Source organism: Lepus europaeus, chromosome 4, assembly GCF_033115175.1.
Source record: "Lepus europaeus isolate LE1 chromosome 4, mLepTim1.pri, whole genome shotgun sequence".
In the NCBI taxonomy this organism is placed as follows: domain Eukaryota; kingdom Metazoa; phylum Chordata; class Mammalia; order Lagomorpha; family Leporidae; genus Lepus; species Lepus europaeus.
The window spans coordinates 138459829-138747154 of record NC_084830.1 but is presented as its reverse complement, the minus strand read 5'-3'; the positions used below and the strand labels follow the sequence as shown (position 1 = coordinate 138747154).

At 48.0% G+C, this 287326-nt stretch overlaps 7 protein-coding genes across 31 annotated transcripts; 4 read left to right on the top strand and 3 right to left on the bottom strand.

Moving 5' to 3' along the window:
• Positions 1–39186: 39186 nt before the first annotated feature.
• On the bottom strand, positions 39187–40092 carry LOC133758567 (mitochondrial ornithine transporter 2). Its single transcript, XM_062189745.1, has one exon. It carries the CDS (start codon positions 40090–40092, stop codon positions 39187–39189), a length of 906 nt encoding a protein of 301 aa, XP_062045729.1.
• Positions 40093–54626: 14534 nt separating this feature from the next.
• On the bottom strand, positions 54627–56899 carry TAF7 (TATA-box binding protein associated factor 7). Its single transcript, XM_062188974.1, has 2 exons — positions 56628–56899; positions 54627–56508 (listed from the first exon to the last, which is right to left on the bottom strand). The coding sequence occupies exon 2, from the start codon at positions 56145–56147 to the stop codon at positions 55098–55100; it is 1050 nt and encodes a 349-aa protein (XP_062044958.1). The 5' UTR covers positions 56148–56508; positions 56628–56899; the 3' UTR covers positions 54627–55097.
• A 9765-nt stretch (positions 56900–66664) lies between these two features.
• Positions 66665–247503, top strand: LOC133757960 (protocadherin gamma-C5). 25 transcript variants are annotated; one of them, XM_062188948.1, is made up of 5 exons: positions 126809–129377; positions 134039–134152; positions 229721–229779; positions 238422–238510; positions 245484–247503. In XM_062188948.1, the coding sequence occupies exons 1-5, from the start codon at positions 126981–126983 to the stop codon at positions 245708–245710; spliced, it is 2886 nt and encodes a 961-aa protein (XP_062044932.1). In that variant the 5' UTR covers positions 126809–126980; the 3' UTR covers positions 245711–247503. The 25 variants fall into 25 exon arrangements, with proteins under 25 accessions (XP_062044956.1, XP_062044939.1, XP_062044936.1 ...); XM_062188969.1 differs by lacking the exons at positions 126809–129377; positions 134039–134152 and adding exons at positions 160211–160663; positions 160775–162894; XM_062188955.1 differs by lacking the exons at positions 126809–129377; positions 134039–134152 and adding an exon at positions 66682–69239.
• LOC133758194 (protocadherin gamma-A7-like) lies at positions 122080–124755 on the top strand. Its single transcript, XM_062189386.1, has one exon. It carries the CDS (start codon positions 122236–122238, stop codon positions 124753–124755), a length of 2520 nt encoding a protein of 839 aa, XP_062045370.1. The 5' UTR covers positions 122080–122235.
• LOC133758193 (protocadherin gamma-A8-like) lies at positions 130315–133989 on the top strand. The gene is made up of 4 exons (XM_062189385.1): positions 130315–130344; positions 131826–131924; positions 132119–133922; positions 133976–133989. Exons 1-4 carry the CDS (start codon positions 130315–130317, stop codon positions 133987–133989), a joined length of 1947 nt encoding a protein of 648 aa, XP_062045369.1.
• PCDHGC4 (protocadherin gamma subfamily C, 4) lies at positions 220855–224467 on the top strand. Its single transcript, XM_062189744.1, has one exon. It carries the CDS (start codon positions 220953–220955, stop codon positions 223569–223571), a length of 2619 nt encoding a protein of 872 aa, XP_062045728.1. The 5' UTR covers positions 220855–220952; the 3' UTR covers positions 223572–224467.
• Positions 247504–252206: 4703 nt separating the features above from the next.
• On the bottom strand, positions 252207–268441 carry LOC133757959 (protein diaphanous homolog 1). The gene is made up of 10 exons (XM_062188946.1): positions 268315–268441; positions 264203–264297; positions 263463–263564; positions 263098–263337; positions 262877–263006; positions 261641–261765; positions 260967–261131; positions 260736–260871; positions 258714–258800; positions 252207–254056 (listed from the first exon to the last, which is right to left on the bottom strand). The coding sequence occupies exons 2-10, from the start codon at positions 264272–264274 to the stop codon at positions 253899–253901; spliced, it is 1215 nt and encodes a 404-aa protein (XP_062044930.1). The 5' UTR covers positions 264275–264297; positions 268315–268441; the 3' UTR covers positions 252207–253898.
• Positions 268442–287326: the final 18885 nt, after the last annotated feature.

Genomic DNA, 287326 nt, shown 5'->3' with positions numbered 1-287326 from the left:
TGAGCTGAAGCTGTTGGGTAAGCCAATAGTTTCTTTTATGCCTGTTGCTCATTTCAGTCCTGCAAGTGCGATGTTATAGCATCACAACCCTGCTTCTCACCAGCAGTGGCTTGTTGCCATATGATTACCAGGTGTTTCAGGTCTAGAATCTATCCTGAGGATGTGATTTCTAAGGTCGCTGGCTTTGTGAGCTTCTCCTAAAATCAGACCCTGCAATAAGGACTTAGGTATAATTTTTTTCTAAGGTGGCCTCAGGAAGCATAGGGAAATTGAGAAGGGGAAGGGAGCAAAGTCAGTAAACTGTAGGTGATTATTTTAATCAACAGCTTACAATTATGAGTACCTGGGCCTCAATCTTGCTAGGGCACCACATGCTTCCAAATCCCTCCCCACCAAGACATAAGGAATTTAGCATATCCATATCCAACTCTCATCCTTCTCTGAGAGTTAACCCCTAAGGACAGTAAATCTGGACATTTTCCATTGCCTGTGCATGGACAGAACAAGCTCCTATGGCATCAGAGAAAAGCCTCAGGCAGAGAAGCGGAAAGACAAAAGTGCTTGAGACGAGAAGCTGTCAGCTTGCTGAAAAGTTTTCATGGAACCGCACATGAGCTCTGAGATGGGCCAAGGCGATGGATGGCCAGCATCAAAGGTATCTGCTATACTATTACATTTGGTTGTGTTTCTTGGCAAACATGGTTGTAGAAATTTAAGTGCTGAGAGGTGGCTGTGGCAATAAGATTCAGCATTCCAGTGTCCAGGAGCAAAAGCTAGATTGTTTGAGAGTCTAGTCACCAATTGTTTTGATGTTGAGAATATGATAGCAACATGGCAATATTGTTACTCAATATTTCTGAGTCCCACATAGCCACCCATTCCAATGATGCTGTAAAAATCTACCTATTTTAAATAGTTTTCTTTATATATCTAGAGTTGTTTCTGTGATGTGATCTGAACCTATTAAAAATTCCATTCTGTACCAGAAGATTTTGCAGGCAGTATATACTCAGGAATGAAATTTAGTATAAATTATCTGCTCTAACATTATCACTAACTATCCTATATTCAGGTTACCCCTGTGTTCACCTGGAATGAATTCCTTTTGAAGGTAATTCTCTGGCAAGCAAAGTGGCTGCTATGCTAAACCATTATGGTGGGAATGAGAAAGGTCTGTGAGGGTAGGGAGGCTATTTTTGATTGTGCTGGAGAACTTAGGGTTTTAATTCTCAGATCAAGGCATAATCTCAAGACTAAATATCTTTATGATTTCTATAAAGCAATATATTTTCAAGCTTGAGGGTAATATAGATAAAAATTAGAAACACAGTCTGATTCTTTAAGTTAGTAAATAACTACCAATGGTGAATTTACAACCACTGCTGATTTTTTGAAAACACTAGAGCATTGACTGGGAAAGAGGTGTCTCATTAGAATCTAATGGAGACAACTGGGTGAATTCACATATAATCGTGTCTTAGATCCCCAAGTTAACTGAGCCTATTTTTTTTAGTAGAAGCACATTACCTGTCCTTTTTAAAATCCTACCTTATATGAATATTCTATAATGATCTCAACTGAGATAGTTATATTGCAAGATTAAAATTTTCTTCGTGCCCTCCATCTACCAACTCTCATTGTCTTCAGAGCCATTTCCTACACGTTCAAGGGAAGCGAGTACCAAGCTTATATCAATATTAGAAGGAACACATACAAAAAGATACATAAGATTTTGCTAATTTTATCACCAAAAACGCAGAGTGTGTTTGAGCGCTGTTTCCTATTGTACTAGACCCTATTGTACTAGACTAGAAGGAAGACTAGAGCTTCAGATATGCTGAATTTAGAGGGATGCATTTGCCAATGATTCTTGTTCACTTGACTGAAAATGACTCAGTAGTAGCTGAAATTATGTGAATTTGAGATTCCATTAGTTCCCAGGAATCATGTGGAAGAAAAAAAGACTCAGAGAACTAAGTTTCCATTTTTATTCTTGCCCCAGGCACTACTTGCTCTTATGAGAGTTACAGAAGATTCCCACTAAACTAATGAGATTATGATTTTATCTTTCAGTTGCAAGTAACATGTACCCTAGGTGTCTTGGTAAGACACACATAATGCCAGAAGATAAGATAAGCTACATAAAAATGTAAGGTGCTGTCCTCTCAGTGAAGTTTTGGGGATCTAAAAGCTTGGGGCTGCGTTACGATCTTAAGAAAGTAAGGCTGGCGCCATGGCTCAATAGGCTAATCCTCTGCCTTGAGGCACCGGCACACCGGGTTCTAGTCCCGGTCAGGGCGCCAGATTCTGTCCCGGTTGCCCCTCTTCCAGGCCAGCTTTCTGCTGTGGCCAGGGAGTGCTTGGGCCCTGCACCCCATGGGAGACCAGGAGAAGCACCTGGCTCCTGGCTTCGGATAGCGCGGTGAGCCGGCCGTTGCGGCCACTGGGGAGTGAACCAACGGCAAAGGGAGACCTTTCTCTCTGTCTCTCTCTCTCACTGTCCACTCTGCCTGTCAAAAAAAAAAAAGGGAAAAACCAGTTGCAGCTGCTGCCTTGTTTGACCTACTGTTAAGAAAAAAGACAGCTAGGTGAGCTTCATTTGATTTTAGAGACAACGTATTTTATCTTTTGGCATCCTTCTCTAACCTTCCAGATGATAAAATGTTAGGGCTGCCAGGTTTAAAGTGAACCCAGTTCTTAAGAAGGCTCTCCAGCTACTCTAGAACACATTAAGGACAGCAATACCACGTGGGACTCATGACTCAACAGGTAAAATATTATTTAAAGTGTCTGGCATATTGGAATGCTATATGAAGCCTGAGGCATATGAAGCCTTACTAGAGAATTGTAGCATGGGCCCCTAGAGTTTGGAGCATAATCCTGCGTTTTCAGCAAAAAACTATTATCCTATTAGGAAACAGATCATTCTCAAAGCATCTTACCATAAGATATTTATTAATTACAAAGATGCATTGTCATTATACTCATTACACAGAAGAAAACAATGACTTTACAAGGGAGAAAAAAATCTTGATTAAAGTTAACATCACTAGTGATCAAATATATTAATATCATGTACCTTCTGATACAATGCATTGAGTAACATTGCTTTGTTATTGATAACTAAATTTTATTGTACATTTTTATCAATATAAGATAAACCCAAATGTAGAGACATTTAACAATAAATAAGCAGCCAGTCCTCTTTAAGAGTCTTTAGGTCACAGAAGATAAATATTAGAGGACTGTCTCAGATTAGAAGAAATTAAGAAGACAGGACAACTAAAAGCAATGCGGGATCCTGATTCTGGATTGACTCAAGACCAGAAGAAGGACCTACGTGGAACAATTGGCAAAATTTGAGTAAAATCTATAGGTAATTCCTTACGTTGTAGTTTTATAAGGTTTGAACATTTGGGGAAGCTGAATTGAGGGACAACTGTAAATTACTGGTACTATTCTTCTAAATGTTTTGCATCTGAAATCATTTCAAAATTTAAAAGAAAAAATTTGATCTTTTTATAAACATGGAGATGCACTGCTCCTCCCCACTTCGACAATAGCCTTATTGCCTCCCTTGCGGGCATCATTGACTATAGACAGAGTTCAGCTGTCAGGATCCTCAGGGTGCCTCAGTTAAACACAACTCGTGCATCTAAAGCCTTGGCCTTCCTGGGGAAACCTACATTTAATAGCAAGTCAAGATGGGGATGGAAGTCCCGGGCATGTTGGCCTAACATGCAACAACCCTAAAGGTTCATTTCAGCTTCTGACTCCCTGGTGAGGTTGGAAGGCTACTGGAAGCCCTGCACCACAGTTTGATTTTTCCCTCTGCTAGTTGTAGCCCCTTTACTTTCACAGGTGGTAATCATCAACCTCCCTAACAAACTCAGAGCTAGCCAGCTTCCCAGGGACTCGCATGGCTGTTGATGCTGGGAGTAGTCTTAGGGAGGTGATAGAATGTTTAGAAGCTGGATCACACATCACCCCATGGGAGAACAGGGGCTAAATAACAGCTGGTAAGTAGATCACAGCTCCTGACACAAAGCAGTAGTCCAGTTGTTAAAACTTTCACCATGTTAATTGGGATTGTGAGTCCTGGTGGTAGAAAAAAATATATTAACTGCTTCAATATATTGGGCATTTGAGAAATACTAAGTAAAAAAGTAACCACGAGACAATGGGAACAGATATCTAAGGCCCAACCACCCAGAATAAAATAAGGAAAGACTGAGGGTAATTAACAAACTGAAAGCCAGGTGTAAAAGCCAGCGGATTCCTTCACAGCACACAAAAGGCTCAGATCCTCTGTAGCAGGAGGCTCAGGAAGCTGAGGACGAGCCCAGGATGCTAGCAGGTCAGCTGTGCTCTAATGAGATTAGCTCCCAGCCAAGACGAGTCTCTTACGCCCAGCTCAGGGCCCCAGTTGAGAAGAGGTGGAATTCAGACTTAGGAGACTGTGTATATTGATGCCCTACATCTTGAATTTCAGTAATTTCCATGACCCTTGAGCCTGCAGAAGTAGCCCACTCCTCCTTATGCAGAGATAGCCCATTCCTTACAGAAAATGTAGCCTTCTTCCCTGTTAGACAATGTGTGTTGCCCTCTAAAAATGGCCCTACCTCCCCTTCTGCTAAGGCACATAATTAGACTTAGCTCACAGCATAATCCAGAAAGGGACATGCTGGGTCTGACACTCCAAAGGCTCCACAAGTCCTAGGCAGCATATGCAGTAGAAGCCAGGGGGATATACCTAGGGCTGGATTCTTTGTTTTTTAAATAAGATTTATTTTTTATTTATTGGAAAGGCAGATTTACAGAGGGAGAGAGAGACAGAGGGAGACAGAGCTCGCTCTTCCATCTGCTGGTTCACTCCCCAAATGGCTACAACAGCCGGGGCTGGGCTAGGCCAAAGCCAGGAGTCTGGAGCTTCTTCCAGGTCTCTCGCATGGGTGCAGGGGCCCTAGCATGTGGGCCATTTCTCAGGCACATTGGCATGGAGCTGGATTGGAAATGGAGCAGCCGGTTCTTGAATCCGTGCCCATATGGGACGCTGACGTCTCAGGCAGAGGCTTAACAACTGCTATGCCACAGATCCAGGCCCAGGAGTAAATTCTTAATCAAGGAGGCAGGAATTGGGCAAAGAAGAGTTTAATTTGAGATAACTAGGATTTAAAACTCTGACAAGAACTTAAATAGAATAAACTTGCTGTTACTATGGCTCCTAAAAGCATAGAAAAAATGATGACTCAAAGTGAAATCAAAATAGAATTTTCATAGCAGACAGTAGAGAAAGGGATTAGAAAGCTCAGAGAAATGTACATTCTTAAATGGATATGTTATTGTATCAGGGTTCTCCAGAGAATCAGAACCAGTGAGATATGTATAGGAAGATAAACACACACACACACGCACACACGAGGGTACTTGTAAAAGTTCTTGGAAAATGCAATTAAAAGATTATTTGGGACAAAAACATTTTTAAATAATCCATTCATAGTTTTTATTTATTTGAAAGAGTTACACAGAGAGAGGAGAAGCAGAGAGAGATAGAGAGGTCTTTTATTTGATGATTCACTCCCCAGTTGGCTGAAATGGCCGGAGCTGAGCCGATCTGAAGCCAGGAGTTTCTTCTGGGTCCCTCATACGGGTGCGGGGGCCCAAGGACTTGGACCACCTTCTACTGCTTTCCCAGGCCATAGCAGAGAGCTGGATCGCAAGTGAAGGAGCTGGGTCTCAAACTGGTGCCCACATGGGATGCTGGTGCTTCAGGCCAGGGCTTTAACCTGCTGAGCCCCAGCACTGGCCCCCATAGTTTTTTCTTAATGCTCATTTTCCACAAACTTTACACACACACACACACACACACACCCCACAAGGGGTCTCCAAGCAACTTGTTAAGAAAATTGGCTCATGCTTTATGAGTCCAAGGAGTCCTACCACCTGCTGTCTGGGAGATGGAAAACCAGGAAAGTTGGTGATTTAAGTCCCGAAGTCCTAAGGCTTGAGAACTAGCTCAACACACACACACATACACACACACACAAAGAGAGGGAGAGAGAGGGGGAGAGAAGGTGGGTTAACCCATCCACCACCTCTCTGTTCTTTGAGGGCCCTCAACAGGTCAGATGACATTTGCCCACATTGGTGAGAGCAGATCTTTACTCAGTCTTATTCAAATACTGATCCCTACCAGAAACACCATCATAGATGAGCCTACAAGTAACATTTCACCCATTATCTGGGCATGCCTTGGCCTAACCAAGTCGATACACAAAATTATTTATCACAACTGCATAAAGACAATGTTGAGGAACTTGGGAAAGATAGTGTTTATCAAGTTCCCACGCCTTCCGCCCATGCCCCCTTATCTCTGTGCTCCCTTATCTCTGTCTCTTTATGGGAACTGACAGGTCCACCAGCTTGGCTAGCTGCCTACCACTCTGTTCTGTAAAGTTTGGCTCTGGGCCACTTTTGTCTGTATAAGCAGCTCAGGGGGCTGGCAGCATGGCTAGGCACGACTGCCTGTGGATGGATGTGGACATGCGTATGTGGCTACGAGTATCTCTTGTGGCCCCCACTGCCACTGGGGGGCTATTCCTTGTGCATTTCTCACTGCCACTGTGAGTACAGGAGATAGAAACCTACAATCAACTCCAAGCTGTTCTCTGATCTGTTGGAATCTGGATCTGCTTATCCTGGGCCCCCAGCCCCAAGCACACACTTGGGGATTCTTTTCAGGCCTGTATGGAGTTGGAAGGTAGAATTCTGGGGTGGATAGTCACAAGTGTGTGGTTCTTGGTGGCTGTGGCCTTGTGGGCTGGGCAAAGAAATGGAAACCTGACAGCTTTTTAAGAAAGGTATAATTAATAGACTAATCTATAATTCTGTTGTAAAGTGAATTCAAACATCAGAATGTGTCTGAAAATGCATTGTCCTCAAATAATGTTATCTAAGAACAGTCTTTTAAGTTTTTACTGCTTTGAACCGAGAAATCACTTTCCTTAAATGATGTTAGCTTGCTATAATGACCTCAGAACATGACTGGTTTATATTAATATTGTATTATTGTAGAGACATTTTACTTTTTTATTCTTTCTCCAAAATCTAAATGCACTAATGATAGTTTTAAGTGTATAAAATGCTTTTTTTTCCATTGGTGATGAAAGTCTGAAAAGCACATTTGTCATCCCAACCCATCAGTCCCGGACCATATAAATCTTCTCTATTTTTAAAAAGAACAAAGTTATCCCAGGACATTATCTTATGACCTGTTACCTGTACAAATGACTCCTTTTTGATGAATTATTTTAATTATGAAATGTGATACATTCAGAAATCCTAACTTTATACCTTAAGGAAGCTCATTAATAAGATAAAATAAAGGTAGTGAATTGCCCCCAAAGAATTCTTAGACCGTGGCATTTCACCATGCATCCACTTTCCTGTGTGCATTCGGTGGCCTTCGTACCTAGTTAAACCAGGGCGTTCTCCATCTACGGGCCTGGGTCAGCTCTACTTTAGACTGGCTGGGTTGATTCTTCAGTTTTTCTGATCCCATGATACCAGATCTTGATTATAATTTTATGTCAGCTCTTGTACTTTCAGTATATTTTAAGTTGTTGTCACTGAGACCTCTCAGCAACTCTGAGGGAATAGAAAACGCAAGTTTTGTCTTAAATTTGGATCATGTTATAATAAAAATGCAAGCTGAAACAAAGTTCTAAGTCTGAATGCTTAGAAAAAACCTTAAATGCCTATAAAATATGGTGTCTTTGTGCCAAGTATTTTAATTTCTTAGGAGTTCACTTGGTTCACTGTATAGTTTTAGAAATGTATAGTTTTAGAAATGCAAACATGCAAAAAAAGGTAGAGCTGTATAATTAACCCCATGCAGCTTCAAAACCTAACTGCTCATGGCCACTGATTGGCCTTTTTGTTTTCTCCTTGAGTGATGAGAAGAACATGGACTTGGGCCTGTCCCATGTGCTGCTCCTATCCAAGGTTTGTGACGTTTATTCTGAGCCACACTGGGCACTGTGAGAACCTCACAGAGGCTGGTGCTGACATGCCATGCAGCTCTCCACTGCCCTCATCAAGACAGGGCTGACAGTCTCCAAGTCTCACTAGCCCTTTCAACAACCTTGTTTTAGTATTAACCTTCTAAGGAGCATTCTGAGAAATTTTTGTCTAACTGCATCCTCCTATATAATACCACAGGTGCACTGTGTATCTGTCTTTGTATATCTGTGCTTTGTACATAAGACAAATTTTCAGCCTCCCCCCTACCAAAAAAAAAAAAAAAGAGTGGCTGGAGTAGATGACTCGCTCAGTAGTGTAGAGAAGGCATTATATGGGCTCAGAAAGCTGTCTGAGTACAGAGACGCCCACATAGCAGCAGGGTCTGTGTGTGTGTTGGGCAGGGGGTCTTCCTAATTGCCTGATGGGCAGGAAGCAATGCCAAGTTATCACAGGCTGAGAGCTGACAACAGAGCTTGCCGATTGCCTTCAAGGAGACAACGAAGAATCAGAGGGACATCCTGACAAAGGCTGATGCCGTGGGGTGGGTCCTCCTCATGGCCTTGTAGGCAGGAAATAATGTTGAGCTACAGACAAAAATTGGAGCAAAGCAGAATTTTCAGCACATCTCCGGGGGAAAAAAATGGGAAAAGCAACTTTGAGAGCAGCTATGGTGATAAGCTGCAGCCCAAGGCCGTGCACTCCACCTCACCTTCTGGGAAAGGGGTGGGAGAAGTGGAGTGATGGTTACAGCAGCTATGGGAGGAGAGACCTTGACTCAGACAGCCCTAATGAAGCAACAAGTCAGGAAACTTCAACTCCCAGGAAACAAGCCAAAGACCAAGATAGGGTTAAAATGACTCTATTACAGGAAAAGCTGCTGATGGCTTGTGAGGGCTTGTGATGTGGCTCTGAGCCAGGGTACCCGCCTGAGGCTGATCCCACCATCCTTGGTTGTAACTTGCAGAGCTTTGGGAGTGTTTGTGAGCAGCAAGGAGGGACATCCCATCCTCCACAGCCCCAACTGGCCCTGGCCCTGGCCCTGTGATGAAATCCATGGTATAGCCCCTTTTAGATTCCTGGGATTAAGCACCCAGCCTTACAGCATGTTCTCTTCCCAGAGGGGAGACGCTATTCTGTTATGCAAGTGCTCTGGGCACAGGGCTGGATATGCCTGCAGGGGCCTGCCAGATGGGAGCCTGGGGTTAGGAAAAGGTGAGCATCAGCCAGCACCCTACTCTCTCCCTGTGGTAGGTAGTAGGCTGTGGCCACAATGGCAACATGGCGAGATCCAGGCAAAGCCTAGGGCCGCAGAGAAGGTGAGCATTCTGAAAAAAGCAACAGGGCACACAACCAGAGCATGGGAGGCGAGGAGTGCCCAAGCCTTCAGTTCTTTGTGAGGCAGTGAGCTGGGACCTCCTGAGAGAAGAGATCCAAAGCTTGGGTGGTGTGTAGCTGGGCGATGCTGCAGTTACTGGAGCCTGAGAATGGCCTGTGAGAAGCAGAAGACAGAACAGCTGGCGGGGGGTGGAGAGAGGACAGTGCAGCTTGGAGGAGGCAGAGAGAGGAAAACACCCATGCCCTAGAAGGAGGGCTCGCCACCCTTTGGGCTTCATCCACTGCCACAGAGCACCTGTAATGACTGGGTCCTCTGGTGGAAAGGACAGTGCCGAGCCTCCTCCCCCACTTATGGGGTGTACAGTTGGGTGGGGCCCTACTCTTACAGCTAAACCCAAAACAATGTCTTTGGTCACTCAGTGCTGTGGCCGTGGCATAGTGCTACCTTATGCACAGTTAATATGATGCGATATTAACCTGTGGCTCTCTTACAGACTTAATTTGAGTCATCCCTTGATAGATGTCAAGTAGACTTTATTGGACTTTTGCCCCAATTAGATGGATGCAGCCTAATGATTACAAACAGCCTGGTGGGCTGAACACCTTTGCAACAGTGACTAACCGATTGTCTTGCTGAATGTTCCCTAAGTTGCCTATCAGCTTTGTAGCTGGGCTGTCCTAGAAGACAGCCACTACCCCTGACCACACTGGAATTGGTTATGGAACTACACCTGGACTCATAGAGACTTTAGCCTGGGGGAGATACAGTGAAAGCTGATCAGGGTTGGAGTATTCTGTGTTATGTCTTAGAGTTTGCTGCTGTAATCTGTGTTGTTGTTAGGGTCTTTGGTTGTATTGTTCCACACCCTCGGTATACTGCTGGCAGGGACCTTTGAGTAAGGTAATGTACATGTAGGCTGTGAGGTGAGGAAACTTGAAGGGGTGGAGTGCTGAGAAACTTGGGAAAGATGGTGTTTATCAAGTTCCCACGTCTTTTGCCCAGGGCCCCTTATCTCTCTGCGCCCATGGCTCTGTCTCTCAGTGGTAACTGGTATGATGAGAGCTGACAGATCCACCAGCTTGTCTAGCTGCCCATGAGTCTGTCATGTAAATCTGGCTCTCAGCCACTTTTGTCTGTAAGATCACAAAATAAGCTGGGGTGAGGAGCGTGACTCGGCATGACTGCCTTTGGATGGATGTGGACACGTGTGTAGTTATGTGTGTACGTATGTAGATGTTTCTCTATATGTCTGACTGCTACCACGGACACAAAGGTAAATATTTCCTGTGGCCCCATCACCTTCAGGGCAAGTGGTGTTCCTTGTGCTTTTCTCAGCACTACTGGGAGTAACGGAGATAGAAATTTAAAAATGACTCCAAGTTGTTTTCTGGCCTGTTGGAATCTGGAACTATTTTTCCTGAGCCCTAATCCCTAATCCCTGGGCATATAGCCAGAAAACCTATCAGCTAATGAGAAGGCCCAGAGACTACATCATTTACAAAGGCAATAAGTAAGGCAATAATGCGAAGAGTACAAACATCATTAAGAAATTCAGTGATGGCTGTTCTCTGGATCCTGGATGTAGGAGAGATCATGTAGAATGAGGCTCAAAGAGAGAGCAGTGGGAATGGAAATACTGGGAAACAGTGAAAGTCGGGTGGCAGTATTTGACTATCAAAATTGAGTGGGATGCAGCTGTCCTGAGTAGCAAGTGTGGGGTGTAACTAAAAGTTCTTGATCCACAGAGAGTTGTGGACATGGCTAACAGACATAGTTTTCCCAGGAACATGATAAATGGGCAGTTGACAAGGATATTAAACAACTGAACTATCAGAAAGGATAAAGGATGAGGATTCGTAGCCTAGCAACTGTTCCAATAAAATCCATAATGCCTTGCCTAGTGTCCTGACCTCTGCCAGTTTTCGTACCAGAACCTATTGATTGAAATGAAGATTGGACTCCAAAGAAAAGGATACTGTAACACTTGACCAGTGTGCACAGTCATGACTCCCCCCCCCAGTCCCTCTTAAAGGGGCCCTACAGCCAAGCTGTGCACAGGCAGAAAGTGGAGTATCCAAATATCTCAGTGACTGTTAGACACAGAGACAAACAGTCACAGGATAAAGGCCAGTGCAGAGGATTAAGCTTCTACTTGGTGGCATTGACACGCCAGATTGCAGTGCTAGTTCTAGCCGCTTCTGCTCTACTTCTGATCCAGCTTCATGCAAATGTGCCTAGGAAGGCAGCAGAAGATGGCCCAAGTACCTAGGACCCTAGCACCCATGTGGGAAACAGGATGGAGTTTCTGGCTTCGGCCTGGCCCAGCCCTGGCTGTTGAGGGCATTTGGAGAGTGAACAAGTGGATGGAAGATATTTCACTCTCTCTGAGATGTTCTGCCTTTCAAATAAATAAACATTTTTTAAAAACTGACATAGGATGAGGATCCAGTATGTTATGGACCCCTTTAGAATGGAGCCACCTGAAGATCAAAGTTCAGATCATCCATTGGATGTACAGCTCCATATGGTATTAATTTCCCTATCTTCAAATATAAAATTAGGGCAGACATTCTTTTTAAATTTTTTTATTTGAGAAGGAGGGCTATATATATATATATATATATATATATATATATTCACTCCCCAGTTGCCCACAACAACCAGGGCTGGGCAAGGGCTGGAGCCAGGAGCTAGAAATGTCATCAGTCTCCTATTTGGATGGCAAGAACCCAAATACCTGTGCTATGAACAGGGTCTGTATTAGGAGCCAGAGTTGGGAACATAACCCAGGCACTCTGATGTGGGATATGGGTGTTTTAACTGCTAGGCTAAATGCTTTCTCCCATGGGTAGAGACTCTTAATAAAAACCACCCCTCCTTGGGCTCTTGGTCTAGAATAAGGGCTATCATAATGGGGAGGGGAAAATAGAAACCTTTAAACTCCCCCTCAATCCTGGAAAGATAATAAAACTGACTTCATATCCTGAGGCATGGAAAAAACTAATACCACACTTAGGGTATACCTACAAGTGATTCACTAGTCTGACTGCTACAGCAACAAGATGAATCCTATAGGAAGAAAATAGACTACTACACACTTATCTAAATGGTGTCCCCATGAGAGACTTCACAGCAGATGTAATATCATTGCTAAGTATATAGTACATAGGCATTGATTCAGCAAGTGAATTCTTTCCTTTTCCTATCAGAAAAGAGAAAGACAATTCACATTCTTATTAAATGGACAATAGCACACAATCACCATGTTGCCCTGGGCCTATACTATATCTTCTGCCCTCTACCAATAAGGTAATAGATCTGGATTTTCTGGATATTGCAAAGATTATCAAATTGGTCCAACTAACAATGACATACTAAGTGGGCTTGGTTAGCAAAAATAGCATATTGGAAATTTTGACAAGATAGATGAACTCTAGACTAGTAGATAAATCATGTGAATAGTCACATAGATAAAGTAAAATGTTTAGGGTCCAGTGGTCAAGAATATTTCAAAGTAATGTATAAATTATTTTGTTTTGCACCATCTGCCACAGGAAGGTAATACAACGTCTTGTAGGATTGTTCCACATCTGGGAATACTGTTTTGGCTTGTATACTGAGGGATTTAAAAGGCTGCCTCCTATGAGTGGATCCCAGGGAGAAAAGGGCTCTGAAGCATGCCGTGGCCAGGCTGAAGTGCAAGCGCCCTTTCTCTCTGGAGTCCAGCAGAACCATCAGTAGTAGAGTTCAGAGTGGTAAGAAAAGATACCTCATGGAGTTTATGGCACATCCTGGAGGAAGACTTCAAAGTCAGGTCCTGATGTGCTGGAGCAGGTCATGCCAAATGCAGTGGAGACTTACTTTAAAACAAAACCATGGGGCTGGTGTTGTGTAGCAAGTGAGGCTGCCGCCTGCAAGACCAGCATCCCATATGGGCAAAAGTTGGAGTCCCGGTTGCTCCATTTCTGATCCAGCTCCCTGCTAATGGCCTGGGAAGAGCAGCAGAAGTTGGCCCAAGCACTTGGACCCCTGCCACCCACAGGAGAGACCCAGATGAAGCTTCCGGCTCCTGGTTTTGGCCTAGTCCAGTCCCAGTCAATGTTGCCATCTGGGGAATGAATCAGCAGATAGAAAAATCTGTGTTTTGGGGCCAGCGCTGTGGTACAGCAAGTTAAAGCCCCAGCCTGCAGCGCCAGCATCCCATATGGGCACTGGTTCAAGTCCCGGCTGCTCCTCTTCAGATCCAGCTCTCTGCTATGGCCTGGGAAAGCAGTAGAAGATGGTCCAAGCCCATGGACCCTAGAACCCTCGTGGGAGACCCGGAAGAAGCTCCTGGCTCCTGGCTTTGGATCAGCGTAGCTGTGGTCGTTGCTGCCATTTGGGGAGTGAAAGAATCTCTCTCTCTCTCCCTCCCTCCCTCCCTCCCTCTCTCTCTGCCTCTGTTTCTCTGCCTTTCAAATAAATAACATAATTTTTTAAAAACAAAAAAAGAAATTCTGTGTGTGTGTGTGTCTCCTTCTGTCTCTCTGTGGCTCTGACTTTCAAATAAAAAATGTTTAAACACACAAAAAACTCATGTGCTATTTAACCTGGTAAAGAGAGAATACTCAATTAAGAGACACCAAGTTAACATGCAACAACTACCTATCATGACCCAAATTCTTTTTTTTTTTTTAAGTTGTAAGCTTTTTATTCAGTGAGAGAAATGCATGGGGGAATGAGGGCTCTATCTAAAAGAGAGAGGGAAATCTGGATTCATAGCAAGCACCAGGAGCCAGCCATGTGGAGAAGCATGCAGTCCAGAAAGCGTGGAGCCGGTGGCCCAAAGACCACGTGCCTCAAAGACATAATGCCCCGAATTCTGTCAGACTAACCAAGCCATAAATTTGGATGGATCTAGCAATCATCCCATGTGAAGACGGAAAGGTACAAATGGGACTTAGTACAGGAAGGACCAGAGACAGAAGCAAGCTCTAATGTGGCAGAGGCCTTTGTGTTTCAATTAAACTTGTTTCTAATGGATATGATTAAAGCTGTGGTAGAAGGTTTCCCAAGGTCAGAAGAAGATAGAGGGAGGCAACTGTCCTGGGAATGAAATGTTCTTATCTGCTTGCTTCAACTGCACTCGCTGTCTGCATATGTAACCATTTCAGGTTCTGCTTGTTAGCACAGAGCAAATGATATTAACCCTTTCCAGACACCAGACGGCTCAGTATGTGTGTCAAAAATATATATCTTCAGTTAACTACATTCCCATGGACAGTATTCTATCAATCCTGTGGCTGTGTGTAACATTAGAATATCCAATCAGATGCATGGAAGTAACTGTACCAGGGAGACAAGCTAAAACCATAAATAAGGAAACACCCTTCTTTGTTCGGGGCTCAGGATTTTAGATAAGAAATTCCACCTGGGCCTAATGCCGGCATAATAAAAGACTACTTCCTGTTAAGAAGCCTCGGTGTCTTGTCTTGGTACACGGGTCCTGCTACAATAAAGGCAGCTGGGATAGACATCGAGGCCAGCCGTCACGGCTGCGCACACCCCTCCCTCAGCTCCCATCTATGGGAAACGTTTACAAACAACTGAGAGGCAATGGAGACAAACCGAGCTTAGTTATGGGTGGGTGTAGGGAAGACGCCTAACACAGCCTTTCCCCAAGAGAAAGAGCATTGTATGCCATGGGGGTGGCTCTGGGATCGCTGCTCCACCCTCTAAGATAATCATCTTAAGAAGAACCCGGTGCAGAGGGCAAAGGTAAGCTGACTTCAGCTGTGCCTTATGTCCTTGAGTGGGCAGCTGGGGAAGAGGCCTAGCTACTTTGACCATAAACCAGTTATGCTTGTTTACTTCTTACTATTTAATGCTGTACTCTCTGACACGGCAGTGCGAATTATTGAGCGACTGGCTGGCTGCCTTCCGTCACTCCCGTGAGTAAAATAAACCCATGTCTCTCCCAGTTGGATCTCTAGATATTTTGGGGGAATAAGTGAACATTATGTGTGAGCCTTCTTGGGCTCCTGTGGGTAAGTTCAGTGAAAATATCAGCTGCACTACAGCCTCATCTATGGACAACTCAGTGATAGGGCAAAATCATTCTAGAGACTGGGTAAGGTTTCAGAACTTGGTCATTCACTTCATATAGACAAAAAAGTGGACTAAAGTTGTGGGAAAACTGGTGAGAGTCTGGGTTGGTGTCCTGGTGTTGATGACAGTTTATGACACTGGACACAATGGTGAGAAGGGAAGAGGCAAAGTTTTATTTGAGTAGGAGACAGAGAAGCTGGGGGCAGGGGGGACGTGGAGAAACCAAGCCCTGAGGGCTCACAGTCTAGGGGTATTTGCATGTCTTTAAGAGGTCATCTCCAAAGAGCAAGTGTAATGGTTGTACATTAGTTATCAGGAAGGTAGGGGCAGTCTTAATGGATTTTCTGTCCTTTTTATTTTTTTAAGACTTATTTATTTGAAAGGCAGAGTTACAGAGCAGCAGAGGTGGGGCAGGAGGGATCTTCCTCCGCTGGTTCACTCCCCAAATGGCCGCAATGGCTGGAGCTGTGTTGTTCCAAAGCCAGGAGCCAGGAGCTTCTTCCAGGTCTCCCATGCAGGTGCAGGGGCCCAAGGTCTTGGGCCACCTTCTGCTTTCCCAGGCCATAGCAGAGAGCTGGATTGGAAGTGGAGGAGCCAGGACTCAAACTGGTACCCATATGGGATGCCAGCACTGTAGGCAGCAGGTTTACCCACTAAGCCATAGCGCCGGCCCCAGTGGGACCTTTTCTAACTTGTTTCTGTCCAAACCTAAATCTCATTGTCGGTAAATATTTGTTACAATGGGCTTTCATCCGATTTTGTTTAGTGTGTACGTGCTGGCAAGGAGCTGCAGCTTGTGCGTGGGCTGTACAAGCTGCAGCTGTGGGTTGCAGTTAGTCTGGCCTGCTTCTAATCTCGTGCTCCCTCACTAAGACTGAAATCTAAATAGACTTATATTTAGTGGAAATGACCTGATTGCCCAGGAAGCATTCTGGAAGTTTAGAAGATTGAACATGAGGAATTTTGGATTAGAAGCAGGTTGATTGACACATGGGAGTGAATTTGAAGTGTGACCACATTTGGGCAATTAGGTAATGGCCATCAGTATCCCACCACAGGAGAGGTACTAAATGCTGAAACAGACAAGGTGACTTACCAGAGGACACTGGGCAGCCTCTCTAGTCAGCCAGACGAGTGCTGGCATGACAAGCACAGGAACATGGAGGCCATGCTGGCAATGATGCAAGCTACGTAGATGCTTCACTTCAAGTGCTGTGTGTGTTATAAGTGAGGGATGAAGTCCCCATTCTGAATCTTGAATGATCACTTCTACACAACTAGGAAACATAGAGTGGGAGAAGCACATAAAATTAAAGGAGTTACTACTCTCACAGGCCCCAGAGAGGGAACCACCCAGGTGGAGCACCAAAGGAACACACCCAACAAGCAGGTGGAGAGTCCAGACAGTGAGGACCTGTGGGCCAGTGCCTTCATTGGTGTCAGGGTCAGGTTCGCACTCACATATGTGAGGGGATTTCACTGGTGTGCCTGAATGTACTAGGTCACAGGGGAGGGCAAGAAGGGGACCTGGTGGCAGTGACCAGCCTTAAGCTGCTGTACCTCGTCAGCTGGGCAAGGTACAAACAGCCTATCTGTGGGGATTTTGAGGCATCATGAAAATAGGAAGTTTTTTTATTTTTATTTATTTATTTATTTATTTATTTATTTTGACAGGCAGAGTGGATAGTGAGAGAGAGAGACAGAGAGAAAGGTCTTCCTTTTTGCCGTTGGTTCACCCTCCAATGGCCGCCGCGGTAGGCGCGCTGCGGCCGGCGCACCGCGCTGTTCCGATGGCAGGAGCCAGGTGCTTCTCCTGGTCTCCTATGGGGTGCAGGGCCCAAGGACCTGGGCCATCCTTCACTGCACTCCTGGGCCACAGCAGAGAGCTGGCCTGGAAGAGGGGCAACCGGGACAGAATCTGGCACCCCGACCGGGACTAGGACCCGGTGTGCCGGCGCCACAAGGCGGAGGATTAGCCTACTGAGCAGCAGCGCCGGCCGAAAATAGGAAGTTTTTAAAATTTGCAGTGCACTTTCACAGCCAGATGTCTGAACTGTCAGTAGGAGAGACCAGCGTGAACTTCTTGATGTGGTGGGTGTGGCTCCAGTTCTCCTTGCTCCCAGTGCCTCACTCAGGGAATTGGTATTACCATTTCTGTAGCCCTAACTCTGCAGGCCTGGAAGTCCTGGCCCATAAAGGGAAACATCTCCACATGGTAATATTCCCAATATACAATCAGCTACAGCAGTGGCCTCGGTTCTTGGGGTTCCGTGTGACCAGGTTCTGCAAGTGAGAAAAGGAGTCACCATCTTGGCAGAGGTAACTGACTCTGATCATCAGGAGGACGTAGACAACAGAAACAAGGAAAAATAGGTTTGGCACCCAGCTGACCCACTTGCCTGATTTTAGTAAGGGGATAAGTGCAACAATCACAGATTGAGAAAGGCAGGATGACCAGGGCTCAGAGATGCAGACCTAGTTGACACCATCAGATAAGCACTCTGTACAGGAGACCTGCTAGTGGAGGGAGGAGGAAACGGGGATTGTGGGGAAGGGAGGCAGTGATCACTGAGACCAGCTGGAGTGGTGGAAGACTACAGGTCATCCCATTTAACTTCCTGAGTTTCACCCAGGAAGGCAGGCCACCAGAAGGGGGAACATCGTATAGGAGGAGGATCTGAGCAGCACGGGAGGTAGACTGTGAGGACCTGAGATGGACCACTCAGATCCCCCAGCAAGGAAGCACACTCAGAGCGCTGCAGGAGTGCCGGGTGTGCAGTCAGCCAGCACCCTTCAGCTGTGAGTCCCCAGTGGAATCCCCCAGGTTATATGCCTCCTAGGACTGATCAAGGCAGGAATACAGGGACCTAGCCTTTGCAGCCTAACACAGTCTAACTCTACTAGGCCATTTGGGCTCCTCAGCTCCCCTCAGCTTTCTGTGTGGAGTCCTGCTTCCAGCACCTGATCCCACAGATGTGACTCCCAAAGGCACTCCATAATAAACACTCTGCACCCTAACTCTATCTCAGAGCCTGCTTCCCAGACATCCCAGCCCCATAACACAGCTCCGAGCCTACTATTGGACCAGAGTGGAGCTGGAACATCTGACTATGGAACACCACACAAACTTGTGATCGGAGCTGCCTGTAATGTACTAAATGTTAGCTGATTCATCGAAAGCTGGGCATGCGCAGCAGCACTTAAGTGGCTGTACAAAATCACACAACAGCAGGTCTCGAAAACCCAAGTGATGAATGAATGGATGGTTAATCCTAGCAAGAGTGCCTACTGCTGCTGCATCACTACCTCTTTTTCAACTTAGATCTATGTCCTCGTTGACAGTTCTTTACAGTCACACAACTAAAAAAAGAAAATTTGAACCTGATTTAGAAATACTGAACAAAAATATCTGCACAAGCCATGAAGGAATGTCCAGTGCATTGCATCCCGCAGGACTGACACAGAACAGACAGGAAGGGAACTTCTGATCCTAAGCACATCTGATAGTTCATTTTACCTGGAAGCAAGGTGGCCAGAGGCTAGGTTTGCATTTGTAATAGTCTGCTAAGGTTGCCTTAACAAAGTACCACCAGCCCGGTGACTTAACAGCAATTTATTGTCTCAGTCTGAAGATGAGACATCCAAAACCAAGATACTGGCGTGTTTGGTTCCTTCTGAGAGCAGAGACGAAGAATCTGCTCCATGCCTCTCTCCTTTGCTTATAGATGACCATCTTCTTCATTAATCTTCCTTCTACACATACTTCTCTGTGATCAAATTTCTGTTTAATAGTATCAGTCAGATTTCATTTTAACTAGACTGCTTCTGTTAATCCCCTATCACAAAATAACAATACATTCTGAGGTACTAGGGGTCAGAACTCCAACATTTCCCCTCTGGAGATGATACAACTCAACAGAATTAATTCATGAGCAGTGGCTGATGGTTTGTCCTGTTAGTCATGGAATTAAAAGGAATGAGTGGACAACTGGTAACAAGAAAATTCTGTGTGCAAGATAATTTATAGGACTCTCAGGGTAGAACACAGAATACAACTGTCTCATGTGAATGCTTACTTGAAATTCAACATTGCAGTTGTGGATTTTAATACTGAGGTAGAGGGCTGGTAGAGGGCCATGGTCCAGTAGATTAATCCTCTGCCTGAGGCACCGGCATCCCATGCGGACGCCGGCTCTAGTCCCGGCTGCTGCTCTCCAATCCTGCTCTCTGCTGTGGCCTGGGAAAGCAGTAGAAGATGGGCCAAGTCCTTGGGCCCCTTCACTTGCATGGAAGTCCAGGAAGAAGCACCTGGCTCCTGGCTTCAGATCGCCACAGCTCCGGCCGTTGCAGCCATTTGGGGAGTGAACCAATGGAAGGAAGACCTTTCTCTCTGTCTTTCCCTCTCACTGTCTGTAACTCTCGCTCTCAAATAAATAAATAAAATCTAAAAAAAAAAATACTGAGGTAGAAAAGGTCCATTATGTGGATTTTTTATTTAACAAACACATAATGCTATTATGTGCCAGATATAGTTCTTAGTACTTTATAAAAATTAGTAATTAAATTTACAAAAGGTTAGATAACATTCTTCCCTGCCATATCAATATTTTCTGCCTGGCCACATACAAAGTGGCTGTAGTATAAAGAAGAACATTATGCACAGGTTCAGCAAAACAAACTTTTCTCCATCAAGGCTCATATGATTACCACTACTGTGTGCTAGTCTGCCATCATGAGAGGCCAGTGCCAGAATGCGCACCATGGGAGATAGAGCCAGCCGCTGCGTGTCAGGTTGATTACACTTGATTCGTGGACAAGGCAGTGATGCAACCTCACCGGCATAGACATTTTCCTGGGTATGGATCTGCCTGCCTTTTGCCTCCTATCCCCAGTGCTTCTGCCACACTATTTTGATGAAATTACTGAACAAACTGTTGAGTAAAACACAGCTTAACTCAGAACAGCATCTTAACTTTAATGCTTAAGAGAGTTACCTTGAAATAGATAAAAGTATTGCATTTTAGTTTATCATGAAAAACATTTATATGTTTTCACTTTCTTCTAAGTAGTTTTAAAATTAAGTTGTGCTAGTGTCTTATCAACCAAGGATTTCTTTGCAAGGCATTTGTTTAACTGCTTGGAGTGTATTTTTTCCAAATATACATTATTTTAGACCTTGAGATCAAGTTCATCTTAAACTTCATTTAGCTGATAATTAATCTACATAAATTACTGAACTCAAACATCATAGCTCTTTTAGGAGATTCGAATCATTGTCTTTAAATACCAATGTATACATATTGAAACATTATGAGGGTGGGAGTGGTGGTGCACAGAGTTAAGCCACTACTTGGGACGCCTGCATCCCATATCGGAGAGGAAGGGGTATCATGTTAATAGTCTTTGTTTTCCAAAACTGTTCCTGAAAGCTTTCTCCCCTTCTTGAAGGAAAACTCCCCATGCTGCCTCTGCAAGCAGCTGCGAATGCTCTAAATTCAGATTGCTGAGCCTGCGCTCACGCATGACCCTAAGTGCTGACTTGAGACAGCAGAGCAGCGCTTCCAGAGGCCACCCACATGAGACAGATGGGCTGGTATCATGAATGAGCAAAAATGCTGGAAGCAAACGCCTCCCACAGTGTCGCTGAACCCAAGGGCTGAATGAACTGAGACCCCTGCAATGGAACACTCCATGGGAGGAGGACACGCAGGCGGCCCTCAGCCTCACTGCCTGACTAATGTATGTTCTGCTTGGGTTCCCCTAACAATTGTGAACTCTTTGTTTCTGAGGGGACCATATGTGCTTTCTGGGAGCCAAATTTCTCATGTGGGTGCCCTGAGTATCTGATACTATCTCAGCTATACTAGGTACTCATTAGCTCCAACTTCCTGGCTAGAGTTGTGCTATGCCTCAGGCCACGTTACAAATAAGTTAAATATAAAAACTTAAAGGGTAAAACACTTGGCTTTGTAGACTTTTGGAGACCTTTACAGAATTTCTTTAACTGTGCAGCTCTAGAACCCGTAGAAAACATAACTGAGACCAATACTGCAGGCAGCTCTTACCTTGCTGTGTGGGATCTTAGTGATAATAATTTTGTTACAACGCCACCTTGGCCAAGAGCCAAGGGGATGAAATGTGGAGAACAGTTAACATAACAGACCTGAGACTACTGTTCTTATAAAGTCCTGTTTCCTTGGTTGGCCCTTGACTGGCATCTAGGACATGGATTTGAGGAGTATTCCCAACATTTCATAACTGATGAGAGTGGTTTATTGTGTCCAAATTGTATATAAAAGTAATGTGGTTTATGCTGACACTTGTTTTCCTTCTGGGATTTTGCTACATGCAAAAAAGGGTAAAGGATGCCCATGTAACCAGCACCTAATAAGAACCTTGGATTCCTACACTCAGATAAGCTTCCCTGATAGACAGCACTTCACACACACCAGCCAGTGTTGTTAGAATTTGGTGCTGGAGGAATTCAGCACATTTTGTGTAGCTGATGGAAGAAGACTCCTGGAAGCTTGTACAGGTTGAGCATCCCGAATCCAAAAACCCAAAATCCAAAATATGAAACTTTATTGAACACTGACATGACAAAAATGGAAACTAGTCGCTCAATTACTTCTGATGTTTCCTCTCAGTAAACAAACAACAACTACAACCAGTAGCCTTTTTTAAAAGATTTATTTATTTGAAAGTCAGAGTTTACACAGAGAGAGGAGAGGCACAGAGAGATAGAGAGAGAGGTCTTCCAACCAATGGTTCACTCCCCCATTGGCCGCAATGGCCAGAGCTGCACCGATCCAGAGCCAGGAGCCTCCTCTGGGTCTCCCACGAGGGTACAGGGGCCCAAGCACTTGGGTCATCTTCTACTGCTTTCCCAGGCCATAGCAGAGAGCTGGATCAGAAGTGGAGCAGCCGGGTCTTGAACCAGCACCCCTATGGGATGCCAGGACTTCAGGCCAGGGTGTTAACCTGCTGAGCCACAGCGCCAGCCCCAACCAGTAACCTTTTAATCAAATTGCAAGATCATAGGCTGAGACTGAAAACTTGTCCTTGTTTGTTGTTGTTGCTGTTGTCTTGCAACTGATAGAGGTGTTTTGATCACGATACTGTGCTGTTTAGTTAACATAGACACATTTTTTTTCAATATATTCATGGTATGTTATTGTTTTTTACTGTTAAGTACTTATGTGTGAATGGGTATTTTTAAAATGACTGGTTGTTGGCAGCATATCTCTACTATACCAGAACCTCTCCCAGTGAACACCTATGCCTTCACAGGAAGATTGCCTGTGATCAGCTATCACAGGAAAGCTCTTGGCCCCAATTCACAGATGCTTGACACAATATATGTTGACACAGCCAGAAATGATTACCTGCCAAATCATAGTCCTACTCAGGGGTGGGCCTAGCAACAAGAGCCACAAGCAGTACACTTGGGCATCCACCTCTTATGCAAAGAGAAGTGGCCGGAGAGAGTGGCCTAGAGAGCTGAGCAGTAGCCACTAGATTGGCTTATTGGGAAAGGAGTACATGGAAGTACTTGGAAGTACATAGGCAAAAAGCATAACAATCTTTGCATCTCACATTAATACTTGGAGGAGGTCTTCAGCCAGGTAGAGCACATGACTTGTCCTATGAACATCAGTCAGCTTCCACTTCAGCCATCCATTAACTGAGAGCAGAGAAGCCACAGGGTTGAGAGGGAGGCTTTACATGGGCACCACAACGTGGATTCCCTGTAGCCATGGCTGATACATTACCATTTCTGAATACCAGCGGAAGAAAGAGGAGTCCTCAATACCACTCTTTGAGGAAGCCAGCCTGCCGCTTCATGGCAGGCTGTTATGTAAAACACCTTCCACTATGCATAGGGCACAATTCTCCCTTCCTGGTGTTGGTATCTACTTTAGAAAGTGGTTTATTTCTTCTTTTCATAATGCCTGTGACATATCTTCCAAAGTCTTACAGAATTCTACCTATCAACATGGTATCTTATAAGACATTGCTTTAGATTCAGAGACCTATTGAGTCAAATAAGTAAATATATATAACAGATACCTAAGAGATCTAAAAATGTTACCAGTATACCATCAGCTCTAAAAATGAACAGCCTAATCAATCATGACATGGTCTACCAAAAAGCTCAACTAACGTATCAATTTTTGATACTCTGAAAGCTTGGGATGCTGTCCTCTAAGCATATGAGCTGAACCGATATCTCTGCCCCCAAGTAGCTAGAATATATGGGCCCGTATGGGTGGGATTAGGATTAGCTCCACTCACCAATGCTTCCACTGTCTGATTGCAGTATTTTTACTCCCCATCTATGAACTCTTTAGGTTCTGTTGCATTTTAATTGAATTTAATCTGGCTCCCGCCTGATCATGTTGGGCAGCTCATGCCAGTAGACAAGCAGGCACACTGGTGGTGGTGACCATAACCAACTAATGCTAGATGCTCCAGCCTCCTGCCCCTGCTGCCCAGAAGTGCCATCAGTTCATGGAAGAAGCACAGACCCTAGTTCAACCCAGGCTGTTAGCAAGCCTGGGCAGCCAGTACTCATTGTGCTAGGGGCAGTTTCCAGGACTCCTATTGTTTCCAAGAGGGGGTAGGAGGGACTGCATGGAGAAGGTGGTGTTCCTCTGGACCTTGGAGAGTGTGGGGGGAGAGCAGGCAGAAATGGGATGCAGTTCCAGGTTGGGACCAAGGGTGCATAGCAGGGAAGGGCCTTGGTGGGTGGTCAGGATGCCCAAGCATTAGCCAGAGCCATGCTGGGCAGTGACCCAATTGCAAGTGACACAGCTGGGGTTCTAAACTGATTAGACAGTGGGTAGTGGCTGGCGGATACCATGTTGGAGGTCTCTGTGGGCCACCGGGCAGAGGCCAGTCGACAAGTGGCTGGTATTCTAGAGAGCAAATTATTGTCTAACTAAGCTCTGTTACTCCCAAGAAAGACACAAGATGAAGGATGACATGTTCAGATTTTTTTAAGGGCAATGTAGTAACCACCTCTTTATCAAAGTTGGTTTTGCTTTTGTTACTACCTTAGCAGCTTAGGTTTTGATCCTAGAGGTGGGAAAATAAAACATCACTGCAGAGGAAAGTCCTGGAATGGGAGTGGAGTTATCTGAGCCTTCATTGCAACTTTGTACCACATGCAGAAGGGCTTGAGAAGCTAAAATTTATGAGAAACAAATACATTTTCCTTTTTAGTTCCTCTCATAAATCCTTCCTCTTATATGTGCCTAAAAGAATGCTTTGTGTAAATCTTCATTTGTTTATTTAAGTAACACAAGTTGCTCTTACCTACTTATTCCAATAGAGAATGAAGTTTTTTTTAAAGATTTATTTATTTGAAAGGCAGAGTTACAGAGAAGCAGAGGCTGAGAGAGGGGTCTTTAATCCACTGGTTCCCTCCCCAAATGGCCACAATGGATGGAGCTGGGCCGACCCGAAGCCAGGAGCCTGAAGCTTCTTCCAGGTCTCCCACGCAAGAGCCAGGACCCAAGGACTTGGGCTGTCTTCCACTGCTTTTCCAGGCCATAGCAGAGAGCTAGATCAGAAGTGGAGCAGCTGATGGGCTGGCTCTGTGGCTCACTTGGTTAATCCTCCGCCTGTGGTGCCGGCATCCCATATGGGCACCGGTTCTAGTCCTGGTTGCTCCTCTTCCAGTACAGCTCTCTGCTGTGGCCTGGGAAGGCAGCGGAGGATGGCCCAGGTCCTTGGGCCTCTGCACCCGCATGGGAGACCAGGGAGAAGCACCTGGCTCCTGGTTTCAGATCGGCATAGTGCTGGCTGTGGTGGCCATTTTGGGGGGTGAACCAACAGAAGGAAGACCTTTCTCTCTGTCTCACTGTCTAACTCTATCTGTCAAATAAATTTAAAAAAAAAAGTGGAGTAGCTGAGACTGGAACTGGCATCCATGTGGGATGTCGGCACTGCAGACAACAGCTTTACCTGCTGTGCCACAGCACCAGCCCCAAGAATTAAGTTCAAAAATAGTAACATTGAACCTTTTTAAAAAAAAAAAAAGACAAGCAGGTACATAAAGGTGCTACTGCGATGATGGCAATGGACACAGATGACCATGAGGAGACTGGATTGTTGTGATAGATAATTGGTACAAGGAGGAATATATCTGGAATTCAGGAATTCCCTAGAGTACCTCTGGGTGTTTTCACCATCAGTGTGAATGGTAAATGAATATAGTACTCATGGTCTAACAGGAATCAGACAACTAGAGGCTTAAATCCCTCAAGGACAAATGTCTTGTCTCCATCAAGCATTAACACCACACAAAAGGAAAAACTTTATAAATTCAGAATGGATGGTGGACTAGGGAGATGATAATAAATATGTATTGATTATGGCCTCAGGTCCAGCTGATGTATCTGTAACTGTGGCTTGGTTCACTAACCCTATTTCTTTTTTCTTTTGCTTTTTTTAAAAAGATTTATTTATTTATTTGAAAGTCAGAGTTACACAGAGAAGGAGAGGCAGAGAGAGAGGTCTTCCAACCACTGGTTCACTCACCAATTGGTTGCAACGGCCGGAGTTGTACCGACTTGAAGGCAGGAGCCAGGAGCTTCTTCTGGATCTCCCACACAGGTGCCAGGGCCCAAGGACTTGGGCCATCTTCTACTGCTTTCCAAGGCCTTAGCAGAGAGCTGGATGGGAAGTGGAGCAGCCAGGACTTAAACCGGCACCCATATGGGATACCGGCACTGCAGGTGGTGGCTTTACCTGCTATACCACATCGCCAGCCCCTAACCCTCTTTGATTACGTTTTTTCAGAAACTGTACTTAGCTATACCTTAAAAGAAAATCTGTTACAGGTTGAACTTATTCTTTGAAACAAGTGAGAGTACTTTTGCACACACATACACACACTCAAATGGAAACCCCACATTGTAGTACAGAAGGTGGATACAACTGAGAACGTTGTACAACAAGTGGACTGCATCAGATGCTTCTTACTCTCTGTTTCAGATCTCCACCCTTGCCTATTTTGTGTTCCATGTGTTGCTTGTGGTGGCCATGCAGATGTAGCCGGACAGGACTTTTTGCCTCATAACTACGTTATGTGTCTTTTGGCTCCCACCCAATGGTTCTAATAGGATGCCATGTGACCACACACACATGCACAATTCACATGTAATGCCTGTGCACTGAAATTTTGACAAATGACAGATGGGGATAAAAAATAAATTTTCCTCTATCATATTCTCCCCTAATTCTCCTCAGATGCAGTATCTATGGCTTATTGGAGATTCTGGACTTAGAAATCAGATGTAGATGGGGCCGGCATGTGGCACAGCAGGTTAATGCCCTGGCCTGAAGCACTGGCATCCCATGCCGATTTGAGACCCAGCTGCTCCACTTCCCATCCAGCTCTCTGCTATGGCCTGGGAAAGCAGTAGAAGGTGGCCTAAGTGCTTGGGCCCCAGCACCCACATGGGAGACCCGGAAGAAGCTCCTGGCTCCTGGCTTTGGATCGGCACAGTTCTGGCCGTTGCAGCCAACTGGGGAGTAAACCATTGGACAGAAGACCTCTCTCTCTCTCTCTCTCTCTCTCTCTCTCTGCTTCTCCTATCTCTGTGTAACTCTTTCAAATAAAATAAATAAATCTTAAAAAAAAAAAAGAAATCAGATGTAGTCGATACCAGGCAATTGAATGTGCATGCTTCCTGTTTTTCTGCTGCTCTCTAATCTGTAACCTGTTTCTAGGATTGTACTCCCTAATAAATTAATAGCATATAAACCCTTTGCCTTGCACTTTGCTTCTAGGGGAACTCAGGCTTAAACTTCTTCCATTTCCAGTATAAAAGGAGACATAAAACATATTCATAACTGCATATACATGCATAAAAACACTATCATGACAAATGACCATTTAAAAGTGGTTATCTGTGAGAGATGGAGTGTGAAGGGGTGACGTTGGTAGGGGTATGACTTCTCAGGGTAAATGTTTTATATAATTCTTTGAACCATGTAAGTTATTATGCAGTCAAAAACATTATGCTAAGTGAAACCAAATGCAAAAGAATAGCTATCGTTTGATTCCTTATATAGGAATTATTTAGAACAGGCAAATTCGTAGGGACAGAAATAAATTAGAAATTGCCAAGAACTGTTTAAATGGTACAGTGTTTATGTTTGGGTGGTAAAAACATTTTGGAAATAGCTAGTGGTGATGGCTGTTCAATGATTAATGCCACTGAGGCCAGTGCTGTGGCTCAGCGGGTTAAAGCCCCAGCCTGCAGCACCAGCATCCCATATGGGCACCAGTTCAAGTCCCGGCTGCTCCACTTCCAATCCAGCTCTCTGCTATGGCCTGGGAAGGCAGTAGAGGATGGCAAAGTCCTTGGGCGCCTACACCAACATGGGAGACACCGAGGAAGCTCCTGGCTTTGGATCAACACAGCTCTGGTCGTTGCAGCCAGTTGGGGAGTGAACCAGCAGATGGAAGACCCCCCCCCCTCTCTCTCTCTCTGCCTCTCTGTAACTCTTTCAAATAAATAAAAAAACTTTTAAAAAAATAAAAAATTAATGCCACCAAACTATACAGTTAAAAGTGGATGACACAGAAAATTTTATGTATATATTTTACCACAAAAGAAAAAAAATGAACTCATTTTATTTATTTATTCATTCATTCATTTTAGATTTTATTTATTTGAGAGGTAGAACCACAGACAGTGAGAGGGAGAGACAGAAAGGTCCTCCCTCTGCTGGTTCACTCCCCAGATAGCCACAACAGCTGGAGCTGCACTGATCCAAAGCCAGGGGCCAGGTGCCCCTTCCTGGTCTCCCATGCGGGTGCAGGGGCCAAGCATTCAGGCCATCCTCTACTGCTTTCCCAAGCCATAGCAGAGAGCTGGACCGGAAGACGGGCAGCTGGTATTTGAACCGGTGCCCACATGGGAAGCCGGTGCTGCAGGCAGAGGATTAACCCACTGCACCATGGCGCCAGCCCCAAAATGAACTCATTTTAAAAAGCATACACAGCTGAACAACACTCTGAAAAATAGTTGTGACACTAGTAACAAAGAAAATGCAAAACCTTCATTAAACAGAATGAAAATGAAATAAAGAGCTTTTGTCACTAGCAGATCCACATTAACAGGAATTCTACAGTTTTTACTTCAGGTAAATGGCCACTGATGAGAAATCTGAGACGACAATAAACTCCAACATACATGGTTTACTAAGTACAAGGCACTGCACCAAGTACTGTGCATGTATTCATCTTTCAGTGCTTACAAGACACCATGAGGTGGGGCCAGGGCTGTGGCACTGCAGGTAAAGCTGTGACCTGCAGTGCTGGCATCCCAGATGGGCACTGGTTCTAGTCCTGGCTGACCTGCTTCTGATCCAGCTCTCCTATGGCCTGGGAAAAAGTGGAAGGTGGCCAAAGTCCTTGGGCCCCTGCACCTGCGTGGGGGACCCTGAGGAAGCTCCTGACTCTTGGCTTTGGATTGGCCCAGCTCCCATCTTTGCAGCCATTTGGGGAGTGAACCAGCAGATGGAAGACCTCTCTCTCTCTCTGTCTTTGGCTCTGCCTTTCAAATAAAGTAATAAATCTTAAAAAAGGACTCTATGGGCCAGCGCTGCAGCTCAACAGGCTAATCCTCCACCTTGCGGTGCCACAACACTGGGTTCTAGTCCCGGTGAGGGCACCAGATTCTGTCCTGGTTGCCCCTCTTCCAGGCCAGCTCTCTGCTGTGGCCCGGGAGTGCAGTGGAGGATGGTCCAAGTGCTTGGGCCCTGCACCCCATGGGAGACCAGGAGAAGCACCTGGCTCCTGGCTTCGGATCAGCGTGGTGCGCCGGCTGTGGCGGCCATTGGAGGGTGAACCAACAGCAAAGGAGGACCTTTCTCTCTCTCTCTCTCTCACTAACTCTGCCTGTCAAAAAAAAAAAGGACTCTATCATGTAATAATTCTCATTTTAGTTCAATGTAGGGTTTAAAAACAGAAAGAGCCTATATGTAGGAAGTGACATGAAATAAAATGGTCTAAGATTGTACTGGAAGTTTTGGCCAACACGGTTAAGTGAAGAAATCCAAGTTACATGGGTTGGAAAGGAAGAAATAAAGTTGTCATTACTGAGAGATGATATTAGAGAGTGTATAGAAAATCCAAAAGTACTTACAGATAAAATAATTGAAAAAAAACATAGTGATGTTTCTGATTTGAAAAACAACATAAAATCAATATATTTTTATATGTCAACAATGAACAGAATTTTAAATAAAGTTGCAGTTTATACCCACATAAAGAATCAAGTAGCTAGGAATAATTTGAACCATTAAAGCACAAGCCCTCCTTGGGGAAATTATGTGACTTTATAAAAAGACACTAAAGTGACAAATAAATGAAGATATATGAGATGTTCATGAGTTGAAACATTCAATATTTTAGGGTTATCAATTTTTTTCTCTACAAGGACAACATTAAACATCAAAACATTACCATTATTTTAAAATTTATTTGAAAAAATAAAATGTCAACAATAGCTATGAAGCTTACCCTACTAATTAGACTTTCTATAAAGCTCTATTAATCAAGAAGGTATGATTTCCTGTGCAGAGACAGCAAATTTAACCCATGTAAAAGATTAGAAAGCTTTAAAATAGACATATCTATATGGAAAACATTTAGATATTGGACATGGCAGATTGTCTCATTCTGCTCAGGCTGCTATAACAAAATACCATAGACTAGGAGACTCGAACAAAAGACATTTTGTTTTTCACAGTTCTGAACACTGGAGAGTTCAAGGTCAAAGTACCAGCAGATTGAGTTCTTGATGAGACCTTATTCCAAGATTATAGAGAGAGCCACCTTCTTGCTGTACCTCACACAGCAGAAATGTGGGAAGCTCTGGCATCTCTTCCTCTTTTTGTAAGGGCACTAGTCATTCTATGACTCAACTAAACCTAAACACCATCCAAAGGCCACACCTCTGGATATCATCACATTGCAATTTAGAGCATTTCAACATAAGAAAGAGGGGGACACATATAGAAATGTTCAATTAAACATGCCTTTCTGTACAAATAAAGATTCAGCTGGATCACCACCTCACACCATAGTTTAAAAGTTAACTCTTAATAGCTCTAAGGCTTAAATATCCCAAAACTTTAAAGTTACTAGTGAAAAATAAAAAACGTATTTTAGACTGTGAGGTAGAAACAGATTCTTTAAAAAGACACAGACTGTAGAATAAAGGATTGACAAGTTTGTATTATAATCAAGGAATCTTGCTCATCAATAGGCATCTTAAAAATATAAAAAGGTAAAGTACAAACTATAAGAAAATACAATACACACTGACAATATCAAGAATATAAGCAAAAATAGCAAGAGAAAAATAGTAAAAAGATGGACAGACATTTCACATAAGAAATGCACATGACCGACCATCACATGAAGAGATGTTCAGCATCTTTTACTGTAATCAAGAAACACAGGGTAAATACCAAGATAAAGCACACAATGGTTTGGCAAAAATGAAAAGCCTAACAGTATGAAATGTTGGAAAGGATGTAGACCCAAGAATTTCAAGGCTTCTATATTACAAGTGACGCTGAAAATCAATCGAGGGGCCAGTGCTGTGGTGTAGTGGGTAAAGATGCCACCTGCAGTGCCGGTATCCCAAATGGGTGTCACTTCAAATCTCAGCTGCTCCACCTCTGATCCAGCTCTCTGCTATGGCCTGGGAAAGCAGTAGAAGATGGCCCAAGTCCTTGGACCCCTGCACCCGCATGGGAGACCAGGAAGAAGTGCCTGGCTCCTGGTTTCAGATTTGCACAGCTCGGATCTGGCCAACTGGGGAGTGAACCAGGAAATGGAACCCCTTTCTCTCTCTCTCTCTCTCTCTCTCTGCCTCTCTTTCTCTTTCTGTGTAACTCTGGCTTTCAAATAAATAAATCTTTTAAAAAAAGAAAAAATCAATGGGAACACTAAGGAATAGAGTTGGACATTATATACTAAATTTAGATAATTTAGTCCTAGGTAAATACTTGAGAGTTTCAGTTTCTTAGTTATATACCCAGAAGCCCTTACATATTTACATCAGAAGATATATATGTGAATGTTTATATATAAGATATTATATGAATATTTATATTGATAGTGTACATAAGAGCAAAAATCAGAAAACAATCCCATACCCACCAAATGAATAAACTATGGCATTTCATTCACAAAATGGAATGTTACAGCAGCCAAAATAAATGAAATATAGTGACATCACAAGATTATTGGATTTTAACAATAAAATAATAAGTGAAAAAAATAAGTGCCAAAGAATTGCATAAAGATTATAATTACTGGCCGGCGCCGTGGCTTAACAGGCTAATCCTCCGCCTTGTGGCACTGGCACACCGGGTTCTAGTCCCGGTTGGGGTGCCGGACTCTATCCCGGTTGCCCCTCTTCCAGGCCAGCTCTCTGCTATGGCCCGGGAAGGCAGTGGAGGATGGCCCAAGTCCTTGGGCCCTGCACCCGCATGGGAGACCAGGAGAAGCACCTGGCTCCTGGCTTCAGATCAGCGAGATGCGCCAGCCGCAGCGGCCATTGGAGGGTGAACCAACGGCAAAAAGGAAGACCTTTCTCTCTGTCTCTCTCTCTCACTATTCACTCTGCCTGTCAAAAAAAAAAAGATTATAATTACTATGAAAAAAATTTAATATTTATTTATGTATATGAAATAGTTACACAGAGAGAAGACAGAGATCTTCCATCTCCAGTTCACTCCCCAGATGGCCTCATCCACTAAGCCTGGGCTAGGCTGAAGCTAGGAGCCAGGAGCTTCATCTGGCTCTCCCACTTGAGGCAGGGGTCCAACCACTTGGGCCATCTTCCACTGCTTTCCCAGGTGCATTAGCAGGGAGTTGGATCAGAAATGGAGTGGCGGGGATCCCCCTATGGGCTGCCAGTGCTGCAGGCAGGGATTCAACCTGCAAAATGCCTGCCCCTATTACTATTAAATTTAAATCAACTGGATGAACACGGATGCTTCAAAAAATTCGTGGAAAATGAAATCAAAAGATAAGTTTATTTTGACACCCCCCCTTTTTTTTTTTTTTTTTTTTTTTTTTTTTTTTTGATAGGCAGAGTTAGAGAGAGACAGAGAAAGGTCTTCCTTCACATTTGGGCCATCTTCCACTGCCTTCCCAGGCCACAGCATAGAGCTGGCCTGGAAGAGGAGCAACCGGGACAGAACTGGCACCTCGACCGGGACTGGAACCCAGAGTGCCGGCACTGCAGGCGAAGGATTAGCCTAGTGAGCCGCAGTGCCAGCCAACACCCCTAACTTAAAATCCATGCATAGTTTTTTCATAATGTACACTTCCAAGAAACTTCTTTTTTTAAATATTTATTTATTTATTTGAAAGGCAGAGTTACAGAGAGGCAGAGGCAGAGCCAGAGAGGTCTTCTGTCTGCTGGTTCACTCCCTAGATGGCCACAATGGCCAGAGCTGCACCCATCCAAAGCCGAGAGTTTCTTCCAGGTCTCCCACATGGGCTCAGTGGCCCAAGGACTTGGACCATCTTCCACTGCTTTCCTGGGCCATAGCAGAGAGCTGGATTGGAAGTGAAGCAGCGGGAACTTGAACTGACGCCCATATGGGATGCTGGCACTGCAGGCCGCAGCTTTACCTAGGCTACAGCACCGCCCTTTTCCCAGAAACTTTTTGAAGACTTAATGCATGTATGTGTGTATACCCAGAAAGCAAGAGATAGAAATAGGTAGAATAAAAGGATATTCAACAGGGCAAAGAAGGCTGCATATTTTATTGAGGGTGATGATTGTCTGCATTTCGTGGAGGTGGGGAGAGCAGCTGTGTTGGTATTTTTATCACTGCTCAGGTAGAAGACTAAACAGATACGAAGGTAGATGATAGTGGACAGGTAGGTAAATGAATCACGTCCCGTACGGACTAACGATGAGAGTTGATCATAATCCAGTTCAGGACCATACAGTCCAACAAGGCTTAAACCAAAACACAAAGCACACAGAATCCCAAGGATGATCCTTGCCACAAGGGTGCGACCCCCACCAAGCCTTCAGGCCTCCCAGTCAAGGATGCAAGGCCCAGAACCCTGGAGCTTCCTGGCCTCGCTTGGCAGCTGCAATGGAAGAGGAACACGGGCCTCAGCGGTGCCGGGTCAGCTTTGACCCCATGAGAGAGGCCAAGAGCGGGGTGGGGGGAGCGTGGGGGCAGAAAGGAGGAGAATGTAGCCCGGCGCATGCTCAGATCCGGGCAGCGCTCTCCGGAAGACAGTGATGGCGCCGCGGCGGGCTCCGGAATCCGAGGCCGACCCAGATGCGCAGCCTCTTCGCCACCAAACCGGCCCCTGAGGCCGACCGGATCCCCGTGACCGGTGCGGAGGAGAAGGGGAAGGCACTTTTGAGCGCAGTAACATGGAGGACCCAGACTGGTAGCCTGAGCGCTGGCGAGAGAGAAGTCCGCCATTTCCCCGAAGGCAGCAGGGCGCTTTTCACCCAAGGCAAAAAAGAGCCTTTTGTAAGTCAATGTCCCAAGAAGATAAAGCAAGACAGCCTCCTTAATGTTTGCTTAAGAGTGCGGGTGGTTAACAAGGGCTCAGTGAAACCCTTTTAGGCTTCCCCTGGAAGGAAACAGACTCCTCCTGGGGACATTATTTTCACACAGAGCGAGTAGGAGTGTTGAGCAACATCAGTGTTCTACAAAACTACTTGATCATAGTGAACATGTTTGTGTCCTGCGGAATAAAGCCAATGTTGTCAGATTAACTTGTTTTGAAAAGGCTATTAAGCTTTGTGCAGTGACAGCATCAGTAGCGATGACCAAAGGTTGTGGTCCACCTTTAAACGCCATCACTGACTAGGAGCCCATTCTTAAGAGCTGTCGTCAGGAGGTAGCTGAGAACACAAGGCAGGACAGAGACCTGGGTGAGAGTCCCAACAATGACATCATTTACTTTCTAGAAAGGCTCTCAAGAGATTTCTGGGCCATTCCACATAAATGGAGAGATCAGAGAGACCAACAAATTACAGGCTTTAAACAGGGGTTTCGAAGCCTAGGAGTTGCCCAAGTTGGAAATGAAGGCCCTGTGCAGAGGAATACTTTCTAGCTGTAAGTAAAAATCTCCAGGTGCTGTTATGTATCCAGTTAATTTCCTAGAGTAACTATCACCCCTAATTAGAGGTCTGGGCCAGAAGAAAACAAATTACCTCTCTTGCCAATTGGGCAACAAGATCATGAAACAAATGAGCAAGTTTGATACTCCATGACCTCTTACGATCCTTCTGGGAGATCCCATGTACTTTAGTGCAGCTTGGGATCCTGTGGAAGCTAGGATGGAGAATGAGTTTCCAGGTACACTGTGAAATGCAGACAGTTTGGCCCTGGCAGTAGACCAAAGGGAGTCATAAATAACAGAAAAGGTTTTTCAGTTGAGGGATAAATTTAGTAAAATTTAAAACAAAGCTAGGCATCAGGCTGACTAATTTCAATATTCAAAACAAATACTGCAGCACTGAAGGAATACCAAAAAATCACAATACAAAAACATAAGGCTGGCCGCAGCAGCCATTGGAGGGTGAACCAACGGTAAAGGAAGACCTTTCTCCCTGTCTCTCTCTCTCACTGTCCACTCTGCCTGTCAAAAGAAAAAGAAAAAAAAAAAAAAAACCAGAAGGGAGAGTTCCTTAAATTCAGAGGTTCTATCACTGATTTTACACACACACACAGTTTGGAGTCTGCCTTTTTACTTTTAAATTTTATTCTAGACTACTGCTCTTCTAACTGTAAACAATTACACCATAAGATCCTTGAGAAAAAACAGATACCATTAGTGTCTAAACAACCAGAGCACTATATGAATATTATAAATGGTATGAGTTGAGTAAGAAAATCTTTTAAGATTTATTTATTTGTAAGGCAGAGCTATAGAGAGAAGAGACAATGATTATCCATCTGCTGGTTTACTCCCCAAATGGTAACAGTGGCCAAGGCTGGTTGAAGCCAGGAGCCAGGAGCTTCATCCTGGTCTCTCATATGGATGCAGGGGCCATCTTCTGCTGCTTTCCCAGACACATTAGCAGGGAGCTGGACCAGAAGTAGAGCAGCTGAGAAATGAAACAGTACTACATAGAATGCAGGCATTATAGGCGGTGGCCCTACCCACTATGCTACAACACCAGCCCTTAAATAAATATTTTTATGCAAATAAAATAATGATTTAACACTCAGACTTTTTAAAACAACAGTATTTCAGGGTAGTTGTTTGGTATGGTTTTTCAGATGCTGCTCGAGATGTCCACATCCCATATCAAAGTACCTGGTTCGAATCCCAGCTACACTTCCAATTCCAACTTCCTGTTGATGAGCACCTTGGGAGTCAGCAGGTGATGGCCCAAGTACTTAGGTCACTGCAAGCTGTATGGGAAAACAGGATCAAGTTACAGGCCCCTGGCTTTGGCCTGGTCCACACCTTGCTATTTATAGGCATTTGGGGAGTGGACCTGCAGATAAGAAATCTGTTTCTCTGCCTTTCAAGCAATAAATAATTTTTTTTAAAACAGTATTTCAAGTATTTTTGTTTGGAGTACATATCTGGAATGATATAAATTGTACCCAAATATTAAATGACAAATTAAGCAAATAGAATGGGGGGAAAAGTACTCCTGACTTAGGTTTCCATTCCTCAATTCCACTCACTTTTACTTGCTTTAAATACTGTTCTATTGTAGAGGTTTAGTTAATCCTTTAATAGATGGCATGCATGAAGGTCTGCTGACTTCAGAGCTAACTTAGCTTTGCTCACAGGTGCCAGGCAAACGAAAACAACCCACTTCTGGATGAAAGCCAACTCTACTTTAATGCATGCCTACTCAGATAAAGCACCACTCAATAGCTACTGACCATGTAAGTATGGAATACATAACTTAAATATGTTAAAAGCTCAAAAGTGAAGTAGAAAACAATGGTTTTCTTTGAAAGTACAAGCAAATGTAATGGAAGAGCCGTCATAGCTGCCAAGCACTCCAGGCTCGGCATTACCCATCCCCTTCCTGGAGTCCCAGTAGCCTTTGTCAACGTCTGGTTTCCCTGCTTCTGTTGCTTCTGGCACTAGGGTTAGGAATTAACAGGAAAGTTTGGAGAATGACAAGCTTAGGGAACGAAGTTTTCATTCAGGATTGAAATTCTGGCGCAGTGATAGACATCCATGGCATGGACTACTATTAAAACTGCTGGTTGGCCAGCGCCGTGGCTCACTAGGCTAATCCTCCACCTTGCGGCGCCAGCACACCGGGTTCTAGTCCTGGTTGGGGCGCCGGATTCTGTCCCGGTTGCCCCTCTTCCAGGCCAGCTCTCTGCTGTGGCCCGGGAAGGCAGTGGAGGATGGCCCAAGTGCTTGGGCCCTGCACCCCATGGGAGACCAGGAGAAGCACCTGGCTCCTGCTTTCGGATCAGCATGGTGCGCCAGCCGTGGCGGCCATTGGAGGGTGAACCAACGGCAAAGGAAGACTTTTTTCTCTGTCTCTCTCTCACTGTCCACTCTGCCTGTCAAAAATTTAAAAAAAAAAAATGCTGGTCTTGGAGCAGCATGGAATGATGAAGCTTATTTTAGTGGTGACAGGAATGACTTTCTCATGCCGATATAGACAAAGACTAGCTGCTTACTCCAAGTCTGTGGAGAAAAGGTAAACTAGGATTTGGGGGGAATGGCTTTTTGCTTTGTTTTGATGTGTGTGGGATTTTGCTATTTGCTTTTTTTTTCTACCAGTGACTACAGACATACATATGGTATAGTTTAATAAAATTACTTTCCTTAGACTTCATTGCTTTACAAAGTCATACCCTATATACAGTCTCATTAAAATTCATGGATGGCCCATACCAAATTTAGAAGGCTGTATCTAGCACTGTAAAAGCATGGCAAGGGCTTGTAGGCCCGAAAGGTACAATTTCAAGAATGGGTCACCCCTGACATTACTTATTGGAAAATAAAAGCACTAAGTACTTTCTAGTTTCACCTGAGAGAACATAGTATCACCCAGTAGCACTATCACTCTGTCACCAAGCAAGGAGCAAAAGTTCCCCTTGGCTTTGGCATTTTCTGTGCCCTGGAAGAGTTTTTGACTGGTGGAAACAGATAAAACAGTGAGTAATCCCAGATGAATCAAAAACTCCTAAATGCACCAACAGAATACCCTGGAGTCCTGTGCAAGCCCAGACTCAGGGACTAGAAGAACTGTTTTCAGTCATATGGGTCTTCATCAAAGCATAGCAGCACATCCCCATGCCCCTGCCCCTCCCTCAGTCTAAAGCCTGGTTCTCTGGGGAAAGAGAAGAGGGGAAGCTGGTGCAGATGATGGCCGTTCTGTTTTCTAATGACCTGGTCCTCTAGGCCCAATAATATAGTTACAATGCAGATTATAGTCCCACTTAGAATGAATGCCGCTATTTTTTAAAAAAATTATTTATTTGAAAGACATAGTTACAGTGAGAGGTAGAGACAGAGAGGTGACAGACCGAAGGGGGGAGGGGGTCTTCCATTAGCTGGTTCACTCCCCAAATGACCACAACAGCCAGAATTGAGCGAATCCAAAGCCAGGAGCCAGGAGCTTCTCCTGGGTCTCCCATGTGGTTGAAGGGCCCCAAGGACTTGGGCCATCCTCTGCTGCTTTCCCAGGCACATTAACAAGGAGCTGTTTCAGAAGTGGAGCATCTGAACTCGAACTGGTGCCCATATGAGATGCCAGTGCTGCAGGCCGGGGCTTTAACACACTGTGTCACAGCACTGGTCCTACCACCATTGTAAGAAAATCTTGGGAAAATTCAGCATGTCTACTCAGAGACTACTTCGCATCAGCATGTAGCTACATTTTTTTCTTAAAAATCTATGAGGGGAATGAGCATTTGGCCTAGTGGTTAGGCTGCTGGTTAAGATGCCTGTGTCCCACACTGGAGTGCCTGGGTTCAAGTCTGGGGTCCAGTCTCCATCCCAGCTTCTTCTTAATGTGTACCCTGGGAGGTGGCAGGTGATGGCTCAACTACTTTGGTCCCTGACTCTCAAGTGGGAGACTGAGTTCCTGGCTCCTGGCTTCAGCCTGGCCCAGCCTTAGCTACTGCAGGCTTTTGGAAAGTGAGCCAGCAGAGGGGAGATAAGACTCTGTCTCTGTCACTCTGCCTTTCAAATAAAATAATAAAATTGTTAGAAGTTAGAAGTTAAATAATCTACATGAGTAGATTTGGTTCTCAAAACTTTTAAAAAGCATTAACAACCTAATAGACTGGTTGTCTTAAGCAAACTTGAGAAAAGAGCCTGAATTTTAAGTGAATTAAGCAATCACGTGTGACTGTCTTCATGAAACATGGTCAAGGTTGGTTTTTTTGGGCAATATTAAGATTAAACATGAAACCACATTGTGTTTCACCCTGAAAGAACTGTATTTAGCCTTTCAGATTAGGTACCTGGGTCTCTGGCTCATGCTGTGTACCCCACCAAAGGCACGCACAGCTACATTTCTATTGCAATACAATTGCAGGCAGAAATTTTATGATGTAGAAGTCCTTCTAAAACGTGTAAGATTGAGGAGAGAGTATGTGAAGACAAAAATCAAAATTCCGATGAGGAAGAAAATAATTACACATATCTAGTACTCCAAGAACTCTGAATGGAACTGCAGTCTTCAGACTCCTGTGGTTGGATCCAGTTTCACCAAGACACTTCAGCAGGGTTCCAACTGGCTCATCATCATCTTCCTGCTGTACTCATAGGCCAAAAATAGTGCCCCGTTGGCAGGGACTGCTCGAACCATGGTAGGTTTCAGTCCAGAGTATAAGGCTGCTATTCCTTCATATTTCACAATGCCCAAAAGAGTTCCAAAAAATCCTGCCTGTTTTCCATACATGGAAAGAACCTGAATTCTGGACTTAATACAATCCACTGGGAATATGACAAGCCAGAGGCAGATTCCAGCAACTCCACCGCTTAACATCAACGGAACTGGACCTAGTTCATCTTTTGATCTGCCCGAGGCAAAAAACGATCGGCTCAGTTCGTAGCCCCCGAAGAAGAAGAAATAGCCCGGTACTTCTTGCAGCAGAGTGCTCGAGAGTCCGTAGTAGAAGCCTAAGGGACCGTCCTTTCTGAGGATGCTCTTCACCACAGACCAAATTGTATTCTGGCTCTTTGCTATCTTCCCTAACAGCTGCAACTCGTACATGGTCTGCAGCCGGCACTTGACCAGCTCAGTGGGGCAAAGGGCCAGCGCGGCGAACGCCGAGGCCAGGGAGCCCGCGGCCGCAGACTGCAGGTCATTCAGCTTCGCCTTCTTGTCCAGTCCGGCCACGCTCCTGACAAACTTCTGGCAGAAACCGTAGCACATGAAGAGGACAGAGTTCTGGGCCACATAGGCCATCAGCGCGGGGCCTGTGCCCCTGTAGAGGCCCCGCAACCCCACGTGGGAGTAGGTCTTCAGGAAGCAGTCGGTGAGGCCCGTGTACAGGCTGGGGAACGCCTGCATCTTGACTTTCATCGTGTCGAAGGGCTGCCCGGTGAGTACGCACGCCGTGCCCCCCACCGCGCCCGCCGTGAGGTCGATGGCGGCCTGGAGGCCGGGGCTGTTCTTCATGTTCACCGCTGGCTTTCAGCTGTCCGGAGAAGGCGGCTCTCTGGAGCGTAGGCCAGGCTCAGCCGCTTGCTGTGGGCTCCCACTCCTCGGCCAGGGAGGCGGCTTAACTCCACGCTGGGCCGCGGGCCGCCCCGCCCTGCCCGCGCACCGGAATAACCCTCGGCGGAGGCCTCGAGCCGGCCCACGAGCCCCAGGCCCGGCTGCAGCCGCGCGGGCGGCCAGGCCGTGTCCGCAGGAAGTGGGCTGCTGAGTACTTTCAGTAAATTGTAATGCAGCCTCAGAAGCCTTTCGATCAGTTCTTGCGATTATGGGCGCCTGTCTGCTGCTCTGCCCCGCTGGGGGCGGGAGTGGGGAGCGCTATTGCCGTTTCTCACCCCACTAAACAGGGCATGCTGGCTTCACAGGGGCTAATCTACAGAAAGCTTTAAAACGGAAACCACGGGCTCACTATTTGGGGCTCGCTACATGAGACTTGGTGGCTGCTTCCTTTTCAAGTTTTTGTTTGTTTTTTGTTTTTAATTTGACAGGTAGAGTTAGACAGTGAGAGAGACAGACAGAGAGAAAGGTCTTCCTTCTGTTGGTTCATCCCCCAAATGGCCACTATGGCCGGCACACCGCGCCGATCCGAAGCCAGGAGCCAGGTGCTTCCTTCTGGTCTCCCATGCAGGTGCAGGACCCAAGCACTTGGGCCATCCTCCACTGCACTCCCGGACCACAGCAGAGAGCTGGACTGGAAGAGGAGCAACCGGGACTAGAACCCGGGGCCCATATGGGATGCCGGCACCACAGGCGGAGGATTAACCAAGTGAGCCACGGCACTGGCCCTCAAGTTTTTTAAAAATGTGATAATTGGCCGGTGCTGTAGCTCAACAGGCTAATCCTCCGCCTTGCGGCGCCGGCACACCGGGTTCTAGTCCCGGTCGGGGCGCCGGATTCTGTCCCGATTGCCCCTCTTCCAGGCCAGCTCTCTGCTGTGGCCTGGGAGTGCAGTGGAGGATGGCCCAAGTGCTTGGGCCCTGCACCCGCATGGGAGACCAGGAGAAGCACCTGGCTCCTGCCTTGGGATCAGCACGGTGCGCCGGCTGCGGCGGCCATTGGAGGGTGAACCAACAGCAAAGGAAGACCTTTCTCTCTGTCTCTCTCTCTCACTGTCCACTCTGCCTGTCAAAAAAATTTTTTTAAAAAATGTGATAATTACACATATTTATGGAGTACAGTGTGATAGTTCAGTACCTGCATACAGCATGTACTGATCCAATTGGGGCAATTCGCATTTCCAGTTCCTTATCACTACTTTGTGTTTGGAGTCTGAGCTCTCTACTAGTTCATAAAGTATGCTGTCAGGATGTGCTGTGCTGTATGCAGCATGTTAAAAGACTGTTTGGGGGGCCTGCATCCCCTATCCTCTTCCCACCTGGCTTCCTGAGGAGGGAGCAGGCTATGGCTCAAGTGTGTGGGGCCCTGTTACCCACGTAGGGGACCCTGATGGAGTTCTGGGTCCTTGTCTTCCATCTGACCCAGCCCCCATTCTGTTCATCTGGGGAGTGAACCAGCAAATGGAAAACTTCTGTCACACTACTTTTCAAACTGATGAAAAATAATCAGCATAACTATGTTGTATGTTTATGTTTTTATGTTTACTTTTATTATTTTTTCAAGGATCTGGGCTGCAGCTCTGGTGGAATCTGGAATTCTCATCTTTCTAGAGGTAAGACACAGTGGTTCATAAATGACTTAGAAGGTTGGTATTTATATAGTGCTAAGAAATTTGATAGAAAAGAGCTGTGTGGTGCCAGTGCTATTTGCTTGCTAAATTCAGAGGTTCTTGTTGAGAACTCACACAGCTTTATGCAGGAGAATAGATGTTAGGATATGAGTATGTTTAGTTTCCAAGACCAGATGTAGTTTTGGACATCAGTAAGGTTATTACTGTCAGGACATGACATTTTTCCTCCCAGATGTTCATAATTCCAACATTGGAACAAATTCTTTCAAGGCTTATGTTCTAAATCTTAGTCACTATTTTATTTTGGAGGTCAAAACAAAATCTGGAAGTCGGAAAATATGCTGAAATGATTATTTAAAGTGTTCCTTGTCTGATTATACTTTGGTGTCAAATAATATTTAAAAATGAGGCACTAAGAAGCATGGATAGTTTGTCTTCATTTGTAGTAAGTAGTGACCTGGCTATTTCTCTGCAGATGCACAAGTGTCAGTAGCTGGAATTCCTTACCTGGGACCATATGATTTCTTCAGAGATGATCTTCCAGTGTTTGTTGAGGCAGTGGGGGGAGTTGCATGTCCAGACGCTGAGTTAATGAGGCTAAGATGGAAGAGGGGTGACAGTCCTACCACATAATATATACCCGGCTTTCATGTGTACCTGCTTTTTCTGAATTTGGGCATGCCTTGGTGTAATTTATCCAGAAAACAAGATTTCTATCTTCTCTGGGTTGCAAAAGAATTAGTTAGCTTCATAGGGTGGGAAAGGGATCCTGGATATCCAACCCTGAACACAGACATTAGTGAATCCCGTATTTCCTGCCCCACACCTGGGATGTTTTGCTAAGAAAACATTCGCTCTCAGGTTCTCTATCAGGACGAAAGTCTCTTTGGCATTACCATTTGCAGACATTTACCATATACAATCTTCTGATTTCTGAATTCCCTTATAATTTCTCCATCATTGATTCTCTGATCAGTGCTCCCAGTTGTATTGACCTTCTGAAAATGAGTTGACATTTCTCGTTCACTACTGTCTCACCTTGTAGTCACTTTGTCTTTGGTCAGTAACATCTTTGAAAGGTTCTGTTATTTTAGCAGGTTTTTTGATATGGAAAAGAAATATGTGAGAAAAACCTCCTATTTTAACTAGAAAACTTATCTTAAGATTTTAAAATCCTTCATATTCTACTTGAGGGGTGGTTTTTCTGTTTTGATTTCATCTTCAGGAAAGGCAAGGGAGAAAAAGCTTATTTTAATACTTATTGTGAAAGCCCTACCAAGTTACATAGATGTGCCTTAGTATTTTTAAAAAATATTTATTTATGGGCCGGCACCGTGGCTCAACAGGCTAATCCTCTGCCTTGCGGCGCCAGCACACCAGGTTCTAGTCCCGGTAGGGGCACCGGATTCTGTCCCGGTTGCCCCTCTTCCAGTCCAGCTCTCTGCTATGGCCCGGGAAGGCAGTGGAGGATGGCCCAAGTCCTTGGGCCCTGCACCCGCATGGGAGACCAGGAGAAGCATCTGGCTCCTGCCTTCGATCAGTGCAGTGCGCTGGCCACGGTGGCCATTAGAGGGTGAACCAACAGCAAAGGAAGACCTTTCTCTCTGTCTCTCTCTCTCACTGTCCACTCTGCCTGTCAAAAATTTAAAAAAGATTTATTTATGTAAAAGGCAGAGTTTATATATATAAAGAGAGACACAGAAAGAGAGAGGGAGATCTTTCATCCCTTGGTTTACTCCCCAGATGGCTGCAATTGCCAGGGCTGGACCAGGCTGAAGCCAGGAATCAGGAGCTTCTTCCACGTCTTTCATGTAGGTGCAGGGGCCCAGGTACTTGGACCATCTTCCACGCTGTCCCAGGCACATTAACAGGAAACTGGATTGGCAGTGGAGCAGCTGGTCTCGAACTGGCACCCATGTGGGATGGCAGTATCTCAGGCAGTGGCCCAACCCACCACACTACAACACCAGCCCCAGTGTTTTTTTTTTTTTTAAAACAGATCTTTAAATAGGATCCTCTTTTTTAAAAAAATTATTTATTTATTCAGAAGGCAGAGTGATAGAAAAGAAGGAAGAAAAGACAGAGACAGATCATCCATCCACTGGTTCATTCTCCAAGTGGTTGCAACAGTTATGGCTGGGCCAGGCTGCAGTCAGGAGCCAAAAACTCCATCCAGATCTCCAACATAGGTAGCAGGGTGGTGAGCCCAAGGCAGCTTCGGCTGGCTGACAAGGAAACAGCAGAAGGTCTGTCTCAGCAAGGTGTGAGAAGGACAGCTGCGGTCCTCTTGGTGGTTTTAGGTTTGTTGGGAACTACACTCTGCATAAGAAAGCCGGAGCTTCCTGCTGGTCCCGCTAGTGATTTCTGTATTCCTATTTTTAGGGAAGAACACTTAGTCCCATAATCCCCAAAATGTCCATTGCTTTGCAGAATTTTAATCAAGCAAAATGCTAGTGTAGAAGAAGAGGTTAATGCTTTACGTAAGGTTGACCTGTTTGTGGAAAAGAATTAAAAGGCAACAGGTTCCCTGGTATATACTTCCTACTAGAATAAAGATAAATGTTATTAAAGCTTTAATTCAATATGTGCTACAAATACAACAATGCTTGGGATGTCAAAACTGTGGAATAGATCTAAGTGAACTTTTAGATAAGTACAATAAAAAAATTAAAGAGTTGCAGAAAGAACTGCAGAAGAGGGGATATATTTTAAAAAGGGGCCTGCTTTGAACATGGGGGCTTCTAGTAAAGATTAGATTAGGAAGATAATACTGTAGCTTCTGTAACTAATTTCTGCATAGCTTGACAGCACTCCAGGCCTTGGCTTGTGTGGGCAGCCTGTTATCTTGCACCTGTCTGTGACTGTAACCCGTACTCTGAATATCCCTTGAAAGTCAAAGAAATTGTAAGTAGATGTAGACATAGAATCTAGAGGCAACATAAAATATAAGGTCAATGGTTCTAAGAAAATGGACAACAGACTTGTTATTGTAAGAAGAAAGAATCATTATGTGACATGATATAAAAATAAAGTCTGGTGCTTGAGAGCCAGGGCCATGCCATCAGCCTTGCTGTGAGTGTGTCTCTCATTTCTTCCTGTGCGGATGCCTCCCACACCTTCAGGAACCCCTGGACCTGCTGGAGCTGGACTCTGGCAGCAGGGTCCCAAATACCTGAGTGATCCTGCTCTGCCTTCCCAGGCTCATTATCAGGGAGCTGAATAGCTAGGACTCCAACTGGCACACCAGTATGGGATGCTGACATCTCAAGGCAGCCTCTTAACCTGCTGTGCCACAGAGCTGGCCCCTTACTGACCACTTGTTAAATGTCTGTTAATTACAACTGGTTCATTATGTTTTTAAAAAGATTTGTTTATTTATTTGAAAGGCAGAGTTAGAGAGAGAAAGAGAGCAAGAGCTGAACCAGGCCAAAGCTAGGAGCCTGGGACTGGGTCTCCATCTAGATCTCACATGTGGGTGGCAGGGGCCAGGCTTAGCATAGAGCTGGATCAGAAGTAGAGCAGCAAACAAATAAAGAAACAAAAAACCTCGGCTATGGCCTGGGAAAGCACTAGAAGATGGCCCAAGTCCTTGGGCCCTGCGCTCGCATGGGAGACCCAGAAGAAGCTCCTGGCTCCTGGCTTTGGATCAGCCCAGTTCTGGCCATTGCAGCCATTTGGGGAGTGAACCAGTGGATGGAAGACCTCTCTCTCTCTCTCTCTCCATAATTCTGCCTTTCAAATAAATTTAAACCATCATTGGGGAAAAAAATGTAAAGCAGCCAGTATTCAAACCATATGGGATACATTACAGGCAGAGACTTAACTCACCATGCCACTTCACCAGCCCATTCATTGTTTTTTTTTTTTTAAACATACACCGGATCAATCAAGAGGTGGAAGATAGGTAATCAGCAAGATCAGTGATCAGCTTTTGCAGTATGTTCATTCATAAAGAAACTAAATCATAATCATCTCAAGAATTGGACATGTTAGCTCCAAGTTATTCTAAGTGAAAAAAATTTTAAACTGCATTGTGTAATAGTAACTAACTACTCTTAGTTATTTTAAAGAATGATAGAGGTAATATCATTTAATCCATGAACAACATAGAGAAAATTTAAAGTTACTGGGTATATCAACATTTAAGGCATTATAATTAGGCACTCTATTTGTGCACTACGTACTAAGCAGTATCAGAAGTGATACTATATTAATTGGATTTTACTACAATCACCTAATAGAAATTGGGAATCAGAGTGGGTATTTGGCTTAGCATTGAAGACCCCACTTGATCTGCCCACATCTGGTGTCAGAGTACCTGGGTTGAAGTCATAGTTCTCCCTTGATTCCAGCTTCCTGGTAATGCACACCCTGAGAGGCTCAGCCAGTTTGGCCCCTGCCACCTATGTAGGAGACCTGGAATTGTTTCCAGCTCCCAGCTTTGGCCTGGCCCAGCTATGGCTGCTGTGGGCATTCGGGGAGTAAACCGGTGGGTGGGAGTTCTACCCTCTAACTCAAATAAATAAAAATATAAAAATAAATACATTTGAAATTTTCCTTTGAACCTTCTTGAATAATAAATGAAAGCCTAACAATAAATGCTGAATTCCAACTAAAATGGACAAATATATATTCATGCATGACTTAGAAATGGTTTTGGCTTTTAGATGTACTCCTTAAGACAAAGAGAACCCATTATCATCTCAGTGATAAGGAAGAAGAGGGGCTTATGTTGTGGCATGGCAGGCTAAGCTGTTGCCAGCACCCTGTATTGGATTACTGGTTTGAGGTCTTGTTGCTTTACTTCTAATCCAGCTCCCTGCTAATGTACCAAGTACTTGGGCCCCTGCCATCTGTGAGAGACCTGGATGGAGCTCCGGGCTCCTGGCTTTGGCCTGGACCAGATAGGCCTTTGCAGCTGTTTGGCAAGTGAACCAGCAGATAGAAGCACTCACTCTCTCTTTCTCTCTCTCTCCCCCTTTTTCTTTCTCTGGAACTCTGCATTTCAAATAAATAAGTAAATCTTAAAAACAAGAAAAGACATCTCAAGGCAGGCTTTGTGGTACAGCGGGTTAGCTGCAGCTTGGCATACCCACATCCCACATCAGATGGCTTCCAATCCAGCTTGCTGCTAGTGGCCCTGGGAAGGCAGTGGGCGATGTTCCAAGTACTTGGGTCCCTGCCACCCATGTGGAGACCTGGATGGAGTTTGAAATACAGTTTTACAAACAACAGAAGCAGAAGTCAAGTTCCATGAAATACTTGTTTCTGCTTTTAAGCACATGTCCTCCAGAATATACATACTAGAAAATAAGGGTGAAGGAATTTCTGTTTATTGAAGACAACTACTCATTAAAAACAAAAGATTTATTTTATTTATTTGAAAGAGGGAGGGAGGGAGGAAGAGATCAGCTGGTTCACTCCCCAGATGCCCCCAACAGCCAGGGCTAGGCCAGGCCGAAGCCAGGAGCCAGGACCTAGGAGCCAGGAGCTTCTTCTGGGTCTCCCATGTGGTTGCAGGGGCCCAAGAATTTGGGCCATCTTCCACTGCTTTCCCAGGTTCATTAGTGGGGAGCTGGATCAGGAGTGGAGCAGCTGGGACTTGAACCAGTGTCCATATGGGATGCTGGTGCTGTAGTCGGCAGCTTAGCCTGCTGTACCACAGTGCCAACCGCAAGACCACCACTCTTGATAAGCTGAAATAGCCAAATGACATACTCCCCAGCAACTAGATTTAGAGGTCAGAGTTACTAGAGAAATTAAGGTTTGAACTGAGGCCGGCGCCGTGGCTTAACAGGCTAATCCTCTGCCTTGCGGCTCCAGCACACCGGGTTCTAGTCCTGGTTGGGGCGCCGGATTCTATCCCGGTTGCCCCTCTTCCAGGCCAGCTCTCTGCTATGGCCTGGGAAGGCAGTGGAGGATGGCCCAAGTCCTTGGGCCCTGCACCCGCATGGGAGACCAGGAGAAGCACCTGGCTCCTGGCTTCGGATCAGCACGATGCGCCAGCCGCAGTGGCCATTGGAGGGTGAACCAACAGCAAAAAGGAAGACCTTTCTCTCTGTCTCTCTCACTATCCACTCTGCCTGTCAGAAAAAAAAAAGGTTTGAACTGAGGCCTCAGTGGTAAAAAGGGACCCTTGAAAATACCTAGAGACTGTTCCATGAAAAAGGAACCGTAAGTAGCCATTGTTCTGTAGGGGGAAAGAGCTTGACATTTGAAGTACAGAAAGGCTCGTGGTTGCTTGGTAGTGCACAGTCTCAGTAGTCTATGTTTTCACTTAAAATTCTTCCTGGTGGGACCAGGCATTGTGGAGCAGCAAGTTAAGCTGTTGCTTGAGATGGCCACATCTCATAATGGAGTGCTGGTTTGAGTCCTGGCTACTCTGCTTTGGAGAGTTTCCTGCTAATGTGCTTAGGAAGGTAGTGGATGGCAGCCCATATACGTAGGCTACTGCCACCATTTAGGGACACCTGGATGGCGTTCCTGGCTCCTGGCTTTGGCTTGGCCCGACCCTGACTGTTGCAACTATTTGAGGAATGAACCAGCAGATGGAAGGTCTCTTTCTCTGTCACTCTTTCAAATAAATACATAGATCTTTCTAAAAACAGACTAATTAAAAATTGTTTACTGGAGGCCTCTTACCGAAGAATATTTATTGCAGCATTCTGTGTAATATCAAATGAAAAATGGAACAATTGGGGAATGTATAAAATTAAGAAAAAAATCTCTGAAAAAACATAAATGTTGATAAAGAAGGATTCAGATAATGTCTGAGTGATTTGCAGGATAGTGTTTATAACAGATTCCTGTTTCTTCTGCTTTATATGACCACACATGTATTTAATTGATTAAATGCCAGATAAAAGCATGGACTAACATGTATCAAAAGGATAAGGAGTTTACCCTAGAAAGTTGATGTGAGAGGGATAACTTTTTACTTCTTGTAAAATCTCTACATTGTCTAAAGTTTTTCATGGAGTCTTTTATTTCTATAATATTATAAAACATTCATTTTCATCAAGTTCTTCAAAATTTCTGTTCATGAACCCAGAAATACTGAAAAGTGTAGTCCAACCATGTAACAAACTCATTAGTCAAGGAAGCTGTGAGAAAATAAGTCATTTATGGTAACTTGGGACTTAGTTGGATCCCAGACCTACATCTTTTGCTTTTAAAATTCATGTGACAGATAATTACTTCTATTATGATGTCTTTTAATATTAATGAAAAGCTATACATGAATCAGCCAAGTAAATATTAGAGCTACTGTACTAAACTGTGTAATCTGTATACCACAGATATAGTTGAAATAAATTGTTTCTGCTATAAGCTAATTTCTAAGCTTTCACTTAGAAAATTTCTTAAATTTGCAATGAGTCATGCACATTTAAAACCACTGTTTATACTTTCTACCGTTTGTTCACTCTTTAATTAAAATAATTATTTAATTGCTATTGTGGTCTATATTTTAGCAAGCAGGCAATGTTTGCCTTTGATGTTCACTTACTATATCTCAGACATTGTTCTAAGGAAGTCCATTATATGACAATAGCCAACAATTCCATGAGTTAGTTATCACCTCCATTTTAGAGTTGAGAATAGGCAAATAAGTTATGTTACCTGTCCATGAGGGCGGTCATTGGTCTGGTGGTTAGGATGCTGCTTGGGATGCTCACATTCCAAAACAGACTGCCTGGGGTCAGGTGTCAGCTCCACTCCCTATTCCAGCTTCCTGCTAACGTGCATTCAGGGAGGCAGTGGGTGACAGCTCAAGTAGTTGGGTCCCTGCCACCCATGTGGGAGACCCAGATTGAGTTCCCAGTTCCCAATTTAGGAAGTGAACACTGGGAGAAACATCTCTCTGTACCTCTCAAATGAGTAATAAAGTTAACCAGTGTCACACAATTAATAGGTCACTGAACTAGGATACAAACCTAGGTATATTTCCTGATCTTGAAATTTTTTTAAAGGTTTATTTATTTATTTATTTGAAAGTCAGAGTTACACAGAGAGGAGAGGCAGAGAGAAAGGTCTTCCATCCACTGGTCACTGCCTACCTGGCTGCAACGGCCGGAGCTGTGCCGATCCAAAGCCAGGAGGCAGGAGCTTCCTCAGGGTCTCCCACACGGGTACAGGGGCACAAGAACTTGGGTCATCTTCTACTGTTTTCCCATGCCATAGGAGAGCGCTAGATCGGAAGTGGGACTCAAATCGGTGCCCATATGGGATGCTGGCACTGAAGGCAGTGGCTTTACCTGCTATGCCACAGTGCCAGCCCCGAAATTTTAATCTTTATTCTTCAGTAAATTTACAGTGACTAACAAGCTTTTGGAAAAATGTTTCCCAGTGAAATTATGGCCTAGTGGGAGATAGGAGCAGCAGAAAATTTACACTTTAGTAAATTAGCATGTTCCAGTAGACTGTACAGTGTGTGATAACTGACTCTGAATGCTTAGCTTGGTACTTTAAGTATCCCATTTGTTTGGACAGTATTTGTAGAATGAATAAGAGCGTGAAGTACAGAGTACAAGGAAAACCATAATAGGGTTGCTTAACCTACATGGAGATCAAGAAAGCCTTGCTAGGGTGACATTTAGGTTGAAACATAAATTAAGTAGGACTCTCAAAGGAAAACCTCCTAGGTAGAGTGAACAGCTTGTTAAAAGCCTCTAGGCCCAGAAGAAAAATAAACTCAAAGAAATGTCCAACAGGCTTGGGATATATTAACCATTAGTGTTGGGAAATGATGAACTGGATCACTCTTAATCTTATGTATCACATAATCTTGTGAATCACCTTTTTCAGAAATATAAACTTAATCCTGAGGTTTGTGAGTATCACTTAAGAATTTTAAGACATGATTAGATCACTAGTGGCAGTCAAAAAAATTACATTGTAAAGAACAAGGTTTACACATGGGGCCAGCATTGTGGCACAGCAGACTAAGCCACCACCTGCAACAATGGCATCTCACGTGGGCACCGGTTTGAGTCCTGGCTGCTCTATTTATGATCCTGCTCCCTGCTAATGTGCCTGGGAAAACAGCAGAAGCAGCAGATGGCACACTTGGGCCCCTGCACTCATGTTGGACAGGCTCCTGGCTTCTGCCTGGGCCGGGACTGGTTGTTGCAACCATTTGGGGAGTGAACCAGTAAATGGAAGATCTGTCTCTCCCTCTCTATAGCTCTTTCAAATAAAAAGATTTTTTTTCAATGTTTATTTATACACACCAGTTAGGAAGCTACCATCACTTGCCAGGCAAGATAACAGTGGCTTGCATTAGGACAGTGGGGTGCAGGTGAAGTAGTAATTGAAGTTTTTTTGGAAGTAGAAATCATAAGTGGTTAAGGGGAGGAAGAAATCAAAGAGTTATGGCTCAAGTTTTAGCTTCAGGAGTTGAAGTAGTAGTACCATTTATTTTCATGGAAACTCAGAAGGAAAAGCAAGTTTCTTGAGAGAGGAAGTGTTCTATTTTGTCGAGTTGAGTTTCCTGAAGGATGTTTCAAGTGTGCTTCCAGTACACAGGTGAATAATAAACCTGCTCTCTTCTGAGCCTCAGATATAATTAATGGAGACCTCGGATTCAGCACAGAGCTAATAATTAAAAAATTAATAATGGGGTCAGCAGGCTATTTTGTTAGAGTATCTACCATACTTTTTTTTTTTGACAGGCAGAGTGGATAGTGAGAGAGAGAGAGACAGAGAGAAAGGTCTTCCTTTATGCCGTTGATTCACCCTCCAATAGCCGCTGTGGCCAGCGCGCTGCGCTGATCCAAAGCCAGGAGCCAGGTGCTTCTCCTGGTCTCCCATGCGGGTGCAGGGCCCAAGGACTTGGGCCATCCTCCACTGCCTTCCCGGGCCATAGCAGAAAGCTGGCCTGGAAGAGGGGCAACCGGGATAGAATCTGGCACCCCAACCGGGACTAGAACCCGGTGTGCTGGCGCCGCAAGGCGGAGGATTAGCCTGTTAAGCCACAGCGCCGGCCTACCATACTTCTTTTCCATTACTGAGGGAACTCAGCTATCTTTGATGCTGAGATCTTGATTAAATTATTTGAGGGGCTGACACTGTGGCATAGCAGGTGCTGATTAGTATCCATGCTGCTCCACTTCCAAAACAGCTCACCGTTAATGTCCTCGGAAAAGCATTAGATGGCCCAACTGTTTGGGCCCCTGGCACCCACTTGGGAGACCCAGACACATTTCTGGCTTCAGCCTGGCCCAGCCCTGGCTGTTGCAGCCAATTACGGAGTCAATCAGCAGATGGAGGACCTCTGTCTCTCCCCTTAGATCTGTAACTCTTTCAAATAAGTAAATAAATCTTAAAAAAAAAAAAAAAAAAAAAAAAAAACCTTGGCAAATGTTCTACTGTAAAACCCAACGTGGGGGGAGTTGCTCAGGTGTCACTGCAGTCATATGTACTAAAACATGAGAATCTGTTACCAACACCCAAACACATTTAGGAAATCTGCTTTGTATTACCAAATGTCAAAAAATAATCCAAAGGGATTATTTGGAGGGAAACCTTGCTTAACCCTACAAGTTTCACACCGAAACCTCCCAAGTTCTGAAAATGTTTTTGTAAATTAAAAATGATCTTGTAGAGGAAAAAGTTACCCTTGTGAAGTCTCAAAGGCTCAGCATTCATGATTTTACTTTGGTTCTAATTAGTTTTTATTTTATTTATTTTATTTTTATTTTTTGACAGGCAGAGTGGATAGTGTGAGAGAGAGACAGAGAGAAAGGTCTTTCTTTGCCGTTGGTTCACCCTCCAATGGCTGCCGCAGCTGGTGCACCACGCTGATCTGAAGGCAGGAGCCAGGTGCTTCTCCTGGTCTCCCATGGGGTGCAGGGCCCAAGGACTTGGGCCATCCTCCACTGCATTCCCTGGCCACAGCAGAGAGCTGGCCTGGAAGAGGGGCAACCGGGATAGAATCTGGCACCCCAACCGGGACTAGAACCCGGTGTGCTGGCGCCGCAAGGCGGAGGATTAGCCTGTTAAGCCACAGCGCCGGCCTACCATACTTCTTTTCCATTACTGAGGGAACTCAGCTATCTTTGATGCTGAGATCTTGATTAAATTATTTGAGGGGCTGACACTGTGGCATAGCAGGTGCTGATTAGTATCCATGCTGCTCCACTTCCAAAACAGCTCACCGTTAATGTCCTCGGAAAAGCATTAGATGGCCCAACTGTTTGGGCCCCTGGCACCCACTTGGGAGACCCAGACACATTTCTGGCTTCAGCCTGGCCCAGCCCTGGCTGTTGCAGCCAATTACGGAGTCAATCAGCAGATGGAGGACCTCTGTCTCTCCCCTTAGATCTGTAACTCTTTCAAATAAGTAAATAAATCTTAAAAAAAAAAAAAAAAAAAAAAAAAACCTTGGCAAATGTTCTACTGTAAAACCCAACGTGGGGGGAGTTGCTCAGGTGTCACTGCAGTCATATGTACTAAAACATGAGAATCTGTTACCAACACCCAAACACATTTAGGAAATCTGCTTTGTATTACCAAATGTCAAAAAATAATCCAAAGGGATTATTTGGAGGGAAACCTTGCTTAACCCTACAAGTTTCACACCGAAACCTCCCAAGTTCTGAAAATGTTTTTGTAAATTAAAAATGATCTTGTAGAGGAAAAAGTTACCCTTGTGAAGTCTCAAAGGCTCAGCATTCATGATTTTACTTTGGTTCTAATTAGTTTTTATTTTATTTATTTTATTTTTATTTTTTGACAGGCAGAGTGGATAGTGTGAGAGAGAGACAGAGAGAAAGGTCTTTCTTTGCCGTTGGTTCACCCTCCAATGGCTGCCGCAGCTGGTGCACCACGCTGATCTGAAGGCAGGAGCCAGGTGCTTCTCCTGGTCTCCCATGGGGTGCAGGGCCCAAGGACTTGGGCCATCCTCCACTGCACTCCCTGGCCACAGCAGAGAGCTGGCCTGGAAGAGGGGCAACCAGGATAGAATCCGGACCCCCGACCGGAACTAGAACCTGGTGTGCTGGCGCTGCAAGGTGGAGGATTAGCCTAGTGAGCCGCGGCGCCGGCTGGTTCTAGTTTTAACATGTTTCCTATCAAATAGAAATTTTAAATGGGTTTGAAATGTTTACTTCATGAGGCTAGTATTTTAAAACCAAACCTTTTTTTTTTTTTTTTTTTTTTTTGGCAAATGAAGCTGTCAAAAATGAATTGCATATAACACTGCATTTCATAAATTTTATCACTGATTTTCAAGTACAGATCAAGTGTAAAGCATTAAATTATCTTTAAGGACATGGGAAGTTTAAGAGAATACGAAAACTGTTAAGAGAAATTTTGTAATGCCAGACTATGGTACTGACTTCCTTGAGGATTTCAATGAAATGAAGTGGCTAAATCACTTATCAGGATATTAAATAACTGTAGGAATTAAAGTAAAAATAATTGGAAACATAATCTAATCCAAACCAGTGCTGTGGTTTATTGGACTTCACTTGATAGCCATTGCTTTTATTTCCAATATTTTCTGCAGGTAAAAACAGTGCTTTTAAAAAAGGGTAAAGTAGGCCTTCATCATACTAGAGTAGTTTAGAATGGCTCTGTATCTCATGTTTTCCAGCCTCCCAATGGAGCAGGTGGATTAGAACCTTAATAGAATGCAAAGATGACATTTCCCAATTTCTGCTATGTTCCTTTTTTTTTTTTTTTAAACCCACAACTGCTTCTTTACCTGCAAAGCAGGACCAAACTGACCAATCATTAAACTCTACCGAGGAACCACCTCAAAAGATTATCTGACTCCTATTACCAATGAAATATCAAGACACATAAGTTGAAAATTAGTTGCTTTTATTTGTTAGAAACCTTATGAAATTATTTGCATCTCTACATGTGCGAAACTGCTTCGATTTAACTGAGAAAATAGTTAGGGAAACATATGCAAACCAACTTCACTGCCTCTACACTAGGTTCTTACCTATCTCAGAAGGCACCACATGGCAGCAATAGCAGCTTCTGGGAAATGGGGAAACAGCAGCAAAGTCCTGCAATGCAGCTGTGAATATGAGGGTTCAGCTGTTCATTCCACTAACCCTACAACTTCCTAACAATTACATTACTGCCTAGTCAATCCTAATTCTATAGAATGAACACCTAGCAAAGTGCTTCTGAAAACCAAGATAATTTAAAAAGAACTTCTAGCATTAGAAGGAACGGGAACTACTGCAAAATCTTAAAATCCAGAAAAAGTGATGAAGATTTTCTTAGTGTGGACCCATCAGGTTCAAAATGATCAAAATTCTTCTTACTTCTCTAGGAGTGACTCCAGCTCTTCCTGCAAAGAGCTGAGCTGCTCCTTTTCTCGGTCTTCCTTTTGCTTTAACTCATCCAGCACAGCCTGAAATCTGTTCTTGAGAGCCAGGTTTTCCACCTTCATGATGAGATCCTCCTGTCGCTTGGCCCTGTCCTGGGTCTCCTGGAGCTTGCCTTTCATGTTGTCAATCTGCTTCTGAATGCCCATAACCAGCTGGTTGGTGCCTTCGTTTTCTTGGTGCTGTTCATCCGACTCATTCAGCTTGTCCTGCAGCTGTCTCTCCAGGTCTTCCTCAGTGTCGATGATGTTTATATCTTCTTCGTCCTGGTGCTGGGCGTCATCTTCATCCTCGCTGCTGCTGCTGAGGTCATTGAATATCTCCCGAAGCTCATCGTGCTCCAGGGAGTCCTGGCCCTGCCGGTGGCCAGACATTCCTGGGGAAGAGATGTCAAGGCCTTGATTCTCCGTCTCTTTTGTTTCATCTTCAGCAATTATCTCCCAGCGAGTACTGACAGCTTCTGCATCTGTACTCAGCAACCGCTTCACTTCTTTCTCCACATCTGGAGACTCAATATACTTTTTCTTTGCTGTCTTCCGGAATCTTCTCTTTCTGACATTCTTTAGAGGCAAAGTAATTCCATGGTTCCAGACGAACTTTTTCTCTTTGTCCTTATCCTTTTTCTTGCTTGCTTTGGGGTCAGCAGCAGCAACTGGCTCCTCCACAGGGGGATAAAGATCACCATCAACTGTGGACACGAGCATCTGACAGATATCAGCAGTCTTGTAAAAGGTTTTTTTATCGATGGTTTTCAAGCTTTCCATAACACATGGCAGATCCACCAGTTTTGAGGCCAGAGGGACCCGGTCCACTCTGACAATTCCATGACGCCCATCGGGGTGTAACTCGATGGTCAGTCTGTCTTTCAGGTTGACATGTCCCGACTGCACTGCCCTCCTCACAGTAGCAGCATATTCTGGAGGCAGGCGCAAGATAAACTGGCTCTCCAGCTCATGAGGGGCATCATCTTTGCTCTTACTCATCCTCACTTCTTTGTGACTCCCTTCTCCTAATAAACACTTGCTGCACTGAGAAGTTTCACCTACTGCAACAATTTAAAAGACCAGTTCCTTATGAATTAAAATCTCTTAACAACAGAGGGTTCTATGCAGAACAGCAGCTAAGCGTCTGTTTTGTCTTAATTTTTAATCAAGCCACAAATCTTTTCTCTAAATATGCTGCACTCCACACCCACAGTTTTGTTACCGACACACTGGCTTATTCAGAGAATTAAGTCCATTTAAAGCCTGGAGCTGCGATGCCGAGTTCCAACCTCTAGGTGCCGCCTCCGGACAATGCCGACAGAGCAAGCGAGCGAGCGAGCAGGAAAGCAAATGGCGGCTCCTGCGGAATGAGGACGGCACAAAGTTAGGACAAGCAGACACCACCGACCCAAACTCTCCCGAAACAAGCATAACTGAAAACGCGGGGCGCAGCGAGCTGCCTTTGCCTCGGGTACTTACAATCCAGTGACGATTATAAATTCAGCTGCTCCGCGCCGGGCGCAGGCGGCGGGGGGAGGAAGCCACTCGCTGCAAAGCGGCGGGGAGCCTCTTCTCTCCCCGACTCCTTTGTTCTCCCTGCCGCTCAGCTGAGTGATCCGCTACTGATTACCAATGCAGCGGTCCCGGCGGGAAGAGCGAAATCTCGCCGAGACGCGCTGCGCAGAGCCACGCACCCGGAGGCTCTGCAGGCATCCGCCTGCAGCCGCTTGCAGGGCTGGCTTTAAAGCCGCGCTGCGTCACGGCGCGGCGCGGGGCGGGAAGCGGCCGTGAGTGACAGCACGGCCGGGCGGGAAGACGGCCCGCCCCCAGCGCGCGCAGACGCAGTCGCGGCACTGCGCTTCCGGCCGGGACTCTCCTCTCCAGCGGGGTTGTTTTACGGCGTGAAAATGAGGTTTCCTGCCGACCTAGTTTGAAAATGAGAGATAACGATTGCAGGAAGGTCACAGAGCCTCCCCTGCTGAGCCAGCATTTGTACCGGAGCGGCAAGCGCCGAGATAGCGTCTGGGCTTCCAGGGTCAGGGCGTGCTTGCAGAAAGCGTTTTGCTTCGGGAAACGTCTCGCGTGTTCCCCAGGAGTTATCCATTCTGGTGTCGGTGCAGGAGTTTGTAACTAACCACAAAGTGGATTTAAAAGTTCCCAAATCAATGGCGTAAGGAGAGCATGCTGTCCACTGTGTGGTTCTGTGTGTATTTTAATTATGAAAGTGCCCGGAGGGGGACCGTGCTTCTGGGTTTATTTCTGTTTTGGAGCTCTCCAGGGGGCCAGGGGTGATTTCTCGTTGGCGTAGTAGGCATAGATAGAAATGTAAGCAGGTTTCTCTGTAGCTCGGCCTCTCAAATAAATCTTTAAGCAGAATAGACAAGTTCTTAGGACCTGTGGACAGATGCTGTGGCTAAAGTAGAATGTGTAAATGAGGAATTTTTACTGCCTGTAACGTACCAGTAATTTTTAAATTACTTTGGAATTTTTTTCCACTCCGTCTACTGTTTTGCTGTATTCTGCTTATCTCGTCTGTGGATTCTCAGGTATTCTTCACCCCATATTTGTGGTTCTTTGGCACAGCTGTAACAGCTTCCACTTATTTTTGTTCTTTTCCATTTAGTTTTTAGTAGGACCCGTTTGGTAGAGCATCAAGGTCATTTAACTTACGCCCTCTAAAATATTAACAACAAGTTAAATTTAAGAGAACTCCCAGAAAGTAATTAACATTTCTAAAATTTGCATTATTTCTTTGTGTACTTGTTGATTGTCTTCCTTACACCAGATTATATCCCAGGGCCTAGTAACAGAATACAGGAGACACACAAAAATAATTTGATAATTGAATGAAACAGTTAACTTATCTAGAAATAACATAGTCTTAAAAATATAATAATTTGCTGGAGAAAATACATTCTATGTCACTTAAAGTGAGTTTGAGTCACTTTATAGTATATTCATTCCCTTTCTTGTCAAGGATAGCAGCAGTTGTTACAGTGTTTTTAGCAATAGAGCGTGTGAGTGTGGTGCAAACAAACTGTGAAACTGTGACACGGGAGGAAATGAAAGTGGGCTGGCACAGGTTTGCTTTTTTGGTTCATTTTAAAGAGAAAGTATGTCCTTCCATGTAACCACATTATTTCTGTCCCATAATATGCTGAAGAATGTTGGCTGATTCATCAATAATTTCCAGGATAATCTATTTCCTGTTTTTTGAAGATGATATTTTTAATCGACCTTTTATTTTACCTGCTTTTACTTATTTTATAAATTTAAGCACTTATTCTCTGCATAGTGCTCTATTTAGCCATATAAGACCATGTACATATATGAAAATAATCCAAATATTACTTTGTATTTTAATTCTCCATGTGTTTCATGATGCTCAAATATATTTGCACAGAAGGTAATTTGACATGAATTGTATGCAATTCTGATTTGCCAGAAGACTGTTTTAATTAGCAGACCTCTAAATGGAAGATTATCAGAGATAACTGAAAGGACTGATACCAGTTTTCCCAAAGTACTACCTACTACAATCTTGAAACATATTGTTTGCTTTTGAATTTAACACATTTTCCAATTATTGGTTTTTCACTTGGGGATATGGGTTATACTGATTCTACAACTGAAATCTTTGCCATATCACCAGTTGTGATTGTTTTCAAATTCATTAGACATACCGAAAAACTCTAAATTAGTGAAAGAGTTTTACCCCTGTGGATGTTCCATAGAGTATCTGTAATAGGAGTGAACCAAAGATTTGGGGACAGCAAAAAATTTTCCAGTGTGGTAGCATTACCTGTGGTTAAGGAGTATTGCAGTCACTGCTGCTAATGCTGTATGTTTGGAAAATCCCTTTAATAAGCTATGAAATTACTTAAAAAAGACTGCTTATATTTTGGAGGATAAAATAAATATGGGTGATGTGAGAAGTTCTGATTAAATTTTAGAGGAAGAAAATTATAGAGCTGAGGAAATAGGAAACACTCTTAAAAAGTAAGCTTATGCACTGCTATGTCACCATATATTTTTAAAGTAAAATACAAGTTAACTAAAAATGTGTCACAGGTCCTGTACTAAAAAATGCTTTCTATTGAAAAAAATCAAAACCTAACTTAGACTGGTTTAAAGAATATCTCAAAAACCAGGTAGTCTAGAGCAGCTGTGTCCAGTGGGAATATAATGTGAGTCACAGGTATGGTTTTATAATCTCTAGTAGCCACATTAGAATATCAGAAAGAAGCAAGTGGAATTAATTTCAGTAATTTTATTTAATCCAATTTCCCTAAAATATAATTGTGTCATGGAATCAGCTTACAAACGATTACCAATACAACTATTACCAATTCTCTTTAAAAATTTTACTTATTGGAGAGTCAGAGAAAGAATGTGCTGTGCTACCCATCCACTGGTTCATTCCCCAAATGCCCACAAAGGCCAGGATTCTTGCAACTGGGAGCTGGGAAGTGAATCCAGGTCTCCACAGGGGTGGCGGGACCTCAACTACAGCCTCCTAGGGTCTGAATTAGAGGAAGCTAAAGTCAGAAGCCAGAGCCAGGAGTCAATGCCAGCACTCTGATGTGGGAAGTGGGCATCCTAACAGATGTCTCGAGTGCTAGGTTAAATACCTGCCCCTACACTCATCTTTTTTGTTGTGTCTTCAAAATCTAATGCTGTTTTGCACTTAACAGTACATTTCTTTTCTTTTTTTTTTTTTTTTGGACAGGCAGAGTGGACAGTGAGAGAGACAGAGAGAAAGGTCTTCCTTTTGCTGTTGGTTCACCCTCCAATGGCCGCCGCGGCCGGCGCACCGCGCTGATCCGATGACAGGAGCCAGGTGCTTATCCTGGTCTCCCATGTGGGTGCAGGGCCCAAGCCCGTGGGCCATCCTCCACTGCACTCCCTGGCCACAGCAGAGAGCTGGCCTGGAAGAGGGGCAACCGGGACAGAATCCGGTGCCCCAACCAGGACTAACCCAGTGTGCCGGCGCCGCAAGGCGGAGGATTAGCCTAGTGAGCCGTGGTGCCGGCTAACAGTACATTTCAATTTGATCTAGTGGCCACATGCGGCTGGTGATTACTACACCAGAGAGTGTGAATCTGGAAGTGTAATTGTCTCTAATATGATACAGTCATGGCCTACAACAAATTATTTCTCTCTTCCCAGTTTTGAAGAACATTTATCCTTTTTCATTATTCTTTCAGGTGTGCCCTTCTCTCCTTGTGAACTTCCAAAGGCTGTACAGTCACAGGATACTTGCCAACACTAACTAGAGAACTTCCTTCCTTGTCCACATCAGGTTAAAAAAGTGGCTCTCCCCAACTAAAGTCTGTCTTTCCATATGATTGAACTGACTTAGGCTATGTACCTGTCCCTTGCTCAATAATACCTTGGAAATGACATAAGCCTGTGTTTTCAAAGTGGGTGAGAGAGAGTGACATTTGGCAATGTCCAGACATTCTGAACTGTCATATGTCATATGTCATGTCTGTCATAATTGTAGGGGTGGGATCTACTAGCATCTGTTGGGTAGAGACCGGAGTTATGTTACTGCTAAACATCCTGCAAGGCACTGAACAGCCCCCAATGACAAAGAATTACCTGATTCAAAATAATACCAAGGTTGAGAAACCTACCCGAAACTTAACCTTTTTTTTTTTTTTGGACAAGCAGAGTGGACAGTGAGAGAGAGACAGAGAGAGAGAGAGAAAGGTCTTCTTTTTCTGTTGGTTCACCCTCCAGTGGCTGCCACGGCCGGCGGGCTATGGCTGGCGCGCTGCGGCCAGCGCACTGCGCTGATCCGAAAGCAGGAGCCAGGTGCTTCCTCCGGGTCTCCCATGCAGGTGCAGGGCCCAAGAACTTGAGCCATCCTCCATTGCACTCCCGGGCCACAGCAGAGAGCTGGACTGGAAGAGGAGCAACCGGGACTAGAACCGGTGCCCATATGGGATGCTGGCACCACAGGCGGAGGATTAGCCTATTGAGCTGCGGCGCCAGCCCAAAACTTAACTTTTTAAGCCTATAATTCCTAAGTACTATCCACACTTAAGCTACAAAGAAGCATTAGAAGAAAGGAAAACAGGTGGGCAACCATTAACATCCATGAAAGAACAGACTGGTTTTGGAATTACAGAAGTATATATGTATTGAAAAGTGTGGAGAGACATCATATTTAAATTAAATCAGTAAGCATATAATGAAATTACTGATGATTTTTTACCAGTATTTTCTCTTTACAAAGACCATTTATTTTTTACGCTATTGGATTTAGTGAGAATTCCGTTGTACAATTAAAAATTCTTTTTACAATGGATAACTCCTTACCCCACTTTTTTTTAAATAAAAAAATTCGATTGTGTATCTTCTTGAAAAGGAAATTTCGAGAGAGAAGAATTCTGTAAGAATTCTTAAATTTGGATCAACCTGAATAAATTAAAACATTTGATTCAAGTTTCGTGGAAAGGCCTTTTATTAAAATGTCAAGAAGAAACCATGATTTTCACCCTTCTTGATAAAGCAGCTGGTATTCTACAGTCCCGGGAAGTAGAGCGCAATCAGACTTTCCGAAGTAACATGCGGTCGATACCACAGTGGGCCTCTGGGTGCCGCTGTCGGCCAATCCGTTGCCAGAGCGAAAGCGAACGATCCTTGGGCAACTGTGACGCAGCGGACCCCAACCCGCACACCAGGAGACTCGGTATGTCCTCTCTCGCAGTCTCATCTTGGGCAGAAATTAATGGCTCCAGGCGAGGCGCTGCACCTTCCTCCAGCTCGCTCTCGTCGTTCGGAAGCGTGGCGAGGCGCCCTGGGTTCCGAGAGGCCGCGGGGAGAGAGGCCCTGCACCTCGGGGGAGCGCGGAGCGGAGCAGTCGCTGTCCCCTCCTTGCTGCCTTTGTGCTGCCTGCAGAACTACGTGGCAGAAGCGCTCCCAGATTCCGGAAGAGAAGGCTGGGGATCTCAAGGCGGAGAATCTCGCAGAAAGCCGGAAACAGCGGGTGAGTGTGAGAAGCCTCCCACCGGAACTTGAAAATGACAGGATTAATGTAGCGGGTTTGCCAAGGGCAGTCCCTAGGCCATTTGAATTTGAAACCACTGGAAATCATACGAGAAGTTTTTCGTATACATGTAATCATCCTGGATATATTTAGTAGCGTGGTGACATTTGGCACGTTTTGTTTCAGAAAATCTGGGAAACGTCTTAATAGGGGCAGCATTTACTCTTAAATCCGTAGTAGATTCAGACGCTGGCAATAACTACAAATTTATCAGGTTAGTTTATGTAACTCTCTCCCCTCCCGAATGTAAGGAGAGTACTAGAGCAGTAAATACTCCTGAGTAGCTGTTGAAACCCTGCACCAGAGGAGCAGAGCGGCCGCAACTTGGTGGTGGGAAGGGAGCCGACCAGCTCAGTGCAAGACACAGCCGTGGATGCCAGTGCCGGTCCTTGGATAGCCCGCCTCACGTGTGCAGCAGTCAGCCTCGCTTCCTGCAGCTCCTCTGCATTCTTCGTGTGGTCCTTATTGGCCCCCGTGACCTCCTTAAGGTAGAGCAGGGTTCTCTGCACTTTGCACAAAGTCTCATAGGCATACAGAAGCTATCTGCTGTCCAGTGACTATAGCAGTCCTTGATTTTACCATGGAAGAGAAGAGGGGAAGCTGTTTTAGGACCCATTTCAGAGTCCTGGTGGAAGTGGAGATTGAGAACTGTAGTACAGGTGACTTGCAGCCAGGTGTCTAGTCCAAACAGAAGTAAGAATTGTGGTTGCCCCCACAAAACCACAGAACTGGAAGCCCTGCTCTGCAAAAGTAGGTGAAAATAATTGTGGACGGGAAGAATCGCACTGGCAAAGGTTTCACCTCCAAGAATTGCTAAGTAATTCTCTTGTCAGCTCCTGAGACTGGAAAGCTAAACAGGGAGCAGACCCTGAAATATGTCACCATCAGAGACACCCGCAGGACAGGCTGTCCCTCTGCTCCAGCACAGGCACCACTGCAATATCAGCTGAATCAACAAAAACGCTCCCGTTTTCCATCAGCCTGCCTGTTTGGTCTGACGATCAGGACACCCACCCACGCCTCTATTGCACTTCAGTGCTTTCAGCCCTGAAAGCCTCTGATTACTCCCTGACCAGTGACCTGGCACCTCAGGCGCTGCCATCTGTGTGTGGGTCAATACAGAGTGCCCTGTGTTTGGGGAGACTGCCTTTGCACCGACTCTGCCGCTGACCAGAACTTGATGGGCTCAGTGTCACCCTGAGCCTGCCTGGCTTGGGCACAACCACCACAAGAATGCGAGGAAGACCGCGTGTTGGGAGCTGCAACCTGGCGAAGACTGACTGACTTGACATTGCCCACACACAGTGCGACCCAGCTACCTGGTCACGCAAGTGGATGCCAACTGGGGCGTGACTCCCAGCTGCCATTTCATGTGTTTCAAGGCAGCTAACCTGGCTCTTCAGCCTAGAGATGCACATGAGCTACGTGTACACAGGGCTGCTACAGGTGATAAAACATGCTGCCCTCCAGGGTTTGCTGGTTGCTGTGTGAGATGGCAAGTCCGCGTGCTTCACCTGGTCTTTGCCAACAGTTATCAGGGGCTGCTGCCGGATCTTCCTGACTACCCTGGCACATTCCAAAAGGCAAGCCAAGCTCTGTGGTTTTACCAGATGATCACCTTGGCCTTGATCTCTGTGTTCATCTTCCTCAAAATGACTCTGGCCGTCACGTCGTACCTGCTGCACATTCCTCTAGCTTCATTGCTGGGAGCTGCTTTCAGCCTGGTCCCTGGTCCAAGCCTGGATGTGAAGTGGTTCCCAACTTAAAGAAGGAAGATTTGAACTTTTCCTGCAGTTAGTGTGGCTTCAGATGCTAACAGTGTTTCAACTGGATATTCTCTGGGAAGCCAGCAAGGAAGCCTTAAATGTTAACATTGGATTCAAATGTATTCGTGTGAGTTTTAATATTTTTAATTTTTATACATATCATCCTATTATAAGTCCTCTGGCTTTTTTTGTCAGGGGAGTTTTCTTGGGTGGTTTTTGTGTATATTTTTATCTCTCTCTTTAGGTTACAGTTCCTTTGGGGAAAAGCTTTGCCTAGTAATAGATATTTGGAAAGGTTATGCTTCCTGTTAAATAGTCCCTTCCTGACAATATTGACGGAATTTAATTGCATCTTTAAATTTCTACCCTTGAATTGCATATACTTGTATTTGTCCTTGATAAGCTGAAAAACTATAGATTTGGTTATACAAAAACAATTTTCTGTCCAAGAACTATTCTTGTGGGCTTTGATTCTTTCCTCATTTTCTGAACCTTTCTCAGTCATGATCTTCATAGGTTGGTTGACTGCCACAATCTGGCTTAAATTGTTCCTGAAAATGACAAACTCTGGAATGCAGATAGCACAGTTCTCTAATTTGGGGGTTAAAATAAATACCTTAAACCTGGGGCATTTTAGTTGTAACCTTTTATTAATAAACATTGCAATGAGAAAAAGAAGGAAGGTGGTAGCCTTGTCTTCCTAGTTAAAAAATACTACTGCTTAAGAAACCAACTTCTCAGCCAATGCCATGGCTCACTTGGTTAATCCTCCGCCTGTGGCACCAGCATCCCATATGGGTACTGGGTTCTAGTCCCGGTTGCTCCTCTTCCAGTCCAGCACTCTGCTGTGGCCCGGGAAGGCAATGAAGGATGATCCAAGTGTGTGGGCCCCTGCACCCACATGGGAGACCAGGAAGACCTGGCCCCTGCCTTCGGATGGGCACAGCACCGGCCGTGGTGGCCATTTGGGGGGGTGAACCAACAGAAGGAAGACCTTTCTCTCTGTCTCTCTCTACCTGTCAAATAAATAAATAAATAAAAAGAAACCAACTTCTCTCAGAAGACAGTGTCATTGTATGAACACATATCATCCCAACAGACTGTCTAAAAATAAAAAATCTGGCTTTTTTCTTTTCAGTTAAGAAGAATTAATAGCATAACCTCTTTGGGCTTAAATTTAAACTTTAAATTATATATTCATATGGTATTTTTCTGATGAATTTCCAAGATCCCAGTGTTACTTCAAAATAGATTTGAGTGACTTTTAAAAACTTTAAAACCCACATAATACAGAGACGTTTCAGAAAAGAAGAAAACCTTAAAAACTTGTTCTTCAAGTTACATCAAGATGTTTCTCAGTCCGATGAAGAAATATCAAGATGTTATAAAAACAGTGCTGTGATAGAGAAAAAGATAATCTAATGAGCCTTCAAAACCAGAAAAAGAAAAGGAAAATGTTTAAAGAAATGAAGCCATTTTTCACTACCAGCAGCTGCTTTTTCCTCACCCTCCACAACAGTCTAAGGGAAGAGGGTCTTGTTTACCAGAGGAACCCTGTTTGAGCATCATGGAATGACCTAGAGGCCCCATTGTAAGTAAGTAAGAGGCACAGCTAGAAGGATACAACTGGTAGGCGCCCATACATCTCTTAGAGATGTTGTTAGGAGTACAAGGGTCCTCCAGTGTCCCCTGCCAATCTGCTTAAATTGTTTGGCTTCAAAATGACTTTACATAATCAGAACTAGAAACTACACAAGGCTTTGGAGTAAAAACTACACATGGCTTTGGAGCTATGGCATCAAGGCAACTTTTTTTCAGGCTTAAGAATTTATCCTGATGACCATTAAAGAATCAATGCTGATTTTTTCAAATGGTGATCTTGCTACATGATAAAGTTTTGTAATAAACTATAATACAAAACAGTCACCACCTGTAACTCACTATTCTTTGTATATTATAAAATATCTTTGAAAGTATAAATTAGGGATTAAAATGTTCCATATGATACATGTACAAATTCTTAAGATTGTAGTCTTGTACAGCAAACTATTATGTTGGTATATCCTTTTCCTTATTTGCAAATGATTGGAGGAAAAACTACATTCCTTACTTTAAAAAGAAACACACATTCTTCAGAATCACAAAATTTCTGATAAATAAAGCACAGTGGAAGGAAATGGGATGGTCCGATTTTTTGGAAAGTAGCTTACATTCTAAATTTTTTTTTCCAATTTTTTATCCTCTACTAAAACTTGGAAATTATCAAGTAATCAAGGTGCTACAGAAAAAAGAGCAGGTACAGAATTGTCCTCCATAAAGTATTAGAGAGCTCTTTGCTCTAATTTCCTGAAAAGCAAGAAGGAAAACCAGCTAGCTTGGGGATACTAGGATTCCCTAGGGTATTGCAATTTAGCAACGTTTTGACATGGTTAAGTAAATGAACATAGTAGTTTTCTTTTCCATAAAGAAAACTATATATAGCAGAAGGATTAACTGTTTCTCTGACAATAATAACTTCCGGAAAGATCAGGTTAGGAAGTATTTTTTAGGCGTGCAGTAACTGCTTAGGACTCTGGGCGCCGCTGTTCACCTATCTGGGCGATACCGGCTGTGACACACACGCAATGGGGAAAAAAAAAAAAAAGGACCCTTGCGCCTCCTAGAAGCCCGATCTCCACCGGGCTGAGCACTGTCTCCCTGAAGCAGCCCAAATCCTGTTTCTGGGCGGTTCCCCGCTCGGAATTGCCCTGAAAACTGGGTTAACCTGGGCTCAGAAAGGCAGAGAAACACTACCCTTTGTACCGGACTGGAAGAAAACTAAGAAGCAAGAGAGCAATGGCGATTCTGGCAAAGCTGACTGGGTGTAGCGGGCTGACGCTGCTGTGCCTTTTTCTGGAGCTGCGATTGGACCCCGTGGCCGGGAGTATTCTCTACTCGGTGGCAGAAGAAACAGACAAAGGTACCTTCGTGGGCGACATCAGCAAGGACCTGGGGCTGGAGCCGCGGGAGCTGGCGGAGCGCGGAGTCCGCATCGTGTCTCGAGGTAGGGCGCCCCTTTTCGCTCTGAGCGCGCGCAGCGGTGGCTTGGTCACGGCGGGCAGGATAGACCGCGAGGACCTCTGTGCTCAGAGCGCACGCTGTCTGGTGAGCTTTAACATCCTTGTGGAAGAAAAAATGAAGCTTTTCCCTGTCGAAGTGGAAATAATTGATATTAATGACAACACCCCTCGATTCCAGTTAGAAGAATTGGAATTAAAAATGAATGAAATAACCTCTCCAGGCACCAGGATCCCTCTGCCTTTTGGGCAAGACCTTGATGTGGGTGTGAACTCTCTCCAGAGCTACCAGCTCAGCTCCAACCCTCATTTCTCCCTGGATGTGCAACAGGGACCTGATGGGCCCGAACGCCCAGAGATGGTGCTGCAAAACCCCCTGGACAGAGAAGCAGCAGCTGTCCACCACCTGGTCCTCACCGCTTCTGACGGGGGCAACCCAGTCCGTTCAGGGACTCTGCGCATTCGAGTTCAGGTGGTGGATGCGAATGACAACCCTCCAGCGTTTACTCAGGCAGAATACCATATAAGTGTCCCGGAAGATGTGCCACTGGGCACTCGGCTGCTTGTGGTCAATGCCACCGACCCAGATGAGGGAGCCAATGGGGAAGTAACGTACTCTTTTCACAACATAGATCACAAAGTGGCCCAGATATTCCAGTTGCATTCCTACACAGGAGAAATATCAAATAAAGAGCCACTGGATTTCGAGGAATACAAAATTTACCCAATGGAAATTCAAGCCCAGGATGGTGCTGGGCTCATGGCCAGAGCTAAGGTGTTAGTCAAAGTTCTGGATGTAAATGATAATGCCCCAGATGTGAGCATCACTTCTGTCACCACTGCAGTCCCAGAAAACTTCCCGCCTGGGGCCGTAATTGCTCTAATCAATGTGCATGACCAGGACTCCGAAGACAATGGTCACACCACATGTTCCATTCCTGGAAACCTACCCTTTAAATTGGAAAAGCTAGTAGATAATTATTACCGATTGGTGACAGAAAGGACTCTGGACAGAGAACTTACCACTGGGTACAACATCACAGTAACAGCAACAGACCAGGGAACTCCTGCTCTGTCTACTGAAACTCACATTTCGCTGATAGTGACGGATATCAATGACAATGCCCCAGAATTCCATCAGGACTCCTATTCTGCCTATATTCCTGAAAATAACCCCAAAGGTGCCTCCATCTTCTCTGTAAAGGCTCATGATGCTGACAGCAATGAGAATGCACAGGTCACTTACTCCCTGGTGGAGAACACCATCCAGGGGGCGCCCCTGTCCTCCTACGTCTCCATCAACTCCGACACTGGGGTCCTCTATGCACTGCGCTCCTTTGACTATGAGCAGTTTCGAGACCTGCAGCTGTGGGTGACAGCCAGCGACAGCGGGGACCCGCCGCTCAGCAGCAACGTGTCGTTCACCCTGTTCGTGGTGGACCAGAACGACAACGCCCCCGAGATCCTGTACCCCGCCCTCCCCACCGACGGCTCCACAGGCGTGGAGCTGGCGCCCCGCGCCGCAGAGCCCGGATACCTGGTGACCAAGGTGGTGGCGGTGGACAGAGACTCGGGCCAGAACGCCTGGCTGTCCTACCGCCTGCTCAAGGCCAGCGAGCCGGGGCTGTTCGCCGTGGGGCTGCACACGGGCGAGGTGCGCACGGCGCGCGGCCTGCTGGACAGAGACGCGCTCAAGCAGAGCCTCGTGGTGGCCGTCCAGGACCACGGCCAGCCCCCGCTCTCGGCCACCGTCACGCTCACCGTGGCCGTGGCCGACAGCATCCCCGACGTGCTGGCGGACCTGGGCAGCCTCAAGCCTTCCGCCAGGGCGGACGAGTCGGACCTCACGCTGTACCTGGTGGTGGCGGTGGCCGCGGTGTCCTGCGTCTTCCTGGCCTTCGTCATCGTGCTGCTGGCGCTCAGGCTGCGGCGCTGGCACAGCTCTCGCCTGCTGCGGGCGGCGGGCTGCGGCGGCGGGCTGGCGGGCGTGCCGGCCTCGCACTTGGTGGGCGTGGACGGGGTGCGCGCCTTCCTGCAGACCTATTCCCACGAGGTGTCCCTCACCGCGGACTCGCGGAGCAGCCACGTGATCTTCCCGCAGCCCAACTACGCGGACACGCTCCTCAGCATCAGCCAGGAGAGCTGTGAGAAGAAGGATTTTCTGTCAGCACCGCAGTCTCTCCTGGAGGACAGGAAGGAAGCGCTTTCTCAGGTAAGCTTTCGTAGTGAATTTTAAACTGTCTTGATAAAAATCACTCATGATTTCACTGACTTGCCTTCACTCTCCCCATGACTACTACACACTGTCCTATCCCCCACGTCTAGGACAGATTTCTATGACAAGTGCTGGAAAGTCTTGATCAAGTGAATCTACATGTTTATATCTAGGCATGTTTATAAATGTGTGAAATTGAAAAGAAGACCGTGATGATGTAGGTGGTTGGGATGAAGAGTATATGTGAGGTACTCTTCGTTTTGAAAAGAGGACAGCATTAGAAACCAGGAGGTCTGGCTTCTGATACTTTTTTTTTTTTTTGGCTTGGCTCTTGCCAAATTATTCCATTACTCTGAGTTTACTATCTCTTATCTGGATTGAATAGAAAAAAATCTGTCAATGTTTAGTAGTTTCAAATTGCCTGAAGTCATAAGTACCTGCCAACTACCTATTTAATGCATACGCTATCTGTCGGTGTGCTGTGCTATTTTATTTGGGGACTTTTGAAGAATTGAAGGTGTGAAGTATTATTTTTTGTCCTGTTTATATGAAATTATAGGAAGGTATAAAATCTGTAATTTTAAATTATTGTCGAGTATCTTAGCCCTTGGTTTAGTCTTTTACTATGAGGTATTTTGTGCATAGTGAAGACTGCATCTGTGTAAATATGAAATGAGATAACAAAATGAACAACAGACTTCCCATATGACTTGAGAAATAATTTTGAAGCCTCCTGACTTACACATACCTGGCATGAAAAGGACTAACAAAATCCAAGAATATACTCCACTTTATCATGTGTTAACTCTTCACAAGAAGAGGTATTTTATAGGGGAAGTAAGTCTATGCTCTGATTACTGTGCATAAAAAACAAAAAGAGGAAAGCAGAAGCAAGGTATGTACAGGTGAACATGTGTATCTAAACAGATTAGAAAGTGAAGAGCCAATCAAAGCCATAGGGATTCTGGTCTTGATTTACAAGCAAGAACTGAGAGTGAGGCCCTGGCATCCAAATGCCTTGGAAAAATCAGAAGATGACACAACTGCTTGGGTCCCTGCCACCCACATAGGAGACCCAAAAGAAGTTCTTGGCTGCTGACTTTGGTCATTAGAGGAGTTGACCAGTGGATGGAAGATATTCTCTCTCTCTCTCTCTCTCTCACTCTGCCTTTCAAATAAATAAATCTTTTTTTAAAAAAATCTTCACAAATACCCTAAAAGAAAGTTCAAAATTCTGATCACAGACAAAAACCTGGAGAAAATGAAAAAGAAGGAAAAGCAAGAGAACCTTGGAAAAAGTAAAATAGCTTGATATGAAGCAAGAAATCAGGAGTGGGAAGTGAGAAGAGTAAAGGCAGATACTGTCAGAGGTGAAGAAGCATGTGAATCTCTATAGAACTGCAAGGAGGAGCTGGCGCCGTGGCTTAACAGGCTAATCCTCCGCCTTGCGGCGCTGGCACACCGGGTTCTAGTCCCGGTTGGGGCGCCGGACTCTATCCCGGTTGCCCCTCTTCCAGGCCAGCTCTCTGCTATGGTCCGGGAAGGCAGTGGAGGATGGCCCAAGTGCTTGGGCCCTGCACCCGCAAGGGAGACCAGGAGAAGCACCTGGCTCCTGCCTTCGGATCAGCAAGATGCGCCGGCCGCAGCGGCCATTGGAGGGTGAACCAACGGCAAAAAGGAAGACCTTCCTCTCTCTCTCTCTCACTATCCACTCTGCCTGTCAAAAAAGAAAAAAGAAAAAAGACTGAGAAGGGGTCCTGAGATAAAAGAACTGCGAGGAGGAGTGCTTTTGTATGTTTTTAAAAGCCAAGTGTTTTTTCTAGGACTTATGCACTTATTTGAAAGGCAGAGCTACAGGAAAAAGGGAGAGACCAGGGTGGGAGGGGAGGAGCTCTTCCATCTGCAGATTCACTCCCAAATGGCCAAAATAGTCTGGGCTGGATCAGGAGGAAGCCAGGAGCTTCATCCAGGTCTCCCATGTGGGTGCAGACACCCAAGCACTCGGCTCTTCCTCTGCTGCTTTCCCAGCACATCAGCAGGGACCTGGATCAGAAGTGGAGCAGGCAGGACATGAACGAGAGCCTGTATGGGATACCGATGTTGTGGACGGCGACCTAACCTGCTGTGCCACGACACTGGCCTCAAGGAGGAGGTTTTTTTTTTTTTTTAAGACTCAAAAGCATCAAAATAATATTGATGGAAGGTTTGAAAACAAACTAGAGGCTGTGTTAGAAAACATGATGAGTTGATATCAATTATTTCCAAGAAAAATTTCATCAGTGTTCTTAGAGGAATAAATCAAACATGAAAAAAACTTCACACAGAAAGAATGAAAAGACAAACAGACTGAAGTGAAGCCACAAATGGGCAATCCTACTATGAATGGTGATTCAATATCTTAATTAAGATATCACAGATCCTACCCTGTACATATTTAAAGGAAAACATTTATAGCTTATGAACAAATAGGTCTTATTTCAGGGATGCAAGGATTTCAATAAGAAACCACAAGTTTATTCCCTAGATGGCCGCAATGGCCAGGGCTGGGCCAGGGCTGGGCCAGGCTGAAACTTCATTGAAGTCTCCCGTATGGCTGCAGGGGCACAAATACTTGGGCCATCTTCTGCTGCTTTTCCTAAGCCATTAGCAGGGAGCTGCATTGGAAGTGTAGCAGCCATGAACCAGCACCCACATGGGACACCAGTATTGCAGGCAGTGCCCTTACCCACTATGCCACAATACCAGCCCCTACAGGCTCATTTCAATACAGGCACAATAGAGCTCTTGAGAACATTCACCATGTGATAAAAATGGTTAATCAATGTAGTGATCTGAGGGAATTTTCTTATCTTGATAGAATATCTATTAATAACTTACAGGACTACCAAAGACATTCTATAGATCCAATGCCATCTCTACCAAAATTCTAATGAGATTTTTTGCAGAAATAGAAGACTCCATCCTAAAATTCATATGGAACCTCAGAGGACTCCAAATATCCTAAACAATACTGACAAAAGAAGAATAACATCAGAGGTATCAAAATTCGTGATTTGGAAACTTACTACAAAGCTACAATAATCAAAACAGTGTGGTAATGGCATAAACACAGACATAAACCAGTGGGATTGACAGCCCAGAAATAAACTCTCACATATAATCAAATTATTTTTCACAAGGATTCCAAGACCATTCAACTGGGCAAAAACAGGCTTTTCAGCAAATGTTGAGAAAACTGGATATCCATACACACACACACACACACACACAAAGTTGGACCCTTACCTTACTCCATATACAACAGAAATTATTCCTTATACAAAAAATGAGCTCAAATGGATCACAGACCCAAATATAAAAGCAAAAACTATACAACTCCTAGAATAAAATATAAGAAGAAAGCATAGCTTGGATTCACCAATGATTTCTTGGACATGACATCAAAAGCGCAGTCAACAACACCACAAACTGTTGGATTTTATAAAAGTTTTGAAGAGTGAACCAGCATATGGAAGATCTCTGTGTCTCTCCTCTCTCTCTCTCTCTCGCTCTCTCTCTCTCTCTGCAACTTAGTCTTTCAAATAAAATAAATCTTTTTTTAAAAAAGCTACAGAGAAAATATTTTTTAAAATGTAAAACCTTTGTGCATTAGAGGACAGTATCAACATAGTTAAAAGGCAGCCAACAAAATGGAGAAAATATTTCCAAGCACACATCAGATAAGAATTGATATCCAAGATATATGAGAACTCCTACAACTCAATAACAACAAACAATTGGATTTTAAAATGAGAGAGACATGAATGGACATTTCCCCAAAGATAATATACAAATGACCAATAAGCGCATGAAAAGATACCCAACATCACTAGTCATTAAGTAAATGCAAACCAAAACCTTACTGTGATACCACTTCACACTCATTTGGATGGCTATTGTTTTTTAAAAACAAAATAACAACTATTGGTAAGGATATGGAGAAATTGGAAATCTTTTACATTGCTGGTGTGAATGCAAAATGATGCTTAGAAAATGGTTTGTTGATTCCTGAATAAATTAAACAGAATTATCATATGATCCAGCAGTTCCACATCTCTGTACATACCCAAAGAAGGGAAAGCATGGACTTGAAGAAATATTTATTTCAGGCTGGCACTGTGGTATAGAAGGTTAAGCTTCCACCTGCAGCACTAGCATCCCATATGGGTGCCTGTTCAAGTCTTGGCTGCTCCTCTTCCAATCTAGTTCCCTGCTTATATGCCTTGGAGACCAGCAGAAGATGGCCCAAGTGCTTGGGCCCCTGTACCCATGTGACAGACCCAGAAGCAGCTCCTGGCTTTGGATCAGTCCAGCTCCAGCCATTGCAGCCATTTAGGGAGTGAACCAGTGGATGGAAGATCTCTCTCTCTCTCTCTCTCTCTCTCTCTCTCTCTAACTCTGCCTTTCGAATAGATAATAAAATAATTTTAAAAAAAAGAAATATTTATTTGTACACCCATGTTCATAGCAGTATTATTCGCAATAGCCAAAAGGTGGAAGCGTCCAAGTGTCCATTGACAGAAGAATGGGTAAACAAAAGCTATTTTGTTCACACAATGGAGTATTGTCAAGCCTTACAAGGGAAGTTTTGACACAAGCTACAACATGTATGAGCCATGGAGACATTGTGCTAAGTGAAATAAGCCAATCACAAAAGAACAAACATTGTGTGATTCCTCTTATTTGAGGTTCTTAAGAGTAGTCAAATTCATAGAGATAGAAAGTAGAAGGGTGGTTTCCAGGTACTGGGGGTAAGGAGAATGGGAAGTTAGTGTTGAGTAGGTATAGACTCTCAGTTGGAAAAGATTTTGGAGGTGAATGTTGGTGATGATTACACTACAACGTAATGCCACAAAACTATATACTACTAAAGATAATCAGAATGACAAGTTTGTTATAAATATTTTACCACAATTTTTTAAAGTTCAGTTGCCTTCCTGGTAAAATCACATTTTAAAAAAAAAAGAGGAACTGTGGAAAATGAGAGGGGCTGGTATTATGGCACAGCAGATTAAGCTACCTCCTGCAAAGCCTGCATCCCATGTGAGTGCCAGTTCAAGTCCCAGCTGCTCCACTTCCAATCCAGGTCTCTGCTAATGGTCTGGTAAAGCAGTGAAGATGACCCAAGTGCTTGGGTCCCTGCCATCTATGTGCGAGACTCAGATGGAGTTGCAGGCTCCTGGCTTCAGCCTGGCCCAGCTGCAACCAGCTATGGTGACCATTTGGGGAGTGAACCAGTAGATACAAGAGCCACCTCTTACTCTCTCTTTCTCAATCTGTCTTTCTCTCTGTAACTCTGGCTTTCAAAAGGATAAAAATAAAGCTTTTAAAAGGTACTACAGAGAGTCACTTAACTGTCTCAGCACATTAGCTGAGCCCACTCCTGAGCCAGTGCTCCCCAAGGAACCATGAGCAAGACCTGCAGAACAGCAGAAACAGCTGCTGTCAGCCCAAATTGAAGATTACTGTACACATGAAACCAAGTTATTCTAAGACATTAAATTTGGGGATGGTTTATTTTATATAGCAAATGTGAGGTGCATACAGTTTGACCCAGAAACTCCATTTTGAGGTTAATATCCTAGGCCTTTGGTGCTGTGGCATGGAAGGTTAAGCCTCTGCCTGTGGTATTGGCATCCCATATGGGCACTGATTCCAGTTCCAGCTTTTCCATTTCTGATACAGCTCCCTGCTAATGCATCTGGGGAAACTACAGAAGATTGCCCAAATACTTGGTCTCCCACATAGTAGACCAGGAAGAAGCTTCTGCCTCCTTTGGTCTGGCCCAGCCCTAGCTGTTGCAGCCATTGGGGAGTGATCCAGCAGATGGAAGATCTGTCTCTTTCCTCTCTCCCTCTCCCTCTCCCTCTGCTCCTCTCTGTATCTCTGCCTTTCAAATAAATAAGTAAATCTTCAAAAAAAAATCATAGGCCTAGAGAAACATGTAACACATGGAAATATGTACAGTAATGTTCATTATTTTCTGTAATAAAACAGAAAGAAAAGAGGGAAGGACAAGGGGAAGGAAAGCAAAGGAAAAACAAATATATATATATATATATAGGTATTTTTTACACAATAGAATGCTGTACAGTAGTTAAAATACACAATGTCAATATATGAAAAATGTAATATTAGGGAAAGAGTGAATTAGATAATAAATATAGCATGTTACTAGCATGTTAATTTGGAGTGAGCAAGAAAATTGTAGGGGCTGGTGTTGTGGTGCAGCAGGTTAAGCTGTGGCTTGCAACACCAGCATCCCATATTATAGTGCTGGTTGGAGTACTGGCTGCTCTGCTTCTGATCCAATTTCCTGCTAATAAGCCTAGGAAAGCAGTGGATGATGACTCAAGTACTTGGACCCCTATCACCCATATGGGACACCAGAGTGGAGTTTCTGGCTCTAGGTTTCAATCTGGCCCAGACCTGGGTGTTGCAGTCACTTGAAGTGAAAAACCAGTGGATGAAAGATATGTGTGTGTGTGTGTGTATCTTCCCTCCTCTATCACTCTGCCTTTCAAATAAATAAATAAATCTTTAAAAAATTATAGACAAATACAGTAAAATAATTCACAAGAATAATAAATGCTATACTATATTCTGGCTGTTGATTATCTCTAGGGAGAGAAGAAGAGGATTGTAATTAATAGAGAGTACCAGAAGGACTCGTCTCTTCCTGTGCATTTGTTTTAAAAATTTGAACTTGGCAAACCATAACAGTAACTGTTGCAGGGAAGAATCATCAATAGTGAAAGCTTAATCGTATTTAGAAAGAGAACGTTCACATAGTCTCAAAGTACCTCATAGATTCTTATAAATTATACGAAGGGTAGAAGAAATGGGACAGACACCATGTACCTCCTGATAATACTTACCAAGAAGGATACAACAGCATTTCTGTAGGATTCCTGCCAACAACATGATTTTAATGTAGTCAGGAAAACATACAAATCCTAATGAGACCGTCTACAAAATAACTGGCCAGTACTCTTCAAAAAAGTAAAGTCATGAAATATAAAGAAAGTGTGATGAACTCTTTGAGATGAGGTGCCACCAAAGAGACATGATTACATGCAATGCATGATCCTGTATTGGATCTTAGACCAGAACATATTTTTCTTTTGTTATAAAGACATTATTGTGACAACTGGAAAAATTAGATTAAGATATGTAGATTAGATGACAGAGCTATGTCAGTGCTAATTTACTGGTGCTTATGTTTTGGTGCTGAATGGGCTTGACTTTAAGAAATATGCAAGGTTCGTGTCCTGACTGTTCTGCTTTCAATCTAGCTCCCTGATAATGGCCTGGGAAAAGCAGCAGAAGGTGGCACAAGCGTGTGGGTCCTTGCCACCCACCTGAGAGATCTGGATGAGGCTTGTGGTTTTGGCCTGGCTCAGCCCTGGCCATTGCAGCCATCTGGGGAGTGAACCAGTGGATGAAAGATCTCTCTCTCTCTTCCTCTCTTTCTCTCTCTGAATTTTAAACTAAATAAATGTAGGAAGAAGTATGAACTAAAGTATTTAAAAGTAAAGGAGCATCATGCCTGCAACATACTCTGCAACAGGAGAGAGAAAGAGGCCAGGAAAACTTTGGAATAATATGGGCAAAGAATATATGAAAATTCTTTGTATTATATTTGCAGTTTTCCCATAAGTCTTAAATTATTTAAAATAAGAGTTTAAAAACTGATTTCACTTAAATATAGCAAGATGTTGAGATTTAATGAAGTCAAATAAAAAGTTTGGCTATGTAATTCTCTACATTTGAAATAGTTCAAAATTTATTTTTTAAATAAATTATTCACAATACATAAAATGAAACAGGAATAAGAAGGCATCCACTGCATTGTATTTTATACCCTTAGAAAATACCAAATATTGGGAGAAGGAGTTGGAAATCTCAAACAACCTTAAATGACTATTTTTCAATGTGATTTTTAAAAAGCTCTTCCTGTTTTAGCTTTATTCAAAAGAATCACCTTAAGTTTCTACAATGTTCCATGGTGCTTCTCACCTCCAAGCATTTGTTCTGAGGTTCTGGGACATGGCTCTAGTCTCTCTTGATCCAGTCCTACCTTTTGGGATTCGCCTTCAGTGATGTCCTGGAAGTCTTTCCTGATCCTCAAACCCAGGCTGGAAACCTTTCCTAGGGATCCCCACATCAGCAAGTGTTTCTCACCTGATGCCGCAGCAGCTGTCACACTTGGTTAGTCTGCTCTCTCTACTTCCCACCCCTCTCCGTCCTGCAAGCCCCCTGGAGCAGGAGCTGTGCTCATCAGGTTCACCATTTCTGTCTCCAGCCTCAGTCAAGCCAAGTGCCAGGCACATGTGCTCAGCTGATGATTCAGTAGTTTAAATACAAGTTTTGAAGGTCGGTACTAAACCGTGAAGCACAGGAATACAGAATATGTAGCCTTAGAAAAACTGATGTTTCATAATCTTAGTGTCTCTGGATGTGCAATAAGCAGTGGGAAGGTGTTTGGAACAAGGGCAGCTTGTGGATTAATGACTTCAGCATTCGGTAATACTACCTAGGTCACATTTACTTAAACAACTCGTATTATTTTTGTGGGGGAAAATGATTCCTACCCTGAAGATTTACTTCTTAAAGTATCTTAAAACCGTTAAGATCCTTGAAAACAACTTAACAAGGCGAACATAAACAAGAAAAAGCTGGTTATGTCTAGGCGGGTGCAGACACTAGTGCGGCCTCTGAGCGTCGCTGTTGACCACCTAAGGCAGCGAGACGCCCAGTCCAACCGGATTTCTTCCACAACGCAGGGGGCTGAGCGTTTGGCCCGCCAACTTCGGTGCGGCAAAGAAATTCAGCCCCGCAGTCCACTAGTTCCGCAGTGGCCTGGGCCCTCTGAGTGCTGATCATCTCAGACCCTGAACCATAAAGATTGGAATCCCGCACTGGAGGCCGGAGTTGGCTGGGAGAAAACACCGCGGCCGAAGGGAAATGGCGGTTCTGCAGAAGGTACCACGCAGCGCAGGGCTGGTCCTGCTGCGCCTTCTCCTCGCCGCCCTGGGAGTGGCGGCAGCCAGGCAGATTCGCTACTCTGTGCGGGAAGAGGTCGACAAAGGCTCCTTTGTGGGCAACATCGCCAAGGACTTGGGTTGGGAGCCGCGGGAGCTGGCGCAGCGCGGAGTCCGCATCGTGTCCCGAGGTAGGGCGCAGCTCTTCGCTCTGAACGCTCGCAGCGGCGCCTTGGTCACCGCGGGCCGGATAGACCGGGAGGAGCTCTGCGCTCAGAGCGCGCCGTGCCTGGTGAGCTTTAATATTCTACTGGAAGATAAATTGACTATTTATTCTGTAGAGGTGGAGATCACAGATATTAACGATAATGCCCCTCGCTTTGGAGGAGAGGAACTGGAAATAAAAATCAGTGAAACCACTACCCCAGGATTCCGGATTCCTCTTAAGAGCGCGCATGATCCGGACGTGGGAGAGAACACCCTGCAGAAGTACGAACTCAACCCAAATGACCACTTCTCCCTGGACGTGCGAAGCGGAGCCGATGGGAATAAGTACCCCGAGTTGGTGCTGGAGCGCGCTTTGGACCGGGAGGAAGAGGCGGTTCACCACCTGCTTCTCACCGCTTCCGACGGGGGCGACCCGGTGCGATCTGGCACCTCCCGCATTCGCGTGAATGTCCTGGACGCCAACGACAACGCGCCCGTTTTCACACAGCCTGAGTACCGCGTCAGTGTTGCGGAGAACGTTCCTGTGGGCACGCGGATACTCACGGTGTCTGCCACTGACGCAGATGACGGGTACAACGCCCAGGTGGCGTATTTTCGAGAGAAAACCCCTGGAGAGACTTCACAGGTGTTTGAGCTTCAGTCGACATCTGGAGATTTAACAATTGTAAAAAATCTAGATTACGAAGATGCCAAATCCCATGAAATTGACATTGAAGCCCAGGATGGTCCGGGACTTCTGACCAGAACCAAGGTTACTGTCACGGTTCTCGACGTGAACGACAATGCCCCAGAATTCTACATGACGTCTGCTGTGAGCTCGGTTGCTGAGGACTCGGCTCCTGGAACCGTGATCGCACTGTTCAATGTCCACGACAGGGACTCTGGACAGAATGCATTTATCACATGTTCACTCCCCGAGGGCCTTCCTTTCAAGTTAGAGAGGTCAGTGGACAATTACCACCGCCTGGTGACATCCAGAACACTGGACAGGGAACAGGCTTCCTCTTACAACATCACTCTGACTGCTAAAGATGGAGGGGACCCGTCCCTGTCCACGGACACCCACGTTTTTCTGCAGGTGGCAGACGTCAACGATAACCCTCCCTCCTTCGGGCGGGCGTCCTACTCCACCTACATTCCCGAGAACAACCCTAGAGGAGCCTCCATCTTTTCGGTGTTGGCTCAAGACCCCGACAGCGACGACAATGCCCATGTGACCTACTCCCTGGCCGAGAACTCCCTTCAGGGGGCGCCCCTGTCCTCCTACGTCTCCATCAACTCCGACACTGGGGTCCTCTATGCGCTGCGCTCTTTTGACTATGAGCAGTTTCGAGACCTGCAGCTGTGGGTGACAGCCAGCGACAGCGGGGACCCGCCGCTCAGCAGCAACGTGTCGCTCACCCTGTTCGTGGTGGACCAGAACGACAACGCCCCCGAGATCCTGTACCCCGCCCTCCCCACCGACGGCTCCACAGGCGTGGAGCTGGCGCCCCGCGCCGCAGAGCCCGGATACCTGGTGACCAAGGTGGTGGCGGTGGACAGAGACTCGGGCCAGAACGCCTGGCTGTCCTACCGCCTGCTCAAGGCCAGCGAGCCGGGGCTGTTCGCCGTGGGGCTGCACACGGGCGAGGTGCGCACGGCGCGTGGCCTGCTGGACAGAGACGCGCTCAAGCAGAGCCTCGTGGTGGCCGTCCAGGACCACGGCCAGCCCCCGCTCTCGGCCACCGTCACGCTCACCGTGGCCGTGGCCGACAGCATCCCCGACGTGCTGGCGGACCTGGGCAGCCTCAAGCCTTCCGCCAGCGCGGACGAGTCGGACCTCACGCTGTACCTGGTGGTGGCGGTGGCCGCGGTGTCCTGCGTCTTCCTGGCCTTCGTCATCGTGCTGCTGGCGCTCAGGCTGCGGCGCTGGCACAGCTCTCGCCTGCTGCGGGCGGCGGGCTGCGGCGGCGGGCTGGCGGGCGGGCCGGCCTCGCACTTGGTGGGCGTGGACGGGGTGCGCGCCTTCCTGCAGACCTATTCCCACGAGGTGTCCCTCACGGCGGACTCGCGGAGCAGCCACGTGATCTTCCCGCAGCCCAACTACGCGGACACGCTCCTCAGCATCAGCCAGGAGAGCTGTGAGAAGAAGGATTTTCTGTCAGCACCGCAGTCTCTCCTGGAAGACAAGGGAGAAACAACATCTGCTCAGGTAAACCATCCTTTCTCATACTTATTTTGCTAAAATCAACAAATTTACCTATTTACTAATTGCCTCCACTGTTTGCTATATTTCTTTTATTCCCAATATTTCCTTAGGAATATATTCATTTTTAGGAAATGAATTCTGGTGAATTATTTCTAGGGAATTTTAAGTGTTCAGAGTGTAAGGGATAGAACCGGCTAGACCCTTGTATAATGAGTGTATATCAAAGTTAATAGGCGAACGTGATATTGAAATTTACAAAAGGGCACTGCATGAAGAACTGTGCTGCCTGGTTTCCTCCTCACCCTCTGGCAAATCGTCTCATCTACCTGGATCAAGAGTTGCATCTTAAGAGCATGGAGGATGCACTTTGTACCTGGGTCCCTTCCTCCTTTCCAGTGTGCCGTTTGCTTTGTGTTTAAGTTGTGTGTAAATAGAGGAGTGCCTTAGTTGGTTGATTGTTCCGCACTCAGTCTTAATATTTCCCCCATTGTTTGGCAGTGTCATTCTTCATTTTTCTTAAATTATATAACTTTCCCCATGAAACAGGTGGAAATTCAGAAATACACATCTCACAGTGTTTCAAGAATTATCTCTGATGCTGGCGTTGTGGCGCAGTGTTAGGCTGGTGCTTGCATCGCTGGTGTCCCTTATCAGAGCACTGGTTGGAGTCCCTGCTGCTCCACTTCCAATCCAGCTCCCTGTAATATGCTGGGAAGGCAGCAGAAGATGGCCCAAGGAGTTGGCCCTCTGCCACCCATGTGGGAGACCAGGATGGCTTCCACCTGGTCCAGACCTGGCTGTTGTGACCATTTTGGGAGCGAACTAGTGAATAGAAGATCTCTTTCTCTGACTTTCCTTCTCTTTCTGTGTCACTCTGCCTTTCAAAACAATAAATAAATAAATCTTTAAAAAGAATTATCTCTGCTAACATAAAAAAGTGCCATTAGTAATGTGGTCCTTAAAGAAGTCTTAACATTTGCTCTATAATAAATTGGTAGAATGATTATAAACAGATTTTTCTTCCGTGTTATTTTTTGTTTTTCATTTCAAGAAACCACATTGTCTTTCTAATCTTTAAAAAAATATATCTTCAATATGCCTTTGTTTAAAGAAAAGATACAGACACTAAGAGGCCGCAGCATAGTTTCCCCTGAAGGTTCTCTGTGTACGTCTATCTACTCAAAGTTCTTAACTCACAGCAGCTGTAAAAATGTCCCAGGCCCTCTCCCATCAGTTTTCCTTCTCTGTTCCTCTTTCCATGTTGGCTTTTTATGCTGTTTATATCTTCAATAACAGAGGACAGTGAACACACATGTTTTCTACATCACTGGGATTGTTCTTAATTTTGATTTGCGAGTAATCACATGTAATAGCTGAGATTGCATAACCTGGCTGTTCGTCTCACACAATGCAGTGATTCTTTATTATATTTAAGCACATCTGACAAGGAAAAATTTGATACAATATATTCTGTTGTGTTTAATATTACATAAATATGAGGTAAAATTGGAACTCACTCTGGAATAAAATGCCATAGTAGCTTTACTTGTAATTAATAAAGTATGAATAGAGGACAGCTAAAGACAGGGTTCCTATTAAAGTGTGTGGTGCGTGGGAGAATAAGTGCCTTTATAGATAGGTGCATACTGCATCACACTGGAACTGAGAAATACGTTGTGTATCTCTGTGCATGGAGAGTCAAGTATACAAGCAAAAGGATTCTGGAACAAAACAAGAATTTATCCCTACTGATTTTAGTGGTGGTTTTTAGAAAACACTGGCACACTCCAGATTTAGGAAAGATGATCCTCTTTCAGTGCCCCAAGGCCTGTGATTTCTCTCTCAGATCTAGATGTTGCCAAGCATTCTTTTTCACCTCCAAGCCTCTCAAGGATCTACTCCTCTCATGTTTGCTGTGAAAGCCTTTTGCTTACCTCCAAGGCCAGGTTGGAGGCCTGCCCATTCTCCCTGCCCATTCTCCCCAGTGTAGTGGTTACGTCAGTTATTTTCCTGGTGAAGGAAGAGGCTGTGGCTATGTCATTCACCTGAACACCCCAGACAGACATATTGTCTGGAACCCGATTTTGTGCTTGCTCAAACTGGTTAAATAGCAAATATTAAAACTAGAGTGTCAGGCTCTTAAGGACACATTCAAAAACAGCTGGTATTTCTGGGTGATCCTTAAACTGAACATTTGGAAACACCAATTCCACCATGTGTGAAGCAATATGGGTGAAGTTATGTTAGTTCATGACTTGACAGGAACTGTAACCAAAGTCACACTATCGATTCAGTTGTGTGGAATCAACACCAGGCCCATTACCTTTGACAAAAATGATTTCAGACCTCTGAGAACTTAAACTTAGAATTGTCAGCGAGAGTGCAGTAAATGGTTAGGCCTCTGAGCGTCGCTGTTGACCACTCAAGGGAAAAAAAAAAGCTGGAGAGCAAGTCCTCCATTTCCTTGCTTCTAAGATGTAAAGAACCCGTACCTCTGTCTCAGAAGATCCGCGGCGGCTACCAAGCTCACCCCGGAGGTCAGTTAGCTCTGGGACCTACGAATTAGGACCATGAAAGCCTGAGTGTCTTGGGAAAATAAGATTGGAATCCGTGGCGGGAAATGGGAACAAATTTCAGAGAGAAGAATTCACCAAAGAGGAAAATGACCAGTTGCCTGAGATTCCGAGACTGCGGGGGATTGGCTCTGCTGTGCGCGCTCCTGGGGACGCTGTGTGAGACAGGATACGGGCAGATCCGCTACGCCGTGCCGGAGGAGCTAGACAAAGGCTCCTTCGTGGGTAACATCGCCAAGGACCTGGGGCTGGAGCCGCGGGAGCTGGCGCAGCGCGGAGTCCGCATCGTGTCCCGAGGTAGGGCGCAGCTGTTTGCGCTGAACGCGCGCAGCGGCGGCTTGGTCACCGCGGACAGGATAGACCGGGAGGAGCTTTGCGCGCAGAGCGCGCGGTGCGCGGTAAAATTTACCATCCTGGTTGAGGACAAATTGAAAATTTTTGAAGTAGAAGTAGAAATTCAAGACATCAATGATAATGCTCCTAATTTTCTAACAGAGGAATTGGAAATTAAAATTGTTGAACTAACAGCTCCTGGAACCAGATTTCCTCTTAAGACAGCCTTTGACCCAGATGTGGGCGTGAACTCCCTGCAGGACTACAAGCTCAGCCTCAACGACTATTTCTCCCTGGCTGTGAATAGCGTGTCTGATGGAGCCAAGTATCCAGAGCTGGTTCTGGAGCGCGCACTGGACCGTGAGAAAAAGGAGGTTCACCAGCTTGTCCTCGTTGCCTCTGACGGGGGTGACCCTGTCCGCTCAGGCAACTTGTACATCCAAGTGATTGTTCTAGATGCAAACGACAACCCACCAGTGTTCACACAGCCCGAGTACAGGGTAAGTGTTCAAGAAAACGTGCCGGTGGGTACGCGGCTTCTCACGGTCAATGCCACAGACCCTGACGAGGGATTTAACGCTCAGGTGTCCTATGTCCTAGATAAAATGCCTGGGAAGATTGCTGAGATTTTCGACCTCAACTCAGTGACTGGAGACATATCGATATTAAAAAGTCTAGACTATGAGGATGCGGTGTTCTATGAAATTAAAATTGAAGCACAAGATGGACCCGGTCTTCTTTCAAAAGCCAAGGTTTTGGTCACCGTCGTGGATGTGAATGACAATGCCCCAGAAGTTACAGTCACTTCTCTCACAGGCTCAGTCCCGGAAGAGGCTTCTGCTGGAAGAGAAATTGCCCTTATCCACGTGCACGACCGGGATTCTGGGCAGAACGGGCAAGTCACAGTTTTTGTCCTGGAAAATCTGCCATTTATCTTAGAAAAGTCGATAGACCAGTATTATCGCCTAGTGACAGCCGAGTCGCTGGACCGTGAACGAGTGCCAGAATATAACATCAGTCTGAGAGCCACAGACGGGGGAAGTCCTCCTCTGTCCACGGAAGCTCACATCACTCTGCTTGTCGCAGACATTAATGATAACCCGCCCACCTTCCTTCACTCTTCCTACTCCACGTACGTTCCTGAAAACAATCCCAGAGGAGCCTCCATCTTCTCGGCCACCGCCCAGGACCCAGACAGAGACAGTAACGCCCGCATCACATATGCACTGACCGAGGACACCGTCCATGGGGCGCCCCTGTCCTCCTACGTCTCCATCAACTCCGACACTGGGGTCCTCTATGCACTGCGCTCCTTTGACTATGAGCAGTTTAGGGACCTGCAGCTGTGGGTGACAGCCAGCGACAGCGGGGACCCGCCGCTCAGCAGCAACGTGTCGCTCACCCTGTTCGTGGTGGACCAGAACGACAACGCCCCCGAGATCCTGTACCCCGCCCTCCCCACCGACGGCTCCACAGGCGTGGAGCTGGCGCCCCGCGCCGCAGAGCCCGGATACCTGGTGACCAAGGTGGTGGCGGTGGACAGAGACTCGGGCCAGAACGCCTGGCTGTCCTACCGCCTGCTCAAGGCCAGCGAGCCGGGGCTGTTCGCCGTGGGGCTGCACACGGGCGAGGTGCGCACGGCGCGCGGCCTGCTGGACAGAGACGCGCTCAAGCAGAGCCTCGTGGTGGCCGTCCAGGACCACGGCCAGCCCCCGCTCTCGGCCACCGTCACGCTCACCGTGGCCGTGGCCGACAGCATCCCCGACGTGCTGGCGGACCTGGGCAGCCTCAAGCCTTCCGCCAGTGCGGACGAGTCGGACCTCACGCTGTACCTGGTGGTGGCGGTGGCCGCGGTGTCCTGCGTCTTCCTGGCCTTCGTCATCGTGCTGCTGGCGCTCAGGCTGCGGCGCTGGCACAGCTCTCGCCTGCTGCGGGCGGCGGGCTGCGGCGGCGGGCTGGCGGGCGTGCCGGCCTCGCACTTGGTGGGCGTGGACGGGGTGCACGCCTTCCTGCAGACCTATTCCCACGAGGTGTCCCTCACGGCGGACTCGCGGAGCAGCCACGTGATCTTCCCGCAGCCCAACTACGCGGACACGCTCTTCAGCCAGGGGAGCTGTGGGAAAAGCGAGCCTCTTCTGATATCTCAGGATTTACTTGAAGCGAAAGAAGACCCCAAGCTACCTCCGGTGAGTTCTTATTTTTTCAATATTATGAAAACAGGCATGCCAATGTGATTGTTGTAAATCGTTAACACAGATCTGTTTGAAAAATAAAGCAGCAAAGTCATCCCTAGTGCTGATCTCTAAATATTTGTGCCTATCTCCTTCGGGGTTTCCAATGGCACTCCCCGGCCTGGTTACAGCTGAGGGGCCTGTGTAACCGGTTCTGATCAATGAATCTGTGAGTGGAAGTCACATGTATCAGTTCTCCTAGGAAGCTCTTGTTGCCATTTTGAGAATTTTCTCATCTCTAACTTACTCTTTAGAATTGTGACTGCGTCTTCTACCAGTCTCCTTGAGTCATTACGATGAGAAGAGCCTGTGGTTGCCCAACACTGCTCTGTATATCCATGAGGAATAGACCTTTTCCATTTTAAATCTTCGTGAATTGAAATGTGTCCTGTCCTGATATACATAAGCTTAACAATGTACTGATACAAGTTGTTTGGTGCCCCCATAAAGTTATATTTGACTCTGTCCAAGCCAGGCCACACACTTTTCATCACAAACACATAAAAATTGGTAGATTAAGAAGGTAGACATTAATCAAATGATTTTACCTATAGTACCTAAAGAGTGTGTGAGTGTGTGTGTGTGTTCATGTTGACTTCAGCTTTTTGTCTGAAGGTGGAAAGGTTCATGGGTTTAAACTATCATGAGTTAGAATTATATTTATTGCCCTTTGAGAAGGATTAAAATGTAGAGGGATATGTCTGAATATCTGCAAATTTCTAGACCACCCCTAACAATTATTAGGATTCCTGTTCATGCTCTATAGCTTGTTGGACCATTCTGAAATTTATAAAATTATTTTTATTCATGAAGTCACAAAGGAGTCATCCAAAATTGGATCAAAATATATTTCATTAGAACTCAAACAGAGGAATAGATCCCTTAGGGCCACTGGCTCTGTGGCTCAGCAAGATAAAGCTGTGACCTGCAGCCCTGGCATCCCATATGAGCACCAGTTCAATTCCCAACTGCTCCACTTCTGATCCAGCTCCCTGATAGTGCACCTGGGAAAGCAGTGGAGGATGGTCCAAGTGCTTGGGCCCCTGTACCCACACGGGAGGCCTGGAAGAAGTTCCTGGCTCTTGATTTCATCCTGGCCCAGTCCTGACTGTTGTGGCCATTTGGGGAGTGAACCAGCAGATGGAAGATGTCTTTGTCTTTCCTTATCTATGTAACTCTGCCTTTGAAACAAACAAATAAATCTTTAAAGAGAAAAAGCAAAGAGAGAAAAAGTTTAGATCTGTCCCTTGATATATTAAGAAAAGGTATATTTAAACACAGGAGACAACAGGATCTGAAGAAAATAGTAAGTAAATAAAGGTGTATTCTCACTGAAACTTTCAAATACATCATGGAATAAAAAAAGTTAATAACCTGGTGCAAGCATTGGGAACACTGTTTAAGTCCCCACCTGGGATGCCCACATCCCATATCAGAGTTCCTGGGCTCCAATTTTGACTCCACTTCTAGTTCTAGCTACTGCTATTGCAGCACATGGTGGCTCAAGGAGTTGGGTGCTGCCACCCACATGGGAGACCCAGATTGAGTTCCAGCCTCCTTTGGGAAGTGAACCAGTAGATGGAAACTGTGTGTGTGTGCGTGTGTGCGCGCGCGCGCATGCCTTCCAAATAAAAATAAAGCAAATTTTAAAGATTTATTTGAAAGGCAAAGTGACGGGAGAGAGAGAGAGAGAGAGAGAGAGAGAGAGAGAAAGAGAGAGAGAGAGAGAGAGAGAGAGAGAGAGAGAGAGAGAGAGAATGAATTTTCCTTTCACTGGTTCATTTTCCCAGATGGAGGTAAAAGCCAGGGCTGGGCCAAGGTGAAGATAGGAACCAGGAGCTCCATCTGGGTCTCCCATGTGAATGCAGAGGTGCAAGCACTTGGGCCATCTTCTGCTGCCTTCCAGAGAGCATTAGCAGGAAGCTTGATTTGAAGCAGAGCATGCAAGACATAGGTATTGGAAGGTTAAGTGCAATACACTGTGCGACAATGTTGGCCCCCAAATAAATGTTTGAAAGACCCATAACTTTTGCCATGTATTTTGTAAGGAAAAATCTTCAATTCAAACAGAATTCTCTATGAATTCCATATGAAGCATTGTCTACAAGTATGTCATGAAAATATTCTGAGAGTACAAAAGCAGTATAATTTCCATTTGCTTGTACACATACTGAGAGATCTCTATATCCTATTTTCACTACAAATAGTGTTTTTTCCTGAAAGATGGAATTGCAGAAATTCCTTACAAGGGAAAGGGAAGAGAAGTTCATAATAAAAGGAATAGAAAGTATAAAGGCATGATGTATAGAAAACAAAATATCTGTCTTAGGAAAACAAATAATGGTCTGTTTTAACTGGAGTATGAGATGAGTATTATCAACACTGCAAAACAGTAAAATAAAATGGGTGAGTCTTCGTCTTAGTCTATTTCCTGTTCTATAGCACAATACCTTTCACCAGGTAATTTACAAAGAATAGAGGTGTACTTAGAATACAGTCCTGGGGGCTGGGAAGTGCTAGAGCACAGTGCCTGCATCCACTCAGCACCTGCTGAGGGTCTTCTTGCACCATCACTTGGCAATACAGGGAGAGTCTTGAGACTGACCAAGAAAGAGCTGCTTTATTTGCAAAGCCACTCCTGTGATGTACATTAGACCAATTGTGGACTAATTCATTCCTGAGGGCAGAACCCTCATGACCCAGTCATCTCTCAAAAGTCCTACCTCCAAATATCATTAACATATGTACTGTGGAATGAAGTTTCCAATACATGAAATGGTGGATCAAACTACAGTAGCATCTATGATAATGCACTCAAAATAGAAGGATTGGTTTGAGTACCAGGATAAATTCTAAAATAAAATGTCTAAGAAACTTCAATGCCTCACCAAGACTTACCAGAGATCAAGTCAAATTTATTTCAGGAATTAATTGTATAAATCGGTTGAAGCTAAGAATTGCCATTAAAGAGGATCACATATACATTAATATACAAAGGAATCCTCAGTTTCATAAAAATGAATATGGCTTATACAAGATTCAACTTTATGAAGGCACATGTGGGCCCAAATAATAAATTGACTCTTTTAACAAAATATCCATGCTACTAGCCAGGAAATGCTCATTTTTATAAAGAAGAACAGCACATTGAAATAATTGTAGAGCCTTGTCTCCTTCATTTTTGCCAAGATTTATATCTTTTAAAGGCAATATTGACATGATAATGTATATATGGAAAAGTTTATAATACTAAATAAAGGAAGTCATTACAGTGAATTTACAGATGGGAAAGGATCATAGCCCATTAAAAATGTGGGTAAAAAACCATTCACACCAAAGTTTATAAATACTGCACGCTGAAATCATTGAAGGTCTTTTTGCCTCCCAAACTGAAAAGAATGGCTGTGTCTTGTGAAACAAACGAATGTGAAATGATGAAGTTGCTAGTGAGATAAGAAACAGGAAAGTAACAAAAATGTGTACAATGTTTATTTAGTTCTCTCCATCAAATTAAAAGGTAACGTAGGCTCACAGATTCAAGAATTTACACTTCGAAGACAAATAGCTGGGCTAGTATGCAGTTATTCAAGACAACCTCCAGGCGCCGCTGTCGACCAAAAGGAAAAGAAGGGCTCTCAATTCTACGCGGTAGTCTGGCGGAGAGCAATCCTGCTTTGTCCGCGCGCATCAGAATGCGGAGGCTGCTCCGATCACCCTCAAGCGCCTAATAAAAAAGTCCTACCCTCAAATCTCAACGTCCAGGGTGCTGCCACTCATTTTTTAAATAAAGATCCCGGAGAAACCTTGAAAAGACGCTTCGTGGAGAATTCGAGCAACGTGGAGGAGTGCCAGAGAAGCCGAGAAGATGAAAAGTCAGGTACTGTTTCTCTTCCTGCTGTCTTTGTTCGGCGGAGTCATCTCCCAACAGATCCACTACTCAATTCCAGAGGAACTGGCCAAGGGCTCACGGGTAGGGAACCTTGCTAAGGATCTGGGGTTCAGTGTCCGGGAGTTACCAGCTCGAAAACTGCGGGTTAGTGCAGAGGATTATTTCAGCGTTAGTGCGGAGAGCGGGGATTTGTTGGTGAGTGGCAGGATAGACCGAGAGAAGATTTGTGGACAGAAATCTGAATGTACACTAGAATTTGAACTGGTCACAGAAAATCCAATGAATATTTTCCATGTGACTGTTGCAATTCAAGATGTTAATGACAACGCACCACGTTTCCTTACAAAAGACATTGATTTAGAAATCTGCGAGTCAGCCTTACCAGGGGTAAAATTCTCTCTGGATTCTGCACAAGATGCAGATGTAGAAAGTAACTCTCTGAAGATATATACCATCAGCCCCAATCAGTACTTCTCTCTGTCAACGAAGCAAAGTCCTGATGGAAGTAAATACCCTGAACTGCTGCTGGAAAAACCTTTAGACCGGGAACAGCAGAGCTCCCACCGCCTAATCCTGACTGCTGTGGATGGCGGAGACCCTCCTCTGAGCAGCACCACTGTGATCAGGATCCAGGTCACTGACGCCAATGATAATGCCCCAGTGTTCAGCCAGGATGTATACAGAGTTAGCCTCCAAGAAAACGTGCCCTGGGGAACCTCTGTGCTGCAGGTGACGGCCACAGACCAGGATGAAGGTGCCAATGCAGAGATCACTTACGCCTTCCTCAAGGCCCCAACGAGTACCGGCCTCTTCTTCAGTCTCAACCCAAACACTGGAGAGATCACAACCAATGGTACACTGGACTTTGAAGAAAGGAATCGATATGTGTTGGGTATAGAAGCCAAGGATGGAGGGGTGCACACGGCTCACTGTAATGTGCAGATTGAAATCAGCGATGTGAATGACAATGCCCCGGAGGTGACATTCATGTCCTTTTCTAGCCAGATCCCAGAGGACTCAGATCTTGGAACTGTAATAGCCCTGATTAAAGTGCGAGATCGGGATTCTGGGCAAAATGGTGTAGTGACATGCTACGTTCAGGAAGAAGTTCCCTTCAAATTAGAATCCACCTCCAAGAATTACTACAAGTTGGTAATTGACAGGACTCTTGACCGGGAGAAGATCTCAGAATATAATATCACAATCACAGCTACCGACAGGGGCAAGCCTCCCCTCTCCTCCAGCATCAGCGTCACTGTACACATCTCAGACGTCAACGACAACGCTCCGGTTTTCCAGCAGGCCGCCTACGTGGTCCACGTGCCCGAGAACAACCCCCCGGGAGCCTCCATCGCGCAGGTCAGCGCCTCCGACCCCGACGTGGGCGCCAACGGCCAGGTGTCCTACTCCATCGTGGCCAGCGACCTGGAGCCGCGCGCGCTGTCGTCCTACGTGTCGGTGAGCGCGCACAGCGGCGTGGTGTTCGCGCAGCGCGCCTTCGACCACGAGCAGCTGCGCGCCCTGGAGCTGACGCTGCAGGCCCGCGACCAGGGCTCGCCCGCGCTGCGCGCCAACGTGAGCCTGCGCGTGCTGGTGGGCGACCGCAACGACAACGCGCCGCGGGTGCTGTACCCGGCGCTGGGGCCCGACGGCTCGGCGCTCTTCGACACGGTGCCGCGCGCCGCCGAGCCCGGCTACCTGGTCACCAAGGTGGTGGCGGTGGACGCCGACTCTGGGCACAACGCCTGGCTGTCCTACCACGTGCTGCAGGCCAGCGAGCCCGGGCTCTTCAGCCTGGGGCTGCGCACGGGCGAGGTGCGCACGGCGCGCGCCTTGGGCGACAGGGACGCGGCGCGCCAGCGCCTGCTGGTCGCGGTGCGCGATGGCGGCCAGCCGCCGCTCTCGGCCACCGCCACGCTGCACCTGGTCTTCGCCGACAGCCTGCAGGAGGCGCTGCCGGACCTCAGGGACGACCCCGGCCCGTCTGACGCGCAGGCCGAGCTGCAGTTTTACCTGGTGGTGGCCTTGGCGGCCATCTCTGTGCTCTTCCTGCTGGCGGTGATCCTGGCCATCGGCCTGCGCCTGCGACACTCCTCTGGCCCCGCCGCCTGGGGCTGCTTCCAGCCCGGTCTGTGCGTCAAGTCTGGACCCGTGGTTCTCCCCGACTACAGCCAGGGGACTCTGCCCTATTCCTATAATTTCTGCGTTGCCTCGCATTCTGCAAAGACGGAGTTTAATTTTCTCAACGTGACCCCGGAAGTGGCTGTCCCTCAGGATCTCCTGAGTGGCGAATCTTCTGTGGCTGTTTGTGCCAATAATGAAGGTCCCCAAATCGCTGATGAGTCTTCTTTTTCCTCTCACGTGAGTTTCTGCAAACCTATTTAAATTTTCTATATTATTTCTGCTTCTCAATCGCTCAGTCGTGCATAGTTAATTTTGGTCGTTTTTGTGGTTTTGGTCATGGTGTCTGGGGAAGCTGGTGTATATTAGATGGTTGGATATTGGTTTCTTGGATATCAGGACTCTTCTAAACTATTTGATTACTAATTTTCAATCTTTACTGATGGCATTTCTGTGTGGTTGATAATTCTTGCTAAAAAAAAAGTTTTCTGGATGCCACCACTCTTAGTAATAACAGTGCCCTTTTTAATTGATACTGTTTTTTTTTCAAGTAATCTTATGGTTAACATTTTATAAATGTGTTGACAGATCATTCTGCCCGCGCTAAAGTTTATGTTCACCTTCATCCCTTACATCCTATGTGTTTACCTTTCACACTAACATGTGTATTTAACACCAACTTTCAATAACAAAGCCTCTTAGCCCCTATTTGTCTTATCACAAGTAGCTAAGATTTTCACACTTTGCATTTGAATCACAATCTTTAGGTAAATACCATCCTCATTTGTAATTTCATTCAAGAGGTCTTACATTGCAGTATAATGGGTTAGCAACCACCTACAATGCCCCACATTCCTTTTGTGTGCTGGTTCAGGACCCAGCTGCTCCACTTCTGATCCAGTTCTCTGCTAATGTGTCTGGGAAAGCAGCAAAAGATGGCCCAAGTGGTTGAGTTCCTGCACCCACGTGGGAGACCCAGAAGAAGCTCCTAGGTACTTGGCTTCCACCTGGTCCAACCCCAGCTGTTGTGGCCACTTGGGAATTGAACTAGCAGATGGAATATATGTCTCTCCCTCTCTCTCTGTCTCTAACTCTTTCAAATAAATAATAAATAAATCTTTTAAAATAATTTCATTCAAGGATGTTCCATAGTTTTCTTTTTTCTTAAAGATTTCTTTGTCTGAAAGGCAGTCAGAGAGAAAAGGGGAGAGAGAGAGACAGAGAGAGGGAGAAAGAGCGCACTTCCATTTACTTGTTCACTCCTCAAGTGGCCACAGTGGCCAGGGTTGGGCTATGCAGAAGCTAGGAGCCAGGAGGTTAATCCTGGTCTTCCATTTGAGTGGTAGGGGCCCAACCAGGTTAATTAGCAGGGAGCTGGATGGGGAGTGGAGCAGCCAGGACTGGAACTGGTGCCCATATGAGATGCCAGCGCTGTGGACAGGAGCTTATATGCTGCACCACTTAGCCATAGCACTGGCCCCTTCGATGGTTTTCTTAACCATTCTTTAATCATTTATGTTTATTCTCTTTCTACTTCATCACTGCTTTGTCACATTGTAGTTAATAATTTTTATTTATAAGGCCTTTTTATATATGTCATTTTGTTTCTTTAATATAGATCTCTGAAAAATAAGTCAAATCTACACATGTTTTGGGAGATTTTGCACATATTGTCTAATTTATTTCCAAGCATCTCATTTTATCCTCACCCCTCAGGAACTTCCTTTGAGGCTTTTGTAAAACACCTGTACTCTACTCTTTCAAAGTCTGAAGATGCAAAACTTCTGTATAGTTCATGGACTTTTGTGCCTCTTTAAAATTTATGAATCATTTTTAGGTGTTAATTGTTAAGTGAGGAATAATCTAAAGAGCTGGTAACTTAATGCTTTATCTCAAATCTCAGACTAGTAAAGTGAGCGTTCTTGAATAATTAAGTGATGAAACATGCACTGATAATGCATGCACAACTAAAATATTTCCGTCTACTGGTTGCTTCCAAAATCAAAGCTAAAGTAAACTTAGCAATAATGGCAAAATAATACTGGATGTGTCTTACATGAAAAATCAAAGAAATATCTGCTTGTTCCAGGGTTTAAGTCCAACTTTTCTGGTTTTGCCTCTTATTTATTTTTATCATCAGATTTATGACCTACTATTTTACTCTTGAGCCTTTGCAATCCATTCATTAAACATGGAAAAACACGTGAGTGCCTGCTCTGTGGAAGTTGCTGGAAATTGCTGTCTTACAGCTTGAGGACATACTGTGAACAAGATAGTCACAGGCATACCTTGTGGCCTAAAATCACTGTTTGCCAACCTTACTTACAAAGGGGGTAAGATTATCTCTTGAACAACATACATTTCTTGCAATGGGATTGAAAAGTTGTCCCAGGCCCTAAAGGTCAGCTCACATGAGAAAACTTCTTCCTGTATGGGTTGGGTCTAAAGCTCCACCTTGCTGGCCGCTGTTATTTCAACTACCTTTTTCTTTTATTCTTCAAGTCCACACTTGTTCTTAGAAGGATGACTATGTCCCCACACAACACACTATACTAAGAGTGGGCTATGGGGATGAATAATGCTATCTCTGAAAAAAAAAATGTAGAAAACAGTCCAAAATTACCATAGTATTTTCTCTGAAAATAAACAATGTAAAAAAGTGTACTGAACTGGAAGCTTTAGATAATCCCTGGATTTCCATTGTAAATTAAGCAACTGGAATCCAACTTTTGTTCTTCTTTGTGAAAGTAGGGTTAGATATGGGAAAGGTATATAAAAGCGACGCTCTAGTTACTAAAAAAATATTGCAGTAACAGACTAGGACTCTGGGTGTCGCTGTTCACCAATCAGGGGAAAAAAGACAACCAGAAATTCATTCTGAACAAGATTTTTTCAGCACGAAACCATGATTCTGGGACTTTGCGGAAGCTTCTGCCTGGACCCCCGAGAGCTCCCACAGGTATTGCTGAAGGCACGTTATCCTGGACCCCAAAGATCCTAGGGCTCGCCAGCTGTCCTCCCAGGAAAACCCAAGCAGGCTCTTCTGCAGCGGGGCTGTAATGGCGGCTCCTCCTCATCGCTCAGGCTGCAGCCGGCTGGTCTGGATCTGCGTTCTTCTGGGGACTCTGCGGGAAATCTGGGCTGAAGAGATCCGCTACTCTGTGCCTGAGGAGCTGGAGAAAGGCTCCTTCGTGGGTAACATCGCTAAGGACCTGGAGCTGGAGCCGCGGGAGCTGGCGCAGCGCGGAGTCCGCATCGTGTCCCGAGGTAGGGCGCAGCTGTTCGCACTGAACGCGCGCAGCGGCGGCTTGGTTACCGCGGACAGGATAGACCGGGAGGAGCTCTGTGACCGAGCTCCAACATGTGTGGCAAACCTGGAGATTCTCCTAGAGGACAAAGTGAAGATTTTAGGAGTAGAAGTGGAAATACTCGATGTTAATGATAATGCGCCCAGCTTTGGTTCAGAGCAGAGGGAAATAAAAGTGGCTGAAAGTGAATCTCCAGGGACAAGATTTCCTCTTCCGGAGGCTTTTGATCCGGATGTGGGAGTAAATTCCCTGCAAGGTTACCAGCTCAGCTCGAATGGTCACTTCTCCCTGGACGTGCAAAGCGGGGTGGATGGGATTAAGTACCCGGAGCTGGTGCTGGAGCGAGCCCTGGACCGTGAGGAACAGGCGTTCCACCAGCTTGTCCTCACCGCCTTCGACGGAGGTAACCCCGTTCTCTCTGGCTCGGCCAGGATTCACATAACAGTTGTGGACACCAATGATAATGCCCCGGTATTCACTAGGCCCGAGTACCATGTAAGTGTTCAGGAAAACGTGCCTGTGGGCACCCGGCTACTCACCATAAAAGCCACTGACCCGGATGAAGGAGCCAATGGAGAAGTGATTTATTCCTTCCGGAAAGTAAGAGACAAAATATCCCAACTATTCCAGCTGAATTCTCTGAGTGGGGATATAACAATACTGGGAGACCTAGATTATGAAGACTCTGGATTCTATGATATTGATGTCGAAGCCCATGATGGACCCGGTCTTCGAGCCAGAACTAAAGTGCTGGTGACAGTTCTGGATGTAAATGACAATGCTCCGGAAGTGACGGTGACATCTCTCACCAATTCAGTCCAAGAAACTTCGCCCCCAGGTACAGTCATTGCGCTTTTCAACGTGCACGACAGTGACTCGGGGGAGAATGGCCTTGTCACATGTTCCATTCCAGAGAGTCTGCCGTTCACGCTTGAAAAGGCATACGGAAATTATCATCGGTTGCTGACACAGAGGACTCTGGACAGGGAAGAAGTCGCAGAATATAACATCACCGTCACCGCAACGGATCAGGGAACCCCGCCATTATCTACAGAAACTCACATCTCATTGCATGTGGTGGACATCAATGACAACCCCCCGGCCTTCTCTCACGCCTCCTACTCAGCCTACATTCCTGAAAACAACCCCAGAGGAGCCTCCATCTTAACCATGACTGCCCAGGACCCTGATAGTGGAGAAAATGCCCAAGTCAGTTATTCCCTGGCTGAGAACACCATCCAGGGGGCGCCCCTGTCCTCCTACGTCTCCATCAACTCCGACACTGGAGTCCTCTATGCGCTGCGCTCCTTTGATTATGAACAGTTTAGAGACCTGCAGCTGTGGGTGACAGCCAGCGACAGCGGGGACCCGCCGCTCAGCAGCAACGTGTCGCTCACCCTGTTCGTGGTGGACCAGAACGACAACGCCCCCGAGATCCTGTACCCCGCCCTCCCCACCGACGGCTCCACAGGCGTGGAGCTGGCGCCCCGCGCCGCAGAGCCCGGATACCTGGTGACCAAGGTGGTGGCGGTGGACAGGGACTCGGGCCAGAACGCCTGGCTGTCCTACCGCCTGCTCAAGGCCAGCGAGCCGGGGCTGTTCGCCGTGGGGCTGCACACGGGCGAGGTGCGCACGGCGCGCGGCCTGCTGGACAGAGACGCGCTCAAGCAGAGCCTCGTGGTGGCCGTCCAGGACCACGGCCAGCCCCCGCTCTCGGCCACCGTCACGCTCACCGTGGCCGTGGCCGACAGCATCCCCGACGTGCTGGCGGACCTGGGCAGCCTCAAGCCTTCCGCCAGTGCGGACGAGTCGGACCTCACGCTGTACCTGGTGGTGGCGGTGGCCGCGGTGTCCTGCGTCTTCCTGGCCTTCGTCATCGTGCTGCTGGCGCTCAGGCTGCGGCGCTGGCACAGCTCTCGCCTGCTGCGGGCGGCGGGCTGCGGCGGCGGGCTGGCGGGCGTGCCGGCCTCGCACTTGGTGGGCGTGGACGGGGTGCGCGCCTTCCTGCAGACCTATTCGCATGAGGTGTCCCTCACGGCGGACTCGCGGAGCAGCCACGTGATCTTCCCGCAGCCCAACTACGCGGACACGCTCCTCAGCCAGGGGAGCTGTGGGAAAAGCGAGCCTCTTCTGATATCTCAGGATTTACTTGAAGCGAAAGGAGACCCCAGTCTTCAGGTGAGTCAGTGTTATGATAGATCTTAACACACTGAAATCAGGCAGAGAACTGTGTATGTCTCCAACTGAGTAATGTACCAGATAGAGGCGCCTCTTTGTTAATATTCTGCTTCTAAGGGGAGGAGCAGATGGTCCTTCAGTCGTGATGAGTACCATTTACTACGTGCAGAGAAGATAGTGTTATGTCTGTTCTGTTCTTTCTAGTGTAGTTTCAGCAAAAGTTTCTTAGTTTTATGCCTGTAAACCACCTCCGTCTTTAAATTTCATTTGCCTTTGGACATTATTGAAAGAATAGATTAGACCTGTGAAAATGGAAAGAGCTGTGTAATTTTATACTTACACTCCTTTTCCTCATGAGACTATTGTTGAACCTGAATTGAGTATTTTAAAAGTTCCTCTTTTCATACTCTACCAAGGTTTGCTTGAAGTTTACTTTTCTTTCCTTGAAAGAATATTTTCCAATATAGTTGGACAGTGGCAATTTATGAATATCTGAAATTTATGAACTTAACTTTTAGACAAATAGGGATATTTTCTTAACAGGGATATTTTCTTAACAGATTGCTGTTTATCAAATAGTTTATTGTTTCTGTTCTGAAATGCACCAGCAATGACCATATGTGATTACTTTGAACTTTTGTGATTACTGAAAATATCAGCCATTTTATTTCACTCATATTGAAGTAAGTTGTAGGAGTAATTTTAATAATTTCTAAATTGATTAGCATGGCATCACTATTGAAACTTCTTGATTTCTAAGAAAAATAACTGGGGTTTATCCATTTTTCTTCTTTTGGGTCTCTTAAAATTGTTGGTTTTCCTGGATTCTGGGCTGATATGACTCACGCTACTTAGTAAGTTGGCCTTAAAAATATCTCCCCAAATCACTCTGAGAGATCTGTGTCACTGTGGCCCTGGAATGACCTGATGTGAGAGAAATGTGTGCGAGAAATATGCAATACCATTCCCCATGCCCTCATTTGGTTCTTCCAGTTATTTCTGAATTTGCGGATGTCTACAGCTACCCACGTTGGCTTATTTTGATGACTGGCAGGTTTTGCAATGGTTGTGGAATACAACTCAATAAAAGCATAAGAAGGAGCATTTTAGGAGCTGGCACTTAGCTTAGCAATTAGGACACCTGCATCCTGCAGGGTGCCTGGGTTCACTTCCCGGGGCCAGCTTCCTTCTAATGCAGACCCAAGGAGGCAGTAGTAATGGCCCAAGTGATGCGTTTCCTGCCATTCATGCAGGAGACCTAGGTTAAGTTCTTGGCTCCTAGCTTTGTCCAGGCCCAGCCTTGGCCTTTGTGAGCATTTGGAGAGTAAATCAGCAGATTGAAATGTTCTCTTCCTTCCCCCCTCCCTCTCTCTCTCTCTCTCTTTCTCAAATAAGTTTTTTAAAAGAGTTTTCATGTCTACATGGTTTCATATTCATGGGAAGTTGTGGAACCATATAATAAAGTGGAATGGGATACATTTAACTGGCTTGGGGAGAGGAAAAAGAAATAAAAATGAATTGAGAGACAACTCATATCTAAGGAGAAATATTTAAAATACTGAAGCCCTAAAAATAATTTGTATGTACTCAGTTGGCCTTGCAATTGTGTCAAACATATTCAGAAACTGGCATCAGGAATAAATTTCAGAACTAGAGTAGTGCATGTCTTAAAGGCCTATGAGAGCAGAAGATAATTAATTTATAAACTAATATCAAATGTAAAATATATTTTGGCTTAATGTACTCTTTATGTCCTTTAGAAATAGTGTTCTAATTAGGTTAATTATTATACTCATATATCCATATGGTAGACTACTACATGGCTGTAAGAAATAAATGGGAAATCTCATTAAGAACTGACACAAAATGGTCTTAGAGATATAACAAATTTTTAAAAAGCAAGTGCAGAGTATGCTATAATGTGTGCCTACATTTCTGTAAAGAAAGGAGGGAGAGCATTTTTTATCATCTGCAGTACACAAAACATAGCTCTGGAAGGATTACACAAGAAACATGCCACTCATTTGAAAGCAGGGATGAGGAGAACCTATGCTGTATGCACCTTTTACATTTGGATGTTTTAAAACAAGTAGATGCTTTTTATAATACAAAAAGAAGAAGAAAGGTTCTTTGCAGTTGGAAGTCGTGGGTGCAGTTCCCCGAAAAAACCCCTGGGCGTCGCTGTAGGGCAAATGAAGAGAGACGATATCCGAGTCGTTTGGGGAGCTTCTGGGAGGGTAACTTCCTGCTCAAACCAACCCAGAGAGGAGGCCAGTACAGATTCAGAAACCGAGGGCGGAAAAAGTAGCTCAACCCCGGATTCTGCCGTCCTCGGAGGGCTTATTCCTCCTACCGGCAAAGGAGCAGGGCATCGGCAGAGAGAGGGACGCCAGAGGATGAGGCTGGGCGCAGGAAGGCGCGGTCCCGCGCCATGGCTGCAGGTACTGTTGCCCTTTCTGCTCTCTTTGTTCCGCGGGGCTCTGCCAGACCAGATTCGCTATTCAATTCCCGAGGAGCTCGCTAAGAACTCGGTGGTCGGAAACCTAGCCAAGGACCTGGGACTCAGCGTCCGGGACTTGCCAGGCCGGAAGCTGCGGGTTAGCGCAGAGAAGGAGTATTTCGCTGTAAACCCCGAGAGCGGGGACTTACTTGTGAGTGACAGGATAGACCGAGAGCAGCTTTGCGGGAAGCAGGCGCTGTGTGTTCTGGATTTCGATGCTGTCGCTGAAAACCCACTCAGTATTTTCCACGTCGCAGTAACAGTGCTGGATATGAATGACAATACTCCGCTCTTCAAGCAGAGTAAGGTTGATTTAAAAATTGGAGAATCCACTAAGCCAGGTACAGCGTTTCCCCTGGACCCAGCCCTGGATTCGGACGCTGGTCCTAATTCACTGCAGAGATACCACCTCAACGACAACGAGCACTTCGAGCTAGCAGAGAAGCAGGCTCCAGACGGGCGTAAATACCCCGAGTTGGTTCTGAAGCGTTCTCTGGACCGAGAGGAGCGTGATGGCCACCGCTTGGTCCTCACAGCTGTGGACGGCGGGGACCCTCCTCAAAGCGGCACCACCCAGATCCAGGTCCAAGTCACTGATGCCAATGATAACCCTCCGGTGTTCAGCCAGGATGTGTACAGGGTCACCCTGCGGGAGGACGTGCCGCCGGGCTTCTCGGTGCTCCGGGTGACGGCTACCGACCTGGACGAGGGCGTCAACGCAGACGTCACCTATTCCTTCCATAATGTGGACGAGTCCGTGGAACGCTTTTTCAGCTTGGATAAAAGAACAGGAGAAATCACGACCAGGGATGGCTTGGATTACGAAGTTGCTAGTAGTTACACTCTGGGTATAGAGGCGAAGGATCCCGGAGATTTAGCCGCCCACTGCAGGGTCCAGGTCGAAATTCTAGATGAGAACGATTGTGCACCTGAAGTGATTGTGACTTCAGTATTTACCCCCCTGCCAGAGGACTCACCACCAGGAACAGTGGTCGCCTTGATAAAAACCAGAGACAGAGATTCTGGAGAAAATGGAGAGGTTTACTGCCGCGTTTTGGGAAATCCTGAGTTTATATTGGAATCCTCCTCAAAGAACTACTACAAGCTAATGACAGGCGGGACCCTGGACCGGGAGCAGACCCCGGAGTACAACGTCACCATCACGGCCACCGACAGGGGCCAGCCGCCCCTCTCCTCCAGCATCAGCGTCACTGTACACATCTCAGACGTCAACGACAACGCTCCGGTTTTCCTCCAGGCCGCCTACGTGGTCCACGTGCCCGAGAACAACCCCCCGGGAGCCTCCATCGCGCAGGTCAGCGCCTCCGACCCCGACGTGGGCACCAACGGCCAGGTGTCCTACTCCATCGTGGCCAGCGACCTGGAGCCGCGCGCGCTGTCGTCCTACGTGTCGGTGAGCGCGCACAGCGGCGTGGTGTTCGCGCAGCGCGCCTTCGACCACGAGCAGCTGCGCGCCCTGGAGCTGACGCTGCAGGCCCGCGACCAGGGCTCGCCCGCGCTGCGCGCCAACGTGAGCCTGCGCGTGCTGGTGGGCGACCGCAACGACAACGCGCCGCGGGTGCTGTACCCGGCGCTGGGGCCCGACGGCTCGGCGCTCTTCGACACGGTGCCGCGCGCCGCCGAGCCCGGCTACCTGGTCACCAAGGTGGTGGCGGTGGACGCCGACTCTGGGCACAACGCCTGGCTGTCCTACCACGTGCTGCAGGCCAGCGAGCCCGGGCTCTTCAGCCTGGGGCTGCGCACGGGCGAGGTGCGCACGGCGCGCGCCTTGGGCGACAGGGACGCGGCGCGCCAGCGCCTGCTGGTCGCGGTGCGCGATGGCGGCCAGCCGCCGCTCTCGGCCACCGCCACGCTGCACCTGGTCTTCGCCGACAGCCTGCAGGAGGCGTTGCCGGACCTCGGTGACGACCCCGGCCCGTCTGACGCGCAGGCCGAGCTGCAGTTTTACCTGGTGGTGGCCTTGGCGGTCATCTCTGTGCTCTTCCTGCTGGCGGTGATCCTGGCCATCGGCCTGCGCCTGCGACACTCCTCCAGCCCCGCCGCCTGGGGGTGCTTCCAGCCTGGGCTTAACTCCAAGTCTGGACCCGTGGTTCTCCCCGACTACAGCCAGGGGACTCTGCCCTATTCCTATAATTTCTGCGTTGCCTCACAATCTGCCAAGACAGAGTTCAATTTTCTCACTGTGACCCCAGAAGTGGTTCCCCCTCAGGACCTCCTCTGTGATGATGCCTGTTGGGCACCAAGTGCAAATCATGAAGATGCAGAGGTCCCATCTGCCTCGGATACTGTTTTAAAGGTGAGCTTTAATTTAATTATTTTCACTCCGAATTTCAGTGTTTCTTAGCACATCATCTACCTGGAGTAGGAAGTTCCATTCAGATTTCCTTGTCTTGTGAGTCAGGTTTGGGCACTGTTCCGCCTTAATTATCTTTATCTCACCTAACCAAATCATAAGTGCAGGTTTTATATCTAAAATGTGAGTTTTATCTGTAATTGCAAGCCTTTACTACATGAGATACTTCTTTCTCTTCCTCATCTTTGCATTCCTTCCCTTTGAAGGTTCATTACCATTGAGACCTTGTGTGATTCTTTTCATTTTCAATGTATTTATTACTCAAATTTTACTTCTATTTTCTCTTTTAAATAACAGTAGCTTTTGAAAGATTTATTTTATTCACTTGAAAGGCAGAGAGAGAGAGAGAAACTCTTCTGTATGCTGGTTCACTCCCCCAAATGGCTGCAATGGCTGGGACTGGACCATCTGGGTCTCCCATGTGGGTGGTAGGGTCCAAGTACTTGGACAGTGTTGTACTGCATTCTCAGGTGCATTAGGAGGAAGCAAGATCAAAAGTTGAGCAGCTGGACTTGAACCATGCTCACATGGGATGCCAGCCTCGCAGACGGCAGCTTCACACACTGCACCACAGCACTTGCCCCCTATTTCTTCTCAGACTCATAATACTCAAGAGTAAAGAGTCCTCCTCTTAGTAGTTTGTGGAAACCAAGGGAAGGAAGAGTTTGCCCAGAGTCACGGCTGGTTAACCAGATTTGGGAAGGACATCAGGTACTAACCTGAAGACCTACACGCTAGGACCTTTGCAGGCTAAGTGATCTGGGAAGCCCAAGTCTGTTTTTAAAGAATGGGTAATGTTTGAGGTGAGATGTGTCCTCTGTGAAGAGTGTATATAGTAAATGTGAGAAATGACTCCTCTTCTGCATATTAACAAATAGCAGCTCTTGAGAAAAAATGCGTTTGAGAAAACATTTTGCAACCTGTGCTCACATTTTCTGCCAAGTACTACTTAAAACTTTGGTTTTGATTTTTTTTTAATTATAGACACAAAATATCTTCATTTAAAAATGTTTCTTATGAGGGTATCATTAGGTAAAAATTACTTCTCCCACTTAATGAGCTCTTTAATCCTTTTCAGTTATGAGGGCTTTCTCATAACTGTTACACAGAGGTGATAGCATTGCTTTTCTGCCTCAACATAAAAATGCCACACGTTGCTGCTTGCTGTTGAGCATGAGAGGCACGCTTTCATGCTCTTATGAACTGAAACCCTGATCGCCATCACTGTACCTGTAGCCACCAGTAGCTGGTCACTGTACAACATCTGACTACAAGTATTTGAATATGGTTACAAGACATATATAAGCAATGCAAATCAGACTTTTGGCATAAGATACTGCAGCTGCCATGTTCTTAGACTGAAATTCTAGGCAGTTTGTAAAAAGCCAAAGAAACAACAGAAGTATTTATTCGTTCTGCACATGAAAGGTAGTACAATTTGCGTAAGTCAGTAATTCTTTTTTGCAAAGGTACTTTGAGGGCTAGATTTATTTCTTTGGCATTCTTTTTTCCAAATCTTTTTTTTTTATTTTTAAGAAAGCTTTTATTTAATAAGTATAAATATCATAGGTACAACTTTCAGATTATAGTGGCTTTTCCCCTCATACCCACCCTTCCACCCTTCTTTGGCATTCTTATGTACAAATGGGCACATTTTCATAAATATATCCTGGGGGGGGGGGGGAAGATCAACACCTGGATACTGCAAAGGTAAGAATTTCATGTCCTGACTAATTGGACTCAATAGAGGAAGACAGAAACTAAAGGACATAGGCTCAATGGTACATTAAACAAAACTTTTCTAGGGAAGTAAAAAGAATATAATAGTTACATTGACCTCAAGGGTGTGTAGAACTCTTCTACTATTTATGAATTAAAGCTTAAGAAATATGAACGAAGTCACACAATAACACATTAGGATATGGCAACATTATTGAAAGTTAGAATATAATTAAACGTAAGGGAAATTAAAAAAAAATAGAATTGGTGTAGTAACTGGTTAAGACTCTGAGCGTCGCTGTTCACCAAGGTGGGAGAGAAGCTGTAGCAGAAGGGACCCGGCTGTCTCCCGTTCCATACCAAACACAGACCAGACAAATTCCTGGGGAGAGCCGCGCGTCCGTGCCCCCACTGCCGTTTTAACCAGGGAATGCGTTCCTCTGGGTTTTAGAAAAACGGCAGACTGAACCAGGACTAAGAAAAAACTGTATAGAGAGAAGGCAATGGCGGAGCCACTGAAGCACTGCAGAGAGCTACCGCTGCTTGTCATGCTGCTGGGGACGTTGTGCGCGCAGGGATCTGGGCAGATCCGCTACTCGGTGCCCGAGGAGCTAGACAAAGGCTCTTTGGTGGGCAACATCGCCAAGGACCTGGGGCTGGAGCCGCGGGAGCTGGCGGAGCGCGGAGTCCGCATCGTGTCCCGAGGTAGGGCGCAGCTCTTCGCTCTGAACGCGCGCAGCGGCGGCTTGGTCACGGCGGGCAGGATAGACCGGGAGGAGCTCTGCGCTCAGAGCGCGCCGTGCCTGGTGAGCTTTAACGTCTTGGTTGAAAATAAAATGAAAATTTATGGAGTAGAAGTAGAAATAATTGATATAAATGATAACTTCCCGCGATTCAGGGATGAGGAATTAAACGTAAAAATTAATGAAAATGCGGCTGTGGGAACGCGGTTAGTGCTTCCTTTTGCGCGGGACGCGGATGTGGGTGTGAACTCCCTCCAGAGTTACCAGCTCAGCTCCAATCCGCACTTCTCTCTGGAAGTGAAAAGAGGAAAGGATGGGCAGAAATACCCGGAGCTGGTGTTGGAACAGCCTCTGGATCGCGAGAAAGAGGCTGTTCACAACCTGCTCCTCACGGCCTTAGATGGTGGAGACCCCATACTCTCTAGCAGCGCGCGCATCGGCGTGATGGTCCTCGACGCAAACGACAACGCGCCCCTGTTCGCTCGATCCGAGTACAGAGTGAGTGTTCCAGAAAACGTGCCTGTGGGCACCCGGCTCCTCACGCTGACCGCCACGGACCCAGACGAAGGCATAAATGGGAAGTTGACCTACTCTTTTCGCAACGAAGAAGACAAAATTACAGAGACTTTTCAACTTGATTCCAACCTGGGGGAGATCTCAACTATGCAATCGCTGGACTATGAAACAGCCAGCTTCTACCACATGGAAGTGGTAGCTCAGGATGGAGGCGCCCTTCTTGCCAGCGCTACGGTGGTGGTCACCGTACAGGACGTGAACGACAATGCCCCCGAACTGATCCTCACCTCGCTCACCAGTTCTGTTGCCGAAGACTGTCCTCCTGGAACCCTAATCGCACTGTTCAGTGTGCATGATGGCGATTCTGGAGAGAATGGTGAAATTGAATGCTCTATTCCTGGGAACCTGCCTTTTAAATTGGAAAGGTCGGTTGATGATTACTATCACCTGTTAACAACAAATGCTTTGGACAGAGAGGAGACTTCTAATTACAACATCACAGTGACTGTCATTGACCGTGGGACTCCGGCGCTGTCTACAGAAAACCACATCTTCCTGAAAGTATCGGATGTCAACGACAACCCACCCACTTTCCCTCACACCTCCTATCATACCTCTCTCCCGGAAAACAACCCCAGGGGTGTCTCCATCTTCTCTCTGACTGCTCACGACCCAGACAGTGGTAGCAATGCTCAGGTCACCTACTCCTTGGCTGAATCTGCATTTCGGGGAGCACCTCTGTCCTCCTACGTCTCCATTAACTCTGACACCGGAATCCTGTATGCGCTGCAATCCTTTGACTATGAGCAGCTGAGAGATTTGCAGCTGTGGGTGATAGCCAGTGACAGCGGGGACCCGCCGCTCAGCAGCAACGTGTCACTCACCCTGTTCGTGGTGGACCAGAACGACAACGCCCCTGAGATCCTGTACCCCGCCCTCCCCACTGACGGGTCTACAGGTGTGGAGCTGGCGCCCCGCGCAGCAGAGCCTGGATACCTGGTGACCAAGGTGGTGGCGGTGGACAGAGACTCGGGCCAGAACGCCTGGCTGTCCTACCGCCTGCTCAAGGCCACTGAGCCAGGGCTGTTCGCCGTGGGGCTGAACACAGGTGAGGTGCGCACAGCACGGGCTCTGCTGGACAGAGATGCGCTCAAGCAGAGCCTCGTGGTGGCCGTCCAGGACCATGGCCAGCCCCCGCTCTCGGCCACTGTCACGCTCACTGTGGCCGTGGCCGACAGCATCCCCGACGTGCTGGCGGACCTGGGCAGCATCAAAACCCCCATCAATGGCAATGATTCAGACATCACGCTGTACCTGGTGGTAGCGGTGGCCACCGTGTCTTGCATCTTCCTAGCCTTTGTCATCATACTGCTGGCACTAAGGTTGAGGCACTGGCACAAATCACGCCTGCTGCAGGCTTCAAGAGGCAGACTGGCAGGCATACCAGCCTCCCACTTTGTGGGAGTGGACACCTTCCTACAGACCTATTCCCACGAGATCTCTCTTACTGCAGACTCCCGGAAAAGTCATTTGATCTTCCCCCAGCCCAACTATGCAGACATGCTCATTAGTGAAGAGGCTTGTGAGAAAAATGAGCCTCTCCTGGTATCTGATAAGATAAATGCCAACAAAGAAGAACCCGGAGTTGTTCAGGTCAGTTTTCTCTTTCAGTAAGGGTGAGCACTTTCTTTCATTTATTTCATTAATCATTTTCCACCACATTCAGTATCAGCTAATTATTCACATAGTAATTACTATTTTGCTCTATTAACTTGATTTTTATCTGATAAGCAGTGCTTCCTTGATTTGTCTCCAAATTCTATTTGGGCTGCATGTCTTCTTTATGCAATATGTGGTTTAGAAAATCTAACTCTAAGTAAAAAATGCCTTAAAAGAAAGTGGCACACAACCATTTTATCCGAGGATTTTGTAACTTTGGAACTGCTATCATGTTAATAGGATAGTGGTTTTATTAGATCAAGTTGTTAAGTACATTGTTTTCTTTTGAAAATTTGTCTCAACACCATTACTTAATGTGCTCTGGGAGGGACATTTTGCAGGATTAATTTTTAGTATGTGTGAAGTTTGCACCAGGAAATAACATATAATGCTTGCATAAATCAGCAGGAGAGTACCAGAAACTTCGGCACAACAAATATCAGAAAGGTAGATTAAATTTATAGTGATGATAATATTTGCAGCATTCTAAAATTTGAAACGTTTGAGCTAAGTCATGTAATGATTTGGATATGTGTATTTGATGAGAGAAGAAATCTCTGAGAAGGAACCTTAGAATTTGTGTTTTATTCTGTGACATAAAGACTCCAGTTAGATTCTGCTACACTCAATAAACATCTGTTGCACATCTGGCATCTTCCAGTTACAGGTAGTTCTTCACTCATCAGAATTAGTTTCTTCTGAAATGGCTGCATTTCAGCACTGTAGGTACAATTCTGCATTTTTACAAGAATCTAAGATGTGTATTTGAAACATGAGTTCATAGGACAGGCATTGTGGCAAAACAGGTTAAATCACTGCGTGGGATACAGGCATTCCATGTTAGAGTGCTGTTTGGAGTACTGGCTACTACTCCGCCTCCAATCCAACTTCCTGCGCCCAAGTAATGGCCCAAGTACTTAGGTTCCTGTGTGTCTGAGTCTCTCTCCCTCTCCCTCTCTTTCTGTCACTCTGCCTTTTGTTGCAGTTGATTTCTCCACAATGTTGCAGTGACTCTTTAAAAAAAAGGCTGAGAAGGAAAGATGTGTTGAGTCTTAATGCTGCCTTTAAAAGGAAAATCAATTCAATATAAGAAGGGCTTGAAATCTGGAAATTCATTTCTGAGAGATATGATCATCTTAATAGATTTTTCTTAATGAAATACTGGTCTATGGGTCTCAAATTCTAGGAACATGTGTTGTGTAATGTAAGGACTACCCAATTCATTTTCTACTTCTGACTTGCTGACGGTGATTTTCAGGAACTTCTTTTTCAAATATTTATCAGTCTATCAAATTTTATAATTTCAACACCTTGAGTGCCAACTACAAATTATGAAGGGGGGAATGGTAATGGAATATTGTTAATGAGATAAGAGGCTTCAAAAACTCAACCAGATGGAAGGGTTTTGATACATTTGGAAACTGATGGCCACCTCATTTTTATTGTTTGAACATTTACTTAAAGGACGTTAAAATACCTATGAAATTCTGATCCTATTGCAAAATATGTAGATTCACTGAATAGTGAAAGTACCCAATGAGTGACAAGGGAATCTGTATGATGTCTTCTATTGCAACATGAAAACTTTTCCACTGTTTTTTTAAAAAAGGGTTATAGATTTTGGTAGGTATCCTGAGTTAACTTCTTTGCACAATAGAAACATGATTTAAACCTCTACAAATGACCAACAGATATTACATTTTAAAATGTTTGACCCACACACTCTCATTATATTTACCATGTACTTTTGAAAATATTTGAATCTTTAGTTTCGTTTGTACTCTGAAAAGATAGCTTGTTCTTACTAATTGAAGGGTTCACACAGTGGTAGAAAGGCACTTGCATAGGCATTTTCTGTAGCAAAGTCTTGAATGAGTAATTTTTTTATGTTTTATAAAGTAAAGAGGTCAATGAGTGGCTGTCTAGAGTCCTAGACACAATGAACAGTTTAATGGTTTCTGTTACAAGGTGAGTTCACACTGCTGCACTCCTGCCAAGTTTTAGAATAACAATATATTGTATGGGTTAAAGATACATTCTTTGAAGATCTTCTACTTTGGAAATGAAGTTAAAACTTTAAAATACTTGTCAGAAGCATGGAAATTGAACTGCTTATTGACAAAGGAAGAGTGCCAATAATGAAAGGTTCAGATGATTGTTTAGTAACTTGGGTATCAAGGGAAATTGGACAGCATAGACTACTTTCCTTAGAATATGGGAGGAGGTTCCAAAGACTTCATGAAGAGGCATGTTACCTATTAAGTCCATCTATCCATGCCTCTTGTAGCCCCTTGAGTAATTGTAAAAACCATACTTGACTCCCTAAATCAAAATATCTCACTGTTGTTAAACTAGTTGCAAAGATACAGCCCAGTTTAGGACCATTGTAAGCTGCTATGGGAAATATCATTTGTAAAATAGTTTTTTAACCATACTCAATTAAAAGTGGACACTTGGAAACCAGAGGAAAGAGATCTCTTCTTACCATCATCATACCTTTATTTCATAAGGACTATAAGTCTTCTTGCTTACCTATTACACTGCTTCTTTTGATGGAAAAATAATAAAGGTAGAAGATAGTGAAACATAAGAAAACAAGAGTCATAATTTTTATAAATTAGGAAAAAATAGTGTACATCAAGCAGTGTACATCAAGCTAATATTTCAAGAATCTTCATGCTACGTCTTCATCACCAACACTATCATTTATATCCTTGTCTATACATCATTTTATTTGGTCTTCAATTTGAAAACCAAAAGCACAACAATGCCAGTAAACAACTTGAACAAATTTCTGCTCTTTGACGAGTCAAAAGTACTCTATCTGGACGGGTAAAGTTCAAGTTCAAGGAAATGACAGCGAGAATGAACACAGAGTGAATACTTAAAATGTTAAAAGGCCTTGTGAAATGGGAAGAATGAATATCAGTACCAGTGTATGGCCGGATTTTCTCCTAACCCTCTCCTTTGGAGCTGGTCGTCACTACTACTGAAGTTCCGCAGCCTAGGCGCGGGGTGGCGCTGTTGGCTAGTGCTGGGCGACCAGTCTGCCGCGGCCGACCGGCCAGAAGCCGGCTGCCTGGGAAGAACAGCGCGCGCTCTCGCAGGCTCCCTGCCGCGGAGATTCCCACCAGAGATCCCACCGCCACGGCAAAGCTGGAAGTCGCCCCTGCTCCAGGAACTCCGAGGATCATCTCTCCGAAATCGGAAAGGCAAGGGCAAGGGCAAAGGGGATGGGAAGCGGCTCCAGACCCTGGGGCCCAGCGGGGCGGGCCTGGATGCGCTTTCTCTTCCTGCTGCCTTTGTTCTGCGCCGCGCGCCCGGAGCGGATCCGCTACGTCATCCCCGAGGAGCTGGCCCGGGGCTCGCTGGTGGGGAACCTTGCCGGGGACCTGGGGCTCGGCGCGCGGGATTTGCGCGCTCGGAACCTCCGGGTCAGCGCCGAGCAGAAATTCTTGACGGTGAACCCCGATACCGGGGATTTACTTGTGAGCGATCGTGTAGACCGAGAGCAGGTTTGTGGCAAGAAGTCGACATGCGTTCTGGAATTCGAAGTGGTTGCTGAAAAGCCTTTAAACTTTTTTCACGTCGTGGTGCTGATCCAGGACATCAACGACAACCCTCCCACCTTCAGCGCAAACACCACTGAGCTGGAAATCAGCGAGCTGGCGCCGGCTGGAGCCACCTTCGCGCTGGAATCCGCGCAAGACTCCGACGTGGGCGCGAACGCGCGGCAGCGGTACCTCCTCAGCGCCGACCCACACTTCTCTCTGGCCCAGGAGGAGAGCCCAGATGGCAGCGGGTACCCGGAGCTGGTGCTGAAAGCGCCCCTGGACAGGGAGGAGCAGTCCCGCCACCACCTGGTCCTCACCGCCGTGGACGGGGGCGAGCCGGCCAGAAGCTGCACCACCCACATCAGGGTGATTGTCGCAGACGCAAATGACAACGCCCCGGCGTTCACCCAGGACGTGTACAAGGCGAGTGTTCGCGAGAACCTGCCCGCTGGCTCCTCGGTGCTGAGAGTGATGGCCACTGACCCGGATGAGGGCGTCAATGCCGCGATCACCTACGCCTTCGTCAGTGTGGGCACGGCGGTGAGGCAGGTGTTCCAGCTGGACAGTAAGACGGGGGAGCTCACCACGGCTGGAGAACTGGACTTCGAAGCGAGAGAGAGCTACACAATGGGAGTGGAAGCCAAGGACGGCGGCCGTCACGCTGCTTACTGTAAAATACAAATAGAGGTCCTGGATGACAACGACAATGCCCCAGAGATGACTTTGGCTTCTGAGTCCCAACTTATACAGGAAGACGCTGAGCTGGGAACTGCTGTGGCTCTGATCAAAGCACACGATCTGGATTCTGGACTTAATGGGGAAATCGTGTGCCAACTCAAAGGAAAGTTTCCATTTAAAATAATTCAGGATACGAAAAACACATACAGGTTGGTGACGGATGGAGCCCTGGACCGGGAGCAGACCCCGGAGTACAACGTCACCATCACGGCCACCGACAGGGGCCAGCCGCCCCTCTCCTCCAGCATCAGCGTCACAGTGCACATCGGAGACGTCAACGACAATGCTCCGGTTTTCCAGCAGGCCGCCTACGTGGTCCACGTGCCCGAGAACAACCCCCCGGGAGCCTCCATCGCGCAGGTCAGCGCCTCCGACCCCGACGTGGGCGCCAACGGCCAGGTGTCCTACTCCATCGTGGCCAGCGACCTGGAGCCGCGCGCGCTGTCGTCCTACGTGTCGGTGAGCGCGCACAGCGGCGTGGTGTTCGCGCAGCGCGCCTTCGACCACGAGCAGCTGCGCGCCCTGGAGCTGACGCTGCAGGCCCGCGACCAGGGCTCGCCCGCGCTGCGCGCCAACGTGAGCCTGCGCGTGCTGGTGGGCGACCGCAACGACAACGCGCCGCGGGTGCTGTACCCGGCGCTGGGGCCCGACGGCTCGGCGCTCTTCGACACGGTGCCGCGCGCCGCCGAGCCCGGCTACCTGGTCACCAAGGTGGTGGCGGTGGACGCCGACTCTGGGCACAACGCCTGGCTGTCCTACCACGTGCTGCAGGCCAGCGAGCCCGGGCTCTTCAGCCTGGGGCTGCGCACGGGCGAGGTGCGCACGGCGCGCGCCTTGGGCGACAGGGACGCGGCGCGCCAGCGCCTGCTGGTCGCGGTGCGCGATGGCGGCCAGCCGCCGCTCTCGGCCACCGCCACGCTGCACCTGGTCTTCGCCGACAGCCTGCAGGAGGCGCTGCCGGACCTCAGGGACGACCCCGGCCCGTCCGACGCGCAGGCCGAGCTACAGTTCTACCTGGTGGTGGCCTTGGCGGCCATCTCTGTGCTCTTCCTGCTGGCGGTGATCCTGGCCATCGGCCTGCGCCTGCGACACTCCTCTGGCCCCGCCGCCTGGGGTTGCTTCCAGCCCGGTCTGTGCGTCAAGTCTGGACCCGTGGTTCTCCCCGACTACAGCCAGGGGACTCTGCCCTATTCCTACAATCTCTGTGCTGCCTCGCATTCCTCGAAGACTGAATTTAAATTTGTTAATATAAACCCGGAAAATGCTCCACCGCAGGATCTTCTATGCGATGGAGCTTCTTGGTTTGAAAATACCAGCAATGACGTTCCAAAAATGACGTCTAACTCAGCCAGTTTGCAACAGGTGAGTTTCTTCAAACCTTTCCTTCCCGACATGATTAAGTTTAATTCATTAATCTCGAGATAGAAAGTATACAACTCTGAAATGCCCTGATTTCGTTGTGTTGTGCTGATGTATCTCAGCACAAAGTGCAGAACTGGGAGATTCTTTGTAGTCTTATCTGTGAAGCAGTTGTTCTTTCATAGATATTCTTGTGATGATCTTGGACTTTTTCTCTCCAAAAACAATGTAATCAGCAATATCTTTAATATGGGATGTCTCTTGAATCAAATACAAATCTAACCAATTACATGGTTTTCATAGTTTCAATGCAGCCAATCGTAAAATGTATTGGAATGCATGAAAGATATGCATTATATATTATATAATTATTATATACACTAAATGTTTTTTAAAAATTAGTATATCTTCACTTTCTTTGCATATGCTTAAACATATACACTGGGGCTTTGGGCACAGTAGTTAAAACACTGTTTATAACTCCTGCAACCCTTATCAGACCGCCAGGGTTTGAGTCCTGGCTCCGTTCTCAATTCCAGCTTCCTGCTAATGCACTCTGAGAGTCAGCAGGTGATGGCTTCAGTACTTGGATCCCTGTTACCCATGTGGCAGACCCAGAATGATCTGACAGCTCCTGGCTTTGGCCTGGGCCAGTCCTAGCTACTGTGGGCATTTGGGAAGTGAACCAGTGAATGGAAGATTCTCTCTCTCTCTCTCTGTGTGTGTGTGTGTGTGTAAATACCTTCCTAATCAGGAGGATAAATAATTTAGGAAGTGTATACAGATTTTTTCCCACATCAAGGCAGTCCTTAATTTATCTGTTGAATAAAAACAGATAATAGCATCTAAAAATTGTTAACTGCTATGGCTGGTGCTATAAGGGCTTGGGTCAAAATGTGTTTGTGGTTTTAGATGCTCTTATTGAAAGGTAAATGATGGTGGAGTGATAATTCAAGATTTACCGAAAAAAAGTAATATTTCTGTTTTCCAAGATCCTTGGGTATTATTTTCAAAACAATGAGTGGTAAGCCCCACTCATGTAAGATTATTTGAAATATATTTTATTTTTTCAAATACTTCGCTTTTGGGGGGAGAGAAATCTGAACGTCATCCCTGCAGATTTAACAGAAGTAAAATCCTCTGAGTGATAGTTTCGCAAAGTGGTGCAGTACCATGTTAGGACTCTAAGCGTCGCTGTTCACCAACTCGGGGGAAAAAAAAAATCCTCGGGAACTCGCGTTGTATCCTCTAACCGCCAGGAAAGCCGCGCAGACATTCTGACCTGAAACGGTTCGCATCTGCTCTCCGCTTGTTTAAGGAGCTTCACTTCGAATGCTGAGGGGGAGCAAACGGCGTGCGGATCTGTTCATCCCGCTGAGAATCCCAGGGAAATCCCTAAGCAGCCAGTAATGGCGGCTCTGCGGGGGCGCCGGCACCGCGGAGAGCTGCTCCTGCTCTTGACGCTCCTGCAGGCGCTGCGGGGAGCCAGAGCTGGGCAGATCCGCTACTCTATTCCCGAGGAGCTGGACAAAGGCTCCTTTGTGGGCAACATCGCCCAGGACCTGGGGCTGGAGCCGCGGGAGCTGGCGGAGCGCGGAGTCCGCATCGTGTCCCGAGGTAGGGCGCAGCTCTTCGCTCTGAACGCGCGCAGCGGCGGCTTGGTCACGGCGGGCCGGATAGACCGGGAGGAGCTCTGCGCTCAGAGCGCGCCGTGCCTGGTGAGCTTTAACGTCCTTGTCGAGGACAAACTGAATCTTTATCCCGTGGAAGTGGAAATCGTGGACATTAATGACAATGCACCCCGATTCTTAAGGGAAGAATTCGAAGTGAAAATTCTCGAGAACGCGGCTCCATCCTCTCATTTCCCACTAATGGAGGTCTTTGACCCTGATGTGGGGATGAACGCTCTCCAGAGCTTCCAGCTCAGCGACAATAGTCACTTCTCTGTGGACGTGCAAAGCGAAGCCCACGGGCCCGTGTACCCGGAGCTGGTGCTGGAGCGCGCCCTGGACCGCGAGGGAGAAGCCGTCCACCGCCTAGTCCTCACGGCCACGGACGGTGGCGACCCTGTCCGCTCAGGTGTGGCCCGAATCCTGGTAACTGTCCTCGACGCCAATGACAACGCTCCGGTCTTTACTCAGTCAGTCTACCGAGCGAGTGTGCCTGAAAATCTGCCGGTAGGTTCGCCGGTGTTGTCGGTGAATGCCACAGACCGGGACGAAGGAGCCCATGCGCAAGTAAGCTACTCCTTCGCGAAGATCACAGAGAAGATCTCACGGCTTTTCCGCTTGGATGCTCTGACTGGAGAAATCTCTACCTCTGCAAACCTGGACTATGAGGACGTGAGCTTTTATGAGCTGGATGTGGAAGCCCGGGACGGGCCGGGTCTCAGAGGCAGAGCCAAAGTGGCCATTACTGTCTTGGACGTGAATGATAATGGGCCCGAAGTGGTCATTACGTCCGGCAGCAGAACAGTGGCAGAAAGTGCCCCTGCGGGGACAGTCATTGCACTTTTTCAAGCTTACGACCGAGACTCTGGCGTGAACGGCCTGGTAACGTGCTCCATTCCCAGAAGCCTCCCATTCGAATTGGAAAAATCAGTAGACAATTATTATCGATTAGTGACGAATGCAGTTCTCGACCGGGAACAGGTGTCCTTGTACAACATCACTGTGACAGCCACAGACAAAGGAGCACCGCCACTGTCTACAGAAACCCTCATCTCCCTAAAGGTGGCAGATACCAACGACAACCCGCCCACTTTCCCCCATTCCTCCTACTCTGTCTACCTCCCTGAGAACAACCCCAGGGGCGCCTCCATCTTCTCCGTAAATGCGTTCGACCCTGACAGCGAGGAGAATGCCCGAGTCACCTACTCCTTGGCTGAAGGTACCCTCCAGGGGGCGCCCCTGTCCTCCTACGTCTCCATCAACTCCGACACTGGGGTCCTCTATGCGCTGCGCTCCTTTGACTATGAGCAGTTTCGAGACCTGCAGCTGTGGGTGACAGCCAGCGACAGCGGGGACCCGCCGCTCAGCAGCAACGTGTCGCTCACCCTGTTCGTGGTGGACCAGAACGACAACGCCCCCGAGATCCTGTACCCCGCCCTCCCCACCGACGGCTCCACAGGCGTGGAGCTGGCGCCCCGCGCCGCAGAGCCCGGATACCTGGTGACCAAGGTGGTGGCGGTGGACAGAGACTCGGGCCAGAACGCCTGGCTGTCCTACCGCCTGCTCAAGGCCAGCGAGCCGGGGCTGTTCGCCGTGGGGCTGCACACGGGCGAGGTGCGCACGGCGCGCGGCCTGCTGGACAGAGACGCGCTCAAACAGAGCCTCGTGGTGGCCGTCCAGGACCACGGCCAGCCCCCGCTCTCGGCCACCGTCACGCTCACCGTGGCCGTGGCCGACAGCATCCCCGACGTGCTGGCGGACCTGGGCAGCCTCAAGCCTTCCGCCGGTGCGGACGAGTCGGACCTCACGCTGTACCTGGTGGTGGCGGTGGCCGCGGTGTCCTGCGTCTTCCTGGCCTTCGTCATCGTGCTGCTGGCGCTCAGGCTGCGGCGCTGGCACAGCTCTCGCCTGCTGCGGGCGTCGGGCTGCGGCGGCGGGCTGGCGGGCGTGCCGGCCTCGCACTTGGTGGGCGTGGACGGGGTGCGCGCCTTCCTGCAGACCTATTCCCACGAGGTGTCCCTCACGGCGGACTCGCGGAGCAGCCACGTGATCTTCCCGCAGCCCAACTACGCGGACACGCTCCTCAGCCAGGGGAGCTGTGGGAAAAGCGAGCCTCTTTTAATACAGCCAGATTCAGGTTTTTGTAAAGAGGAAGACTCCTTTATTCAGGTGAGATTAATGTTTTTCATGGCTTTTCCAACAGAAAATGTTAAAATTCTCTTTGACCAGTTCCTTGTCTTTTGCAGTAAATCACACAATTTTAAATCTAGGTTTTCTCATATTTCATAAAACCCTAGATCTTCTTTACCTTTCTCTTTTTTAAAGTACTTGTTGATTTGAAAGGCAAAGTGATGGGCTGGGGTGGGGGGAATCTCCATCTGCTGATTGACTTCACAAATGTCTGCAATGGCCAAGCTAAAGCCAATAGCCCAGAACTCTTTCTGGGTCTCCCATGTGGGTGACAGGGGCCCAAGTGCCTGGGTCATCATGTGCTATTCTCCCCAGGGGCATTAGCAGGAAGCTGGATTGCCAGCGAGGAAGCCAGCCATTAACTGGTACTTTCATATGGGAAGCTGTCATTGCAAGCAACAGCCCAGCCTACTGCACCACAGTGCCAGCCTTCCTCCTTTCTCTTGTGGGCAAACTGCTTGTGCCTTGGATTTCATACATCTCATCTTTTCCCAATCACGAGACATTTGTTAGAGCCACTTTTTGTAATGTCAGGGGAAAAAAACTGAATTGTAGCCTCTTAAATGAGACTGACTTTTTTCTCAATGTTGTTAAATAATTGTTAGTTTTCTTTCTTAAGACTTATTTATTTGAGAGGCAGGGTTACAGACAGAGGGAGGGAGAGTTTATTTATTTGAGAGACAGAGTAACAGAAAGAAAGGTCTTCCATCTGCTGGTTCACTCCCCAAACGGCTGCAATGGCTGGAGCTGGGCTGATCCAAAGTCAGGAACCAGGAGCTTCTTCCAGGTCTCCCACATGAGTGCAGTCTTTCAGTGTTTTCCCAGGTCATTAGAGGGAGCTGGATTGAAAATGAAGAAGCTGGGACTCCAACCAGCACCCACGTGGGGTGCTGACATAGCGGAGGCTTAGCCTGCTGCACCACAGTGCTGGCCCCAATTGTTAATGTTTTCTAAACAAGGTGGATTCATGAAAGATATTTTTCACCTTTAATACTTAGTTACCGATTGTTTGTTTGTTTCAAAGGTATTCATTGGTTCTCTCCCCAAATTTCCCCAGTAGTGAGAGCTAAACAAGTCTGAAGCCAGGAGCCAGGAACTCCATCCAGCTCTCCTATTTAGGTGGCAGGCACTCAAATACTTAATTCATCCCAAACTGCCTCACAGGATTCACATTAGTTGGAAGCAGGATTGGAAGTGGAGGCAGGACTCAATCCCAGGCCATCCGACATGGAATGTCTCAATCTGCTGAACCACAAGTCTGCCCTCTCCAAGTTTCCTTTTTTTAAAGGTAAATATCAGTAATACCCAGAGGAGGAAATACTCAATATTTGGTGTTCAAAATACATGAATAATATTCCTAGAACTGTCATTCAGATGGGCTGGTCAGAACTTCTGATTTTAAATTAAAATTGAAATTTTTTAATTAAAATTTTAAACAAAAAACTTACCTTGGGGCTGCTTTTGGTGTAACATTTGAGATGCTATCCAAGATGTTTGTTCCTGGCTTCAGCCTGGCCCAGCCTCAGCTTTTGTGTTGGGAAATAAACCAGCAGATGGTTCAAAAAAATAAAAATAAATAAACTATCTACCTTGTGCAAATAATTAATTAATTAACTTATCTACCTCACACAAGTTCTGAGAAAATAATTTTATGAAACTTATTTTAAATACTAAAGCAGTATAGTGAACAAATATTTGTAATCACCATTGTTATAATTACTGGATTACTAAATGGACACCTGCTGCTGTGTCCTACTGTAGTTGCTCATGCACATTATATACTTAATAGTATTTAGAAGTGAAAATGAAGTATAACATGTTTTCAGTGGTGTCCATTTGTAGGAAATGTCTCTAAAAACAGACTTGAATGATATATTCAAGAATGAAGGATCAATAGAATTCCAATAAAAGTTGAAATAATTTATCCCTTTTATAGAGTTAAATTTTTTGTTTATTTGGGGAAAGAGAGAGAGAGAGACATACAGAGAGAGAGAGAGAAATCTATCTGCTCACTCTCCAAATTCCCACAATGGCCAGGAACAGGCCAGGCTGAAGTTGGAAGCCGGGAACTCTATCCAGTTCTCCCACATGGGTAGCAGGAACCTCACTACTTGAGCCACCACCTGCTGCCTCCTGAGTTATGAATTAGCGGAAAGCTGGAGTCTGAAGCAGAGCCAGGTGTCAACCCCAGGCACTGTGATGTGGGACCCAGGAGTCCCAGGTTGCAACCAGTAGTTCAACTACCTGCCCTTAATTTGGCATTTTCAACCCAAAGAAAATAAAGGTTCTATCATATAGGAACTCCTTATTCAAATGGTGAAGGGGAAGGGGTTTATCGTTTTTTAAGGAATTATTTATCTGACAGAGAAAGAGAGAGATCTCTCTTCCATCTGATGATTCACTCCACAAGAGGCTGCAACAGCCAGAGGTAGGCCAGGCTGGAGCCAGAAGCCAAGAATTCCATCTTAATCTCCCAAGTGAGTGGCAGGGACTCAAGTTCTTGAGCCTTCATCTGCTGCTTCCAAGGTGCATCAGCAGGGAGCTGGATCTGAAGCAGCGGAGCCAGGCTTCAAACTGGCACTCCAGTATGACCTGTGGGCATCCCAAGCAGTGATTTAACCTGCTGTGCCAAGTACCTCCCCCAGGGTTATCATTTAGAAGAATGATTTATCTCATTAATTATGCTCTAGAGGTACAAATTAAATTATGATTTGGTTGAGTAGAAAAGAGTGAAGTTTTAATTAATCAGTTAGGGATGGGGAGCTTTCATCTTCTAGTGTTCACTCCCTGGCCTGGAACTTAATCCAGGTCTCCCACGTGGGTGGCAGGAATCCAATTACTTGAGGCATCATTGATGCTTCCCATTGTCTACATTAGCAGGAACCTGGTGTCTGAAGCCGGAGTCAGGAATCATACCCAGACATGCCAATGAGGTAGGCAGGAATCTTAACTGATAGACTAAATGCCTCTTTCAGAAAAGAATAGTTTTTTGTTGTCAAAGTTGTTCTAATAGGAAGTGCATTCTAAGGAGGTAGGAGACCCTGTTATTGGCACTCTTTCAAAGTAGGTTGATGACCTTAGAATTTTTTTAAAAGATTTTTATTTATTTGACAGGTAGAGTTACAGACAGTGAGAGAGAGAGAGAGAGAGAGAGAGAGAGAAAGGTCTTCTTTCTGTTGGTTCACCATCCAAATGGCCGCTATATCTGGCGCTGTGCCGATCTGAAGCCAGGAGCCAGGCACTTCCTCTTGGTCTCCTATGTGGATGCAGGGGCTCAAGGACTTGGGCCATCCTCCAGCTGCCCTCCCAGGCCACAGCAGAGAGCTGGACTGGAAGAGGAGCAACTGGGACTAGAACCTGGTGCCCATATGGGATGCCGGCGCCTCAGGTGGAGGATTAGCCAAGTGAGCCATAGCACCAGGCCTGGCCTTAGAATTCATGGAACACAGGGGTCATATGATTTGATGAGTTTTTAATATTACAGTCAACATTTCTTTTGCAATCGAGTTTGAGTCCTTGACTTGAAAGTAGAGTATATTAGCCACTAGTACATTTAAATTTGTTATGCACATGAGGGAAAAAAAATTAATTCAGGTGATATCTTGAAAATGAGTGAGAACTTCTTTGTAGTCTTTGTCAGTCTTCATAAAGATAACATTTAATTGATGTTTTTAAAATAAGGTGATGAGAGTAATACTTGTCTTTTCTTCTTTCTATTTAATAAGCTGTTCAAATGTACAGTTGGTTGGACTTGTTCCTTCATCAGCCGCTGGGGCATCAAATTGTGATTTGAAACCAGTTTGATAAGTTCTTGAAGTCCATAGAGGAGCAAATCTTTAGTTTCTCAGACACCATGGCTAGGGTTATAACCTCCTTGCAGAGTTTATCAGAAGTGGCTTTGCCAAACAAAACTAGGTTGTTGAGCTTGTCTCAGACTTTAAGCTAATTATTTGGGGCTTCAACTCAGGCTTTTTCACGGGGTCTTATTGGCCTTTGTTGGCTTTCCAGTGTCTCTCCTTTTTTCATCCTTGGCTAACACTGCAAAGTTCAGAGAGAGCTGCAGTGGCCACCAGGACCCTATTACATTTTTCTCTAATCCAATGTTGTGATATTTGTACTTCAGCAATTATTGTAGAATCACTTATTTCAAGTTTCCAAGCATTTATTCCTAACAAGAAATTCCACCAATCTACATATTCAAGTCTAATTTGTTTGAACATTTGTTATATAATTCTTTGATAATTTTAATCCAGAATTTAGTAGTAAATTACAATTTTAAAGAACTTGAATCTTTGGTATTAGCTATGTGAGTACAATGGTTTCTTATACAAATATGATTGTTTGCTTTATGTACTTGGACAGTAGGAATGTTGTTTTACTGTATCACCAATTTTCGGTCATTGAAGCTACATCTTAAACACTCATTGTTATAGGCAGTACTCACTGAGATTCATGGACAGTAGGCTAGTTTATTTTGTTCTCTTTTCTGAGTGACCTGTGACTATTTCATTAAAAAAAATTCACTAATAGAAAAAAACTATCGGATTCTACTCTCATGAAAGTAGTTCATACATGAAGACTGATCAACTATTTAACATCCTGCCAATTACAGAATTTGCTAAGTTTTCATTAAATGAAGCTCTCTGATCTACCCACCATACAGATCATTAACACTAAGATAGTCTTCTGAGGTTTTAAGAAAATACTGAATTTTGACGCATCAGAAAAAAACATGTAATAAGTTATTGGGCTATTTTATCATTTGCAAAAACCATCCATTTCTGGTCAAACTCCTATCGAAGTGATAGTTGCCAAAGGGTGAGAAGCAACATCTGAGAGAACCCTTGGGAAATATCTACATCTTCACCTGGGAATGAACTAAACTGAACTCCAAATCAGTGGCTCTTCAATAGAAAAATGTTCATAAAGAAATGGGAGAAAAGAATTAATTCAGTGCCTGGGAAATGAAATAGAAATTTGACAGAATTTTTGAAATGCAAGTAAATAAATGGAGGTTGGTATCTTTCCAACAAAAATCAATCAATAATAATGTACTCCCTCTGAAACTATAAAATTATTTCTATTTGATAATTCGAGTTTATATTTTATTTTATTAAGCATATCTTGGTTGTCTGGTAGAGATTCATACTTAGTTTTATGTTGTGAAATAACTTAGATAAGTTGAATACTAAAGATAAGGAATTTACTTTCTAAATATTCAAAGAGGCTTCAAAAAGTTTGTAGGAAAATGAGTTTTTAAATAATACATATATATTATTCAGAGACACACGCAATTTACCCTGTTAGCAGAAGTGGTTGGTTTTTCTCCATGTGTGATAATGAGTCAGTACCCAAAAGAAGAAGAAAGGAGACTTCGAGTTGCAATGTGAAGCAGAAATTTTTAAAAAATTATCTAGAATTATCAAACACCCACCCATGAACACAACTGAAATAATTAAGTGTCTTCAAGTGGATTTTTAGACTGTATCAGAAATATCTGGCATGAAGAAATCTAAGTAAACAAGGAAATTTTGAAGAATAAAACGGTTGTCCGCGCAATCTATTTTTCTTCAACATGGTGCAGTAACTTAGTAAGGACTCTGAGCGCCGCTGTTCACCAGTCGGGAAAATGGAGCGAGCGATCCCGCAGGGTCTCCGAGTTTCACAGCACAGAGAAAGCATAGATTGAAACAAGCTCTCTTCCTAGCAGCACCAAACTCAAGCCTCTGCTCGCTGGATTCTGGTTTCCTTTCCGGACGCAGAGGGGTCCACGCGGACACACCTGCGCTTAGAAGCACATTCGGAGAAAGCTCGGTGTCCACGCGAGGTCAGCAGGACAATGGCGGCGCGACAGAGCGGTGACTGCAGGGGATTTGTCCTGCTCTCCTTTCTCCTGGGGACCTGGTGGGAAGCCTGGGCGGGACAGATTGTCTACTCCGTGTCGGAAGAAACAGACAAAGGGTCTTTTGTGGGCAACATCGCCCAGGACCTGGGGCTGGAGCCGCGGGAGCTGGCGGAGCGCGGAGTCCGCATCGTCTGGCGAGGTAGGGCGCCCCTTTTCGCTCTGAACGCGCGCAGCGGCGGCTTGGTCACGGCGGGCAGGATAGACCGGGAGGAGCTCTGCGCTCAGAGCGCACGCTGTCTGGTGAGCTTTAACGTCTTGATGGAAGAGAAAATGAATCTCTACCCTATAGAAGTGGAAATCATAGATGTTAATGACAACGCTCCTAAATTCTTAACAGAAGAAATAAACGTAAAAATAATGGAGAACACGGCTCCTGGGGTGCGGTTTCCACTAAGCGAGGCTGCGGATCCAGATGTGGGCACCAACTCCCTGCAGAGATACCAGCTCAGCCCCAATCGCCACTTCTCCTTGGTTGTGCAAAGCGGAGAGGATGGGATCAAGTACCCAGAACTGGTGCTGGAGCAGGTTCTGGACCGGGAAGAAGAGGCCTTGCACCACCTGGTTCTCACTGCCTCTGACGGTGGGGACCCGCCCCTCTCCGGCACCGCCCACATTCGGGTGACGGTGGTGGATGTGAATGATCACAGCCCAGTCTTCTCTCTGCCTCAGTACCAAGTGACTGTTCCTGAGAACGTGCCGGCGGGCACGAGACTCCTCACGGTAAATGCTATTGACCTGGATGAGGGAGTCAATGGGGAAGTGACATATTCTTTTCGGAAAATAACTCCCAACCGCCTACAGCTATTCCATCTGAATTCCCTGACGGGAGAGTTATCCACTCTGGAAGGCCTGGATTATGAAGAAGCCAGCTTCTATGAGATGGAAGTTCAGGCTCAGGATGGTCCTGGGAGCCTGGGAAAGGCCAAAGTCCTGCTCACAGTTTTAGATGTGAATGACAATGCTCCAGAAGTGACTGTAACCTCTGTAAGCAGCTCAGTCCCTGAAGACACGCCTCTCGGCACAGTGATCGCTCTTTTCTACCTGCAAGACAGAGATTCCGGGGAAAATGGAGAGGTGACCTGCACTATTCCAGAAAACCTGCCTTTTAAATTAGAAAAGTCCATAGATAAGTATTACAGATTGGTCACAGCGGAAAACCTGGATCGGGAGAAGTTCTCAGTGTATAATGTTACCCTGAAAGCCACAGATGGTGGAACCCCTCCACTGTCCACGGAAACTCACATCTCCATTCATGTGGCCGACACCAATGACAACCCACCCACCTTCCCCCATTCCTCTTACTCCATCTATATTCCTGAGAACAACCCCAGAGGCTCTTCCATCTTCTCAGTGACCGCACAGGACCCGGACAGCGACCAGAACGCCCAGGTCACTTATTCTCTGGCTGACGACACCATCCAGGGGGTGCCAGTGTCCTCCTACATCTCCATCAACTCGGACACTGGGGTCCTGTATGCACTGCGTTCCTTTGACTATGAGCAGTTTCAAAACCTGCAACTGAGAGTGAGTGCACATGACAGTGGGGACCCACCTCTCAGCGGTAATGTGTCGCTGAATCTATTTGTTCTGGACCAGAATGACAATGCACCTGAGATCCTGTACCCCACCCTCCCTACTGATGGATCCACTGGCATGGAGCTGGCACCGCGTTCTGCAGAGCCTGGATACCTGGTGACCAAGGTGGTGGCGGTGGACAGAGACTCGGGCCAGAACGCCTGGCTGTCCTACCGCCTGCTCAAGGCCAGCGAGCCGGGGCTGTTCACCGTGGGGCTGCACACGGGCGAGGTACGCACAGCACGAGCCCTGCTGGACAGAGATGTGCTCAAGCAGAGCCTCTTGGTGGCTGTCCAGGACCATGGCCAGCCCCCTCTTTCGGCCACTGTCATACTCACCGTGGCCGTGGCTGACAGCATCCCCAACGTCCTGGCTGACCTGGACAGCATCAAGACTACAGCTGATTCTGATGATTCAGGCCTTACACTCTACCTGGTGGTGGCAGTGGCTACAGTCTCCTGTGTCTTCCTGGCCTTTGTCATTGTGTTGCTAGCACTCAGGCTGCGACGCTGGCACAAGTCACGCCTGCTGCAGGCTACAGGTAGTGGGTTGTCAGGAATGCCTGCCTCACACTTTGTGGGCGTGGACGGGGTGCGCGCTTTCCTGCAGACCTATTCCCACGAGGTCTCCCTCACCACGGACTCGAGGAAGAGCCACATCATCTTCCCTCAACCCAACTACGTGGACATGCTCATCAGTCAGGAGAGCTGTGAGAAAAGTGATTCTTTGTTGACATCCATAGATTTTAATGCATGTAAGGATGAACCCTCAAGTGTTCAGGTGAGTCCCAGACTGCCTTTATTTCCACACAGAGTTCCATTTTGCATGAAATGTTTCTATTTGCAAAGCAAGCATCTTGAAGATGGGGGGGCACTTTAAAGAGGTAAAAGTAGATTTACCATGATTTCACAGGTCATGTTTTAACAAGGAACAGGTAGGTGATAGTATCATCTCGTTAGTGAGATCTTATGGGCAAGATGGGATTGTAGAGGATCACATTTTTGTACCTTCCTCCTACTTTTCATTTAGCTTTGTTAATTTGTGTATTTTATAAAAATGAATTGGTGAGTCTTTCTTGGCGTGCTAGGTTGGGAAGAGCGCAACACACCTCAGCCACCTTCTTGGGATTCTCTGTAGGATTCAGACCTGTGGAAGAGCCATAGATTTGTTCATTCAGAAGTCCTTTTCTGTGTCCTGCTCCTGACTCCATGTACTTCAGCTTGGTCACCCTGAATATCTTTGGTCTTTCCATTTATTTAAAGCATAATAATCTTTACAGCTGGGGTGCTAATGGGAGGTTAGATTGATGCTTTAAAGGATGATGTGTTGAAGCGTCACTTAGATCTATATCAAAGACAAGCAGGGAGGTTAATGCCACAATAAAGGAGATTGGCCCCAGTCAACGGGAATATCATCTGGAGTGTTGGAACGGGTGTTGTGAATCAGGCAGTCACATGTTTTAACACAGATTCTTACGCGCTGTTGTACTGGTAATATCCATGTGAAGTGTGTCTGTAGGCTCTCCAAGGGGAAGACTGGGCATGCTGGCTTTATGAAACAACCATCTCATGTGCTCAAATTCTAGGCAATCATCAATTTTATTCACAGATTCTTCTGGGGAAAAAATCTGTTTGAAATAACCCAACCTAGGATGAACTACTTCCATATTCTTTTGAATAGCATTTCAGTAAAATTGAATACTTGATGTGTCTGTTGTCAGTGAGAGGTGGATGACAAGGTAGGCTTGATCCCTGGGATGTTTTGAGTGTTAATAAGAGGATGCATTTTTCCAGCATGATTATGTATTTGGCAATATTTTGCTAATAGTGGACTAAGGAATAGCATTTTTATGGAGTTTATTTCACACATTCTGCAGTGTTCAGATGTATAATTACTTGGAGAGAAACAATATTACCAACATCTTGTGAGGAAAGGCCTTCTTGTAAAATTATGGCTATTAGGCATTTTGGAAAAGAATTCACCGACCAAAATGTATTGGATGCTTAAAAAATATATTTAAACAAAGGGGGAAAATTGTCATGATCCTCAGTGAGCTATTACAAGTGAATGTTCCAGGGCTGTTTCCTTCCATTCTGAGGTCACTGTGTGACATAAAGTAAGTGTAGAGGTGGGGACCCAGTGCTGCAGCAAAGCAGACCTCAGGGATGTTGTGTTGTGAGGCAAAATGTCGTTCCCCTGGTCACTGAAGATTCACATTACATTTCTCAATCAGGAGAATAAGTGTGTCATGGGAAAGAAGAATCCGCTGATTCCTTTCAGGCTATGTCATTTCCTCACCCAAAATTACCTGCAATGATGGAAATGAGGACCGAATAATGTAACCATAAGGAAATTTCTGGAGCTATTTTGGAAAAAAAGATGTGTTTGGAGATAAGCATAACTAGCACTTTCTTCAAGATGAGTGTCAGTGTTGCTGATGTTCTACAGAAAGAACTAAAATGAGTCAGCTTGCAGGTATCTAGAAAAAAAGAAGGAAGCTGATGGGGCCAAGAAAGGTAGCGTTTACCCACTGCACAAATAAACAAGGATGAAAATGCACTGTGACCTAGGCGGTCTAGGTCAAGTCAGCGCTACAGTCATCTTTGTATTAGTGGTGCAAGTTTGAAGGTGGCAATGATTGTCAAGAGATATATATTTACCTATCAGGTCTACGTGATTTCGCTAAAAACCCGGAAACTTGGGATGGAGGCCTTTCTAATAGTATTACTTTAAACATGAAATAAATATCCAAGTCAACTTAATTCGTTCACTTACGGACACAATTAAAAGTACTACTCTGGATAAACCAAAGCAGCAAGGGCTGCAGTTTCCTCGTGTGGACTCTGGGCGCCGCTGTTGGCCAAAGTGGAGCGCTGGGCGCTCGCGATCTCCTCGCGCAGCCGCTCCGGGCTCTCCCCGGCAGCCCTACCGCAGACTCGCCGGCGAGAGCCTCTGTACGCCTTCCCGTTCCGAAAAACAGGAGTCCCCGACCGTCAGCCGGAAGTCAGGTCCGTTCGGAGCTCGGCATACCCGCTCTCCAGAGATTATCTGTAGTCCCGGCGTCCGCAGGCTGGTGAGCGAGCTGAGCCGAGGGGCGCGGAGGGATGGGGAGCGGCGCCAGGGCGGGGGGCCGCGCGCACCGGCGGCCGCTGCTCTTTGCCTGGCTGCTGCCTTTGTTCTGCTCGGCGCTCGCGGAGCAGATCCGCTACAGGATCCGCGAGGAACTGCCCGAGGGCTCGGTAGTGGGGAACCTCGCCAAGGACCTGGAGGTCAGTGTCCAGGAGGTGCCGGCTCGGAAACTGCGCATCAGCTCCGACAAGCCTTACTTGAGCGTGAGCGCGGAGAGCGGGGAGCTGGTGGTGAGCGGCAGGCTGGACAGGGAGCAGATCTGCGGGAGGAAGCCCGCCTGTGCGCTGGAATTTGAGGTCGTTGCTGAAAACCCACTGAACTTTTACCACGTGAGTGTGGAGATCGAGGATGTTAATGACCACGCGCCCAAATTCACCCAAAATTCCTTTGAGCTGCAAATAAGTGAGTCCACAAAGCCGGGGGCACGATTTATCTTAGGATCTGCTCTTGATGCGGATATTGGTAAAAATTCGCTGCAGAATTACCAGCTCAGTGCTAATGATCATTTCTCACTTGTAAATAAAGAGAAATCCGATGGTAGTAAATACCCTGAGATGGTACTGAAGACACCTTTAGACAGGGAAAAACAGAAATCTCATGATTTGACCTTGACGGCCTTGGATTCGGGGGACCCACCCCTCAGCAGCACAGCACAGATACACGTGCTAGTGACCGATGCCAATGATAACCCTCCAGTGTTCAGCCAGGACGTATACAGGGTGGGCGTTTCCGAAAAGGTGTCCCCCGGAAGCTCCGTTCTTCGGGTGTCAGCCACTGACCTGGACGAGGGTGTCAATGCGGAGATCACCTTCTCTTTCAGCGAAGCTGGCCAGATCACTCCGTTTGAACTGAATTCTAACACCGGGGAAATTAGTACTCTGCGTTCCTTAGATTTTGAAGACGTCAAAGAATATTCCATTGTTTTGGAAGCAAGGGACGGTGGCGGAATGATTGCGCAGTGCACAGTGGAGATAGAAGTCCTGGATGAAAATGACAACGTCCCAGCAGTGACATTCCAGTCTCTGCGCGACATAATCATGGAAGACACTGAGCTGGGAACACACATTGCTTTGCTAAAAATACGGGACAAGGATTCCGGACCCAACGGAGAAGTTACTTGTAAATTAGAAGGTGATGTTCCTTTTAAGATAATCCCTTCGTCCAAAAATTCGTATAAATTGGTAACAGATGGCACCCTGGACCGCGAGCAGACCCCGGAGTACAACATCACCATCACGGCCACCGACAGGGGCCAGCCGCCCCTCTCCTCCAGCTCAACCGTCACCCTGCGCATCGGAGACGTCAACGACAACGCTCCGGTTTTCCAGCAGGCCGCCTACGTGGTCCACGTGCCCGAGAACAACCCCCCGGGAGCCTCCATCGCGCAGGTCAGCGCCTCCGACCCCGACGTGGGCGCCAACGGCCAGGTGTCCTACTCCATCGTGGCCAGCGACCTGGAGCCACGCGCGCTGTCGTCCTACGTGTCGGTGAGCGCGCACAGCGGCGTGGTGTTCGCGCAGCGCGCCTTCGACCACGAGCAGCTGCGCGCCCTGGAGCTGACGCTGCAGGCCCGCGACCAGGGCTCGCCCGCGCTGCGCGCCAACGTGAGCCTGCGCGTGCTGGTGGGCGACCGCAACGACAACGCGCCGCGGGTGCTGTACCCGGCGCTGGGGCCCGACGGCTCGGCGCTCTTCGACACGGTGCCACGCGCCGCCGAGCCCGGCTACCTGGTCACCAAGGTGGTGGCGGTGGACGCCGACTCTGGGCACAACGCCTGGCTGTCCTACCACGTGCTGCAGGCCAGCGAGCCCGGGCTCTTCAGCCTGGGGCTGCGCACGGGCGAGGTGCGCACGGCGCGCGCCTTGGGCGACAGGGACGCGGCGCGCCAGCGCCTGCTGGTCGCGGTGCGCGATGGCGGCCAGCCGCCGCTCTCGGCCACCGCCACGCTGCACCTGGTCTTCGCCGACAGCCTGCAGGAGGCGCTGCCGGACCTCAGGGACGACCCCGGCCCGTCTGACGCGCAGGCCGAGCTACAGTTCTACCTGGTGGTGGCCTTGGCGGTCATCTCTGTGCTCTTCCTGCTGGCGGTGATCCTGGCCATCGGCCTGCGCCTGCGACACTCCTCTGGCCCCGCCTCCTGGGGCTGCTTCCAGCCCGGTCTGTGCTCAAAGTCTGGACCCGTGGTTCTCCCCGACTACAGCCAGGGGACTCTGCCCTATTCCTACAATCTCTGCGTTGCCCACACGGGAAAGACGGAGTTTAATTTCCTAGCATGTAATGAGCCGTTGAGTTCAGGACAAGACATCCTTTGCGGTGATCCATCAGGGGCTTTGTTTCCACTGGGTAATTCCACTGAGTCGGCCTCGCATCAGGTAAGTTTCCTTTAAGGATAACATACTTCTTGTCCGCTACCCTTCTCCATCTGCACATGAAATAATGCAGTTTCAGATATCGTGAGATAAGAAAATTGCATTCAGTGCAAACGTGGTCAGGCTGTTCTTGGAAAGAGGAATGGAAAAGGAGCTAGCATGTGGTTTATACTGTGTCTTGCAAAGAAAGCTCTGTAGTTTTATCCACACACAGTGGGCACTGATGAATACCTTTTTTAGCTTGGACATATCATAAATGTAAAATGAAGTAGTCATTTGAATCATCCTTTAAAGTCATTTAAATAAATCCTTCCAGCTAAAATTAGATATTTTCTTAACTAATATGACTGGTATGTTTCACACTACTCTGCTATTTATGGCATGTTAATTTCCTATTTGTTGCAAAAGCTTTTAGAATAATTATCTCAATTGGGTTTTATGTCCATATTCTCATAATTGTGTGCAATATACTCTGTGTGTGTGTGTTAGAGAGAGAGAGAGAGAGAGAGAGAGAGAGAGAGATTGATTTATGTATCAGAAGGCCTACAATGCTCATCAGAAGTTCACAAGCAGGTTCTCCTTACTTGAACTTGGTTTTTCAGGATTAATCCAAATTGAACTCATTCAGTAAGGCCCTCCTTCAAAGAAAAGGCAAATAGTGTGCTACAGCTCTTGTAGCTCTCACGTATTCCTAGAGCATATTTTTAACTGCATCTTTTGGCAGCCCTGAACTAACAGCTAGAAATCCCTTAATCACTCTGCTTTCCCTAAGAGAGAAATTCAGTCTTGAATCTTTCAGATTTTTAGGCAGAGCTGCCAATCTGATATGCATACAAAGGTTATACTTAGTACATCATATCAGCCGTTTGGTATCGCTTAGCTGTTGATGCTACCTTACATCTGCTGGCTAGTCTACAAACTACTGAAGAAAAGAGACTTCATGGTGGAACTTATGCCTGACTTCTTATCCGTAATTGTGCAGTTGTGCATTCCATACTTTTTGTGACTTTTTAATCAAAGTGTTAATGAAGACCCCATTAACCATATTATGTGTATAACTTTAAAAAGTTAAATCTGCTTAAGACTTACTTATTTTATTTGAAAAGCAAAGAGAGAGAGAGAGAAATAGATCTTCCATCCTCTGGTTCCCTCCCCAAATGATCATGTCTGGGGCTGGTTCAGGCTGAAGCCAGAGGCCAGGAACTCCATCCTGGTCTCCCTCATGGGTGGCAGGGACCCAAGCACTTGGGCCATCCTCCTTTGCCTTCCTAGGCATATTAGCAGGAAGCTGGATCAGAAGTGGAGCAGCTGGGACTGGAACTGGTGCTTTGATACAGGACGCCGGCATCACAGGTGGCAGCTCAGCACACTGTGCCACATTGCCAGCCCCTAGATCTGCTTTAAAATGCAGTCAGCTCTCTCTACTGGGAAGGAGAAGATGATTATCTCCTTTAGCTATGAGTGGTATCTTTAAGTATTTCCTATTCAGATGAAAAATATAAATAATTTAAACTGAGCACAATATGATCTCTGAGTAAACTGAATTGCAAGAGTATTTCTCCCATTAAATTTTCACAATTTTAATTCAAAAACTTTATCAATGCTTAATTGAGTGGCATTTAGAAAGAAACTTTAAATCAGTAAATCTGTAAAAAGTTGCTATGATGATTAATTTAAACCAAATAAAACTAAACCTATCATCTTCAATAACGATTTTAGTATAAAAATGAATTCATTTCCAGTAAAAACTAGAGTTCTTCCTTATTTGGTAACTAGTATGAAAGATGTTTACATTCAAGTTTAGTACACATGGGAAGTAAACCTTATATTTATTCTTAGAGGAGCTAATGTATTACAGAAATACAGTTTAATATGATGCTAACCCCCCAAAATCTGATCATTCCATAATACTTCATAAAACCTTCCCTTCACTTCATAGAACACTCCTTGTTAATTTTTTTTTTTTTAAATATGAGCTTGGGGACAACTTAAGTATTCCCAAACAAAACAATAAAAAACCAGTAGCGTTTTCCTCAGCTATCTAGCTGTAGTGTTACGTATCCGTGTGTATCTAAGTGCAGTAACTGCTTAGGACTCTAAGCGCCGCTGTTCACCTACTGGGAAATAATGCAACCGAGACTCCACCGCATACTCGCGGGCTCAGACCTCACAGAGACCGGGACACCCCACAGCCCAGCTCCGGAGCTGCAGCGTAACTCACTGCTTAATTTGGGGGCGCTTCAGCGTTCCCTAAGATTATGATCTCCAAGGCTGCAGCACAAAGGTAAACAAGACATAGACCCCCAGCGAAGATTCTGCTAGACTTCTGCAGCGGAAGAACAATGGCCGCTTGGGAGGATCGCGGAGGACAATGCAAGCTGGTCCTGCTGTGCGCGCTGCTGGGGACGCTGTGGGAGAGCGGGACCGGACAGCTTCGCTACTCCGTGCCAGAGGAGACGGACAAAGGCTTCTTCGTGGGAAACGTCTCCAAGGATCTGGGGCTGGAGCCCCGGGAGCTATCGAAGCGCGGAGTCCGCATCGTGTCCCGAGGTAGGGCGCAGCTCTTCGCTCTGAATGCACGCAGCGGCGGCTTGGTCACCGCGGGCAGGATAGACCGGGAGGAGCTCTGCGCTCAGAGCGCACCGTGCCTTGTAAATATTAACATCCTAGTGGAGAATAGAGGAAAACTCTTTGGGGTAGAAATAGAAATTACTGATATTAACGATAATAATCCAAAATTCCAGGTTGAAAATCTGGAAGTAAAATTTAATGAAATCGCTGCTCCTGGAGCGCGCTATCCGCTCCCGGAAGCTGTTGACCCGGATGTGGGCGTGAACTCCCTACAGAGCTACCAGCTCAGCCCCAATCAGCACTTCTCCCTGGACGTGCAAACCGGAGATGATGGAGCAGTAAACCCCGAGCTGGTGCTGGAGCGCGCCCTGGACCGGGAGCAGGAGGCCGTCCACCACCTGGTCCTCACCGCCTCGGATGGCGGCGACCCTCGGCGCTCCAGCACGGCGCACATCCGCGTGACGGTGCTGGACACCAACGATAACGCCCCGGTGTTTGCGCAGCCCACCTACCGAGTCCAAGTCCCCGAGAATATGCCCCAGGGCACCCGGCTGCTCACGGTTAGGGCGAGCGACCCGGATGAGGGAGCCAACGGACAAGTGGCGTATAAATTCCGGAAAATTAATGAGAAACAATCTCCGTTATTCCTGCTTAATGAAACCACTGGGGAAATATCGACGGCAAAAAGTCTGGATTATGAGGAATGTTCCTTCTATGAAATGGAAATACAGGCTGAAGATGTGGGGGCACTCCTGGGGAGGACCAAAGTGCTGATTTCCTTGGAAGACGTAAACGACAACAGACCGGAAGTGACCGTGACATCTCTACTTAGCCCAGTGTTGGAAAGTTCTCCTCCAGGGACAGTAATTGCTTTCTTGAACGTGTATGACCGAGACTCCGGGAAGAATGGTCAAGTTGTTTGCTATATACGTGATGATTTACCTTTTAAATTAGAAAAGTCAGTAGATAATTATTACAGATTGGTGACATGGAAATATTTGGATCGAGAAAAAGTTTCTATCTACAATCTCACAGTGACAGCCTCAGATCTAGGAAACCCGCCTCTGTCCACCGACACCTACATCACCCTGACAGTGGCCGACACCAACGACAACCCGCCCACTTTCCCTCATGCCTCTTACTCAGCCTATGTCCCAGAGAACAACCCCAGAGGCGCCTCCATCTTCTCGCTGACTGCACAAGACCCTGATAGCCAGGAAAATGCACAGATCACTTACTCTGTGGTGGAAGATACCATCTCCAAAGTGCCTCTGTCTTCCTATGTCTCCATCAACTCGGACACTGGGGTCCTCTATGCACTGCGCTCCTTTGACTATGAGCAGATACGAGACCTGCAGCTGTGGGTGACAGCCAGCGACAGTGGGGACCCGCCGCTCAGCAGCAACGTGTCGCTCACCCTGTTCGTGGTGGACCAGAACGACAACGCCCCCGAGATCCTGTACCCCGCCCTCCCCACCGACGGCTCCACAGGCGTGGAGCTGGCGCCCCGCGCCGCAGAGCCAGGATACCTGGTGACCAAGGTGGTGGCGGTGGACAGAGACTCGGGCCAGAACGCCTGGCTGTCCTACCGCCTGCTCAAGGCCAGCGAGCCGGGGCTGTTCGCCGTGGGGCTGCACACGGGCGAGGTGCGCACGGCGCGCGGCCTGCTGGACAGAGACGCGCTCAAGCAGAGCCTCGTGGTGGCCGTCCAGGACCACGGCCAGCCCCCGCTCTCGGCCACCGTCACGCTCACCGTGGCCGTGGCCGACAGCATCCCCGACGTGCTGGCGGACCTGGGCAGCCTCAAGCCTTCCGCCAGTGCGGACGAGTCGGACCTCACGCTGTACCTGGTGGTGGCGGTGGCCGCGGTGTCCTGCGTCTTCCTGGCCTTCGTCATCGTGCTGCTGGCGCTCAGGCTGCGGCGCTGGCACAGCTCTCGGCTGCTGCGGGCGGCGGGCTGCGGCGGCGGGCTGGCGGGCGTGCCGGCCTCGCACTTGGTGGGCGTGGACGGGGTGCGCGCCTTCCTGCAGACCTATTCGCATGAGGTCTCCCTTACTGCAGATTCAAGGAAGAGCCATATTATCTTCCCGCAGCCCAACTACGCGGACACGCTCCTCAGCATCAGCCAGGAGAGCTGTGAGAAGAATGCTTCTCTGTTAACATCTGTAGATTTTCATGAATATAAAGACGAAGCTGCTTGTGCTCAGGTAAGTTCAGTGTTTTGTTTATCTTGCAGGCAAATCTTATGCTAGGAATTTATTTGTTTTGTTACATTTTGGTGATACCTGAAAATAATGTTTAAGGCATACCACTCAGGTTCTTTGGTCTATTTTAGTGGTAATACTGTGAAATTGAACTCTAGTAGACATTGGTTGTTGCTTCATTTGCTTTCAAAAGGCTTGGATAATATTTTTCAACCTGTTGAAGACTCCCTCTATTTATTTATATCATGACCCATTCATTTAGGAGTTACCCACCTATATGTGGAAAGTTTGGGGTGTGTGTGTGTGTGCGTGTGTGTGCTGTTAGAACTGCAGAAAAGCCCTTGTAACCACTACATTCTTGTGTTAAATCAGTAAAGCACATCTCACAATTTTATTATTATGGTTAGGGTTTCAAGATGTAACTAGACTCTTGAAGATGTCCTCACTTTCACACCTCTTTTCTGAGCTCTGCCTCTCTATCACTGCCCATCTAAACTTTACCACTCCCTTGCATCTTTCAAAATGTAGGCAAATGATCACGGTGGGGGTGAGACTGGTCTTTAAATGTTAAATGTGAGTGACAGTGGTCACCTGGGCCTGTATCGATGGAAACATAGAATCTAAAGCCTAGAATGGCAATTCCTTCCCACTTCAAAGAAAAAGCAACAAATCAGATGTGGAAATAAAATGTCATTTTGAACTGTTGAAAGCAACTTTTGTAAAATATAGGATATATTTTGACCCAGTGGATGGAAATCTGTCTCTGCCTTTCAAATAGAATTAAAATGTTTCTTAAAGATTTTATTTATTTATTTGAGAGAGAGAGAGAGAGAGAGAGAGAGGTCTTCCATTTGCTGGTTCACTCCCCAAATGGCCTCAATGGTTGGAGTGAGTCCATCTGAAGCCAGGAGCCAGGAGTTTTTTCTGGGTCTCTCACATGAGTGGAAGGGTCCAGGAACCTAGGCCATCTTCTATTGTTTTCCTAGGCCATAGCAGAGAGCCAGGTGATCAGTGCGCATATGGGATGCTGTTGCCATGAGAAGAGGCTTAGCCCACCACGCCACAGCAGTGACCTAAAATATTTTTCAAAAAGAACAACATTCTTGTACCCAAATTTTCATTTTAAAAAATGTTTATTCTTCTTCATTTGCAAGGGGAGGGGACACAGAGAGAGAGACAGAGACAGAGAGACAGAGAAATTTCCCATCTGCTGATACATCCAGCAAATGTCTGCAACAGCCAGGGCTGGCCCAGTTGAAGCCAGGAACCCTGAAACTCCGTTGGGTCTCCTTATATGAGTGGCAGGGACCTCAAAGTCTTGAGTCATCATCCACCACCTTACCTGGTGCATTAGCAGGAAGCTGGATCAGAAGCAGAGGAACTCCTGATTCCAAGGGCACTCAGATATGGGGTGGGAATATCCCAAGCAGCAGCTTAACTCACTGGGCCACAGCTCTCACCAACACCTCTGATTTGATTGTTATCAGGTTAAAGTGGAAGCCATGATAATTCATTTTTTAAAGAAAGATTTATTTATTTATTTGAAAGGCAGAGTTACAGACAGCCAGAGGCAGAGAGAAGTCTTTAATCTGTTAGTTTGCTCCCCCAGATGGCCACAACGGCCAGAGCTGGGCTGACTCAAAGCTGAGAGCCAGGAGCTTCTTCTGGGTCTCCTACATGGGTGCAGGGTCTCAAGCACTGGGGCCATCTTCTACTGCTTTCCCAGGCTTAACAGAGAGCTGGATAGAGAGTGGAGCAGCCAGGACTCGGTGCCCATATGGGATGCTGGCACTGCAGGCAGCGGCTTTACCTGCTATGCCACAGTACCAGAACCCAAGTCATTTATCATTAATGAAAAGGATATTTCCCAAGAATTGCACAGTGTTCCATCCTATGTTGCATATACATAAGGGTGAGAGTTCACTCTGTGTAGTATTTGGGTGCACAGTCATGTGAGGGACAATTACATTAGTCACATTTTACAGCTTTAAAAGTGTGAACAGGGCCGCACAGTGGCGTAGTGGGTAAAGCCCTTGCCTGCAGTGCTGACATCCCATATGGGCACTGATTTGAGCCCCAGCTGCCCCCACTGCTGATCCAGCTCTCTGCCATGGCCTGGGAAAGCATCAGAAGATAGCTCAGGTCCTTGGGCCTCTGCACCCGAATGGGAGACCCAAAAGCTGCTCCTGGCTCCTGGCTTTGGATCAGTACAGCTCTGGCTACTGCAGCCAATTGAGGAGTGAACCAGTGGATGGAAGATCTCTCTCTCTCTTTCTCCCTCTCTGCCTCTCCTTCTCTCTGTGTGTAACTCTGATTTTCAAACAAATCTTTTTTTTAAAGTATGAACAAAATTGTCCTGGTATAAAAGAAAATTCTTACTTTCCCTAAAAATGTTATCTAATTTTCTTTTAAATTTAACAAATGGAGTAGAAAGTTAGGCCAGATGTCTTGATACGCCACAGTTTTATGTAACATACATGTCATGAGCTCATTCTCCAATTTCAAAGTCATTACTGCAATGTGATGCGGGTATGTAGATGGGGAAATGATGCAGTAATCTGAAACACTGCTTGTGGCTTTGTAGTGCAGAATAGATAAGCATTCCTCTAGTAACTTTTAAGAATGGATTTATAGATAATAAATGAAAAGATATAAGCCAAGTAACTCTGACACATGAAGAAGAGGGACTTGGAAGAGTATCTCATCTCTTGGCTAAATCTTACAATGAATATTTCCTATCTAGAATGAGTATTCCCTAAAGGAGTCAAATCGTAAAGGAGAATTATTTTTATAAAGCAGGTGTTGGTATTAGGGAGAGAGATGTTTAGCAGGTGGTATAAAATGGCACAATGTTACAAAATAATTGTCAAAAGTATTGATGCTACCTAATAAATGTGATAGGAAACTATTAATGACCTGGAGATACTGAGGGAGAAAACAGGGATCAACAACAGATGGATAGAAATTGTCGCAACACATAACAGCTAGCAAAGAGAAATGGATTTGTGAAATCGGTTGATAATGGAGTCTCTAAGAACAAGATCTACTCTTCTTCATTATTTTTAGTGCAAGGGCAAAACTTAACTCTAGGTAAGACTTAGTGTATGTTTCTAGAGTGATGAAGCAATGAAGCGATATCTATAGGTTTGTAGAAAAAAGCAAAGTAAAATTTCTAAGCATTTGAAAACAATAAAGTATATGCCTTAAGAAGGGCTAGATGACGTGTTACTAAATACATGAACGTGAAAACACTGCTTGTTTAGTTAACTGCTCTGGATAAACCAAAGCAGCAAGGGCTGCAGTTTCCTCGTGTGGACTCTGGGCGCCGCTGTTGGCCAAAGTGGAGCGCTGGGCGCTCGCGATCTCCTCGCGCAGCCGCTCCGGGCTCTCCCCGGCAGCCCTACCGCAGACTCGCCGGCGAGAGCCTCTGTACGCCTTCCCGTTCCGAAAAACAGGAGTCCCCGACCGTCGGCCGGAAGTCAGGTCCGTTCGGAGCTCGGCATACCCGCTCTCCAGAGATTATCTGTAGTCCGGCGTCCGCAGGCTGGTGAGCGAGCCGAGCCGAGGGGCGCGGAGGGATGGGGAGCGGCGCCAGGGCGGGGGGCCGCGCGCACCGGCGGCCGCTGCTCTTTGCCTGGCTGCTGCCTTTGTTCTGCTCGGCGCTCGCGGAGCAGATCCGCTACAGGATCCGCGAGGAACTGCCCGAGGGCTCGGTAGTGGGGAACCTCGCCAAGGACCTGGAGGTCAGTGTCCAGGAGGTGCCGGCTCGGAAACTGCGCATCAGCTCCGACAAGCCTTACTTGAGCGTGAGCGCGGAGAGCGGGGAGCTGGTGGTGAGCGGCAGGCTGGACAGGGAGCAGATCTGCGGGAGGAAGCCCGCCTGTGCGCTGGAATTTGAGGTCGTTGCTGAAAACCCACTGAACTTTTACCACGTGAGTGTGGAGATCGAGGATGTTAATGACCACGCGCCCAAATTCACCCAAAATTCCATTGAGCTGCAAATAATTGAGTCAGCACAGCCAGGCACGCGATTTATTTTAGAAGTAGCGGAAGATGCAGACATTGGCTTGAACTCTCTACAGAAGTATAAACTCTCGCCTAGCCCTAGTTTCTCATTAATAAACAAGGAGAAAGAAGATGGTAGCAAATACCCGGAACTGGTCCTGGAGAAAACCTTAGATCGGGAACAACAAAGTTATCATCGTTTGATCCTGACTGCCTTGGATGGCGGAGATCCATCCCTTAGCGGTACCACTGAGCTCCGGATCCAGGTCACGGATGCCAACGATAATCCCCCTGTATTCACGCAGGACGTGTACAGAGTCGGCCTTCGGGAAAACTTGCCCCCGGGCACCGCTGTGCTGCGGGTGTCAGCCACCGACCAGGACGCGGGCATCAACTCAGAAATTACCTATTCCCTCCGCAGACCTGGGCAAGTCTTCTATCTGAATCCACAAACTGGGGAAATTACTACTCAAAGAGCACTGGATTACGAAGACATCAAGGAGTATTCCATAGTGGTGGAAGGTAAAGACGGTGGAGGACTGGTTGCCCAATGTACAGTGGAAATTAAAATTCAAGATGAAAATGACAACAGCCCAGAAGTTACATTCCATTCAGTGCTTGAAATGATTCTGGAAGACTCCTTGCCGGGATCGCTAATTGCTTTGATCAAAACACATGACCAAGATTCCGGGGAAAATGGGGAGGTTAATTGCCGGTTAGAAGGTGATGTCCCTTTTAAGATAATCCCTTCGTCCAAAAATTCGTATAAATTGGTAACAGATGGCACCCTGGACCGCGAGCAGACCCCGGAGTACAACGTCACCATCATCGCCACCGACAGGGGCCAGCCGCCCCTCTCCTCCAGCTCAACCGTCACCCTGCGCATCGGAGACGTCAACGACAACGCTCCGGTTTTCCAGCAGGCCGCCTACGTGGTCCACGTGCCCGAGAACAACCCCCCGGGAGCCTCCATCGCGCAGGTCAGCGCCTCCGACCCCGACGTGGGCGCCAACGGCCAGGTGTCCTACTCCATCGTGGCCAGCGACCTGGAGCCGCGCGCGCTGTCGTCCTACGTGTCGGTGAGCGCGCACAGCGGCGTGGTGTTCGCGCAGCGCGCCTTCGACCACGAGCAGCTGCGCGCCCTGGAGCTGACGCTGCAGGCCCGCGACCAGGGCTCGCCCGCGCTGCACGCCAACGTGAGCCTGCGCGTGCTGGTGGGCGACCGCAACGACAACGCGCCGCGGGTGCTGTACCCGACGCTGGGGCCCGACGGCTCGGCGCTCTTCGACACGGTGCCGCGCGCCGCCGAGCCCGGCTACCTGGTCACCAAGGTGGTGGCGGTGGACGCCGACTCTGGGCACAACGCCTGGCTGTCCTACCACGTGCTGCAGGCCAGCGAGCCCGGGCTCTTCAGCCTGGGGCTGCGCACGGGCGAGGTGCGCACGGCGCGCGCCTTGGGCGACAGGGACGCGGCGCGCCAGCGCCTGCTGGTCGCGGTGCGCGATGGCGGCCAGCCGCCGCTCTCGGCCACCGCCACGCTGCACCTGGTCTTCGCCGACAGCCTGCAGGAGGCGCTGCCGGACCTCAGGGACGACCCCGGCCCGTCTGACCCTCAGGCCGAGCTGCAGTTCTACTTGGTGGTGGCCTTGGCGGTCATCTCTGTGCTCTTCCTGCTGGCGGTGATTCTGGCCATCGGCCTGCGCCTGCGACACTCCTCTGGCCCCGCCGCCTGGGGCTGCTTCCAGCCCGGTCTGTGCGTCAAGTCTGGACCCGTGGTTCTCCCCGACTACAGCCAGGGGACTCTGCCCTATTCCTACAATCTCTGCGTTGCCCACACGGGAAAGACGGAGTTTAATTTCCTAGCATGTAATGAGCCGTTGAGTTCAGGACAAGACATCCTTTGCGGTGATCCATCAGCGGCCTTGTTTCCACTGGGTAATTCCACTGAGTCGGCCTCGCATCCTGAGACTCTCACGCCGGTGAGTTCCGTTTCTGGGTTTTCCCCTTTTCATCATCCACCTAATTTTCTATATTTATATTCAAATACATTACATTCTCAGGGCTAGTGAGTTTTCTTTTTGGAAGTTATAAGAAAGCTGTACTTGTATTCTTCAAGGGAGTGGTATATTGTGGTTGGTATGCGATATAAATTGGAGGTAGTTTTATAGATTTGCAAAGTCATGAAAGTGTGTCCTAGCTTTTATCACAAAAGGATTAGACAACTTTTTCCTGTGTTTTCAAAACTAGTGATATTTACAGATTCTCATTCTTTACATGTAAATTTTATTATATGTAAGTAAACAAGAGGATCATTTAATTCTCACTTAAATGTAAGGAAACTGCCAACAGGTACTGATTTCACTGGTAGTTACCAGTATTCCTTGTCTTTATTCCTCATGTTGAGCTTCTTACTCCTACCTAATGTATTCATGGATTCTTTGAATTCCCTAAAGTTATATGAAAAAATACCGTGTGCACAGTGTGTGTAGGGAAGAGTGGAGTGAGAGAGTGGGAGGGAGAGACTCCTTGGATTCGCCATGGCCAAGTCAATGTTTAAGTTGCTTAGGGTTTTCCTGCATGCAAACTGCTCCTCTTCCTTTAAAGTAGTTGCCAGAAGGAGAAACTTGCTAAAAGAAAGGGAAGTGCTACTGCCTGTGTTTCTTTTTGCTCCGATTCTTGACATAGAATCTTTGAAGAATGTGGAAAGGCATTGTCTTATCATGTGGAGCCCTAGTTATACGTGACTAGATGTTCATGCATCATCCTTGTGGGATGGAGGGAGGATGTTCCACTTCCAAGGCAAAAACCACTGGTCTCCTGTGAATACAATGTTGCTATGACATAACCTGAGTCTTTTGCTTGGTTTACCTTAGCAAGTGATTTCATAAACGGATTCTTACAAACTACTGAAAGAGACTTCTTAGAGTGCCCTTGGTTTTTACTTTTTAGAACTTATGCTTTATTCTATGGTTAGTCTTCTCTTTCTTAAATTTTGATATGAGTGTAAATAACCCTTAAAACAAGAAGTGAAGATCAAGTTAATGTTGCATGCTGTCTTGATAGATGATGGAATAAGATACTTGCTTTTCACCGTTCATCTGCATCTTCCAAATGCCATTACCTATGCATGCTCCATGTGTTCATGTGTGTCCACATGTACAGGTAGCAGAACAGTTTCAACAATGACAAAATGTGAATTTTTAAAACCTTAATCCTGTTAAAATTTAGCAATTTCAGGTAATAAAATCAATTACTGTTTTGGCTAATTAAAATTAGTTTATTGGGTAAAATTTTTAAACACCTTTCCCCATTTTTGCAATCAAAATAAATTAACTTCACAAGACAACTTCAATGAGAAGAATCCATCTACATATTAATTTTCTACAATTATGTAATATAAATATATAATATGGGTATAAAGTTAAGAAAAATATGAATGTATCAACATATCTCCAAAGAATCTTTCACATCACAAGGATTTCAGAACATTGATACTTACAGAAAAAAAGTGAAGCACATTTTAAAAATATAAGAACGCTACAATTCTACCAAGAATAATCTAACATTAAGCAAAAAAAAAAATTGAGTGATTTCATACTTACAAAAATTCCGTTTCACTTCATTTACAACTCAGACGTCAAAAAGGGTGACTGCATTTTGAAATATGAATGCAAGAAACAATGCAAAGAATCTAAAATCATAGTTAGAATAGAGCAGTCTTATCTTTATCAGCCATCTGGAATCAAGCGATGCATGTGTGAGTGGATGTAGTAACGGCTTAGGACTCTGAGCGCCGCTGTTCCCCAAGAAAAACCCAGTAAGCGGTGCATCCAGCTATTCAGCTCCGCCACTACGCAAAGCTGCGCAGAGCCCACGGACTGCCTCCCGGGCTGCAAAGAAACTCACCCTCTCAACGCAGGGGCTCTCCGGCTTTCTCCTGCGGGAAAAGATCACCATACTTCGCAGGAGGTAAGAAAGAACCTAATGAGTCAGCGAGCCTGGAGAACGTTCTAAGAAAATTCCGTAACAAAGCAACAATGGCAGCTCCAAGCACGCGCCTGCACCGCGGAAGACTGGTCCTGCTGTGCGCGTTCCTGGGAACGCTGCGGGAGGCTAGGGCGACTCAGATCCGCTACTCCGTGCCTGAAGAGACAGAGAAGGGATACGTCGTGGGCAACCTCTCCAAGGACCTGGGGCTGGAGCCGCGGGAGCTGGCGGAGCGCGGAGTCCGTATCGTGTCCCGAGGTAGGGCGCAGCTCTTCGCTCTGAACGCGCGCAGCGGCGGCTTGGTCACCGCGGGCAGGATAGACCGGGAGGAGCTCTGCGCTCAGAGCGCCCGGTGTTTGGTGAGCTTTAAAGTTTTGATTGAAGACAAGGTAAAACTTTACGGCATAGAAATCGAAGTAACTGATATCAATGACAATTCCCCAAAATTCGAGGCTGAGAATCTAGAAATAAAAATTAATGAAATCGCTGCTCCTGGAGCGCGCTATCCGCTCCCGGAAGCTGTTGACCCGGATGTGGGCGTGAACTCCCTACAGAGCTACCAGCTCAGCCCCAATCAGCACTTCTCCCTGGACGTGCAAACCGGAGATGATGGAGCAGTAAACCCCGAGCTGGTGCTGGAGCGCGCCCTGGACCGGGAGCAGGAGGCCGTCCACCACCTGGTCCTCACCGCCTCGGATGGCGGCGACCCTCGGCGCTCCAGCACGGCGCACATCCGCGTGACGGTGCTGGACACTAACGATAACGCCCCGGTGTTTGTGCAGCCCACCTACCGAGTCCAAGTCCCCGAGAATGTGCCCCAGGGCACCCGGCTGCTCACGGTTAGGGCGAGCGACCCGGATGAGGGAGCCAACGGACAAGTGGCGTATAAATTCCGGAAAATTAATGAGAAACAATCTCCGTTATTCCTGCTTAATGAAACCACTGGGGAAATATCGACGGCAAAAAGTCTGGATTATGAGGAATGTTCCTTCTATGAAATGGAAATACAGGCTGAAGATGGTGGAGGACTGAAAGCAAGAGCCAAAATACTTATTTCGGTGGAAGACGTAAACGACAACAGACCGGAAGTGACCGTGACATCTCTGTTCAGCCCAGTGAGGGAAGATGCTCCCCAGGGAACAGTAATCCTTCTTTTCAATGCTCATGACCGAGACTCCGGGAAGAATGGTCAAGTTGTTTGCTCCATCCAGGACAATCTGTCTTTTAAATTGGAAAATTCAGTCGAGGATTATTACAGATTGACAACAGCCCAAATTCTTGACCGAGAAAAAGCCTCTGAGTATGACATCACCGTGACTGCCACAGACAGAGGGACCCCTCCTCTGTCCACCGAGATTCATATCTCACTGAAGGTAGCCGACGTCAACGACAATCCACCTGCCTTCTCTCAAACAGCCTACTCAGTCTACCTCCCCGAGAACAACCCCAGAGGCACCTCCATCTTCTCGGTGACTGCCCATGACCCTGATAATGATGAGAATGCTAGAGTTACTTACTCCCTCACTGAGGACACCATCCAGGGGGCTCCTCTGTCTTCCTTTCTCTCCATCAACTCCGACACTGGCGAGCTGTATGCACTGCGCTCCTTTGACTATGAGCAGTTTAGAGACCTGCAGCTGTGGGTGACAGCCAGCGACAGCGGGGACCCGCCGCTCAGCAGCAACGTGTCGCTCACCCTGTTCGTGGTGGACCAGAACGACAACGCCCCCGAGATCCTGTACCCCGCCCTCCCCACCGACGGCTCCACAGGCGTGGAGCTGGCGCCCCGCGCAGCAGAGCCAGGATACCTGGTGACCAAGGTGGTGGCGGTGGACAGAGACTCGGGCCAGAACGCCTGGCTGTCCTACCGCCTGCTCAAGGCCAGCGAGCCGGGGCTGTTCGCCGTGGGGCTGCACACGGGCGAGGTGCGCACGGCGCGCGGCCTGCTGGACAGAGACGCGCTCAAGCAGAGCCTCGTGGTGGCCGTCCAGGACCACGGCCAGCCCCCGCTCTCGGCCACCGTCACGCTCACCGTGGCCGTGGCCGACAGCATCCCCGACGTGCTGGCGGACCTGGGCAGCCTCAAGCCTTCCGCCAGTGCGGACGAGTCGGACCTCACGCTGTACCTGGTGGTGGCGGTGGCCGCGGTGTCCTGCGTCTTCCTGGCCTTCGTCATCGTGCTGCTGGCGCTCAGGCTGCGGCGCTGGCACAGCTCTCGGCTGCTGCGGGCGGCGGGCTGCGGCGGCGGGCTGGCGGGCGTGCCGGCCTCGCACTTGGTGGGCGTGGACGGGGTGCGCGCCTTCCTGCAGACCTATTCCCACGAGGTGTCCCTTACTGCAGATTCAAGGAAGAGCCATATTATCTTCCCGCAGCCCAACTACGCGGACACGCTCCTCAGCATCAGCCAGGGGAGCTGTGAGAAGAACGAGCCGCTGTGCAGTTTAGGTGATTCCAGGCTTCCTAGCCAAGATGCTCCTTTGGTTCCTGTGAGTTCAAAAAAAAATTTTTTTTGCCTTTACTTTATGCTATGGTTGGCTCTCGATTTTAGGTATTTGCAGTTAAGAATGAATAAGTTGATATGAATCTGTTACCCATTAAGTTCTCATGAAAGCTAGGTTTTGCTCTAATATCATAAGGAGTAAATTATTGATTACACTGCTGATACAATTTTCACTTTCTCATAATAATTATCTAGTGGGAATAGAAACCATTTTTCATTGGGCAGCTCTCATTGTCCTCTGTTCGTGTGGGCTCTGTGGGTGGGGTTGTCTGGCTGGTTAGAGTGGTTCATTTCTGAAATGTATTGATCACTGTGTCTTCACTGCGTGCATTGGGAAATTCTCTCCAACTTTGAGGCTGATTCTGTTTGTGTCAGAGCAAAGAGACAAGAAAGTAAATGCCTTCTTAGAGAAATGCCTGATTCATTGTCTCTACTCTTCTGTTCTGTGTCCAGAAAAGACCCCTGTGAGGTAATGTTTTCACAGTCTTGTAGTTTGCTTGTGTTTAAAGGTCTTTTCTGAGGAAGATAGTCTAATTTCAGTTCTCTGTGTCCAAACACTGGTGAAACACTTTTCATTCTCTTAATGGTGACAATTGTAGCATCCTTTATTCTTGTATCCTCAAACGTTTTCATTTTCTCATGCTGTGATGTCATATTATGGGAAATAGTTTAACCCTCTGAATGCCTATAGTATATGCTTGCTCAAGGGAGGTTTCTAAGGCTGAACACTAGGAAAGGACAAAGTAATTAAAAATCACTCAGCTGTGCATTATTTCTGACTACTATTTGAACCTAGAAACAAATCTGGGTAAGGGATATAATTTAGGAAAGTATTTCCTAAATTAGGGATATTCCAAGAACATTTTACTTATAAAACAATGCATTATTTAACATGATTTTAAACATAATATTGAGGCATGCACTGTGGCACATGGGTTAAGCTGACCTTGGCAATGCCAGCATCCCCTGTGGAGTGCCAGTTTGTGTGGTCCAAGTCCTCGTTGTTCAACTTCTGATCCAGTTCTCTGCTCATGTGCCTGGGAATGCAATGGTTGATGGCCCAACTGCTTGTACCTTTAGTACCCAAGTAGGAGACCAGGATAGAGTTCTTGGCTCCTGGTTTTGTCCTGATCCAGTTCTGGCTGTTGTAGCCATTTAGGGAGAAAATCAGTGGATAGAAGATTCTCTCTCTCTCTCTCTCTCTCTGCCTTTCAAATAAATAATAAATCTTTAAAAACAAATAGAGGGGGGCTGGTGCTGTGGCCTGGTGGGCTAAGCCTCTACCTCTGCCACCAACACCCCTATGGGTGCTGATTCAAGTCCTGGCTGTTCTTATGATCCAGCTCTCTGCTATGGCCTGGGAAAGCAGTGGAGGATGGCCCAAGTCCCTGGGCCCCTGCAGCCATGTGGGAGACCCAGAAGAAGTTCTTTGCTTCTGGGTTTGGATTGGCGTAGCTCTGGACGTTGCGGCCATTTGGAGAGTAGCTAGCAGATGGAAGACCTTTCTCACTGTCTGTAACTCTACCTCTTAAATAAATAAATACAAATCTTTTTTAAAATATGTCAAGTTTCCAGTAATAAATGACATCCTATGAGATGATCTGACAATAAGCTTTGAGGTTGATTCAAAGTTCTGTTATAACAATGGGATCTATACATAAGTTGATGACTATAGTCATTCTGAGGAAATGGAGAATGAGTTTGTCTTTGTGATTACTTTTCTGAATTTCTTTTGTCTTGTTTATAAGACAGTACAGACTAACATATCTAGGAATCTGTTGTTATATAAAGACATTTAAATTATTTCAAACATTCTTTTTTCCTTAAGCTACTAGGGAAAAAAGAAAAGCGACCTGTGGAGTCTTATTTCTAACTCTGCAATAGGAAGAAAATAACCTGAAATTCCTGTCCTGGGGAGTAGCCTTTATACTTGATATGCCTAAATATGTTCATTTGGGAACCCAACATATATAGTGATGAATGTAATGATGGGTAAATAGTATTCTACAAAAATATCACTTGCATTCAAAACCAGAACACAAGCCTCACAGGATGGGTGATTGTACCGAATATGGAAAAGCCGAATCCTAGTATTGTCAAACTAGGTAGGACTTACTGTATATTGGTAACAGATTACACAAGTTAATAGGCTGAAAGATAAAAATGCTTGATCTTCATGCTTCGACTCAAAAAGAAGTGTTAATCGAAATGCCATATCTTGGTTCTGCTCAAAAGTAATGGGAGGAAAACAGTCTAGTGAACAAAGGTTGGCCTTTGATCACTATTGCAACTGGGTGAAGGGTATAACACATACTTCTACTGTTGCATCCGTTTGAAGTTACCCAGAATAACTTTCTTTAAGACAATGAATATATAAGTATCCTCTGTGGTGCTATGGTGAGACTAAAACTTGAGGTTCGTATAAAGCTACATCTTTCGAAGAGCTATATATACATTTTGGAGATAATTCAAAAAGAAAAGCCAGAGTGCAGTTCCACAAGGAGCCTCTGGGCGCCGCTGTCGGCCAGTGCAGAGCAGGCGCTGACGCCGGGGATCCTCAGCCTCCAGCCTGGGATTTCCTGCACAGCCACCAGTGCAGACACAAGGAAACACTCCGCCCGCAGAAGCTCCTGGCGGCTCACACCCTGCCCGGCATACAAGGATCCCCACCCCGGGGACGGGGACTCTGCCCTTCCCGGGCCGAATGCACCTCTTGCCACTGGAAGGACGCGGACCGAGCGAGCAGTAGCGCGAGCCATGGGAGGGAGCTGCGCGCCCAGGCGCCGGGCCGGCCGCCCGCAGGTACCGTTTGCCTTCCTGCTGCCTTTGTTCTGCCCCGCGCTCTGCGAGCCGATCCGCTACTCCATCCCCGAGGAGCTGGCGGCGGGCTCGGTAGTGGGCGACCTGGCTAAGGACCTGGAGCTCAGCGTGCTGGATGTGTCTGCTCGGAAGCTGCGGCTCAGCGCCGAGAGGCTGCACTTCCACGTAGACGCGCGCACCGGGCGCCTGCTAGTGAGGGACCGAATAGATCGCGAGCAGATTTGCAAAGAGCGGAAGCAGTGCGAGCTGCAGCTGGAAGCCGTGGTGGAAAACCCTTTGAATGTGTTCCCTGTCGTTGTCGTGATTGAGGATATTAATGACCACGCGCCTCAATTCGATAAACAGGAAATACATTTAGAAATCCTTGAATCTGTATCCGCTGGTGCACGGATGCCCCTTGATCCTGCCACCGACCCTGATATAAACACAAACTCCATTAAAGATTATCAGATCAGCCCGAACCCTTATTTCTCACTGATGGTGAGAGTCAATTCTGACGGAGGCAAATACCCAGAGTTATCTCTGGAGAGGCTGCTGGACCGGGAAGAGCAGAGATCTCACCGCTTGACGTTGACTGCCTGGGACGGAGGGGACCCGCCTCGGAGCGCCACGGCCCGTGTGGAAATCTTGGTCAGGGACGCCAACGATAACCCCCCTGTGTTCAGCAAGGACGAATACAGAATCAGTGTCAGCGAAAGTCTCCCCCCAGGATCCTCCGTGTTGCGGGTGGCAGCCACTGACCAGGACGAAGGCCCCCACGCAGAGATAAGATACTACTTACGCAGCGCTGCGCAGAGCGCGAGGGACACGTTCTCCCTGGACGAGAGGACCGGTGAGATTAAGAACAACCGGTCGTTGGATTTTGAAGAGGTAGAAAGGTACACCCTGGAAGTGGAAGCCAAGGACGGGGGCGGCCTCTCTGCTCACTGTAAAGTGGTGGTAGAAATCCTGGACGAAAACGACAACCGCCCGGAAATCACCGTCACTTCCCTCTCGGACCGGATTTCGGAGGATTCCCCTCCGGGAACGATTGCGGCACTCTTCAAAACACGGGACCGGGACTTCGGAAAAAACGGGGAAGTCACGTGTAATATAGAAAGAGACCTGCCTTTCAAGATCTATTCTTCTTCGACTAACTTCTACAAGTTAGTAACAGATGGCACCCTGGACCGCGAGCAGACCCCGGAGTACAACGTCACCATCATCGCCACCGACAGGGGCCAGCCGCCCCTCTCCTCCAGCTCAACCGTCACCCTGCGCATCGGAGACGTCAACGACAACGCTCCGGTTTTCCAGCAGGCCGCCTACGTGGTCCACGTGCCCGAGAACAACCCCCCGGGAGCCTCCATCGCGCAGGTCAGCGCCTCCGACCCCGACGTGGGCGCCAACGGCCAGGTGTCCTACTCCATCGTGGCCAGCGACCTGGAGCCGCGCGCGCTGTCGTCCTACGTGTCGGTGAGCGCGCACAGCGGCGTGGTGTTCGCGCAGCGCGCCTTCGACCACGAGCAGCTGCGCGCCCTGGAGCTGACGCTGCAGGCCCGCGACCAGGGCTCGCCCGCGCTGCACGCCAACGTGAGCCTGCGCGTGCTGGTGGGCGACCGCAACGACAACGCGCCGCGGGTGCTGTACCCGGCGCTGGGGCCCGACGGCTCGGCGCTCTTCGACACGGTGCCGCGCGCCGCCGAGCCCGGCTACCTGGTCACCAAGGTGGTGGCGGTGGACGCCGACTCTGGGCACAACGCCTGGCTGTCCTACCACGTGCTGCAGGCCAGCGAGCCCGGGCTCTTCAGCCTGGGGCTGCGCACGGGCGAGGTGCGCACGGCGCGCGCCTTGGGCGACAGGGACGCGGCGCGCCAGCGCCTGCTGGTCGCGGTGCACGATGGCGGCCAGCCGCCGCTCTCGGCCACCGCCACGCTGCACCTGGTCTTCGCCGACAGCCTGCAGGAGGCGTTGCCGGACCTCGGTGACGACCCCGGCCCGTCTGACCCTCAGGCCGAGCTGCAGTTCTACCTGGTGGTGGCCTTGGCAGTCATCTCTGTGCTCTTCCTGCTGGCGGTGATTCTGGCCATCGGCCTGCGCGTGCGACACTCCTCTGGCCCCGCCGCCTGGGGCTGCTTCCAGCCCGCTCTCTGTTCTAAGTCTGGGTCAAGAGTTCCTCCGAACTATAGCGAGGGGACATTACCTTATTCCTCCAGTATGTGCCGTGTGCATACAGGTGTGGCAGAGTTTAATTTCCTAAAATATAGTGGGCGCTTGCATTCCACTCAAGACATGCTTTTCAGTGATTCTCCTGGAGCCTTAATTCCGCTTCCTGATGGGGATGAACCGCCGTCCCAGCCTCAGGCTCTGACACCGCAGGTGAGTCGCGTTTTCTGTCTTTAATATTCTGGTTTTTCATAACGAAAGTATAAGTACTTTGTTTTCATATCTAAATGATATTTCCATTTATTTTTAATTTATATTTAAGAGAGAGAACTCTCCCATCTGCTGGTTCACTCCCCAAATGCCCACAGTGGTGGGGGTTGGACTGCATAGAAGTTGGAAGGCTGGAGCTCAATCCAGGTCCCTCTCTGGGTGGCAGGAACCCAACCACTTGAGCCTTCATTGCTGCTTCTTAGGGTCTGCATTAGCCAAAAACTGGAGTCAAGACTTAATTTGGTTAGTATGGTGCTCTATAATTCGGTGGAAAAGTATCTCAAACTGATTATTTAACAGAACCGGTAGTCATGACTTCTGACCAAATAAATAACGTATATTCATCTTTTTAAAAGATTTATTTTTTGAGAGGCAGAGTTACACAGATAGAGGGAGAAGCAGAGAGAGATCTACAATCCACTGATTCACTCTCCAAATGGATGGACCAGGCCAAAGCCAGGAGCTCAGAGCTTTTTCCAAGTCTCCCACATGGGTGTAGGGGCCAAGGCACTTGGTTCATCTTCTGCTGCTCTCCCAGGCACATCAGCAGGGAGCTGGATTGGAAGTGGAGCATCAGAGGACACAAACTGGTGCCCACATGGGATGCCAGTGTTGCAGGCGATGGCAGCCTTACCCTCTATGCCATAACACTGACCCCACAACCCATATATTCAAATTTACCAAGTCTTCAAATGAATTTTACAAATCCTGTATGTTTTTAATGCTTGAAAGTATTCAGGAGTACACTAAATATCAAAACAGATGTACTTTTCAAAGAGTCATCCATTGCAAATAATCTCTTAAGTGTCTTTTTTTTTTAAACTAAGTAACGGGGGGGGGGGGTTTACAGCCAATAGATCTTGCAACTCTGAAATTGTATGTAAAAATAAAGATGTGTGCATTTTACGTGGGAGAAGATTCAAAACAGTGTTATATTTGAAAGGCTTCTGTGGTCCCCAAAACTCCATACCAACTACCCTAGAGAGACTTTTCCCTTCTACTTTTGGCCTGTATAGCTTTCTTCCATATTTATGATCCCCACCTTTTGTTGGTAAGAAAAAGAAGTTTTCAAGAAAGCACGTGGATGCTGTTGCCTTTGCTGTCAGTCTTTCTGATTTTCCGGTTTAAGATCTCAGAAGAAGAAAAAGTCTTTGAAGCATTCCGTTCTTGGAGGCATAGTGCTGGAAACACTTCTGAACACCTGTTTTCCGTGTGAAGGCTCCAAATCACTCACACACCTTGGAGGAAAGAACAACACACAGCTGAAGATGTGTGAACCACTTTACTTAAGCTGCCACACAAATGGCCCAAAGAAGGGATTACTCATAGTGGCCCTGGTAGGAAAACCACTTGGCATGAAAATTATTTATTACAAACCTACAACACTATAACTCAATTTTGCACTTCAGTTTCTTGTACATATTTCTTTCCATTACAATGCATCTTAATCTGCATCTGTGACTTGTTCCTTCTAGTTTGTGTTGACCTGCTCAATTCACTTAAGTAGGTCCACTTAATTTCTGATAAGATACACCTATTGCAAAATATATTTTTTCAAAAAAGTTTCATTAAGGCTCAATGAACTTATTTTGAAAATAAATATTTTGAAAACTTACACAGTTTCAAACTAAACATATTAATTACATCTAAAATTTAAAGACTTCAAGGTGAATTATCGCATAAGAAGTATTTGTAACATAATCTCTATATAAGTGTACACTAAACACAATTGACCACATTCAAATCACAGTTTCAAATAGAATTGTAAAACTTCTGACTAGCTAAAAGCTCATAGGATATAAAATATTCATTGTTTACCTTTCATAGTGGGTACATTTCTTTTGGGGAAATGCGTTGCAAATGTACACCTAAGTAAATATTATCACCTACTATTTGATGTTATTTTCATACCACTTCATCCCACTCCCAATGAGAAACCTACAAATGATGAGTAATTAGGCGTATGAGTGAGGAAACCAAAGAAACAATCTAAATTAAAACAGTCTAAAGGGACAGAGTAGCGTTTGTGTCCGTGGCACAAATACGCCGGTGGGTGCAGTAACTGCTTAGGACTCTGAGCGCCGCTGTTCGCCCGCTTGGAGAGAAAGGCCGCCAGCGCGCGAACCCGATTCTCCGGGCTCCAGCCGCACAAAGCCGCCAGCTCCCACAGTCGGCTCCTGGGCTGCAGCGGAACTCGCCGGGAATGTAAGGCGTCCAGGCTGCAGAGACGCTGCAGCCACCGAAAGAAAAAAGAACCGGCTGAAACACACAAGGTTTCCAGGGCGACCTGCGGAGAATTCTGCCACCAGGCAACAATGGCCGCTCAAAGGAATCGCCCGGAACGCGGCAAGCTGGTCCTCCTCTGCCTTTTCCTGTGGATGCCGTGGGAGTGCGGAGCTCGGCAGATTCGGTACTCCGTTCCCGAGGAGCTGGAGAAAGGCTCCTTCGTGGGCAACATCTCCAAGGACCTGGGGCTGGAGCCGCGGGAGCTGGCGCAGCGCGGGGTCCGCATCGTCTCCCGAGGTAGGGCGCAGCTTTTTGCTCTTAGCGCGCGCAGCGGCGGCTTGGTCACCGCGGGCAGGATAGACCGGGAGGAGCTCTGCGCTCAGAGCGCGCGGTGTCTGGTGAGCTTTAACGTCCTTGTCGAGGATAGAGTGAAACTTTTTGGAATAGAAATAGAAGTGATTGATATCAACGATAATGCCCCCAAATTCCAAGCAGAAACTTTAGATGTGAAAATTAATGAGAATGTCGCTCCCGGAATGCGCTTTCCTCTCCCGGAAGCTGTTGATCCGGATGTGGGCGTGAACGCTCTACAGAGCTACCAGCTCAGCCCCAATAAGCACTTCTCGCTAGGAGTTCAGAGCCGTGCCAGTGGCGCCAAGTACCCGGAGCTGGTCCTGGAGCGCGCCCTAGATCGAGAGGAAGAGGCCGTCCACCACTTGGTCCTCACCGCCTCGGACGGGGGTGACCCTCTCCGGTCTGGCACTGTCCTCATCAGTGTGACTGTCTTCGATACAAACGACAACGCGCCCGTCTTCACCTTGTCTGAATACCGAGTGAGTGTTCCAGAGAATCTGCCTGTAGGCACTCAGCTGCTGACCATCACTGCCACGGACAAGGACGAAGGCGCCAATGGAGAAGTAACATACTCATTCCGAAAATTACCCGACACGCAGTTGTTGAAATTCCAACTCAACAAACAAACCGGGGAGATAAAAACATCAGAACCTCTAGATTATGAGGAAACAGGCTTCTATGAGATAGAAGTACAAGCGGAAGATGGAGGCGCATATCTCGCAACCGCGAAAGTGCTAATTACAGTGGAAGATGTCAACGACAACAGCCCGGAGGTGACGGTCACGTCCCTGTTCAGTCCAGTGAGGGAAGACTCAGCTCCCGGAACTGTCATCGCCCTTCTAAACGTGCATGACGTAGACTCTGGGCAGAATGGACAGGTGACCTGTGCGACCTCGGGGGACCTACCATTTAAGTTAGAAAAGTCCATCGACAGTTATTATCGGTTGGTGACACACAGAGCCCTTGACAGGGAACAGATATCGTCTTACAACATAACAGTAACGGCCACAGACGGGGGAAGTCCACCTCTGTCAACAGAAACTCACTTGACTCTGCAAGTGGCAGATATCAATGACAACCCACCCAGCTTCTCTCGCATCTCCTATTTTACCTACATCCCAGAGAACAACCCCAGGGGTGCCTCCATCTTCTCGGTGACTGCCCTTGACCCAGACAGCCAAGAGAATGCACAGGTCACCTACTCTCTTACGGAAGATACCATCCAGGGGGCGCCCCTGTCCTCCTATGTCTCCATCAATTCCGACACTGGGGTCCTCTATGCACTGCGCTCCTTTGATTATGAACAGTTTCGAGACCTGCAGCTGTGGGTGACAGCCAGCGACAGCGGGGACCCGCCGCTCAGCAGCAACGTGTCGCTCACCCTGTTCGTGGTGGACCAGAACGACAACGCCCCCGAGATCCTGTACCCCGCCCTCCCCACCGACGGCTCCACAGGCGTGGAGCTGGCGCCCCGCGCCGCAGAGCCCGGATACCTGGTGACCAAGGTGGTGGCGGTGGACAGGGACTCGGGCCAGAACGCCTGGCTGTCCTACCGGCTGCTCAAGGCCAGCGAGCCGGGGCTGTTCGCCGTGGGGCTGCACACGGGCGAGGTGCGCACGGCGCGCGGCCTGCTGGACAGAGACGCGCTCAAGCAGAGCCTCGTGGTGGCCGTCCAGGACCACGGCCAGCCCCCGCTCTCGGCCACCGTCACGCTCACCGTGGCCGTGGCCGACAGCATCCCCGACGTGCTGGCGGACCTGGGCAGCCTCAAGCCTTCCGCCAGTGCGGACGAGTCGGACCTCACGCTGTACCTGGTGGTGGCGGTGGCCGCGGTGTCCTGCGTCTTCCTGGCCTTCGTCATCGTGCTGCTGGCGCTCAGGCTGCGGCGCTGGCACAGCTCTCGCCTGCTGCGGGCGGCGGGCTGCGGCGGCGGGCTGGCGGGCGTGCCGGCCTCGCACTTGGTGGGCGTGGACGGGGTGCGCGCCTTCCTGCAGACCTATTCGCATGAGGTGTCCCTCACGGCGGACTCGCGGAGCAGCCACGTGATCTTCCCGCAGCCCAACTACGCGGACACGCTCCTCAGCCAGGGGAGCTGTGAGAAGAAGGATCCTCTGTCTTTGTTAGATGATTCAAAGTTTCCTATAGAAGATGCTCCTTTGGTTCCAGTGAGTTCCTCTTTTACTTTTTCTGTTCATGATGATTAGATTTACCCTTGGGTTTGCAGCACGATGATGGTGAATTTTAATCTTGATTTATCGCTTTGGTTTCAGTGACATTTGCATTTTTGCTTAAACATTGAAGATTAGAATTTGATGATTATGGCTGACCTTAAAAAAAAAACTTTCTTGTAGAACTGTCTCTATAAAGGCTTGTTGTCATAAGGCTCTTTTGATTAGCTTTGCAGACACTTCTATTTTGTAGTGTTATTGCGTGCAAACAAGCCCTAAGAGAGAGGTCCATTCAGAAGTGCCTGTCAATGTGTGGGTTCTCCTGGTGACCACATGCTGAAATCCTAGCCCCTTAAACAACCCTAGCTCTTATTTTGAAGGCAGGTCTGGAGTAGTACGTAGATGTCATAAACAAATGCGTTAGCCTCTCTGGAAACATAACCCAACCGATGGTTACTCCATGTTCTTCTCAGGGACATGGGCAATATATAGGCCTTGTAGTCATGCTGGTATTTCTCAAACTCTACCTTGTTGTGGTTCTTGAACTTGAATACACTTCCTAGAGTGTTTTTATATTTTCACTGATATTCAGTTAGCAATTCACAGCAATGCATGCTTGTGGTTTTCCAGCTGTAATCATACCTAGTGACACTGTGGCATCCTTTCTGTATTGTCTAATTTCATACTGATAGCTGATAGATACAGCATTTTAATTCAACGCACCTTACCCAACAGGGAGTCTAAAAAGTCTACAGAGTTAAAGTAAGGAAATTTTGGGTTCTTTTCACTTTGTCAGTTTTGTTAAATTTGTCAATCACTATGGCTGAAGATAAATATGAATTGGGGAGAGAGATATATTTGTACAGGTCCACAAGAACAAGAGCAAGGCACTGTGGCAAGTATATTTCAGTGGCTCTCTAATGACATGGAAGGAAACCCTACTGAAACTCTAAGAACTCACAACTCTCAGTCAAAACAAATGATTCAAGAAAGAACTGCTGTTTCTGCAACAAACACGAACTCTTCAAACACCTGATCCCTGGAGGCAAGATGTGTTCATCAGTTCAGTGAAGACAGTGATGGATGTAGTTTGACCTCTTTTATTAAAAATACTCTAGGCACCATAAGTGTCCACTGAACTTGGAACATATAGAGTGTTCTACAACATCTCAAAATACTTCTGAGACCACGGCTTTGTTCATGTCAGTCAGCATGTATTCAATCATAAGTCTGTGGAAGGGCAGCGTGCCTAACTTCGGGCCTAACTATTGACTGCTAAATCACGGAATCTATTCAGTTTCTGTCCATGAGCACCAATTGCTGTGTCTCCATCTCAAACAAGACTTTTGAAAAACCAAGTTCTTTTAATGAAAGAAAGAAAAGAAAGACCTACTCTTTTTACATCATAGGCACTATAAGCAAAAGCTTTCAAATGTAATGCAGTGCTGGAATTCTGTATGGTTTATGACTATGGCAATGGCTGTATTCCAGTATGTAGATAGGGAGGAGAGGATAACCACTTTCTAAGCAATATAGGCTACAAAGGAAGACCAGACTGTCTTACTTATCTTCATTACTTCCAACTTCATGGATAATTATCCTAATTATGTGTGGGGGGGGGAGGCAACAGTGATAGCTTCTTTTTTTAAAAAAAATTTTTTTTCATTTATTGAAAAACAGTTAAAGAGAGAGGTAGAGCCAGAGAGCGAAAGGTCTTCCATTCTGCTGGTTTACTCCCCAAATGACCACAACGACCAGAGCTGAGCTAATCTGAAGCCAGGAGCTTCTTCCAGTCTCCCACGCGGATGCAGGGGCCCAAGGACTTGGGCCATCTTCTACTGCTTTCCCAGGCCATAGCAGACATGCTGGATCAGAAGAGGAGCAGCCGGGAAATGAACCAGCGTCCATATGGGATGCCGGCACTGCAGGCTGGGGCTTTAGTCCACTGCGTCACAGCGCCGGCCCCTAGTGATAGCCTCTTGATGGAAGATTTGGAGAGCAGCAGGTGGTGGGATAGGAAACGTATAGACTCTTCGCTATATATATTTTTGTGCCTTTTTTAATTTCAAAATAAACATTTTGATCTATTCAAAGTCAGTGTAAATTTTAACATATAAAAATTATAGTTATGACCACACAAATATATGTTTCGGGATGAAAACGGAACCAGTGCGGAGTGAGATTCAAATATTTTGGCTATCAAAGAAAAAGAGATCCCCTTAAAGAGGTGCAGTTCCACAAGGAGCCTCTGGGCGCCGCTGTCGGCCAGTGCAGAGCAGGCGCTGACGCCGGGGATCCTCAGCCTCCAGCCTGGGATTTCCTGCACAGCCACCAGTGCAGACACAAGGAAACACTCCGCCCGCAGAAGCTCCTGGCGGCTCACACCCTGCCCGGCATACAAGGATCCCCACCCCGGGGACGGGGACTCTGCCCTTCCCGGGCCGAATGCACCTCTTGCCACTGGAAGGACGCGGACCGAGCGAGCAGTAGCGCGAGCCATGGGAGGGAGCTGCGCGCCCAGGCGCCGGGCCGGCCGCCCGCAGGTACCGTTTGCCTTCCTGCTGCCTTTGTTCTGCCCCGCGCTCTGCGAGCCGATCCGCTACTCCATCCCCGAGGAGCTGGCGGCGGGCTCGGTAGTGGGCGACCTGGCTAAGGACCTGGAGCTCAGCGTGCTGGATGTGTCTGCTCGGAAGCTGCGGCTCAGCGCCGAGAGGCTGCACTTCCACGTAGACGCGCGCACCGGGCGCCTGCTAGTGAGGGACCGAATAGATCGCGAGCAGATTTGCAAAGAGCGGAAGCAGTGCGAGCTGCAGCTGGAAGCCGTGGTGGAAAACCCTTTGAATGTGTTCCATGTCGTTGTCGTGATTGAGGATATTAATGACCACGCGCCTCAATTCCGTAAAGATGAAATAAACTTAGAAATAAGCGAATCCGTCAGCCCGGGCATGAGAACAGTGCTTGAGTCTGCAAAAGACCCCGATATTGGTGTGAATTCACTGAGCAAATACCAACTAAGTCCGAACGAGTATTTCTCGTTGGTAGTGAAAGATAATCCCGACGGTAGCAAATCCCCGGAACTGGTGCTGCAGAAGCCCCTGGACCGAGAAACGCAGGGCACCCACCACTTGGTACTGACGGCACTGGACGGCGGGAATCCGGCCCGAAGCGGTACTGTCCAGATCCAAATCCTGGTGGTGGATGCCAACGATAACCCCCCCGTGTTCAGCCAGGACGTGTACAGGGTCAGCCTCCGGGAAGATGCGCCGCCTGGCACCACCGTGCTGAGGGTGAGGGCCACGGACCAGGATGAGGGCTTCAATGCGGAGGTCACCTACTCCTTTCTCGCGGCCTCTGACAAGGCCCAGCACGTGTTCTCTCTGGAGTCCACGACAGGAAACATTCTAACTCACCAGCCTTTGGATTTTGAAGAAGTGGAAATATACACAATGGATGTAGAAGCAAAGGACCGCGGCTCCCTCTCCACACAGTGTAAAGTCATCGTAGACGTTCTAGACGTAAACGACAACAGCCCGGAAATCATCATCACTTCGCTCTCGGACCAGATTTTGGAGAATTCAGCCCCAGGAATGGTTGTGGCCCTCTTCAAAACACGGGACCCGGATTCTGGGGAAAATGGAAAAGTCACGTGTAGTTTAAGTAGAGACGTTCCATTTAAGATTCATTCTTCTTCCAATAATTACTACAAGTTAGTAACAGATGGCACCCTGGACCGGGAGCAGACCCCGGAGTACAACGTCACCATCATCGCCACCGACGGGGGCCAGCCGCCCCTCTCCTCCAGCTCAACCGTCACCCTGCGCATCGGAGACGTCAACGACAACGCTCCGGTTTTCCAGCAGGCCGCCTACGTGGTCCACGTGCCCGAGAACAACCCCCCGGGAGCCTCCATCGCGCAGGTCAGCGCCTCCGACCCCGACGTGGGCGCCAACGGCCAGGTGTCCTACTCCATCGTGGCCAGCGACCTGGAGCCGCGCGCGCTGTCGTCCTACGTGTCGGTGAGCGCGCACAGCGGCGTGGTGTTCGCGCAGCGCGCCTTCGACCACGAGCAGCTGCGCGCCCTGGAGCTGACGCTGCAGGCCCGCGACCAGGGCTCGCCCGCGCTGCGCGCCAACGTGAGCCTGCGCGTGCTGGTGGGCGACCGCAACGACAACGCGCCGCGGGTGCTGTACCCGGCGCTGGGGCCCGACGGCTCGGCGCTCTTCGACACGGTGCCGCGCGCCGCCGAGCCCGGCTACCTGGTCACCAAGGTGGTGGCGGTGGACGCCGACTCTGGGCACAACGCCTGGCTGTCCTACCACGTGCTGCAGGCCAGCGAGCCCGGGCTCTTCAGCCTGGGGCTGCGCACGGGCGAGGTGCGCACGGCGCGCGCCTTGGGCGACAGGGACGCGGCGCGCCAGCGCCTGCTGGTCGCGGTGCGCGATGGCGGCCAGCCGCCGCTCTCGGCCACCGCCACGCTGCACCTGGTCTTCGCCGACAGCCTGCAGGAGGCGCTGCCGGACCTCAGGGACGACCCCGGCCCGTCTGACCCTCAGGCCGAGCTGCAGTTCTACCTGGTGGTGGCCTTGGCGGTCATCTCTGTGCTCTTCCTGCTGGCGGTGATCCTGGCCATCGGCCTGCGCCTGCGACACTCCTCCAGCCAGGCAACGGGAGGCTGCTTTGGGCCTGTTCTGTGCTCAAAGTCTGGACCCGTGGTTCCCCCCATCTACAGTGAGGGCACACTGCCCTATGCCTATAATTTTTGCGTATCTGGGGCTCAAAGTCAGCCAGAATTTAACTTTCTCGCCTCTGTTGATCACTGTTCAGCCACACAAGATATTCTCAACAAAGAAAGCTCTTCTATGCTATTGGCAAGCATTTTAGCTCCTAGCATTGAAACAGATGAGAAGACTGAAAAGGTACGTACTTAAAATAATGCCTCCTATATTCCAGTATGCCAATGTATTTCCATATAGCACTGCTATTTCAAGACTTTAGATCACTTCGTTGTAAAGATTTTTAAAACAAGTGTAGATCAAAACTACAGGCGTCATTAAAAGGTTACAATGCTTCAATCCTTGTACAATGCAAAGGCATTTTAAGGTAAAAAAAAAATGCATGGGATATCGCGGGCAAAATACTTGTTGGTTAAATATTTGGAAGGTTACGTCCTGCCATCCTAGATGGCAACTCTATGCTGTTCAGTTTTTCTTAAACGGTTTATTTTACTCGGAAAACACTGGTAAGATGATTTGCCATGCGTCCTACCTGATGATGTCGTTGTAATTGTGCTATTTTCACATCTGCAAATGCTACACCCGCCGTCAGTTAAAAGTCACTTAGAACCAAATCTAATCAGAGTTTTCAGTCCACTCGTATTTTGAAAGCTTTTTAAAAACTAAGCAGGCCCTTTTAATAATTAGTCCTTTCATAGAGCCCTTAATAGACTTTTGGCATCACCCTATATAACTATTGTTTGCAGTTTTAAGCTTTGCAAATAGCTGCGATTCACGAAAAGGTGGGTAATCATTTCTTCCGGAACCAGCACATTGGTTTTTTCTTAGTCGTTGCAATAATAAGAGTGGGCTCTAGGCGCCGCTGTTCACCAGTCGGGGAAGGGAAGCCGCGCGCCTGGAGCCCCTCCCTTCCCCACCGCGCCGGCACAAAGCCGAACGAGATGGATACTCACAGATCCTGACGCCGGACACTTGAGAGTACTTTGCTTCGTTTTCTAACATATTTTGGATGCGGACGGCCTGAGATCTCGCAGAAACAAAAGCTGGTTCAGAACAAACCGGCTCAAGAAACAGCGGAATACCGGCTCCGACCCTGCCATGGCGAATCGGCCACAGCGCCAGAACCGCAGCGGGCTGGCCCTGCTGTGCGTCTTCCTGGGGACGCTGCGGGAGTCCGGGGCCGGGCAGATCCGATACTCGGTGCCTGAAGAGACGGACAAGGGCTTCTTGGTGGGCAACGTCTCCAAGGACCTGGGGCTGGAGCCCAGTGAGCTGGCGCAGCGCGGAGTCCGCATCGTGTCCCGAGGTAGGGCGCAGCTGTTCGCGCTGAGTCCGCGAGGCGGCGGCTTGGTCACGGCGGGCAGGATAGACCGGGAAGAGCTCTGTGAGACGGTGTCCTCCTGTTTTTTAAATATAGAGATTCTTGTGGAAGACACCTTGAAGATTTACGGAGTGGAGGTGGAAATACTGGATATTAACGATAACGCCCCCAGCTTCCAGGAAGAGGAAGTAGAGATAAAAGTCAGCGAGCACGCAGCCGCTGGATCACGGTTCCCCCTTCCCAGCGCCAGGGATCCGGACGTGGGCGCGAACTCCCTCCAGAGCTACCAGCTCAGCCCTAACAGCTACTTTACTTTGCAAGTGCGAGGCGGCGAAACAGATGGGGCCAAGAATCCGGAGCTGGTGCTGGAGGGAGGCCTGGACCGGGAGAGGGAGGCTGCGCACCTGCTGCTCCTCACAGCCTTCGATGGAGGGGAGCCTGTGCGCAAGGGCACGATTCCCATTCGTGTGGTGGTCCTCGACGTAAATGACCACATCCCAAAGTTCACCCAGTCTGTGTATCGAGTGAGTGTTCCCGAAAACCTCAGCTCGGGAACTCGGGTGCTCGTGGTAAACGCAACAGATCCAGATGAGGGAGCCAATGGGCAAGTGATGTATTCATTCCGGAATGTGGAAAGCAAAGCTTCTGGAATATTCCAGTTGAATTCTCAAACCGGAGAAGTTCTAGTACGGGGGTCTCTGGATTTTGAAAAGTATAGATCCTATGAGATGGAAGTTCAAGGCCAAGATGGTGGAGGTCTTCTGACCACGGCAAAGGTGGTGGTTACCCTTGTGGATGTGAATGATAACGCTCCAGAGATAACCATCACCTCTGCTACTCACTCCATGCTGGAAAATTCGCCTCCAGGTACAGTCGTTGCTCTTTTAAACGTGCAAGACCAAGATTCTGGAGAAAATGGTCAGGTCTCCTGTTTCATTCCTAACAATCTGCCTTTTAAATTAGAAAAGACTTATGGAAATTATTACAAGTTGGTAACAAACAGAGCATTGGACAGGGAGCAGGTCCAGAGCTACAATATAACACTGACAGCCAGGGACCAGGGGAATCCACCCTTGTCTACAGAAACTTACATCACACTGAACGTTGCAGACGACAACGATAACCCTCCAGCTTTCTCTGACTCCTCCTACTCCGCTTACATTCCTGAAAACAACCCCAGAGGAGCCTCCGTTTTCTCAGTGACTGCCCTTGACCCAGACAGCCAAGAGAATGCACAGGTCACCTACTCTCTTACGGAAGATACCATCCAGGGGGCGCCCCTGTCCTCCTACGTCTCCATCAATTCCGACACTGGGGTCCTCTATGCACTGCGCTCCTTTGATTATGAACAGTTTAGAGACCTGCAGCTGTGGGTGACAGCCAGCGACAGCGGGGACCCGCCACTCAGCAGCAACGTGTCGCTCACCCTGTTCGTGGTGGACCAGAACGACAACGCCCCCGAGATCCTGTACCCCGCCCTCCCCACCGACGGCTCCACAGGCGTGGAGCTGGCGCCCCGCGCCGCAGAGCCCGGATACCTGGTGACCAAGGTGGTGGCGGTGGACAGAGACTCGGGCCAGAACGCCTGGCTGTCCTACCGGCTGCTCAAGGCCAGCGAGCCGGGGCTGTTCGCCGTGGGGCTGCACACGGGCGAGGTGCGCACGGCGCGCGGCCTGCTGGACAGAGACGCGCTCAAGCAGAGCCTCGTGGTGGCCGTCCAGGACCACGGCCAGCCCCCGCTCTCGGCCACCGTCACGCTCACCGTGGCCGTGGCCGACAGCATCCCCGACGTGCTGGCGGACCTGGGCAGCCTCAAGCCTTCCGCCAGTGCGGACGAGTCGGACCTCACGCTGTACCTGGTGGTGGCGGTGGCCGCGGTGTCCTGCGTCTTCCTGGCCTTCGTCATCGTGCTGCTGGCGCTCAGGCTGCGGCGCTGGCACAGCTCTCGCCTGCTGCGGGCGGCGGGCTGCGGCGGCGGGCTGGCGGGCGTGCCGGCCTCGCACTTGGTGGGCGTGGACGGGGTGCGCGCCTTCCTGCAGACCTATTCCCATGAGGTGTCCCTTACTGCAGATTCAAGGAAGAGCCATATTATCTTCCCGCAGCCCAACTACGCGGACACGCTCCTCAGCCAGGGGAGCTGTGGGAAAAGCGAGCCACTCTTAATAGGTGAAGACTCAGCTACTATTTTAGGCAAATGTGATCCGATAAATAATCAGGTGAGTTCTATTGGTCTTCTGATTGTTGGTGTCTCGGCACAAATCTTTTAGGGGACTTTTTTTCTGGCCGTGTTTTTGGGGGCGTCCTTGTTTCATACATATTTAGAGTGGCACATGCTGTGTATTTTACCTCTCATCAGATTCCCATCATTCTGCAGGAATTTCTTGTGAAAGTCATTTAAAAAGTCCTGGTATATTTTGTTTCAAGTGACCAGTTAAACTATCTTGGCCTGCTTTGTAGTAAGGTGAATTGTAGTATTATTTTTCTATCATCAGTGTCTGTGGTTCTCTATATAAAGTGAATATGACTCAAATCAATGATTAACAAGGGATTTCACCTATTTACTATTTCGATTTCTTGTTGCCTATGCTGGTTTGCAGGTATATTCTACCATTGTTTTCTGTTACTTCTAATGCCCAAATGCGATCTTATTGATTCATTAGCATCTCTCTGGCTTTCATTCTCATTAGTTTATCCACACACACACATATCGTGTAAGCTTTTTTTCTGAGCGTGAAATAATTCTATCTTGATTCTTAATGGCTTAATGGCTGGTAATGTGTTTAGATACTGCTGACTATTTCAACATTATCTCATTGCTTCGTCTTGATCCAAAGAGATGTACTGATTAGCATTTAATTACAGGACATTTTGGGTGAGAGGAATGTAGATCAAATTTTTTCCTTAAGTTCCAGATATCTTTTCTATTACTATAGTGATACCAGTATTCTGAAGAAGAAGTAATTGGATTATTGAACTGGTGTTGTTTACTTTTATTCTTTTACATTAGTGTCTGTGCAGAAAGCTTTTTAATATAGTAAACTCACATACAGAATTAACAATTTTGAGCCAGTGCTTCTCAAAACATTATTTTAAAATCTGCTGAAGATCCTGTGCTTTTCAGATTTATACAGCATAGCCAGGGTATAAACAATGGAGGTAGGCACTGAGACTGATTTCACTGGTGTTCCTCTGGACACTTTCTGTTGTTTTCCGTATACCTAGGAGTCATCGATTCCTCCTTCCTTTCATCATAGACTCACTTTGTAGTACATCGAAGTATACTCAATTACTGTGTTCAAAGCCTACTTGTTATCAAAGGCTTGGTGGCTACCTAATGACATTCATGACATAAAGCCTAGGAACACAGGTGAGTAAATGAGACTTATCTAGGGTATTTGGTCACAAGAATAATTATCCCACTCAGTCCAGCTCAGCACTCTCATCACTTCTAGATATTTGGCCCAGATTGCTTACACATTCACGTTCCATTTCAAGTTTATGTTTCTTACGTAAGAATTGACCTTGGTATAATTAACTGCATATTGAGTATCTAGGACTTGGGCAAGAAGAATTTCATCTGTAGGAAAGAGAATTCTTTCAATAGCTACCTAAATTTGTCTCGAAGAGAAGAAAATATTAGCATGGTTTGAGCATCTAGCAATAGGAATCATGCTTATGACATTTCCAAACTAAGAAAAAAATAGTTAAGGCATTGTATACTTGAACTGGAATTAGATTTTAAAAAAGCATATGAGGGGTTTGGCTGTGAGACAGAGGTTGTTCCATATTTTTAAGCACTAAACTATACTGAACTAGTTAGAAAGCAAAAAAAAAAAAAAAAGTAGTGGAGGACAAAAAAGGAAGGTTGAATTTGAAACCTGATATTTATAGGGTTACTTTGACTCAAGGTAGTGGTAAAGTACTGTTATAACTTATAGTCCAATTAAATAAGAGGATAAAAATAGAATGCTCTCACATTTCCTGTCATTAAATTCCTACAGCAACCTACTAAGTTATACCTTTATATTTGTGATGAAAGTATAAAACAATTAATGCTCTTCATAGATCTCTATTTTAAGCAATAAGGGATATTTTATGGCACTGGTCATCTTTGTTCTGAGTATGCCTTAGGTAGCTTTGATAAAAGGAGAAGTATCTGCTCATCTGATTGAAGACAATCCTGGATGTCATTTCTTATCTATCAAAATTTCCCTCTACCACTTGGTGGGGCTCTTTTCCCACGTGGTCTTTGTCCTATATCTGGAGAGAAGAGTGACTGCTTCTTCCAATAAGTGCATTGCCTCTGATTAGAAAAAGACTAGCTTTAACCTCTCATTACTGGGCTAATGGCTCTTCTATAGGATCCTATGTCTAAGGAGCCTTCCTTGGTGGTAAACACTGGAAAACAGACACACTCAACACTAGTGAACTGCCTAGTTGTCCATACATCAGTCTAGTATATCTATAGGAAAACCAAATCCCACTGAATTTGCAAAGCCTTCTGACTGCAGTTTTCTAAATAGACTCCGAGCGCCGCTGTTGACCAATGTGCTGCAAGAGCTGGAGCCCGCGATCCACCCGGGTGAAACTCTGCGCGGTCACAGAAGCAAGTTAGAAAGGAGAGTCGCCGGGATTCAGGTTTTCTGCTTGGCAAATCTGATTTCGTAGGGGTTGAGATACCCTTAAATTGGGAGAAGTGGATTTTCTACCCGGTAAAGCGTCTCCTCTGAGCATCCGAGGCTGCAGTGACGATGGGGAGTAGGGCGAAGGAGAGGAGCCGGACTCGGCAGCGGCGGCAAGTACTCTTTCCCTTCCTGCTGCCTTTGTTCTGCGGGGCTCTCTCGGAGCAGACCAGATATTCTATTCCGGAAGAAATGCCCAGGGGCTCGGTGGTGGGGAACCTCGCTCAGGACCTGGGGCTGCAGGTTCCGGATTTAGTGACCCGCAACCTCAGAGTTAGTGCAGACAAAGAATACTTCACCGTGAGCGTGGAGAATGGGAACCTGCTTGTGAGTGACAGAATAGATCGGGAGTCAATCTGCTCCCAAAACCCTGTGTGTGTCGTGCCCTTGGAAATTGTAGCAGAAAATCCTCTAAATGTTTTTCACATAAATGTGCTGATAGAAGATATAAATGACAATCCGCCCCATTTCCCGCAAAATAGCATTACTTTACAAATCAATGAGCTTGCAATTCCAGGCACTCGGTTTGGCCTGGAATCTGCTATAGATGCAGACGTAGGGTCTCACTCCCTCCAGAGTTACCAACTCAGCTCCAATAAGCACTTCTCTCTGACGGTAAAGGGCAAGGCTGAAGGCAAGAACGCTCCAGAATTGGTGTTGGAGAAGCCCCTGGACAGGGAACAGCAGAGCTCTCTTCTCCTGGTGCTGACAGCGGTGGATGGGGGCGATCCGGTCCTATCTGGCACAGCTCAAATTCATATCAAGGTCACTGATGCCAATGATAACGCCCCAGTGTTCAGCCAGGATGTGTACAAAGTCAGCCTTAGGGAAAATGTGCCCAGAGGCACCTCTGTGGTAAAGGTGACAGCCACCGACCGGGACGAGGGCATCAACGCGGAGATCACCTACGCCTTCAAAACCCTGCGGGATGATGTTGGAAACATGTTTTTGATAGACCATCACACTGGAGAAGTTCAGTCCAAAGACTCCATCGACTTTGAAATCAGCAGCAGTTATACCCTGAGTGTGGAAGCCATGGACGGTGGTGGCATGGCCGCAGAATGTAAAATTATACTAGAAATTCTAGACGAGAACGACAATGCTCCAGATGTGGTTTTTACTTCTGTGTCGAATTCCATAACAGAGGACGCAAAACCAGGGACAGTGATCGCTCTATTCAAAACACATGATAAAGATTCTGGAGAAAACGGACAGGTCACATGCTTCATAAAAGAACAAGTTCCTTTTCGAATCGAATCTTCCGCCAGTAATTACTACAAGTTAGTAACAGATGGCACCCTGGACCGCGAGCAGACCCCGGAGTACAACGTCACCATCATCGCCACCGACGGGGGCCAGCCGCCCCTCTCCTCCAGCTCAACCGTCACCCTGCGCATCGGAGACGTCAACGACAACGCTCCGGTTTTCCAGCAGGCCGCCTACGTGGTCCACGTGCCCGAGAACAACCCCCCGGGAGCCTCCATCGCGCAGGTCAGCGCCTCCGACCCCGACGTGGGCGCCAACGGCCAGGTGTCCTACTCCATCGTGGCCAGCGACCTGGAGCCGCGCGCGCTGTCGTCCTACGTGTCGGTGAGCGCGCACAGCGGCGTGGTGTTCGCGCAGCGCGCCTTCGACCACGAGCAGCTGCGCGCCCTGGAGCTGACGCTGCAGGCCCGCGACCAGGGCTCGCCCGCGCTGCGCGCCAACGTGAGCCTGCGCGTGCTGGTGGGCGACCGCAACGACAACGCGCCGCGGGTGCTGTACCCGGCGCTGGGGCCCGACGGCTCGGCGCTCTTCGACACGGTGCCGCGCGCCGCCGAGCCCGGCTACCTGGTCACCAAGGTGGTGGCGGTGGACGCCGACTCTGGGCACAACGCCTGGCTGTCCTACCACGTGCTGCAGGCCAGCGAGCCCGGGCTCTTCAGCCTGGGGCTGCGCACGGGCGAGGTGCGCACGGCGCGCGCCTTGGGCGACAGGGACGCGGCGCGCCAGCGCCTGCTGGTCGCGGTGCGCGATGGCGGCCAGCCGCCGCTCTCGGCCACCGCCACGCTGCACCTGGTCTTCGCCGACAGCCTGCAGGAGGCGCTGCCGGACCTCAGGGACGACCCCGGCCCGTCTGACGCGCAGGCCGAGCTGCAGTTCTACCTGGTGGTGGCCTTGGCGGTCATCTCTGTGCTCTTCCTGCTGGCGGTGATCCTGGCCATCGGCCTGCGCCTGCGACACTCCTCCGGCCCCGCCGCCTGGGGTTGCTTCCAACCCGGTCTGTGCGTCAAGTCTGGACCCGTGGTTCTCCCCGACTACAGCCAGGGGACTCTGCCCTATTCCTACAATCTGTACGTTGCTTCTGATTCTCGAAAAACAAGGTTTGATTTTCTCACCATGACTCCAGAAATGGTTCCCCCACAAGATCTTTCTAATGAAGCTTCCTTAGTAATTAGTGTCAACGAGAATAACAAGATAAGCTCTGACGCTGTTGCTCCTGCTCAGGTGAGTTTCGTTAAGAAATGGTTTGGATTAATTTTCAAACCAATATTTTGGCAAGAAAATTTTAAAACATACTATTGTTTCCACTTTGCTGCTGCTCTCTCGCTCACTCTCACTTTCGGTATTTTTTCCTTTCTCCGTGGGCCAGTAACTAGTGTTAGCCTTCAGGGGTTCTGGACTATTTTGACAGTTTCGCCTGAGCTATTCTTTATCCACGTACACCAACCAAACAAAAACCTACTATGGGGAGTATTATGATGCCGCTGCCATTCAAATATTTTAATTAAACAGTAATTTTTTTTCTTTCTATGGTGTTCTTTGGGAGATAAATATTTTTAATATATGACTTTTTCTTTATTAACAATAAATTGAGAGGTAATTCAGGAGAATGATCTTTTTAAAATAATGAAATGGCAATGACTTGATAATATTTAAGGTAAATGAAAAGGTGATCTTGGAATCATACCATGTAGATGAATTTTGTGTCTGATCTTTTCTCACAGCTACCTGTAGATTTCCTTCCAGTTTTAAAGGTATCATTTTGTTTTACACATATGAAACGTGCTTATCTTCAGAATTTAAATATTTATTTTCATGAATGTACAGTAGATAGTTATCACAGAGATTATTTTTCTCTCTGTTTTGATGGGCTTCCAAACGTATTAACAGTAAACCTCAAAAGTTGGAATTCAGTTAATTACACAGGAAAATGTAAATGTATCCTATTCTTTGGATTGTTCTTTCTCTTTAACTCTCCCCCAACACTAAACATTATTTCAAAATATACTATACTAGTAGAATTGTGGAAGTACTACCATTATTTGCAGTCAATACAAGTTGTAATACTTCCATTTTGTTCTTTTAAAAAATTTATTTATTATTTATTTGAAAGAGTTAGAGAGAGGCAGAGGCAGAGAGAGAAGGAGATAGAGAGATCTTCCGTCCACTGGTTTACTTCCAGAATGGCCGCGGCAGCCAGAGCTGAGCAGACCAAAGCCAGAAGCCAGGTCTTCCATGAGGGTGCAGGGGCCCAAACACTTGGGCCATCTTCTACTGCTTTCCCAGGCCATAGCAGAGAGCTGGATTGGAAGAGGAGCAGCTGGGACTCAAACCAGCACCCATAAGGGATGTCGGCACTGCAGGTGGCGGCTTTACCCACTAGGCCAGAGCACCGGCCCCTTCCATTTTATTCTAAAAATATTAATGTGTCTTCTTCATTCATATCTTGTCAGGTGTGATTCTCATAATGTGCACAATCACATTTCTCATTTTTAGATTTCCATATCGTGAAAATTTTAAGTGTTAAATGTCAATCACCAGTTAAAATAATTCTTCCACTTGGAAAATCTATTGAAGAATCTATTATGAAAAATGTTGCCTTACATTATAGCTGAATCAAAAATTTTAAATAATTTTTACATGATTTCTCAAAATGGGAAACTCCTAGGGAGATGGCGCTCATTATAGGTGTGCTGAGGACAGAGTGATCTTAAAGCAGGTGCACCAAAATTACTGTTTTTAAAAACTTCAAACTGGTTTAAAAGCTCGTTGGAAAATTCAGAAAACACAGGCAACTACAGAGAAGAATCGGAAGAAAAGTGGCTCTATATGGAAAGTTCTAGAGAAATAAAAAGAAACTCGCTAAGTTGCTGCTAACACAAATGCTATTGGCTTAGTCAACCCGTCTTCCGTCCCTATTTGAAGAACAGTAGGTGGAGCTATTTAAGGTATAAAAACCCAAAAATCCTTTCCCGGGAATTCAAGATTGTGCAGTAATTGGTTAGGACTCTGAGCGCCGCTGTTCACCAGTCCGAGAGAGAAGGCGCAGCTCTGCTGCCTTGCGTGCGCCTGAAGCACAAAGCAGGAATAGATGAAAGCGAACCATCTCAGAGCGGAGACTGACTCCAGGAGCCCGACGCGGGGAGTCCCTCTTGCCCCCCCCAGGGGTCCGATTCCAGGCAAGGCTGAAGAACCGATCCTGACTTCGGCGGTCAAGAGCAAAACTGGAAATAATCCTCCAAGAAAGTGACAATGATTCCGCCGCTACTGCACCGGGGCTGCAAAGGGCTGGTCCTGCTGGGAGTCCTCCTGGGGATCCTGTGGGAAACCGGATGCACCCAGATACGCTATTCAGTTCCCGAGGAGCTGGAGAAAGGCTCCTTCGTGGGCAACATCTCCAAGGACCTGGGGCTGGAGCCGCGGGAGCTGGCGCAGCGCGGAGTCCGCATCGTGTCCCGAGGTAGGGCGCAGCTCTTCTCTCTGAACGCGCGCAGCGGCGGCTTGGTCACGGCGGGCCGGATAGACCGGGAGGAGCTCTGTATGGGGGCCATCAAGTGTCAGCTAAACCTAGAGATTCTGATGGAGGACAGAGCGAAGATATACGGCGTGGAAGTGGAAGTGAGGGACATTAACGATAACGCCCCCTACTTCCGTGAAAGTGAATTAGAAATAAAAATGAGCGAAAATGCAGCCACTGGGATGCGCTTCCCCCTTCCCCACGCTTGGGATCCGGATATCGGGAAGAACTCTCTCCAGAGCTACGAGCTCAGCGCCAACACTCACTTCTCCCTGGACGCGCAGAACGGAGCGGACGGTAACAAGTACCCGGAGCTGGTGCTGGAGCGAGCCCTGGACCGCGAAGAGAAGGCCGCTCACCTCCTGGTGCTGACTGCGCGCGACGGGGGCGAGCCGGCGCGCTCCGGCACCGCGCGCATCCGCGTGGTGGTCGTTGACGCCAACGACAACGCGCCGGCGTTCGCGCGGCCCGAGTACCACGTGAGCGTGGCGGAGAACGTGGCTGTGGGCACTCAGCTGCTGCTGGTCAACGCCACGGATCCGGACGAAGGCGCCAACGCGGAAGTGCTGTACTCCTTCCGCTACGTGGACGACAGGGCGGCCCGAGTCTTCCAGCTGGACGGTCGTCTGGGGACCATATCCACTGTCGGGGAGCTGGACCACGAGGAGTCGGGTTTCTACGAGATGGAAGTGCAAGCGATGGACCACGCAGGGTATTCCGCGCGAGCCAAGGTGCGGATCACAGTGCTGGACGTGAACGACAACGCCCCTGAAGTCGTCGTCACCTCCCTCGCCAGCTCCGTTCCCGAAAACTCCCCCAGAGGGACCTTAATAGCCCTTTTAAATGTAAATGATCAGGACTCCGGGGAAAACGGACGGGTGACCTGTTTCATCCCAGGGAACCTGCCCTTTAAATTAGACAAATCTTACGGAAATTACTATAGTTTAGTTACAGACGCGGTCTTAGACCGGGAACAGGTTCCGAGCTACAACATCACCGTGACCGCCACCGACCGGGGAAGTCCGCCCCTGTCCACGGAAACGCACATCGCCCTGGAGGTGGCAGACACCAACGACAACCCGCCGGCCTTCCCTCGGGACTCCTACTCCGCCCACGTCCCAGAGAACAACCCCAGAGGGGCCTCCCTGGTCTCCGTGACCGCCCGCGACCCCGACTGTGATGAAAACGCCCAGATCACGTATTCCCTGGCCGAGAGCACCCCGCAAGGGGTCCCCGTGTCCTCCTACGTCTCCATCAACTCGGACACCGGCGTCCTGTACGCCCTGCACTCCTTCGACTACGAGCAGTTCCGAGACCTGCAGCTGTGGGTGACAGCCAGCGACAGCGGGGACCCGCCGCTCAGCAGCAACGTGTCGCTCACCCTGTTCGTGGTGGACCAGAACGACAACGCCCCCGAGATCCTGTACCCCGCCCTCCCCACCGACGGCTCCACAGGCGTGGAGCTGGCGCCCCGCGCCGCAGAGCCCGGATACCTGGTGACCAAGGTGGTGGCGGTGGACAGGGACTCGGGCCAGAACGCCTGGCTGTCCTACCGGCTGCTCAAGGCCAGCGAGCCGGGGCTGTTCGCCGTGGGGCTGCACACGGGCGAGGTGCGCACGGCGCGCGGCCTGCTGGACAGAGACGCGCTCAAGCAGAGCCTCGTGGTGGCCGTCCAGGACCACGGCCAGCCCCCGCTCTCGGCCACCGTCACGCTCACCGTGGCCGTGGCCGACAGCATCCCCGACGTGCTGGCGGACCTGGGCAGTCTCGAGTCTCCCACCCATTCTGAAACCTCGAGCCTCACGCTGTACCTGGTGGTGGCGGTGGCCGCGGTGTCCTGCGTCTTCCTGGCCTTCGTCATCGTGCTGCTGGCGCTCAGGCTGCGGCGCTGGCACAAGTCACGCTTGCTCCAGGCTGTGGGTGGTGGGTTGACGGACCCGCACTTTGTGGGCGTGGACGGGGTGCGCGCCTTCCTGCAGACCTATTCCCACGAGGTGTCCCTCACGGCGGACTCGCGGAGCAGCCACGTGATCTTCCCGCAGCCCAACTACGCGGACACGCTCCTCAGCCAGGGGAGCTGTGGGAAAAGCGAGCCTCTATTGCTGTCAGGTGATCCCATGCTTTCTAAAGACAATCGCGCCTCACTTCAGGTGAGTCCAAGTCAAATGTTCTCTGGGAATGCAGCGAAATAACCCTTAGGATAGGTAATTCCTGTCTATCTGAAATTTATAAAGCAGGTGCCAATAAATATATCTATAGGTGGTGGAAACCAACAGCTGCCCACTCACCTTCCCTCATGCTTGCTCCTATAGCAGTTTATATCTAATAGATTGTTTATGGACAGCTCGTGAAGCACTTTATTAATAGTCCATACGGCCTTCTAATTTAATTTACCAACTCTAATACTCTTCCTGCTTTTATTTTTTTCCTGTTGACCGTGCAGCATTTTTCTTGTGGAGCATCTGATACCAGTTTGTCCGTTAAGAACACAGGTTCTGATCGAGGGGTGGAATGTAACTGAATGGAAAGCATAAAGGGAAAAGATTAGTATATTTCTATAGAGTGGCTTTTAGCTTCAATTGAAATCATAAAGTGCATTTAATTTCTTTTAAAGTGCAGTAATTTTTTCTGCCATAGGGGATGCATACATTCATCGTTTTCAGTGTCCTGATTCATTTCTTGGTTTTAAATCATTCACACACTTGCTAATATGATAAGTTTATTTCTTACACATCTGAGATTTTTTTTTTTTTAAATTTTTGACAGGCAGAGTGGACAGTGAGAGAGAGACAGAGAGAAAGGTCTTCCTTTGCCGTTGGTTCACCCTCCAATGGCCGCCGTGGTAGCGCGCTGCGGCCGGCGCTGTTCCGATGGCAGGAGCCAGGTGCTTCTCCTGGTCTCCCATGGGGTGCAGGGCCCAAGGACTTGGGCCATCCTCCACTGCACTCCCTGGCCACAGCAGAGAGCTGGCCTGGAAGAGGGGCAACCGGGACAGGATCGGTGCCCCGACCGGGACTAGAACTCGGTGTGCCGGCGCCGCAAGGCGGAGGATTAGCCTGTTGAGCCACGGCGCCGGCCCCACATCTGAGATTTTATCACTGAAATATATAGTGCAGAAATTTTCATGTGAAAAACTAAAAGATTTTTCCATCTTACTGCACATTTTAGTAAAATAATGTGCACCAAGGTAGACATTTATTTTGCCCATTTTATCTTCACTGGTGTTGTTAATGATGACTTTGTAAAAAAAAAAAAATCAGAATTAACAAAATGGGTTTGGGGCCCAGTTTTATTATTGTGGAAAATTTGCAGTAATTTCTTCTGCTTCCTACATGAAATTTCCCATACTTTTACAAACATGGAAAATGCATAAATGCTAACCGTGTCCCGAGAATCTTAGGTTTAATGCAGAGTGTTTCACAGAACTCAAATGCCAGCATAGGTCATTGTAGGGAAAGCATTGCCTGGTTGCTTTTGGTCATTCTGTAAAGGGGCGGGGAACCATAACATCCAAATTATCACTTATCTCAGCCACACTTCCAGTTTCAGTTGTATAGGCTTCATTAAAAAGTAGCTCAATGAGTGAATGAATCAGCAAATGAGTGTGCTCTGGGGATTGCCTGTTACCAATATTCTGGGTTTTCAGAGGTGGTATCCTAGAAGGACAGCAGCTTTGCTATTAGGTCACTTCCTAACTTTGTCGCCTTTGACAAGTTAATCTATTTGAGCCTCAACATAATAGAGAAAATACCTAATTAGAAGATTGTGGTAGGGATTAAGGACACTATGTAAGTCATTGGGTTCATAGGATGTAGTTCATGAACTGTAGCCTTTTTTTACGGTGGACAAGGGGAAAAAACAATAACATGCTTTCAATGCCAGCATTCTTGAAATTCTGTTTGGAAATAATGAGTGTGTGTTTGTCTCTGATGACCTGTAGGTAGAAACAAAACTGTTCTAAAAGCTTTTAGGAAGCTACTTTAACAATCTTAAGCATCTCAACATGCTCTTAGATAGGAAGCTACAGTTCTAGGCCACAAAAGGTGGGAAAAGATAGTTTGGTATTTGATAATTTTGTGATAGTTTTTTCTGACTAATGTGATATAAACAAGGGTCCTATGAAACTTATTTTAAAAGAGAAGACTCTTACAGTGTGACTGTGGATAATTTCACTAGAAAATGGATCACCCAAACCTGAAGATTGGAGTTATTTATTTTTGGCCATATAAGACTTGAAGTTGGGGTGATTGTTTGGCCTAGTGGTTAAGGTGCTGGATTAAGACACTCACAACTGTACCAGGGTGCCTGGGTTAGATGCCCAGCTTCAGATTCCAGATTATTGTCAGTGCAGACCCTAGGAGGCAGCAGGGTCTCTGCTACCCTTGTAGGAGACCTACCTATATGGGATGGAGTTCTTGGTGGTTGTGAATGTTTGCGAAGTAGACCAACAAATGGGAGATACCTCTCTCTCTCTCTCTCTTTCTCAACTTTAAAAATACTGATGATAAAAAATGGTCTTTGGCAAAAATAACTGGAAAAATTATCTCAAGGAGTATGAGGTTTCTGAATACCATATGGGAAATCTGGTTTGGGAAAGTGTGCAGAAACTGTCAAACAAAATAAGTTATTGATATGTAAAAGAAGCTGGTAGCATTATAATTTCTACTAGAGAAATCATACAAAGATCTATTTGTAATCTGATTGAAGGCAAATATATTTTCTTAGTTCATTAAGTCTCTGAAGCATTTTACATAGTGGTTTGCACACCTAGAAAAAATGCTTGAGTTCAATGATAGAAAATAGTTTCTTGGAAAAATAGAATCATAATGCAAATCCAATCATTTTATATATGCTTTCCCCTCTATATCAAACACCCAATACAGGATTACCCTCTGATCTATGTTACAAAGCTAATGACCTGGACATTGGTTAAATTATCAAAATAAGTGCCACAACTATAAGATTTCCATATTGTAAAGCCTCATAGACGCTTCCTATGTGTATTCAGATGAAAGTTCAGCCATCAGTTCATCTTGAGACTGTATTACGGGAGAAAAGTAAAGCCTGAGGTAGGAAGAGTTTTAGCTTAAACATACTCAGAGTCAAGAAGAAATTTTTTTTTTTTTTGACAGGCAGAGTGGATAGTGAGAGAGAGAGACAGAGAGGAAGGTCTTCCTTTTTGCCGTTGGTTCACCCTCCAATGGCCGCTATGGACGGCGTATCTCGCTGATCCGAAGCCAGGAGCCAGGTGCTTCTCCTGGTCTCCCTTGCGGGTGCAGGGCCCAAGCACTTGGGCCATCCTCCACTGCCTTCCCGGGCCATAGCAGAGAGCTGGCCTGGAAGAGGGGCAACCGGGATAGAGTCCAGTGCCCCAACCGGGACTAGAACCCGGTGTGCCGGTGCCGCAAGGTGGAGGATTAGCCTGTTAAGCCATGGCGCCGGCCTCAAGAAGAAATTTTTAAAAGGGCATCACTTAGAATAATGCGAAGTCACTGAAGTTACAAGTTCCTAGGAACGTTGAATTGCTTGAGCAGGACTGCACTGCCACCTTTCAACATGCGAATTCCAATGGGAGACATCTTCCTCTTTGCTCTCAACTCTCTGGAAGCTCGCAATCTCAGGCCTTCAGGCAGTAGTTCTAGAGGAAGGAATCAGACCACCGCTGCTGGCCACTGCAGAAACACAAAAATGAGCCGGACCCTTAATATTCCCACTCAGTGCCTTTCCAAATCAACTGGAATGCAAATCCAGTCATGGAAGAGGAACATTCTTGTTGTGACTCCTAGTTCTACAAATCTCAACTGGGAACACAGATTGACCAGCGGTGAGCTCTGCTTCTTGGCTGGAGACTATAGAATCTGAAGAGTCTGCAAAGAGTCTTCTTTGGGCTGCTACAGCAGCAGCGATCCTGACAGAGATAGCAAACAGCACTGTATTGTGGGCCAGGTGGACCACAGCAAATATTGCTTCCCTGCTTGCTGGTTTTACCCTGCAAAGATCCACTGTTCAATCCTGAAGGAGCTGGCCAAGGATTTATTGTTTAGAACTCTTGCCAAGGATCAGGGGCTCAATGTCCAGAACTACTTGCATGGAAGCTGTGGTTAAATGTGGAAAAGGAATACTTCATAGTGACTGAAGAAAATGGAGACCTACCACAATGGTCAGGAGCAGATACACTCCCCAAATATAGCTTGTATATGCACTAAGAAACAGTAGTTGTAAAAAAAAAAAAAAAACTAAAAATAGATCTACCATAAGTTCCAGCAGTCCTACTACTGGGTGTATATCCAGAGGAGATGAAATCTGTATTGAAGAAACTGTACTTGCATGTTTATTGCAGCAGTATTCACAAAATCCAAGATATGAAATCAACCTAAGTGCTCATCAGTGGATGAACAAGTAAAGAAATTGTGGTATATCTACACAATGGGATACTAGTCAGTCATAAAAAAAAAAAACACCAAATTCTAACGTTTGCAGCAACATGGATGGAACTGGAGGACCTTGTGTTACACGAAACACATCAGGCACAGAAAAAAAAATATTGTTCATTCTCCCTCATCTGTGGGAGCTGAAAAGTGGATATCGTAGAAGTAGAGAGTAGACTAGCAGTCGCCAGAGGCTGGGAATGGTGGGTGGAGGCTGTGGAGAGAGAATGTTAGCAGATATGGAGGGACAGTTGGATAGCAGGAATAATTCTGATGTTTTATAGCACAGTAAGTGACAATAGTTGACAACAATTAATTGAATAGTTCAAAATAGCTGGAGTTTTTCCAACACAAGGAAATAATATATGTCTGAGATGATGGATAGGCTAATTACCCTGATCTGATCATTAGAGAGTTTACATGTGTCCCATAAGTATGTACAATTAGGATATACTGATTAAAATTAAAAGTGTTTTTAAATGTTAAGAAATACAGAAAGTGGTAGTTTAAAATCCTTTAACTGTCCCCTACATTAATATGGAGATTCAGGAGGTAAATGATAATGCCCCCCTGCTCAGCAGGAATGTCACTAAGTTAAATTTCTCTCAGTTGACCCAACCACAGAAGCTGCTGAAGATCTTGATTTTGGAAGCAATCTATTACTTACAAAATTACCACCTTAGCAGCAACTCTACATCTTCCAAATAAAAGAGAGCAACAGTGGAAAGAACTGTGTTGAACTTATGATAGGAAAATCACTGCACGTGGGAAAGCAGAGCTCCCAGTACTCGGAGCTGATACCCTCTGAAGGTGGGAACCCTATGCTGAGATCCTGATCCAAGTGCTCAGTATCAAGGGTTACCCCTGGTGTTCAGCCAGCAGGTGTACAAGGTCAGCCTTGGGAAGACACACTCCTGGGCCCACCTGGCGCAGAGCATGAACACAGAGACCTAGAATACCCATATCGCATCTGGTCTTGATCACAGTAGTAGATAAATGAAAACTTCAGTACATTGGACTCCCAAGAAAGTAAAAATAGTCCATGGTTTTGGAAGCAACAGACAGAAGACTGGTTACACAATGTATCCTTGAGATGGAAAGTCCACACACTAAGGACAGCATCCCAGATGTCATTCCCAAAGTGATCCCCAAAGATTCTGCACCTTGAGTAGCAATAGCTTGTTTTAAAACCCAAGATTCAGGGGCCCACGTTGTGGCATGGTAGGTTAAGCTACCGCATAGTATAGCCAGGTAGCCCTGGCTGCTCCACTTCCTATCCAATTCCCTGAAGAGGCCTTGGAAAGCAGTGGAGGATGGCCCCTGCCATACACTTGGGAGACCATGATGGAGTTCTGGCTCCCTGGCTTCAGCCTGCCCCAGCCCTGGCCTTGGCAGCCATTTGGGGAGTGAACAAGCAGATGGAGGATCTACTACCTCCCTGCCAACTCTGCCTTTCAAGCATATATGCACATACACATATATAAATATGAAAAAAAATACAAGATTCAAATTCGAAAGAAAATGGGGAGGTCAAGTGCTTAATACAAGAAAAATCGCCTTTCAGAATCGACTTCCTACAGTAATTACAAGCTGTTAACATGCGGACCTTGGAACCACAGCATATACGGAATAGGTCACCATCACTACATGCATCACCGCCACTGTACACATCTCAGACGTCAACGACAACGCTCCGGTTTTCCAGCAGGCCGCCTACGTGGTCCACGTGCCCGAGAACAACCCCCCGGGAGCCTCCATCGCGCAGGTCAGCGCCTCCGACCCCGACGTGGGCGCCAACGGCCAGGTGTCCTACTCCATCGTGGCCAGCGACCTGGAGCCACGCGCGCTGTCGTCCTACGTGTCGGTGAGCGCGCACAGCGGCGTGGTGTTCGCGCAGCGCGCCTTCGACCACGAGCAGCTGCGCGCCCTGGAGCTGACGCTGCAGGCCCGCGACCAGGGCTCGCCCGCGCTGCGCGCCAACGTGAGCCTGCGCGTGCTGGTGGGCGACCGCAACGACAACGCGCCGCGGGTGCTGTACCCGGCGCTGGGGCCCGACGGCTCGGCGCTCTTCGACACGGTGCCGCGCGCCGCCGAGCCCGGCTACCTGGTCACCAAGGTGGTGGCGGTGGACGCCGACTCTGGGCACAACGCCTGGCTGTCCTACCACGTGCTGCAGGCCTTAGCGACAGGAACCCTGCTGTCAGCGCCTTTTCGTCACTATGTGCGACAGCGGACAGTCACCTCTCAACACCCGATCGTCGCGGAGGCATTGTAGGGATCTCTGCAAAGTCCCTCTGAAGCCAAAGTATCTTCTGTCTGCTCGTTGCCTTAGCTTTAGTTTCTTCCCGATTGTACTGTTTGTTCTGATCTTGAAATGCCAAGAATTGGATTGCTTCTACACAGATCTGCCCAGATCCAAGTTCCAGGGCAGCTGTAGGTCTAGGACACTAAATTCCTGGCAGATGTGTGCTGCTCCTGAGTATGGACCTCCTGATTTTTAAGCTCCACTCCTCTGGGCTCCAGCATTCTCACTACAGGAGCCCCCTTGAGCCTGGAAAAGGGATGATTCTGAGTACTTGGGCCAGAATCTCTCCAAGGGGACAAATTATTTTTTAAATTTTGATTTATTTATTTGAAACCGAGAGAGAGAGAAAGAGAGAGAAAGAAAGAGAGAGAAACTCCCATTCCCTAGTTCACTCCCCAGTGGCTGCAGCTGGGTGGAAGCCAGGAACCAGGAACTCCATGTGGATCTCCCACATGTGTGGCAGGGGCCAAAGGCTTGAGCCATCCTCTGCTGCCTTCCCAGGTGCAGTAGCAGGGAGCTTCGTAGGAATCAGAGCAACCAGGACTTCAACCAACCAGCGTTCATATGACATTGCTAGTGGAGTGGGAAATTCCTGATGATGATAAGTTTAATCAAAGGGAGGTTTTCTTCCAAGATGTAATCTCTTCAAAGATCTCAGGGAAGAACATTTCTGGTGACTATAGCAAAGGCCCTGAAGTGAGAAGCATTTGGGTGGTGGACTTTAGGAACAGTGATGGACATGATAGAGTTAACAGAAGCAGCATGAGGGCCCTGTAAGCAGGTAATTTGTTTTGATTATATACATTTTATATTTACTTGGTTATATTTTATAACTTTAATATGCAAGTTGTGTTGATCTGAAGAGGAGGGGCAAAGCTTGGTCATTGTACTGTGAAAGATTCACATTCCCAACTCAGAAATGCTGTTGATCACTTCTCATTCAACACATGATTTTGTTTTCTGTCTATTTGAGAAACTTCTCTCATTGCAAAAAGATATTCTGGCTGATAAAGTTAGACTATCATTCCCATAAATCTAACACTGACTAGGCCTAAATCTCGAGATTTATTGTTTCAGTGAATAGTGTCTTTTGAATGTTCCAGTGTCCTCCTAATTTTGAACCTTGAGCTCTTGAAGCTAGGTTATTAGCACCAACAGAAGTTAGACTGCATTTTGTTCCCCAACCCATGTCCACTCCATCATTCTCCTTAGTACAAAAAGCATCTCTCCCTACCACCTGTTTGAAGCTTGGGAAATCAGGGCAATTCAAATGCTTTAAGTGAATTTCCACTAGAACAGAATGCTGGATATGGTCATTCTTTGTGTTCAGGTGACTGTATGGATCTAGATGTTAGCATAGCATTTCAGTGAGCTAGCACTTTAAAAACATTTCAAAAATTACATCATAACATTGCATATAAACTTCTCCAGTATATAAATATTTCACTGTCAGTAAATTAGAAGCTTAGTATCTAAAATATAACCAGGATAAGGCTGAGAGGGGAAATGGTTATCTTTGGAAAGCAAAATTAAGTGAAATGGGTAGTATGGAAATTCTGAAGAGAGTGAAAGGAGAATTATGAGTCAAGAAAAAAGAATTTTAGTATGAAAATGTGTAAAAGTATGTCTGGCTCTTCATGGTAGTTTTATTTATTATTATTATATTGGCATGGAATCTGCGAGCTGTCTAAGCTATGTTAATTTTTTTATAAATGTGACCCAGGTGAAGGAATTCAGTAAATCAGGTAAAATTTGGATTCTGTACTTATTTGAAGACTGCCAAAACTTGAAAATCAAGAAGGGATAGGCATCTCAACAAATATGTATCACTTGCATGAACTGGATGTATCTCGTAAAATATTTTTCTCTAGCAGTGCATTTGGGGAGACAATGAATATTTCTGGTGGAAAGGGGCACTACTTACTTAACACTAACTGACCCTTTTTCATCTTATTTTTAAAATGATTTTTCCATGTGGTATAAGGTAACAATTCAATGAGGTTGAGGATCTTTTTTCCAGATATCTTAGCACAGTGTGTTTAAAATATATATCTTTTTCTAAAATTGAATAGCTTTGATGCCCTTGTTGAAAATTACTTCTCTGATCTGTGTGGTTTTGTTTCTATACTGTGTACATGTTTCATTGATCTATACATCTATCATTTAGCCAATACTACACTGTGTTGATTATTGTAGCTTTATAATAAATCTTATAGTCAGGTAGATAAGTCTTAAAATGTTTTTTTTTTCTAAATAAATGATCTTATCAGTTTCTAAGGGGAAAAAGCATTCAGGGGTTTTGAGTGGATTTGCAGTGAATTTATAGTTCTGATGGGGAAACTAGGAGGTCATCTTAACAATATTGAGGTTTCCAATCCATGAACATGGTATATATTTCCATTTCATTAGATTTTCTTGAATTTCTCTCAGCAATGCTTTCTAGTTTTCAGTATGGGGTCTTATGTGTCTTTTATTGAATTATCCCTACATATTCAAATTTGAGGGGTATTATAAATAGTTATTTTGTTTTCTGATTGTTTATGGCTACTGTATAGAAATGTTTTGTATATTTAACATGCTTTCAGAAAATAAGAGACATGGGGTGCTCTATTCTCACACTGAATTGTATAAGAATATAATGTGCAGGATTGTGTTATAAGCCTAAACCACCTCTGCATAAGTTCAGGCTTCTGTTCTCTTCAGTGTGTAAGTTGGGGAGCCCACCCAGAAATAGTAAATATTGGTGTGTCCCCAAGTGTAACAGTTGTGGCTCCTTCATTTATGTAACAGTTATTTATTATGTTTATGCAAATATACTATATTTACTGCCACATGAAAGATACTGTCCTGTATACCAAGGATGTAGCAATGAACAAGGCAGATATAACGCCTGCCTTAATGGGCTCCATTTTAATACACGGTCCTTTACAGGTCTGATCATGCTTTCAAGGAGAAAAAAAAAAAAAGAGCACCAAGCGAATTTATAATAGGGAGTCTTAGCCTAGCCTGAAGATTAGGAAAAACTTCCTGTGGGAAGTAAGATTTATAGTGAAATCTACAGGATCCATACAAGTTAGCTAGGGATCAAGAAGAGTAAACAAAAAGTTGTCAGACAGAGGAAATAGCATGTGTAAAGGTCCTAAAAAATAAAGGTTTGACTCAAGCAAATAGATATAGATAGGGAGGCTAGAGATGGAAAATAAGTGGATAAGACTAACAAGGTAGGCAGAATCTTGTAAACCATATTAATCATTCTGGGTTTTATTCTAAGTGCTTTCATATTTAGGGGTTGTTATATGGAGAATTGATTTGTGAGGGCTATAAACAAAAATAGGAAGAACAGTAGGAAGATTATGGCAATGTTTCCAAAATGGTGCTGGCTTGGGTTACAGGGGATGCAGTGGATATAGAAATAGATTGGAGATATATTTAGAGAATAGATTCAGTAAGAGTTAACAATGATGTGGTCTAATACAAGCTCCAAGGGATCAGGACTATTTTGTTAATCAGTATATTCCTCAGTGTGTGGCAGGATTGTTGCCTAGCAAGTGGTAGGTATATCCTCAATAAAATATTGTTGGGTGAATAATTACAGTGGTGAAGGGGAAATTAAGAGTGACTTCTAGGTTCCTAAATTAGGGAACAGGATAGACAAAGATAACACGTAATAAGACATGGAAGACTACAGAAGGATCAATGTAGAGAAATCTGGAGTTGAGCTGTGGGCATGTTCAATTTGAGATTCTGGGAAACATCCCAGTGCAAGTATCAAGCATGTGGTAGGACATATGGTCACCATTTTTTTTAAATGTTATTTATTTGAGAGACAGAGAGAGGGAGAGAGAGCATGCTCCAATCTGCTAGTTTATTTCCCAAACAGCTAAACAGCAGAGGTGTGAGGTGGAATGAAATTGGTAGCCAGAAACTCAATCCAGGTGTCCAATGTGTGTGTGAGTGGCAAGGACTCAACTACTTGAGCCATCGCCTGCTGTCTCCCAGAGTCTTTATTAGTAGGAAGTGGAATCAGGAGCCAGAGAATCTCCAGATATTCTACTGTGGGATGTGGGCATCCTAACTGCTACGTCAAATGCTCACACTGGTGACCATTATTTCTTTGTGATAATCCTCTCAGATGGAGAGTTCCTTATTCAGCTGAGCATTAGTGTCTTGACAGCTCGACACAGGTTTGTTTCTGAGTTCACGACTGAGTGGCACCTGTTTCACTTTTCATCCTGGTCTCTTTTTTCACTGCAAGAAACATTCAGCACCCAGAGAACCTCACTGTAGTCAATTCGTGCTCACCCTACTCTCCAGAACCAGGCCTTCCATATGGTTCTTTGAATTTTCTTTCACATGAGTGTATGTTTCTCCTTGGAAATTGGTAACCTCAGCTTTTCTTCACCATCTGTTTTTGCCTTGTAAACAGTAAAATTACAAAGAAGGGATGTTTAGGGTAAAAGATGCATAGCAATCGTAACAAAAGTGTTGGAGTTTGATATTCTGAGTACACTTGGAAGGTTGTATGTTCACACATACTTTAGCATCCTATAGTCTTCAGAGTTTTAGTTTTAATTTACTTGAAAGGCAGAGAGACAGAGAGAGATGAGAAATCTCATCCACTAGTTCATTATGTGCACAATAGCTGGGGCTGGGCCAGGCCAAAGTCAGGAGCCAGGAACTCAGTCTGGCTCTCCCACGTGGGTGGCAGGGACACAGCTACTTAAGTATCACCCACTATCTCCCAGGGTGCACATTAGCAGGCAATTGGAATGGGGAGTGACTGGAGGCAGGACTCAAAGCTAAGCCATCTTACATTGGATGAAGCTATCTGAGGTGGCATCTTAACTGCTGCACCAAGTGCCTGCATCAGTCTTCTGCATTTTCTAAAAAGATTTATATATTTATGTGACAGGCAGAGTGACAGAGAGAAAGAGAGACAGAGAGAGAGAGATTTTCCATCTACGCATTCACTCCTCAAATGGCCACAATGGCCAGGGCTGGGCCAGGCCAAAGGCAGGAGCCTGGAACCCCATCCAGGTCTCCTGTGTGGGTGCAGGGACCCAAGCACTTGGGCCATCTTTCACTACCTTCCCAGGCACATTGGCAAGGGGCTGGGGTGGAAGCAGAGCACCCGGGACTGGAACGTGGCACTCCTTTGGCATGCTGGCATCACAGACAGCGGCTTCACCTTCTGTGTTCCTATGCCAGCCTCAGTCCTCAGCTTTTTAAAGTTGAATCCAAAAATATTAATAGTGGGAGAACTTCTTCTCCCTGGGAAGATAGAAAATTTCCATATCTTGATGGGGTGGGTTACATGGTATATACATTTTTCATAAGTCTTTGAATTTAATATACTTATGTTAACTTTATATAAATTATAATTCAGTTTAAACAGTTGTTATAATCTGTTAAGGAAATAATGACAAGTTTAAAAATCTGTACATGTTCAGTACAGCTGCAATTTTTTAAAAGATTTATTTATTTATTTGAAAGGCAGAGTTACAGAGAGGCAGAGGCGGAGAGAGTGGGATCGATCCTCCATCCACTGACTCCCTCCCCCAAATGGCCACAGTGGCTAGAGCTGGACTGATCTAAAGCAAGGAGCCTGGAGCTTCATCCAGGTCTCCAACATGGGTGCAGGGGCTCAAGGACTTGGGCCATCTTTTACTGCTTTCCCAGGCCATAGCAGAGAGGTAGATTGGAAGTGGAACAGCCAGGAGTGGAACTGGCTCCCATATGGGATGCTGGCACTTCAGGCAGTGGCTTTACCCGCTACACCACAGTGCTGACCCCCAAGCTGCAATTTTTAAATGCTATTTTTGGTCCATAGTTGGTTGAATCTGTGAACATAAAGTCAGGGGTGCAGAGCATGCAGTGGGCAGTGTAATTTATATATGCATGTGTATATTTGTGTACGCAGTTTTATATGTGTGTGCATACTCATTATTACTTTTTTTAAGAAAAAGATTTATTTATTTGAAAGGTAGAGTGACAGAGAAGGAGAGACAGGGAGATCTTCCATCTGTGGCTTCATTCCTCCAATGGCTGCAGGAAACAGATCTGGGCCAGAATGAAGCCAGGGGCCATGAACTCCATCATGGCCTACCACAGGGGTAGCAGGGGCTAAATATGTGGGCCAGCATCCATTGCCTTCCCAGGCACATTAGCAGGAAGCTGGATTTGAAGTAGCACAGGAAGGACTCAAACTGACCCTGCAGTATGGGACATGGGCATCACAGTATGGGACATGGCATCTCAATCCACTGCACCACAGTGTTGGCTCCACATTTTCACTTTCTTTTTTTTTTTTTTTTTTTTTTTTTTTTTTTTTTTTTTTTTTCCTTTTTACAGACAGAGTGGACAGTAAGAGAGAGACAGACAGAAAGGTCTTCCTTTTGCCGTTGGTTCACCCTCCAATGGCCGCCGCGGTAGCGCGCTGCGGCCGGCGCGCCGCGCTGATCCGATGGCAGGAGCCAGGTGCTAATCCTGGTCTCCCATGGGGTGCAGGACCCAAGGACTTGGGCCATCCTCCACTGCACTCCCTGGCCACAGCAGAGAGCTGGCCTGGAAGAGGGGCAACCAGGACAGGATCGGTGCCCCGACCGGGACTAGAACCCGGTGTGCCGGCGCCGCAAGGCGGAGGATTAGCCTAGTGAGCCGCGGCGCCGGCCCACATTTTCACTTTCTGTGACCCATTTGAGAGTAAATTGTAGACCTCACCCTTTATTACAAACACTTTGTTTTCTTTCCTAAAAACATTGCTTTAAATAAATTAATTTCAATAGTGTAAAAGATAATTTAACTTTGATACAATAATTATCTAATCTGTAGTCTATATGCAAATTTTATGAATACTTTATACTAATTTTTTCATGTCTAGGATCACATATTGCATTTAGCAATGTCTCTTTGGTCTCCTTTAGTCTGAAATAGTTAGTTATTCTTTTTTTTTTTTTAGATTTATTTATTGTTTGAAAGGCAGAGAGAGGCAGAGGCAGAGAGAGAGAGGTCTTCCATCCACTGGTTCACTCCCCAAATGGCTGCAATGGCCGGAGCTGGGCTAATCAGTAGCCTGGAGCTTCTTCCAGGCCTCCCACTCAGGTGCAGGGCCCAAGAATTTAGGCCATATTCTATTAATTCCCCAGGCCATAGCAGGGAGATGGATCAGAAGTGGAGCAGCCAGGACTCGAACCAGTGCCCATATGGGATGCCAGCACTGCAGGCAGCGGCTTTACCCATTACACTATAGTACTGGCCCCAGTTCATTACTCTTGCTTTGTTTATTTGAAACTGACATTTTTAAAGACTATAAGGCATTTATTTTTTAAAAGATTTATTTATTTATTTGAAAGGCAGAGAGAGACAAAGAGAGAAATCTTTGCATTTTTTGGTTCATCCCCCAGTTGCTCCCAACAGCCAGGAGTGGGCCAGGCTGAAGCCAGGAGCCAAGAACTCTATTGTGAGTCTCTCAAGGGGGTGGCAGGAACTCAAGTACTTGCGCCATCATCAGCTGCCTTCTTGGGAGCATTAGCAGAGAGCTGCAATGGAGGCAGAGCTGCCAGGACTCAAACTGGCACTCAAATATAGGATGCCATTGTCCCAAGCACTTTAACACACTGTGCCACAACATCCACCCCAAGCCATTTATTTTTTGTAATGCTCTTAATTTGTATTTGTTTTTTTTCTCATGCTTGTATTTAACCTAGGCAATTTTGGTAGTACATTAATTATCCTTGCTGTGTAACAAATTATCACAAAAGATCTATGTTTATTATATATACATTTAATTTATTTGAGAGAGAGACAGAGAGAGCTCCTGTTCACTTGTCCTCTCCCCAAATACCCACAATGGCCGGAATCTGGGCCAGGACCATACAGGCCAGGAGCCAAGAAAGCAACCCAAGTCTTCCACACGGCTGCAGGTACCCAACAATTAGAGCCATCACCACAGCTTTCCAGAGCCCTCACCAGCAGAAGGCTGGAGTCAGGAGCCCAAGCAGAGTATTGAACCCAGGTACTCTGGTATGGGAGGTGAACATCTTAACCACTAGGCTAAATGCTCCCCAAAACTTCTTTTCTTTTTTTTGTTTGTTTTTTAAGATTCATTTTTATTTAAAAGGCAGAGTTAAAGAGAGGCAGAGGCAGAGAGAGAGAGAGAGAGGTCTTCTATCTACTGATTCACTCTTCAAAGGGCCAAAATGGCCGGAGCTGCACTGATCTGAAGCCAGGAGTTTGGAGCTTCTTCCAGGTCTCCCACATAGGTACAGGGGCCCAAGGACTTGGACCATTTTCCACTGCCTTCCCAGACCATAGCAGAGAGCTGGATCGGAAGTGGAGCAGCTGGGACTTGATCTGGCCAGCCCCTGTGAGATGCTGGCACTGCAGGCTGCAGCTTTACCCACTATGCCACAGCACCGGCCCCATCCAGAATTTGTTTTCTTAAAACATTTACTATCTGTTAAGTTTTGTGGATCAGGAATCTGGGTAGAGCTTTGCTAGATGAGACTGCCCAACGTATCTCAAAAAATTGTAATTAGTGTGTCTGCCAGGGCTGTTGTCTTATCTGAAGGGTTGAATGAGGAAGGATACACTTCCAGTCTCTCTCATTGTTACTGGTTGTTGGAAAGAAAGCTCAAGTTTCTTGTTGGCTGTTAGCTGTAGGCCTACCTTAGTTTCTTGCCTTGTGAAGCACTCCTTAGGACAGCCCAAAGTATGACAGCTGGCTTCCATCAGAGCAAGAAAGGGAGAGAGTCAGAAAGGATAAATGTGCTGGAAGCCACAGTCTTTCTGTAAACGTAATTCCGAGAGTGACATATGTCATCACTTTGCGGTGTTCAGTTCATTAGAAGCAAAGTAGCTTGGTCCAACCCACAGTCGAGGATAGATGATTTCCTTTCTTATTTGTGTATTTATTTAGCAGAGCAGAGAAACAGAGACAGAGACAAACAGATCTGTCAACCGGTGATTCACTCTGAATTGCCCACAACAGCTGAGACTGGACCAGACAGAAGCCAGGAACCTAGAACTCAATCTACATCTCCCACGTGGGTGTCAGGAACCCAGGTTCTTGAGCCATCACTTGCTGGTTCCCAGAGTGTGCATTAGCAGGAAGCTAGAATTAGGGGAGCCAGGACTCAAAGCCAGGCATTTTGATATGGGACACAGGTGCCCCAAGTAACATCTTAACCACTGAACAAAATCCTGCACCAAGGGAAGGTGACTTTCTAACTCCATTAACAGAACTGGTACATGCAATGGTTGGAGTTGTACACTCAGCACTTTCTCTTCTCTTGCATTGCTTCATGGGTGCTTCCTATGTTTTTATATATAAGTTATTTTCCATTATTGCATTTTAAATTTTTATCTCAAATTGTTCTAGATTTTGCCAATAACAGCCTCTTCAAGCTGGTTCCAAGTCCTTATGTCATTCCACCATCATTTTCTTGAACCTTTCCTACCTTCTGCCATAAGACAATTCAGGCCCATCTTCTGCTTTCCCGGCTGTAGCCCTGAGATGAACCATTTATCCAAAATCCCTGCAGCTTTTCAGTGGGGAATAGAGTTTAGGAACTAAGACTGAGGTGCTGTGCGTGCTCATTGCTGATGGACGCGTCGCTGTTTCCCAGCCTTTTCAGCAGAGGTAGAAACGTACCCTTGAAATCATCCATTCAGGGGTGGGCATTTGGCATGAGTGAGGCAGAAGGGGTAAGGGAGGAATGACAGTTTTCTAAATATACTTTTAAAAAATGATTTCAATTTTAACTATGTTAATGTTTTACATATTCAAAAAAGTACTAATAACAATGATGTGAAAATAATCTGGAATTAAATACAGTAGAAACAAACTTAAGTATATTTCAAATGAATCACATACCATACAAGTAATTTTGAACACAATACTTTTACTGTATACTCTCAGTTTAAAAACAACCAATTGCAAGTCAAACTTGAACTCTGTACTTGGTTTTCTAATTGGTAAGGATGTAGCAATACTGAAGCTGCTTTGCATATTTCAGGATTGAATACAAGAATAAACATACATATATACACAAATATTCATAATGTTGGGATTCAGCATTTTTTAAAGATTTTTATTTATTTACTTGAAAGTCAGAGTTACACAGAAAGAGAAGGAGAGGTGCAGAGAAAGAGAGGTCTTCCATCTACTGGTTTACTCCCCAATTGGTTGCAATGGCCAGAGCTGTGCTGATCCAAAGCCAGGAGTCAGGAGCTTCTTCCAGGTTTTCCACGTTGGTTCAGGGGCCCAAAGACTTAGGCCATCTTCTATTGCTTTCCCAGGCTATAGCAGAGAGCTGGATTGGAAGTGGAGCAGCCGGGACTCAAAGCAGTGCCCATGTAGGATGCCAGCACTGCAGGTGGCCGCTTTACCAGCTACACCACAGCACTGGACCCGGGATTCAGCATTCTTAATGTTAGAAAAGAAAACCTCAGGCCGGCGCCGTGGCTTAACAGGCTAATCCTCCGCCTTGCGGCGCCAGCACACCGGGTTCTAGTCCCGGTTGGGGCATCGGATTCTATCCCGGTTGCCCCTCTTCCAGGCCAGCTCTCTGCTATGGCCCGGGAAGGCAGTGGAGGATGGCCCACATGGGAGACCAGGAGAAGCACCTGGCTCCTGCCTTCGGATCAGCGAGATGTGCCGGCCTCAGCGGCCATTGGAGGGTGAACCAACGGCAAAAAGGAAGACCTTTCTCTCTGTCTCTCTCTCACTATCCACTCTGCCGTTAAAAAATAAAAAAAAAAAAAAAAAACAATTTTAAAATAAATAAATAAATCTTAAAAAAAAAAAAAAAAGAAAACCTCAGAGATGGTGGAGGAAAGGCTGGTAAAACCACCAGCAGCAGTGCCAGCATCTCACATGGGCACCCGCTTGAGTCCTGGCTGCTCCATTTCCGATCCAGATCTCTGCTGTGGCCTGAAAAAGCAGTATAAGATGGCCCAAGTCCTTGGGCCCCTGCACGCACGTGGGAGACCGGAAGAAGCTCCTGGCTCCTGGCTTCAGATTGGCCCAGCTCTGGCCCATTGTAGCCATTTGGGGAGTGAACCAGCAGATGGAAGACCTCTCTCTCTGCCTCTGCCTCTCTGTAGCTCTGCCTTCCAAATAAATAATTTTTTTTTAAAGATGGTGCAGGGGAAGACCATGAAGTTCCTGCACTGGAGATACTAATGTGAACTCAGGGCTTTTAAAAATTTATTTTTATTTTTATTTGAAAGGCAGAGAGACTCAGTTGGGGTGGGGAGAGAGAGAAAGGTCTTGATCTTCTCTTTCCTGTTTCACTTCCCAAATGCTTGCAACAGCCAGGTTGAACTAGGCCAGAGGCTGGAGCTGGAAACTCCATCTGAGTCTTGCACTGGGTGGCAGGGACCCAAACATTTGAGCCATTACCTGCTGGCTCCCAGAGTGAGCATTAGCTGGATGCTAGAACAGGAGTGGAACTGGGACTTGAACCCAGGCACTCCACAGATGCCCCCCCCCTTAACACTAGGTTAAAGTTTTAAAGTACATTGTATTGCATAAATAGTAGTTTTACTGTTTTATTCCCCATATAAGTTTGAAACCAAGAGTAAGAAAGTTGTTAGTGTTCTGACAAAAAAAGCTTGGAGGTCACAGAAGAACCATGAATGTCCTGTTGATTATTTTTTGTTGTTGTTGCTAAAGATTTATTTATTTATTTGAGAAGCAGAGCTACAGAGAGGCAGAGAGACAGAAAGGTCTTCCATCTGCTGGCTCACTCCCCAGATGACCGCAACGGCTGGAGCTGAGCCAATCTGAAGCCAGGAGCCAAGAGCTTCCTTCAGGTCTCCCACATGGGAGCAGGGGCCCAAGGACTCGAGCCATATTCTACTGCTTTCCCAGGCCATAGCAGAGAGCAGGATTGGAAATGGAACAGCCAGGACTCGAACTGGCGCCCATACCAGATGCCGGCACTGCAGGCAGCAGCTTTACCCACTACACCACAGCGCCGGCCCCTGTCCTATTGATTATTAACCATCACTTTACACAGCCATAGCTTGCACAAACACGTTTAAGGTCCTGTGTGACTGTGCAAAGTGAGGACTGGCTGTATAAACTCCTTTTCACTTTATGATTTGAAAAATTCCCAGCATGGAGCAGGTGCTTGGCACAGTGGTTAAGATGCCCCTTGCAATGCCCTCATCCCACGTCGGAGCACCTGGGCTCCAGCCCTCACTCCGCTCCCGGTTCTGCCTTCTTTTTTTTTTTTTTTTAATTTTTAAATTTTTTTTGACAGAGTTAGAGAGAGAGAGGTCTTCCTTTTTCCATTGGTTCACCCCCAAAGTGGCCACTACGGCCAGTGTGTTGCAGCAGGCGCGCTTCACTGATCCGAAGCCAGGAGCCAGGTGCTTCCTCCTGGTCTCCCGTGCGGATGCAGGGGCCCAAGCACTTGGGCCATCCTCTACTGCCCTCCCAGGCCACAGCAGAGAGCTGGACTGGAAGAGGAGCAACTGGGACAGAATCTGGCGCCCCGACCGGGACTAGAACCTAGGGTGCCGGCGCCACAGGCAGAGGATTAGCCTAGTGAGCCACGACGCCGGCCCTGGTTCTGCCTTCTAATTATTGTGCACCCTGTGAGGCAGCAGGTGATGGCTCAGGTAATTGGGTCCCTGCTACCCACATGGGAGACCTGGACTGAGTTCCTGGCTCCTGGCTTGGGTCTGGCCTAGCACCAGCTGTTGCAGGCATTTGGGGACTGAGCCAGGGAGTGGGAAATTTCCCTTTCTCTGTCTCTGTTTCTCTGTGTGTGTCTCTCTCTGCCTTTAAAATAAAACAAGTGGGTAATTTTTAAAACCCTTATCAGCTTTATTGAGGTATAATTGATATCCAATAAAATCTACTTTTGAAAATTACATAACTAAATGAATTTTGGGAAATGTTTACATCTGTGTAATTACCACCACAACCAAAATATAGGACATTTCTATAACCTTCAAAAGTTCCCCAGTGCTGTTTTACCATTGATTCCCCAAGTCCCCAGCTTCAGGCAACAACAGATCCGCTGCCTGTCACTATAGATAAGTTTTGCTTCTTCCAAAATCTCATCTCAACAGACTCCTATAAAGATACCCCTTTGTGTCTGCCTTCTTTTGCTCAACATGTCTTTGAAATGCATCCATGTTGCACGGACCAATAATTTGATCCTCTTTTAAAATGTATTTATTTGAGAGGCAACAAAGGAGAGACACAGAGAGAGCTCCTAGGCTCTGGTTCACTCCTCACATGTCCACAGTAGACATGGCTGGGCTTGAGGCTGGAGCCAGGAGCTGGGAACTCAATCCAAGTGCTCCGTATCTGGAACTAGAACCAGGAATTAAATCTAAGCACTCCAGTATGGATGCAGGCATTTCAATGGGCGTATTAACTGCTGGCCAAATGCCTGTCTGGGCTCATTCCTTTTGAGTGGTGAGCAGTGTTGCATCCCATGGATACATCACAGTCTGGTATGCGTTGATCTGCTGGTGGACATTTGAGGTGGTCCCAGTTTGGTGCTATTCTGAATGGGGGTGATAAGAACAGTCACGTCCAAGCCTTTTCTGGGCACATGTGTTTTATTTCTCTTGGATAAATACCTAAGAGCAGGGTCATATGATACGAGAAGTTGTCTATTTGTGAAGCTTTTTTTCCTGCTTCTGTCTCAGCCTCTCCATCCAGAAATACATGTTTAACTTCAAAATCAAACATATTTTCCAAAGTGGTAAAGTAATTTTACAGCCCATCAGCACTGGATAAAGATTCCGCTTGTTCCATAGCCTCACCAGATTTTGAATGCCAGGAATTCTCATGGCTGTGCAGTACTATCTCATTTGGCTTCAACTTGTGTTTCCCTGTTGACTGAAGAAATTGAGCATATTTTCATATATTTATTGGCTATTTGTAGACATTCTTTTTTATGAGATTTATTTACTAATTTGAAATGCAGAATTAAAAAGATGGGGGAGAGAGAGAGACTCCATCTGCTGGTTCATTCCATAAATGACCACAACAGCTGGAACCGTAGAATAGCACCAGGCCACAGCAAGGAGCCATAACCACATCATGGTCTCTTATATGGGTAGCAGTGGCCCAAGCACTTGGTGCATCTTCTGCTGCTTTTCCAGGTGCATTAGCAAGCAGCTGGATTGGAAGTGGAGCTGCCCAGACTTCAACCAGTGCTCATATGGGATGCCAGTATCACAAGCAGTGGCTTAACCCACTGCACCACAGTGCTGGCCCCTTATATATATCCTTTTAAAACTTTTTTACTTATTTATTTGAGAGGCAGAGAGAGTGAGCTAGAGATAGACACAGGGCGAAAGAGAGAGGGCATGTCTTCCCATTCTCCGGTTAACTTCTCAAATGACCACAATGTCAAGAACTGGGCCAGGCCAAAGCCAGAAGCACGCATTGCAGGTGGCGGCTTCACCTGCTGCACCACAGCGCCGGCTATGCCATTGTTTAATTGTACCACTTACAGCTTGGACCATGATGTGTTTTAAGTTGATGTTTGTATATGTTGTGAATAAGGATAAAGATTCATATGTTTCTAATGAGATAGACACTGTCTCTTTGGAAAAAATTTACTGGGAAGCCTATCCTTTCCCCCATTAAATTATCTTGGCACTTTGATCAAAAATCATGGCTATGTGTGTCTGTATGTGTGAGTTGTTTCCTAGGCTCTCTGTGCTTCTGTGCACACAGACACACGTGATCTTCATTACTGCAGTGTGGCAGTAAAGTCCCGAAATTAGGTAGTGTAAGTTGTCTGACTTTGTTTTCCTTTTTTTTTTTTTAAATTATTTATTTGATAGAGTTACAGAGAGAGAGGGAGAGAGAGAGAAAGAGAGCTTCCATTTGCTGGTTTACTCCCCAGATGGCCTAAATAGCCAGGGCTGGGCTAGACCAAAACTAGGAGCCAGGAACTTCACCCAACTTTGTCATAATACACTATCCTCTATATTGCTGGATTTAAAAAAAAAACAACAACTATTTTTGCTTATGACAGAGAGACAGGCAGAGATAGAGACAAAAGCAGACAGAGAGAAACCTTCCAAACCACTGGTTCACTCCCCAGATGTCTGCAAATGCCTGGGGTTCTCAGATGGTGGGGACCCAAGTACTTGAGCCAATGCCTGCTGCCTCCCAGGCACGTTTGAAGCTGGATCCAAAGCAGAGTGGTCGTCATTCCCAGGCACTCCGATGCAGGACGTGGGGGTCCCAAGCAGCAGCTTAATCCGCTACAGCACAGCCCGCTTCTGTCATTTTTATTTCACTGATTTCCACTCTCATCTTATTGTTCCCTTCCTTCTACCTGCTTTATGTTTAATGTACTCGTCTTTTTCTAGTCTTTATGGCTATAGTTTGGATCACTACTTCATACCTTTTTTCCTCACATAAACATACAAGTAAATCTATTTTGCTCTGAGCCTTATCTGCATCCAGATGATTTGGGGTGTTATGTCTCCATTATTATGCAGTCCAAAGCGTTGTCTACTTCACCTTGCAATTTCTTCTTTGACTCATGAATTTTTTTTAAATCTATTTGCTATTTATTTGAAAGGCAGAGTTTACAGAATGACAGAGGGAAAGACAGAGAGAGAGAGAGAGAGAGAGAGAGAGAGAGAGTTCTTCCATCCACTGGGTCACTCCGCAAATGGCCCCAACAGCCAGAGCTGGGCCAGGCTGAAGCCAGGAACCCAGATCTTTTTCTGAGTTTCCCACATGGGTGGCAGGGAGCCAAGTGCTTAGGCCATCTTCCAGTGTGCATTAGAAGAGCGCTGGATCCGAAGTGGAGCAGCCAGGACTCGAACCTGTACCCACATGGGATGTTGACATTGCAGGCGGCGGCTTTAGCTGCTGTGCCATAATGCTGGCCCTGACCTATGGATTTTTTTTTTTTTTTGGACAGGCAGAGTGGACAGTGAGAGAGAGAGACAGAGAGAAAGGTCTTCCTTTGCCGTTGGTTCACCCTCCAATGGCCGCCGTGGCCGGTGCACTGCAGCTGGCGCACCGCACTGATCCGAAGGCAGGAGCCAGGTGCTTATCCTGGTCTCCCATGGGGTGCAGGGCCCAAGCACTTGAGCCATCCTCCACTGCACTCCCTGGCCACAGCATAGAGCTGGCTTGGAAGAGGGGCAACCAGAACAGAATCCAGTGCCCCGACCGGGACTAGAACCCGGTGTGCTGGCACCGCTAGGCGGAGGATTAGCCTGTTGAGCCACAGCGCCAGCCGACCTATGGATTATTTTAAAACATGTTGTTTAATCTCAAAAATTTGAGGATTAATCCAAATATATATTTGTCTTGAATTCTCATTTTATTTTATTGTGATTCCAGTGTATATGTTGCATGGCTTCTAGTCTTCTCAATTTGTTAAAATTTGATTTATGGCACAAACTTGGGATCTATCTTGATAAATGTTCCTTACACTCCTAAAAACCATGCATTCTGCTGTTAATGGTCATTGTATCCTTTAATCGTCACCTAGATCAAGTTGGTTGATCATGTTGTTCAGGCTTTCCTTTCCTTACTGATTCTTTGACTACTTGTTCTATCAACCCCTGACAGAGGAAAATTGAATTTCTAACTACAAATATGGATTTTTTTCTACCCCCTTCAGTTCTATCAGTTCTTGTTTCATATATTTTCTCATGTATGAGACTGTGGTAATAAGTGCTTGCCCTCCTGCACCTGCATGGGAGACCAGGAGGAAGCACCTGGCTCCTGGCTTCGGATTGGCGCAGTGCGCCGTAGCAGCCATTTGGGGGGTGAACCAACGGAAAAGGAAGACCTTTCTCTCTGTCTCTCTCTCTCTCACTGTCTAACTGTGACTGTCAAAAAAATAATAAGTGCTTGCCCTTTCTAAAAGTTTTTATTTTAAAATCATAGTATGCCTCCAGGAAACTGCAAAAACAGTGCAGTGTATCCACTCCCAGCTTCCCCCAATAGTAACAACTTATGATGGCAGTACAATATCCAAACCAGGAAACTGACATTTCTGCAGTCCATAGGCCTCACTCAGATTTCAACAATTTTATATTTTCATTTGCATGTATGCATGAGGAGTTTTATGTAAATTTATCACACTTATAGTTATAGTGTAATACCACTATAATCAAGCACAGAACTCTTCCAACACTACAGACAACTCCTTCGTGCCATACCTAACCTAAACCTGGTGACAACTAATCAGTTCACTGCTCTCAGAATATATATCAGTTATAATTATATCAGTTATATATATATATGATATATATATAATATATATCAGTTATAATTATATATTCTTAATTATATAAATGCTACTGTGTAGTATATGGTATTTTCAAATTGGCCTTTTTCCCTCTCAGTAGAATGTTCTTGAAACGTATTAAAAATTGCACTAGATATCAAGAGTTTATTTGTTTTTAATTTAGTAATATTCCATTATATGGATATACCACAATTGGTTTAGCCATTCACCTCTTGGAAGACATTTGAGTTGTTTCCAGTTTGGGATTATTACAGAAAAGCTTCTATGAGCGTTGTGTGTCAGTTTCTGTGATGTGAGTTTTTATTTCTCTGGCATCATTGCCTAGGAGAGCAGTTGCTGTCACATGCCGAGTGTGTGCTTAGTTTTACGAGAACCTCTCAGTCATCTTCCAGAAGGCTGCACTGCTTTGCATTCCCATCATCAGCATACGAAAGATTCAGTTTCTTCACATTCTCATCAGCATTCGGTATTGTCACTGTTTTTCGTTTTAGCTGTTTAAATAGATTTGCGATATCTCATTGCGGCTTTAATTTGCTTGTCTACAATGACTGATGCTTGTTTGTCATTCACATATCTTCTTCAGTGAGAAATTTATGTCTTTTTCCCATTTTCTTATTTTGTTAAAGATTTATTTACTGAGATCCATATTGTGGCACAGCAGGTAAAGCCACTGTCTGGGACACCAGCATCCCGTATGGCCTCTGGTCCATGTCCCAGCTGCTCCACTTCTGATCCAGCTCCCTACTAATGAAGTGGGAAAATAGCAAAAGATGACCCAAGTACCTGGACCCCTGCCATCCATGTGGGAGACCCAGAAGAAGTTCCTAGCTCCTGGTTTCAGCCTGGCCCATCCCTGGCCCTTGCAGCCATTTGTGGAGCAAACCAGCAGTTGAAAGATTTCTCTTTGCCTTTCAAATAACTAAAATAAATTTATTATAGATCGATATGTAGATATAGATATATAAATAGATTTATTTTATTTATTTGAAAAGCAAAGTGAGAGCAAGAAGGGGAGGGGGGAGGGAGAGAGAGAGAGAGAGAAAGGTTTTTGATGCACTGGTTCACTCCCAAATGCTCTCAGTGGCTGGAGCTGTGCTAATCTGAAGCCAGGAGTTTTTTTCCAGGTCTCCCACATGGGTACAGGGGCCCAAGGACTTGGGCCATCTTCCACTGCTTTCCCAGGCACATTAGCAGGGAGTTGGATCACAGAAGTGGAGCAGCTGGGACTCAAACCAGTGCTCATATCAGATGCCAACACCTTAGGCAGCGGCTTTACCTGTGATACCACAGTGCCAGCCCCAAATAAATCTTTAAAAGAAAAAAATATTATAAAATGTTAAGTACAGGTGTATTTGTTTATTATTTGAAAGGAACAGTGACAAATTTGAGAGGGAGAGATACACACACACACACATTGATAGAGAGAGAGAGAAAGAGAGAGAGAGATCTCATCTGCTGGCTCACTCCTCAAATGCCCACAACAGATAGGGATGGGCCAGTCCAGAGCTAGGAGCCAGGGACTCAGTCCAGGTCTCCACTGTGGCTGCAGGGACCCAGGTATTTGAACCATCATCTGCTGCCTCTCAGGGTCTGCATCAGTAGGAATCCGGAGCAGAGTTAGTCACTCCAGGACGGGACGTGGATGTCTCAAAGGGCGTCAACCACTACACCAAACACCTGCCCCAAACATAACTAAATTTAAGGATGTAGCTAGACAAGCTTTCATAAATTTGTACAGTTATGCAACTTTCCCCAAAATCCAGCCTTAGAACATGGCCACCACCCCACAGCTTTCCTTTGCGTTTGTTTTCAGTCAGTTCCCACTCACATCCAAGCAACCACTGATACATTTTATGTCTCTCTAGTTTTTCCATTTCTGGAAGTTTCATATAAATATAACCATGATTTTTTCTATTTTCTTTTGCATGGTGTATTTTTGAAATTCGTGGAGGTTGTATCATGTATAAGTACTTTGTTCCTTTTTATTGCTGAATGATATTCCATTTTATGGCTATTCCACGTTTTGTTTGTCCATTCTCCCTTTGATGGACTTTTGGGTTGTTTCCACTTTTTGGCTACTATAAAACACATTGCACTGAACATTTTTTCAAGTCTTCATATGAAGATGTCTTTTGATTTTTCTTGGTTATGTACCTAGCAGTTCAGCTTCTTTGATTTCTGCTCTTACATTTATTTCCTTCCTTCTGCTTGCTTTGTGTTTATTATGCTCTTCTTTTTCTAGTTTCTTGAGGTAGGATCATTTTTTCTTGATTTGAGAAACCTTTTTTAAAAAGGTTTATTTGTTTATTTGAAAGTCAAAGTTACAGAGAGAGGGGGAAAGACAGAGAGAGAGAGAACTCTTCTGCTGATGCTTCACTCCCCAGACAGCCATGATGACCATGGCAGGACCAGACAGAAGCCTGGAGTTTCGTTCCGGTCTCCCAAACGCTGGAGCCATCTTCTGCTGCCTTTCCCAGGCCATTGGCAGGGAGAGGGACCAGAAGTGGAGCAGCCAGGACACGAACCAACACACAACAGAATGCTGGCATCGCGGGTGGCAATTTTCCCTACTACACCACTTTTTCTTTTTTTAATGCTTTATCTTTCCCTCTCAGGATAACTTTATTCACATCCCACAAATTTTGATATGTTATGTCTTTATTTTAATTCAGTTCAATGTATTTTTTTAGTTTTAATCATTTCCATATTGATAAAAAAACCATTCATGATTTGTAAACAATCGTGTAGATGCTATAGTGTAAAACTTTAACCAAGTGTTAACAGCTTTAAACCATTCATTCATTACAAGGGACGATTATGCTATAAACTCTCAGCTGAGAACTCTCTACATATGCTGAACATGCCGTGGGCGCCACGGACACTGACCCGGGGGACGGCTCACCCGTCACCCACACTGCAGTTCAATACATGTTAAAACCTCATCTGAGACTTCTCCTTTGACCCATGGGGTTTTAGAACTGTGTGGCTTTACTTCCAGGTGTTTGGAGATTTCCTAATGTTATCTGTTACGGATGTTTAGTTGAATCCCAGTATGGTAAAAGAACACATTCTTGACGTTTCAGTTCTCTTAAACTTGGGGAGTTGTTTTCTGTTCCTGGATTTGATCAGAATGTTCCAGGGGTGCTGAAAGGAGTATGTGTCCCGTCGTTGGGAGGAACGTCTGTAAGTGTCCTTCAGCTTCTGTTAGTGAAGGGGCTGCTCCTGTCTTCTGAGTAGTGCTGTCAGTTGTCGGGAGAACATTCTGTCAGTTGTTCGCTTATTCTGCTCGCATATCCTCGTTAATGATTCTGTCATTAAAATTGTTGAAGTCTCCCGCTATAATGGTGGATGCATCTATTTCACCTTTAGTTCTATCAGCTTTTGCTTCATGTATTTTGAAGTTCTGATGTTTAATACACATACATTTAAGATTTTTATGTCTTCTTGGTGGATTAGCCCTTTTATCAATTTGTATTTCCCTCTTTGTCCCTGGTAATCTTTTGGGGTGGGCAGATGTTTCCGATTTCAAATCTTCTTGATACTTGATAGTTGACATTTTCGTAATTTTGAAATGTCTTTGACCCTTCTAATGTATCTTGTCCAATGGCCTATTTTTTTTTTTCCTTTTTTGAAAGGCAGAGAGGGACAAAGGTAGACTTCCACTGGTTCCTTCCCAGATGCCCACATCAGATGAAGCTGCTCGCAGCCCAAGTCAGGAAGCTGGAACTCAGTCCAGATCTCCCGCCTGGATGGCAGGGACCCAAGTAGTTGAGCACCCTGCTGCCTCCTCATGCACAGTACAGCAGGAAGTCAGCATTGAAAATGGAGTGAGGACAGGAGCCCAGGTGCTCCGGTGTGGGATGTCTCACACTCCAGGACAAATACTGCCACTGAGGCCTACTTTTTTCTCACATGAATATAGCCACATCTGCTTCCTTGTAATTAATGTTTGCATGGGGTATTTTTCTCTACACCTTTTTTTTCTAAAGCTTTATTTATTTTACTTCAAAGGGGGAGTTACAGAGAGAGAGAGGGAGAGCCAGAGACAGATAGAGATCTTCCATCCTCTGGTTCACTCCCCGAGTGGCTGTAATGGCCAGAGCTGGGCCAGTCTGGAGCCAGGAGCCAGGAGCTTCTTTGGAGTCTCCCACATGGGTGCAAGGGCCCAGGAGCTTCTTTGGGGTCTCCCACATGGATGCAAGGGCCCAGGGACTTGGGCCATTTTCTGCTGCTTTCCCAGGTCCATTAGCAAGGAGCTGGATTAGAAGTGGAGCAACCAGGAGTTGAATCGGATGCCGGTCTGCAGGCAGTAGCTTTACCTGCTATGCCACAGCACTGGCCACCTCCACTCCTTTTTATATTAAGTGCATTTATGTAGAAGGATATGGTTGAGTCTTGTTTTTTCATTCAGTTTGAAAAATTATCAATTCCTAATTGAAACGTACAGACCACCTACATCCAAGGGGACACTGACGTTGTTGGGATTATGTCCACCGTCTTTTTCTGTGTGTGCACCTTATCCCGTGTGTTGCTCAGTCCTTCTTTTATTTTTTTCCAGCCTTCTTCTAGGTTGGGTATTGTTTAGCATTGTATTTTGTCACTAGAATTAGATTACTAGGTGTCCTCTTTAATTTCTTAACTGGTTGCTCTAGAGTTTACAATAAACATCTCTAATTTGTCACCTTCTGCCTTCAAGTAATATTATACCATTTCACATATAATGTAAGCATCTTATAATAACAGACTTTTCTCTCTGGTAATCTGTGCTGTCATTGTTGAACACTTTATTTCTGTTTATATTTTAAGCCCCACAATATGTTGCTATTTTTGCTTTAAATAATCAATTACATTTCAAAAAATTAAAATTGAAAAGTATTTAGCTTTTAATCTACAATTTTACCATTTCTGCCACTACTTTCTGTGGATCTAAGTTTCCATTTGGTGTCATTTCTCTTCACATTAAAGAGCTTCTTTAATATTTCTTGCGGTACAGGTTTCTAGTTATAAATTTTCTCTACTTTTGCTTATCTGAAAAAAAATTAATTCATCTTCATTTGTCAAATTTATTTTTTAAATATTTTTTTATTTATTTGAAACTCAAAGTTACAGAGAGAAAAGGAGGGAGAGAGAGAGAAAGAGGGAGAGCTTCCACCTTCTGGTTCATTCTCCAAATGGCCCCAACAGCCAGGGCTGGATCAGGTCAAAGCCAGGAGCCCAGAACTTCTTGGTCTCCAATGTGGGTGCGGGGGCCCAGGTACTTGGGCCATCTTCCACTGCTGCCCCAGGTGCATTAACAGGGAGCTAGATCAGAAGTGGAGCAGCCATGTCTCGAATTGGTGTCCACATGGGATGTTGGCGTCACAGGCAGAAGCTTTACATGCTACACCACAATGCTGGCCCCTAAATTTAGTTTTTAATTGACAAGTTAAAAATGTATACGTTTATGGTATGCAACCTGATATACATGCGTATACATTATGGAATGGCTAAATCAAACTATTTAACATAGGCAGTAGCTCACACATTTGTGTGTGATGAGAACACTGAAAATTATTTTTTTCATTTTAAAAAATGTTTACTTTTATACTTATTTTATTTGAAAAGCAGGCAGTAGTGAGAGAGAGAGAGAGATCTTCCATCCACTGGTTCACTTCCCAAATGCCTGCAGCAGCCAGGGCTAGGCCAGGCGAAAGCCAGGAGCTTTTGGGTGGCTGGGACCCAAGTGCTTGAGCCAGCACCTGCTGCCTCCCAGGGTGCACGTTAGCAGAGAGCTGGATTGCGAGCAGAGGTGAGACTTTAACCGAAGCACTCCAATCCAGCAACAGATGCGGCTGTCACAGCAGCACTTAACCACCCCTCATCTTTATTTTCAAAAGGTAATTTCATTGGATATAGAAGACTAAAAGCTGACTTATTTTTTTCCATTCAGTACATAAATATATATATATATAAAACTTAGTTGAATATATATATTTTACTTATTTGAAAGGCAAAGTGAGAGAAAGAGAGCGAGAGCGAGAGCGAGAGCGAGAGCGAGAGAGAGAGAGAGAGAGAGAGAGATCTTCCATGTGTTGGTTCACTTCCCAAATGGCTGCAACAGCCAGGTCTGGGCAGGCTGAAGCCAGGAGCCAGGAGCTCCATCCTGGTCCCCCACATGGGTAGCTGGGACCATCTTCTGCTGCTTTCTTAAATGCATCAGCTGAGTACCTGGAACTCAAACTAGCGCTCTGATATGGGATGCCAGCATCGCAGTCAGGAGCTTAACCTGCTGCACCACAACACCAGCCTCTCTCACTTTAAAGACGTCCTCTCTCTTCTGCCTTGTTCTCTTTTGCTGATGGTAGGTCTACAGTCTTTCCTACCTTTATTCCGTATTTACTGTTTCTTTCCTTCTTGCTGCTTCTAAATTTTTCTCCACATCAATTTTTTTAGCAATTTGATTATTATGATGTTGGTGTATTTTCCTCTTATTTATCCTATTCTGAGTTCATTGAGCATCTTTCTTCTGTGGTTTAAATTTTCTTCAAACTTATGAAATTTTGGGTAGTGACCCAAAATTCATGTTTTATATTTCTGATGCATACACTCCTCCTCCATAATAATGGGACTATATTTCACTTATGTTCATTGTTCCTCTAGTCTTCTCTCTCCACGCTTTGCGGTTTGAATAGTGTCTTTCGCTGGCTTTAGGTTCAGTCATTTTTTCTTCCCTAGTTTCTAGTCTGCTGCTAATATCATCCAGTAAAGGTTTTACTTCATGTTGTTCACTTCTAGAATTTTTCTTTGATTCTTTCATCTCTCTCTTCATTATCTTCTTATTTACCTTTAAACCCTTGAGCACATTTATATCGGTGCTTTAAAGTTCTCGTTTGCTAATTCCATCACCTCTATCATTTCTAGTGGTGATTTCTTGCCTGGTTTGGGGTCTCAGTTTGCTGCTGATTTGCATGTTTAGTAATGTTTTCATTGGATGGCAGACATGTTACATTGTTGATTGCTTAGATTTTTCAGATCTCCTATGTGGGTGGCATGGACCCAAGTATATAAGCCGTCGCCTGCTACCTTCCAGGGTGGACATCAGCAAGAAGCTGCCTGGGGAGAAGAAGAGCCAGGGCTCTAACAGTCACTCTGATAGGGGATGCGGGTGTCCCAAGCAGCAGCTTGTGCCACGTGCCCACCCCTCTTTTTCTGAACTTTTAAAAAATATTTTTTATTTGTTTTTTGGAGAGGCAGAGAGAAACAAAGATAGGCAGAGAGGGAACTCCTGTTCACTGTTTCACTCCCCAGATGCTCACAACTGCCTGCGATGGGGCTGAAGCTGAAAGCTAGAAACTCAGTTCAACTCTTCCCCATGTGAGTGACATGAACTGATGGCATGGGCTGTCACCATTACTCTCCTGGGACAGAATTCTCAGGAATGTGGAATCTGGGCTCAGAGTCAGGTATTGAACCCAGGTATTTTGATATGGGATGTGTATGTGTTAATTGATACATCAAATGCCTGCCCCTTGTTATCTTTCTTTAGGAAGTACTGAGGTTTGTTCTGGAAAATGATTAAGTTTTTGCACATCAGATTGATCTATTCGAAGCTCTGTTAAGACAGGTCTATAATAGTGTTTTCCTACTAAATACTACACATGACAATGTTGTGACTTAGCAGGTTAAGCCACCACCTGTGATGCCAGTATCCCCTACGGGTGCTGGTTCATGTCCCTGCAGCTCCACTTCTGATCCAGCTATCTGCTAATGGCCTGGAAAAGCAGCAGAGGGTGGTCCAAGTGTTTGGGCCCCTATGGCTCAGCCCTGGCTATTTTAGCCATCTGGGGAGTAAACCAGTGGATGTAATATTCTCTCGATTCTCTCAATCTCTCAATCTCTCTCTCTCTCTCTCTCTCTCTCTCTAACTCTGACCTTCAAAATAAATAAATAAATTTTTAAAAAGTAAGTAAAAAAAAATAAACTTGTACTTCTAAATGTTAACTTTTCATTGCTCTGAATGTTCACCAGGATCTCCTTATTCTGGCTGAACAGAACTCAAACATTTCCCAGCTCTGTTTGATCCCCAAGAATTCAAATGCTGTTTGCCTTAGAACAATGTCAGCCTGTGCCTGCTCAGATTAATCTAGCCAAAGACATGAGGGGATCCTTATCTAGACCTCTGGGGTTCTGGTTTTTAAATTTTTAATTATTTACTTCCATTTTATTTGGAAAGCAGAGAGAGACATCCTCCATGCACTGGTTCACCCCCCAAATGCCTGTGATGGCCAGGAATGGACCAAGGTAAAGCCAGTAGCCTGGAATTCAATCCAGACTTCCCACGTGGACGGTAGGGACCCAAGAACTTAAGCCATCATCCGTTGCCTCCTGGAGCATGCATTAGCAGTGAGCCAGATTAAAGTAAAGCAGCCTGCACTTGAACCCGGCCCCCCAAACCGTAACATGTTCTGGAGCTCTTTGGACAGCTCTGTTCTACAGGCTGCGGCCGGTTCAGCCTCCCGTAACTCTACTCTCTGTTCCTGAGTGCAGCAAGCCTGTGCATCACTCCTGTCTCCCCCCTTTCCTGCCAGATGGTTTGAGCTGGATATACTCATTCGCCTCCCTTCTCTCTTAGCTTACAGTCTGACGCTGCCTTTTGAGCCACGACGTTTTCCCACACAGTCTGTTAAGTTTCTAAATGTTTATAGCGCTATGGCTAGTACTACATGGTTGGAAGCAAAGGCTTTCCCTTTATTTTTAAATTTTTAAAAATTTAAATGTTTGTTCATTTATTAAATATTTATGTGAGGGGTCAGCATTGTGGCTCAGTGGATTAAGCTGACCTGCAATGCTGGCATCCCATGGGAGAGCCAGTTTGAGTCCTGGTTGTTCCACTTCCAATTCAGCTCCCTACTATTGTAACGAGGAAGATGACATACAATGTCCAAGTCCTTGGGTCCCTTCCACCTTCATGGGAGAACTGAATGGAGTTCCAGGATCCTGGCTTCAGCCTGGTACAGCCCTGGAATGAACCAGTGGATGGAAGATTTCTCCATCTCCCTCTCTCCCTCCCTCTTTCTGTAACTCTGAGTTCCAAATAAATAAATTGGTCTTTTTTTGAAATTATTTTGAGTGACTGGCATTGTGGCCTAGTGGGCAAAGCCATGGCCTGCAATGTTGGCATCCCATGTGGGCAGGCGCTAGTTTGAGTCCTGGCTGCTCCACTTTTGATGATCCAGTTCCCTGATAATGTGTCTTGGGAAAGCAGCAGAATATGACCCAGATGAAGCTCTTGGCTCCTGGCTTCGACCTAGCCCAGCACTGGCCATTGCAGCCATCTACAAAGTGTACCAGTGGATGGAAGATCTTTCCCTCTCTCTGTAACAATGACTTTCAAAATAAATAAATAAAGTCTTTTTTAAAAAATTATTTTAAAGGTTGCCCTACTATGCTAAGCCTCTGCCTATGGCACTGGCATCCCATATGGGCACCAGTTCGTGTCCTGGCTGCTCCTCTTCCAATCCAGCTCACTACTTGGGAAAGCAGTGGAAGATGGCCCAAGTGCTTGGGCCCCTGCACCCAGGTGGGAGACCTGGAAGAAACTCCTGGCTTCTGACTTCAGATCGGCTCAGCTCCGGCCATTGTGGCATTTGCGAAGAGAACCAGCGGATGAAAGACCTCTCTCTCTGTCTCTCCATCTCTGTGTCTGTAACTCTACCTCTCAAATAATCTTTTTTAAAAATTATTTTAAAGGCAGAGCAACAGGGATAGAGATAGAGAGTTCTTCCATTTACTGGTCTACTTCTCAAATGTCAGCAACAGCCAGGGCTAGGCCAGGCCAAAGCCAGGAGCCAGAAACTCCAAACAGATCTCCATGTGGGTGGCGGGGACTCGGGTACTTGAGCCTTCCTGTGCTGCCTCTCAGGCACATTAGCAGGGAGCTGGGTGAGGAGGCAGAGTCGGGACTCAGTCCCAGGCTGTCTGACTTGGGATGCAGACATACCAAGCAGTGGCTTAACCTCTGTGCCAAATGCCTGCTCCCTTCATGTTTTAAACAAATTCATAAAAATTCTTTGTAAGTGCACATTTCATAATCTATTCAACAAACATATAATTTGCTATTTAAGTAGTTTCCATATTTTAGCAATTACAGATCATGCTTTAATGAATAACCTTCTGTATATAGATTTTTCTAATTTTTGAGGTGTATATTCAGGATAACTTCCTAATAGCATGGTTGCTGGATCATAGGGTAAACACCTATGTGAGTCTCAGGGTAGATGTGTGTGTAGTTTTGTTAGATATGACTGTTTCCCTCCACAGAAGTTGTACCACTGTGTATTCCTAAAAATGGACGAGAATGCCTAATGTCCCGTAGGCTCATCACAGAGATTGTTGTCAAGCTTTTTAATCTTTGCCAATCCAATGAGTAAAAAGGGAGATCTCAAAATAGTTTGAATTAGAATTTCACTCTCTTTGTGGTGAGGTTAAATAGCTTTTTCCTATGTTTAAGAGCCAGTTTGAATCTTTTATTGAACGGTCTGTTTCTTATGTTTATTTTCCTACTAGATATTTTTAAATGTTTTATATTAAATTTGTAAAAAGTTACTTATGTGTTGGGAATTTTAGCTCCCTGTCTAAAATACGAGTTGTCAGCCGGTGCCGTGGCTCAACAGGCTAATCCTCCACCTAGCGGCGCCGGCACACCAGGTTCTAGTCCCGGTCGGGGCGCCGGATTCTGTCCCGGTTGCCCCTCTTCCAGGCCAATCTCTTCTGTGGCCAGGGAGTGCAGTGGAGGATGGCCCAAGTGGTTGGGTCCTGCACCCCATGGGAGACCAGGATAAGCAACTGGCTCCTGCCTTTGGAACAGCATGGTGCGCCGGCCGCAGCTCGTCAGCCACGGCGGCCATTGGAGGGTGAACCAACGGCAAAAGGAAGACCTTTCTCTCTGTCTCTCTCTCTCTCTCTCTCACTGTCCACTCTGCCTGTCAAAAAGTAAAAATAATAATAATAATAATAAAATAAAATACAAGTTGTAAATATCTATCCCACTTGTGTCATGTGCTTGTGACATTTGTTGGCAGTGCCACTATTTTTCCCTTTGTTTTTATGTAAACAAGTGAATCAATCTTTTCTTGTATTATAATTAGTTTCAAGTCATAGTACCCAAGAGTTTCCCCCACCTTGGTTATGGAAACATTCATCAATATTTTCTGCTAAGATTTGAATCACTTTGTAGTTTTCACATTTAGATCCCTGATCTATTTAGACTTTATTCTTGCATGTGCAGAAGTGTGATCAATTTGTATCTCTTTTTCCAAGTGGCTATCCTGTTGTCCCAATAGCAGTCATTAAAAATTTTAGCTTTGTCCCAGTGATGTGAGACAGAATCCTTATTCTTTAAAAAAATATATTTACTTATGTATTCGAAAGGCAGACAGAAAGAGAGAGAGAGAAGTCTTCCATCCACTGGTTCACTCCCCAAATAGCCACAATGGCCAAAGCTGGGCTGATCTGAAGCCAGGAGCAAGAAGTTTCTTCCAGGTCTCCCCCATGGGTGCAGAGGCCCAAGGACTTGGGCCATCTTTTATTGCTTTCCCAGGCCATAGCGGAGAGCTGGGTCAGAAATGGAGCAGCCAAGGCTCGAACCAGTGCCCCTACACTGCAGGTGGCGGCTTTATCTGCAACACCACAGCGCTGGACCCAACATCCTTATCCTTAAGATTCATAAATCACCATTTCCAATCAAGTATGTGAAATATACAGGTAAACTTCAGATGACTAGTAAGGCTTAACCATTTAGCTTCTTCATCAAACCCTTGATATACTAAACTCCTATGGTGTCTTATTGGTCAGAAAACATACTTCCTTCTTCCTTTAAGTTACCGGTATATATTGAAGTGAATTTTTTTATTTATAAAAAATAAACATCTAAGCCATACATAGCTATCCATTTGGTGAGAACTAAAATATTTTAGCTAGCAATATAATAGCAAGATACTGGGACAAAATTGAAACATTTATTTCTGAGGAGAATTTAGTTCTCTTGGAACATCTTTTTTCTGGAAGGAAACCTTTCTTAAAAAAAAAAAAAGATTTATTTGTTTTACTTGAAAGGCAGCGTTACAGAGAGAGAGAGCAAGAGAGGGAGAGGAATCTTCTATCCACTGGTTCATTCTCCAAATAGCCTCAACTGCCAGGGCTGAGCCAGGCCGAAGCCAGGAGTGTGGAGCTTCTTCCAGGTCTTCCACAAGGGTGCAGGGGCGGCAAGCACTTGGACCATCTTCCAGTGCCTTCCAAGGCACATTAGCAGAGAGCTGGATCTGAAGTGGAGCAACCAGGACTGGAACAGATGCCTTTATGGGATGTTGGCGTCACAAACAGTGGCTTGACTCTCTGTGCTACAATACCAGCCCTGGGAGATTGGTTTTTTAATTATTTGTTTGAATAGTCAGCCTTGTGGTACAGTGGGTTAAGCTGCCACCTAAATGCCAGCATTCCATATTGGAGCACCAGTTCCAGTCCCAGCCACTCCAGTTGCCATCTGGATTCCTGGCAATGAACTTGGGAAAGCAGTGGATGATGGCCCAAGTACTTGGGCCCTTGGGCCCCTGACACCATGTGGGAGACCTGGATGGAGAACTAGGTTTCTGGTTTCATTCTGGTCCAGACCCAGTTGTTGTGGCCATTTGGGGGGTGATCCAGTAGCTTGATGATGTCTCCCCTCCTCCCCAACACTCTACTTCTTTTCCTCTCTCTGTCATTCTGCCTTTCAAATAAATAATAAATAAATCTTTAAAGTTATTTTATTTGAGGACACAGAGAAAGAGAATGCACTCCTACCCACCAGTTAGCCCCTCACATGCCCAAAATGGCTGTAGCTGGGGCTGGGCTGGAAGCCAGGAGCCAGGAACCCAACCCACATCTCCCACATGGATGACAGGGTCCCACCCACTTGAACCATCACCAGCTACCTCCCAGGGTGCAGATTAGCAAGATGCTGGAATCAGGGGAAGAGCTGGGATTTGAGCTAAGGCACTCCAATGTAGGATGTGCGTGCCCCAACCAATGTCTTAATTGCTAGACCAAACATCTGCCTTCTATTGGAATATTTTCATATAGACAAGTTTTTACAAGTAGTTTCCTGACACATTTAAGTTTTGCAACATATTAAACAGTGAGAAGGCATAATGTGACTGAGACTAGAAAAGAACAGCACTCAGATGGACGAAGGTAAACGTTGTTTCCTTGTGTCTGTGACTTCCAAATCACTGCCGGCAGCTTGTGCACTTACCGATGAGACTGTTTCTTCTTGTTCGAAGGGCAGATCAGATGCAGCTCTTAGCAAACCTATTCTTACAGACTTAAAAATCATCTCTTCAAATCAAAGTATGCAAAGTATTCAGGTAGGCTTTAGATAAATATTAAACCATTCAACTTCTTTACCAAATCCTTCAATCTTGCACCTGTCTAAATTGGGATACATGCTTTTTTTTTTTTTAATCTGTTTGTTATGTATCTTTATCCCATGTTCCTCAAACAAACCTTTAATTTGACTTTAGGATGCTGTCCAGATAGATTGATGCTGTCCAAATTTGATCCAATTGAATGATTGTTAGATGATATTTAGGATTTTAAAGGGATTATATATACATATATTTACATATATTGAATGTATGTATGTGTATTTTTTGTGTTCCTTGTGTGCAGTAATTTAGTAGCATCTTGAATAGAATTTTCTGATGTTACTGGCCGTCTAAGAATATTAATTTATTTAAAAGATAATATTGGAAAATGTCTATTGAGAGTCTCCTCTGGGCCATGCGGGACTAGCTTCACTGGCATATGACCTGGGCAGTCACTCCGATGGGCCCCTTGCTTAGTAGGGCCCCTACATTAGTTAGTTCTATGCCATCGCCACCTTGACAGTCTTTACATTTCTCAACAATAAGCCCCCAGTTTCCAGTTGGTACTAGCCGCACAAGTTATATAGCCAGTCCTAGTGCTATGTTTATCAGTTACTACGTTCAACAAGGAGGGCGTATAATCTAATGTACTTGTTTGAAAGATGCTTCCATTTAACATATGTGAAGTGGATGATAGAGAAAGTGAGAACAGTAAGAATGCCAGAGAGGATGCTTTGGTTCAGGTGATGACCGAAGCCAGGAAAGAATGGACAATTTCAAAATCTATTTTGGAGGTGGTAACCATTGGTTTGGATCTGAAACAAGGTGGATGTGGGGATGCAGAAGATGTTAAAAAATGACTTCTGATTTTCTGACCAGATGGGCAGGGTTGGAGAGAGAACAGATTTGAAGGTGGGGTTGAGAGCTGGGCTTGACATTGTGCTAAGTGCAGGAAGCCAGACATAAAAGACCACAGATGTTAAGTCCTTTTTGATAAAACTTGTGAAAAAGGCAGAATGACATGGATAGAAAGTAGATCAGTGCCGGGGACTGAGCATAACAGCAAGAATGGATGATTGACAGGCAGGAGGGAAATCACTAGGGCGGTGGGAATCTAAAACTACATCGTGGGGTCGGTCGCTCGGCTGCACAGATCCACTAGAAGTCCTCTCCCAGCACAGGTGAATGATACGGTCAGCATGAAACTGAGCAAAGACTTCAAAAATGATTGTGATCATTGGTGCCACCAACCAGTATGGTTATTTCTACTTTACACACAGAAGTTCCATGGTTACGTAGTCACAAGTGCAATATCCAGGATTGAAAGCTGAGTCACTCTGACACAGGGGCCCCACTCTTGACTGCTGTACACATTCATTTTCTGTTTTAAAATTGTTATATGTGATGCATGTCATTGGTCAGCGTCTCTCGAAATTATAGAAGAGAGGAAAAACAGAGACTGGAAAGTTCCATTGATCCTATACACTGACACTTCACTCTCCTCTGGATTTAGGTAATATAAGTGTGGGCATCTTCGATTTTGTCACCTGGGAATTGTGTTAGTTGACTCTTTGATAAACAGTAATCTCTCTTCAGAGCAGTAGGGGTAAGAAGCAGCTTCCTTAGGCCCACTTGTAGCTTGAAGGAGTGAATGTATCTACCAAGAGTACTCGCTTTGGGGAAGAATGTATATGGCACAGATCATGTACACATAGTCCTTAGTGTGTGTTAAGACTGCTATGCCATTAGCATGATCACATGTATGTTAGTAAGCATTAAGTGCCTCCTGTGTTCCGCACAAGGGACACAAGTGGTCATTGGAATGGCTCGTGTGTCAAGCCATGGCTTGCTACACTGCTTGTGACACCCTTATCAGAGTGCCAGTGTGAGTCCCAGTTTCTTCCTTCCAATCCAGCTGCCTGCTGATGCATCGAGGAAAGCAGCAGGTGATGCCCAGTTTGGGCAGTTATGTGGACCTATGCATTTCTAGGCTTCATTTCTGAGAATCTCCCAAGTGACATTTAATGCCCCTGGTCCTCACACTTGGAGTGGGAAGTGACTGGGTTTATTCTAAAAACTAAAGATATTTCACCTTCTTTTTATGTTTATTTATCTGTTTTACTCTACTTGCAAGGGAGAGAGAGATACCTTCCATGCACTGGTTTACTCCCCAGATGCTTGCCACTCTGAGGCCAGGAGCCAGGAGCCAGGAACTCCATGAGTTTCCCATGTGAGTGGCAGGAATTCAAGTACTCCAGCATCCTCCACTGCCTCCCAGGTGCATTAACAGGAAGCTGGATTGGAAAGAGGAGCTGGGATTCAAACCAGGCTCTCAGATATGCGGATGTCCCAAGCAGTGGCTTAATCTGCTGCTCCACAGTGCCTGCCCCCTCTCATTCATTATCCTGATCATTATTTGTGTGGTGACTATGATCCTAAATGCAGAAAACTCTCGAGTTCTTTATTTTGGGACTCAGGGCTTTGGGCTGCCCTGAAGACTCTCTGGAGCTTTGTTGCCATTATTGCAGCCACTTTATGAAGGTCCTAGGTGGTGAATAGACCTGCTGTTTTCTTTTTCCTTCCTCTTTTATTCGGGAGTGGGGTTGGGTGTAATTCTTTATTAGCAAGGCAACTTCTCATAGCATGTGAACCCGAGATCTTGAGGAGAAGACTGATGAAGGGAAGCATTACGAGATTATGTTCTGGGCCTGGGCTGTGACATACTGAGTTAAGCTGCCACCCGCAGCGTGGGCATCCCATATGGGCTCCAGTTCAAGTCCCAGCTGCTCCACTTCTGATCCAGCTCCCTGCTAATGTGCCTGGGAAAGCAGCAGGGGATGGCCGAAGTCCTTGGGCCCCTGCAGCCACCTGGAGACCCAGAAGAAGCTACTGGCTCCTAACTTTGGATCAGCCCAGCTCTGGCTGTTGCAGCCACTTGGGGAGTGAACCAGGGATGGAAGACCTCTCTCCCTATCTCTCCTTCTCTCTCCCTGTAACTCTGCCTCTCAAAATAAATATAAATAAATAAGTCTTTAGAAAAACAGAAAGAGAGATTGTGTGCCCTGGGAAACACAGGGTCAGGAAATTTCACTTGGCTCCCTGGTTCTTAGGAAAGTGAGCTAAATGATGACATCCAGTTTTTAAAAAAAAATTAAAATCTGAGCTTTATTTTAAATTTCATAAGGGACTTAAACCAAACATAGTGGCACCTATTGATCTGCTCTACCGGGGAAGGGACAGAAAATTCTAGAATCTCCTTAGGTAAAGATAAAATTATTAGCTCCACCGAGATATTACTCCGTCCTCATAAATAGAGTCTGGCCACTCGTCCACCCTCCAAGCCAACCGGATTTGTTGTTATTTTTCCAGAAAACATTATGTCGTTTTCCATATGGTTTGGGCAAAGAAAGCCATGAAAGTCCGTAATAGGCCTTGAGTTGGCTTGGGGACTTGCAGCTCTGCCAGCTCCGTCGCCTCGTACACTGCCTTCCAGGGTCAGGTGGGCTTCCGCTGCGGGCCCGGGCAAGGCGCCTAGCCCGCGGGCTCCGGAAGGCCGCCAGCGGGAAGAGAAGTTCCCCGCGCTAGCGCGCGCCCGGCTCCCAGAGCCCGGCGCTAGCGCATTCTTCGTGCAGTTATTGGCTGGGACTCTGTGTGCCGCTGTCGGCCAATGAAGACGCTGGAGAGCTGGCCCCGGCCCGTCCCCTTTCGGCGCCCCGGGATGAGGCAGAGACTGAACAGCCGGCGAGCAAATCAGCGGCACCCAGAAAGCCATGTCCGACTCGGCGCCCAGCGCCCAAGCGCTAAGCCGCTGAAAGTTTCTCCGCGAAACCTCCGGGGCACCCTGGATCCCGCGGGGAGGAACTGCTCTCCAGTGCGATGGTCCCAGAGGCCTGGAGGGGCGGACTGGTAAGCACCGGGAGAGTGGTGGGAGTTTTGCTTCTGCTCGGCGCCTTGAACAAGGCTTCCACCGTAATTCACTATGAGATCCTGGAGGAAAGAGAGAAGGGCTTCTCCGTGGGGAACGTGGTCGCGGACCTCGATTTGGCTCTGGGCAGCCTGTCCGCCCGCAGGCTCCGGGTGGTGTCCGGAGCCAGCCGAAGGTTCTTTGAGGTGAACCGGGAGACCGGGGAGATGCTGGTGAACGACCGCCTGGACCGGGAGGAGCTGTGCGGGACGCTGCCTTCCTGCACCGTAACTCTGGAGTTGGTGGTGGAGAATCCGCTGGAGCTATTCAGCGCCGAGGTGGTGATCCAGGACATCAACGACAACAACCCCGCGTTCCCAACCGGGGAAATGAAATTGGAGATTAGCGAGGCCATGGCGCCGGGGACGCGCTTTCCGCTCGAGAGCGCGCACGATCCCGATGTGGGCAGCAACTCTCTCCAAACCTACGAGCTGAGCCGGAACGAGTACTTTGCGCTTCGCGTGCAGACGCGGGAGGACAGCACCAAGTATGCGGAGCTGGTCCTGGAGCGCGCCCTGGACCGGGAGCGGGAGCCAAGTGTGCAGTTGGTGCTGACGGCGCTGGATGGAGGGACCCCGGCCCGCTCCGCCAGCCTCCCCATTCGCGTCACTGTGCTGGACGCGAATGACAACGCGCCTGCCTTCAACCAGTCCTTGTACCGGGCGCGCGTCCTGGAGGATGCACCCCCCGGCGCTCGCGTGGTACAGGTCCTCGCGACGGATCTGGATGAAGGCCCCAACGGCGAAATCGTCTACTCCTTCGGCAGCCACAACCGCGCCGGCGTCCGGGAGCTCTTCGCCCTAGACCCAGTCACGGGGGTGCTGACGATCAAGGGCCGCCTGGACTTCGAGGACACGAAACTGCACGAGATCTACGTCCAGGCCAAAGACAAAGGCGCCAATCCCGAGGGCGCACACTGCAAAGTGTTGGTGGAGGTGGTGGACGTGAACGACAATGCCCCGGAGGTCGCGGTCACGTCGGTGTACAGCCCAGTCCCCGAGGACGCCCCCGTGGGGACTGTCGTCGCCCTGCTCAGCGTCACTGACCTGGACGCCGGCGAGAACGGGCTGGTGACGTGCGAGCTTCCCCCGGGCCTCCCCTTCAGCCTGACTTCGTCCCTCAAGAACTACTTCACCCTGAAGACCAGCGCGGGCCTGGATCGCGAGGCGGTGTCAGAGTACAACCTCAGCGTCACGGCCCGAGACGCAGGCACGCCCCCGCTGTCGGCCGTGACCACCGTGCGGGTCCAGGTGTCGGACATCAACGACAACCCCCCGCAGGCGTCCCAATCTGCCTACGACATTTACGTCGAGGAAAACAACCTCCCGGGGGTTCCGATCCTCAACCTGAGCGTCTGGGACCCCGATGCCCCTCAGAACGCGCGCCTCTCGTTCCTCCTCCTGGAGCAGCAGGGCGCGGACGCGGGGCTGGCCGGCCGCTACTTCGCGATCCATCGCGACAGCGGCGTCTTGTCGTCCTTGGTGCCCCTGGACTACGAGGACCGGCGGGAGTTCGAGTTAACAGCTCACGTCAGCGACGGGGGCACCCCGGTCCTGGCCACAAACATCAGCGTGCGCGTATTCGTCACGGACCGCAATGACAACGCGCCCCAGATCCTGTACCCCCGGCCCGGCCAGAGCTCTGTGGAGACGCTGCCCCGGGCCGCGGCCTCCGGCCACGTGGTCTCGCGGGTCGTGGGCTGGGACGCAGATGCAGGCCACAATGCCTGGCTCTCCTACAGCCTTCTGGGTGCCTCCAACCAGAGCCTCTTTGCCGTGGGGCTCCACACGGGTCAGGTCAGCACCGCCCGCGCAGTGCAGGACACAGACTCCCCCAGGCAGACCCTCACTGTCCTGATCAGAGACAACGGGGAGCCGTCGCTGTCCGCCACCGCCACCCTGACTGTGTCCCTAACCGAGGAGGCTCCCGAAGCCCGGGCAGAATTCCCCTTGGGCTCTGCCCCCCGGGAGCAAAATAAAAACCTCACGTTTTATCTGCTCCTCTCCCTCATCCTGGTCTCAGTGGGGTTCGCAGCCGTGGTGTTGGGAGTGATCATATTCAAAGTTTACAAGTGGAAGCAGTCCAGGGACCTGTACCGAGCCCCGGTGAGCTCCCTGTACCGAACGCCGGGGCCCTCCCTGCACGCAGACGCCGTGCGGGGCGGCCTCATGCCGCCGCACCTTTACCATCAGATGTACCTGACCACGGACTCGCGCCGCAGCGACCCGCTGCTGAAGAAACCCGGGGCGGCCAGCCCCCTGGCCAGCCGCCAGAACACGCTGCGGAGCTGTGATCCCGCGTTCTATAGGCAGGTGCTGGGTGCAGAGAGCGCCCCTCCCGGACAGGTAAGGGGTAGCAGGTCATCCCCGAAGCCTCTCAATGCTGCACCACGTTCTGGAAGGTATGGAGCAGTAGTTTCAGGATGAAGACGTTTTTCTGATGGTGCAGCCACACTTTCCACTGGTCTTTGCTAGAGGAAACTTTGGGAGGAGGATGGCTGGCTGGAGGGTGGCTTGTGGCTCCATTTCAAGATGGGGTTATTTCACTCGGTCTGCGGACCCGATTCACACCCTCAGCGCTCATTGCCATCACAACTAACCAGTCTTGCTGAGGGGTGGCTTTGCTGTGACCCAGGCGCTCAGCGTTTAGAGCTTCTGTGATATAATTTGCATTTGGGAGCAAGTTGCTGCATACTCTTGCTGGATAACATTAGCAGCTGCTAGGAATATAAAAACTACCCCATTCCCATCTTCCAAATGATTGCTACATCTGTGTTAAAAATAATGACTTTCCAATACTTTTCCCTTGCCTGCACAGATCCCGTGCCTCATTCCCAGATAATTTTCTATGAGTGAAATTCTAGGCGTCCTTTAAGTTTATTTCAAGGACACTACCAGAAATCATGCACATGTTACTTACCAGATATTTTGATGTCATACATATATAGTCATACATATATGACTATAACTATATAGTCATATATATATATACATACATGATGCATGTTCACTATAGAAAATTCAGAAAATACGGAAAGGTATAAAGGAAAATTACAACCAACTGTAATTCCCCACAGTCCAAAAGAGCCACATTTAATTACAAAAGTAATTGATTCAAAAACTAAATCTAGACAACCCAAATGAACATCAAGTACGACATGAAGGTCCTTTTTAATGCACCTCCAGCGTTATTCCCTATCCTTCCGGTACTACTTTTCTTAGGTGTACACGCAGTGGGAAAGGTAGACGAGTGTATATCCTGGGAAAGGTGAAGTAATCATTCATATGCGGGTGACCACAGGCCTCTGCCTTGGAGAGAAGCTTACACATGCTTACCATTGTGATGCTGACACTCAGGCATGACTGCTGTCAGCTCTCGGATTTGGCAGTCAGACAAATGAGTAGCAAGTAGCAGTCCTGGGTCAAGTTGCTAGATCCCCTTTCTCAGTCTTTTTGATAGCAAATAGGGAAGAGCAAGGGCTTCTCAGGGTTACGTGATGATATACTTCATAGAAAGTGCTTAGCACAGGGCCTGGCATGGCATATTATGACTTGCAAATTATTAGTCATTGCTGTGTAAATTATTAGTCATTGCTGTGGTTAGATTTTTAAGAATCATTTTATTTATTTGAAAGGCAGAGTTACAGAGAGAGGCTGGGGAAGGAGAGAGAGAAAGGTCCTCCATCCACCAGTTCACTCCCCAAATGGTGGCAACAGCCAGGGCTGGGCCAGGCTGAAGCCAGGAGCCAGAAGCTTCTTCTGGGCCTCCCACATGGGTGGGAGGGGCCCAGGCACTTGGGTCATCTTCTGCTGCTTTCCCAGGCGCATCAGCAGAGAGCTGGATTGGAAGTGGAGCAGCGTATGGGATGCCAGTGTTGCAGCCAGCAGCTTCTATGGTTATTTGTGTTAGTTTTCCACCCCACCCAAAATCTTAAACACACCTTGGAAATGAGCAAATGTGAGAGCAACTAAAGATGATCAAGTCAATAACTTGGAAAGGTGAAGGAAGGGTGACAGCCAGAGGCAAGCATTGCTGCTCTTCCGGAGAGCCTGGAAAAGAACTGAGGTTCTTGTCGAGGACAGCGTCCTCCAAGCTGATTGCATGTTAGAGTCACCTAGGGTCCGTGTACCAACTCGGAGGTCCCCGGCACGCCAGACTAGTGAAAACACGATCTCTCATGGTGGCACAGAGACGTCAGTGTTTCTTGACGATCCTTTGGTGATCCTAACTTGCAGACAGGTTTGAAAATCATTGCCCTAGATTCTGCAGGTCCGTCATTCAGCATATTAATTAGGCCGAGTGTTATTCTGATGTTCACAGAACCAGGAGTCAGCTTTATTGGGCCAGGCCCAATTTTCTTGAAAAAGTGCTGTAATGTCATTTCCCAAGCTGGAATCATTACACGGAATAGCTCTACACTGTAGGGAAGAGATAAGACAGTATTTCGGCTATCTAAAGAGAACACCTTCCTAAACCACTGGTACCTGGGCATTTCTTTAAAAATCTGGAGCTGGCTAGAATGTATTGGGTTTCTTTTGAGTGACCAAAAAAAATTCTAAAATGAGATTCTGGTGAAGATTGCACCAATTTAGTAAAGAGGAACATACTTAAAAACATTGAATGGTACAGTTGAAACCGGTGAATTGTATGGTATGTGAATTGCACCTTGATAAAGTTGTCAAGAAGTCTAGAGATCAGAGAAGCACAAACCTGGCACACAAAGATCGAGTCAGGGATGTGCACGATCAAGGCATTATTGGGCTTCGATTCTAGCGAAACAGGCTGTGTGCCTGCTTGGTTTGGCGTGAACTTCAAAATGCAAGAGTAGTGCTGCTCATCCTACTGGGTTAACTTTTCAGCACATTACTTAGCCTCTCTGAACTCCAGTTTCCTCATCTACAAAATGAAGATAGCATCTGCTTGGCAAAGTTGTTGTGAGAGTCAAAAGGAATGCATATGAAGCACCTGTACATAGCAAGTGTTGAATAAATATTTGTTAGGCTAATAAAGGTAATATCAACATTCCCCACTCATTAGCACCCCTATGTAGCAGACACTGTAAACTATGACAAGACAACTGTTCTGCCTTTATGGTACATGAGCAAGAGCATGGCCACGGGAGACAGAGCAAAGGTAATGGAGATCTGCATAGTATAAGCAGCAGTAGGAGCAAAGGGGAAGAAATGCTCCTTCAGCTGGGGAAATCAGGGAGACTTCCCAGAGGTGGCGATGCTTGAGCTAGGCACTTAAGATGGAGCAGGAGCTTGTCAAATAGTAAAAAGGGTACGAGGGCCGGAAGGAGCCACTACATAAAATACTGTGCAGAGGGCTAATGGCATTTTGTTACTGCTAAATCTTGGAGTGTGTGTGTAAAGCAGTGTGCAGGAGATGGATGGAGCAAGAAGGTGGGAATTACACACCGAGTCACCTTTAGGCCATGCCAGCGAACTTTAGTTTTATTCTGTATGGATGATGGTCATTGCAGAATGTTGAATTGACATATATGATGTCTTCAAGGCTGTGTTTCAAAGAGGTTATTCTGGCAGCCATAAGTAAAATGGATTTGGAGACATTGGGACTGGAGACAAAGAGATCAGAGAGAAGGGGATTGCTTTATTTGATGAGCAGATTGATAAATGGTTGCGCCAGCACAGTGGTGGTGCTGAGGAAGGGAGATGATGACAATAAAATCATCAGGATTTGTTGATTGACCTGCTATAGGAAGTGAATGACAGGAATGAATCCACGATGATCTCTCCACCCCACCCCCAGGGAATTCTGACAGCTGGTGGATGATGGTGCCATTTGCCAAGAAAATGAACTCTGCCACAAACACCTCTGGAGGTTTGGCTTGGATACTGTGCCTCCCTCATTCCCATGGAAAGAAGTTTAGATTTTTTAGTACAATACAAACAGTCAGATTCCCTCCCTTTGAGACTGAAATTTTGGTAGCTGAGCTCGCCGTAGTCAACAGGATATTCCTGAAGATCACGGTTTTGGGGGGAAAAAATGGGAGAGGATAAGAACAGCGGTTTTTGCTGCTAGCTTTGGCAGCCAGCAATAAGCCCAGGAAAGGACTTGGCTGAGTTTAGACAAAAAAAAAAAAAAAAAAAAGAAAGAAAGAAAAAGAAAAAATCCCCCTGTCCAGATCGGATCATCTTGGATCTTTCTCTGTGTGCTCTGGCATGTTTGTCACTCAGGTTACAGCCTGCAGGTACATACAGTAGAATGTATTGTGCGTCTGTGCTTGTGCAAGGCAGTAGCCAGGCTACTGGGAGGTCTGGATGAGGGTGGGGGTGGGTTGAGATCAAGTCTCCATCTACAAAAGGCCTCCTGGGGCTAAGTAAAAAGCTTGCTCTTTTGAAACGTCTCTGTTGGTAATTAACAACATATCAAGAATGCTGTGGTGTCAAATAAAGGAGATTTGTAGGCACAGTGCCACTGGTAGCTGATCCAGTCGCTCAAGGAGGCTGTTAAGTCTGTGATCGTTAGCATGCTGCCAGGTAATGAGATCTAGTCCTTAGCACCTCCCAGACACAGGGATTCTTTACTGTGTTGGAACATCTTCCTCTCTTGGCTTCCACCCTGCTTTCATACCGTCCTTGAAATCAATGAATGGCAATTTAGTGTATCACTAGCAAATGTCTGAATAACAGAGGTTTGGTTTCCCCCGTGCCTCCTGTTACAATAAAAACAGGCACTGCATAAATTTAATTGGCTACGTTCGGTGTAAGCCTTCTCTGCAGAGTGATGGACACATTTCTGAATAATCTGCAGAGGGGCAGACTTTTCAGTATATGGCAGCGCTGCCAATTAGCTGTTGCCCTAATACCCCCAGGCTGAGAAGCTACTCATTTACAGTATTGGCTGATGACAACACTGGCTTGGACAAAGTGACCAGTCTCAAATGGCTACTCCCTGTCTGGGCTGCAGGTTGCTAAGGCTCAGGCTAGAGCCGTTTTCCCAGCCGAAAAGGGGCGGGGTGAGTTGGTGTGTTAGAGGGGAAAAAAATGCATATCTGTTGTCTGCCTCCCTGCAGAGGTAGGAATCGCGGCAAGAAATGCTGTTGTTCGGGAAGGAGGCGAAAAGAGAGTGGGGTTTATTTTATAATTTTTGGAAACCGTTTTTTGTTGTTTTTTTTGTTTTATTTTATTTATTTATTTTTTTTTTTGGTGGGCTTTTTTTCCCCCTCAATGCTGCGACGCATTAACCCTGCTGCTATTGGGATGTTCTCTGCTCAGCCTATTGGCTGAGCCCAGGAGCCGCCGTCTGCCAATCGGATGGTGAAAGGCAGACAAATCTACCCCGCCACCAGCAAAAAACGGCGCGTAACCCTTGCCGCGCCGGCGGAGCGGCGCCAGAGCTGGCGCGGGCAAAGGGGATAGGTGTCTCCAGCTGCTGTGGCCGTTTGGGGCGGGTCGGCTTCTTCCGCTTCGCAGGACCAGGCGGAGAATTAGCGGGCGGCAGCGATGTTCTGCAAGGTGAGAAGCCGGCTGGCAATCTGGCGGGGGGCTACCCTTTTGTTCCTCTTCTGCCACCTGGGTTACGTTTGTGGGCAGATCCGCTACCCGGTCCCAGAGGAGTCACAGGAAGGGACTTTTGTAGGGAATGTCGCCCAAGATTTCCTGCTGGATACAGAGAGTCTGTCGGCGCGCAGGCTGCAGGTCGCCGGACAGGTGAACCAAAGACACTTCCGTGTGGATTTGGACAGTGGAGCCCTGCTCATCAAGAATCCAATCGATCGAGAGGCACTGTGCGGGCTCAGTGCCAGCTGCATCGTGCCCCTGGAGTTCGTCACCGAAGGGCCTCTGGAAATGTACCGAGCCGAGGTGGAGATCGTCGATGTGAACGATCACGCCCCCCGCTTCCCGCGGCAGCAGCTGGACTTGGAAATCGGGGAGGCCGCCCCTCCAGGACAGCGTTTCCCCTTGGAGAAGGCTCAGGATGCAGATGTGGGGAGCAATTCCATCAGCAGCTACAGGCTGAGCTCCAACGAGCACTTCGCGCTGGATGTCAAGAAGCGGAGCGACGGCAGCCTGGTCCCGGAGCTGCTGCTGGAGAAGCCGCTGGATCGCGAGAAGCAGTCGGACTACCGCCTGGTGCTGACGGCTGTGGACGGAGGGAATCCCCCGAGATCCGGCACTGCGGAGCTCCGGGTGTCGGTGCTGGACGTCAACGACAACGCCCCGGCTTTCCAACAATCCAGCTACAGGATCAGCGTGCCGGAGAGCGCGCCCGCGGGCATGGTGCTCATCCAGCTCAATGCCTCCGACCCGGACCTGGGTCCCAGCGGGAACGTCACCTTCTCCTTCAGTGGCCACACCCCTGATCGCGTGAGAAACCTCTTCAGCCTGCACCCCACTACCGGAAAGCTTACCCTGCAGGGGCCCCTGGACTTCGAGAGCGAGAATTACTACGAATTTGATGTGCGCGCCCGCGATGGGGGCTCCCCAGCCATGGAGCAGCACTGCAGCCTCCGGGTGGATCTCCTGGACGTCAATGACAACGCCCCCCACATCACGGTGACCTCGGAGCTTGGGACTCTCCCCGAGAGCGCCGAGCCTGGCACCGTGGTGGCACTCATCAGCGTGCAGGACCCTGACTCAGGGTCCAACGGGGACGTCAGCCTCCGTATCCCTGACCACCTGCCTTTTGCCCTCAAGTCTGCCTTCAGGAACCAGTTCTCCCTGGTGACGGCAGGGCCCTTGGACCGAGAGGCCAAATCCAGCTATGACATCATGGTCACGGCCTCTGACGCCGGGAGCCCTCCTCTGAGTGCCCACAGGACTGTCTTCCTGAATATTTCAGACGTGAATGATAATCCGCCTTCTTTCTTCCAGAGGTCACAGGAGGTGTTTGTCCCCGAGAACAATCGCCCCGGGGACCTGCTTTGCTCCCTTGCAGCCTCTGACCCGGACTCTGGCTTGAATGCGCTCATCTCCTACTCTCTCCTGGAGCCCAGAAATCGCGACGTGTCAGCTTCCTCCTTCATTTCTCTGAACCCCCAGACAGGAGCCGTCCATGCCACCCGGTCCTTTGACTATGAGCAAACCCAGACACTGCAGTTTGAGGTGCAGGCCCGGGACCGGGGCACCCCACCCCTCAGCAGCACTGTGACGGTGCGCCTATTTGTGCTGGACCTCAATGACAACGCCCCAGCTGTGCTGCGCCCTCGGGCCCGGCCTGGCTCCTTATGTCCCCAAGCACTGCCTCCATCAGTGGGTGCCGGCCACCTCGTCACGAAGGTGACCGCTGTGGACTTGGACTCGGGCTACAATGCTTGGGTTTCCTATCAGCTCCTGGAGGCCCCCGACCCCAGCCTGTTTGCAGTCTCCCGCTACGCTGGGGAGGTGCGGACGGCAGTCCCCATTCCGGCTGATCTCCCACCACAGAAGCTGGTCATCGTGGTGAAGGACAGCGGCAGCCCGCCGCTTTCTACCTCTGTGACTCTCCTGGTGTCCTTAGAAGAAGACACTCACCCAGTCGTCCCTGATCTTCGAGAGTCTTCGGCGCCCAGGGAAGGAGAATCCCGGCTGACCCTCTACTTGGCTGTCTCCCTAGTGGCAATTTGCTTTGTCTCCTTTGGCTCCTTCGTGGCTCTCCTCTCTAAGTGTTTGCGTGGGGCTGCCTGTGGAGTGACCTGCTTTCCTGCTGGCACCTGTGCCTGTCTCAGCAGATCCCGGAGGAGGGAGGGGCTTCCTCCTTCCAATGGGATCCTCCGAATCCAGCTAGGGTCAGATGATCCTATCAAGTTTGTTGATGTGGGAGGCCACTCTCACGGCTGCACACCCCTGGCTTCTGCACCCACTCGGAGCGATAGCTTCATGATGGTGAAGTCACCCAGTGCGCCTGTGGCCGGGGAGCCTGTTCGCCCCAGCTGCCCGCCCTCTGATCTTCTCTATGGGCTGGAGGTGAGATCTTGCAGGCTCAGTCGATGCTTGAGGGGTGTTGGGATCCAGGCCTGTGTCTGGGTCAGTCGTGCCGCTGAGAGCCTTGGCCTCCCTGAAATAGCCCACAGGGATGTCCCTGCCATTGTGAGTGCTAACCATGTGGTAGATGCTGTGCTTCAGACATCTTTTGTGAGTTAACCAGGGAGCTGTCACAGACCCGCCGTCGGGGATGGGCTACGCCTACCTCTGAGAGTAAGAAATGGAAGTGATTGGTTGGTGGTCAAGAGGCAGGCTCTGGGAACATGTGCACAGAATCTGAGATCCTGGGAGGCTGAAGTACACAAAGGTGGGGTGCACAAGGCAAGCCCCTATATCCAGAGCGGTGTTCTGGACTCTTCTGGAATAGGGGCAGGGTCCAGTTCCCAGGGGATCTTAACTGCAGGTCACCATTTCACAATGGATTGAGGGGAGCTAAAAACCTTTGCCCCACATTATCTAGTACTCCCTAGCCCACTATGATGGGAACTCTATTTGACCCATAGAAGAGTGAGAAAAAAAAAGTGGGGGTGGGCAGGCAGAGCCAAGGGAATAAAGAGGCACAGATCAAAGTGGTAGCTGGGATCTTTTGGGCCAGGTCTTTAGGAAGCCCAATCAGGTCCCTGCTGGGACTTGAACTAGATGCAGGAGACTGGAAGCAGGGGGCACTGTCTGCTTGGGGGACAAAGCTGCCAGTGAAATCAGTGTCAGAAAACTGGTGTACAGTTGAGGAATTCAAAGAGACAACCAACCACTCTCACCTTAGCAGCGCTGAGCGGGGCAGGGGATGGAGGGGAACACTTGGGCTCTGCCTCTCCCCAGAGGAAAAAATGCCGTTGGTTCGGGAAACCTTTGAAGTCCTGCGGGAAGTTGCTGGGACAGAGCCCTGAGGACCATGTACCACTTTGCCTCCCCTGTTGAGTGCCATCTGAGCTGTCAAACTTCGCTGCCAAGGGGGCCGAATGAACCTGCCGCACGAAGGGAGTGGGGCTGTGGGAGGCTTGTGTGACACACGTTGGCAGCGGCTGTTCCCAAGCTTTCCGGGACTGAGGAGACTTCATAATTGGTTGAGAGCAGACAGACTTTTTGGCCAATCAGACTGAGAAGTGAGGTGGGGGATCTGCTCTTCCTGCCCGCCTCTCCTCCTCCAGCTCCCCAGCTCCACTCGGATTTAACTCCCCTCCCCCCCACCGCCCACCCCCGCCATTCGGTGACTAAGAAGAACTGCTGCAGGCAGGCAGAGCTCAGAGCAGTTTTTAAGGGGCTGGAAGGAGCCATAAGAGATTTCAGCGGCTGCATTCTAAGGCCTGGGTCTGCCCTGGAGACAGGACAGCACAGAGTTGCTCTGCAGGAAGGGACTTCTGGGTCATGGGGCCCAAGACAGCCCCGCAGCTCGCTGGGAGATGGCAAGTGCTGTGCGTGTTGTCCTTGTGCCCCTGGGGCTGGGTGTCTGGGCAGCTTCGGTACGCGTCGGTGGAGGAGTCCGAGCCTGGGACGCTGGTGGGGAATGTTGCTCAGGATCTGGGCTTAAAGGTGACAGATCTGTTGAGCCGCCGCCTGCGGCTGGGCTCGGAAGAGAACGGGCGCTATTTCTCCCTGAGCTTGGTGAGTGGCGCTCTGGCTGTGAATCAGAAGATTGACCGGGAGAGCCTGTGTGGAGCCAGCACTAGCTGCCTGCTGCCAGTGCAGGTGGTGACTGAACACCCCCTGGAGCTGATCCGGGTCGAGGTGGAGATCCTGGATCTCAATGACAACTCTCCGAGCTTTGCCACCCCCGAGCGAGAGATGCGCATCTCAGAGTCGGCTGCACCTGGGGCACGGTTCCCACTGGATAGTGCCCAGGATCCGGACGTGGGCACCAATACCGTGAGCTTTTACACCCTCAGCCCCAGCAGCCACTTCTCCCTGAATGTAAAGACCCTCAAAGATGGGAAGCTGTTCCCAGAGCTGGTGCTAGAGCAGCAGCTGGATCGGGAAGCCCAGGGGAGACATCAGCTGGTGCTCACTGCCGTGGATGGGGGCACCCCGGCCCGCTCAGGGACCAGCCTCATCTCTGTCATCGTGCTGGACATCAATGATAACGCTCCAGCCTTCCAGTCCTCAGTCGTCCGTGTGGCACTCCCAGAGAATGCCCCTGTGGGTACGCTGCTGCTCCGTCTCAATGCCACCGACCCAGACGAGGGCTCCAATGGCCAGCTGGACTATGCTTTCGGAGACCATACATCGGAGGCAGTGCGGAATCTCTTTGGCCTGGACCCTAACAGTGGAGCGATCCACGTGTTGGGTCCCGTAGACTTTGAGGAGTCGAGTTTCTTTGAAATCCATGCAAGAGCCCGTGACCAGGGACAGCCGGCCATGGAAGGCCACTGTGTGATTCAGGTGGATGTGGGGGATGCCAATGACAATGCCCCAGAGGTGCTGCTGGCCTCTTTGGTCAACCCTGTCCCGGAGAGCACCCCAGTGGGCACGGTGGTGGGGTTGTTTAACGTGCGGGACCGAGACTCGGGCAGAAACGGTGAAGTGAGCCTCGGTATCCCTCCGGACCTGCCATTTCAGATTAAGCCTTCTGAAAACCACTACTCCCTGCTAACTAGCAAGCCCTTGGACCGGGAGGCCACAGCCCACTACAGCATCGAGCTGCTGGCCAGCGATGCCGGCTCACCGCCTCTGCACACGCATCTCACCATCAGGCTCAACATTTCAGATGTCAACGACAATGCGCCCCACTTCAGCCAGCAGCTCTATACTGCTTATATCCCAGAAAACCGGCCCCCAGGCTCCCTCCTCTGCACCGTGGCAGCCTCCGATCCAGACACTGGGGATAACGCCCGCCTCACCTACTCAATTGTAGGGGGTCAGATTCAGGGAGCCCCAGCATCCTCCTTTGTGTATGTCAACCCGGAGGATGGACGGGTCTTTGCCCAGAGAACCTTTGACTATGAATTGCTGCAGATGCTACAGATCGTGGTTGGGGTTCGAGACTCAGGCTCTCCCCCACTCTCCGCCAACACATCGCTGCATGTGTTTGTCCTAGACCAGAATGATAATGCCCCGGCTGTGCTGCACCCACGGCCCGGCCGGGAGCTCTCCGCCCCGCAGCGCCTCCCTCGATCTGCCCCACCGGGCTCCTTGGTCACCAAGGTGACAGCCGTGGATGCGGATGCGGGCCACAATGCGTGGCTGTCCTACTCGATGTTGCCGCAGTCCACAGCCCCAGGGCTGTTCCTCGTGTCCGCGCACACGGGCGAGGTGCGCACAGCCCGAGCCCTACTGGAGGAGGACGCTAACACGCAGCAGGTGGTGGTGCTGGTGCGGGACAATGGCGACCCCGCCCTCTCCTCCACCGCCACCGTGCTGCTGCTCCTGGTGGACGAGGACCCGGAGGAAATGCCTAAATCCAGCGACTTCCTTACCCACCCTCCCGAGCGCTCAGACCTTACCCTCTACCTCATCGTGGCCCTCGCGGCCACCAGCCTCTTATCCTTAGCCACCTTCACCTTCCTGTCCGCCAAGTGCCTGCGGGGGCAGGCCGACGGGGATGGGGGCGGGGGCCGGTGCTGCCGGCGCCAGGACTCCCCCTCGGGGGAATTCTATAAGCAGTCTAGTCCCAACCTGCAGGTCAGCTCCGACGGCACGCTCAAGTACATGGAGGTGACGCTGCGGCCCACGGACTCACAGAGCCACTGCTACCGCACGTGCTTCTCCCCGGCCTCTGATGGCAGTGACTTCACTTTCCTGAGGCCGCTCAGCGTGCAGCCGCCCTCAGCGCTGGCGCTGGAGCCGGAGGCCTTCCGGTCCCGTGCTAACACGTTGCGGGAGCTGAGCCAGGTGAGGGCTCGGCGCCGCCGGGGGCGACCCCTGCGGGCAGCGTTGAAGCAGCTGCAGGCCCCCAGGAGGACCAGATTTTCGGGACTATTTAGACTTAGTAGTGCGCGGAGCCAGAGGCATGGCCGAGGCCCGGGTGGGGCTCCAAGCACCGGGAGGCGGTGGGGACTGTGAGCGATGGGAGGTGGGACTGGAAGGCTGAGGGTCCGCTGAGCTGCTGGTGAATTTTATGGCCACAGTCGCGGGGCTGGGGTCTGGGGTGGAGTCAGTCTCCCACGCGGAGGCTTTTTCACGTCCTATTTCCGCCACCTGTGACTTCGGTGATGCCCTCAACCTCAGCCAGCCGCACCTGTGGGCCGGCCCAGGCGCGTGCGCAGACCACGCCACGGGAGCCAAGACGCAAGGCTCGCCGGCCAGCACCTGTGCGCGCATGCCCCTCGCACCCAGGCCTTCACGCACCCAGGCTTTTGCCGTGGCCGGCGTCAGACGTGAGGGCCCCAGGTCGCGACTGCCCCCAGGGGTAGGCCGAGGCTTAAACTTCTTATCTCGCGCGACCCGGGCGGGCCTGAAACTGCTGTGACGCCTGGAGCGCTGGGGCGACTGGGGCGTCCTGGGCGCGGGACTCAGGGCCAGGAACTCAGTGCTGAAGCCGGAGACCTTTTCAGCCCGGAAGCCTTGGGCAGGCTGGGGCGCCGCACGGCCAGGAGCGAGTGAGTAGGTGGGGCCCTTCCTCCCGCAGGTTAGCGGGGGACTGAAGCAAACGGGCTCTGGACTCGGTCGTGACCACAGTGTACCCAGCAATCCAGGGTCAGGGCTTTGGGGGTGACCACAGTGTTTGAGGCTCTGGCAGGTCCTTGCTTCTGTGGCTGATGGAAAGCCACAGCTGTGCTAGATGCCAGGTGCCCTCGTTTGTGGGGAAGGGGTAACAGGCGCACCTTTCCACAACCCTCGAAGCTTTCTTCCAGCCTCTCTGGGCCCCTACCGAACCGGGATTCTGTTCTGAAGCGCCTGGCTGCGGGCATTGTACCGGCTGATTGAAGTAGCCTTAGTGTACCAGACCTCATTTGCTCGTCCCACCCCCGCTGTTGGAGAGGGACCTGCATCCTCTTAGCCTAAGTGGAACTGAATTTCCCAGAGATCAAATAACTTGCTCTAGTTCAGGGTGAGCGGTGGTAGGAGTCGAACCAGGGCCATCGGAGTCCGGAGCAGGTGCTTTGAATTTTGGGCCTTGTGAAGCTGGAGGTCGGGGAGAAGATTTTCCTCAGCTGGGCTGGGGGTGGGGCTCTTTGTCTTTTGGATGTTCCTTGGGGCGAAAATTCTGGGCTCCCTTCCCTGAGCAGTCCTCACTGAGCACCCTAGGACCCGCCTTCCTGGTGTCGGTTGAGTTCCGCCCGGCTCCCTGTCTTGCAGCAAGTCACCACCCCTGCCTGCGTCCTCGCGCTCTGTGTTAGAATTCCCGGCGGCCGAGGGTGCCGGTGTCCCTGTGCCCTTTCGCAGGCAGCCTCAAAGGGTGCTGGCAACCGCTGGTGCCCCTCGGGAGGTTTCTGGGCTCTGCTCCACTCAGGGTCACCTGTGAGCCCTAGTGTGAGCCTCTGGCTGTCCGGTCCTTCTCCCCAGTGTAATCTGAGCCGCTCCTACCCTCTGCTCCTGGGAGTGAGGGTGAGGGTTGCCAGCACATCCCAGAATTGGTGAGAAGATGGCTCTGGGGTGCTCCGTGAGACGTGTGTGATGGGACGATTGGGAACGATTGAGGATTGGCGGGGCTGGGAGGAGGCTACAGAGGGGCCCCTTGGGGACCCTGGAAACCGAGCTGTGGGAGTTTGATCCTGCTGGGCTCGCTCCCAGCCGCTCTCTGCGTCCCAGACAGAGCAGCCTTGTTTCCTCCTCCTCAGTCCCAGGCTTTGTCTGGCAAGGAGTCCCTGGGGGTGAGCCGTGTCCCGGGGCTTGGATGCCCTGCAAAGGCCCCGGCTGGCGCGACTCCTAAATTAATAATGTATGTAGCTGTGGGAAGAGCTCCCGGGGAGCCAGGGTGCGGAGGAAGCGTCCCTGGAAGGTGTCCTGGCGCGAGAAGGGTTACTGGGAGCCGCAGCCATCTTGCTGCCGAGGATGCTTTGTCCCCGGCTCCGGAGCCGGGTGAGCTCGGTGCAGGCCTGGGAGATCCCTTCTAAAGGCCTCTGCGGGCCCTGGCGGGGGCCCTCGCCACACCCTTCCCTGCGGTGGGCACGTCCAGTGCCCGGGGTTTGGCTCAGAAGCTCGGCGAATGGGGACAGAAGAAGGGACTATTTCTTCAGCACAGAGTCTGGGCTTGCTCTCTGGGGTCGCAGTGACACTCCGTGGTCTCCCTGGCACCCGGACCTCAGAGACCCGAGGTGCACTCTGTCTTTGGCGACATCTTACCCCAGTGTCTCCCCCGTGCCTGCCCCCCCCCCCCATGATACCCGTCTTCGCCTGGGTACTCAGCTCCTGTCCCTCTGTTTTCTCCACAGCAAGCCCCGCCCAACACGGACTGGCGCTTCTCTCAGGCCCAGCGACCCGGCACCAGCGGGTAGGTGACGGCTCCCCGCCCACCCTGCGGCATTTCTCAGCGCTGACGTGGGAGGAGGGGGAAGGGCTCCGCGCCTCCACAATGGCGCGCTGGGGGCTGGGACAAGGGTCCTGGAAGGAAGAGACGCCTACCCTGACTATTTTGAGCTCATCTGATACACTCGCCCTCCCCCGACCCTGTTGGCCCCCACAGCCACTTTTTCCCATCCCCTAAGGGTTTTCAAGCTGGTCTCTGGGTGGGGGAGCACATCCTGTACCCACCTGCGGCCCACGTCCCCTCCTCCCAATGCAGCTGGGCTCCCTCCTGCCGCGGGGACAGCCCAGCTGGAGAGGGGCCGGAGGAGGGCGGGCCTTCTGTCTCAGCCCTGTGTCAAGTTTGTGTCTCTCTGCTCTGTTTTTTTTTTTTTTTTTTTTAAATCCCCACATCCTCCTTAGCTTCTGTCTTAGATCAAGCTCTCTGCCTCTCCCTGTGTCGTCTCTGTCTCAGGGCTGCCGGTCAGCTTGTTGCCTCCTGGCCTTGCGCTGCGCCTGCCAGCAGCACAGGCACTCAGCACGCGTGCAAGGGACCCGTGTGTTCTTCCTTTTCCCCATCCCTGGCTCCTGGCTCTTGTCCTTGACCTCTTTTCTGTGTTGCCGCCTTCCATCGGGTCCTGGTGTTCTAGTGCCCTCCCCGCAGCCTTTGTTCACCTCCATGAATCACCTCCATGATTTCTGCTTCCCCTCATGGGTTCTTTTTGTCCTTGTCTCCTCTTACTCCTCCTCTCTGTGTCTGTCTGTCTCTCATTTCTTTGTGCTTGTGGGCAAGCGTGCGCGCGCACACACACACACACACACACGTGGGGGGAGGAGAGACTCTACACACACACATACACACACGGTGGGGGGAGGAGAGACCCTCCCTCCCCCTGCCCTGCACACACAGAGCCTTTGATCCCTGCTCTGCACTGAGGGCTCTTCCCTCCTGGCTGCCCCAGCTGCTCATTTCAATAAGGGAATGAGTTCCTGCTGAGACAGGAACCCCCTGTGGGAGTGGGGGAGGGAGGCCAAAGCAGCCAGCCCTTCAGTGGGTCTGAGGGCAGTGGGATGGGCCCTGGGCCAGGGCTCCCGGTTAGAAGCCAGCGGTCCGGAGGAGCCGAGCTGGTCCCAGGAGCCTGGGGAGAGAGGCGGGAGCTGGGCTGCCTTCCCCACCTCCTCCAGGCTCGGGCTCCCGCTGCCCACGTTGGCTGGCTGGCTGTGACAGATGCCGGGCTCCCTCCCTCGTCGCCCCTCCCAGCAGCAGCTGAGCCCTCCCCTCGCGGCCACCAGGGCTTAGGAGATCCTGATGTGGCGGCAGAGGTTCTGCTCCCAGACGTGCACAGTCCTGTCTCTGGTTGCAGGAATGCGAAGCATCCAACCAGGCCCCTACAAGGAAGCTTGGGCCGCAGCCCCCTCTTCCCTCAGCACCTTCCCTTAGGTTGTCTAATGAGTCAGCCATGTGTTCCATGTGCAGCGAACGTTCACTGACCATCTACTGTGCTAAACACTGGGCCATTAAAGTGAGCAAGGGACGGGATCCCTGAACTCACAGGCCTCAAGGCCAGCAGAGCAAACAACTTATCAAGAAATCACAGGAGGAAAACATGTAATTATAAAACCTAGTAAATTCTGCAAGGAAGAGGGTGATGTGAGTGTGGTGGAGGAGGGGTCAGGGAAGGCTGCCTGGAGGAGATGGCGTTTGCACAGACAGGATTGCTGCCCCCAAGGAGTATGTCGTGTTTTGAGGGAGACTAATATCAACCAGTAATCATGGAAATAAATACAAGGTCACAGGTGCTGGGAAGAGCAGTACCTCACATTTAGCAGGGTTTTAACTAGTCCAGGAGTGTGCGGACATGAGGCTGTCCTCAGAACAAGAATTAACCAGCTGAAGAAACAAAAGAAAGTGCATTCCAGGTAGAAGGCAAGAGCATATGCAAAGGCCCTGTGGTGGGGCCTGTGAGGATCATCGAAGTGGCAGAGTGTGGCTTCTTTGCTTCCATTCTGATGAGTGCATTGGAGTGAGCTTAGGAAGGGGGGAGGTTTCTGTTAGTCTAACCCTGCCTCCAGCCCTCCGCAGCTCCTCGGCCATCCCCTCCCTACCATCTTGTCCACTGCCTGCCACGCTCAATCTGATAAGGCACACTAGCTGCAGGCAAGGCTAGTGTTCTGCAGTAAACCTGATTCCGGTTCAAGCCAGTGCTGGGACACGCTGCCCAGACAGAAGGAAAAATGACTCACATTCTGAGGCCCCTGCCTGCCAAGTGCTCTCCTCCCTGCCGCTGGCCCTGCTCAGGTCAGCCTTTTGGCTTCTGGTCCCAACAGCTGTTGTCCCCAGCTCTGAGCCCAGCAAGTTGTTTCTCGCTCTTGGGGCTGTGTCGCAGGCACTGCGCCGAAGCTTCCCCAGCCGCTGCACAGAGAAGAGGGTCTCTATTTGGCTTCCTGTGCCCCAGCCTGTTCCCCTGGGATGGCTCCTCACTGCCACTGCTCAGCCCCGGCCCCTCCATGCTTCCTCTGAGAAGCACTGTCGCTCGCTCGCAGTGCAGGCAGTCGTCCAACGAGCAAATTGCAGCGTCTTTTTCTGCTTATAGAGTAATGCACATTCATTACAGAAGCATGAGAAATAAACGCGAAAAAAAACCTACCCATGATTTTACAATTTAAGAACTAGCATGAACTTCCTTTAACATGGAGAGTTCCAACACATACAAAAGCATAGAGAATGGCATAGTGATCTCACTGTTCAGCTTTTAAAAACAAACATTTATTTATTTATCTGTTTGAAAGGCAGGGAGACAGAGTTCTTCTGTCTGCTGCTTTGCTCCCCCCAAATGTCAGCGATAGCTGGGGCAGGGCCAGACTAAGCCAGGAGCCAAGAACTCCATCCTCGTCTCCCATGCCACTGGCAGGGACCCAAGGAATGCTGCATTCTCTTGTGCATCACTAGGAAGCTGGATGGGAAGTGGAGCAGGCAGGACTCCAGCTCAGGCGCTCTGATGTGGGATGAGGGCGACCCTAGCAGCAGCTTAATTCTGTGCGTCAGCTCCCACCCAGGATGCTTCTTTAAGATCCACATCGTGTGTGTGATTGAATACCTCTTAGCTCTCTTAAGCCCTTTTAGTGTAAAAATTTATTCTGTTTTTCTACAGTCTATTCATTGAATCATTAACATTTTAATATATATCTTTGCAAACTTTTTTCTTTATATAAACAACATCCACAATCTTTTCTTTTTAATCTAAACCAAATAAGCTGTTCACAAACTAATTCACACTTGGAACATCAAGAAGGTTTATTCCCAGGTAACTGCTGTTTTTTTTTTTTTTATAACATTTATTTATTTGAAATATGGTTAGAGGGAGGGAGAGAGAGAGAGAGAGGGAGAGATCTTCCATCTGCTGACTCACTCTCCAAATGGCTGCAGTGGCTGGGGTTGGGCCGAGTGGAAGCCAGGCACCTGGAACTCCATCCAAAGTCTCCCGTGTGAGGGCAGGAGCCCCAGCACCTGAGCCATCTTCTGCTCCTTTCCCAGGTGCATTGGTAGGGAGCTGGATGAGAAGCGAAGCAGTGGGACTCCGTGCTCTGATAGGGAATGACAGTGTCGTAGACTATGGCTTACCCAGCTGTGCCACTATGCCAGGGCACATATATGTATAGTTTTACATGTTAAGTCTTTTTTTTAGCTTTTATTTAATAAATACAAATTTCATAGGTACAGCTTTAGGAATATAGCAGTTCAGAGGCTAGGTCTTTTGTTACATTAAAAAAAAAAAAAAAAAGTAAATACAAAGTGGAGCCCGCATTATCTCCAGTTCTGGATGCTCTGTTTCTGATGGAGCCCAGGTACTTGGGTCCCTGTTGCACATATGGTTTCAGCCTGGCCTCAGCCTACTTCATGCCTCTGTCTCTCTCACAGCTCACTCTCCCTCTTTTTTAAGATTTATTTATTTATTTATTGGAAAGTCAGAGTTACACACAGAGAAGGAGAGGCAGAGAGAGAGAGAGAGATCTTCCATTGGCTGGTTCACTCCCCAAATGACCACTACGGCCAGAGCTGGGTGAATCCAAAGCCAGGAGCCAGGAGCTTCTTCCAGGTCTCCCACTCAGGTGCAGGGACCCAAAAACTTTGGCCATCTTCTACTGCTTTCCCAGGCTATAGCAGAGAACTGGACTTGAATCAGTGCCCACATGGGCTGGCAGCACTGCAGGTGGTGGCTTTACCTGCTACGGCACAGCATTGGCCCCTCGCTCTCTTTGAGAGAGATGGAAATAATAAACATTCTAAACAAAAAGAACAGCTCTGTGGCCTCCCAGAGCTCTAAGGATGAGAACAGAAACTTTACTGCCCACTCTGCCGCCCCACCGCTGCCCCAGCTCCTCTGTGACAGCTTCTCTGGTCTCCTCTTGGTCCTCAGAGGCACTGGCAGGCTGCCTGCTCTGCCTGCAAAGGCCTCTCCAGAACACGGCGCCTCATCTAACACGTGGTTTGACCCCTTAACCTTTTATTTTTTTATGTTGAAGATTTATTTTATTTATTTGAAAGGTAGAGTTAGATTATCTGTCTGCTGGTTCACCCCTCAAATGGCCGCAAAGGACAGGGCTGGACCAAACCAAAGACATGAGCTGGGAGCTGCTTCCAGGTCTCTAACATGGGTGCAGGGGCCTAAACACCTAGGCCATTTTCCGCAGCTTTCCCAGGCACATTAGCAGGGAGCTGGGTTGGAAGTGGAGCAGCTGGGACTTGAACTGGAGCCCATGTGGGATGCCAGTATCACAGGCAGTGGCTTTACCTACTACACCACAGTGCCGCTCCTCCCCCACAACCTTTTTTTTAGAAATGTTTCCCAAAAAATAAGAAGGAAAAGAAATGTTTTGTACCTATCAAAAAGTAGAAATGATAGTTTGATCACACCCAAATTCTCTTTACTCTTTGTACTTAGATTCATTAACTGTTACTATTTGGCACATTCATTTCATCTCTACCCAAACACGTTTACACCCACACTGTTTTTTCTGAACCGTGTGAAAGCAAGTTGCGAGCATCCTGAGTTTGGAATACTGCGTGTGTGCCTCCTAGGAGCAACGGCCTTCTCCCAGATAACCGTGAGGGTGGAAGAAGGCGAACGCAATGACACACGGTCCCCGGCCTGGAGCCGTAAATGTTCCCGGGACGTCCTGCCACTTGTTTCTTCATATCCTACACGAACCAGGGTTCAGCCCAAGAGCACAGTTTAGTCTGACACCCCCACCCTGTCTTGCTTGCTCGCTCGCTCTCATGTCATAGATATTTTTAAAGCACCTAGGCCGATTGTCTTTTAAAATGCCCCATAATCTGCGCTTCTCATTATTTGCTGATTGTTTACGCGTAGATTCAGGTTAAATGATCTTAGCAGGAGTATTCCAGCAGTGGTACTACAGCCTCCCACTGCATCACATCAGGGGTGATTTCTTTATGTTCGTAAAGATTTTTAGATTTATTTGAAAGGCAGAGTTAGGAGAGAGAGGGAAGAGATCTTCCTTTTGCTGTTTGACTGCCCCCCCCATGGCTGAAATGGCCAGGGGTAGGCCAGGCTGAGCCAGGAGCCAGAAGCTGCTTCTGGGTCTCCCACACAGGTGCAGGTGTCCAAGGACTTGGGCCATCTTCTGGTTTCCCAGGCCACAGCAGAGAGCTGGATTGGAAGTGGAGCAGCCAGGACTTGAGTGGGCGCCCATATGGGATGCTGGTGCTGCAGGCTGTGGCTTTACCCCCTATGCCACAGCACTGACCCCACAGCCAGTTCTTGAACCGGCACCCACACAGGATGCTAGCACCGCAGGCAGAGGCTTAACGTGCTATGTCAGCTCAAGTTTATTATTTTTTAGCATTTACTTTCAGTTATTTGAAAGGCAGAGAGAATGGGAGAGACAGAGATCTTCCATCTGCTGGCACACTCCCTAAATGGCTGCAATGGTCTGGGACTGGGTCAGGCCAAAGACAGGAACCAGAAGCTTCATCTGGGTCTCCCACATGGGTGGCAGGAGCCCAGGACTTGGGCCATCTTCCGCTGCTTTCCTAGGCATGTTAGCAGGGAGGTGACCGGATGCAGAGCAGCTGGGACTCTGATGCCGGATGGCAGCGTTGCAAGCGGCGGCCTCACCTGCTCGGCCGCGGCGTGAGCCCTGCGCCACCAGGAGATATTCGGTATTAGCTGGTTCTGCTATCAGTGTCATTAGATTTGTTCACCTCATGAAAGTGGTGTCCTCAGATCTCTGTAACACTTTAAAATATTTGTGAGTAATGAGTAATCTGAATTACTGTAGTTAGTATTTTGGTATTCAGGAAGAAGCCACTGGCAAGGCCCCCTGCCTTGAGTCTGTTTTTAGCTGGTGTTTACCAAAGGGCGACTTTTGGTCCGTCCTTCTGTTTGTTTAGCTGGCCTTCTCCTGCAAGGCACCTGGAGGGTTCATTTGGTTCCCCCAAGGAAGCCTAGACTGACCTCCGGACGCGGGCTGGGCGGGGCTCCCCTTCCATGTTGTGGCAGCCCCGCTCTTTGCCTGTGTGCATTTGTCACGGTGACGATTGCATCGTGTCACTGTTTATTATCAGGGCCTCAGTGGGCCCCGTGAGTACCAGAGATGGACTGCTTGTCATGTTCACAGATATTACCCAAGCGCCTAGCCCAGTGTCTGCCCACAGCAGTTACTCAATAGTTGTTAAATGCATAAAGAATCCCAGCTTTTCCCACTCTTGGGAGGGGAAGCCAGTTTCCTCCCTTCCCCTCCAACCCTAACTTTCCTATCTGTTCTCTGGGACAAGGCCGAGGTGACGTGCTGCAGCCACGGGCCCTATTTGAATTCTTAGGCCGAGCCTAGCTATTTGGGATGGGACCCCAGAGTGGAAGAAGCCATAGGCCAGGACAGAACCTGCCAACGTTGTCAGGAAGTGTTGCTGCTCACCCAATGTGAGCAAACACTCATGCATACTCTGAAAATTGCTTTTGAATTTGTGTTTGTTTATTTGCGAGTGAGAGAGAGAAAAATCAAGAGTGAACTCTGATCTGTGAGTTCATTCCCCACATGCTTGCAACAGCCAAGGCTGGGCCAGTCTAAAGCCAGAAGCCAGCAACTCAGTCCAGGTCACCCCTGTGGATGACGGGAACTCGGGAACAGGAGCCATCATGCAGCAGGCGTCATGCAGGAGGCGTCATGCAGCAGGAAGCTGGAGTGGAGCCGGGACTTCGGGGATGTGGGCATCCTGCGCGGTGTGTTAGCCGCTGCCTCAAGTGCTGCTCCTCACCACGCACTCCTGCTCCTGGAAGGCCTGCCCTGCCGCCTTCCCCTGGCACCAGCCCTCCCCTTCCTCTCCACCAGCCCTACCCACTCACCTAGACAACTATTGATAGAGGAACTTCTCTGTACCAGATGGTGCTAGCGTCTCTCTAATAGACTGCATCAGGGCACCCTCCCCATGCCCTACCCCCTGCAAATTAAAATAATCTAAACCTTCCATAGAAATTGTTACCCTGTGGGGCTGGCTCTGTGGCCTAGTAGGTTAAGCCTCTGCCTGGGGTGCCAGTTCATGTCCCAGGTGCTCCACTTCTGATCCAGCTCCCTAATGCACATGGGAAAGCAGTGGAGGCTGCTTGGGCCTCTGCAGCCACATAGGAGACTGGAGGAAGCTCCTGGCTTCAGATCGTCGCCACTCTGGCCAATGGGGCCATTTGGCCGACCAGAGGATAGAACATGTTTCTGTCTGTCTCTTTCTCTCTGTGTCTGTAACTCTGCCTTTCAAATAAATAAAGTCCAAAAGAAAAAATTGTCACTTCGGGAAACTCCAGATTGAGTTGGAAGTCTTTAGGGTTCTTTTATAGTTGAGTGTTTTTTACAGTTAGGAGTCACTTCACATTTTAAAAGGCATGGAGCTTCTAAGAGTCCTCAGCAGGTCCGGGTGCTTCAGGAGGAAGCAGGCAGAGGTCAGCGTGGGGGAGGAGCAGGTGCAATAGCTGTCATGGCGCCTGGTGAGCGCCCACAGGGCAGCCCCAGAGGTGGGAGCGCAGCAGAAGCACCTGACCCAGCTTGGGGCTTGGGATCCCCTCTAATAAATATCATTCGTGCGACTAAGGCAAAGGCTGGGGGCTGGGATTCTAAGGCAGAGCATCTGCCCAGACTTCTCAGGAAAGAAGGAGGTCCAGGACCAGGGAAGTGCTCCAGGAGGGTTTGCTGATAGAATGTTCTAGAGTCGTGCTGGAGTGCTCCTGTGACAGGAGTGGCAGGTGCTGGTTTGCCAGTCACAGTTCACTCTGAGGGAGAGATTAGATTGGCGTTCTAGAATTTTCGTTCTCCCTGCTGCAGGGTCGCTTGGGGTTCCCCCATCTTTCCCTGAGGCATCTCTAGATCCCCAGCCCTTTCTGTGGCTCTGGGAGGGGTGTCTCTGCCATGCCCCCTCAGGGGGGTCCTCAAGTGCGTTTGAGAGGGTAGGGAGCGGGTTGGGGATCTGGCTCCCCAGGGGTTGGGTCAGCACCTCCTACCTTGCTGAAAGGGGTGGGTGTTGGGCACAGGCTGGGAAGGGGCAGTAGATTTGGGGGCCCAGCTGGGGCTTGAGCTAGGCTGGTGGGGGAGACTCTGCTTACCACCCCACTCTCTCCCCAGCTCCCAAAATGGCGATGAAACCGGCACCTGGCCCAACAACCAGTTTGACACCGAGATGCTGCAAGCGATGATCTTGGCCTCGGCCAGCGGTAAGTAGTGGTGCTGTGTGCAGTGGGATGGATACCGGGGGTCCTGTTGTACATCCCACAGCCACCAGGCCCAGAGACTGGATCTCTTAGCTGGTCTGAGAGACCCACCTGTGACATAAAATCAGGGTGAGGAGCAGCAGAGGGGAGTTGGCTAAGAGAGGGGCATTAAGGAGACGCGGAGGGAGGGGGCAGGTGGCACCTGTGAGACCAGCTCTGGAAAGGGACAGCCCAGGCTGGGTCCTTCCCCTGCTGCTGAGTGTCCTCGTGACTGATCAGTCTGCTCAGGCTCTCTCAACCTCTTTCCTTAGCCAAGAAAATGGGGACAGTGTCCCCCAGGGGTTGTTGTGAAGATTAAGTGAGATGACATCGTACTGCCCAGAGTACTGAGCCTGGAACACGCAGCCCTCACACAGTGCGAGCCGGCCCCCTCTTGCTCTCTGCCCCTCCTGCAGGGCAGGATTCTCTTGTTCCACACCCAGATCCTCACCTGAAAGAGAGAGCCAGCCAGTGGAGGTTGTTCTAAAGAGCTAAAGAGGCTCTGCGCAAGGCCAGGGCGATGATGCCGTCAGGGCCTGCTCCCGGTCACAGGGGGGAGGGGCTGCTGGAGCGGCTCTCCCGGTTCTTTTCCTCAGCTTGGTATAGAAAGAAAAAGCCAGGAAGCAATCTGCAAAGAGGCAGAAGCTCTTATTCAGTTGGCAAGTGACAGAGAGAGCGTCTGGTCCCAGAGGAGACCCGAGTGGAGTGCTCGAGCGGGACACTGGCTTTGAGGCGGTGTCTCGGGTTTTTAAGGCGTTACTGTCTGTCCATTGGGTTATTCTGCTGGGGGTGCCCATTGGACAGGGGGTGTCACATATGTGTGTTGATTGGGGCTCGTGGAGATAGCAAGGGTCTCCTGGAGACTGTCTCCTTAGGGGCTCGGCCCCCGCTCTGCCAGCTCTGAGTGTGTGATGGAAGGCCACAAGGCCGCTCATGCAGCACAAGAAGCTATTAGTGGGGGAGAAGCCAGTTGGTCTGGAGACAGGCTTTGCAGCCACAGCTGACCCCCTGCTTGTGAGGGACGTTCTACCTATGTCTGAGGGCCCCACAGACTCCCTGCCCCGCTATCTGGCCTCAGTACCCAAGGGCACAGGCCCAGGAGGCGGGCCACTCGAGTCCTGGTGCCCCCCAACCAGTAGCTGGTTAGAAAGTTATTCACCCCCTCTGAGCCTTGGTTTCACTTACTATGAAATGGGCACAATATGAGGCAGGCATTGTGACATAGCGGGTAAAGCTGCCACCTGTAGTGCCGGCATCCCATATGGGTGCTGGTTCAGCTTTCTGCTATGGTCTGGGTAGACAGTGGAAGATGGCCCAAGTCCTTGGGCCCTTGCACTGGCGTGGGAGACCCGGAAGAAGTGCCTGGCTCCTGGCTTTGGATCAGCGCAGCTCCAGCCCTTGTGGCCATCTGGGGAGTGAACTAGTGGATGAAAGACCTCTCTCTCTCTCTCTCTGCCTCTGCTTCTCTGTAACTCTGCCTTTCAAATAAATAATTAAAAAAAAATGGGCACAATATTAAGAGCCCTCACTGTGATGTGATAAGGGCCAAATATAAGGTGTTCGGCACAGAATTGCCAGTGAGTAAGGGCAAGATACATGGTGGCTGTATTGAATGATTATCTTTTTTAATTAAAGACATTTAATAATCTGAAAGGCAGAGTTACAGAGGGAGAGGCAGAGAGAGAGAGAGAAATCTTCCATCTGCTGGTTCACTTCCCAAATGGCCACAATGAGCAATGCTGGGCCAGGCAGAAGCCAGGAACCTGGAACTCCATTCAGATCTTCCACGTGAGTGCAGGGGCCCAAGGACTTGAGCCGCCTGAAGTGCTGCTTTCCCAGACGCATTAACAGGGAGCTGGATGGGAAGTGGGGCAGCTGGGACTCAAGCTGGCGCCCGCCCATAGGAGATGTCGGCACTGTATGTGGCGCTTTAAGCCCCAGCCCCTTGATTCTCTTTATTGACCTGTGCATGATGCCTGTTAAAAAGGCCTGGAACAGCAAATCCTGGGCTTACAGGGAGGCTGGCAGAGGAGTAAGGCCTTGGCCCTGCGAGGTGTATGGAGAGCCCTGGGGCTGTAGCACACACCAGGGCTGGCGGGTGGAGACCCACATGAAGTCAGTACTCACTGAGATCACCCTGGGCACAGCTAAGCCAATGTTAGGTCCCTGGCTCGGCTGATCCTCTGAGCAGCACTGCACGGCAGGTCTGATTTTTACACCGGACAGGTGAGGCACAGAGAAGGCGCTGCCCAGAGGGCCCGGTTTTAAGCTGCAGAATTGCAGTTCTACCCATTCTACCCTCAAGTTCATATCCTTTCCTCTACAGTGGCCATGTCGGCCTTTGATTTTTTTTTTTTTTTTTTGACAGGCAGAGTTAGAGAAAGGTCTTCTTTCTGTTGGTTCACCCCCCCAAATGGCTGCTACAGCCTGCGCTGCGCCGATCTGAAGCCAGGAGCTTCCTCCTGGTCTCCCATGCGGGTACAGGGCCCAAGGACTTGGGCCATCCTCCACTGCCTTCCCGGGCCACAGCAGAGAGCTGAACAGGAAGAGGAGCAACTGGGATAGAATCTAGCGCCCCAACCAGGACTAGAACCCGGGGTGCCGGCGCCGCAAGGCGGAGGATTAGCCTAGTGCCGGCCGGCCTTTGATTTTTTTTTTAAGATTTACTTTTATTGATTTGAAAGGCAGAGTTACATAGAGGGAAAGACAGATCTTCTGTTGGTTCACTCCCCCAAATGGCTGTAACAGCCAGGGCTGGGCCAGACTGAACCAGGACTGGGAGCTTCTTCCAGGTCTCCCACATGGGTGCAAGAGCCCAAGTAGTTGGACCATCTTCCACTGCCTTCCCAGGTGCACTAGTGGGGAGCTGCATCGAAAGTGGAGCAGCTGAGACTTGAGCCAGCGCCCAAATGGGATGCTGGCATTGCGGGCAGTGCCTTAACCTCACTGAGCCGCGATGCCATCCCCCATGTCTGCCTGTAGGTGCAGCCTCGGCTTCCTTTGTACAGCTGAGGTGGGGGCTGTGTCAGGTCCATGAGGTCATCGCATCTGGCATTGCCAAGGCAACTGCAGGCAGGACCCAGAATTCAATAAATCTATAGCAGGCTAATTTTCAGTGTGATCATTTTGCATGTCGCACGGACACTCATAAAAATCCAAATGGCCCTTGGCAGAAAAAAAGCTTCCGCACCCTGGTAAGCCCTGTTCCATCAGAGTCTCAGGTGAATAGCAAGCTCTGTTCCAGCGGAAGTGCACCCTCCAGGCACACTGTCCTAAAACCTGACTCCTCCACCCGCCATTCCAGTGTAGCTGGGCACCTGCATTTTCCTTCTCTCAACTGGCAGCCCTACTGCAGAGGTGAGGTTACAGGAGGCCGGGCCTGTGGCTGCTGAGAGGAGGAGGAGCTGAGAGGCTGCAGGGGCTGCCCCCTGCCAGACAGAGCAGTCCCGGGGCAGGAAGGCAGACTCGAGTCCAGGGAGGCAGGTGTGGGGCAGTGGCCAAGCGAGGCTGTGAACAGGTCGATGGGACTGCTGCAGCCTTGCGCCTGGGGGGCGGGGCGGGGCGGGGAGGCAGGCTTGCTAGCCTAAGTCCAGATGTTAAAAACAGAATTGCAATCAGTATTTATAGCCCAAAACTCTGCTCTGCTGTCAGGACTCCGCCCTGCTGGCCCACACAGGGCCTGACCCCAGGCCAAGCCTGGGCCCTGGGGGTTGGACCGTGGGGGTGGGGGTGACAGGGTCACACTTGCTTTCACACCCGCTTCCCAGCCTTGGAAGCAGAGAGGTTCCTGGAGGCTGGCCCGGCCCGTGGGGCTGCGGAAGGGGGCAGGGAAGGAGGAGGGGGAGAGCCACCCTCAAGAGGTTTCTAAATAAACATCCTGGGGGAGGTGTGCTCTCAAGGAGCCTGCGGTTTGCAGCTCAGCCAGCTCCAGGCCAGCTGAGTTGCCTCCCTGCCTCCCAGGCTGCTCCGGAGCGGCCCTCTCAGGCCCGACCAGGTGAGGCAGAGCCAAGTCCCCCAGTGGATGCTGGCACCAGGGAGGAGGTGAGCAGCACCCTCACCTGGACCAAGAGACACCCTGGGCCCTTCCCAGCCGTGGGTCTTCAGGTGGGAAGTGTACAGGCACTGATGGCACACAGGGCCAGAGCTGGCACCCGGCTTCTTCCCCTCACATCTACAGGTGGGGAAACTGAGGCCAGAGTCATGCAGCTTTGGCCAAGGCCACACAGCTCTGTGATGGCAGAGCTGGCCAGACAGAGCCCTCATGGCCATCTGTAGCTCCCATACCCTGCACTTCCGCATCTCCTCTCCCTCCTGGTCTGCCCAGCTTGACTGCGGCCCACGAGAGGTCCAGGGGCTGACGTGGTCACGCTGGCCCACTTGGCATGCTTCTCAGAAACGTGGGGTGCACCCAGGATGGGGAGCCCTTGCTGCCTTCCTCTGCCCGGCTTCCAGGCGTTTCTTCCCCTCTCTCTTCTAGGATCCCCGGTGCGAAATGAGGCCCTCTCCGTCGCGCTCCCTGGCGCCGCGGAGGTCCCTGCGGCCGCCCCTAAATCACTCTGGAATGCTGGCGCTTTGAAGCCGGATCGGAGCCCCTCCCCCCCCCCCCCCCAGGCTGGAGGAGGCCTGGCGGCGGGGGCCGGGGCACAGGGGACCCGCTGCCTCCTGGAGTCGATTAGGGAAAGCAGGGAAATGTCAGCGGAATGAATGGGAGGGCGGAGGGAAGGGGGCGGCCCGAGGAGAAGGAAGTGGCCGCTGCTGCCTCCCTCCGGCGCCCACTTCCCTGCCCCAGGGAGGCCCCCAGCTCAGGGGTCGACCGAGGGGCTTGACGCAGGCCTGGAAACCTGAGCGCCGCGGGCGCATCGCTTCCGCTCTCTTCCGCCCTCCCCCTCCCCCGGCGGGCGCTGACAGTATTTCCTGCCTGTCTCTTTCCCAATCCCTGGTTCGTGTCCCAGGATTACTCAGCCTCTCCGGCTGTGGTCACAGTCTCCCAGGGTCTAGGGTGGGGTCTGAGCGAGGCTAGGGGGAAGCTCTCCCGCCAGCGCCAGGCCTGGGGCTTTAACTCTTTCCCTGCCAAAGAGGATTTCAGTGCCTCCAGCAGGGAGCTCTAAGGCCTCGGACGCCGGCCCCGCCCCCAGTCCAGGAGAGTGCGGGGTGGAGGTGACCGCAGGCTGGAGGAGGGAGCGCAGCTGCTGAGGATCGGAGAGCACGCGCTGCACGAAGCGCAATCCCTTAGCCCTCCCGAGGCGCCAGCGTTGCACCCTAGCAGGTAAAGCCATGCCTGCGACCCTGGCATCTCACTTGGGCACCGGGTTCGAGTCCCCGCGGCTCTACTTCTGATCCAGCTCCCTGCTAATGGCCTGGGAAGTGCAGCAGCAGATGGCCCAAGCCCTTGCCCCCCTGCCACCCACTTAGGAGTCACACCCAAAGCTCCTGGCTTCGGTCTGGTCCAGCCCAGGCTGTTGCTGCCCCTAGGACGGTGAAGATCCCCTCCCTACCCTCCCCACCCCCCCTGCCGCGACTCTGATTTTCAAATACATAAATGTCTCTTTTAAAAAAAATCCTCCCAGAAGCCCTATGAAATAAGCACTTCTGTGCTTCTCAACCTTTGATGGACAAGCATCCCCTGCGGAGCGCCTTAGAATGCAGATTCTGAGGCTGCACTTTCCACGGCTCCCAGGTGTGCCTGAGCTAGGGCCAGGCTGAGCACTCTTTTTTTTTTTTTAAAGAAAAAATTTTAAAAAGATGTATTTATTCATTTGAAGGGCAGAGTTAGAGGGGTGGGAAGAGAGAGCTTCCATCTGGTAGTTCACTCACCAAATAGTCCATCTGAAGGCAGAAGCCAAGAGCTTCTTCCAGGTTGCCCACATGGTTGGCAGGGACCCTAGTACTTGGTCCATCTTCGGCTGCTTTCCCAGGCACATGAGCAGGGAGCTGGATCGGAAGTGGAGCAGCCAGGACACCATCTGGCATCCGTATGGGATGCTAGTGCCATGGCGCTGGCCCCCAGGCTCAGTACTTCTCAGGCCCTGGTTTCTTCTGAACAGTGGGCAGTGGGGCTGGAGGTGCTCTGGGGGGCTCCCTGAGCCCATGTCTGCACTGTGCCCAAGACGTCTGGCCCTGGACCCCTCGTCTTAGCCTCATACACACGGCTCACCCCTGTCTCCTCTCCATCTGCTTCACCCTCACAGTGCGGATTAGGTCCAAGCTGGAGGTGGTGGTGGTGCCCATGTCCTCTCACGTCTGTTTAGATAGACCTAGGGCTGAGCCGCACTCTAGCGTGCCCTGTCTGGTCTGACCTCAGGCTAGGCTTCTACCGTCTCTCAGCCTTGGCTCCCTCTTCTGCAGTGGGGCTGCGGCCACATCCCTTACCGACGTGTGAAACTTCCAGCAAAGTGCTTGGCTCAGGGTGGGCAGTCGAACGCTATTAGCAAATGGAACTCCTGACTCCCCCGTTGGTGCCAGGCACTGGTTGGAGAGGACAGGAGTGTGAACAGACCACGGTGGCTGCCCTGGGCTAGCGTGGAAGCCAGGGGCTCCTTGGAGAAGGGCTAGGGCAAGGGTTTGGGCGCCAGCGAGCACCCAGCATGCATCAGGCACATTCCAGCTACTCCACATACAGCTTCTTATCTGCTCTCAGCCAGACCAGGACAGGCAGATGCTATTATCACCCCTGTTCTGCAGGTCAGAAGACGTAGGGAGCGTAGGCAGACTTGTTCCGGCTCAGAGCCAGCAAGAAGAAGAGCTAGAACTCGCAGGGATCCAGCCAAGGGGCTCTTACCCCAGAGCCTTGTCAGTGATCCCTGTGCTCCCCGTGTTCGGTGTGGTTGGGGCCTGGGGTGCTTCGCAGGCATCGCCAAGTCCTTGTGGCAACAGAGGAGGACTCAGGGGGACCCTCAGTTAGCACCTGCCATCTGACCGGAACTTGGTGTGTCTGCAGAAGCTGCTGACGGGAGCTCCACCCTGGGAGGAGGCGCCGGCACCATGGGCTTGAGTGCCCGCTACGGACCCCAGTTCACCCTGCAGCACGTGCCTGACTACCGCCAGAACGTCTACATCCCTGGCAGCAATGCCACACTGACCAATGCGGCTGGCAAGCGTGATGGCAAGGCCCCGGCGGGAGGCAACGGCAACAAGAAGAAGTCGGGCAAGAAGGAGAAGAAGTAACGTGGAGGCCATGTGGAGGCCGGGCGGGGAGCCAAACGGGGCGGTCTCCCTCACCCCCAGCCAGCCTGAGAGCCACGGGGCGGCCTCCCCCTCCCCAGCCAGCCCAGCCTCTCCCTACCTGTACCCAGGCCTCAGAATTTCAGGGCTCACCCCCAGCATAGTGGTTGGGGCCAAGGCCATGCTCCCCTTGGGAAACAGAAACAAGTGCCCAGTCAACACCCCCCCTCTGTGCCCCCAAGGGGTTGAATATGCAAAGGGAGTTCTGCTGGAACCCCCATCCAATCAATTGCAGTCCCGTGGGGGTAGTGGGGTTAGTGTAGATACCGAGAACCATTTGCAGCACCCAGTTTAGTTACAGCTGAACTCCATCTTCCAAATCAATCGGGCCCATCCATCCCCGCCTCCAGCAGTTCCCCCCCCTGAGTAAGGTCATTGGGGTGTTGAGGTACCAGGTGACCTAAGCGTTGGGAAAGGCATCATGAGCTCATGGCCTCTCCTCCAACTCTGTCTTCCCCCAAAGCATGGTTTGGTGCCAGTCCTTGCACCTCCTTCCGGAGGCTGAGAGCCAGTGCCCAAGTTTTGGGGGACCTGGTCACCATCCCCATGGTACTGACGCATGCTGGATTTAGCGAGGGCATTTTGCTGCCAAGCCTCTTCCCAAAGCCCTGGGGAGCAGTTTTTTGTTCTGTTTTTCACTGTTTGATGTTCCAACTGCATGCTGTGACTTCCTACACCCGCCTCCAACCAGAGACTCCATTGCATGCTCCGAGGCAGCACGGGGTGGGAAGGTAAGGAAGGGGAGTGTGTGTACATGGATGGGGGGATGGACAGAGCTCAACCCGTCGACCAGCCGGGTGTGTAGGAGGCTCTGTATGTCCCCAGGGTACTTCCAAGATCCCCAGATTCCAGCCCTGACCAAGCACTGGGCTGGACCCTCCCCTCCCACAGAAGGCTCAGCCCAGGGAACCACATTTGGGCTGAGTTAGCAGGACCAAGGGATTTAAACTGGCATTTCAGTCCAAGGAAGCTCTGAGTAGGTTTAGGACCAGGTCCCCAGGAATCACAGGGACCTCTGTGGGTGCTGGGTACTCCACAGGTACCATTGTGGAAGGGGCTGTGCAGCCCCAGCCGGGAGGGCCAGCCAGGCCATTCTTGGTCCCTGGGTTGGGGAGACAAGGAGCTAGAGCAGGGACCAAGTGGACCGCGAGTCTCAGCCCAGGATGGGGCTGCACCACTGGGCTCCTTGACTCCTCAAACCACGGTCTTTCACCTTGCCAGGTGCCATCTCTTCTCTGTCAAGGCCACTGCCCGGGCCCCCAGTTCGCCCCCTAGTGGCCAGAGCCTGGTTAAAGTCCCCCAGTGCCTCCTTGTGCATAGGCCCTCCTCTGCCCACCCCCTTCTGCCCCGGGGGTCCCGTGCGAACAGCGGGGCTTCGAGGAGAGAACCCCCCCACCCCGGCCCTTACAGTAGAGTAGTGCCCCCTCCCTCCCTGGCTGGTGTAGAATAGCCAATAGTGTAGTGCGGTGTGCTTTTGCGTGACGGCGAGCGGGCAGCGGGCGGCGGGCTCCGCGCGGCCGTCTGTCCTTGAACCTGCCCGCGGCGGCCCGTGCTGTGTTTTGTGCTGTGTCCGCGCGCTGCGGCGGCCCCTCCCCCATACTGACGCCTTCTATAAGCGCTTCTCTCCGCATAGTCACGTAGCTCCCACGCCCTTCCTGTATCTCACGCAAGTTTTATACTCTAATATTTATATGGCTTTTTTTCTTCGAAAAATAATAAAAAGGTTTCTTCTGAAAGGTTGAACGTTTGTGTAAGAGACGGATGTCCGTGGTGGCTTGAGAGGCGCCTGGTGGGAGCAGAGAGGATTCGGGTGGCGCGCGGTGTTGGCCTCGCGTGTCCTTGTTTTTGCGCGTGTAGCCCTGTGTGTGGATTGCGTGTGTGAGCGCGCGCGCGCGTATGGTGGTTCTCTATGGCTATGCGTGCTTGCAGAGCCGAGCGCCGTCGGCTGTAGCTGCTTGGGTGGATCGGCACTCTGCGGTGCACAGGCGGCCCGCGGGGGCAGGGAGCTTGCAGAGCGGCGCGTGCGTGGAACAGCGGGCTGTGCGGGGGGCGCCTGCCGCTGTCTCCAGGCAGAAGAGGGCGCGGGCGGGGTGGCGGCGCGGGCAGCGCTGGGTGCGGGTAGAGGATGTTTCCCTGGCTCATGCCCCCTTTCCCCGTCGCCGGAGTGGAAGAGGATGCTGCGATGGTCGAGTCTGTACCGTGGGTCTTAGTTCCCCGACCTGGGAGTTGCCTTCCCGCCCGCCTCTCTGCGGCAAAACCGGAGCCATCGCAGGGCCCCTCCTGTGTTGCGCAGGTGGAGGGGGCTGGGAGGGCGAGCAGGAAATGAGATGGCCCGCAGGCCCAGATCGCCCTCCCTCCTCTCGCCCGGCCCCCTCTGGCTGTGCGGGAACGACGGGGGGAGGGGCGGGAGAGGAGAAAGCCAGAGTGACCCGGCTCAGTCGCCGGGAGGGTTAGGGAGGGCTCGCCAGCGGGCAGGACCCGAGGCGGCCGATGCTCTCCGCAGGCGGGGCACGCGTCCTGCCAGCTCGTGTGTTGTCATGGAAACCAAGCCTTCCGAGCAAGCACGGGGCGACTTTCCTCGCGTGGGAGGAAGGGTGGCGTGCGCGGTTGCCGAGACGGCGGCGGCGGCGCTGCGCAGGGGTGGGTGCCCGGCGCCTGGGTTCTATTCCAGGCACGGCGGCCGGCCGGCCGGGCGCGCGAGCAGCTGCGGTGCGTGCCCTAATTGGTATGTGTGCCTGAGAAGCCCCGAGCCAGAATCGGCGTGGCCACTGGAGGAGAGCAAGGGCGGAGGCCGGCAGCCCACCCCCACACCTCCGGCCACACTGGGGAGGCAGCTGCCCAGGTCCCAGGGCTATTTCAGGCGCTTTTATTTCTGGTTGCAGGGCCTGCCCGTCTGCGCCAGGCCTGCTGGCGGCTCCAAGGTTTCTTTGTGCGGGCCACGATGTGCTCCGGCAAGGCTGGCTGCGGGTGGCAGGTCGTGTGGAGCATGACCTAGCGTCTGACCTCCGGTGGGCATGCTAAGGCTTCCATCGCGGGGGAAGCCCCCAGGGTGGCCTGGGGCCACCGACAGGGCTGTGGTTGTCGAAGACTGTGCAAACTGGGAAACCCCAGAGGCCTACATGGGTGGTACTGAGGGTGGCCACTCAAGCCAACCCCTGTCGAAGAGGTGGGCCTGGTGAGGCCACAGGTGGAGGGGGCGTGCTCCGGGGAGGTAGTTCTCGCGGGATTGGGGATTGGTGGTATAAAGCCCGACAGGCAGGCCGGCGCCGTGGCTCACTAGGCTAATCCTCTGCCTGCGGCGCCGGCACACCGGGTCGGGTGTAGTCCCGGTCGGGGCGCCGGATTCTGTCCTGGTCGCCCCTCTTCCAGGCCAGCTCTCTGCTGTGGCCCGGGAGTGCAGTGGAGGATGGCCCAAGTCCTTGGGCCCTGCACCCCATGGGAGACCAGGAGGAGGCACCTGGCTCCTGGCTTTGGATCAGCGCAGTGCGCCGGCCGCGGCGGCCACTGGAGGGTGAACCAACGGCAAAGGAAGACCTTTCTCTCTGTCTCTCTCTCACTGTCCACTCTGCTGTGGACACGCTGGCGGCGTTCGCCCGGCCTTGACTTGTGAACCTACAAAACGGTAAACTCATGACCTTCCCTAAGTAGCCGGTGTTAAGCTAATAGAGAGCGTCGCAGCTATATAACCTAAACCTGCAGCCGCCGGCTTCCAACTGGTTACCTAGCGTTTGTGGGGCTGGGGGGGGGGGGCTCAAAGGCCCGAGCGGAGCGTTGGCGGGAGCCAGCCGGCTGTGCCCAGAGTGCAGTGGAGAGGTGGTTTGGAAAGGCCTGGCTGAGGACGCCTGCTAGGCCTGGACACAACGCCGTGGCGACCTGGCTGTGCGGGGTCCTCGTGCACACGCCGTGGGGTTGGCTGGGTGGACATGGTGGACATGTTTGTCGGCAGCTGAGGATTGCTGGCTGCTTACAGTGAGAATCGGGAGCAAGATGGGGAAATTCACCGCCTGGGCCGGGGAGGCCTTGGTTTAGGACAGGAAAGAGAGACCATTTGGTAAAGACCACCGCTAAAAGCAACCTTGGGCCTTAATGGGCAAAACAGTGGGAGAAAGACACCCCCCCCCCCGGTCATTTCAGAGATCTTGGAGGCTGCCAGGCCTGGCCCAGCAATCGGGAGGGGCAGAATCCTTTCAGGAAAAGGCCCCTGGGTCACGCTGCTCACCCCGGGCCAGCTCCTACTCTGGCTTGCTGTTGAGGTGCTCCCTGGCCCCTACACCCTACAGCCTCCATTCAGCGTGCCCAGGTGTGGCTTATGCTGGCCGCAGACCTCACCATCCGCCTCCACCTGCCGCTAGTTTTAGCTGGTGGGGTCATGGCGGCTTCCATGGAGATTTCAAGTCAAAGCCTGGGAGGCCAGGCAGAGCTGTTTGCAGGGCTGGAGCCCCTAATGGGTGATGCCCCAGGAAGGTAAATGGGCCAGCAAAGCGGAATGCGAACCTGGGAAAGCCGCAACACCTGTGTGCAGCCTCCCAACAGCCCCGTGACTGGGGACAGCTGTGGAGGCATAGAAGCCTGCACCTGTATCTCACAGGATGCCTGGACCCCTTGGGAAGGGTACAGGCAGAGACCAGTAGCAGGGGCACCACCTGCACAGTGCCAAGCATAAATACGTGGTCTGAGCCACTGCGGACCCCCCCACCAGGGCAGCACCTGGTGCAGGTGCAGAGGAGACTGCAGCCTGTGAGAAGTGGGGCAAGGACCGTGAGCACCAGGGCGGCAGGGGAGGGAGGCGCTCCCTGCCCAGGCTGTTGGGTGCCCAGCTGTGACAGTGTGCTTCCAGTGCTGGATTTGGGACTTGAGGATTGATGCCTGCTCTGCAGGCTTTTGGGCTTGGTTTCGTCCAGTTTTATTTTTTTTACTGTCGCCTCCTTTTGGAATGGAAACATATCCCTTCTGCGTGTCACGCCACTGTATCTTGGGAGTATGTAACTTTGCTTTTGTGTAGACTCGGGTTTGCCTTGAGTTGACGGGACCTGTACTGAGTTGACACTTTGGACCAGTTCATTGGTGATGGAAAGACTGTGTTGCATGTGACAAAGGCCATGTGTTTGGGGTGGGGGGGCTGGGGCTGGAATACCATGGTTTGAATAGGATTTAGCTGCTGCCCTCAGATACATGTTTAAACCCCCAAATGCTAAGTTACTGGTACTGAGAGTGGATACTTAGTCTGATGATGTTGGGGTGCCTTGTGGGAAGTTCTTTAGTCAGTGGAGGTGTGCTATCTGAAGGTAGTTCTCGGGAGAGGGCTGCTTCTAAGGGCTCAGTTGGGCATAGCTACTCTGCTTCCTGGCTCGCTGTTACTGTTCGTCAGCACAAGTTGGCTAGTGCATCCTCTCGCCTCACCAGATGTCTACTCAGTCTCAGAATGTCCATCTTTGGGATCATAATGTGAAATAAGCTTTCCTCCCAAGTAGCCTGTGTTAGGTGTTCTGTTGTAGCAATCAAAAGCTAATACAGGTGGGGATGGGAACATGGGAGATGGTTCTGTCAGCAAGACACACAGGTTGCAACAGGAGACCGCGACATTCACAGGGCATGGGAGGCCAGGGCGTTCAGGAAAAGGGCTCCCGCGTGGCACTGTGGCTAAGTGGGTAAGGTTGCTACTTGCAGCCCCAGCATCGCACATGGGTACCGGTTCAATTCTGAGTCAGCTCCCTGCTAATCAGCCCAGGAAAGAAGCTGGGGATGACCCTGGTGCTGGGGCCCCTGCACCGACACGAGCGGGTGATACTCTTGGCTCAGTTGGCCCAAACCTGGCCATTGAAGCCATTTGGAAAGTGAGCCAGTGGACGGAAACTTTTTTTTTTTTTTTTTGACAGGCAGAGTGGATAGTGAGAGAGACAGGGAGAAAGGTCTTCCTTTTTGCCGTTGGTTCACCCTCCAATGGCTGCTGTGGCCGGCACGTCGTGCTGATCCGGAGCCAGGTGCTTCTCCTGGTCTCCCATGCGGGTGCAGGGCCCAAGCACTTGGGCCATCCTCCACTGCATTCCCGGGCCACAGCAGAGAGCTGGCCTGGACGAGGGGCAACCAGGATAGAATCTGGCACCCCAACTGGGACTAGAACCCGGTGTGCCGGCGCCGCAAGGCGGAGGATTAGCTTGTTAAGCCACGGCGCCGGCCTTTTTTTTTTTTTTTTGGAAACTCTTACTTTCAAACAAATGAATAAGTCTTTAAAGGGGAGGGGTCTCCAAGTGAAAAGGAAGCAACGTGGAGATGAACTGAGTACCGACTCTCCTATCGGGGCAAATGGCCCTGAGGACAGCTCTGGCAGGGCAGCAGCTCCATCTTAATCATCCCCAGGACAGCCAGGTGTCAAGGCAGGAAAGCAATAGAGGCACCTGGACCAGAGTGGCAGCTCAGAAATTCACCAAGGAGACGAAGGTCGTGCTGTTCCAATGCTTTATTAACAGTTGGAAACCCAACAAACTGGCGGTGATGACATCCCAGAAGCCCCAGAGGTGAGGGAAGTAGGTTTGCTTTTTGTTTCCCCTCTTTTTTTTTTTTTTTTTTATTAAATCAATCTTAGCAAAAGTTGATTAAAAAAGGAAGGGTCAACGCCCCAGATGGGAGCTAGCAGGGAAAAGAGGGTGACCCAGGGGAGCAGCAGGCCCCCTGCACCACAGTCTGGCAGAGGAAAGCTCGGAGGAGCTGCCACTGCCCCTTCCGCCACAGGCTCTGGCAGCCAGCCAGGCCCCTCCAGGTTCCTGAGCTCCCCTTGGCTCCAACAACTTGAACCCTGGGCTGAACCTTAACAGTACCGTTCTCCCCCATATCGCGGGGTGGGAAGCTAAAGGGGCACAGGTGTCACCTGAGCCGGCACAGGTGAGCTTCCTGAAGCTGGGGCCACCAAGCAGTTCAGTGTGTCTACTACTGAGAAGGGGCACGGGGGTGCCGTGTGCAGGGGCACCCCCTCTGCCCAGTGACTTGATAAATTGATGAAATTTGTCAAACACGGCCGTCTCCCAGCGCCTGCTGCGCTTAGGCTTGGCCCAGTTTATCCAGATGAGAGGCTCCTCTTGCCCCAGAACTCATGTTGGGAGGAGGAATCTGCCTTGGCCTCAGGGGCGAGGTGAATGCCGAGGCCAAGACTCAGGTCAGCTTGAGGCTTGTGGGAAGAAACCCCAGAAGTCTGGAACCTGCCATCAAAGCCTCTTACAGAGGGCAAAGGGGAAGGGAAGAGTTGTTGTTCTTTAAAAAACACCTTTTTTTTTTTCCATACAAAAATAGATCCATTTGCAAAACAATTTCTTAGCCAGGAGGCTCCACCTCCCGTTTCCTTGGAGACAGAAGGGTGGGTTAGGTGTTGGGATGGTCATACTGCAGCCCATACTCCACATGGGATGCAGCAAGCTCTGGGGGTGGGGTGAGAGGGGAGCCTTGGCTCAGCAGCCTGGAGGCTGGACAGGTGACGGCACACAGCAGGGCAGAGGGCAGAAGGCCGGGGTAGGCCCTGCCTGCCAACCCGCCCACAGCCAGAGGCCAGGGCCACCCTGGGAACAGATCCTTTCTGTTGTGGGAGGCCTTTCCCAGGTGGGTAAGGGTGGGATGTGTCCCCCACTTCCCAGCGCCATACCACAAGTAATAAATAACCAAAGCCAGGAGAGGGAAGAGAAGAGCAGAGAGGATAGCAGTGAAAGGGAGTGATCGAGCCAAAGGTTCATAAGCCCCATGCTGTTCTCAGGGCCAAAGAAACCGCAGAAGAAAAACACAAATGAGCAAGATTGACCTAGGGGAGATCAGGCAGAAAGCAGGCTGGGCCTTTCTGAGACAAAGCCCTCTGAGTAGCCGAGGACACAGGGTTAAGGCAGCGAACACAGACCCTGCTTTGGTAATGCAAGAGCCAGGGCTGGCTGGGTTGGGCTCAGGCCTCCCCCATGCTGCCCTTGGCTTCTGGCCTCCAGGCAGCTGAAGCTGTGTGTGATGTTCAGAGAGCAGCAGGCCAGAGAGAAAGACAGGGTCAGGGTGGTGGGGGTGGCCACCGAGTGGAATGAGCCCCTTGATCCTTTAGGCACATGCTGCAGGGCAGGGCAGTCTGGGGCTCCCTCCAGGAGCTGCTGTGGCCACATGACCCGGCTTAGCTTGCACGGCCAACCAACTCCTTGGCTTCCTCGTGGAGTGCGAGGGCTCCTTCGCTGGTCTTGGGTATCTTGACAGGAACAGCAGTCATGGCATCATCCTTGGTCAGCTCGGAAGCCAGGAGAGATGTGACTGCACACCCCGTCTTCCTATTGCCTACAAGAGAGGACATGAGACACTGTTCATGGAAGGCCTTATTTCTCAGCTATCTCAAACTCCACAGCAGACACTTAGCTGGAATCCATGCGAACAGCTATTCTGTATTAGTCACAGGCCCTTCTTTTGAAGGAGGGGCAGAGAGCCAACATGTGGGGTACACCTTGGGTGGCAACACGTATGAGCCTGCTTTAACAGGAGAGCAAGCCTTGTCCTTGTTCACCACCTGAAAACCAGTAAGGTTGCACACAGCTACACAGAACTGGGTGGAGACATTGGCTGTCGCACTTTGTGAGAGGAAGTAGTCTACTTTGTTGTCAAAGGGTTGCTGGAATTAGATGAGCTGCAGCTGAGTACGCGGTAGTATTTCTGTGTTCTTGATGGAGTCCAGGAAGCTACTAATTTAGAGGATGGAAGATAGACCGCTTTAATTTTCAAATAGGGAAAAAATGCTGGGAGAGGCTCTCTACAAAGACATCTCAGCCCAGCTAGCCAAGGGATGATGAAGTTCCAGTTGTCATTCCAACAGGAAGAGAAGAACCAGTCAACCCAGTGTTGAACTGCTGGGGCCTGTCCCCATGGCTGTCTTAGGCAGTCATGGGATGCAGACTTAGGATTCCGGTATCCAAAACAGAAAGGCATGCCTTGGGACCACGCCCACCTCAGGTTTGCTTCTCCTCATGCCCTAGAAGCAGGGACATACAGGGACAAAGTCCAGAGGTGTCCATGAACAGAGCGCCTTCTTTGGACCAGGGAGCAGGGAGGCAGAAGCCAAACTGGATTAGAGCGCCCTGTCTTCACACCAACAGAAGCTACCCACAGGTCAGGCGGGGGCACCCAGCATGCCCATGGTTACCAACTTGGAGGTCTCTTCCTCCTGCTCATCCCAGGGCACAGAGGGGTGTCTATCAAGAGGAGAAAGCACAGTGAAGACCCTGACCAACAGCCCCAGGGTTCACGTGGTTGAACACACGCTGAGTGACTGATGGGCTACCTGTGTCTGCGTCTCTCACCCTCTGTCTTGGTCTCTCTTCCTTAGCCCTGCTTGGTCTCACTCTTGTCTGAAGATCTCTCTTCTGTAGGGCCCCACTGGCCGTGTTTGCTATCACTTTACTGCTCCTTGGAATTGTGCCTCTAGCAACTAATACTGTAACTGGGTGTGTGCGGCTGGGCTCGTGTATGTGCTGAAAGCTTCTCACCAGACCCTGGGACCAAGAACCCTGGTCAGCACGGAAGTCAGGGTTCACGTGTAACAGGTCTTCGGGATGTTCCCAGACTCCACAAGCTTTCCGTGTGTTAACAATTTCATGGGAACTGGGAGAAGACAGAAGGCCAGGGAGAAGATAATTTCCTTATTTTAATCCTTGAAAGTAGGTACAGTAGGGATGGGAAAGCTTTTCTGGGAAATGGAAACAGAATTCAGACGTTGCGGCCTCTACCTTTATGCTGAGTAGAATGGACAGTCAAGAAAAAAGGACCTCTTTCCTCCTTTGAGATCAGAGAGATCACTCACGAGAACAGTCCCAAAGGCTGAGGTAAAGGGAACAATTAAGACCTTTGATCAGAGCTCTCGCATGCAGATCCCAAAAAGTTGAGGGTATACAAGGGTATAAAAACACCAGGACAATTAACCATACAACACTTAGGTCGCTGGATTAGACAGAAACAGGTTAATGATGTGGGAAGAGAGCTTTATGGAACACGGGCTAGGAATTACTGCTCAAGAGGAACTGCTCTTGTTAATAGACTTCCTCAGGGAAGGGGAAACTAGGACAGATGGGCCAGTCATTACCACCCGAAATTCTCATTATTGTCCAGAACTCCAATTCTACTTCCTGTCCTGTTTTTATAAAGGAGAAAAAAAAGAAGTGGTGGTTCGGGTAATTGTCTAGACAGGCAGGCATCAGAAACCCTTCTGAAGCAGCTGCCCCCTGTCCAGGGCTCTCCTTACTAGAAGGTATGTTAAGAATACCCTGGGCCCATTCAGATGAGTGGAAATGGCCTGGACTTGGGTTCACAAATTGGCCAGTCGCGTAGGCCTGGGCAAGCGATGAAACACTAGCAAGTAGAAGGCTTCTGAATCTCTGACAGGGACGGAGAGGGAGAGAGAAAGGAACTTCTTTCTTCCCTTGAGCAAGTGGACCGCCTGGAAGAGGCCAGAGTTCAGCCGTGGAGATGAAAGCTGAGTCACAGGCACCGCAGGCTGAGTCAGTCCTGGCCTGAAGCAGCAGCTCTGACACAATCGCACGGATTCTCCCCTCGACACTCGGCTCATTGTTCCTGCACAGCGCAGCACTTCACATGCGCTTCCAGTGAGCCCGCCTGACAGTGAGTCTCCCCCTGCAGCTCCTCAATGGGGCTTTGTATACCACTCACTCCCTCAGCCTCCAGGGACACAAGATGTTAACGTTCCTTTAAATCCAAGGGAAAAGACTAGTGTCTCGGAGCAGCTGCCTCTTTGGGAAAGAGAACTGGGAGACAGCCATGCTTGACAGTGTTTCTGTTTTTTGGCTCCAAGTAATCGGCCAGTAAAACCAGTTGGCAGCAGCCAAGGGAGAGCCCTCAGTTACTGATGCCTGTATACTTGAGAATGAGCTCTCCTAGCTTTTTTAGAAAAGACTTATTTTTTTATTGGAAAAGCAGAATTAGAGGTCTTCCATCTGCCGGTTCACTCTGCAGATGGCTGCAACAGCTGGAGGTGCACCGATCCCAAGCCAGGAGCTTCTTCCAAGTCTCCCATGTGGGTGCAGGGGCCCAAGGACTTGGGCCATCTTCTACTGCTTCCCCAGGCCATAGCAGAGCGCTGGATCGGAAGTAGAGCAGCTGGGTCTCGAACCGGCGCCCCTGAGGGATGCCAGCACTGCAGGTGGTGGCTCCTTCCTCTTAATGCCAAAGCCAGAGAAGACCCTAGTCCACCAACTCTGGTTTTACACATGGGGAAACTGAGTCTCAGAAACCCCGTAGCTTGCCGACCCTCACATGGATGGGTGTGAGAGCTAGATTTTACTTTGGAGCTTCTGGTTTCCAACTAGTGCTGCTTTGCATCAAACCTGTAAGGCCACATCACTTCACATAATGTGAATGTGCCAAAGCCTAAGAGGGGAGTGCTTTCTAGTTACTACGCTGAACCTGAGAGGCTCCAGAAAGACTGGGCTGTGTTCAGTGAACGCAGAGCCCACTGAGGTAAGAGCAGGCGGGAGCTGCTGTGAACTAGGGAGGCTGCCTCCTCCCTCAGTATTCAGTGTGGTTTCCCCCTCTTCCCTTGGAGACGGGGCTTTGACTAATTCAGGTTCTCTGCTGAAAGGTTACATTCCGTCAGAATCCTTGCTTCCCATTGGGAAGGAGTGAACGGGGCCTCCCCAGCAGAGGGAAGCCATTCCTGGCTGGCTGCCTGTGTGCAGGAAGCATCTGGGATTCTAGTACAGCGCCACAGGAAGAGGCTTTTGAAAAGGGAATTCCCCACCAAGTCTGATGCAGACTGGCACAGGGCTGAGTTGGTCGCCAACAGCCAGAGGCTACCAAATGCTTCCTACAAAGCCACATCACCTTATACGGAGTAGGAAATACCAGGGCAGGAATCTCCACAGACTAAGATCAGCTGTACTGCTCTACGCAAGCACCCCTCTATAAGACTAAATGCTCTGAGAGTCCTAAGCCCTCCATACTCCCCTCTACAGGCCCTGTACCAGGAGGGCAGAAAAGGCTAAGAGTTGGAACTAGGGATTCAGCAGGGGTAGAATAGGCAGCCAGCCATTGCAGATGAAAATCCAGAGCAATCTGGAATGTTTGGGCCAGGGCGCTGAGTCACTCTGATCCTTAGGTCTCCTTTACAAGCTGTGACAAGTAGAAGAGGTCCCAGGTGCACCGATGGCACTGTGGGTAAGCACTGGTCAGAGCCCTACGCTGAAGCGTGACTGCATGTCACAGGGACCTACCGAGGGCAAAGCGGACCATCAGCAAGCACACCTTCAGCCTCCGCGCAGGTGAAAACCTGCAGTGACGCCTTTGCTGGAATTACCTTCAGGAAAGCAGCAGCAGCTGCTAGTCCCAGAGGGCCTTCCCTGAGGGCGGCCTCAGCCTCTGGGTCACTGTGTGCTTCCTTTAAGGGAAACTGGGCCGTTAACCCTTCGCCTCACTAATGCCTCTGTAATTCTTTTTAGGGACTCTAGCTCAGTATAATGCACTTATAGCTTGTGAAGGTTGGAAGAGGCGTGAAGAGGGGAGGCAATAACTGCTCCCTAGGAAAAGGCAGTGCTCGGCCACAGCGTGATGCTCTCTGCCTACCCTCCTCCCCATAGTATTTTATACTTCCTGTTACCAGTTCTCTCTGTGTCTGCTGCTTTTGAAGTTGAGAATGAGGACTCTGACAGATTTTCCATTCCTCACGTTTTTAGGTCAACTTTGGTTCATACAGTTAAATGCTCACTCGGTTCTCTGTGTCCTGTTGTTCCAAATGTCTGCTTCAAGAATGGGAAGCACGCAGAAAGGACTTGGGGTCAGTCCCTCCTCAAACCCGTGATCAGTACTTTCTAACTAGGAGGAAGTGGCCTGGGAAGTTCACTTGACATGCAGGCGCCGTCAGAGCAGCATTTCTGCTCTTTAGCCCCAGACTAAAATCTGCCTGAGCACCGGGGCTGGGCTCCGCACACGTACTTACCCTGCCGGGGTCCTCTCTTCCGTCGGAACGCTGCCCCAGACTGCAGGGCTTCTAGAAGGCTGTCCATGACACCTGTCTCATCGCCCTCTGTTGTGAAGAAAGATGGAGATGGAAAGGCGTCAGCCAGACGCAGGCAGGCATTCAGCACTGCTGTTGCTCAGCCCCTCACCCAAGGTGGCAGGCAGCTCGGGACAGACCGGGGGCTAGAAGGCCTGTGTTTCCTGGGTCTGTTTAAAAATGGTCTAAGCACAGGATGGCACTACACTGGACTTAGCACCCAGGCTTCACTGGGAGCTTTGATCCTGCAGTCCCACCGTCCCGATTTCATTGTTTTCAAAGAAAGATTTATTTGAAAGGCAGAGCCAAGAGAAGGTGAAGATACAGGATGACATCTTACATCTGCTTCCTGGTTCACTCCCCAGATGGCCACAGCAGTCTCCTCAGGGTCTCCTGTCTGGGACAGGGACCAAGCACCTGGGCCATCTTCGAATGCTTTTCCAGGGGCATTAGCAGGGAGCTGGATGGATGGGAAGTGGAGCAGCTGGGACTTGAACCAGGATGCTGGTGCTGCAGGCTGTGGCTTAGCCCAGGGCACCACAGCGCTGGGCCCCACCCTCCTGATCACGATCAGGAATAACTACAGGGCAGGGAAAGAGCTGCCATTTTGGAATCGACAGGCAGCTGTACTGCTCCCTCTCTGTGGTCTGTGTCTCACGGAGCACCAGACTTAGGTGTGCAGGACGGGGCTGAGGAAGAGACCACTGATGAACAGTGCATTTCACCCAACTATTGCCTCCTTTGGCTGCAGCTTCCCCAAGCCAGCTCTACATCTAAGGGAGCAGCCTGGCTGGAAGACAAAGAGTTAACACAGAATCCTTGTTCCAGCCTGGCTCAGTTTCCATGGCAACAGCTCAGGATGGTGAAATCCGAAACTGTGAAATCCCAAGGTGCTGGTTGGCTGCCAGCTCCAAGGCCGGGGCTCACTGTTCCAAGCGCCACCTGCTGGCTGAACATCAACAGTGCAGCTGACCTATATTCCAACCTCATTTGTTTAACCCGGGTACTGGGAGCAGGGCAAGGTCCACTACGCCACCTGTTGACAGGTGCAGCTAGGCTCCACCTTCCTCTGTGTCCCCCACTGCATCCTAGCAGATACCTGGACTAAAGGTACCTGCAACAAATCCTAGTGGCCCAGGGAGAATTAGGGCAGAGGGTGAAACCAAGGACAGGTGCAGGATTTTTGGTGTGGGCTTTACCAGCTGACAGGAGTAGAGTTCAGGGCTTAACAACTGAGGTGAGGCCAAGGGAACTGCTTTCCAGAACAGCACACAGTCCCTGGGAGCAAGAGGTATGGAGCAGCCCTTGCTCAGCAAAGTGCTCTGATTGTTAACAGCCCGAGAACCCCTGGCCGTGCAGAGGGCTCGCAGACCTGCAGTTCAGAGAAGGGGGGCAGCAGCTCTGCGCCCCGAGTGGCACACACTGATTGTGTTGTATTTCCGCTGCCCAGGGAGCGAGGACTGGGGGCAGGGAATCAACAGCAGGAAAGCAGCAGAGACAGGAAGCAGAGGGCCTGTAATTGAGACCATATGTTCCACCAGAGACAGGCTGCTGCTACAGAACCAACATGGTGGCCAGCCTTCTGCCCCCTCTCAGAAGGTCAATCCATTTACAGAACCAGCAGGGTACTTAACTGTGCTAAGATCTTGGGCACCCAGAACTTCGTGAAATAAGCAGAGTGAGGACAAGCCACTTCCAAAAGACAAGAGGCAAATTGGGTCAGGATGACATTTTGGGGAAAGAGGCCAGGGGAGCCTCTGGCAGAGCAGAGGGGAAGAGCACGTCAACAGCAAAACTCAAACCACAGTGGCACTCAGACACAGTGTAAGAACTGGTCGGGGAGAGAAGTGGCTTAGACATGGAAAACTGGAATGTGTATGCGGCTGGCCTGGGGTGAAGTCCAGCAGCAGGCTCGCTGGCGTTGAGCGCGGCCATGAGCTGTTCCCGCCTCAGTGCAGCCCTCACCTGCATTCATGTCTATGAGCTGCTCCCTCTTCTGCTGCTTCTCCAGCCGCTCCTTCTCTGCTTTCTCCTTGGCGAGTTTCGCGCGCCGCATCTTCTCTTCTGTCTCCCGCCGCTTCTGGTTCTCCTTGACTGCTTGCTGTGGGGTGGTATGGGGACAATGTGGGCACCTGCACACCCACCACCAGGCAAAAAGTCCCCTCAAGACTGATTCGGCGGCCATCCCTTGCTCACCAGAAACATATTCCTAAAGTTGTGCAGATCCATGAAGAATTCCTCCACAGACAGCTTCTTGGGGTCAAAGAGGAAGTAGTCGCCTAGCTCTTTAAAGAGGGTCTCCATGTTGGAATGCATCATCCGCAGCTTGTTATACTGCTCTTGGGCCTCCTTCACGAAGCTGTGCAGCCAAGGAGTAAAGGGCCAAGACCACGAAGGCGGGCTACTTCTCTAGCCCAGAGTGCCTCAAACACGCATCCTGGCTTGCACAGGACTCTTTCTAACAGCAGAAAACAGAAGCCATCTACATATCTAAATTTAGGAATAGGAAACACAAACTACAGTACAGCCACAACATAGGAGGTGGCAATTCAGGAAGAGACTGTTCTGCATACCGTACTGTGGGCACACGACAGAAGACACAGTATGTGCAAAGAGGAAACAGCACGTTTAAAAGGGCAGTGGTTACCTCTGGGAGAGGGAGTGGATATGGGGTGTACAGAGGGGGAAGCGGTGAGGAATTCTAGTTTATCTGGGTGGTTGCTACTGCCACAACAATAAGAATGCTGAATTATGTATTTACTGAAAAAAAAATGTAAGAGAAAAATTACACATTACCATGGCTAACCCACTGTCCTCCATGGAAAGTTTTTTCTTCCCAGGAGCAACTACCCCCGTTCAAGAAAGGATATCGTCATTTTCTCAACAAACTTGTCCTTTTCATCTGTAGCAGCTGGGAAATTCTGCACATCGCGTTCCACGTCAGAAATCTGTTTCTTCATCTGATCCAGGTTCTTTTGCAAGTTCTCAGCAGAAACTACAGGAAACACCACAGGCAGCAAGAGCTTTACTCATCAAGTCATTCCTGTCGCTTCTCCCTTCAGTGCACAGTTGCAATCTGAACAGTCTCTGGCACTGAACTATTTTCATTCTCCTAGGTATTCTCCTCTAGTTGCTTCTCACATTTGAGACTAAAAATAGTTTGCTAATTGAGACTGCAGCCTTCGCAAGGCATCCAACACTATGAACTGAAGAGGCATCATTTAATTTAAGGAGAGTTTTCAACCCCCCCAGAGATCTTACATTATTTTAAAGAACAGGTTGTGAGAGGAGGGAGACACACATAGAAAAAGAGAGGGCAGAAACCTGCCCTCTTTGTCCTGAATGCTAAATTTTATTGGCCTACTTCTGCAACAGTGAGCCTGACTGGTTAATCCAGTCGGTTTTTTTTTTTTTTCTTTTGACAGGTAGAGTTATAGACAGAGAGAGACAGAAAGGTCTTCCTTTTCTGTTGGTTCACTCCCCAAATGACCACTACGGCCAGTGCTGCGCCGGCCCGAAGCCAGGTGCAGGGCCCAAGGACTCGGGCCATCCTCCACTGCCTTCCCGGGCCACAGCAGAGAGCTGGGCTGGAAGAGAGACCTCTCTGCAGCCTTATACTCCCCTGTGGGGCTCAGATGCCACGCTTATGCCCACACCCATCTCCACTTACAGACTAAATCCATGCCCTTCCTTAATTCCCTTTCTAAGGCTCAGAACCGCTTTTTTTTTTTGACAGGCAGAGTGGACAGTGAGAGAGAGAGACAGAGAGAAAGGTCTTCCTTTGCCGTTGGTTCACCCTCCAATGGCCGCCACGGCTGGCGCACTGTGGCCGGCGCACCGCGCTGATCCGATGGCAGGAGCCAGGCGCTTCTCCTGGTCTCCCATGGGGTGCAGGGCCCAAGCACTTGGGCCATCTTCCACTGCACTCCCTGGCCACAGCAGAGAGCTGGCCTGGAAGAGGGGCAACCGGGACAGAAACCGGTGCCCCGACCAGGACTAGAACCTGGTGTGCCAGCGCCGCAAGGCGGAGGATTAGCCTAGTGAGCCGTGGCGCCAGCCTCAGAACTGCTTTTTTTAGTTGAACCCCAACCTGCCGCATGCCGCACCTCGACTGGCTTTCTCCACGTGGGCAAGCTCGTCTGGAAACTTGAGAACATCGGGATAGTCATTCTCGCACAGCTCGGCCAGGAAGTGCAGCAGTGTCATCTTCTGATCTGCAGACTTGGTGTCCCGAAGCTTAGGGTAAGAGGAGGAGAAAACTTAGTCCCCAGCTCCTACAGGCGTGCAGCCTTCCCCGCCACGGTCCTGCTCTGACCCCTTGGCTCACCTTACACAGGAAGCTGATATTGAAGCCGAAAGCACCGGCATTCCTCGAGCCAGCATTCATGTAGTTCCCGACCAGCAGGGTTATCTCCAGAAGGCTGGAGAAGCTCTCGCTCTTGCGCAGCTCTTCGCAGGCAGCAGTGACAGACACGATCTCTGGCTTGATATTCTCCACTTGCTCATTGAATTGTAGTTTGAAGAGGATGGCATTGAGGCGAGGCCGCAGACGGGGCACAGTGCCCATCTAGTGGGGGAGACAGGCACAGAGGGATCAGAAAAAACAACTTGAGCCTCCTATGGTGGCATCAGAGTTCTAAGAGCAGGGCTAGGAGAGCGAGCAAGGTTCCAGGCAATGGGCCTCCTACTCACCACCACGCCAAACTGCTCTGACTCGGCTAGGTCATCATATTCATCCTTGAGTTCAGAAAGCATTTTTAACTGCTCTGGCTCTGGCATCTGCTTAATGAGGTTCTGAAAGAGAGAAGAACGTGCTGACAACTCAAGCCTAAATGACTTTTTTTTTTTTTTTTTTTTGGACAGGCAGAGTGGACAGTGAGACAGACAGAGAGAAAGGTCTTCCTTTGCCGTTGGTTTACCCTCCAATGGCTGCTGTGGCCGGCGCACCATGCTGATCCGAAGCCAGGAGCCAGGTGCTTCTCCTGGTCTCCCTTGCGGGTGCAAGGCCCAAGCACTTGGGCCATCCTCCACTGTACTCCCGGGCCACAGCAGAGAGCTGGCCTGGAAGAGGGGCAACCAGGACAGAATCCGGCGCTCCGACCTGGACTAGAACCTGGGGTGCTGGTGCCGCAGGCGGAGGATTAGCCTGTTGAGCCACGGCGCCAGCCCTAAATGACTTTAAATGACTTTGACTCTTGGTAGTCCCACACTCTGCCCCAGGGCCACCATGCAGAAGGAAACCCATGGTGTGAAGGGATAGTCAGGGAGGAAGGGACAGTTGGCTAGCGAGATGGCATCACAAGTGGCAGTTTCTCCCAAGCTGGCAGCCCTAAGTCCACAGCTCCAGTGAGGGGCATCTCCTCCTTGCAGCTGGACCTGCCGCAGGTGCGCAGCTAAGCAGCCAGCCCCGGCAGAATCGCCTCTCCCCTCACCTGGATCATGGATTCGGTCAGAACAGCTTCATTCACCTCCAGGATGACATTCTTAATCTCTTGATAGGGCATGCGGAAGGACCCCAGAAAGATTGCTGCCAAGAAATGAGACACAAACACATGGTCAGCAAGTCTTCCCCCCATCCGCGCTGCATACTTCCTGACAGGACTCTGCAAACCTCTCTGAGAAACCTCACCGCCTACAACTTATGAGCCCACTATTTACGCTCCCCACATTTATGTCACACACCAGCTCTACTGTACTGAGCACCACATTCCACACAGCAGCCTTTGGTGTTCTCTGTCTATATACATCACAGGCTTCCGCCCCACTCCCAGGACTCCATCCTCACAGCTGCCACTGCCTTGCAAACATCCTGTCCTCAGTGCACGGCAGGCCCCTGACCGTTCCATGTTCTCTGAGCACTGGGTCCACTCAACCTCCTCTATCTGAAAGGCAGGATTACATAGAGGGGGAGGCAGGAAGAGACGTGGGGATAGATGGATAGCTCTTCCCTCTGCTGGTTCACTCCACAAATGGCCACAACGGCTGGAGCTGAGACCATCTGAGGCCAGGAATCCAGAGCATCCTGAGTCTCCCATGTGGTGCACGGGCCCAAACACATGGACCATCTTGTGCTACTTTACCAGGCAGATTAGCAAGGAGCTGGATTGGAAGTGGAACAGCTGGAACCAGCCCCTATGAGGAAGCCGGAGCTGCAGCTGGCAGCTTAACCCTCTATGCCACAGTGATGACTGCTGCTGCTACAGTTGGTGACCTTCTCCAAGCCCCTGGTTAATCGAGCCATCTCACTTCTCTTACTCTGCCAATGAGGCTGATGCTGACCCGATATTCTGAATTTGTAGTGGTCTTGATGATAGCGGGGGCCTTGGCACTGCTCAGCAGTCCCACATGGGTCCCCATCCCATGCTCTCTGCCTCTCAGCAGTTCCTCCGTAATATCCTACCACTTCTCCATTTTGTTTGTTTTTTTTTTTTTTTTTTTGACAGATTTAGACAGATAGAAAGGTCTTCCTTTTTCTGTTGGTTCATCCCCCAAGTGGCCGCTATGGCCGGCGCTGCGCCAATCCGAAGCCAGGAGCCGGGTGCTTCCCCCTGGGGTCTCCCAAGCAGGTGCAGGGCCCAAGCACTTGGGCCATTCTCCACTGCCCTCCTGGGCCACAGCAGAGAGCTGGACTGGAAGAGGAACAACCGGAACAGAACCGGCGCCCCAACCAGGACTAGAACCCGGGTGCCGGCACTGCAGGCGGAGGATTAGCCTAGCGAGCTGCGGCGCTGGCCTCTCCATTTGTTCTAACAAGATCTTCCTCCTCTTCATGGAGAAAAACTGATGGCACTGGTCGCTGCTTGCTCAGCTTTCTCTCATGCCACTTTTTTTTTCTTCTTCTTTTTTTAAAAATTATATTAGAGAGAGACAGAGAGAAAGGTCTTCCCTCCGTTGGTTCACCCCCCAAATGGCCGCTATGGCTGGCGCACTGCGCCAATTCGAAGCCAGGAGCCAGGTGCCTCCCCCTGGTCTCCCATGTGGGTGCAGGGCCCAAGCACTTGGGCCATCCTCCACTGTACTCCCAGGCCACAGCAGAGAGCTGGACTGGAAGAGGAGCAACCAGGACAGAACCAGCGCCCCAACAGGGACTAGAACCTGGAGTGCCGGTGCTGCAGGCGGAGGATTAGCCTAGTGAGCCATGGTGCCAGCCTCTCATGCCACTTTTCAACTGAACACTGGGGCTTTCAGCTACAGCCCAGCTAGAAAAGGCTTGGATAAGGACTAGTTTAGAATTGCCCAGCTGTGGATACATGCTAAAGGAAAAGGTGCTTATGGCCACCTCTACAATTGAAACCTCTGCTCTGTCTAAAAATAACCTCTGGAGTGGGTGTCCTGACCCATACTGGAGTGCTGGTTCCAGTTCCTGCTACACTGCTTCTGATCCAGCTCCCTGCTAATGCACCTAGGAGACAGCAGACGATGCCTCAAGTATTTGAAGCTCAGCAACCCATGTGGGAGACCTGGATGGAGTTTCTGGCTGTTGGCTTTGGCCTAGCCCAGCACATGCAAAGTCTCTCTACTACACTGTCATTCACCTTTCAAATAAATGTCTTTCCTGACCCAGTGTTCCTGTTTAATTACCAACATCTCTTCTTCACTTTGTACCATTCTAAAAATAATCTTTTCTGCCTGACTTCTATAAGTCTCATTTATTCTGTCCCTACAAAGCCACTGAAAAGACGGCAACCATTTATCTTTCTAAGATTCGTCCTCATCACTGCTCCTACCCACCATCCATCACTCCCTGGAGCCCAAAGAGAATCTGTCCTTGGCTGAATTTTCCTGTTTCAGTAAATGGCACCACTTCGGCACTGAGCTAAACCAAGAAGCACCCCTTTCATTCACTCACTCAATCCTTAGGTCCCCTTTAACTTCTTAACGTCCTCTGCTGTCTTCATTTTCACTGTCGTAGTTTCAGGCCCTGACCACTTCTCAGCCAGTTTGAAGCAGTAACTCAACTTACCTCTCTGCCTACAGTCTTACATCAGCCTAGCAATCTAGACTCAAAATGAGTACATTCCTAGAGTGACATCCTTAGCTTTCCTGTGCTGCTGTCAGTGGCTTGCACTCCCCTGGCTGCACTGTTAACTCATGCCCTGTGCCTTCACACATGCAGATGCCAATCCTCAAGCTGGTCCCCACCCTTTAAGTAAACTAAGCTGAAAGAACTATTAAGGAATTAAGCAGTGCCTTGTTCACAGCATCCTGTAGGAATTGCTCCCTCCTTATTGCCCCATGTAGTTTAGGTGTTCCTTTGTCCAGCATCTCAGAAGTGTCCTAACATACCTCCATCATAGTATTTATTTATCTGCACTGTGATTATTTGGCTTTCTTTCTCTACCCGACAAATGAGGCACTTCATGCTGAATCACTAAATTCCATACACTAGAGAATAATCTAAAGGCCCACTGCTCTCATTCTATCACTGACTTCACTTTTGGGTATGTCTACTTTATTTACTGGAAGCTGCATATTGAGGGACCCTAGATTCAAATGGCTAAGTCACATCTCAACTTTAACCATGTCACAAGATTCTCAGTTTTATAAATGTATATCCTTGTAATCGCTGGAACACGTGCTAGTGTGTGCCTAATACAGCCTGTCACATAGCAGAACTTGAAATATTTGCCCAATATTTATAATATTCAGCAGAAAGTACATGGCTCAATTATTGCAATGTTCAACAAAAAATTAACATTCACCTTGATCAAGTAAGTAACACCCAATCAACTCTGTATTGGTCTGAAATTTTGAAGCCAAATTTATGAGTAAGCAAGTGGAGTCAGGACTCTGTAGTTACTCACACTTCTCTGAGAACTATAAAATGTCCCTACTTGGGGCTGACCTTGTGGCATAACGGGTAAAGCTGCCACCTGCAGTGCTGGCATCCCATACGGGTGCTGGTTCGAGTCCTAGCTGCTCCACTTCTCCCATCCAGCTCTCTGCTGTGGCCTGGGAAGGCAATGGAAGATGGCCCAAAGCTTGGGCTCCTGCACCAGCATGGGAATCCAGGAAGAAGCTCCTGGCTCCTGACTTCAGATCAGCAGCTCCGGCTGTTTTGGCCATTAGGGGAGTGAACCAGCAGATGGAAGACCTCTCTCTGCCTCTGTACCTTTGCCTTTCAAATAAATAAGTCTTTTTTTAAAAAATGTTTCTCCTTTATCCTAAATCACAAAGCAATTTTAGCTTTCGTTAAAGTAGGAAATGTACAGTAGCTTAAAACAATATCTGCTGTAGCTTTTCTCTGGTTACAGTGCAAACAGTAGATGACTTTGAGGTTCAGAGCTCACACCTGTCTTACATGAGGCAGCAAATTCCTAAAATCTTAGCAGATTTCCTTGACATAAAACTAGAAACTTAATCTTGTAGCATTATCCAAGAGAGGAAATGATATATTGAAAACCCACTATTCAGTGCCTGGCATACAATATAATTCACCAAATGGAAGCTTCATATGGCGGGACACTAGACTGAACAGAATTCAGTCCTTAAAACCACCTCACTTTTCAAATAGCTGCTGGAACCGGGAACCGTAGTTACTCACAGAGATTCTGCGCCGTCTTTGAGTCCAGCACCTTTAACTCTTTTACTTTTTTCTTTTGCACAGATTTCTTTTCTTCTCCACCTTCCTGATCCTTCTTGGCTAGCAAGGGAAAGATGAGAAAAACATGATTAAAGATAAGTCACTTCCATGCCTGATTTAACTATTAATTTTCTAACTTGAAATAGTCTTTTACTCCCTCTCTCTGATGATAATCTTCCTATTGTATTCCTTTCAGGCTAACCTCTTTAAGCCACCTAATCTTCCAGTACCCCTCCCCAACTGTAATAAATTACTCATTTTCATTTCTTTAACAGTTATCAATAGATTCCCTGCCTATATCCTATCTACTTGCAGGAGTTGGCAAACTTTCTGTAAAGGACCAGACAGTAAATGTCCCAAGCCTGGCAGGCCATATAGTCTCTCGATTTCTCAAGTCTGCCAGCTTCGGCCATTGCAGCCATTTGGGGAGTGAACCAATGGCCAGAAGACCTTTCTGTCTAACGCTGCCTCTCAAATAAATACATAAATCTTAAAAAAAAAAAAAAAAGAAAGAAAAAGGCAAGCAAGCCATATAGGAATCTCTCTGAAACTAGAGTCAAGAAATTGACAACACTAGTTGATTCTGAGCAAATGAACGGGATGCTTTAAGCACCAAAGTGGGAGGAATACATATGAACATAAACCATTCATACCATTTGAGTTTTAAGCCAGATGAAAATTATTGCTAGTACAAATAAGAAATAAAACAAGTTATATGACAAAAGGCACAGAGAACTATAGAAAACATTCACCCGTATGGCCCAGTAGTAGTGGTACCAGTTAGAGGAAAGAAAATGTGAAACAAAAAAAGATTGATTATGTCTCTGTTCTGGGCGATCCATAAAAAACAAGTGAACAAAACAGAGAAAGATTTCTTCCTTCCTGGGATTCACAGTCTAAGAAACAGCTTAACCATTTAATAGCTAATATGCTCTGTAATACATCGAGTAGGGCAGAGAATAGGGATCTGATGGGAGTATGGATTACAACTTTAAGGAGATGATCAGGAAACGAAGGTGACATCTGAATAAAGACCTTTTAGAAGATCAAAGAGCAAGAAACAGGAAGGGGGAGGAGGCGATAAACACATCTTTGGGAGAGCGAGTAACACATGCCTAGTGCTGAGATCAGGGCATGCTTGGGGAGCTGAAGGAAAAACACAAAAACTTAAAAGCAGAGAACAGTGAATATCTCATTTTCTACAGACAAAAATGAAGACATTTATCGAAAAAATAAAATTCACTATTTTGCTTTTAATGAGATAAAAGATAGCAGATGCAAGAAGGGATGAAAATGCCATTTTATAGAGTATATGACTACCTGTAGTAATTCAAGACACTCCAGTAAACTACTAGAACTGATAATTCAGTAAGGTTGACAGATTAAAAAGAAACACACACACACACATGGACCTCTACCAAAACAGAGCAGCCTCATAGAAAGAAAATTAAGACAATTATATTTAAAAAGTGAGGCATGAGGCTGATGTTGTGGCTTAGCAGGTAAAGCTAGAACGTGTGACGCCAGCATCCTTTATGGGTGCCAGTTTGTGTCCTGGCTGTTCCACTTTCTTTTCTTTTTTTTTTTTTTTTGACAGGCAGAGTGGACAGTGAGAGAGAGAGAGAAACAGAGAGAAAGGTCCTCCTTTTCCACTGGTTTACCCCTCAATGGCTGCTGCGGCCAGCACACCGTGCTGATCCGAAGTCAGGAGCCAGGTGCTTCCCCCTGGTCTCCCATGCGGGTGGGAGGGCCTAAGCACTTGGGCCATCCTCCACTGCACTCCCGGGCCACAGCAGAGAGCTGGACAGGAAAAGGAGCAACCGGGACAGAATCCGGCGCCCCGACCGGGACTAGAACCCGGGGTGCCGGCATCGTGGCTCAATAGGCTAATCCTTCACCTGCGGCTGTTCCACTTTCCATTCAGGTCCCTGCTAATGGCATGGGAAAGCAGAAAATGGCCCAAGGGCTTGCTTACCGGCCATCCACGTGTGAGACAGGGATGAAGCCCCTTGCCATGTGCTGTCTGTTGTGGCCATGTCTGGAGTGAACCAGAGAATGGAAGATTGATCTCTCTCTCTCTCTTTTTTTTGTTTTGTTTTGCCAGGCAGAGTTAGAGAGAGAGACAGAGAGAAAGGTCTTCCTTCTGTTGGTTCACTCCCCTAATGGCCGCTACAGCCAGTGATCCGAAGCCAGGAGCTGGGTGGTACTTCCCGGTCTCCCATGCAGGTGCAGGGACCCAAGCACCTGGGCCATCCTCCGCTGCCCTCCCAGGCCACAACAGAGAGCTGGACTGGAAGAGGAGCAAACAGGACTAGTACCCAGCGCCCCAACCGGGACTAGAACTTGGGGTGCTGGCGCCGCAGGCGGAGGATTAGCCTAGTGAGCCACCACGCCGGCCGATCTCTCTCTCTCTTTTCAAACTGTTTTGTTTTTGAAGTGAGAGAGGCTAAGGGGACTAAATGAAAATTTAAGTTTCAATGCTCTAATGTATTAAAACACTGATATCATTAGACTAGGATAAATTTTATGTATTGTAATATCTAGAACAACATCTAAGACAAACACAAAGTGATAAGACACCAACACAAGGAAGGGAGGGAGGGAGGAAGGAGCGAGCCACAGAATAATAATTACCTTTAATACAAATAGTCTAAACATGCCAATTAAAACTGGCACAGTGGATTAACCAAAGGGGGGCAGGGGGCCCAGTAATATACTGTCCTTAAGAAACACACTTCAAACACAGACAGGTTAAAACTGAAAGGCTGAGAAATGACTTACCATGCAAACATTGCTTTTTAAAAAGTAAATGACTAATAGTAATATTAATACTAAAGGAGTAGACTTCAGAGCAAAAAGTAACGAGACAAATAGAGACATTACATAATGAACAAAGGGCTGATCCACTAGGAAGACAACAATTCTAAATGTGTATGGACCTAACACTAGAGCCTCAAAACAAACAAAAAACTATAGAGATGAAACGACAGAGACATAACCCAATCACAATTAATACGTGGAGATATTAACATGCCACTCTTAGCAACGGGTGGATAGACATGAACACCACAATCATTCTACAGGATCTGACATTTATAAAAAATATCTAACAAATTACACTTCAAGTGCTCACTGAACATTTATCAGGCAAGACCACACTCTGGACCACAAAATAAGCCTCAGCAGATTTACAGCATTGAAGTCATACAGCATATGCACTGATCACTATGGAGTTAAATATCAATCACCAACAGAAAAGTGTCTAGACACTTGGAAACTAGAGAACAACTTCTAATTAAGCTGTGAGTCAAAGAAGAAGCATGAATCAAGACGAAGACCGAGATTATGGCAAAGCAGGCGGCCAGAGGGAGCCTCTCCAAGAGCACAGAAGGAACACCTCTTGGCCTCTCCCTGTGGCTTTTATTCCCTCCAGATAACATTCAGCCTTGCTGTGTCAGCAAGTGTACCTATGTTCACGACAACACATTTCACCTCTGTGGCGGTATCCATCAGACTCTCACGAGGAGGGCTGGACCATCTTGTGTGATACACAGACCCTTGCCCGTTATCCTGGAACAAGATGTCCAAGGCCTCTGTGGTGTGAGCCTTCCCACAACCTAAGGCATGAGAGGACTGTTTCCAGCATCCTTGGCCTTCTAAGGGATGCAGGAATGATGTTCCTACCTCAGAAGATTGCCGAGATGGCACCAAGGCGGTCCCCAGCAAAAATAAACAAATCAAAAGGTATGGTACATGGCTAAAGCAATGCTGAGAGGGCAATCTACTGTTAGGCTCATGTGAGAGGGCCCAGCATTGTGGCACAGAGGAGCGCAGATTGGTGCCCATGTGGGATGCTGGTGTTGCAGGAAGCGGCTAAACTTGCTATGCACAATGCTGGCCTCAAAAATAACTTAACAGTGATTTTACACAATCTCTTCCAGGAAATAAAAGGAGTACTTCCCACTTCGTGTTAGGAGGCTAGCATTATCCTGATACCAAACCAAATACAATACAAAAAGGAAAAAAAACCTTAAGGCTACTATCTGTCATGATTTTTCTCTATTTGTGTTGGACTTTCTTTTTACTTCTTGATGGTGCCCTTTGGAGAACCAAAGATTTTAATTTTGATGAAGTCCAGTTTCTTTGGTTGTGTATACTTTCCATGTGTAGGAATTCAGCTTGACATGACTGCAGCCATCTTGGACATAATTACTGTGGTGCCCACTAGGTCACCCTAGGCTTTATAGGATAAACAAAGTCTGCGCTTGTCTTGCAGGCAGATTCTGGAATGCCCATTATATAGTGCCTTGAATGTGAATATTGCTCAAGAAAGTCCAGGCACACTTAGGTTAACCGTGGATTTCCTTTGTCCTTAACACAGAATTATGAGAAAATAAATTTCTACTGGTTCACTCACCCAGTCTGTGCTAGTACTTTGTTATGCCAGCCCTAACAAACTAAAATGGGTATTCATTCCTTTAATTCTTATTGCTGAATTGTCTGTTTTCCTATTCATTTCTGTTAGTGTTGCTTAATTGTATGCACATACAATTATATGCACATACAATTATGACAGGCTCTGAAAAATCATTATAAAAAGTCCTCTTGGGGCCAGCGCTATGGCTTAGCAGGTTAACATCCTGGCCTGAAGCGCCAGAATCCCATATGGGCACCAGTTCGAGTCCAGGCTACTCCTCTTCCAATCTATCTCTCTGCTATGGCCAGGAAAAGCAGTAGAAGATGGCCCAAGTCCTTGGGCCCCTGCACCTGGGTGGGAGACCTAGAAGCAGCTCCTGGCTCCTGATCGGTGCAGCTCCGGCTATTGCGGCCAACTGGGGAGTGAACCATCGGATGGAACACCTCTCTCTCTCTCTCTCTCTCTCTCTCTGTGCCTCTTTTCTCTCTGTGTAACTCTCAAATAAATAAATCTTTAAAAAAAAAAAAAAAAGATGGCCCATGTACTTGGGCCTCTGCCACCCTCGTGGGAGACCAGGATGGAATTCCTGGCCCTTGGTCTCAGCCAGGCCTAGCCCTGGCCATTGCAGCCATTTGTAGAGTAAACTAGGAGACAGAAGATTTCTAACTCTTTTAAATAAAAATAAATTTTCAAAAAATTTCCTGGGGCTGGCGCTGTGGCACAGAAGGCTAAGCCTCCACTTATGGTGCTGGCATCCTGGATGGGCGCCATCTTGTGCTGTTCTTTTTTTTTTTTAAGATTTATTTATTTATTTGAAAGTCACAATTACACAGAGAGAGGAGAGGCAGAGAGAGAGAGAGAGAGAGAGAGAGAGAGAGAGAGAGAAAGGTCTTCCATCTGTTGGTTCACTCCCCAGATGGCCACAACTGCCAGAGCTGCGCCGATCCGAAGCCAGGAGCCAGGAGCTTCTTCTGGGTCTCCCCCACTTGGGTGCAGGGGCCCAAGGACTTGGGCCATCTTCTACTGCTTTCCCAGGCCATAGCAGAGAGCTGGATCGGAAGAGGAGCAGCCGGGTCTTGAACCGGTGCCCATATGGGATGCTGGTGCGTCAGGCCAGGGTGTTAACCAGCTGCACCACAGCGCCGGCCCCACTGCTCCTTTTCTGATCCAGCGCTATGCTACTGGCCTGGGAAAGTAGTCGAAGATGGCCCTAGTGCCTGGGCTCCTACACCCACGTGGGAAATCCAGAAGCTACTGGATCCTCACTTTGGATCAGCCTTCTTACTGTTGCAGCCCACTTGGGGAGTGAACAAATAAATTAAAGATCCCTCTGTCTCTGCCTCTCTCTCCTTTTCTGTGTAACTCTGCCTCTCAAATAAATAAAATCTTATAAAATTCTTCCTGAATGTGATAACTACACTGTGGTTATAAAGACAATGTTCCTGGGGACAGTGCTGTGGCACAGTGGGTTAACGCCCTGGCCTGAAGCACTGGCATCCCATATGGGCACTGGTTCAAGGCCCAGCTGCTCCACTTCCGATCCATCTCTCTTCTATGGCCTAGGAAAGCAGTACAAGGTGGACTTGGGACCCTGCGCCTGGCTGCGAGACCTGGAAGAAGCTCCTGGCTTTGGATTGGCACAGCTTCGGCTGTTGCAGCCAATTGGGGAGTGAACCATCAGATAAAAAACCTCTCTCTCTGCCTCTCCTCTCTCTGGGTAACTCTTTCAAATGAATGGATAAATCTTTTTAAAAAAATACAATGTTCCTTTTTTAAAAAATATATACTTATTTTTATTCATTTGAAAGGCAGAGAGGTCTTCCATCTGGTGATTCAACTCCCTAAATACCTGCAATAGCCAGGACTGGGCCAGGCTAAAGCCATAAGCCAGGAACTCAATCCAGGTCTCCCACATGAGTGGCAGGGAGCCATGTACTTGAGCCATCATCTGTTGCCTCCCAGGGTGCACAGTACAAGGAAGCTGGCATTGGAAGAGAAGCCATGACTTGAATCCAGATAGACAATCCGATATGGGATGCAGGCATGTCAAGCAATGTCTTAACATCTGTGCCAAATGCCTGCTCCAGAAATGCATGCTGAAGAAACTAAAGATTGAAGTCCATGATGTCAGTACTTCATCCTAAATAGTTTAAAGAAAAGAAAGTGAAAGGTTCAAAGCAGCATAAATTAAAAATAATGAAAAAGTAACCCACGGCCAGCATACTACTGAATGGGTTGGAAGCAATCCCACTGAGATCTGGATCCAGTCAAGGATGCTCGCTCTCACTGCTGCTATTCAATATAGTCCTAGAAGCTTTAGCCAGAGCCCTTAGGTAAGAAAAAAGAAATCAAAGAGATACAAATTGGGAAGGAGGAAGTCAAACTCTCTCTATTTGCGAATGACATGATTATATAGGAGGTCCAAAAAGACTCCACTAAGAGACTACTAGAACTCATAGAAGAGTTTGGTAAAGTAGGAGGATATAAAGCCCATACAAAACAATCAATAACCTTTGTATACACAGACAGTGCCACGGTGAGAAAGAACTTCTAAGATCAATCCCATTCATGATAGCTACCAAAAAAAAAAAAAAAAAAATCAAATACCTTGGAATAAATTTAACCAAGGATATCAAAGATCTCTATGGTGAGAATTACAAAACATTGGAGAAAGAAATAGAAGACACAAAAAAATGGAAAAATCTTCCACGTTTGTGGATTAGAAAAACGAACATCATCAAAATGTACATACCACCAAAAGCAATTTACAGATTCAGCGTGATACCAATCAAAATACCAAGGACATTCTTCTCAGATCTAGAAAAAATGATGCTGAAATTCATATGGAAACACTAGAGACTTCAAATAGCTAAAGCAATCTTATACAAAACCAAAGCTGAAGGCATCACAATATCAGATTTCAAGACATACTACAAGGCAGTTATAAGGAAAACAGGCTGATACGGGCACAAAAACAGATGGATAGACCAATGGAACAGAATAGAAATGCCAGAAATCAACCCATGCATCTACAACCAACATACCTTTGACAAAGGAGCTACAATCAATCCTCGCTCTGTTCAATAAATAGAGCTAGGAAAACTGGATCTCCTCATGCAGAAGTATGAAGAGCAAGACCTCTTACACTTTACACAAAAATCCACTCAAAATGGATTAAAGACCTAAATCTATAACCCGATATGATCAAATTATTAGAGAACACTGAGGAAACCCTGCAAGACATTGGCATAGGCAAAGCCTTTTTGAAAAAGACCCCAGATGCACAGGCAATCAAAGCCAAAACTGACAAATGCGATTACATCAAATTGAAAAGCTTCTGCACTGAAAAAGGAACACTGAGCACAGTGAAGAGGCAACAGAATGGGAGAAATTATTTGCAAACTATGCAACAGATACAGGATTAATAACCAAATATATAAAGAGTTCAAGAAATTCAACAAACCAACAACCCAGTTAACAAATGGGCAAAAGACCTAAACAGGCTTTTTTCGAAAGAGGAAGTCCAAATGGCCAATAAATACGTGAAAAAATGTTCAGGATCTCTAGCCATCAGGGAAATAAAAATCAAAACCACCACAAGGTTTCCCCTTACCCCTGTTAGAATGGTTTCATACAAAAATCAACAAACAAAAAATGCTGGTGAGGATGTGGGGAAAAAAGTACCCCAGTCCACTGTTGGTGGGAATGTAAACTGATACAGCCATTGTGGAAGACAGTATAGAGATATGTCAGAAATCTCAATATATACAGATCTACCATATGACCCAGCCATCCCACTCCTGGGAATTTACCCAAGGGAAATGAAATCAGCATATGAAAGAGTGATCTGTAGCAACATGTTTACTACAGCTCAATTCACAATAGCTAAGACATGGTATCAACCCAGATGCCCGTCAACTGAAGACTGGACAAAGAAGTCATGGGATATGTACACCATGGAATTCTATGTAGCAGTTAAAGAAAAAAATGAAATCCTGTCATTTGCAACAAAATAGATACAACTGGAAAACATCATACTTAGTGAAATAAGCCAGTCCCAAAAGGATAAATACCACATGTTCTGTCTGATCTGTGATAACAGACCACCTAAAAGGTAATCTATAGAAGTTACATTGACCGGCAGTTTTTTTTTTTTTTTTCCATTCTATTTGTTGAACCCTTTACTTAGTATAGAGTTAATCGTATTTGTATACAGTTAATTGAAAATAGAGCTTAGTAAAAACTAAGAATGGGAAGAGGAAGAGGGGGGTATGGTGGGAAGAATCACTATGTTCCTAAAGTTGAACTATGAAATGCATGAGGTTTGTATTCCTTAAATAAAAGGTTTCTGGGGAAAAAATAATAGTGAAAAAGTACAAACAATTCAAATGTATATCAACTAATAAAAAAAGGTGCTATCTACACAATAGAATATTATTTATCCATAAAATGAAGGGAGCACTAACAATGCTACAACGCTAACGAATTTTGTAATAAGCATGATTACTGAAGAAACCCAGACACTAAGGGTACATATTGTATCATCACACTGATATGAAATGTCCGTGATAGGCAAATCCCTGTAGATCAGTTGCTGTCAAACTGGGAAACAGGAAGTAGGGAATGACAACTAACAGACTAATTCAGTGTCTTCTCTATGTGATGAGAATGTTCTGCAATTAGAGAGTTGTAGTGACTGTACAACTTTGTGCGACTATACAAGAAAACAGAATTGTAAACAGATGAACTTTATCTCCACACAATAAATAGATGCTTAAACAACCTAATACATCCACAGATATATACCATAGATCTAAATGGAAAACCTAAAAGTAATCAACTTCTGTGAGAAAATAGGACAATTTTGGGGCTGGTGCTGTGGCATAGTGGGTAAAGCTGCCATCTGTAGTGCCAGCATCCCATATAGGCGCCTGTTGAAGTCCCGGCTGCTCCACTTCCCATCGAGCTCTCTGCTCTGGCCTGGGAAAGCAGTAGAAGATGGCCCACGCCCTTGGGCCCCTGCACCCTGGCTTTGGATCGGCACAACTCTGGCCGTTGTGGCAAATTGGGAGTGAACCAGCCGATGGAAGACCTCTCTCTATCTCTGCCTAGCCTCCTCTCTGTGTGTAACTCTGACTTTCAAGTAAAATGAATAAATCTTAAAACAACAAAAAAAAAAGAAAGAAAATAGGACAATTTTCACAACTTTGAGGTATGCAATATTTCTCCAACAGGATACAAGAATTGTAAACCATGTGGTCGGCAGAACTGTAAGCTGAGCCCAGGTTTCCTACCCCTAGTGTGCATGCCTCGTATATCACCTTTCCCCTGCAGTGTGTGGTAGCCCTGACCTACCAGCCCCATTTAATGAGGGTTTGGGGTCCAAGATAAGAGAAATCGGAGAGTCAAAGTTGTAGCAAATCCTTAAAGAAGCAAACTCATGTTGTGGAGGAGACGATTTGGCAGGAAGTGATGGGTGGCTTCTAGGAGGTCATGGCTAGCAAGAGAGCAGGGAACTATCTCCTATAGTTACAAGGATCTAAATTCAGCCAAATATCATATGCACTTGGAAGAGGACATTGAGCTCCAGTTAGCAAGCAACCTGCCTTGAACCTTGATTTCGGTTGGGTTTGACAGACTGAAATTGAACACCAGATCCATGGAAACTGTGGGATAACATATTTATGTTGTTTTAAGCCTTTAACTTTCTGGTAAATTTTTATGCAGCAACTGCAAGTAACATCAGACAGAAAGAAAATGATATGGGCCAGTTTTTGTAGAATAACAAGTTAAGCCACCGCCTGCAATGCCGACATTCCATATGGGCCCCAGTTTGAGTCTTGGCTGCTCCACTTCTGATCTTGCTTCCTGCTAACGCGCCTGGGAAAGCAACTATGGCCTAAGTCCTTGGGCCCCTGCAGCATGTGCGAGACTCAGATGAAGCTCCTGCCTCTGGCCTGGCCCAGCCCTGGCCATTGCAACCATTTGGGGAATGAACTAGTGGATGGATGCTGTCTTTCTCTCTCTGTCCTTCTCTAACTCTGCCTTTCAGATAAATAACTCTTTTTTCTTTTTTTAAAGATTTGTTTTTGTATTTGAAAAGTAGAGTTACAGGAAGAGAGAGGGAGAGACAAAGAGAAAGTTCTTCCATCCACTGGTTCATTCCCCAAAAGGCCACAACAGCTAGACCTGGGCTGATTCGAAGCCAGGAGCTTCTTCCAGTTCTTCCACATGGGTTCAGGGGCCCAAGTACTTGGGCCATCTTCCACTGCTTTTCCCAGACCATTAGCAGGGAGCTGGATCACAAGTGGAGCAGCCGGGACTTCAACAGGTGCCCACAAGGGATGCCGGTGCCAACAGTGTTGCAGGAGGCCACAGCACTGGCCCCATAAGTATTTTTTAAAAAATGACAAGTAGACTTGATCAAAATTTTTAAACTTCTATTCTTTACAACAAACTTAAGAAATGAAAAGACAAGCTATATACTGGGAGATAATATTTGAACATTTACCTGATAAATGACTAGTATTCAGAACATTAAAAAAAAAAGTATGCCTCAGGGCTGGCACTGTGGCGCAGTGAGCTAAAGCCCTGGCCTGAAGTGCCGGCATCCCCTATGGGCGCCGGTTCTAGTCCCGGCTGTTCCTCTTCTGATCCAGCTCTCTGCTATGGCTTGGGAAAGCAGTAGAAGATGGCCCAGGTCCTTGGGCCCCTGCACCCACGTGGGAGACCTGGAGGAAGCTCCTGGCTCCTGGCTTCGGATCAGCTCAGCTCTGGCCATTGTGGCCATCTGGGGAGTGAACCAGTGGATGGAAGACCTCTTTCTGTCTCTACCTCTCTCTGTAACTCTGTCTTTCAAATAAATAAAATGTCTTAAAAAAAAAAAAGTATGCCTCAATATTACAACAATCCAATTTGAAAATACGGGTAAAAAATTTGGTAGACACTTCAAAGATGTTATATGGATGGCAAGTAAACACAAGAAAAGATGCTCAAAGTACCTTTACTGTATGTTCCAACAACTCTGTCCCTGTGTGTCAGCCTAAGAAAAATGAAAATATTTACATCTATACAACGGCCAGTACGCAAATATTTCTATTGGCTTTATTCATAATTACAAAAACTGGGTACAACCCAAATGTCCATCAGCCAGCAAATGGATATAGTGGACTACCACTCAGGAATATAAAGGACTGAACATGAGTGGATAAATCTCAGCTACATCAGACTAAGTCAAAGAACCCAGAAGATCCATAAGAACCAAAAAGATCATTAGTGTATGATTCTATTCATCTGACATTCTAGAAAAGACAAACCTAAAGGGTCAGAAAATAGATTAGTGATTTGCCAGGACCTGGTGATAAGAAAAGGGGATTGATAAGTGTACACAAGAGAACTTTTCAAAGTGATGAAAATGTTCCGAATCTTGTCACTGTGACACTTACTTAGCTGTTTGTCAAAATTAATAGAAACTATACACATAAAAGATAGACATCTTCCATCTGCTGGTTCACTCTCCAGATGGCAGCAACAGCCAGTGCTGGGCCAGGCCAAAACCAGGTAATCTAGTCCAGGGAATTGTACACTTTATCTTCTTTTAAATGACTGGATGATATTGTAGGCTTTGTGAGCCATACAGTTTCTTCTGCATCTACTCAACTCTGTACTGATATCCTAGCTGCATGGGCATGACTAAGTTCTAATAATTTTTAAAAATTTATTTATTTGAAAGGCAGAGTTACATAGAGAGGGAGAGAAAGAGAGAAAGGTCTTGCATCCGCTGGTTCACTATCCAAAAGGCCACAATGGCAGGGCCAGGCTGAAGCCAGGACTCAGAAGTTTCACTGGAATCTCCCATATGGGCGGCACAGGCCCAAACAGGCCGTCTTCTGCTGCTTTCCCAAGCACATTAGTGGGAAGCCAGATTGGAAGCAGCACTCATGTGATGCTGGCATCACAGACAGTGGGTCAGTCTGCTGTGCCACAATACTGGGCCCCAATAAAATCCTCACAAAACCGGCTAGGTGTAGCTCGCCGATTCCTGATCTAATCAAATGGTGGAACAACTGGCTGCTTCTGTTAGGTCCTAACTTGACGCAATTTACAAAAAATTCAGATTGATTTAACATCCAAATATTAAAAAAGGATGAAATGTAATTTTTAATAAATGAAAACTTCTCTAAGAATGAAACAAAATCAAGATGGTATGAAGTGAAAGGCAGACTAACTTGATACATAAAATTTATATGACATAGCTGTCATAGTGTAGCAGGTTAAGCCACTGCCTATAATGCCAGCATCCCATGTCAGGCACCAGTTCAAATGCCAGCTGCTTCACTTCTGATCTAGCTCCCTGCTGGTATACCTGGGAAAGCAGCAGAGGATGGCCCAAGTGCTTTGGTTCCTGTACCCACATGGGAGACCTAGAGGAAGCTCCTGGATCCTGGTTGCAGCCATCTGGGGAGACAATCAGTGGATGGAAGGCCTCTCTTTCTCTCTCTCTCTCTCTAACTCTTGATTTTGAAATAAAAATAAATAAATCTTAAAACCTAAAACTTTTGTGGCCAGCACTGTAGCACAGAGAGTTAAGCCACTACTTGGGACGCCAGCATCCCATAACAGGCACAGTAGCAGAGGGTGGAACATACTGCCTTGAACAGCAGTAAGACTGGCACAGGAATTGTTTTTTAAAAAATAAAAAACTATAGATGACATAGAGATTTCCAGTAAAGAAACAGAATTCATGAGGCTGGTATTGTGGAGCAGCGGGTTAAGCTGCCAATTTGCAACACCAGCAGCTCATATGGGGACAAGTTGGTGTCCTGGCTGCTCCACTTGCCATCCAGGTCCCTGCTGATGTGCCTGAGAAAGCAGCAGAAGATGGCCTGAATCCTGGGGCCACTGCACCGATGCGAGAGACTCAAATGAAGCTCCTGCCTTCAGCCAGGCCCAGCCCTGGCTGCTCCTGCCATTTGAGAAGTAAACCAGCGATGGAAGCTCTCTCTCTGCCTCTGTCTTCCTTCTAACTCTGCCTTTCAAATAAAATACATCTTAAACAAACAAAAACAGAATTCATTACCAGCAGACTTGAACTAAAATAGGTAAAAACTATAACTATAACTGTATTAGCATAAAATACATGCTGTAATTTCTAACATCCCCACTAGAACAACAAAAAAAAGGTTTATAAGAATAAGAAAAATGGAGGCGGGTGCTATGGTGTAGTGGGTAAAGCCACCGCCTGCAGTGCCGGCATCCCATATGGGCACCAGTTCAAGTCCAGGCTGTTCTACTGCCCATCCAGCTTTCTGCTATGGCCTGGGAAAGCAGTAGAAGATGGCTCAAGTCCTTGAGCCCTTGCACCCATGTGGGAGACCCAGAAGAAGCTGCTGGCTCCTGGCTTCAGATTGGCCCAGCTCCGACCATTGTGACCATTTGGGTTGTAAACCAGCAAAGGATTTCCCCCTGCCTCCCACCCTGCCGCCTTGTAACTGCCTTTCAAATAATAAATGAATAATCTTTTTAAAAAAATAGGAGAAATTCAAAATAAAAATATTTGTTAACTCATGAGAAGGCAAAACAGAAAAAAGGACACACATCAGGAATGCAGAAAACAGTAATATAATACAGATCAATTCAAATGTACTATTCTGTCATACAAAATCATCAGATTAGATTAACAAAACCAGGTCACTATGTACTGCTTTCAAGGAACATACCTTAACTAGGGACACAGATATATTGATACTGAGGATAAAGTAGTAGAAGATCAAAAGAAATGGTACCCAAAAGAGAGCTGTGATATCTATGTCAACATCAAAAATGTCATCTTTAATGAATGCCATGAGCACTTTTTTTTTTTTTATTTTTTATCTTTTTGACAGGCAGAGTTAGACAGTGAGAGAGAGAGAGAGACAGAGAAAGGTCTTCCTTTTCCATTGGTTCACCCCCCATTAAATGGCCGCTACGGCCGGCGTGTTGTGCCTATCCGAAGGCAGGAGCCAGGTGCTTCCTCCTGGTCTCCCATGCAGATGCAGGGTCCAAGCACTTGGGCCATCCTCCACTGCCTTCCTGGGCCACAGCAGAGAGCTGGGCTGGAAGAGGAGTACCGGGACAGAATCCAGTGCCCCAACCGGGACTAAAACCCGGGGTGCCAGCGCCACAGGCGGAGGATTAGCCAAGTGAGCCACGGCGCCGGCCCAGACACATTTCATAATGATAAAAGGTCAAATACGAGGAAGATGCAACAATTCCAAGAGCATATACTGACTTTCAAAATACACAAAGCAAAAAATAACTGAAGGGAGGCCAACACTGTGGCGTAGCAGGTAAAGCCACCACCTGCAGTGCCAGCATCCCATATGGGCACTGGTTCGAGTCCTGGCTGCTCTGCTTCAGATCCAGCTCTCTGCCATGCCCTGGGAAAGCAGCAGCAGATGGCCCAAGTCCTTGGGCCCCTGCGCCTTCATGAAAGACCCAGAAGCAGCTCCCGGCCTCAGATCAGTCCAGCTCCAGCCATTGCGGCCATTTGAGGAGTGAACCAGTGGATTGAAGAGTGTCTGCCTCTGTCTCTGTCTCTCTGTAACTCTGCCTTTCAAATCAATAAATAAATCTTAAAAAAAAAATAAATAACTGAAGGAAGAAAAGGGCAAACCACAGTATTAACATTTCACACAATAATAAAGCAAACAAAACTTGGGGAGGATACTGACAGTCTAAACATATCTAACAAACTTGACCTAACAACGCAGCCAACAAGAACAAAGTATATTTAAACATGTACATAGCACTTTTTTTTTTTTTTAATAATCCTTCTGCAGGTTCACCTATGGAAACCTTGTTATGACTTTTACTTCTTCTTTTTTTTTTGACAGGCAGAGTGGATAGTGAGAGAGAGAGACAGAGAGAAAGGTCTTCCTTTTTGCCGTTGGTTCACCCTCCAATGGCCGCCGCATCTCGCTGATCCGAAGCCAGGAGCCAGGTGCTTCTCCTGGTCTCCCATGCGGGTGCAGGGCCCAAGGACTTGGGCCATCCTTCACTGCACTCCCTGGCCACAGCAGAGAGCTGGCCTGGAAGAGGGGCAACCGGGATAGAATCCGGCGCCCCAACCGGGACTAGATCCCGGTGTGCCAGCGCCGCAAGGCGGAGGATTAGCCTGTTAAGTAACGATGCTGGCCGACTTTTACTTCTTCTAAATAGTCAACACAGCACATCTAACAGACTACCATACGCTAGGTAAAAGCAACCCTCAACAAATTTCAAAGAATGGAAAACATTCAAAGTATGTTGTCTGGCTACCAAAGTATTACGCTAGAAATCAGTAAAAGGGGAACTAGAAAATCATCAACTATATAGATATTAAACAAATACACGCTGGATTCAGCTAAGAAATTATAACAGAAAACTAGAAAACACTTTGAATGGAACAAAATCAACACATTACATAAATCAAATGGGACATGTGGGAAGTAAAATGGTGTATTTAAAAAACAGTTCAGGGATCATGTTCAATGTAAATAGTTTATTTGCTCCAGTGAACACCAATATTACCAACTTGAGTAAAGCTGCTGGCTGTGACATGGGCATACCATTATGAGCACTGGTTCGAGTCTTGCCTGCTGCATTTCTGATCCAGTGCCCTGCTAGTGCACCTGAAAAAGTGGAAAATGGCCCAAGCACTTGGGCACTTGCCACCCATGTGGGAGACTCAGATGGAGTTCCTGGCTCCTGGCTTTGGCTTGGCGCAGCCCAGGTTGTTGAAGCCATTTAGGGAGTGAACTAGCGGATGGAAGATCTCTCCCTCTCTGTATCCCTCTCTCTCTGTAACTCTGCCTTTTAAATAAATAAATCTTCTTAAAAAGAGAAGAAAATGAAAAGGCCCCAGTTTACGCTGTTAGAAGAGAAACATGTAAAATAGAAAGATAGGTTAAAGTCAAAGTGTTAAGTATAAGGTTGTATCAGACAAATTCTAACTAAAAGGAAGCTACATTAATATCAAATAAAAATAGCTTTAAAGTCAACAAAAAGTAGTGTAGAAGATAAAAAGGGACCCCCTATATTGATAAGAATTCTGAATTTATGTACACCTAATAACATTACTGTAAGATATAATAAGCACTGAAAATCCATAACCTGAATTGAATCATAAGCACACGTTAGAAAAATCCAAACTGAGGGACATGTTAAGGGTCATAAGAGACAAAGACTGGGTAGCTGTGAGGAGGACTCTGACTTCATCTTCTGCTGACTGCTGGCAGCTGTTAAGCCTCACCTCTCTCTTTCCCCACGGCCTATAGCTAGGTCATCTACTCTTTAAGTCTAGGGTGCATCCCACCTTTGGCACCAGCAGGAGAGTCACAACCACGCAAGGTCAGCCCCTGTGCAGAACCCTCACCCAGTTCCCAGCTCCTAACCACAACAAAAACCTACAACACTTGCCTTTCCTTGCTCTCTCAAGCCATTTTAAATTTGCTTGAGACGCTGGTGCACTGCTCTACCCAGGGGCCTAAATTATCTAAGATAAAAAAAATTTTTTTTTCATATCATCATCATGTATATGGTGGCATAAGCTCAACATCCAAATCAAATTCTAAGTGGAAGTTCTATCTGCAAAGGACATTTTGCAACAACTGGCAAAATCTGAAGAAAATGTGTAGATTAGGGGTATTATGGCAATACAGGTTAAGCAGCTGTTTATGACACCAGCATCCATTACCAAAGTGCCAATTCGAATCCTAGCTGCTCTGCTTCCAATCCAGCTTCCTGCTAATGTGCCTGGGAAGACATGAGAAGAGGGCCCAAGTACCTGAGCCTCTGCTACCCATGTGGCAGACCAGGATGGAGCTGCTGCTTCCTAGCTTTGCCCTGGTCCAGACCTGGCTGTCGCAGCCATTTGGGAAGTGAACCAGCAGATGGAAGATCTCTCTCTTCCCCAGCCATTCTGCCTTTCAAACACATAAATAAACCTTGAAAGAAAAAGTTTGCAGATTTACTAATAGTATTGTGGAGGCAGGTATTTAACCTAGTGGTAAAGACATCCATGTTACAAACTGGAGCGCCTGGGTTGGAATCCCTACTCTAGCTTAATCATCCAATGCAGACCCTGGAAGACAGTGGTGCTGGCTCAAGTAACTGGGTTCTTGTCACTCATGTGGGAAACTTGGATTGTATTCCTGGCTCCCAACTCTGGCCCCAGGCCCAACCCTGGACATCATGCACACTTACTCCCTCTCTCAAATAAATACAAAATAAAAAATTTTAATACTATTACATTTACATTAATTTTCTAATTTTGATGACTGTACTGTGGTTATGAACTTGTTACTAGAAAATGCACACTGAGGGGCCAGTGTTGTGGTCTAACAGGTTAAACTGCTGCCTGCAATGCTGGCATCCCATATGAGTATGGGTTCAAGTCCCAGCTGCTCCGATTCTGATCATCTCCCTACTAATGTGCCTGGGAAAGCAGCACAGAAGATGGCCCAAGGCCTTGGACCCCTGCAGCCATGTGGGAGACCCAAGCTCCTGGCTCCTTCCTTCAGCATGGCCTAGCCCCAACTGTTGCAGACATCTAGGGAGTGAACAAGCAGATGGAAGATAGATCTGTCTCTCCCTAACTCTGCTTTCAAATGAATTTTTAAAAATTAAAGAAGAAAAAATGGACACTGAAAGGCAGGCATGTGGCACAATGTACCCTGTAACACAGTATCTGGGTTTGAGTTCTGAGTCTGCTTCTTTTTATTCATTTATTTCAAAGGCAGAGTTACAGACAGAGAGGGAAGAGACAGAGAGAGGGGTCTTTCATCTGCTGGTTTACTCCCCAAATAGCCACAACGGCCAGAGCTGGGCTGATCCAAAGCCAGGAGCTTTTTCCGAGTCTCCCACATGGGTGCAGGGGCCCAAAGACCTGGGTCATCTTCCAGTGCTTTTCCAGGCCATTGGCCGAGAGCTACATCAGACGTAGAGCATCCAAGACTGAAGGCAGAGGCTTAACCTACTACACCACAGCTCTAGCCCCTAGAGTCTGCTTCTGATTCCAGTTTCCTGCTAACAGACACCCTGGGAGGAAGCAGGTTATGGCTAAGTAGAAGGATCCCTGCCACGCATGTGGGAGACCCAAGCTGATTTCTAGGCTCCTGGCTTCCTCCTGGCCCCAACTGTTGCAAGCACTTAGGGAGTGAACTAACAGATAGAGCTCCCTCTTTCTCTTTCTTCCCTCACCCCTGCACCTTCTGTCTCTCTCTGCCTTCCAAATAAAATGAAAATTTAATTTAAAAAGCACATTGAAGGATTATAAAAGCATCATGTCTATAACTCATCCTTAAATAGTTCAGAAGAAATTGATACATATACATACACACACATATATATATATATGCATACACATGAGGGGGTCATCAAAAAGTTTATGAAAATTCATAGTGGGAAAAAACTGTGCATGGGTTTTTGAAAATTTCTGTGCCAAAATAAAGTCGTATTGACTTTTTTTTTTAGTTCATGACTTGTTCTATCTGAATAGTATGTAATTTGAGGCACTAAGAAGGACAAGACATCAGT

Coding starts and splice junctions, on each gene's coding strand:
- LOC133758567 (XM_062189745.1), bottom strand. CDS start 40,092: ATGAAGAACAGCCCCGGCCTCCAGGCCGCCATCGACCTCACGGCGGGC.
- TAF7 (XM_062188974.1), bottom strand. CDS start 56,147: ATGAGTAAGAGCAAAGATGATGCCCCTCATGAGCTGGAGAGCCAGTTT.
- LOC133758194 (XM_062189386.1), top strand. CDS start 122,236: ATGGCGGCGCGACAGAGCGGTGACTGCAGGGGATTTGTCCTGCTCTCC.
- LOC133757960 (XM_062188948.1), top strand. CDS start 126,981: ATGGGGAGCGGCGCCAGGGCGGGGGGCCGCGCGCACCGGCGGCCGCTG. Junction 129,378..134,038: donor CTGAGTCGGCCTCGCATCAG/GTAAGTTTCCTT, acceptor ATCTTCCCGCAG/CCCAACTACGCGGACACGCT. Junction 134,153..229,720: donor ACGAAGCTGCTTGTGCTCAG/GTAAGTTCAGTG, acceptor TTTTCTCCACAG/CAAGCCCCGCCCAACACGGA.
- LOC133758193 (XM_062189385.1), top strand. CDS start 130,315: ATGGTGGAACTTATGCCTGACTTCTTATCC. Junction 130,345..131,825: donor TTATGCCTGACTTCTTATCC/GTAATTGTGCAG, acceptor ACTCCGTGCCAG/AGGAGACGGACAAAGGCTTC. Junction 131,925..132,118: donor AGTCCGCATCGTGTCCCGAG/GTAGGGCGCAGC, acceptor CCAAAATTCCAG/GTTGAAAATCTGGAAGTAAA.
- PCDHGC4 (XM_062189744.1), top strand. CDS start 220,953: ATGTTCTGCAAGGTGAGAAGCCGGCTGGCAATCTGGCGGGGGGCTACC.
- LOC133757959 (XM_062188946.1), bottom strand. CDS start 264,274: ATGCCCTATCAAGAGATTAAGAATGTCATCCTGGAGGTGAATGAAGCT. Junction 261,766..262,876: donor CGTGGAGAAAGCCAGTCGAG/GTGCGGCATGCG, acceptor TGTTTCCTGTAG/TTTCTGCTGAGAACTTGCAA. Junction 261,132..261,640: donor AGTTTGTTGAGAAAATGACG/ATATCCTTTCTT, acceptor CCTTGGCTGCAC/AGCTTCGTGAAGGAGGCCCA.